Consider the following 238,232-nt stretch of genomic DNA (forward strand, 5'->3'; position numbering starts at 1 on the left):
GAACACTTTTTACACATCTTTGCTGTGTGTACAAATACAGCAATATAGTTTTCCCATTTACACTCTGCATTAAGCCTTAACTCCAATAAAATTACATTAATAACTCAGCTAAACTGTCCAAAGGATGTAAAAAAAAAAAAAAAAACAGCCTTCGACGTTTGCTAAAAACATAGAAATCTGTCTCAACTCTAGAAATGTTGGAATTTTTTTATTCGATGAAAGAACCAATACTGTTACTAGGGCTGCATGGTAATATTGATAAATATTGCAATTATTTCAGGTGTTATTCATCTTCTATGCCTCTTAATTCCATAATGGGCCACGGGGCAGCAGTCTACAGGCAAGAGGCAGGGTACTCCCTGGACAGGTGGCCAATCTATCACAGGGCAACACTGCACACCTAAGGAGAAAGAATTGAGCAGCCTCGTCAGTCAGTTGTTTTCTACCTCTTCTTCCACAGTGGATTGCAGGGGAGCTATCTCCAGCAGTGTACGGGCGAGAGGCAGGGTACAGGTCGCCAGTCCATCGCAGGGCAACACAGAGACATACAGGACAAACAACCATGCACACACTCATTTACACCTAAGGCCAATTTAGAGACCCCAATTTACCTATCGGGTAAATTTACCTATGTTTTTGGACTGGGAGAAAGCTGAAGTACGAAGTGAGAACCCACACATGCACGGGGAGAACATGCAAACTCCATGCAGAAAGACCCCCGGCCAGGAGTCAAACCCAGGATCTTCCAGCTGCAAGGCAACAGTGCTACCAACTGCACCACCGTGCAGCCCTATGTCAGGTGTTATATCTGCCTATTTTCTTTTTTCCTCTCTTTCTCAGCTGTGCTTCCATCACTTGTAGAACTTTGGTATTCAGAGCAATGCCAGTTGTATCTGGTGTGAGCATCTGCTGCTGTGAGACCATGTCCAACTGGCTAAATATTACATTTGCAAGAAAATTGCAGGTCCATAACACTTGGAATATATTAACCAACAATAATTGCACTCCAAACGGTTGTTTGCGATATGAATATTGCACACACTAACATTGCGATGATGATATATTTGCAGTATGTTGTGCAGCACTAACTAGGACATGGTTGTAATCAAGATGTTTTGTAAATTTCAGCTTGAACAAAAAGGATTTTTTTCTGTTAAAAGAAGATAAGTGGTGTGTCTGACAAGCCATATACATTTTTCAAAATCAATGTCTCGAGTATTCAGACATTGTTTTTTCTTATGGTAATATAATAAGATAGTAAAATGAGGTGTAGAAGAAGTGCAATAAACAATTATCTCGGATTATACAAATATACTCTACTGAATATATAGTTCATAAAAGGTCCAGTTTAGTCTTTTTATTTAACTGTTTTTATTAAATACATTTTTTTGCCTGTGTTTTTCAAGAATAATTGAAAAACTCACTGTCTCATGCACCAGTCGGTTTCCGGTCCTGCGCACTAACTCAGCTTCTCTTCGGAGCGTCACTGTCATGACAACAAGCCGATGGCTCCAAGCAAGAAGATGAGAAATTAGATGTTTGCGTGAACCAGGAGTAACAATCAAGGAGTGGCGTTTCTGTAAAGGTGAGAAAACCGGGAAACAACCCTGAATGCTGTTTGCCATCACGGGGAAGGTCGGTTATAGCGGCAGTACTCCTCCTGACCCACTAGCTTATAGGCAAGGAACTTGGATACAGAGCTAATTAGCCACAGCTAAGCTAAAGTTAAATCAGTAAGCTTGACGTTAGCTTCCGTGCAGCTAGATTGTAGCAGGGTTTGAGTCGTCAAAGAATTAAAACGGGCTCTGAATGTGTGTTACCAATTATTTTTATTGTTCCAACAAGAAGAAAAAATGTGTTTTCCAAACAAGAAACGTTCTGTGAATGAAATAATGTGTGTTGCAAGGGGCTTCTTGAACCCAGGAATATCCCAGAGTAGTTTTAAACTGTTGTTTTCATCTGAAGTAGTCCCTTTTAACAATGTCGTAAAGTGTTGAGCAATTATTGTAATTTGAGGCATTAACGACACGTAAAAGATTTTTGTTAGGGTTTCTTACTGTTATTTAAAACATATATAAACTAAAACGTTAATTTTATTCTCTGCAGACAACAAAACATTGTGGAGATGTTATAAAACTAGCACAGCTTGATTATGTTAATGTTGCACATATATTGTTTGCATTGGGTAATAAACATTTCATTTGTATTTGAACTGCTAAATAATATATATATATTGTTTTTAAATACAATGTAGAAAAACAGGATTCTTTACACTGCATGTAACTGGTCCCAACGTCTTTGCTAACTCGTTTACTGCTTGTCTTTGTCATTAGGTCTCTGGTTTGACTTCAACAACAAACTGAAGTTTAGTTGTTTAAAAACAAAGAAAAATGTTTAAGGTCTTTGCAGCTATTTTGCTCTAAAGCCCACTCAGACTTCAAGGTCACTGTGCTGAAGATAGGAGGGATTCTCTCTCTGGATTAACTGCCTGTTCCACCTGTTCAGCACTTATCAAGTAGAAAAGCTGCTTGCCCCCATCCAGTCGCTTCTTTATTCTCCTTCTTGCTTGATGGTTATGTCATGTGACTAGCAGCAGTTTGTACCTTTGTGGACAACGCTCCAAAGCTAAATGCAAAGAGGCTGTCTGCATGGTCTGAAACAAAAAAATAATAAATTTTCAGAGTATTTGTAAATTCCTGTTTTTCTTAATTGCATAATCCTAAATGTCATATTATCTCTTGTGTGAACGTTTCTTTTGAATAAACAATGTGTTGCTCTGCAGGGTACAGATAGATGCTTGTTTCTCATATGCACCAATCAAGTTTCCCCCCTCTGTTCTTCTCTCTGTCCAGTTGGAGGCGCCATGTCTCTTTTTAAAGCCCGTGACTGGTGGTCAGCAGCTCTCGGTGAGGGGGAGGAATTTGACCAGGGATGCCTGTGTGTCGGAGATGTGGACAACAGTGGTACAGGACATGGTCAGTTTCTCATGACGATCTTTTCTTCACAGCAACCTCTTTACAGCACACTGACAGAAAGAAAATAACTAAAACATATAGATCTGTTGAGGTTGTAATCAGGAAAATATCATAAAAATAAACACAACTCAGACAAAAAAAAAGCAAAACAATTAAATGTGGCCTACTGAACAAAAGATCTCTCTCTTCAAAGACATTGCTAGTTAGTGACCTGATTTGTGACAATCAGATTGATTTATTTTGCCTCACAGAAACCTGGCTGCAGCAAGAGGATTATGTTACTATAAATGAGTCAACTCCTTCTAATTATTTTAATTTTCACATTCCTCAAAATACTGGGAGAGGAGAAGGAGTAGCAACCATCTTTCAGTCCGATTTATTGATTAGTCCCAGACCAATCAATAGCTACAACTCTTTTGAATATTTAATCCTTAGTTTTCCTCATTCAAATTGCAAAGCACTAAAACCACTTCTGTTTGTTGTTTTGTACCATCCACCAGGCCCTTACTCTCAATTTTTAGATCAGTTTTCAGACCTTTTATCTGATTTAGTGTTAAATACAGATAAAGTTATTATAGTGGGGGATTTTAACATTCATGTTGACACTGAAAGTGATAGCCTAAATATAGCGTTTAATGCAATCTTAGACTCAATTGGCTTTATTCAAAACATTAACAGACCTACCCACCTTTGTCTTCATTCTCTGGACCTTGTGCTGACATATGGCATTGAGTGTAAAGACATAATATTTTCTCATAACCCTGTCCTGTCTGACCATTTCTTAATAACCTTTGAGTTTAATTTAACCGAGTACTCCACCCCTGAAAGAAAATTTCATTATAGTAGATCATTATCAGGCGATGCTGTAACAACCTTTAAAGAATCTGTTCCACTTTTAATTTCCTCATTACCACTGAAAAGCACAGTGGAGGGCAATAATTTTGTTTCTGCCCCTTCACAAATTTGATTATTATGTTCATAGTGTTTCTTCATCATTGCGTGATGCATTAGACAATGCAGCCCCCTTGAAAAAGTAGGTAATCATTCATAGGAGGCTAGCTCCATGGTTTAATTCAGAGCTGCATACTTTAAAGCACAATGTTAGAAAATTGGAGAGAAAATGGCGCTCTACACACCTAGAGGATTCCTACTTAATCTGGAAAAATAGCCTACTGTTATATAAAAAGACACTTCGCCAAGCTAGAACAGCTTATTTCTCATCATTAATAGAAGAGAACAAGAATAATCCTAGGTTTCTCTTTTGTACAGTTGCTAAACTTACACAGAGTCATAGCTCTGTTGAGCCATCCATTCCCTTAGCTCTTAGCAGTCATGACTTTATGGGATTCTTCTTAAATAAAATTGATTCTATTAAAAAGAAAATCTTTGACATACTCCTGAAGATGATTACTTCATCCTCAGCAAGTGAGACAACATTGGAAATAACTGCAGAACCTGATTTGTGTTTGGACTGTTTTGATCCTGTGAAGCTTCCTGAGTTATCAGAAATATTAGCTTCATCCAAACCTTCAACTTGTATGTTAGACCCAATCCCAACCAAATTATTTAAGGAAGTGTTCCCTCTGATTACCAGTCCTATTTTAGGTATGATTAACCTATCCTTAGTAAATGGATATGTACCACAGGCTTTTAAGTTAGCTGTAATTAAACCTTTACTTAAGAAACCTTCGCCTGATCGAGATGACTTAATAAATTACAGACCTATATCCAATCTTCCATTCTTATCTAAAATTCTTGAGAAAATAGTTGCTAATCAAATGTGTGAGCATTTACACAGCAATGACCTGTTTGAAGAGTTTCAGTCAGGCTTCAGAGCTCATCATAGCACTGAAACAGCTCTGCTGAAAGTCACTAATGATATTTTTATGGCCTCAGATAATGGACTTGTGTCTGTACTGGTTCTGTTAGATCTCAGTGCTGCATTTGATCCAGTTGATCGCAATATTCTCTTAGAAAGGCTGGAATATGCTGTAGGCTGGTTTAAATCTTATCTGTCTGACAGATTCTAGTTTGTTCGTGTAAATGATAAATCATCTTTAAACTCCAGGGTTAATTGTGGAGTACCACAGGGTTCAGTACTTGGGCCAATTCTCTTTACTATAAATATGCTTCCAATAGGTCAAATTATCAGGCAGCGTAGAATAAATTTTCACTGTTACACTGATGATACTCAGCTTTACTTATCCATAAATCCTGATGAGCCCAACCAGTTAGATAGACTACAAGCATGTCTTGAAGATATAAAAAATAGGATGACTTTAAATTTTTTGCTTCTAAATTCAGACAAAACAGAAGTTGTTGTCTTTGGACCAGAGTCTTTAAAAAAGAAACTGCTTAGTCAATCACTTAACCTGGATGGCATTAAATTGACCTCTGATAATAAAGTAAAAAACCTTGGTGATTTTTGACCAGGACATGTAATTTAAATCCTATATTAAACAGGTTTCTAGGATTTCCTTCTTTCATCTCCAGAACATTGCCAAAATTAGAAATATCCTATCTAGGAGTGATGAAAAACTAGTCCATGCATTTGTTCCTTCAAGGCTGGACTATTGTAATTCGTTACTATCAGGATGTCCACAAAATGCAGTTAAAAGCCTTCAGCTGATTCAAAATGCTGCAGCAAGAGTTCTGATGAAAATTAAAAAGAGAGATCATATTTCTCCTACTTTAGCTTCCCTTCAGTGGCTCCCTGTTAAATCCAGAATAGAATTTAAAGAATTTAAAATTAGAATTTAAAATTCTCCTCCTCACATATAAAGCCCTTAATAATTTAGCTCCATCATACATCAGAGATCTGATTGGTCCATATGTTCCTAACAGAGCACTTTGTTCTCAGACTGCAGGTTTACTGGTGGTTCCTAGAGTCTCTAGAAGTAGAATGGGAGGCAGATCCTTTAGTTATCAGGCTCCTCTCCTGTAGAACCAGCTCCCGGTTTTGGTCCATGAGGCAGACACCCTGTCTACTTTTAAGGCTAGGCTTAACACTTTCCTTTTTGATAAAGCTTATAGTTAGAGTGGCTTAGGTTATCCTGAGCTATCTTCCTTATTTTTTACCTCAGCTGTCTTCCCTCCCTGTTGGATGGAGTAAAGGGGAGTCAGGTTTAGCCTAAACAGGACCTGTATGACCCCCTCTCTTTTCCAATGGTTATAATCAGTCTGACAGAGAGAGGTATCCCAATCATTGTGGTTTTTAGTATAACAATGGCCATCAGTGGGCTCTAGATGGACAAACTTTATCAGTTTATTATTTTACTTAGTGCCCCTCTGGCACTCGGTGGTTTGGTCTGGCCTCCCCGGTGGCCCCGCGCCATTCCGGACCCTTTGTGGGGTGCCTTGTTCTCTCTTTTCTCTTCCTAGAAGCTACACCTGGCCTGGCTCTATTTACCTGTGACACCTTTCTGGAGAGGGGCATCGTCCGAGCTTCTGCTGGCAACAACTTAATGCTCACCTTCTACCGATGATCCACATGGCCTGGCCCTGTCTTTCAGTGTTTAACCCTTTCTCTCTCCTAGACATGGAAATTGACTGAGCTTTTACTGTGAATAACTCTATGTGCTCTCTTTCAGACTCTAACCTTGAAAACTGGCTCAGAGTTTATCTGCTCTTTCTTTCTAGGTGAAACGACTAAAGGAGCTACATCCATCAACATTTACTTTTCCTTCCCATAGAAAGTACTCCTGGATCAGTGCTTCTTTGTTCTTTTTGTGTCTCTGCTCTGTTCTCTCAAACCCCCAGTCGGTCGTGGCAGATGGCCGCTCACACTGAGCCTGGTTCTGGTTCTGCTGGAGGTTTCTTCCTGTTAAAAGGGAGTTTTTCCTCTCCACTGTCGCTACATGCATGCTCAGTATGAGGGATTGCTGCAAAGTCAACGCCAGTGACTGTCCACTGTCTCTACATGCTCATCCAGGAGGAGTGAATGCTGCAAGTCACTGACTGGATGCAATCTGCTGGGTTTCCTTAGACAGAAAAACTTTTTATCCAATTTGAATAAATAACTGAATCTAACTGCACTGTTCAATGGTTAGGATTAATTGGAATGTATGAACCTGACTTTTGTGAAGAGCCTTGAGACGACGTGTTGTGAATTGGCGCTATATAAATAAAACTGAATTGAATTGAATTGTATACAGTAAATGTCTCTGTATTTTAAACACACATTTTTCCTTCAAAGTTACATTAGTTTACATTTTGATATCTGTAAGCGTATCTTGCAAAAGTTTTTACACCTCTGAACTTTTCACAGGAGTTTTATGTGATAGACCAACGCAAAGTAGTGCATCATAATAAAGTGGAAGAAAAAAAGATACGTGGTTTAGCAAAATCTTTTTACAAATAAAATTCTGAAAAGTGTGGTGTACATTCGTATTCAGCTACCCTGAGTGAACACTTTGTAGAACCACATTTTGTTCCAACTACTGCTACAAGTCATGTAGGGTTTGTCTTTACCAGATTGGACAAAATTTGCTTTTCAAAGATGCTCTATCTCAGATTTTTTCCCAACTGGATTTTGGCCTGGACTTTGATTAGGCCATTCTTACTCATGAATATGCTTTGATTTTAATCATTCTAATGTAGCCCTGGCTGCATATTTAAGGTTGTTGTCCCAAGTCAAGTCTTTTGCAGCCTATATTTTCCTTCCAGTATTGCTCTGCATGTAACTCTATCTATCTTCCAGTCAACCCTGACCAGCTTCTCTGTCCCTGTTAAATAAAAGCGCATGATTCTGCTACTACCATGTTCACGGTCGGAGTGGTGTGTTCAGGGGGATATTTCTACAAGTCCTCAGGAATTATAATATAAAACCTTGGCTAAACATTGTAAGTAATGGTTTTTGTTTTCCTTCTGTATGATTAAATATCTTACAGACAAGATTGTTGTGGGCAGCTACATGGGAATGCTGCGGATATTCTCCCCAAATGCCAATAAGCTGAGCGATGAGGGCTCAGCCGATGCCCAGCTCCTTGAAGTTCAGCTTCAAAATGCCATCATCCAAGTTGAAGTTGGCAAGTTTGTCTCGTAAGTATTTGCCATGAATACAGTCGTACGTAGTAACATGGGTTGATGCACCTTATAGAATATTTGCCTCAATTGGAGTATTTTCTTTGCCATAACTTGAAGTCAGGTTTTAGGGCATTTATTGCATGTCATGTTCACTCTCATATCCTACTTTCATACATTGTTGTCCTTAATTTGAATGCGTCCCAGTAATTAGTCTGACACCATCACGTGTATCTGCTAATTGAATAACTGGGAGCAATGCATGACTGAATTCTGGTGTTCGCATTCTTCTCTATCTGCAGGCCCCACTGATTCATCAGAGAGGCACGTTCAGAAATGTTGTTTTTCACAAACTTTACTCCTTCAGCACTGTTTTAATCAGACGTTTATATGGAAACCCGGCGATCAGTAATAAAGATTTTATTAGTTTTAAATGTTTTTTAAAGGAAGCAACCTCCATGAAAATGTAGCTTCAGTCAAACCCAAAAAATGAAAGCAGATGTTCATAAAAACCAAAACAAACCTTCTTTCTTATTGTCTGATGTCCTGGCTCTTCCTGTATGATTTCGTCCTTTCAGCTCAGCCTTCAGGTTTTCCATAAGAAATAGGTCTGAGGACTGAGATGGCCAAGGAAAAAGGTTGATTTTGTGTCTGGTGAACTATTCCTGTGATGATTGGGCCATATGTTTTGGATCATTATCCTACTTAAAGACCTAATAATAACACATTTTCAGCCATCTGATTTTATTTAAAATGTCCTGGTATTTAACAGTACCTGATGCCCTGCACTCTAACGAGGATCCCAGAACCTCTGGAACAGAAACGGCCTCAGAGGTCACAGATCCTTCACCATACTTTTAATTCTTCATTGTCTCTTTATCAATATAATCAATATTGTTATTTGTTTTGTTTAATTTTTACTTTATTTATTTTTAATGTGTGTTTTTGATGGTTTAATGCACATCCTTCTGATTTTAAAGCACTTTGTGTTAAACGTGGCTGCATGTAAAGTGCTCTAAAAATCGTTTAAATAGCTGATTGATAAAAAAAGTGGACATGAGGGGCTTTGTCACATTTTCTTTTTTTGTTTATTGTCAAACCCTTCGTTGACTTTATTGCAGAAGATCTTAATCTTAGTTTCTTCTTGCCAATATACAGTCACTTCCATGTCACCACAAAATGGTGCTCTATGCTGCAGTTTTCTAACTGAGCTTTGGAAATGCATTTTACCTCCCTTACAATCTGGCTCACTGTGCATGGCAGCAGGATAAACGTGGGTCTTCGACCAGCCTTATTTATCAGAGTTCCAGAAGTTGTAAAACTTTAAACTATGGTTCTGAATGTAGATGTGGTCAAGTTTAGGTAAGGAAGTGATTTTGTTTTAGCCTTTCCTGAGTTATGAAAATCAACGCACATATGATTAAACACTTGTTGTCCTGTCTTTGCCATTTTTAAGATGGGCTGAGAAAAACAGGCCTCTGTCACGTTTATTGTTATAAAATTCAGATTGTGTGGTGCTACTGGAACGTAATGTAAGGATAAACTTTCTAACCATATATCTGGCTAAAAGTAAATATAGTTGCATCCACTGCTGTAAATACTTAGCATTTTTACAAGAAATGTATCTAAACATTCAGTGAAATTAGTCAATTAAAATCTTAACTGTTAGACTTGCTTCCCGGTTTCTCCATTATTTTTGATATTACCTCACATGATGTTTTTGAAGTTGTGGAGGAACCTTTTAGAAACCAAGGTTTCTTGGAAAAGCTGTGGTTTATATCGAAGGCTTCCCACATCATCACATTTGGGGGCAAAATCCAACGGAATCAGTCTGTTTGGAACATGTTATGTTTGTTCAACATGAGGTTTTTTTGGGACAACACTCTTCAGAGACTGCAGGGCGTTTTGGAGGTTGTCCTTGAGGAATGCTGGAGAAGTCAGACTGAGGTGGGCAGATGGTAAAATGTTTTGTTTCAGCACTGACAAGCTCAGGGTTTTAAGGGTTTGGATTCAATTTTACTTCCTTGTTGCTCCACATGCAAAACAAATAAAGAGAAATGAAGAGTTATTGAAAGTTGGAAGGGCTGCATTTACTTAGCTGAGTTCAAAAAGAGGACTTGTCTGTGGTTTTTGTGGTGAACTATATAAAAATCCAGGATTAACTTCTCTGGAATATCACCTACCACACAACTATAAGCAGTGTTTAAAACAAAAACGGACCAGCTGTTAAAGTAATTATTTTACAAGTGAATGTTAAAATAAGTCTGGATTCCACCCCGAGGCTGAAAACATGAATTTTACCACAGTGGCAGGAAGCATCTGCCTTTCTGGAATATCTGAGGACAAAACTGCATTGCCAGCATGCCTTTTCCTATGGTTAGAGACCTCTTATACAACTTACAACTAGCTGGAACTCTTTTGTTTGAATCCATCCTACTAAACTAACATGAAACATCTTTTAAAATGTCAGCCTCTAAAAGTCAAAACATTGATCAATGACCACATATTTTAGTTTTTGTTTTATATCTAAAAAGATAACATTATGTAATTCCATATCATGGGTGCAGTGAGTAGTCTGCAAAAACATATTTTTTGGTGTGTTTTTTCAGGTGTTCAGAGCTGCTTCACCTGGCTGTTCTTCACCCGAGGAAGCTATCAGTTTACTCTGTGTCTGGTAACAAACACATACAGTACACACACATACATATACTTTTCACCATCCATAAACATACTCCGTTTGTGAATGCTACGTCTTTGCTGCTCAGGTACTGCAGGGACTGTGGAACATGGAGATCAGTACCAGCTGAAGTTAGTGTATGAGCATAACCTGCAAAGAACAGCCTGCAACATGACATACGGCACGTTCGGAGGAGTCACAGGTAGTCCCTTGATCTGCTTGGTGTCCATCTACGTTTTAGTCAGCACTGTTTGTAAAGTTTACAGGTTTTCACTGTATGTTAAACTAGAGTTTATCTGCGTTCATATACATGATTATTTTACATGCTAAATAATAGGAAATGTGAAATATTTGCTGGAGAGGGGGTGTTTTTATATGTACCAAGTTTCTTTCTTAATTTTTCACACCTACTTTTATGAAAACCAATTTACATTTCAAACAATTAGAGAAAGATCTTTTTTTTTGCAAAATTTGATTTGCTCTTGTGCCTTTAAATTAAACCTGATCTAATGATTATTGCTAAAATAAGATCTGTGCTTGTATGAAGCTGTTAGTTGGGTTATGTTAGCGGTGTTTGAAAACATTATGCAAGGTAAAGTCCTCGCAAACACGGTGTCCTTCAAAAGGATTCATACACCTTAAATTGTTTTTACATTTTTTTTATGTTACAACCACAAACTTCAGTGTATTTTATTGGGATTTCATGTCACTGATAACACAAAGTAGTGCATAATTGTGAAGAGAAATGAAACTGATAGATGACTTTCTGCTTCTAAAAGCCTAAAGACGTCTTTATTCTGATACCCCTGGAATAAATCCAGTGTTGCTACCAGTTGTCTTCAGAAGTCACATAATTACTAAATGAAGTGTATATGTGTATCATTTAATCTCAGTATAAATACATCCGTTTTGTGACGGCTCCAGAGGTTTGTTAGAGGAAACTTGTGAACAAACAACATAATAAAGATTAAGGAACACAACACACAGGTCATGGATAAAGTTGTAGAATCTTTTTAAAGCAGGACAAGATTATAAAAATGATCCCAAGCTTTAAATATTTTCTGGAGCACTGTTCAATCAATCCTTTGAAAATGGACAGAGTTTGACAGAACCGCAAATCTGCTGAGACATGACCTTCCACCCAAACTGACAGGCTGAGCGATTAAAGCATTAATCTAAGAAGCAGCCAGGAGGTTCATGGTAACTCTGAAGGAGCTACAGCTTAGGTGGATGAAATTGTTGATAAAACAACTACAAGTTATGCCCTCCACAAATCTTGCCTTTATGGAGGACTAGCAAGAAGAAAGCTAATAAAAAAAGAAAGTCTGAGGAAATTCTTTTTTCAGTTTGCCACCAGCCATGTAGGGGATGTAGCAAATGTTTGAAAGAAGGTGCTTTGCTCAAATGAGACTAAAATGTAGCTTTTTGGCCTACATGCAAAAAACTGTGTGATGAAAACTAAGACTGTAAATCACCCTGACTGTAAATCACACAGGATAACACAGCGTTGAAAGTATCATGCTGTGGGAACACTTCTCTTAGGGAAGCTTGTTGGACTTAATGGGGAGATGTATGCAGCTAAAGATGGGTTGGTTCTAAAAAAAAAATGGTAAAGGCTTCCAAAGACTTGAGGCAGGGGCACAGAAAACCAGAGCGGCTCAGTCAAAGTCCAGAGTTAAAAGCATATACAAATCTGGACAGACTGGAAATTTGATGTTCACAGAGGCTCTCAATCCAATCTGACTGAGCTTTAGATATTGTGTGCAGAAAAATTGGCGAAAACGTTGGCCTCTAGACGCTGGTAGAGACGACCCAAAAGAGGCACAGCTATATTTTCTGTTTATAAGCAAATTTTCAAAATATGTAACAAAATGTGCACATTTTTAAGGGGTGTGAATACTTTTGCAAAAACTCTGTGCTGTTGGAATGAGTGAACACCTGTGTGTCTGTTTCCATAAAAGTGGTGGTGGCAACGCCTGACAAATGCATGAAAACTTAAAGCTGTGTGTGAGGAGCAAAGGAGAGCAAGAGGGCACATGGATCTGCTCCTTCTTTGATTCACCGGACTGTTGGAAAAACCAAGTAGGGGAAAGCCCTCTGTTAGTCAGGGTCCAAGAAAAACACACACAGACACACACGTGCGCACAGACACACAGGGAACCCCCTTTAAAGTACAGAAAATGACCTTTTTAAATAAAGGCTGTATTGTCGAGGTGTGTGAAGAGAGTGGTTGCCAGACGCTGCGGCCTGGCATGATGAGCCCGTCATTCATTTCATGTTTAGAGAGTCTGGGTGTGTGCTTGTGCATGTGTGTAAGTGTGTATTTGATTGATAGAAAGAGCAGCCGTGCCCATTAAACCAATACCAAAGCATTTACTCAGATCACGTGTACAGTGCATGCTACAAATGAATGAATGTGACTTTGTTTTTACAGGTTTTCTGGTATTAACACACTGTGGAGCAGGTCTTTGAGATGTTAACTGAGGTCTAACACAAAATTAAGCTTTTCTATGTATTCTGTGCATTGGCTCATCCAGGCATGGAGCCCATATTTCCAGCTCTTAACCCAAGTAAATTGATCTAAATGGTATTTTAAGATAAACCCTAACAACCCTATGTCCTAACTTACAAGAATTGTTTCCTCAAATTAAACATTACATAAAGTGTTAACTTTAACTAAGCACTGAGTGTAAAATTCAAACTTACCTCTCAAAAAATATATAACTTTTCTGATAATCACTCGAAGCAATATTGATGCACACAATATGTCTTGTTGTTTGTTGTCTCTCCACTAGATGGCAGTGAAGCCTCAGTAGTTGAATGCATACTGTATGTCTTAAATGAATGGGATGTTGTATTTTTTCTTGAAGGGGGATTCCCTTTTTCCCACCCCTCTGCAGGGAACTCATAGTTCAGCTGCTGGTGGTATTCAGAACCCCACGAACAGTACTTCACATGTCTTCTCAACATTATTACAGGTTTTTCTTCTGATGCCTTGTATTCGTTTGTAAAATTCTGGGAGAAATTTAGAAAAGGTGCATCAATAGGAGACATACTGGTATACAAGAACTCGTTAGTTAAATTACAAACACACAGTGATTAACACACACAGGCGCAGACACAGAAGGGGTTCCTTTGTTAGGTTACTGAACAGGAAATGATGCACACCATTCTAAGGCTAGAGCAACCTAGTGTCCATAGTCATTTGTATGACAGTGAGTTCAAATTGTGTGCTTTATTACGCAGAAGTTAGTGTGCATGGGAATGTTTTTACAAGACGTGTCTGCTCCTACATGTGAGCGCGTGTGTGTGTGTGTGTATGTGTGTGTGGTGGTCTATAGTAGCAGCCATTTAGCAGTGCTGTAGGCGCTGTAATAGCAGCTCTGCACTAATACAGCTCTAATGACTGAGCTGCCTCTGGGTTTGGGTCACATTTAGGCCACACACACTCAAACCCAAAGTACGAACCTGTCTTTACAAGCATAGGCGAACACACACACATCGACACGTGCACAAACATCCGTGCACAAAAATAGAACGCATGAACATACACACTTACACGTACAGACGGTGTGTTTCTCACACACATTGCAGTGTGCAGCCAGACTCTGTTCTTTGTTAGCTGCTCAGTTTAACATTTCTTCTCAGTCATACTAATACAGACCTGTTTCCTCTACTGTGTCTGAGTTGTGCTGCCCTCATACTTGGTACATGTGCACACTTGATATTATGGCACTGACTTTTACCATTTCTCTTATTGATAAATAAGGGCTGTGTCAAGCTGAGTGCATGTTGTTCTTTTGTTGTTTTTTTACCACCAGACACCTTATAAATCAGTAAGGTTCCTGTCTGGTAGGAAGATCTAATTCTCCTACAGCTCAGGTCCTTCTGACCTATTCTGCTTTGCTGCTCACATCTGGTATTTTAGTAAAGGCGCTGATGTAATGTGGATTTTTAGACCATAGTAACATTTGATTTATATCTTTGGTATTCCCTTTTTGGAAATCATATTCAACATTATCTCATTATGTTTTTAACTTGCATTGAAAGTATAGTAATAATAATATATCATATATGTTAGTTGGTTAGTTAGTAATGTGGTTGAAATGCAGTAGACATGATTAATAGACCCAAAGAATGGACCAACGTATCTAATAAAGAATTTGCAGCATGCTTAATGGTTTTACACATTATTCTGTATATGAGTTTGGATATTAATTTAATTTTGTTGTAAGTTTTGTGTATTTAGTTTGTCTACTCTTCAAAACACTATGTATCTACACACTAAACACCAAATTTATTTTATGAAATATTTTATTTTTTATAACTTTCCACAAGAAATTCCAAATATTAAGAATTTACAAAGCCTAATTAAACACATTTTTTAACAAATTAAAATGTAACATTTTCTAATGTTCAAAATTTCAAAGGATACTTGGAAAAATATGCTTGCAGAACAGAAATGACATGTATTATAGGGTATAGAGTTGATTTAGAGGTTTTAATTCATGCTATTTCTTGGTATTCAGAAAAATTGTTTTATTGTTAGAAAGAGTTGGTGTCTTTTATCTTTATTCAAATAAACTTGATTCGATGTAAATGGCTACAATTACAGTCGGGATACGATTAGAAATAACACACAACCCCGGTGTTGACAGACACTGTCAGCACTACAGTTGGCTTAGGCCTGTAAGTTTCCACAGATTTTCCGCATTAGGTGTACTCACACGGCAGCTATTTGAGAATGCCATTTTCTTTTCTTTATGTATGTATTTTGTAAATGTTCGATATATACACACATTAATATGGCAGTATGCAAGCATGCATGCCTTCCTTCTACATCTGCTGTTGGCTCATCATCAAACATCATGTTCAACACTGTTGTGTTCATGTAGTGTGGTTGCAGGACCATGTCCGTGTGTGTGTGTGTGTGTGTGTGTGTGTGTGTGAACAGCCACCCTGAAAGACTACTCATCACTAACACACTCTCACTTGTTTGCATAGAATAGGTGTGTAACTGTGTGGAACCGTTTTTCTGTCTCAATCCTTGTTGATGGATATTAAGTGTGTCTGTCTGGGTGTGTGGATATGTGTGTATATTTACGTGTTGCGCTGTAGGTGGTTGTAAGCCTGACCTGTAGTTGATGGCAGTGTGACTTTTAATAGCGCATTGAGGCCTAATTATAGTTTTTTGGATCATGTAGCTGCACTGCTTCATGGCCACGCACGTGTCGATTTGTCTTGTGTGTTAGGACTTTATAAGTTCTACATCCTGCCATTCCTTTTGAACACACACACACGTATGCATGTTGATGCATAAACCCAGGTGTGTGTGTGTGTGTGTGTGTGTGGGGTGGGGGGGTGTTAACAGAACAACTCGAGAACATGGTTGAAATAAAACAGAACAATGACAGTCATCTGGAATTGTAAGGGCCTGCGTCAAACTCTAAAGTCTTTCAACAGAATGAGAGACGCCATCATGCAGAAAATAAATCTTAATATTATTTTGTCTCATCTCACCTTTGTTTTTGTGAACCTGTTCAGTGTTACCAGAAAGTATGCATACCTCTACACTTTATTGAACTTTATGATAGGTTACAAACTCACTCTAATACCAGTGTGAGTTTATTTTTCTTAAAAAAAAAGTTAAATATGTAAACATTGAAAGAAAGTGAGCTCATAGGTATTTATACCCTTTAACAAGTATGATACTCAACATTGAGCTCAAGTTCATCTGATTTCCACTCATCCTGACTGAGAGGGTTTCACAACTTGATTAGAGTCTTCCTTTGATAAGTTCAGTTGATTCAACAAGATTTGGAAGGGAAGACACTTTTCTCTGTAAAGTCTTACAGGTAACACTGCACATCAGAGCAGAAGCCAGGCAATGGAGTCAAAGGAATTGACTGATGGATCCGTAAACAGATCGTATGAAGGTACAAATCTGGGGAGGGCCACAAAACGTTTTTGGCAGCATTGAACGGATCAAGGTCTAATATTCGATAATGGAAGAAGTTTGGAACCATCGGGACCCTCTCTAGATCACACCTCTCAATTAATCGGATTAATCGAGGAGAAAGGCCTTGGTCAGAGAGGTGACCAACAACAGTTAATTTAGCAGAACTCTAGTATCAGAAGGTCAGTCATTGCCAGTGCACTCAGTCAATCAGGCCTCTGTGGTAGAGTTGCCAACTAGACATGACGGGTTGCTGGAACTTTGCTGTGAGATTGATGCTTAGACTCAGGAATACATTCCCTGGTAAAATGGGTTGTTTGCCAAGAGAGTGAGAACACAGAAGCCAAATATGAAGAAATTCCTCAAGAAAACCTGATATAGGTTTCTTTGCAGCTCAAGACTAAGGCGACAATTTATCTTTCAACACGACAATAACCAAAATCACAAAGCCAAGATAACAAAGAGATGCTTCAGGAGCTTTCTGTGAATGTCCTTGAATGGCCTAGCTAGGGTATGGACTGAAGCTTGTAGAGACATACTCCAGAAGATATGAGCTACCTCAACCAAAGATTAAGCCTTTAAATTTGCCAGAAAATGTCTGAAGACATGTTTTATTTTGTCTTTATGGGTTACGTTTATATATTTTTATAAAAACCTACTCAAATTAGTTTGAGAATAAAATGTAGAAATAGAGGAGAGGTGTGTGCTTACTGATGGCACTATATGCTAAATCAAAGAATGTAATGTATTTATGTTGTGTTTTTTACAGGCTGGTGGACTCGATATAGCAATAAGATGATTTCTGAAGGCAGTTGTTTGCACTAGATTTTATTATTGTATCAGAATAAAAGATGAACACAGATGCACACCACACCTTTCAGACTTCCATCGGTTAAAAAAAGAAAGAAAATTAAGTATTATTTTCTTTCCCCTTCATAATATTACATTACGTCTATCACCTACAAACTCCATATAATATAATGAAGTTTATGGTTGTAACATGACACAATGTGAAAAGTGAAAGGGGTACAAGTTCTGTTGCCACGCAGTGCATACCTGATCTGAATGTTGGTAAAACACTGCTGTGTGTACCAGTTGATTTATAGTAATGTATTGCTGATACCGTTATGGAGAATATCTGTTTACCTCAGTTTTGCTTATTTGTGAAACCTGATTTAGTCTTGCATAAAAAACTAAATAACACAAGAATTCAAAGGACTTTATATTCATTTTCTTTTCCAAAGAGTTCAAACAAATATGAATTATTCATGTATCATTTTTTTATACATAAGCTACTGCTTGTTAAATTAACCTACAGTACAGACCAAAGGTTTGGATACACCTTCTCATTCAAAGAGTTTTCTTTATTTTCATGACTATGAATATTGTAGCTTCACACTGAAGGCATCAAAACTATGAATTAACACGTGTGGAATTATATACTGAACAAAAAAGTGTGAAACAACTGAAAATATGTCTTATATTCTAGGTTCTTCAAAGTAGCCACCTTTTACTTTGATTACTGCTCCGCACACTCTTGGCATTCTGTTGATGAGCTTCAAGAGGTAGTCACCTGAAATGGTTTTCATTTCACAGGTGTGCTCTGTCAGGTTTAATAAGTGGGATTTCAAGCCTTATAAATGGGGTTGGGACCATCATTTGTGTTGTGCAGGAGGTGGATACAGTACACAGCTGATAGTCCTACTGAATAGACTGTTAGAATTTGTATTATGGCAAGAAAAAAGCAGCTAAGTAAAGAAAAACGAGTGGCCATCGTTACTTTAAGAAATGAAGGTCAGTCAGTCCGAACAATTGGGAAAACTTTGAAAGTGTCCCTAAGTGCAGTTGCAAAAACCATCAAGCGCTACAAAGAAACTGGCTCACATGAGGACCGCCCCAGGAAAGGAAGACCAAGAGTCACCTCTGCTGCGGATGATAAGTTCATCCAAGTCACCAGCCTCAGAAATCGCAGGTTAACAGCAGCTCAGATTAGAGAACAGGTCAATGCCACACAGAGTTCTAGCAGCAGACACATCTCTAGAACAACTGTTAAGAGGAGACTGTGTGAATCAGGCCTTCATGCTAAAATAGCTGCTAGGAAACCACTGCTGAGGACAGGCAACAAGCAGAAGAGACTTGTTTAAGCTAAAGAACACAAGGAATGGACATTAGACCAGTGGAAATCTGTGCTTTGATCTGATGAGTCTAAGTTTGAGATCTTTGGTTCCAACCACCGTGTCTTTGTGCGGCCCAGAAGAAGTGAACGGATGGACTACATGCCTGGTTCCCACCGTGAAGCATGGAGAAGGAGGTGTGATGGTGTGGGGGTGCTTTGCTGGTGACACTGTTGGAGATTTATTCAAAATTGAACCAAGAAGGAGAGTGATGGGGTGCTGCACCAGATGACCTGGCCTCCACAGTCACCGGACTTGAACCCAGTCGAGATGGTTTGGGTGAGCTGGACCGCAGAGTGAAGGCAAAAGGGCCAACAAATGCTAAGCATCTCTGGGAACTCCTTCAAGAGTGTTGGAAAACCATTTCAGGTGACGACCTCTTGAAGCTCATCAACAGAATGCCAAGAGTGTGTGGAGCAGTAATCAAAGCAAAAGGTGGCTACTTTGAAGAACCTAGAATATAAGACATATTTTCAGTTCTTTCACACTTTTTTGTTCAGTATATAATTCCACTTTTGTTAATTCATAGTTTTGATGCCTTCAGTGTGAAGCTACAATATTCATAGTCATGAAAATAAAGAAAACTCTTTGAATGAGAAGCTGTGTCCAAACTTTTGGTCTGTACTGTACATTAATATATTTAAAAGGAATTTGACAAGTTCGATTTTTTTATTTTATTTTATTTATTTTAAAGTAAATATAAATTGTAATCCGTAATCCAATAAGAAAACAAAAGTGAGAAGTACTTGCTAGAGAGAAGGGTCACTTTCTACAGATGATTGTCCTGATGATATACTCCAAGTCATTTAAAGAAAAAGCTCTGGGTTGAATACCATTTTTGCCGCTTTTTAAAAGTCAGTCTTTGAATGCTGTGTATGGAAGTTTACCCTAAGCTAGAAGGAGTTTGAACCATCTCCTATGCTGTCCCGCCTCTCTCCATCAGGTCACCATTCCTTGTGCATCCAGTCTATGGATGGGATGCTGATGTTCTTTGAGCAGGACAGCTACTCTTTTGGTAGATTTCTTCCTGGCTTTCTGCTGCCTGGTCCGCTGGCCTACAATCCCAGATCCGACAGCTTCCTCACCGTCTCTTCTGCACGCCAGCTTGAAAGCTACAAGTAGGTTTGTTCTATAAAACAATTGTGGTGCAGTTGCAGGCAAAAAAGACAGTTTTTAGAAAATTTAACTGGCTTCTTTTTCTGGAAAACCCTTAATACTATCAGGCAGATTTGCATGGATGATACAATGTTGTTAACAATGTTGCTTTAATCTAAAAATATTAAACTCTGTATATGCCAAAATGACTTGTAAGTAACATATAATTATCATCTAAAACTTTAGGGTTACATAACGAATGAAATAACTCTTCAAATATTCTTATAATAAAGAAATTCATGGCTTGTAAGTATTAAACCACAGAAAAAAATGCCTTTCTTGATGACATTTATTTTTACTGTAAAGCATCACTGAGTAAACCAAAACAGGAAAATACACAAAGCTGTGCTTGACTCTTATGTAAGCATAGGGATGCCATCTATTTCCTTTTGGCTAAAGCAAATCTCTCAGAGGCCTTGCAGATTGTGTGGGTGTGCATCAAGTCTGGGTTCGGTTTTCTGTAAGAGCTTTGTGACCTCTGCAACCAAAAGACAAAAGACTTTTCTCATTGGAAACACTGCCTTTAGTACTGTATTCAGACAAAAAACAGAACTTGTGGACTTTTAATATAAATTAAAATACTGCTTTAGAACTAGGCTCTATGTTACAATGTTGCTTCTTCAATCCTTTTCAGGCTTGCAGATCACAATAATTAATTTCATTTCCATGGCTGAGGTACAGAAATATCAGAATCAGCTTTATTGCCAGGTTCGTACATACAAACAAGGAATTTGACTCTTGTACACTTGGCTCTTTGGGTTTTTTTTTGTTTGTTTTTAATGGGTTATAAGATATATTTATGCATATTTCTTTATGTCCTTAAATATACATATATACAAAGGTGCATTTGCAACTTCAGTATGGAGTTGTTTGGTACTCTATTAAATGATCAACAGAGAAACAGCCTAGGGGAAGAAACTGTCTCTGTAGCGGCTGGTTTTAGTAAACAGTGCTCTGTTGCGACGGCCTGAAGGTAAAACTCTAAACAGTTTATGTGCAGGGTGTGTGGGGTCTGCAGAGATGTGAAATATGTGAAGAATAAAGGCAAATGCAAGGCAGAACACAGCCGGACGTTTTTGAAGGCTGCTGACATTCTGTCTTGAACACTGGACACTAATACATAAGATAATGGCCACCAAAGGCAAAAGTAGTGACAAGTCCCCAGCTCCAATTTGAGCTCATCAGCTTAAGATTTACATGGCTGTTTATCCAGTAAGGAAAAGGAACAAAGGGTCACTTGTTCTGAGAGCAGTAGCTTTAAGATCTAACCAACCAGAACTTCATGGAGGAATTTAAAGCCGCTCTGTTACGAGGCCAGTCAGCCTTTAATTCACCACAGTAGAGAATGACTGCTTGTATCAAACATATCCTAAAATTCTGTCAGCATTTAGTTTGCGTTGGACTGACCCAGGTAATTATCTAATACAATATTGCATACATAGTCTTTCAACATACTGTATCTGTGATTTTAACTTTCCCTAAAAAATGTATAGATTTGTTTAGGACTATGTGATAACAAGCCCATTGGCTTTCAATTATTTTCATTCTGGACACGAATAAGTAAATAATGATAAAATATGACTGTTTCATTCAAATGATAATATTTAATTGTTATGCTATTTTTAAGCTCTTTGGGAGTCCTTAAAACTCACACTCTCTTGTCCAGATATAAAACCCCAAAATGAAACCTGAATAAAAATACACAGTTTTTGTTGTTTTTTTCAAACCTGGATTTTTCTTTCTTTAACATTTTTTAATATTGAACTCATATTACCATCTAACAAAATCGTAATGGACAGAGCTGAGCAAACACACACATAAATATGTCTAAAACGTGCTGTTTTAAGCGATTCATGCTACCTTTTAAGCCATCATTAGTAGAAACGCAAAGTGAGAGGTGAGGGTGAAATATTAAAATGGGCTAAAAGAATATAGCTATTCTATATTGTTTTAGTGTTCTTATGCAAAATATAATTCAGTCGCCCCTACAAGGGTATGCCTGTGGATTCATTGAATGTGTTTGTATACACTTGAAAGCCCTGACACATTTTATGTGTTTTTTAAAAAGGTTTCTTTACTGGCAGTCATCATTAAAGCTCATTAGTTTACCTGCTGGTCTTTGTAGAGGCTAACTGGTGCTGCTACTGTACGAATAAGTAGAAACTATAAATCACGTTGTTGTACTACAGAAATCTAACTTTAGGATTTTCTCCTTTTGTTGTATTTGTCCCTTGTGACATAGGAAAACGATTTTATACAGATCGCTCAATGTAGCTTTCCAAAAAGAAAAGTTTGGAATTTTGTTGTCTAAAATATAGAAGAACCCTCAAACTTGTCTTATACAGTAATAATAATAATGGCCAAAGTGATAATGATAATAATAATAATGAATAAAGCACAAATTTTAGCTTTCCTACCAATCAGTGTACTAACAATGAAAAAGTGTACCAACAAATCAAACACGCAGAGCCCACAAGTTGATGAATTGGCTCGCTTTATTGATTAATGCTGCCGTTATTGAAAATGGGTTTCAAACCCGCCCGCCTCGATTAATACCTGTTTTTTGGTCCAAAGATATTTTCAGTGTGAGAACACAGAGTGGATGGGTCAGCAGTTATTTAGTGTTTGGTCTGTGGTTCGGAGTCATACTGGGTTCATTCAGGCGTCAGCGAAGAAAGATAGATTCCTGCCAAGCTGCTTCGTCTGCCAGCCTCTTACTGGAAAATAGCTCAGCTACAGATGCCAAAGTCAACTGACCACAGATCAGCTTGACCACCTTATTTCTTGCCAGGTGTATACTGTTCACTGACTGAAACTGATAGACTGCCATTTCCTGAGAAAGACAGGTCATTACAGTGTTGACTGGTTTGACAGAAGCTGTAAATACGGGCAATACAAGATGCTTACAGGTTTTGTCAAATGTTTTAAAACATGTTTTATAGTATTTGGCTTTAACATTTGAATACAGGTCCTTCTCAAAATATTAGCATATTGTGATAAAGTTCATTATTTTCCATAATGTCATGATGAAAATTTAACATTCATATATTTTAGATTCATTGCACACTAACTGAAATATTTCAGGTCTTTTATTGTCTTAATACGGATGATTTTGGCATACAGCTCATGAAAACCCAAAATTCCTATCTCACAAAATTAGCATATCATTAAAAGGGTCTCTAAACGAGCTATGAACCTAATCATCTGAATCAACGAGTTAACTCTAAACACCTGCAAAAGATTCCTGAGGCCTTTAAAACTCCCAGCCTGGTTCATCACTCAAAACCCCAATCATGGGTAAGACTGCCGACCTGACTGCTGTCCAGAAGGCCACTATTGACACCCTCAAGCAAGAGGGTAAGACACAGAAAGAAATTTCTGAACGAATAGGCTGTTCCCAGAGTGCTGTATCAAGGCACCTCAGTGGGAAGTCTGTGGGAAGGAAAAAGTGTGGCAGAAAAAGCTGCACAACAAGAAGAGGTGACCGGACCCTGAGGAAGATTGTGGAGAAGGGCCGATTCCAGACCTTGGGGGACCTGCGGAAGCAGTGGACTGAGTCTGGGGTAGAAACATCCAGAGCCACCGTGCACAGGCGTGTGCAGGAAATGGGCTACAGGTGCCGCATTCCCCAGGTCAAGCCACTTTTGAACCAGAAACAGCGGCAGAAGCGCCTGACCTGGGCTACAGAGAAGCAGCACTGGACTGTTGCTCAGTGGTGCAAAGTACTTTTTTCGGATGAAAGCAAATTCTGTGTGTCATTCGGAAATCAAGGTGCCAGAGTCTGGAGGAAGACTGGGGAGAAGGAAATGCCAAAATGCCAGAAGTCCAGTGTCAAGTACCCACAGTCAGTGATGGTCTGGGGTGCCGTGTCAGCTGCTGGTGTTGGTCCACTGTGTTTTATCAAGGGCAGGGTCAATGCAGCTAGCTATCAGGAGATTTTGGAGCACTTCATGCTTCCATCTGCTGAAAAGCTTCATGGAGATGAAGATTTCATTTTTCAGCACGACCTGGCACCTGCTCACAGTGCTAAAACCACTGGTAAATGGTTTACTGACCATGGTATCACTGTGCTCAATTGGCCTGCCAACTCTCCTGACCTGAACCCCATAGAGAATCTGTGGGATATTGTGAAGAGAACGTTGAGAGACTCAAGACCCAACACTCTGGATGAGCTAAAGGCCGCTATCGAAGCATCCTGGGCCTCCATAAGACCTCAGCAGTGCCACAGGCTGATTGCCTCCATGCCACGCCGCATTGAAGCAGTCATTTCTGCCAAAGGATTCCCGACCAAGTATTGAGTGCATAACTGTACATGATTATTTGAAGGTTGACGTGTTTTGTATTAAAAACACTTTTCTTTTATTGGTCGGATGAAATATGCTAATTTTGTGAGATAGGAATTTTGGGTTTTCATGAGCTGTATGCCAAAATCATCCATATTAAGACAATAAAAGACCTGAAATATTTCAGTTAGTGTGCAATGAATCTAAAATATATGAATGTTAAATTTTCATCATTACATTATGGAAAATAATGAACTTTATCACATTATGCTAATATTTTGAGAAGGACCTGTATTAATAAACAATAGGAGGTCTTAATTCAGGATGAACATTCTTTGGGGAAAAATAACAAAAGATGTCAGTCAGCAACTATGAGAGAATCTCACTGCATGGGACAACATTTCAGTGGGCAAAATGTAGAACTGAAGACCAACATGCAAAATCTGGTTTATTAAGATGATGACATTTAAATGCACTGCTGGATATTCTGTTGATTTCATCATATTGCACTTATAAGTATATATTTATATGTGTACCAAAGAACAGCTTTTTAAAAGTGATAGTACTCTAGCAGGATTTTCCTTAGACACTGTGTTTTCTTTCCTCATTTTGACTCTCAGGTATGAGACTTTGGCTGTGGCTACAGATGCAGAGAGTCGACAGGATTCTGATTTACTCCCTAAAACTGGGGGCAAGAGGCTGACGGTGAGTCCTAAACACAAAGACAGATAGACAGAAGTCCACGGTGAGCTAATTTGATTGTCAACAAAAGTGAATAAAAAACAGCCTGTATCATTTTCAGTCTCTGCTGAAACAGAAACACTGTATTGTATTGAAACTTAAATGCTTCTACATATCCAACAAAAAGGAAAAATAAAATGTACTTTATGAAGGTCGTTGTGGGAAAGAGTCTGTAGCTTAAAGATGTAAAGTTAAAGCCTGTTTATCTCTGCTTTTATATTTCCACGGATCCTGACATGTTTAGTGGAAATATATCCAAGTGAGGCTACTGGTTGGTTTGTCTCCACCTTGACTGGGTTCAGGTCAGGGGTCGGAATCTTTACGGTTCACCATTTTATGCAAAGTTTCTTTACAATTTATTCATATAATGTCTAACTACATCCATTTAATTAAACGTGTATTTGTTGTGCATAAGAATGTGAAATTTTGCTTCAGTCATGAATATCTTCGTATAAGTTCTCTTGTTTGCACCTGAAAATAGGAATATGAACAAAAATGATTTGAGTCTTTTTAAAGGCTTTTCAGATTGTGAATTTTCATTAAGTTAAAATGAATATTGAGGAATATTATAATAATATAAGATGAATTATAGTGGCCTGCTTTCATTTTGTGTGTTTCTCTGCAGCCTGACTGGACATTTGTCTTGGGAGAACAGGCTCAGGACATATCAGTACCCTCCTTCTCCCATTCTTCTTCCTCCATTCTTGTACTGGGTGAGAGGAACCTCTTCTGTCTCCGGGATAACGGACAGATCCGCTTCATGAAGAAACTGGAATTTAACCCTAGCTGTTTCCTACCCTATCCCTCGGGTACACTTTATTTTTACTCTTCTGTACAGGAGAATTTCATGGCCAGACTCTTTATTTTCGTTTGGCTCTCAAGATGCTTTTACAGTAGGGAGAACAGGTATTTGATACATTGCCAATTCGGCAGGTTTTCCCACTTGCAAAGCATGTCGAAGCCTTTAATTTTTATCTTAGGTACTCTTCAACTATGAGTGACTGATTCTGGATTTAAGTAATTAATCTGCATTTTATTGAATGATAAATAAAAGACTTCTACATGCCTTATAAGTGGTAAAACTTGCAAAATCGGCAGTGTATCAAATACTTGTTCTCCCCACTGTAGGTCTTGATGTTTATTGACTGTGTTGGGAAGATTTCCACTTGGCTGCAATTCATATTGTCAACGGTAACATAAAAACATTTTTAACAAGTAGATATTCATTAACAATGTGACTATTTGAAATTCCACCTAATGTTGAATGACAACTTAAACAGAGTATCTCTTAAAATTGACTTTCACGTGTTTTCTCATAGTTGTTGTGTCGGGAAAAGAGTGCAGACAACGCTGGTCTGGTGCAGATCTTTTAATGCTTTCCCTCTGGCCTTCAGCCTCACAGCTGCCTCAGCTGGATCAAATCCCTAACCCTTTATCGACATTCATCTTTCTGTCTGTCTGGTTCTTTCTTTTGTCACGTAATAGTTTTGGCTTTAGTTGCAATACAACATTTCTTCACCTCCATGATAAATGACATGACTCCTAACTAAAAGAATGTGATAAACAGATGACAGATCTATTCAAACACAAGCATTATTATTTGATTATTTGATTAATATTAAATGATGTAAGTCATGCAGTGGCCTTCAAGTTCTATTTCAACTAAACCACATTGGGGAAGTTTTGAAGTGATGTGTTTGACAAACCTTGACACCATCAAAATTTGTTTTGAAAAAAATGGGTGGAGTCCCAAAAGGTTTATATTTAATTTTTCATTAAACAGTTTATGTGCATGCAAACAAAAAAAAATGTACTCAAGAGCCAGTAATCATGCCAAAGAAAGTAGTGAGATCAGGCTTTTATCATTCAAAAAAAGTTATTTATTAGACAGAAAGTTTTGAGAAGATTTTCCATTTCTCTTGCTACAGCTGAACATTGAGGTGTAATGGCTTGTGTATGTAAACCCCACTTCCTTAACCTTGCTTTACATCTTCTACGTTCTACACCTTAGGGGGAAAAGGCAGAAAAAGGACTGGAAAGAGATGAAAAAGACAGAATTTGTAACAGTAAAGCAATTATAAAAAAGGGTGAGAGGAAAATTAGCTCAGAAACACGTAGAAGGGTGAGAGAAAGAATATAAGAAACATCAGGTTAAAAATAACAACTGCATTCAGATTGCAGATCAGATTGGACCTCTTTCTATAATTAGACTGTAATTTTAAGGAGTCTTCTAAGATATAAGGTGTGTTTGCTCTGATGTGGCATTAACATACACTCTATCATTTTGACCCCTGCACTGTAATATCCTGCTGACCGCTGTTACTATATTATAACTTCTGTAAGCTTTGTTTTGTGTGTGGCCGTCACCTCAGATCTCACTAGGTGGTAACTGCACCATTGGTGGATTGACTGGACGGTGTGAATTGATACATAAGCAGTATTTATATTCCATGTTTCCAGGCTTGGTTCACAAGAGAAAGTGCCTAAACCTTATTTACAATACACCTATAAGAGCAGACCTCGTGTCCAAATGAAAGATCTTGATGACAGCATCTTTTATATAAACCAGATGTGAAATGTAGAGAGATGATTTTTCTGTAGAGGAGAGTGCAAGCAGCACTCATTCTAAAGGGCAGTGCCACCCACCACAGGAATTTGTTATTCCTGTCCACGGTTGTTAGATTTGTGAATATGTGCCTTGTTTTATGTAACTAAGAATGAGAGACAAAAACCTCAAATGTTTACTCCTATGAAACTGATGCTGACTTTCTACCCACAAGACACCAATGTGAATAAATGCAATAGTTTTCTTTTTTTTTACAGAAAAATACATATTTATTTGAGTCAAGATGTTCAAAATGTCTCTGACTTTTATCTTTTTTTTACTGCTACATTGACTGTAAGCCTCCCTTATGACAATATTGACCGAAAGGTTTAAACATTGACAGTTTTTCTGTCTAATCTCCTTTTTCTGTTATTATTTAGTGAAAGATGGCACCACAAACCTGCTGCTGGGTAACCACAACAACATGCTGCTGATTTACCAGGACGTCACTCTGAAGTGGGCAGCCCAGCTCCCCTTTGTGCCTGTGGCTGTTCGTGTTGCCAGCTTCCCGTGAGTTCCCCCTCCTGTGAAACTGAACATTTGGATTTGATGTATGCACAAAGCATGTAATACATATAGAGCTTGTGTTATCCTCATCTGACAGACAGTACTGTCGCATACAGAGCCCTTCATAGTTATTGTCACCCCTGATGAAGATGGGTAAAAAAAAAACTTTTTTTATTGCAGTGGCATTATTTCACACCAAACATTTTACAACTATTTTTTATCATTGGAAAAACCAAAAAATTGATTTTAAGAAATAACTTTATATATTATTTAATATTTAATATTAATACTTTAATATTTTATCAAATAGTATTTCGGTCTGTTAAGGGTTGTCCTGTGAATACCAGCCCAGTAAGGCGATGGTATTAGGACAAAATAGAAAGGTGTGAGATGAGCTCTGACATTATTGAACAGCAAAACTCTGCACACATGGAATGAATTCACACAATTTCTTAAAATACAAGAATTTATTAACAAAAATAAGTCAACTCAAAGTCAAACATATTTCAATCAACAAACTCTTTACTATGCTAAAACAATTCAACTAAACTACCAAGCAGAATTAAAGAATAAAGAAGACTAATGGACTATGTACAATATAAACAAGTTGATTGAGAACCATGACCCAAAGAGTGATGCAACATTACCATGCAATGTTATTTATGTTTGAGAACCAAGGATTATCTTGAAGAACCTGGAAATGAAGTTAAGTTAGTCTTGGAACCAACTTAGGCAATAATCAGCAAACGTTTAGACAACCATTCACAATGCAAGATCAGATAAAATATTATTTTAATAAAATAATGTTTTAAAGAATGATCTGCTGAATAAAACCAACCTTCTGGATGACTAATTCTCAACGGTGTCTCATTAGCTGCCTTTATTTATTAAAATAATATTTATAGAAATATTATTAAGGAAATAGTAAAATATTTAAGGAAATATTTTGGAAAAGAACCAAATCTTTCTGGAGAAATGGGCTTACATATGCAAGCACGTGTTCTTAGCTGTTAGCAGTTAAAGCTAACAAAAGAAGCTGATAGCTTAGCACCAGAATCAAACACACATCTTTAAAATACCAGGGTTCATAAAAGGGTTAAAATGCATAAGCGCGGACGACGCGTTATGATCAATCTTCTGTGTTTAAAATCACCCTTTAAATAAAGTTTTTCTTAACTTTCAAAACACAGAACACAAAACTGAGCTTTGTTGGGCCAACCAAACTGCACGTTACCACGGTGATGCGGTCTCCGTTGTCCTCCTTCCAGACTGGGAAACCGCTCCACTAGGCGTCGTAGAGAGAAGGTCTCTGCAGGGAATTCTCTGCAAACAGTTTGCTTTCTGTAGATCTCAAAGAGAAAGTTAAGCAACGCTTGTACCTGAATCACCCTCGAATCTACCGGATACACATACAAGTCCACTGCCCCCCCCCCCCTTTCCTGAGTTGGGCTGGAAGTCGGTTTAATGCAATCATTTTGAAAGTTCCGGAAAAGTCTGTACCGCATCCTTCATGTTGTATCCATAACTGTGGGTCCCAACATCTGAATATTTAGGAATTTTGAATTCCCATGACATAGACTCATTTCTCTTAGCCATGATTTAAAATGGGAAAGACAGGAGAACGTGTCTCCAGTAGAGCGAATGGGTGTGGATTTTGTAAGCCGGGAAGTGTCTAAAGAAAACAGCTACTCTGTCAGATCAACAGAAGAAAGTTCCTCACAGTTCCAGTTAAACAAGACTGGATGAGGACCCAAGTTTAACCTTTCACCACAGCTAATGAGGAAGATGGCAAGGGAGGTAAAAAAGCTAGGTTTTAGGTAACTTAGTAAAAAGTGGATTCCAAGGTTCACCAAGTCTCCATAAAATTTAGTTTGAAAGCCTTTTTCCAGATCTCTACCAGGGGAGGCAATACTTGTGGAGGACTCTTTAGAATTATACATATTTGCTGAATGCAGGGGTAAATATTCACATGAGCACTAATGAACATGCAGCAGGTATGCTGACTCAGCTTTCAGCTTGTAAAATATAACCAGCAGAGTGAGGAGGAGCCAATTAGAGCCAATCCAGGGTCTTTCGTCAAGCAACTACAATCAAACTGCAATTTGATACAATTACAACGTAAAGCACAAACACAGTTGAAAAATGATGTGGTCTCTGATCGTGTGTTTGCGCATGTGTGGTTTAGATGTAGGAGATACTGTGTGTCTGGGTAGCTGTTTGGTTTAGTTTGAGGCTGTGTTGTTTTTAAGCTTTTGATAGTCATCGGGTCGTTTGGTGCGTCTGTGGGACACGGAGCAGTGTGGGAGAGTTACACAAATACACAGCAAACCATGCAAAACAAACACACACAATCACTCCAGCAGCTTGCTGTGGATGTCTGTAGATTTACCGCAGTGTTCCAAAACGTCTTGCTTTGCTTCAGGGAAACACTGGCTTTCACGATCAGGCTCATTTTTTCCATTCTAAGCCATCCACAGACGTTTTTACAAGCTTAAACACATACCCAACAATTCAGAAGACGTCCCATGGAAAATAACAACTTCACACGGTCATTCATTGCTTTGTTCTACTGTTCATTCATTCTTTATTAGAGATGCAACACAGATTTCTAGTTTTCATCAAGGTCGTTAGTGATTGAATCAGATTTCCATTCGTCAGATTCCAATGCTAACAGGACATAAACAATCTGCTGCTGTCAGATAGAACAGCACAGCTTCAGGCGTCTGGAGGGGTCAGTGCCTTAGTGGGTAAGGGCTGTTTTTGGCAGGGAAAGAATACAAACACACCATCAAGCAGGTGGTCATAATGTTAAGCCTGATAGAAGTATGTCACTAACCTACGTCTGATGTTATTCAAACAAATGAGCATCATAAAACATGCTGTTATTTATTGTATTTACAGACCAAACAAAAGTGGGAGTTTTCAGTTTTAAATAATTAATAGGAAAGTATTTGACCTGCTGATCCGTGATCCGAACCAATCATCGGAAGATTGGCTACATTTAGGATGTACGTCTCAAAGTTAAAATAATAGCTTATCCGGACCTGTGAGAATGAACCTCCTGTTGAAAAAGAAAACCGTTTTTCCTCATGTCAATGTTTTCTTGTAAAACAAACCCTTTGTCACATGTCCAGACTCAGAATCAGAGCACCTCAGAGCGGACCGTGAATGTGGTCACAGAGCTGCATCAACCTAGAATGGGAATGAATAGGGAGAATGGGTCATACTAAATGCTGAGACTGTTTTATTTGCGGATCATGGTGCTGATTCTGCAAGTCTGGTTTGCTGTTTGAAAACACACAGAGCCCTCAACATAATGAGGTCACCGTCTTAATAGCAAAATCTGTAAAAATTCCTATAATCTTTTCAGCATGAAAAATGTTCTCTTAACATTTGGCCCGTTTTCTGGCAGTTGTCTTGTTCTCCTGTTATCTGTCTGTGTATGATCCACAGTTATTGTTGCCCAAGTAGCCAAACCAATATGTTGTGAGAAATGGGTGTGTTTATGGTATTTCTCTTATTTTAGTGAATATGACAATGATGTACTTTTAGAGATATGTTTCTGCAAAGGTTTGACCTGCCTCTGTTAATGTCCCTTTATCATCGTTTGTCATGTGTTTCTTATTGCAGCAATTAAAGTGAAAGTTTCATACTCACAAACCATCCTGAGCAGGTGTGGAGCCAGCTGTCTCATGTCTGCATTTATGTGAGGATTAATGTGTTCGTGTCTTACTGAGCTGGAACAGAAATCACGCACGCACAAACACATCTGTGACAAGTTAGCACACTGTTAAAACATTATTGCATCACTCAGCATTTCTTCATGCTCTCCATCTTATTATCTATTTCCACATTAAAGCCGGCACTGGGCTTCGCCTTCTAGTATCCTTAAGGAATAGTGCTGAAGTACAAAGAAATTGCCAAGCACAGGTTTTTAGCATATGATGGTTGTTACACAGTTAACCCTTTCCTCTTCTGTCCTCAGGGAGCTGAAGGGAGTTGTGGTTAGTCTGAGCTCAGATGGTCATCTTTTGAGCTCTTACCTGGGTACAGACCCTTCCTTCTTCTCAACTCCTAAAGTAGATGCCAGAGAGGCTGATTATGAGCAGGTTGATGTTGAGATGAAGAAACTGCAGAAGTTCATCAGAGAGGCCACAAGGACTCAAGGTGAGGGGATATTAGTAAAGGAGCCCTCTAATGCTCTGGATTTGAAAACGACTTCCTGACAAAACCAAACTCTCTGTTTCATGGATTCTAAGTAACTGATTGTAATGTACAAAACTAGAAGCGAGCCATCTTAAGGTTTGATCCATGGACTGTTTTCATTCACTTTTCTCCTCTCTTGAGGACTGGCTTGAATTGCTTTTTTTGGAACTTTATAGACTAAGATTACAATGCCTTTTAAACACATGTTTTTTTAGGTGACAGTAGAGGCCTTTATTTCACAATATACAGACAGGAAATGTACAATAGGGGAGGACATGCTACAAAGGTAACATGTTTGGGAATTTAACCTTGGATGGCTGTGTATATATGCTCTACCTCTACACCACGTGCTGCACTCTGTTTTTTCTAAGTACCACCAGAGTAATTATGAAATACTGCTGGCACTGGTTTGGACTGCTTGTGTTATGCCATAAAAATGAAAGTAAGAAAAAGACCTTCGGATCCACTGGCATTGCATGATTGTCTAAAGAAATATAATTAATTAAGCATTCTATTGTCACCCAAATATGTACACTTTTAGGTTTCAGCGTGAAAAAAAAACCCTGGAAGGTTGCATGAACTGGGAATTTAATGGGGGGAAATTTTAGGTTTTTCACCAATCTCAAATCTAGACTCTGCTGCCTTGCAAATGAGGAAATCCATACTTTGTGAAATTCATAAATACTATAGGTATTTCTAAACAATGCTCTCAAGGCCGCAGTAAGTCCGGTTGCTTCTGCACCTTTTTTCTTTCACTCAACTTTCCATTTGTATTCTTGCAGCTTTAGCTGCGACTGCTTTCCCTCCTTGTGGTGGAAGGCATCACTCATTGTTTAGTGGACAACTGTCAGGACAGCAGTCCTTCCGATGATTGTGTAGGTCATAACATGTCCATAACATTTCTCCATTAAAAATCCCTTTTTTAATCCTGTCTAAATTGCAAACAACTGATACCAAATTTCTTCTCAGTACCAATAAAAGCAGCCCAAATACTACCAGTGGTACTTGTACCACAGTTTGACACCCGTGGTTTTACTGAAAGCCCTGATGATTATGTCACTGCTTTATATGCTTCTAATAAATTTACATTTGAGTTAAATGTTGAGTAGGCTGAATGACATCTTAAGACATCAGCGTGTAAACTGAAGCTTGGGAACTACTGGTCTTTCAAACTGACAGGACAGTGACCAAATTAAAGGCATACTGCCAAATTATTCACTCACGGATAACAAGGCCAATGTTATGTAGTGGCTATAGTGAAGGCCTGTCTTTATTTCCATATAACATGTATGAACAGAGATGAAAAGGTGTGTATGAGCTAGGCAGTCTACAAACTTGAAGGAAGGAATGGACCATAATTCTAAAGCATTTGATCCAGGTCATACAGCTTGAACTGCAATTCTACCAAATACTGAGGAATGATTTACATTTCTGAATTTGAGGAAGGTAAAATCTCAAAGCGATCTCTCCGTATTCTGGCGTCAAACAGAAATAATTTTGGTGATCCTAATTGGCCCAAAACAGGAACAGTTGAAAAAAAAGGTTTTATATTTCTATACAGTGTATGTAAATATCTGGTTTAGGCTGGAAGTACCAATGTTTTCTGACAAAAGGATGCCTCTTTGTTCATTTAAAACATTGCATTTATAAAATAATTACATACAGGGGAGTGTCCTGTGTTGGTGTTTTAAAATAAATGCCTTTTGTCTTAGATATACTTCCCAAATCTGATGCTGCAGAGGACCTGTCTGTCAAGGCTACTGTGTGTTCCTGTCTGGACACATCATCGGTAAATACAAGAAGCACATGTGTTCTTTATGCACACATAAAGACATACATGCTGAATATTTAATCCCTAAATTATCTCTCTACAGCAAGCTCTCATCCCTGATATTGATGGTCTGCCTGTGCCCTCAGTTACTGTCCAGGTAAAATATTTTAATGTTTCTTTGTCTCCATAAAGAGAAAGTATTCCCCCTTTAATTCTAGGATTTTGTGTTAGCTGACTGTCTAATATGTTTGTGCTGGTTTGTTGCATTTGGTTTTCTGCAAGCTTGGTGCTGTGCATCAGTTGTTCCTGCACAACATTAGGAAAACCTGTGATGTCATAAAATTGGTGAATGACTTAAATAAATACTTAACTAAAAGGTGTTAATGTCTTTTTGCTCTGGGTACATTTTGAAAGTCGAACCCCTTATATTGAACAGTTTTCATTTGTATTCATTATTTCCATCTCAAACATGGTTTTTGTAAAAAGAAATGTACTGGCTTGTTTAACCGTGAAACAACTTGGTTGTTTATACATGATTATTTACTTAAATAACCAAAGTCAAACAACTGGAATCTTTCTTCTTGGTTGCTTGATCTTTTTTTTTTTTTATCGGGGAATCTATTTTCACGCTTTTTAAACACGCTTTCGTTTAGTCAATCAAACATTTGCATCAATAATTTTTTTTTACTTTGGTCAGGTCAGGAGAAGCTTATTAATCCCTTAAAGGGACATTTGTTTACAGCCACCCAGTCCACATACAGTCCAGGAAGGCACGGACAGAAATAAACACTTTATACATACTTTAGTGATAAATATAATGTGCAAGCAACAGTTAAAACCAATCCTGCAGCATTGTGGTGTATGAAACACACATTTACGATGAAAAAGAATATTATAAAGGAGCTGCTGCAGAGTTATTTAAGACCAGCATTTCAAAGTCTAATCACAGATGGGATAACAGATTTAGAATATCAAATTGTTTTTGTCAGGGGCAAAAGATACCTCCAACCTGAAGTCATCAGAATAAAGCCTGAAGATGAAAGATGAAGATGTCTTTGTTTACTCTTTGGTATCATCTTCTCTGCAGGTAAAAGTAAAGGCCAGCTCTGTTCTACAGTCTGCTAAGCTTTCCGTTTGCGTCCAGCCTCCTTTGGCTGTGTCTCAAGACCAGTTTGGTTTGGAGCAAATGGGTAAGTCTACGGCTCTTCCTTTTTTTGTTCGTGTGTGATTTATGCTTGTGACTTTGTTTAGCTTACTTGCTCAAGCAGACGGATGATGAATGGTTCATTTCTGATTTGTTTTGAATCATTTCCAGGGTTTTTGCTCAGCTTTTGCCCTGTCTGTGTCTTACTTCCTCTGATTGAACCAGAGTGTGAGGACATGATAAATACTGCAATATTAGAAACTTTCAACAGATTAATGATTTTAAATTTGATTGATTTGATTTTAAAACACAAACTTCAACTGTAGTTGGATAGTTCTTTGAAATGGCAAAGGTTCAAATAATGCACTGTTAAGAATGTAAGGCCCCATCTAATGTGGTGCTGTGAGGTTTTTTTTAAGGGAAATAATGCATGGCCTTAAGCATCTGGTTTGGTGTGAGATCTTTCATCTGTCATCAATCACTTATGCTCTTCCTTAGGTTCTGTAAGGCTCTGATGGACATGTTTTATGTGTTGAACATCTCGTCCTAGTTTCATGGTGTACTCCACAGAAACCAGTCTGTGTGAGTGAGTGAGAGAGAGGAGTGTGCTAACTTTTATTTGTCTGGCTCTTATCAGTCACCTGGCTCTCACGCCATGTCTTCTACTGCTGGTCTCTTTCAAACAGAGGTAACGCTGAACTGAGTCACCCAGTCAATTTATGCTCTCAGCCTTTTAACCCTAAACACCAGTACTCTGTCAGCTCATTAAAACAACATTAGGCATCCTGTAACACAGTGATTGCAGCCTGCTTTAAATTTGTCTCTCTGCTACTTATTGTTTGCTTGCGTAATTGTGGAAGCTGATAATAGCAAATTAGAACCTATACAAAAGGTTCTCAAAATGTGCTATAGTCTGGAAAATATCTCAGCTTTTTCTACTTTAGTGCTTAGAAGTAAATCTCATTTTCTACTTTAGTGACTACAAGCATATTGGGATAATTATTCCAAATCATTAAAGTTTACAAAAGCAATATTACAATATATATATCTACACACTTTAAAGGCTTTTATTAGCAAATACAACATATTTATGCAAACACTTCAGATTTACAGTGTTAACCTTTTTGAGAACTTTTACCCTCTGCTCTGCCATCAGTTTCGGAAGAAATCCTCACTGATGGTGACTCACTCCTGTTTTTTTATAACTTGGAGCTGATCAGTTTCTTTGCTCCTGCCACAGGTTCTCAGTGAGGTAAAGTTCTGTAAAGTTTTCTGCCCACATTTCGAACATTTCTGTGTTCTGATTTGTGAGGCACTTTCTTATGACTTTTGCCCTGTGACAATGGGGTCCCTCATGCCGGAAAATGCACAGATTATCCCCAAATTACCGCGATTGTAGGAAGATGTTGCACCTGGAGGATGTCTGTCTTTATTCAGTGCAGTGTGTTGGCCAGAACTTCCCTTGGAAGAGATGCACTCCCCACACATGGATTGCATCACAACCCTTCACTGTTTCAACCTCATAGAAACTCCTTTTATGCTTACCTTTTCTTCTCCAAACAAACGATTTTCCAGATCTCCCAAACAATGTAAAAAAGATTAATGAGAGAAAATAACTTTGTTTGAATCGTCTGCATTCGAAACTTGGACTTCCTGCAGAATTTCTCTCTGTTGTTGATTTTTGTTTTTCTTGGTCAGAAGTGGTTTCTTTGTTTCTTTTCTTGTCACAAGATCATTGTAGAAAAGCATTTTCCTGAGTGTGCATGCAGATGCACTGATACCCACCTACTGCCAGTTCTGAGCTATCTCTGCACTGATGGCTGTACAATGATGTCATATTCTGGAAAGTCCTGGTGAATACTAGACACCGTTGGACGTCCTGAAGCATTCTTCGCTTCAAATAACCGTACACTGAAAGGTTCTGATGATCTGAAGTGCAATATTACTAGAAACAACCGTCTATCATGGGAAGCCATTTTTATTCCAAAACTACCTGACATGAAAAAATTACTAACAGAAAATTAGTTTCCTCTACTATTGTCCGAACTGAATTCATAGAGTAATACAAATCACCTCCGTCTCAGCTTCATCTGGGCATATGACCACACTGAAAGAAGTTAACACTAATTTCATGCCATGGCAAATACAATGAAGTTGGGTATTTCAGTATATTTAGAAAGTTATGATGACCTTTGCAATGAAAACTGATTTCTGATCAGAATATATTTTCCTGAATACATGATGAAAACCATCCAGATTCATCATTCACCAACCACATTGTTATTGATATACCAGATAAACATCTCTACAAACTTAAGAAAAATCCTGGAAGTTTAGCGTTGAATTTTCTCTATTTTGCTTTATTTAGTTATATTTTATTTAATTACTGATTTAAAAATAGTTTTTGTTGCAGAACAGTAACAAACCTAAATAAGGAGAAACATTTCTCCATGGAGAGAAAGAGCCGGTGCTCTAAAGATGACATACTGGTGCTCTGTATTTCAGGAGGTTTTGTTGTCTGTTAAAACTTTTTTATACTAGTGGCTCCTCCTAAGGAATAATAAACCAAATGTAGCAACTCCCTAAAATAGGAAATTCACGCCAAGCATGAATAATCTGCTCCAGGCTTGGTTTGTACAAACACATCCCAACCACAGCAGATTTGTCTGGACCGAGTTATTAAATGAAATTGTGTTACCTTATTAATCTTAGCTGCTTCTCTTTTAATCTGCAGATTTGTCATAATGTAATGCAACTCTCACTCAAGATTATGAGGTCACATGTCAAATGAAAGTCCACATGCTACACTAACACAGAGTGAACCGTGTTGGCAGTTATTTTGAGCCACGCACTCAGACATAAAAACCTGGATTACCAACAGAAAATTCCCCTTTTATTGTAATTCCAATACGGCTTCTGACGTTTGCTGAAACCATCATCCATCACAGAGGAGTAGACACCAAGCTCTTTGAGAAGGACCAGAGTGGATTGTGAATTTATGATTTCAAGATGTGAGAAGCTTTTGTAGGCAGTTGGAGGACCATCCATTTATTCTAAGACTTGACTCAAAGTGACCACTGCCTACCTATGATTCATGATCCATATATTCAGAAATGTAAAGTGTTTTACCACAGCATTCTTCCCTGTGTCTGTTCTGTACATGACCTCTGCAGCTGTTAAAGCAAGCATGATGCACCTTTTGCACAGCATGGTACCTTCCCTACAAATGTTTAGCCTTATTTTCCATTTACAGTTGTTCCTTTAATATTACACACTCACCTGCCCCTTTATTAGTTACACCTGTCCAACTGCTCGTTAACGCAAATTTCTAATCAGCCAATCACCCGGCAGCAACTCAATGCATTTAGGCATGTAGACATGGTCCAAACAATCTGCTGCAGGTCAAACCGAGCATCAAAATGGGGAAGAAAGGTGATTTAAGTGACTTTGAACGTGGCATGGTTGTTGGTGCCAGATGGGCTGGTCTGAGTATTTCAGAAACTGCTGATCTACTGGGATTTTCACGCACTACCATCTCTAGGGTTTACAGAGAATAGTCTGAAAAAGAGAAAATATCCAGTGACCATATATTTTATAAAAGAAGAAAATCTACATGCAGTGATCTTGATCAACTCAGTTGCATGTTTATGTAGCATTAATCTGAACACTATCTGTCTACACAGGACAATTACTATAAGGTCTGTGGTAACACTGTATAGAGCAAGTGGAAGAGTTGTTTGTAATTTAATCATAAAAATATAATCTGCAACCTAAAGTAAAACTTATTTGTGAGAACAAACAATTAAACATTTGCCAGCAAAACTCAAAAGCAAGTCAAAAATAAATTCTCTGAAAAACATCACATGGAAGGAAAACTGCAGGATGTGTCTAGTTGGTTTAGTTCCTCTAAGCTTTTCCCTTTGGCACCAGCTCTTCAAGTTTCACTGTTTATGTGGAAGATCAGAGGCTGTGAGTCATTACCCTGTCACATTTACACCACCAAAGAGATGCTTTGTTTATATGAGTTTAGGTAGCATTCAAGCTAGTCAAATCCAGAAGCCTCTGTAAAGCACACATTCTAGGCAGAACAATTACACACACAGTCACAGGGATATCAGATTTTTTACAAATGCTTATCCATGGCTGCTTAAATGCATTCACATGACACAAGTCATTATAGCAGGCTGTGAAAATGTGGCCACTGTTTTTATCATGCTCTTTTATTCCTACTCCCAGAAAGCAACTACTGCATTATAGAAGCCATTTAAATGCTTCTGGCTATGGAATATAATAGCTGCCATGCCATTACACAGAAATACACCTGCTAGTATAACATTGCAGAGGACCTTCCATCGACTTCTGTCCACTTTGGAGATCTGATTCATCCCTAAACACTGATTCTACTGACCCAACACTGGCACTAATGTGATCCTTGAATCAGACAAATTAAATACAGTCATGTTTTAATCCACTGAAAGACTTTATTTCAGTGCATTCAGATTGAGTGTAACCATTCATTAAATGACATTTTGTAAAAAGGGAACCACTTTAATTATTTTTACTGGTATAAGATCAGGGCAGCTTGACCATCTGCCAGAACTGGTCAATGTTATGACTGAAATTACAAGGAATTAAATCCTGTCTTTAAAGTAATAATAGCTCCTAATATTTTCAATATTGTTAATTAATGCATGGTTTGTACACTCATACCCTTGTATTTCTATCTAAATAAATTATTTTTAATCTGAGGTGATGGTAGCTGTTAAAGAACTATCTCTATAATGTTTGTATTAAATAAAATGCAAGAGACTGTTAGATGTTTAAAGAAGACAATTGAGATTCATTGATGATCTTTTTTAGTTTAGACCTCCAAAATAGAAATGCCCTTTCCGTTTCAGTTTTCTATGTTTTGTTTATAACCAGATACAGTCTAGCTCACAAATATTCATACCCCTGGCAGATTTAAATTAAAAGTAATTTTTTATTTCTACCAACATGTTTCTTCTGGCTGGAAGTTAGATGAATGTTTTGGATTGGTCCAGCCAGAGTCCTGAGGGGAATATGTGGAGGGAGCTAAAGATTAGGGTGATGGCGAGGAAGCCTTCCAACCTCAAAGAGTTGGCACTCATCACCAAAATAATGATGGAAGCATAGAAACAGCTGCTCAGCAATTAAAGGAAATGTTTGATTGCTATATTGCCAATAGAGATTTTACCAGTGATTATTAAGTAGGATACAAAGAAATTCCAAACACAAACTATTTTCTGTTAAAATGTGATGATAAAAAATATATATTTTAAATTGATTCTCTTTTTACATTATTTTTTTTAGCATTTAAGAGTCTCATTTCCTATCAGAAGCAAACTTCTTAGTTAAATCCAAACCTGGCAGGGGTATGAATAGTTTTAGGCTTAACAGTCATTTCGATGCAGTTTTTTGTTCTTGATTTAAAACTATAATTTGTACTATAAAACACCGGTTGGCCAGTAATTGTACTACAGGGCCACATGAATAAAACAGTTTGTTAGTCTGTATACTTTTACATGTACATGAACTTTGTTGACATCCTATTTATTCTTCATCTACAGGGGTTGGACAATGAAACTGAAACACCTGTCATTTTAGTGTGGGAGGTTTCATGGCTAAATTGGACCAGCCTGGTAACCAGTCTTCATTGATTGCACATTGCACCAGTAAGAGCAGAGTGTGAAGGTTCAATTAGCAGGGTAAGAGCATAGTTTTGCTCAAAATATTGAAATGCACACAACATTATGGGTGACATACCAGAGTTCAAAAGAGGACAAATTGTTGGTGCACGTCTTGCTGGCGCATCTGTGACCAAGACAGCAAGTCTTTGTGATGTATCAAGAGCCACGGTATCCAGGGTTATGTCAGTATACCACAAAGAAGGACGAACCACATCCAACAGGATTAACTGTGGACGCAAGAGGAAGCTGTCTGAAAGGGATGTTCGGGTGCTAACCCAGATTGTATCCAAAAAACATAAAACCACGGCTGCCCAAATCACGGCAGAATTAAATGTGCACCTCAACTCTCCTGTTTCCACCAGCACTGTCCGTCGGGAGCTCCAAAGGGTCAATATACACGGCCCGGCTGCTATAGCCAAACCTTTGGTCACTCATGCCAATGCCAAACGTTGGTTTCAATGGTGCAAGGAGCGCAAATCTTGGGCTGTGGACAATGTGAAACATGTATTGTTCTCTGATGAGTCCACCTTTACTGTTTTCCCTACATCCGGGAGAGTTACGGTGTGGAGAAGCTCGAAAGAAGCATACCACCCAGACTGTTGCATGCCCAGAGTGAAGCATGGGGGTGGATTAGTGATGGTTTGGGCTGCCATATCATGGCATTCCCTTGGCCCAATACTTGTGCTAGATGGGCACGTCACTGCCAAGGACTACCAAACCATTCTTGAGGTCCATGTTCATCCAATGGTTCAAACAATGTATCCTGAAGGCGGTGCCGTGTATCAGGATGACAATGCACCAATACACACAGCAAGACTGGTGAAAGATTGGTTTGATGAACATGAAAGTGAAGTTGAACATCTCCCATGGCCTGCACAGTCACCAGATCTAAATATTATTGAGCCACTTAGGGGTGTTTTGGAGGAGCTAATCAGGAAACGTTTTCCTCCACCAGTATCACGTAGTGACCTGGCCACTATCCTGCAAGAAGAATGGCTTAAAATCCCTCTGACCACTGTACAGGACTTGTATATGTCCTTCTCAAAATATTAGCATATTGTGATAAAGTTCATTATTTTCCATAATGTCATGATGAAAATTTAACATTCATATATTTTAGATTCATTGCACACAAACTGAAATATTTCAGGTCTTTTATTGTTTTAATACGGATGATTTTGGCATACAGCTCATGAAAACCCAAAATTCCTATCTCACAAAATTAGCATATCATTAAAAGGGTCTCTAAACAAGCTATGAACCTAATCATCTGAATCAACGAGTTAACTCTAAACACCTGCAAAAGATTCCTGAGGCCTTTAAAACTCCCAGCCTGGTTCATCACTCAAAACCCCAATCATGGGTAAGACTGCCGACCTGACTGCTGTCCAGAAGGCCACTATTGACACCCTCAAGCAAGAGGGTAAGACACAGAAAGAAATTTCTGAACGAATAGGGTGTTCCCAGAGTGCTGTATCAAGGCACCTCAGTGGGAAGTCTGTGGGAAGGAAAAAGTGTGGCAGAAAACGCTGCACAACGGGAAGAGGTGACCGGACCCTGAGGAAGATTGTGGAGAAGGGCCGATTCCAGACCTTGGGGGACCTGCGGAAGCAGTGGACTGAGTCTGGAGTAGAAACATCCAGAGCCACCGTGCACAGGCGTGTGCAGGAAATGGGCTACATGCGCTGCATTCCCCAGGTCAAGCCACTTTTGAACCAGAAACAGCAGCAGAAGCGCCTGACCTGGGCTACAGAGAAGCAGCACTGGACTGTTGCTCAGTCGTCCAAAGTGCTATTTTCGGATGAAAGCAGATTCTGCATGTCATTTGGAAATCAAGGTGCCAGAGTCTGGAGGAAGACTGGGGAGAAGGAAATGCCAAAATGCCAGAAGTCCAGTGTCAAGTACCCACAGTCAGTGATGGTCTGGGGTGCCGTGTCAGCTGCTGGTGTTGGTCCACTGTGTTTTATCAAGGGCAGGGTCAATGCAGCAAGCTATCAGGAGATTTTGGAGCACTTCATGCTTCAATCTACTGAAAAGCTTTATGGAGATGAAGATTTCATTTTTCAGCACGACCTGGCACCTGCTCACAGTGCCAAAACCACTGGTAAATGGTTTACTGACCATGGTATCACTGTGCTCAATTGGCCTGCCAACTCTCCTGACCTGAACCCCATAGAGAATCTGTGGGATATTGTGAAGAGAACGTTGAGAGACTCAAGACCCAACACTCTGGATGAGCTAAAGGCCGCTATCGAAGCATCCTGGGCCTTCATAAGACCTACGCAGTGCCACAGGCTGATTGCCTCCATGCCACGCCGCATTGAAGCAGTCATTTCTGCAAAAGGATTCCCGACCAAGTATTGAGTGCATAACTGTACATGATTATTTGAAGGTTGACGTTTTTTGTATTAAAAACACTTTTCTTTTATTGGTCGGATGAAATATGCTAATTTTGTGAGATAGGAATTTTGGGTTTTCATGAGCTGTATGCCACAATCATCCGTATTAAGACAATAAAAGACCTGAAATATTTCAGTTAGTTTGCAATGAATCTAAAATAAATGACTGTTAAATTTTCATCATGACATTATGGAAAATAATGAACTTTATCACAATATGCTAATATTTTGAGAAGGACCTGTATATGTCATTCCCAAGACGAGTTAACGCTGTATTGGCCGCAAAAGGAGGCCCTACACCATACTAATAAATTATTGTGGTCTACAACCAGGTGTTTCAGTTTCATTGTCCAACCCCTGTATAAGGTCCAGCTTGTTGATGGGCCCATTGTTGCCAGCCATAGCAACTTTAACTATTCTGTAAACATCTATCACAAGGTTTAGGAGTGTGTTCTCAGTTAGATGGAAAAAAACAGAACTGCAGCCTTTGCTCTAATTTATCCCAAAGGTGTTGACAAAGGTTGAGGTCAGGACTCTGTGCAGGCCAGTCATGTTTCCCCACACCAAACTTTATACACCTGCAGCCACGGGAGTGATTGGAACACCTGAATGCATTGATTTGGTGGTTGGATCCAATACATTTGGCAATATAGTGTGTGTTTATGATTAAAATCTCTAAATAGTATTTTTATTGGCAGCTGGTTGCAGCAATCATTACAAATGAACAACAAAATGTTCCATGCCACGCTGAAAAATAAAATTTTGTACTGTTGCCTTTAGTCTGATAAGGGTTTTCAAGCTATAATCTCAAGGAACACCAGTCTGTGTCTTTGCAAACAGTCACTTTCAGTGATTTCAGTGAATAAATCCTTAAGACTAGGGCTGCACAATGTTAGGACACTGGGTTGGAATATTATTGCATTCAAAACTCTGACCAGATGTGACCTGTGGGATGTAAAATGCCTAGGTCTGTCAGAAGGACAAGATAGCTTAGGATACTGTTGGTAGCTGACAGTGTTATTTTCATCAAACGGAGTCTGTTCTATGAGGTAAAGCTGTTTTTATGTTCCTCATTGGATCACCTTCTTCTGCTCACTAGTCATCAAAGTAGTTGTGACAAAGTAATGGATGTTATGTGAAAATCTGTTTGCAATTTAGAGAAACACCAGCAAGCAACAAGCAATAGAATAACACTGCTGCTGTGACACCTTCTCAGTCTGGTTTTCATTATTGTTTTCTTTTACACTCTCTTTCTCTTCCTCGATTGTTTTATGTCTCCAGGAAAGTAATTTTGTGATATAGATTTTCTCCAAACATATAAACACACAGACTGCATGAGTAAAATGCAAGTGTCAGTGTAAGTCTGTTTTTTTAACAGCAGCTGTTGGCTGTGTGAGCATACTTTACCTGCATGTGTTTGATTCCCCAGCTCAGTATGTGTCCACATGTTTGCAAATGTTCATTATAGGTGTGAATATGAGATTTAACAAAATGCATAAAACAACAAAGCTAAAACCTCTATGATGCATGTGTGAGTGCAAACATACATGCACTGAACGATGTGTGTAAAGAGTAGGGGAAGTAGCGCCCTCTGACTTTTATTGTTATTCTACTTTTTATTCGTCTCAGATGGCGACTCAATCCCCTGTTCAACACACTACCTTCTTTGTTCTGTCTGTCGTTCCCACTCGTAAGTCCTGCTCCCTCCCTCTCTTCACTCATTTTCTCGCCATTTCATTTCATCTTTTCTTTTTACAGATTCTTTAACTTGTTATTCTTCTCGAACGTCTTGTAACTTCAGCTTTATTCATTTAGGTTGATAGAAGTATGTATGAACCTTTTAATTTGTAATCCATGACTTTCTATTTCTTGTGATATGAAGTGACAAAAAGGCCCATTTCTCTTAGCCATTGTTCAAAATGGGAATAACAAGAGAACATGCGGTCATAGTTAGGAAGTTATTTGTTGATCTTAAGTTTCACATGAAAATAGTTACTCACCTGTGACCAGTAGGGCCCATCAGGGACTATCTTGTAGCAACACACCGAGGAGACATTCACTGTGAAAGAACTGCAGCAGAACATCTGTAGCTAAACTGTCTCTATAGTAGCCTTTTATTTTAATGACTGTCCACATCTTTACTCAAGGAGCCAATATTTGTGGATAGGACCATATTTCTGCAGTCAGCCGGAACATTCTCTGGTCATTTAAGACAGAGATTCTGCTCTGATATCCAGTTCAGCATGGTACTTACATGTCAGTATGTTGAATTTATTAGGGCCCAAACAAATATTTAAAATTTTAAACGAATTATTGAATGTTGGAAGCGTTTGAAAAAAAAAAAAAGGATTGGTCATTGTTAGTGTGTTTATGATTTTGAACAAGCTTGTGTTATGTGTGGCCCGAAACAGTGATCTGACCTAATCCTGATCTACAAAGAACCACAAGGTCATTGTATAACACTTCACACATAGATCATACACACACACACTGGAGGTCCACTATAAGTACTAAAATGTTATGTTTAATATTTGTTTTCCTGCCATTTGTTTTATTTTAGATATTATCTGCATACGGTGAGAAATGGACAGAGAAACATACACATACCTCTTGCTTCTTGTGTGGTATTGATCCCCATCTTCACCCCTCATTACCTCTAACCTTTCATCAGTTTCCGACATCATTTTAACCTGAGCCATCAGGTACTTTAACCTGAACCCTGACAGAGAGAGTGAGCTGGCTCTTGCATGAATACACAGCATGACTGTCTGAAAAGTGACAAGATGACTCTTGGCAACTGTGAGGCACCTTTCTGATTACATTTAGGCCGCAAAGCAGGCTGCAGCACTGGAAACAAATTAAGCTTTTCTGTATTCCTTTCTGTATTTACTTTTTGCTTGTTGCAGACAGATGTGCTCAGAAAGATTCAAGTAATAGTTTTTTGATCTAAAAAGTTGCAGAAGGATCTTTCTGCATATCCTTAAGTATGACGTTTTGTGTGAGACGTTTAAAGATTAATGCCCCCTGTCCAAATTTTATTTTTCAAAAGAGAGATCCATAAAGCTTCTTTGTTCTTGTCTCTGTTAACTTTCTGTTGGTATGTTTATTTGTGTTAACAGTTTTCAGACTTATTGCCATTTGATCCCTTGAGTATACAGAAAGAAGTGAAAAAGAAGCAAAAAGCATGATAAAGGGATGAGGTGGCAAAGTTTTACATTAATATAAGGCAACAATTCCTGAGAGGAACTAACGGTTGAGGAAGATGTTGAAGCAGTAAGGAAATGTCAAAAGCAAACAGTTTCTGAAGATGGAAAAGGTGATGTAGAAAGTTCTGTATGGGAAACGGAAAAGAATGGTACAGTAGTAATGCAGGGGATTTCAGTTACTTTAAGGAGTTTGTTGTTGTTGGATGGGGTGCTAATGGCTTAATGTGCATGAGAACACTGGGACCAGTCTGAACAGTCTCACCGGTCGGGCACAGAGGTCAGTCAGACACATTACCTGGTGCTCACAAGTTTGATGTGCACGACTCTTGTTCTGGCCTGTCCAAATGTGCTTAATTATATGATGAGAAGCTACAGAGAAAAAAATGAGAGAAAGAAAAGGGAGAGGAAGAGGGATTACTTTGTGTCTCCTTTGGTGTTGTTTGTTGGTCTTACCGGACTGAGAACACTTAAAGCACTTAAACCAGTCTGACCAGTGTGACCTGCAGGGCAGAGAGGTTAAAAGCCTTCTGATGACAGACTGACTGACAAGAAGGAGGGAACATAGAAGGCAAAACCTTGGCTACGAAAAGACATAAAAATGAATTGCTGGAACAAAAGAGCTCTTTTGTTACTGGTTTATAATAGGAGATTATATTTTGAATTTGAGCTCATTTGATCATCTTCTTTTCATCTATTGTGTATGTATGTATGTATATATATATATATATATATATATATATATATATATATATATATATATATACAGGTCCTTCTCAAAATATTAGTTTATTGTGATAAAGTTCATTATTTTCCATAATGTCATGATGAAAATTTAACATTCATATATTTTAGATTCATTGCACACTAACTGAAATATTTCAGGTCTTTTATTGTCTTAATACGGATGATTTTGGCATACAGCTCATAAAAACCCAAAATTCTTATCTCACAAAATTAGCATATCATTAAAAGGGTCTCTAAACGAGCTATGAACCTAATCATCTGAATCAACGAGTTAACTCTAAACACCTGCAAAAGATTCCCGAGGCCTTTAAAACTCCCAGCCTGGTTCATCACTCAAAACCCCAATCATGGGTAAGACTGCCGACCTGACTGCTGTCCAGAAGGCCACTATTGACACCCTCAAGCAAGAGGGTAAGACACAGAAAGAAATTTCTGAACGAATAGGCTGTTCCCAGAGTGCTGTATCAAGGCACCTCAGTGGGAAGTCTGTGGGAAGGAAAAAGTGTGGCAGAAAACGCTGCACAACGAGAAGAGGTGACCGGACCCTGAGGAAGATTGTGGAGAAGGGCCGATTCCAGACCTTGGGGGACCTGCGGAAGCAGTGGACTGAGTCTGGAGTAGAAACATCCAGAGCCACCGTGCACAGGCGTGTGCAGGAAATGGGCTACAGGTGCCGCATTCCCCAGGTCAAGCCACTTTTGAACCAGAAACAGCGGCAGAAGCGCTTGACCTGGGCTACAGAGAAGCAGCACTGGACTGTTGCTCAGTGGTCCAAAGTACGTTTTTCGGATGAAAGCAAATTCTGCATGTCACTCGGAAATCAGCTGCTGTTGTTGGTCCACTGTGTTTTATCAAGGGCAGGGTCAATGCAGCTAGCTATCAGGAGATTTTGGAGCACTTCATGCTTCCATCTGCTGAAAAGATTTATGGAGATGAAGATTTCATTTTTCAGCACGACCTGGCACCTGCTCACAGTGCCAAAACCACTGGTAAATGGTTTACTGACCATGGTATCACTGTGCTCAATTGGCCTGCCAACTCTCCTGACCTGAACCCCATAGAGAATCTGTGGGATATTGTGAAGAGAACGTTGAGAGACTCAAGACCCAACACTCTGGATGAGCTAAAGGCCGCTATCGAAGCATCCTGGGCTTCCATAAGACCTCAGCAGTGCCACAGGCTGATTGCCTCCATGCCACGCCGCATTGAAGCAGTCACTTCTGCAAAAGGATTCCCAACCAAGTATTGAGTGCATAACTGTACATGATTATTTGAAGGTTGACGTTTTTTGTATTAAAACACTTTTCTTTTATTGGTCGGATGAAATATGCTAATTTTATATATATATATACATACATATATATATATATATATATATATATATATATATATATATATATATACAGGGGTTGGACAATGAAACTGAAACACCTGTCATTTTAGTGTGGGAAGTTTCATGGCTAAATTGGACCAGCCTGGTAGCCAGTCTTCATTGATTGCACCAGTAAGAGCAGAGTGTGAAATCACAGCAGAATTAAATGTGCTCCTCAACTCTCCTGTTTCCACCAGAACTGTCCGTCGGGAGCTCCACAGGATCAACATACACGGCCGGGCTGCTATAGCCAAACCTTTGGTCACTCATGCCAATGACAAACGTCGGTTTCAATGGTGCAAGGAGCACAAATCTTGGGCTGTGGACAATGTGAAACATGTATTGTTCTCTGATGAGTCCACCTTTACTGTTTTCCCCAATCCGGGAGAGTTACGGTGTGGAGAAGACCCAAAGAAGCGTACCATCCAGACTGTTGCATGCCCAGAGTGAAGCATGGGGGTGTATCAGTGATATCATGGCATTCCCTTGGTCCATGTTCATCCAATGGTTCAAACATTGTATCCTGAAGGCGGTGCCGTGTATCAGGATGACAATGCACCAAAACACGCAGCAAGACTGGCGAAAGGTTGGTTTGATGAACATGAAAGTGAAGTTGAACATCTCCCATGGCCTGCACAGTCACCAGATCTAAATATTATTGAGCCACTTTGGGGTGTTTTGGAGGAGCGAGTCAGGAAACGTTTTCCTCCACCAGTATCACGTAGTGACCTGGTCACTATCCTGCAAGAAGAATGGCTTAAAATCCCTCTGACCACAGTGCAGGACTTGTATATGTCATTCCCAAGACGTATTTACGCTGTATTGGTCGCAAAAGGAGGCCCTACACCATACTAATAAATGATTGTGGTCTAAAACCACGTGTTTCAGTTTCATTGTCCAACCCCTGTATTTGTATATAAGTGTTTAGTTCTGGTTGCTTTGATGATTATGAATTACCTTCAATGAAAACTAAAAATTAAGTTTTGCAGAAAATTACATTTTACATAAAACCAATACAAATGTCCCTTTGGCTTAATCCTTCGTAGATTCAACAAGGTATTGGAAACATTACTCAGAGAGTTTGGTCCATATTGACATGATAGCATCACACAGATGCTGCAGATTTGTCGGCTGCATCCATCATGTGAATCTCCTGTTCCACCACATCCCAAAGGTGCTCAATTGGATTGAGATCTGGTGACTGTGGAGGCCATTTGAGTACATTGAACTCATTGTCATGTTCAAGAAACCAGTCTGAGATGATTCGTGCTTTATGACATGGTGCGTTATCCTGCTGGAAGTAACCATCAGAAGATGGGTACACTGTGGTCATAAAAGGATGGACATGGTCAGCAACAATACTCGGGAAGGCTGTGGCGTTGACACGATGCTCAATTGGTACCAAGGAGCTCAAAGTCTGCCAAGAAATTATCCCCCACACCATTACACCACCAGCCTGAACCGTTGATTCAAGGCAGGATGGATCCATGCTTTCATGTTGTTGATGCCAAATTCTGACCCTACCATCCGAATGTCGCAGCAGAAATTGAGACTCATCAGACCAGGCAACGTTTTTCCAATCTTCTATTGTCCAATTTTGGTGAGCCTTTGCAAATTGTAGCCTCAGTTTCCTGTTCTTAGCTGACAGGAGTGGCACCCGGTGTGGTCTTCTGCTGCTGTAGCCCATCCGCCTCAAGGTTCGATGGGTTGTGTGTTCAGAGATGCTCTTCTGCATGCCTTGGTTGTAACGAGTGGTTATTTGAGTTACTGTTGCCTTTCTATCAGCTCGAACCAGTCTGGCCATTCTCCTCTGACCTCTGGAATCAACAAGGCATTTGCGCCCACAGAACTGCCACTCACTGAATATTTTCTTTTTTTCTGACCATTTTCTATAAACCCTAGAGATGGTAGTGCATGAAAATCCCAGTAGATCAGCAGTTTCTGAAGTACTCAGACCAGCCCGTCTGGCACCAACAACCTTGCCATGTTCAAAGTCACTTAAATCACCTTTCTTCCCCATTCTGATGCTCGGTTTGAACTGCAGCAGATCGTCTTGACCATGTCTACATGCCTAAATGCATTTAGTTCCCGTCATGTGATTGGCTGATTAGAAATTTGTGTTAACGAGCAGTTGGACAGGCCTAATAAAGTGGCTGGTGAGTGTGTAATGTATATATATATATATCTATATATATAGATATATATATGTATGTATGTATGTATAGTGCTTAGACTGGTCAAAATGACTAAAAAAGCATTGATTTAAACTCTTTTAATTAAAAAGTTTGAATTGTGGTGCACATAAAAGTAGTCGGTAGTAATAAAAAAATCAGCTGTGCAAAACACAGACAATAATCCGCAGATGGTGCACTAACAACAGGCATCTGGATACGAGTGTTTTGGAGACTCCAGTGCTGATCATTTGAATAAGCCTTCATCGGTCCCTCAATCTGATACTAAAAAATGAAAAGAGCTAAATGAAGGCAAGGATTATAGGGAGCAGAAAAGGAAGAGGTGTGACGAAAGTTTTTCTCTTAGCTTTAATTATTTATCTGTTGTTCTTTAATTTATCTATTTTGCCTCCTGATCTGTGCTCTCCCATGGAAGGCCTCTTCTCACTACCAGCTCTGCAAGTTTATGTGCACACATAGTTAAGCTCATCTGTGCTTTTTACTGTTCCATTTTAAACCTATTAACTTCAGTGATATACAGATTCAGAAACTTTCACACACTCTTGACTCCCAGCTTTGAGAAATTAAACAGACTTTTATGCTTTTCCATTTGAACACATGCACATACACTCGGGATTCAGTCACCTGTAACAGACTGGGCCCAAAAACATCACGCCCCATTTCACCAACATACCGCCCTGTGTGTGTGTGTGTGTGTGAGAGAGTGTGTGTGTTTGTGTCTGACTGCATGGAGCCATTAGCTGTAATATATCCTTTCCTCTCCGCCTGTATTTGATCCCTGCTCCTTCTCCCCAGCTCTCTGTTCCCCTTTCTGTTGGTTTTCAGGCATTTTAAAGGAAGCTACAAGTCATCACCCATCTCTCATGGTACATATAATTTTAGCCTTGGGTTCACCCCCACATATACTTATTCACACACACACAGGGTAAAGTTCCAGTTAAAGCTTTTATTTCATGTCTTCACCTAGCACGGTGATGTTGAACGTAAGGAGCATCTGAGCAGTTCTGTGTGTCTGTGTGTACATTAAAGGATCTGGTTAGTATTGGGCTTACAGTATCCTGTTCTGTCATCAGCTTTGAAATACTGACCATTCAAAGTGTTTGAGTTTATGTGTGTGTCTGTTTGTGTGTGCATGTTTTGTTTACAAATCTGCTTCTTTTTTCATTATTCAATGTCTTTAATGAAAGAGCTGGATTGAAATTGTAAGTCTTCCACCTCGGATGGACGATGTTGGCGAAAAAAAAAAAAAAAACTATATGAGGGTTTTGGAGTGGCCTAGTCAAAGCCTGCACTTAAATGTCATTGAGATGGTGGCATGGTGTTAATGAGGCTGTTTTGAAAACCCTCCAGTGGGACTGAATTAAACCTTTCTGCCAATAAAAGAAGGCAAAAATGTATTCCCAGCACTGAAAAAGACCCTTTACCGGTTGCTTGATGGAAGTTGCTGCTGCCAGTGGTGGTAAAACTAGTTGTGAGGTTTAAGGGTAATTATTTTTCATATACTGTAAGGGCAGGTTGGTTTGAATAGCTTTCTTCCCTTATTAAATGAGATTCTCATTTGAAAAGTGCACTAATCAGGTTTTATTTGTCTGAAATAGAAATCTGTGAGGAGCAAACACCTCACAGCACTTTAACTGGGTCTAATCAGAATTACTATTTGAAAATTTTCCTGATGTTTATAAAACTGCTTTTGAAGAGAAACAATTGTTGGGATGACCTTTAGATTTGGAACGTCACCCCACTCGACCGCCTGTCATCAGATTCACTGTTTTTTTTATCTCTTTATTTCTTGTCATCTCCTTTCTGTTTGTTGGTAAATGAAGGTATGAAATCGCAAGTGACAAAATTTGAGTTTTGTTGAAAAAAGATAAAGAAACAAACCCAGTTTTATACTGGAGCCAGTTTAAAGTCAAGCAGCAACAATTAACTAGGATTTAACTGTGTTGTTAGCCATGTTTAACTTGAATATGATTGACGCCATTTTTTAGGAGATATAACCTTCATTAATTGTTATTTTTTCCAATAAGTATTTTTATTAGCATGTGTAAGATACTAAGTAATTTTGACATTTTAGTAATCTTCCTGTTGATATTCACAGAAATTACAGCTGGCTCACTTTTTTGATTTGAAAATCCACACAAATACACTGGTGGAGCTCCATAAGACCCTGGATCATTGTCCTGGTGTTAAATAACAATATGTTGTTTTTCTTTGTTTTTAGGTGTTGGTTCAACCAAAGAAGTGTCTTTTTCAGTTTTCCTCAATGGCCGATACCCCCCCGCTGATCTGACCGGAGACATTGTTGTGTCCTATAGCTCGCCAACAGGTAAAAGGGACATATATTTTGTATTCATGTGCACCTTTAATCGGAGGCTTAACTTAGATGAAAAAAAAAATCATATTTCTTCGTTTTTTTGTTTTTTTTTCAATGATCAAATGAAGCTTTTTTAGCCAAGACAAGGGATTTCACTTTGGCTCCACAGCCTACAGACATTAAAGATACATTTATTCAGAGGAAATAATATTAAGGATTAAAGGAACAATATGTACATGAATCTGTGTGTGTACAGCCATTTTTTAAAATAACAAAAACTGAAGAGAGGTCGGTTGTGGTAGAGCAGATACGCTTATTTTGTTTCACAGCAGTAGCTGACTACTCAGGCTGTAAGGTGTTCATAGTGTTCTTCAGAGAGACAGCTTGGGGGAAGAAAACTGTTTCTGAAAGTAAAAGTTTAAACAGTTTGTGTCCTAGCTGCCCTTTTGCTGACCCTAGACCTGTACATGTTCTGGATGGAGGCTTCCCTCTATCCAGACCAGATGATCTTCTCCGGAGACCTGATTGTGTTTTGTAGTTTGGGCCTGTCCTGTTGTGAATGAGCCAAACCACACAGTGATGGACAAACACAATAAAGACTTAATATTGGCCGTGTAGAGGATGACCAGCAGCTCCTGGGGACAAGAAGCACAGTGGGCCTGCTTCCGGACAGTGTTTGTGTGAGGACCAGCTCAGGTCCTGAGAGTGGTTCCTAGGAACCAATAGGGGGATTTTTTTTCTGAAAGCCAAAAAAAAAAAAATCCAACAACACACACCTTCTTCCTTTTTAGGGTTTAGAACTGAAGATGATGACTATGATGCACCATTATTTACACGGAGTGAGACAGTTACACCAAGTTTCCTTTGGAATTTCAATCTTTTATGGCACAGAATTTTCAGTAAAGATAAAACTTTATATCTGCTAAAATCTCTTTTGTGATGTTTTTCTGTTAAGTAGCAATGACGCATATACGTCTGAACTATCGGGCTCACCTCGGTTAACTTCATAAACTAATCAGATCTGTTACCACTAAGTGAGCTTCCTGCTCAGAAATTCCTTTTTTATAAAATGTTAAACTTTATTAAAAACAGATGTCTTCAGATGACTTGTGCTCATTTGCAAAGTTGCAAAGAGCTAATAGCAATCTCAATACTGTCTTAATCTCTAGACATTGTACACATTTGATTTTACTTGGATATTTTCTGCAAAGATATTAAAGGTTATTTTCATACAGTTTCACTGGACAAATTGATACCTATGAAACTTGTGTTTACAGCAAATATGAAAATCTCTCCAATAGCTGGAGCACTACCATCAAACACATTATGAAGTTAGCAGCTGTCTGTTCCATAACATCATATCTAGGGTTGTGTGACAAGGCTGAACACCATCTGCTTACAGAGAACTGGACTGGCGTAATGACATTTGGGCTCTTTCCAGACGAACCCCGTTCTTCCCTTTGCTGCTTCCAGGCATCTGTTTCCAGGTTCTGCAATATTTCTGGAAGATGTAACTTTCCAAAGCAACAGAACAACTCTTTATTTTTAAATGTCACAGACCTTTAAAAAAAAAAAAAAAGACAAAAAAAAACTCCATTTGTTTGAAAATTAGGTCATGAAAAAAGGCTTATGTTTTGTGCTATTGTTTCCCTTGGATTACATTTGCTTTGGCAGGCCTCTGTTGGTGAAACAGTTTTTCCTCCCCAGAAGCACACTTAATGTGAAATGTCTGGAAATATTGGGAAGTGTTTTTTTCTTGTTAAGGGTTATTGTGATGCTATAAATAGGCAAAAATGAGGAGTCTGGGGTATTTCAATGGGCTCAAAGAGCAGAGCAGCTTAAGGAGAGCATATTGGAAAGTGATTTTGTGTTTTGGAAGGGACCTTTTTGGGCATTAGGCATGAGAAAAGTACCATTTAAGATGGAAAGAAGAGAAAAGTCGGTTAGTTTCCCAGCAGAGCAGGTGCTGAGTTTTACTCAGGTGGAAATATGTCTGAACAAACAGAATAATAAGTGTTGATTAAGACATTACAGGAGGCAGAAGAAGAGGAACTGAAAGCCTGGGGAAAGCAGGGAGGATGCCATTAGAGATGTGACTATGGAGCAAATATATTGGGAATAAAAGGATAAAAACAAATTAAAATCTATGTAGAGTTGACCAAAAAAATGGACAGTAGGTTATTATAATTTTCATTCCATTGACCTTGTTCCTACCTCTAGTGTAATGGCTCTACAAGACAGTTATGCTTGTTCATTTGGTGACTAAATGTTTGGTAAGAACAACCTTTGTTTTCTTTTAAGTACCTACTTTTTAATTGTGCTGTTGCTTTAATTTCTAGAAATGGACAACCTAATCCAAGTCCTGAGTCCACCTCTGATCTTTTAATGTTACTTCATGAGAGTAATGTGGTATTGCCCAAAGCCAGAGAAGCAGATGCTAGAAGACTGGAAACATTTTAGGGAGCTGTGGCAATAATTGTGCTCTGGCAGTAAGAAATGTAAAAGCTGCATATTTTATTTCATAAACTTCAAAAACATTTAACCACCCCAGAAATTTTTGAAAACAATTAAGTCACAATATGAAAAAATTAATCTGCCCACATTCATAATTAAAGGTATGAAATTTGACAAGGCTGAAATAATGAGTTTTTCTAATAAGCACTATATTAATTCTATGTCACTTTATTATTCTCCTAATATCTCTGTTAACAACATGCCCATGAGTTCTCCAGGCCTCTATAATATTTCTAGCTCACAAAGCTCTAACATTTATAGACATAAGAACATCTGCTGGTCCTGTCTATTTGGAGCCACATTTCTTAAAACAGGCAGATGATTTTATTGTGACAGCTCTGACCTATCTCTTTAACCTTTTATCAGATGCAAATGAGATTCCTGTCATTTGGAAATCTGCCTTTGTTCTGCCGTTAAAGGCGTCGATCCAGCGGACATCAACAATTACAGGCCTATATTGAAATTGTCTGTTCTTGCTAAAATCTTTGAGTGTCTTGAGAGAAATTGAAGGATTATCTCCTTACTCATGATATTATATCTCATACTCAGTCTGGCTTTATGAAAGGACACAGTGCAACTAGAGCAATCTAAAAGGTAATACATGATTTTGTTGAGGCTTTAGACAGTAAGAAACACTGTGCAGCCCTTTTTATTTATCCTTCTAAGGTTGCTAACACTGTGCTATTATAGCAGAAATGTATCTATGTTGGTCTGACAGAACAGGCGGTTGAGCGGATCGAAAGTTGCTTTCCCAACAGAACTCAGTATGTGAAGGCTGAAGGCATTGCTTCTGATCAAGGTGTTTGAATCGCTAATTTCCCCTTTTATGCAGACAGCTCCGTGAAGTACAAAACGTACTGTGGCATTCTTCCACACAATCTGTCTTCAAATCTTGAAGGTTCTCTATCTTGCATGTTCCCTCCTTACATCCGTGGGTTCTCATCGGGTACTTTGGCTTCCTCCCACAGTCCAAAACCATAATTGTTGGTTTTTTATGTTGTCCTCTATCTACTGTGAAAATGTTGTCATTTAATGGCTTATTTAACCTGCTGTATAAATATGTGAGACTCGGTTTTTAGAGAAGAAAAGGAAGTTGTTCTTGAATTGCTCTGTTTGATAGTGTGGAATTGTAAAGATTGCTTCTCGTCAGGCTGCTGACAATACTTGGTTACATTAGCATTGAAGAAGCTTCTTCCACTTTTTTAACTCTTGGCATACTTTCTTTTGGTGTTGCCTTGTAATGTAAAAGATAAAATCAGAGTGTGGGTTGTAAAGCCCACAAAATATTGTTGCCAGCCCCAACACTGTTTTAATAAAGGGTTGATTTTACTCTCAAACCCTGTGTCCGTGGCAGTGACCCATTGTGTAGAGTCCTATTCCATGGTAAGATGCCAAATGGTCCTCTTGACGAGCATTTGTGTTTGTAGAAATGTGGTTGTCATTTTCTGTGTTCCTCCATGGCTAATCTGCAGTAATGCCTGCCAGTCACTTCTTATCCCTGAAATGCTGTTCTGACTTGGGAGGAATGCCTCACTTTGTATTCACTGCCACCCAGGGGTGATGATTATGACTCCACACTACCCATCCCCACATAAAACAATCCCACCCTGAGGCTACTCTGTCCTTCTTTAAGCTCTACAAAGGCTTTGACATTTAAGAAGACTGTTGACTTCTTAAAACCTTTGAAGGAGGCCAGATGATGGCAAGAGACACTACAATCTAGAAAGAATTTCATTAGTGCCCCTCTGTAATTTTCCTAATACCCTGAGAGTGGGCTTTACACAAACACACTTGAGTTGAGTACATTGTTAGCTTAAATACACACTGAATATTTTCATCTGTGTGATGAATAGTAGCTTGTGATTGATACTTTCCATTAAACATGGCCAGCCATGATTCATTGATTGCACCGCTAACTGAAAACCAAAGATGCCAGCTGACGGTCTTTGTTTTCTCCAGTTTTATCGCGTTTGAGACAATGACCAACATCTCCACACACTCATGTCTCCCTGCAGCATTTTGTTGGATCCTAACTTGTTTGAAATCCATTTGCAAGGAATCTTTGTAGGTGTTTCCCATTACCTCTGCCAAGCACAACTAGTTCTTAGCTGTCTCTTATTAGTGAGCAACACAAAAAATAAAAGCTTAGTAAGAGATTTTGGAGGAATGAAAGCTTGTCGGCCAAGAAACATGTTAGAAATGCTTATATTGCATTTATGAAAATGTTTTTCTGGTTCTGATGTGATACTTCAATGGCCTCTATGAAAGGTAGCTGAGGGCAGCAAACTAAAATTTTTATTGTTTAACATTTTTAGTTAACAGAAAGCGGGGTTTGACATGTTTATGTGTTTATTGGCCTGATTATTTAATTAGATATCTTTTTTATATACTTGTATTAGAAAAAGTATTTTCAGCTTTTTAAGGGCTTTGAAAGGCATAGTTTTCTCAAAATATACCTTGGAAATTTTCATTGACAAGAAAATGTGCACTTATCCCTTTCATCTTAACCAAGTTGATTCTACCTCCACCCAGATAATTTTCTTTTCCTGCCAAAGTATTCCCTTCCCCTGCAATATCTTCAGATGATTTGGCTTTTAATGGGGATGTTGAGAAGACAGAGAAACAAGTCAAGTCAACTCAAGTTTATTTATATAGTGCTTTTCAGCGACAAGGCACTCAAGGCGCTGTACATAAGGAAAAACATTACAGTCATACAGAAAATCAAACAACAGAGGTAATTTAAAAATGTATAGGTTAATAGTTGTTTAAAGTCTGCAAGCGCAGCTTAAAAAATCCCTTAAACTGAGCAGTTTCAGTTCATAGTTTATTAGAGAAAACCCCCCTTGGTTTGTCTAAAAAAACAAATATGTTTTCAGTCTCAGCTAGGAGATCATTTAAGGGTCTGTATTTAAACATGTAGTTTTTTGAGGTTAGTGATTCAGATAATTCAGATCACAGGCTTAATTAATAAAATAAAGGCTCAGTCCTGTAGTAATAAATCTATGTAGATATAGATAATTTATTCCTGCCATGTTTCGTCTGATCCACTGACGGCTGAAGCTCCGCCAGCCGTCAGTGTAGTGCGCTGTGGCGCTGTTAATGATGGCTTTGTCAAAAATACAAGCACAAGGAGAGCAGAACTGTTATACCAAGAGGTACTGACCCAGGTCGACTGTGTCATTTAAACCGCGATTAATATTGGTACTTAAATTGGATTGCACTGTTCTGTTCAGCAGATGATTTCATGTACATATAAATAATTCATCAGTAGTTAAAAAACAAAAACTCTAGTGTTAATTAAATGTTAAATAAAAATGAAAGAAAATATGTTTGTCATTTGATTTAAAATGTTCGAACCCCAAAGTGTTTGGATGATGGAGGCAGTGGACCCCCTGCTTTTTTAGTTGGGTACCCCCGCTTTAGTTCAATCTTGTAGATGTTTTTCTTACTTCGTTATGCTGTTAATTGTTTTTTCTCCTTTGCAGTGTAGAGTGTTAACAGAAGTGTGATTCATCCTTAGTTAGCCAATAAAATCAACTGATAAAATAAACGGGTTAGATTAAAATATGAAAATAATTAAATAATTATGCAGTGCATCATGGCATAAAGGTTTTAACAGTTTAAATGTTGACAAAAAGTTTTTAGATAAATATTTTTGTGTTACAGAGTCACGTTAGTCCTAAATTTAAAAAAAAGAACAATAGGTAACAGCCATGTTTCCTCCAGATCAATGCTGATAAAGAGCTAAATGTGCAACAATAAACCTTGAGAATCCGGTTTTCAAAGGTGCGACTGTATTTGCATCGTATAGGTATTCAAAACCGAAGGTGACACCCTGACTTTGTGTAAGCTATGTGTCATGTCTGCCTGGCGACAGCAAGGAACACAGGTGGCTTCTGTGAGTATTCATGAATGCAGCCAGAGTTGATGATCTCCTCGGCTGTAACTAGTAGACAGATGCACATTTTTTTAAACACTCTCTGATTGATTTTGCCTGCTAGTAACTTGGCGAACGCTGAAGATGCATCGGAACTAGTTAGAGAAAAAAAATCTGCTTTTTTTTTTTAGGGAATTGAAATTAGGCTATGACACGAGAGATGGCGAGGAAGGCAGAGTTTTAACAGTAAACAGAGGCAGCCATGCAAAAGCGTGATTTTCATCAATTTTGGCTGGGTAGCTTTTTCACTCAGCACCTCGTTCCCTTTCTATTGGTCTGCAACTCATCCCATCTGCTTCCCATTCACCGTCCAAGGAAATCCTCTTTAACCAATCAAATCAGATCTTAATCTTCCTGGCTTCTATTGCTGTGGCTTAAAGGTTAGAGAAGCTTTTTAAATCCCAGAGCAGCTGGTAAAACATGGCCCTGAGGAGCTGGCATAGAGATGCTTCTTCTTGTGTCTTTTCCTTTTAAACATCCCATGTGTTGTTTGGCAGGTGACCTCGGTTTGACACACCATGCAGGGTTTATATTTACTCTATAGTTTGTGCTTTACATACATAAAGTCTGCTGCCATATGTTAAAAATCTCACATTTATTCGTAGTTGAACTTAATTATAGTATGCCTCATAAAGGTAAACTATTTGAAAAGAAACATAGGATCAATTCTAAATTATATGAGTATATTCAGTGAGGATGTATGGTGAAGTTAAACATGTTGCAACCTTATCTGTCTCTAACCATAATTCTGATTTACCAGAGTAAAACTTTTGATACAGACCAGTTTATTGGGATGTATTTTATTGGGCTAGGTGTCCCAGAGCAGTTTGTAATTAACTGGATGCGAGGCTTTTTAATTTTTGAGGATGTCTATTTATATTCAATGTCAGCTTAGCTCAATTTAGTTGCTACTTTCTCCTATAGCTGCACTGTTTGGAAGGAATGGGAAGGAAAAAGCTGAAAAACTGTTAAAGAGTGTGTTTAAATGTCTATATATTCACATCTTGATGGGACGGGTTGGATGTTTTCTTATGTTATCTAGCTATCCGTAACTGGATAAAATAAATTAAATAAAAGCAAACAAGAAGAGCATTGTGGCTTTACTGTGCACTTTATTTTTATCAGATCTTTCAGAATTACATTTCATAATGTTTATTTCTTCTCTTCCTACTTTTTGCAGAGCTTAATCCCAAAGGTAAGTGTTCTGTTAGCAGTTCTGGATAGACTAGAGCAAGTAGAAACATACTGTCTCTGTTAAAAAGATAAACATACCTGCTAGATGCATACATGGCCACTATATGCTGCATTTTAAAAGATACACTTAAAATCCAACATTTTGACTCTCAAAAATGTACTAATCATCAATGGTACTCTAAATACTTTCCAAACACGCACACTACCGTATATACAGGAAGAGGCTGCTGTCAAGTGTTTATGTTCCTGTTATGTGATACTTGGCAAAGGTCTCTCACCCACATACACATTTCCTCAGTCTCAGGAAAATGTAAATATGCATTTTTATCCATTTATTCTTTCATATTCTATGGTGTTTACACAGTAATATCATCTTTCTCACTCACATTACTTGACAGACATGTTTTAGTACACACTTTGTTGCCAACATTTGTATGGCTGTCCTTGCAGGCGAATAGAAATGCTTCCCCTGGTAACTTGTTAACTGACCTAAACCAATGCTCAAATTACCCAAACTCTCTCACTAGGTTAGTTTTAGCTGGACAGTCCAGCTATAGTTTCCTAGTAAGTTATCAATGTGTGTTTTAGTCATTTTTAGTTTGTGTGTTTTGATGCAAAGGGGGATCTCCTGTTATCTAGTGTGGACTTTTATTGCACTCCCGCAAACACTTATGAAATATTCAGATCTTTAAGGATTATTTATATGTTTCCTATTTACAACAAATCTGAAAGGCACATTGCTTTCCATTTAAGACAAATGAGTCCAATTCATATCCAATTATGTGCCATTTCAGTTGACATTTTATTCCATTCCAGCTTATTCATCCCAGTATTATCATATAATCAGATTTACATCCAGTCACATTTTAAATCTGTTTTAGTTCAGTTTAAATTATAATACGCTGCAGTCAAATTCAGTTGATCATTAAATGCTGATTGCATTGAAATCCTGACCTTTCCATAAATCATCAGAAGCACCAGGCCAGAAAAACATTCTATGGAAAGGAAAAAAACACAAAGTTAATGACAGCAATAACTGTCAGTGGTTCTTTCTAGGAAAGACACAGAGCTGACACAGAGCTAAACACAAGAGCACTGAGTCAGGAGTACTTCCTGTTGGGGAGATAATACAAAAAAATTACATATATTAAATAAAATATTTTACAGCTTCATTACACACAGAGTGATATACAGGGGTTGGACAATGAAACTGAAACACCTGTCATTTTAGTGTGGGAGGTTTCATGGGTAAATTGGACCAGCCTGGTAGCCAGTCTTCATTGATTGCACATTGCACCAGTAAGAGCAGAGTGTGAAGGTTCAATTAACAGGGTAAGAGCACAGTTTTGCTCAAAATATTGAAATGCACACAACGTTATGGGTGACATACCAGAGTTCAAAAGAGGACAAATTGTTGGTGCACGTCTTGCTGGCGCATCTGTGACCAAGACAGCAAGTCTTTGTGATGTATCAAGAGCCACAGTATCCAGGGTAATGTCAGCATACCACCAAGAAGGACGAACCACATCCAACAGGATTAACTGTGGACGCAAGAGGAAGCTGTCTGAAAGGGATGTTCGGGTGCTAACCCGGATTGTATCCAAAAAACATAAAACCACGGCTGCCCAAATCATGGCTGAATTAAATGTGCACCTCAACTCTCCTGTTTCCACCAGAACTGTCCATTGGGAGCCGGCCGGGCTGCTATAGCCAAACCTTTGGTCACTCATGCCAATGCCAAACGTTGGATTCAATGGTGCAAGGAGCGCAAATCTTAGGCTGTGGACAATGTGAAACATGTATTGTTCTCTGATGAGTCCACCTTTACTGTTTTCCCCACATCCGGGAGAGATACGGTGTGGAGAAGCCCCAAAGAAGCGTACCACCCAGACTGTTGCATGCCCAGAGTGAAGCATGGGGGTGGATCAGTGATGGTTTGGGCTGCCATATCATGGCATTCCCTTGGCCCAATACTTGTGCTAGATGGGCGCGTCACTGCCAAGGACTACCGAACCATTCTTGAGGACCATGTGCATCCATTGGTTCAAACATTGTATCCTGGTATCAGGATGACAATGCACCAATACACACAGCAAGACTGGTGAAAGATTGGTTTGATGAACATGAAAGTGAAGTTGAACATCTCCCATGGCCTGCACAGTCACCAGATCTAAATATTATTGAGCCACTTTGGGGTGTTTTGGAGGAGCGAGTCAGGAAACGTTTTCCTCCACCAGTATCACGTAGTGACCTGGCCACTATCCTGCAAGAAGAATGGCTTAAAATCCCTCTGACCACAGTGCAGGACTTGTATATGTCATTCCCAAGACGAATTGACGCTGTATTGGCCGCAAAAGGAGGTCCTACACCATACTAATAAATGATTGTGGTCTAAAACCAGGTTTTTCAGTTTCATTGTCCAACCCCTGTATTTGTATATAAGTGTTTAGTTCTGGTTGCTTTGATGATTATGAATTACCTGCAATGAAAACTAAAAATTAAGTTTTGCAGAAAATTACATTTTACATAAAACCAATAAAAATGTTTTTTAATGCAGAAATGTTATGGTTACATAGTCACTGGCGAAACTGCTGACCCAACAGTTGTCCAGCAGACACTGACAAACTCCACAATAAGGTTAAGCTGCAAGATCATTGGAGCTGGCTGATCATGTACACTCACCGGCCACTTTTATTAGGTACACCTTGCTAGTACCAGGTTGGACTTCCTTTTGCCTTCAGAACTGCCTTAATCTTTCGTAGCATAGATTCAAACTGGAAACATTCCTCAGAGAGTTTGATCCATATTGACATGATAGCATCACACAGATGCTGCAGATTTGTCGGCTGCACATCCATGATGCGAGTCTCCCTGTTCCACCACATCCCAAAGGTGCTCAATAGGATTGAGATCTGGTGACTGTGGAGGCCATTTGAGTACATTGAACTCATTGTCATGTTCAAAAAACCAGTCTGAGATGATTCGTGCTTTATGACATGGAGCGTTATCCTGCTGGAAGTAACCATCAGAAGATGGGTACACTGTGGTCAAAAGGGATGGACATGGTCAGCAACAATACTCGGGTAGGCTGTGGCGTTGACACGATGCTCAATTGGTACCAAGGAGCTCAAAGTCTGCCAAGAAATTATCCCCCACACCATTACACCACCAGCCTGAACCGTTGATTCAAGGCAGGATGGATCCATGCTTTCATGTTGTTGATGCCAAATTCTGACCCTACCATCCGAATGTCGCAGCAGAAATCGAGACTCATCAGACCAGACAACGTTTTTTCAATCTTCTATTGTCCTATTTTGGTGAGCCTGTGCGAATCGTAGACTGTTAGAATTTGTATTATGGCAAGAAAAAAGCAGCTAAGTAAAGAAAAACGAGTGCCCATTATTACTTTAAGAAATGAAGGTCAGTCAGTCTGAACAATTGGGAAAACTTTGAAAGTGTCCCCAAATGCAGTCGCAAAAACCATCAAGCGCTACAAAGAAACTGGCTCACATGAGGACCGCCCCAGGAAAGGAAGACCAAGAGTCACCTCTGCTGCGGACGATAAGTTTATCCGAGTCATCAGCCTCAGAAATCGCAGGTTAACAGCAGCTCAGATTAGAGAACAGGTCAATGCCACACAGAGTTCTAGAAGCAGACACATCTCTAGATCAACTGTTAAGAGGAGACTGTGTGAATCAGGCCTTCATGGTAAAATAGCTGCTAGGAAACCACTGCTGAGTGAAAGTGAAGTGAAAACTATTTCAGGTGACTACCTCTTGAAGCTCATCAACAGAATGCCAAGAGTGTGCGGAGCAGTAATCAAAGCAAAAGGTGGCTACTTTGAAGAACCTAGAATATAAGACATATTTTCAGTTGTTTCACACTTTTTTGTTCAGTATATAATTCCACTTTTGTTCATTCATAGTTTTGATGCCTTCAGTGTGAAGCTACAATATTCATAGTCATGAAAATAAAGAAAACTCTTTGAATGAGAAGGTGTGTCCAAACCTTTGGTCTGTACTGTATATATTTTAGGTAGGGTACGGGTTACATCGTCATCTAAAGATGTGATATTCACATTTTCTTATTTTAGTTAGTTTAAAAATGAACAAATGTGGATTTAATTGTCTCTACATCAAAATAAATCATCCACAACGTCTTATGGAAGTAAAGTAGGTAATGCATGACAGCTGCGTGTGAGCAAAGCTTTTGAGGAGTGGAATGTGCAGGGATTGTTTCTTTTTATTGTTTTCCCAGTGGCCCACACATAAAAGAGCATGTGCAGATTACATCCAGTTTCCACACATATCTTCTATACCCACACAGATACTACGTGGTGACATCACTGCAGCTGCGGATTGAACCTGATCCTGGACATGGGGTCATCTCCCCAAACTTTATTCTCTCTCTTTCATTCAGTTTACCTGCAGAGACATGCACATATAAGCGGATTTAACCTAATTGGACTCATTCTTAATAAATACCGTATTTTCCGCACTATAAGGCGCACTTAAAAACCTTTAATTTTTTCAAAAAATGACAGTGCGCCTTGTAATCCGGAGCGCCTTATATATGGATCAATTGGTTAATTGGTTGATCCATACTGGTTGTACACGGCGCTCTGTCAAAATGTTTCAGTACGACTGGTAAACTACAAAGCCGCACCGCTTGCAGCATTACGGCTACCGTAGTCAGGGGCGTCGCCGAAGTAATAGCGGTAAACACCTGTACTGTGCTTACTCCTAGTCCAACACCACTTGTCTGTGTATAACGTTTGAATGTACTGTTGCAGGAATTGCCTGAACTATATGTGATTAGAAGCTCAGTGTGTGGGGTGTATGTTTCGTGTGTGTGTATGGAAGATGTTGACATTACTCCTCCGGACAGAGGTGGCGCTGTGTGCTGCCGTAGCTGAGAATCAAGAGTGAAGGAGTGACGTCGGTATTATTGTGTGTGTGGGGTGGGTAGAGACGGCGACCAGAGCAGCGGTGTATGAGTCTGTAAGCCCTGTGTTTTTACGTGCTGCAAAGTCATTAAAAAGAACCCCGAATCTCGTCAACAACTCAGTGTTTTGATGCTGTTTCTTCATGTTCAACTCAGCAACGTATGAGTGAGGGAGTTAACCCCGAGGAAACTAGTAACTTCGGCCCTGGAGAAAGCGTCTCCCCTGTGTCATCAGACTACGGTCAGGGGACAGAAACAGGAAAGGTTAACAGTACTAACGTTTGATTTAGTTCATCAAACTGTTACTTTTACGTGTTTACTGAATCAGGAAAAAGTTCCCTTTCACGTTTTAACTAACGTTTGATTTCAACTTCATAGACTCCAATGCATTCCTAACGTGCGGTTGGCTCTATTCAATAGAATTCTATGTAGAGGAGACCTTACCATGAGAGTGAATGGAGTTATCAGAACGCTGGTTTGTAGTGTATTAATAAAGTTTGACTGACTGACTTATCTGTTTTGTTGACATTCTCTTTAGCACAGCTCCATCTAGTGGATGCATAACGCAACACCAGTCAAACGTTTGACTGCAGTAGCTTCTATTCTATGCGCCTTATAATCCGGTGCGCCCTATATATGAAAAAAGTTCTAAATAGGCCATTCATTGAAGGTGCGCCTTATAATCCGGTGCGCCTTATAGTGTGGAAAATACGGTACTCATTTTATCAATCTTACTGCAAGCAGCATTCGGGGGGGGATAGTGGTTGCATGGTTCGATTAATCAGTGAATGAAACTCAAGTGTACACTCTAAAAACTCTCAGTAAACCAATTTGCAGAGGAAAAATAATCAGCTACCAGATTACCAGACAACTCTTCTAAGTCAGATACACTCTGAGTAGATGTACCTTTTGTCATTGAATTAGTTTTTGATTTCAGTCTACATAACTCGTCTCCTCTAAAAGCAAAACATATATATTTTATACTTCATTATGTCACCACATGTTAACAATTTCTGACCCAACATTTTTTCAGGCATAACTTAAAGTTTTTAGTGCCTTAATTTATGTTTATGAACCTTACTTCTGTTTGATCTCTTGACAAATGAGAAAGATTCATAGAGGAGGAACAATCTTCCTAGTATCCAGACAGGAACTAGCACTTCATGAAAAAAAATGCTACATTCATTTTAGTTTGCCGTTATCATGATTCCCTGGAACTCCTGAAAGAGAGAAATATCTGATTGTTTTATTGTCAGAGTTTCGTTAAAAAAGGATATGCCCTTCAAATTGTACAGTGATGTATCTCCCTTGACAAACCATTGAAAGATGTGAAAAATGAGATCTAGTTTTGAATTCATACTCATTTGTGTTTTGAGAAAGCTATCTCCAAGCATGCACACACACTCATTTTGTAGTTTCTCCCAATATCAGCCACTTTTTCTCTAGCATGCAGCAGTTTATTTACACTATAATACTGGACTTTGGGTGCATAATGAAAGAAAACTATAAACTGTTGAAAAGATAGTTCCTCTAAGGCTTCTCAGTTCCTTGACAGCATGATTTATGAAGGATATATAGGAATACATTTCAACATGGCCTTGTGAAATGGTTGTAACACACATGCTGAAATAAAGTCAATATGCTGGTAAGTTTCAGTGTTCAGAGCATATTCTGTAATGACAACTTGGGAGAACTTAGAGGTTTGAAAACACTCATCCTGTCACGAACATGTGAAGAGCAGTCGCTTGTCCTCCACCCTCAGGTGGGAGCTTATATAAAATGTAAAAAACTACATTGTGAATGTGAATCAGAAACTAACAACAATTCTGTCATTTGTTTAAACTTTGTGTGTTGACGAAGCAACACCCACACAGCCAAGTGTTGATCATTCACCGTACATCTAACAGCTTCTCCATAATCACAGTGGCAACATGTTTATGTGACATTACTTTGTTTGCTGAATGTGATTTGTTATTTAACTATTTAGTCATCCCGAACGAAGGTCAACGACTAAATTAGGCATGTGAGGACTGAAGAAACTGGACCACAGTCCGTCTTTCTATTTTAAAACTTGAACCATTTTTTTACCGCCTTATTTTTTTGGGATTTGTTATTTTTGGCCTTACCGCTTTCCTTTTTCTTTATGTCTTTTAGTTTTTGTATTTAAACCAAATTGAATTATTAAAATGATTACAAAGTAATTGCTTTGCTGGAGTGAAAAGGTGCATAGTAGTTGTAGGTAATTAGTCCTATTTGAAATAAGATGGGACATTCCACCCCCTTCCAAAGCCAGCTGTCAATTCTAGTTATTTCTGTTGCAGTCTCTCTGATGCTGTTTTATTTCCAGTTTTTTCAGGTTTTACCTCTTCTCCCCTGGTTACTTTGCTTCATCTCTTCTTAAAAACTATTTCCCTCCATCTTTCTTCCTCTCACTCTGTTATTTTTACTAAGTCTAGTTTCTGCCAAGCTTATCTCTGCTTAAGATCACAACATAGTTGTCATTAGACATACCTCTCCTCCTTCTTCTGCTGAAAACTTTGAGTTTTTACAAAACTTCCCTTTAGGATCTTCAACAGACACACCTTCACAGTTGGTATTGACATTAAGTCTCCTAGCATTCAGGTACTCTGTAATCTGAACAGCCATAGTGCTTATTGTGCTTACACATTTTGACCTCTTAGCTATGTACCTAAAGAGGAAGTTGGCTTCCAATTCGAGGGCGTTTTTCTAGAAAAAACATCAAAGGACAAAGACTGTAGAAGGACCCAAATCATTGCAAGATAATATGTTTGTAGTAGCGGTGATGGTAATTGTAGTTTAATGGAAAATAACATTTTAACTCTGAAGTATTTACTTTTCATTAGGAGTTCCCAGGGTTCTCCAGTCCAGGTTCAGTCTTCCTCTGGCACTGGTGTGTGTACCTTCATCCCCAGCCAAAACCACCAAGTTTAAGATCACCGTGGACACCAACCAACCACCAGTTGACCTCAGCGCTATCTTTAGAGGTAACTATTAATATTTTGCATTATAATATTTTCATAATTTGTATTAAACACTGAAAGCTTTATACTCGTACTCGTCGTCTTCCGCTTTATCCGGGACCGGGTCACGGGAGCAGCAGACTCAGTAGAGACGCCCAGACGTCCCTCTCCCCAGACACCTCCTCCAGCTCCTCCGGGGGGAGCCCAAGGCGTTCCCAGGCCAGCCGAGAGACATCGTCCCTCCAGCGTGTCCTGGGTCGTCCCCTGGGCCTCCTCCCTGGGCCTCCTCCCGGTGCCTCCTGGACGCCTTCCCGAGGAAGGCGTCCAGGAGGCATCTGGTATAGGTGCCCGAGCCACCTCAACTGGGTCCTCTCGATGTGGAGGAGTAGCGGCTCTACTCCGAGCTCCTCCCGGATGGCCGAGCTCCTCACCCTATCTCTAAGGGAGTGCCCGGCCACCCTACGGAGGAAGTTCATCTAGCCGCTTGTATCCGGGATCTCGTTCTTTCGGTCATGACCCAAAGTTCATGTTCATAGGTGAGGGTAGGAACATAGACCGAACGGTAAATCGAGAGCTTTGCTTTTTGGTTCAGCTCTCTCTTCATCACAACGGACCGGCACAGCGCCCCCATTACTGCAGCAGCCGCACCGATCCGTCTGTCGATCTCCCGCTCAATTCGTCCCTCACTCGTGAACAAGACCCCGAGATACTTAAACTCCTCCACTTGAGGCAGGAACTCCCATCCAACCTGAAAAGGACAAGCCACCCTTTTCCGGTCGAGCTTTATAATTTTTTGTAAATATTTTAAAACATTCAAAACTTAATATCGTTGTAATATTGAATGCTTGAATTATAGTTAAACTAATGACCCTAAAATATAAGTTTAAAGTTTGCTGCTGAAGAAAATATTTAACAATAAATAGCCAAAATAACAGAAATTGTGTCGTCAAATTTCAGATCTGATTACAAACACAGATGAATTTGTTTCTATCCCTGGTAACAATTTGTAAAAAGCCTTAAAATAAATTCATCTTTTGTTGCTGTTGTATAATCTCTCACTGAAAAATGTAGAAAAATTCAGTCTTTAATTTGAATAGATTGATTCAGTGAGGAAAAATCCCTTGTTATGAAAACAAATGTTTGTAAAGTGGCACGTGTTGGAAGCCCTGCTGTCGACATGTTTAACAACAGCATCCAGCTTCTCCTCTAACATTTCATATGGTTGGAGCAAACAGCAACAGGGACTTTTGAAAAGGTTTAGCAGTATTTCTCTACATCATCCAGAGTCCTGCTCCTCTCTTATTAACTCTTCTCTTACACTTACCATTCATCTTTTTCTATATGATTTTGGACTGTTGACTGTGATGGCTATGGAAGAAGTTTGATTTTGTGTCTGGTGAACCATTTTTGTGATAATTTGGATCATCGTCCTGCCAAAATAGCCCATGCATTCCAGTTTCAGTTTTTTATTTGTATTTCAAAGAGTGCATGATGCCATCCATCATGATCTTTTACAAGTAAATGGGCCCACAGTACCACAGATCGTTCACCTTAATGAAAATTGGTGCACGAGGGGCTTTGCTGCTTAATAACCCTTGTTTGATGCCCACTTCCTTCAGTGTTTGTATCCAGAAATCTCAATGTTTGTCTAGACCAAATCACACTTCCAGTTAAATATCATTATTTATACTGCAGGAAATTTATTTGAAGCCCCCAGAAAGTCCAATCAACTTAAAAAACTATGTCTAAATTAAAAATTATAGTATTTTTTTACACATGCATGGAAGATCTTTTCTTTCCATTCTTTTGAACATCATGCTCCATATCACAAACCATATCTAACCAGGTAGTTGGCCGCACTAGGATTTTAGTCCAAAAACAAAAACATGAACTTCAATCACTGGAAAGAAATTAGAGAAATTTGTAGCTGTCACAATGTTTTTAGATTTATATGGATGGCCTAATGTTTGAGTGTGGTTGAGTCTTTACAGGTCCTTCTCATAATATTAGCATATTGTGATAAAGTTCATTATTTTCCATAATGTCGTGATGAAAATTTAACTTTCATATATTTTAGATTCATTGCACACTAACTGAAATATTTCAGGTCTTTTATTGTCTTAATACGGATGATTTTGGCATACAGCTCATGAAAACCCAAAATTCCTATCTCACAAAATTAGCACATCATTAAAAGGGTCTCTTAACGAGCTATGAACCTAATCATCTGAATCAATGAGTTAACTCTAAACACATGTAAAAGATTCCTGAGGCCTTTAAAACTCCCAGCCTGGTTCATCACTCAAAACCCCAATCATGGGTAAGACTGCCGACCTGACTGCTGTCCAGAAGGCCACTATTGACACCCTCAAGCAAGAGGGTAAGACACAGAAAGAAATTTCTGAACAAATAGGCTGTTCCCAGAGTGCTGTATCAAGGCACCTCAGTGGGAAGTCTGTGGGAAGGAAAAAGTGTGGCAGAAAACGCTGCACAACGAGAAGAGGTGACCGGACCCTGAGGAAGATTGTGGAGAAGGGCCGATTCCAGACCTTGGGGGACCTGCGGAAGCAGTGGACTGAGTCTGGAGTAGAAACATCCAGAGCCACCGTGCACAGGCGTGTGCAGGAAATGGACTACAGGTGCCGCATTCCCCAGGTCAAGCCACTTTTGAACCAGAAACAGCGGCAGAAGCACCTGACCTGGGCTACAGAGAAGCAGCACTGGACTGTTGCTCAGTGGTCCAAAGTACTTTTTTCAGATGAAAGCAAATTCTGCATGTCATTCGGAAATCAAGGTGCCAGAGTCTGGAGGAAGACTGGGGAGAAGGAAATGCCAAAATGCCAGAAGTCCAGTGTCAAGTATTCACAGTCAGTGATGGTCTGGGGTGCCGTGTCAGCTGCTGGTGTTGGTCCACTGTGTTTTATCAAGGGCAGGGTCAATGCAGCTAGCTATCAGGAGATTTTGGAACACTTCATGCTTCCATCTGCTGAAAAGCTTTATGGAGATGAAGATTTCATTTTTCAGCACGACCTGGCACCTGCTCACAGTGCCAAAACCACTGGTAAATGGTTTACTGATCATGGTATCACTGTGCTCAATTGGCCTGCCAACTCTCCTGACCTGAACCCCATAGAGAATCTGTGGGATATTGTGAAGAGAACGTTGAGAGACTCAAGACCCAACACTCTGGATGAGCTAAAGGCCGCTATCAAAGCATCCTGGGCCTCCATAAGACCTCAGCAGTGCCACAGGCTGATTGCCTCCATGCCACGCCGCATTGAAGCAGTCATTTCTGCCAAAGGATTCCAGACCAAGTATTGAGTGCATAACTGTACATTATTATTTGAAGGTTGATGTTTTTTGTATTAAAAACACTTTTCTTTTATTGGTCGGATGAAATATGCTAATTTTGTGAGATAGGAATTTTAGGTTTTCATGAGCTGTATGCCAAAATCATCCGTATTAAGACAATAAAAGACCTGAAATATTTCAGTTGGTGTGCAATGAATCTAAAATATATGAATATTAAATTTCCATCATGACATTATGGAAAATAATGAACTTTATCACAATATGCTAATATTTTGAGAAGGACCTGTATGTGAATGTGTTTTGCATGGTTATTTGTGATTCTCTGTTAACCTCTTTTTCTCCAGCAGTTGGCTATTTTCAGCGTTTTTTTTGTCTAAACACAAACTCAGTAGTGCTACTGATTGTGGGTTTTTTCTTTCATGAGGGATTTGTGTAAGTTTCCATTGTGTTTGTGAAGAGTGCGACTGTATCTTGTTCACCTTTGTTGGCGTCTTGTATCATGATAGGCTGTCGTATCTGTCTCATCAGGCTGTTTTCTTCTTTCTGTTTCCCTTTGCAGAGTTTTCAGCGAAAACAGAAGATAAAGATGGGAACAGTTTGGCTTTTCAGTTTCTGTCTGGAGCCAAAGTTACTGTGGTGTCCTCAAAGACCTCCCGTGAGTCTGAGTATGGAACCACATACAGGAGGTGGTGCTTGTTAACCTCCATCAAGGCTAGTTAGAATGTGGGATTAAGCTTTTCAAAAGGTTTTCCTTCCTAAATAATATCCACAGCTGCTGATGCTATTTTTAGCGCTTTTTGTAACATTTCATATGACAATTGACAAGCAAAAAGACCCGATCAGCTCTTTTCTGTTATTACTACTTATTACAGCCAGAAGCATTTGCAATTCACTTTCCTGCAGGATGTGATAAATTGTATTTGTGATAAATATAACATGGAGAAAAACGTCTGCTGCTGAAGGTTAAGGAAAGTCAGCAAAGGTTTGCACTGTGTCTCCCTTTTTTGTAGAGCGTTACCGCATTCAGAGCGACAGTTTCGAGGACATGTGGCTGGTGGTGAAAGAACTTGTTCAGAGATTTGATCAACATTTCTCCAAACTGGAAATCAAAGACTTCAAGAAAAGTTTTAGTGGTCCTATGCCGCTTCAAGAGTACTTCCTGTCTGTAGACAATCACTTTCAGGTAGATATAACCAGGGTCGTCATGTTTAGGAGTCATAAAAAAAGAAAAAGTTAAATGGTTGCCTTTGCATTTTGTTTTTGTTCATCGCAGCTGCGTGTCAGTGCTCAACAGTATCAGGATCTGCTGTCTGAGCGAGCCGTCCAGTTCAGAGCTATCCAGCGGCGCCTGCTGACCCGATTCAAAGACAAGACCCCGGCACCTCTGCAGAACCTGGACTCACTGCTAGACGCCACTTACAACCAGGTCAGAGACACATAAGCATAATACCTGTCCACAGTCTGTAAGGTGTATTTCCATATACTGTATAATTCATAAACTGAAAGTTATGACTAAAATGAGACAGGCTGACCACTGATTAGGATGCCTCAGATAAAAAAATCCTCCCATTAAAAATAAAAATTCAGGAGACAAATATCCCATCTGCAGTGGTGGTCAGAGGTTTCACACTCAACATCACTTTGAATGTCACATTAATTGCTGCTCTGCTGGCTGTTGTGTCAGTGGGTGGTAGAGGGGGGCATGAAGGGCTGCAGCGTGTGGGGTGGGGGGCTTGTGTCCTCTTCTTGGATGTGGGGTCACCGGCATCTGGATCGGCTGAACGGCGATGGTAGAGCTGAGCTGGATAATGTTTTTACCTGGGCTATTGTTGCAGTGACAGTGATGTGGTGTGTCTGTGTGGTTGCGGGGGCGTGGTGGGGGATGCCCGCCCCGAGTGCTTGCCACTGGCCAGGGACCTCTTGCCGGGTGAGTTTGTCCCATTTTGGTGTGGGGTCGGGGGTTCCGTTGTAAGCTCGGCGCTTGATGGTGTCTCCCCTGTTGCGCCTGTGGGCGGGGGCTGGGATGGCGTTGCGCGGGGCCCTTGCCTTGCCGTCGCGGCGCTGTGTGGTGGGGGCGGGTCGTGGCGGATCGGGGCTTGCGCTGTGTGGGTGTTGCTTCATCAGATTTTCGGGGATGAAGCTCTCCTGTGGGGTGATGAAGCTCTCCTGTGGGGTGTTCCCACGTCCTGGGGGGGAGGGGGATTTATGGCATTTTGGGTTTGGGGGCATGTGTTCGCTATCTGTGTCCTGCTTGGGGGTGGCCCTGTGGGGAGATTCTTGTCAGGGTTCATTGGGAGTGGGGAGCTCATGTGGTTGGGATCGGAATTCATTGGGGGGTTGGGACTATTTTATTCTGTGGTGGCTCTGGTTGGCGGGCTGGTTTGTACCATGTAGACCCCTCTTTTGTTCCTGGCCCCCTCTCCAGATGAGGATGGGGGTCATTTGGGACTGGGGTTGGGGCAGGGGGTTGATGCTCGGGCCGGTTTTGCTCAGGTTCAAGCATGAGCCCGGGCTAGCCCGGCTGGGGCGGTCTTCCTGTCTCGGACCCACCTCCTGGGTCCGGGGACTGGTGGTCCCTATGGGGTATCGGCACCTGGACCTGGGAGTATAGAGTATGTATGGGGAGTGTGAGTGAGTGTACGACATCCATTGTTGCTTGTCTTTATGTTGGGTGCGTGGGTGTGAGTTTTCTTATGTGAACGCATGAGGGTGGAAATGTGTGATTGTGATTGTGTGTGCCTGTTTTTGTGTCAGGTTGGGTCTTGGGCTGCTCCCTCTCCTGGATCTGTTTAGGTCCCCCATCAAATGTGGGGCCTATTACCTTCCCTCCACACTACCTGCTGGTGGTTGGTGTCTCTGCCTGCTGGTGTAGTTGTGGTTCTCGGTATCCAGGGCTGGGTGCTTTGGTGTGTGCTGGCTCACTCCCAGTGGCTGCTTGCCGGGGCCTGGACCCCTGGGCTCTGTCAGGCCTCTGCTTGGGAGTGATATGTTCCGGGATCTCGGGTCTCTGGTACCATGGCTGGATCTGCTTGGGCGTATCTGTCCCTGGCCCAGGGGGCAGGTCTGTGGCTCCTTACACTCGCTATAGCATATTTGTATGGAGAAACCTTGCATACACAAGCACGCTCACATTCAGACCCACAGGTGTTTAGATTCAGGTGTTAACAGATACACAAATGTTCTATATTGAGCCGCATTTACCACTAAATACATCTTGCATTCATAAGTACCGTGCACCTTTCGTTAAAAAGGCTGGTAATACGAACATTTCTGCAGGTGTAGTATAAATATACAGCAAACAACCTTAATACATTTATAAAATAGGAATTGTGGATTTTCTTTAGTCCAAACAGGTTAAAGTTATACACAGAGGTTTAAATGTACATATAAACCCCCACTAATATGTTGTTTAAGGTTCTCTAGCAATATGCATCTTGCATAATTCTGGCTGGATATTTGATCCTTCGTGTTTTCAGAAATTGTAGACCTTATTTTAAGTAGTTTATTTCCTGGCATGAACTCAGCTTACAAGGATAGTTAAATCATTTTCTATAGGGTTTAAGTCAGGGCCAATACAGAAGTGCAAAGTTAGTCTGCTGTATTTATTTCAAAACCAGTTTTGATGTGTATAATCCTGTTGAAACATCAAATTGTGTCCCAAGTTTCAACCATTGAGAAGTTGAATTAGGAGGAATTAGAAGAATTTGGAGGTAGTGGCTCGTTTTCATTATCCCATCCACCCTGTGCAATTCACCTCTACCATGGGGTGCAACACAGCCCCTGAGCATGATGGTACTTCTCTATGCTTGACAGTTGGTACAGTGTTCTTAGGTTCGTCCTTGACTCTTCCAAATACATTTTCTTGTCATTCTGGCCAAAAACTCAATTGTCTCCTCTGAGCATCATATGTATCTCCAGAAAGCATTCAGTTTGTCTAAATAAGCAGCTATAAATTGCAGTTAACCTTGAAGGTGTCTGTCGAAGTTGAAGTAACAGTAAATTTACCTCACTGTGGACAGTGGCTCTGCCAGTTTAGCATTTTCCATATTGTGATTGGCCTGAGTCTGTTTTTTTCTTATGGTGTTCTTGAAAATCTTGAATAATTTCAAGTTGCTGGGCAGGGGGATGTTGCCTCTTGCATCTGTCAAACTCCCGATAAACTTTATGTATGTATGTATGTATGGATGGATGGATGGATGGATGGATGGATGGATGGATGGATGGATTGATTGATTGATTGATTTACTTTCATATGAGGGTGGTAGTGTGGGTTAGAGGGTTGACTCCTGTACCCAATAGGAAGTTCCAAAAGGACTACAATCACAGATCAAAACTGGTTTGGAATGGATAATAATAACATTAGGGCCTAGAATGACCCTGACCTCAACCGTGAGCTCTACTGTTTCTGATTAGAAGAGCAGCCACAAATATGACAGGATTAGGGTTCACAGCTGCTACAGCACGTGGTTTCTCCGCAACTTACTGAGGTACATTTTTACATATATTATGCATATATCTTGGTCTGTATGTGTCATTTTGACTCTCTGTGTATTAGAGAGGTTTACAAACAAATTTAAACTTGTGAATCTAATTATTGTTGTTAAAATTGAACTTGTTTGTTGCATCATCATACTATCCTGAAAAAGAACGGCTCTAATGCATACTTACAAGCCTATAATTAACGTTACATTTATTTCCATAGCTGCATGTGAACCCCTGACCAGTCATGTAGGTAGAAACTAGCAAGACAGAAGGCAGAAGAAACTTTTACTGAAGCACTGTGGATTTAGCAGTCAGTTTTTGAGTTATTTCCCAAATTTTGTTTTCAAATAATACAATCACACACAAACACAGACCATCAATGATGTGTGTGTGAGAGAAAGTGGGTGTGAGCTCACAGCTAATCGCCTAAACAGAGGAAGTCCATAAACCACCAGACCACAAACTTCACACTGTAAATTCACACTAACACATCATAACTTTGTGCCTGCATGCACATCTATGTTCCAAAGGACCAATTTCAATTTTTATTCTTCTGAGTGCGGATGTTTGTGGATGCTGTGAGGATATCTTGGACAGTCCATACATTGTGACACCTTTAAGCGATGTCTGAGGGTCAAGACTATAATGATGTTAATATGTGTTTGTGGTTGGATATTATTTTAATTCAATTCAGTTTATTTATATAGTGCCAGTTCAAAACACATGTTGTCCCGAGGCACTTTACAAAATTAAATGAGAAAAAAAAGTCAATTCAAATCTTATCAAACAGAGTCCATTATTCAAAGTCCATTACACACAGTCCAAGTTATCAAACAATGCAGTCAAGTTCTGTTTATTATTCAAATTGGTTAAAAAGATTTATCTAAAAAAACATAGCAGATTGCATCCAGTGACTGACTTGTAGCACTCACTCCTCCTGGATGAGTATGTAGCGACAGATGGAGGCATTGACTTTGCAGCAATCCCTCATACTAAGCATAAATGTAGTTACAGTGGAAAGGAAATCACCCTTTTGAACAGCAGAACCTGGGCTCAGTGTGAGCAACCATCTGCGATGACCGACTGGGGTTTGAGAAGACGGAGCATACACACAAAAAACACAGAAGCCCTGCTCCAGGAGTACTTTCTATGTTAAAGAAAAGTGAAACTTTAAAGGCAGTAGTAGCTCCTTTTAGAAGCTTCATCTACCAGAGAAACACAGCTAAGCAGATAAGCCCCGAGCCAGATTTAAAGTCTATAGGATGATAGAGATCACATACAGTTTAGCTATGTCTAGGAGAGATAGGGTTAAACACTGAAAGAAAAAGCCAATTGCATCTTCAATAGAAGAACATTAGGTTGTTGGCAGCAGTAGCCCAGCCAATGCTCCCCTCCAGGAAGATGTTACAGCTAAACAGAACAGCAAGCCAGGTGTAGCTTTTATAAAGAGAACAACCACCATGAAGTTAAAAGCTGAATCAAGAGCAAATAATGCAAAATTGGAGAGTAGAAGGAGAATGCAGCAGAGTGAGGAAAAGTGGTCATTTTGCCTCCAACAGCCTAAACCTATAGCAACATAACTGCAGAGATAACTCAGGATAACCTAAGTCACTCTAACTACAAGCATATTTGGGTTCATGCATCTCATGTGGGGGTCATTTGGGGGTTAAGGTTAGAGCAATATGCTCAATGATTTTAATGGAAAAACCCACACATCCTTGTGTTTGGACAGTAAAGCTGAGGTCAGTGTAAAACTGATTTTAAATCAAAGCATCTCTTTTCTCTCTCTTTTCTAAACCTTACAGTAGGGCGGAACTGTGAGTATCTGAGTGAGATGAAGTGATGGTTGCTTGCCCTTGCTGTTTACTCTAGAGGCTGAATTGGCGGTCATCTTTTCCACTTTTCATTAGCTTCTCATTAGCTCAGCAGGGCTGGGGGACATCATCTCTTCATTAGGTGTTAAATTTGTTAACATTTCGCTATTTAGCCGTGTGTGATCAGAGCCTTGCTATATCCAACACTGTGCTTTGATACCCCTCTCATTTCATGTAAAATAATTTCCGGGGTTCTCGAACTTTAGTTGGAGCTTAATAAAAGGAAATGAACTTACTGAATTACTAATGCCATTTAGGCTAAAATAAACAGTGTTCACCTTAAGCTGGCCATGTGCCCGATCTAAACATGTCCACTTTGAATTTATTTTTTTCTATACTAGCAGTGGTTAATGTCTTTACCCTGAGCAATTTAATCAACTGCATTTGTTATGATATTTATCTATGCAGTGTTAAAAAAAACAGTCAGCAGGTTTGTTACGTTAAAAGACTGAATATTAGGTTTGGAAACTGTGCTGCTGGGTTGTTTTTTCTTGCTCTCTTAAATATCTGCTATGATCCACAATTGTAACTTTGCTGTTAGTTGTTCTAATGCAGAAGCAGCTGACTAAGTATTCCAAACACTAAATAATGCCTGGCGTAAGACCCCAAATCTAAAAAGAGATGTACAAAAAATAAAAAGTATGTTTTAACCAATTCTTTCTGCCAAAAGAATGTCAAACCAATATTATGAGTTATAGCTGCAGTAGCACATTCTAGACACCAGCATTTCTTTACACAAAATTCATCTGTTCTTGTTTGTTATGACGAAGAAGAGCTGAGCTTAGAAGTGAAACTCTCTATTCCCCAGTCTATCTATGTTCTGAGCCTCATAAATTTTGGTCATCCAATATGGATCATGACTGAAGGAACAAGATTCTGTTTACAAAGGGCTGAAATGAGCATGTAAGGTGACTTGACCCAAGCTTAGAGAAAGCTGAGGAGCTCGTTCATTTGGGGAAGGTCACTGCTCCACCCTTTAAAAAGAAGCCAGTTGAGGTGGCTCAAACATCTGATCGGGATGCCTCCTGGGTCCCCTTCTTTAGGGGATTTCTGGACATGTCTTTCTTGGATGACACCCAGAATGTGCTGGGGTGAATACCTTGGGAGCACCTAGAATAAGCTGAAGATAGTTGCTGGGGAGAGGGATGTTGGAGCTTCCCTCTCCCACCTGTCAATCTCCCAATAAATTTTGGGGATAAATGGATGGATGGATTGATGGATGGATGACACAAACAAACAAAAAGAGAGGCTAATTTGCAAGTATAAAGTATGGTTCATGATGTACAACAAATTGTGTAATTGCAAACATTTTACTTTGAAGTTTTGTGCCTGTACTTGGCAAAGTGAGTTGTCTTCCTCTGTTATTTTGTTTTTGACCAGCTATGTTGGTATTATACCAAGAGTTTAACAAAAAAACTCCTTTAAAGATAGGTGTTGTTGTATCTATTATTTTATTGTAAGCCTCTCTAATGTAATGTCAGTCATCTACAAAGGTTTCTTACAGAATTTGCATCATTGGTAAAGTCTGAGTAACCTTGTAACTCACACTCCTGACCTTCCATAATCCATAAATGTCTAGTCTTTCAAAATGCCAGTGTCTCACATTGTTCTGGTTGATTTTTAGTTGTGAAATCTGGACAAAATAATGCTTTCTGCTGTCGCTCCTGTCCATCATTCTTACTTTCTCTCAGTCTTTCTCTCCCTGTTTTTTTCTCTTCCCGCCATCCAGCAGCTCATATGCGGGAAGTTTCTGACACACTATACACTCTGTAATGTATACACATCGCCATAATGGAGGCTATTGATGGCTGGTCGGAAGAGTGATGAATGCGTCAAATTAATAATTCATGTCAGGATTAAAAGTCATGCTTCCGAAGACCAACTCAGCAGTTTGGCTACAGATTTTTTTAAAGGTTTGAAATCTTGCTTTTTAGTGTTTGACTGGGGTTTAATAAGTGAAAATCAAATATGTCCTTATTTAAACTATTCATTGTTTTTTTTTTTTGCTAGATAAATTAGTTTTTATTAAATATCTTTGTTGTATTGCTTCATCAGATTAATGTTTTAATTTTTGTGGAAATGTTAAGATAAAAAGGATATCCAAATCGTTTAATAATCAGTTAGGTTTATTGGAGCTTACTTAAATCTTTCTGTTTCTTTTCTATGATTAACACTTTTAACACCACCTCACACATTTGATTTAAAGTGGGAAGTTTCAGTTTTTGTGATCTTCTCCAGCCTGGAACAGGGATTGAAATCAGTGTTTTTCCTATGTAAACACTCCACCAGGTGAAACCCAGTTTGACTATTTTGAAAGTAGAACTTTTATAAAAGTTTACCTCATGAAGCCATGGCTCCGTGCCTGCAATCACACCGTTGTCAGACTCGTAAAGGAATGTGTGGCCAATCAGGAATGTTGGTGAACCAGGCACCTCTTTCATTTGGACTCAGAGGAATGTCTGCTGGGTAAATTTTCTGCATCAATCTTGGATGATTGTGGGGGGAAGAATTTCTCCCACCTCGTTAGCAGGGTGTGTGTCTCCACATGCAGTGGCCAGTCAGCACTGACGAACCGTCAGAGATAAGAGGAATAGGCTCCCTGTGAGAATACTCTGTGGTCCAGTGTGCATTTATACAGTGAAGGATAATATTTCCATTGTTCATGCTGCCTTTGTAGGTCCATATTTTATTCATGAACTTCTGAGATCTAGCAGGCCACATCTTACTTTAAATGCGTGTACATTTAAATGCAAAAACTTTCATCTGCCGTCTAAAGTGGCCAAACTCCAAAATATACTCAATATATCAAGTAGGCGCTTATGATTTATAGGTTTCAGAATAAAGTAAGACTTATGAATGATGGCTTGTGATGTGTTGGTGTAGCTCATTGAGCGTACAAACCAGCAATGGACCAAAATCACCAGCTTGTTTGGAGGCTGTTCCAGTTCTCTGAATGTTTCTCCTGGTTGGAAGACATTTTCTCCTTTACCCTCTATCTTACTGCTTAAAAAGCCATCTTTCTCTATGGCTTTTACATTGTCCACTATAAATGTTGTCTAAGTACTCTTTAGCTGCCAGAGGTGTGCATAGCTTTAGTGTTCTTCTTTCTTAATAACGTACTAACCTTTTTAACTCCAGGACTAACACAGAGCTGTCACTCAACTAAATAAAAACTAAAAGTCCTGAATGAGTCTGTGCAAGATGAATGAAGAAAAGGCCAAAGGGGGCTGAAAAGGGGAGAGAGTCTTTTCAGTTTACATAAATATTTTCCTCAGTACCGTTTCCTCTTGAGGCGAAATGCTCATTGTTTGTTAGTATTAGCATTAGCGCTGGGCTAGCAGGAGCTGCTTTCTGAGAGGTGGTGGGGGATCTCGGGAGCCATTCCGGGCCAAACCAAGCGGACTTTCCCTGTAATTATGAGTTCAAACGCTGGAAGAGGGTGGCTCGCTGACTGACGGGGTGACTGACAGGCCATCCAGGGGCCTCGTTGGGCCCCTAATGGAGGCTTCTAGTAGACAGCTGCTTGATTTATCTGGCCCCAAATGTTGCTCCAAACACAGTTAAACACAGATCCCACTGTGGAGAGCAGGACCACCACCTTTAACAGACAGATCTCTCTCTGGTATCTTTGTATGTGGAAAAATAATCTATATTTAGAGATTGTATGTATTTTTTTCCGAGTTAGCCATTAACAGCTTTTTTATTTTTTTATTTTATTTTTACAAAATATGCACTGTTGTGTTTCATATTTTAATTGAGATAATAAATTAGTCAGATTTTGGAAAACTCACAACTTATAGTTTTTGAAATGAGGTTCTGTGTAGGTATTAGCAGTAATAGATCCTGTACCTGCAGTGAGTTAGAAAAAAGTGACAAGTTTGCAAGTTATTAAGGACCCAAATGCAGAGACTGGCTGTGCCAAGAGTAGACTTTTAAAAAATAAAATAACATCCGGAGGATGCACAGAGCTTTGCTGGGCGTCCGTTCCAGCAAAACAACTTCAGGGTCCCATCCTGGAATGGCTGTGGTTTTCGATGTCTGGATAACGTCTTTGAGACTTGGGACCCATACGATGTGCTGTAGGAACAGTAAAGAGTCCAAACCAGTGCAGCACAATTGTAAAGAGGAATATGTGCAAGGTCCAGAAATGTTAACTCAACATGACCATAATCAACCCAATTCAGGTCGCAGCTAGGTTTTCAGTTGCCGCACAACCAGGATAACTCGTAAAGCTTCATTGCCCCTGAACTTCATGAGTATATCAAATGTATACTATTTAAATAAAACATTTAGGAAGCTGTAAAGTGCTAAATGCTTGCTCAGGTGCTAGTCTTGTTTGCTTACAGTATTTGTGGTTCAGACATTTCATGATATTTCTTGTAATTTTGTTAAACAAACGAAAGAAATTATGACCATGTTTAGAAAACAGGGAGTTTAGAAAACAGTGATGTATGTAAGATGTTTTTCTGTGTATACCTGTTTATCTCTAACTGGGCATTTCATTTATGTTTTCTTAAGTCTGCTCTTGTCTCTGTGAACTGTTGGATTGTTGTAACATTAACAAGAGTGTGTTCATTGAAAGAGGCGGAACATGAGGGGTTTATCTGCAGTGAATGGTTGTCCCTCAGGAGCCACGTGTGTTTGATATTCAGATTAAAGGATTCATGGGGTCCATCGAAACTTCCTCCCCCTGTGTTTCCCTCTGAGTACACCCCACCCCCCAGATATTTTACCTTGAGAACAAACACGTTTGCATTCAAGGTTTTACTGTCTCACCGTCACACACACTGAGACCTTTCTTGAGGCTGAATGAAGCACAGAAAAGTGGCGGTGGTCTGTTTAGTTTTCTTTAGGATGGTCTATTTATTTGACTGTCTCATCAATGAATGGCTGTCTTTCAATCAAATGGTTGACACTCTGTGTCCTGTTCATGGGGCTGTATGGTGAGAGTCCTCTGAGGTTTACTGTCTCCATGAGGATAGATTTTGTCTCTTTATCTGTTAATGAGGAGCCTCTGAAAAATCAAATATACTCAACAGGCTCCCAGTCTTTCTTTTACACACACATACACACACACCACACACAAGCAATGCATAGAGTCTCCGGTGTAAAAATGCATGCAGATGGAGAAGGTAAGAAAGTAAATGTTTTTCTTCTAACAATCATTTGAAATGACAATCTGTTGGTCTTCAAAGCTGCTGTTAGCACTTTTTTTTATAATCGTTTAACAGCAGTTTGGTTTATGTTTAATTTTTAACCAACCAACTTTCATTTGGTTTGGATGCTGTATTTAGTGGGCTTTTAAATTTCAAATCCCCACCAAAGTGGTGGGGACATAGTTATGATGGGGAAGTTGTTGTTGAAAAATAACATATATTATAATTGTTTTTGTAATACCGTGCAGCCCAAGTAGCCATTAAATTATCGTGCAATTAGCAGAACAATCTGAAAACATGTCACGATTACATGTATTTTTTCATCTGTTGCAACATTTTTCTCTCTGTTTAGCCATGAGCAAGCAAATTTGATGATGCCTGCCATTTTAAATTGTTTTGGACTTTAACTGGTTTTCCTATTTCATTCCAAGTGTCATTTGGTCATTAACTGCTAAAATTAAAATGTCTCAGATTTCACTCTGTACTAACCTGTTAGATGAGATAAATTTGTCTCAATAAACTTTGCTTTTCAGCACAAACAAAAATCTGCTGTGTTCGTCTAACCACCAGGTAGTTTTCAGCCAAGTCTGACTCTAATTTCTTTTAATTTCCTCTGACTTGATCAGATCTAGTTCTATCTTTTTTATTTTCCCCAGGTTTTACTCGGGTTTAAAACTATTGAATGCTGCAGCAGTTGTGGGTGGAATACTTCACAATCCATACTGATGTTTTACCAGGGTCAAGCCTCATCTTTTGGGCTCTGTATACAATTTAGTATGAACATCATGTTAAAAAAACATGGAAGGATGAGGAGAGGAGTGAGGATGAAGGATCTGTGCTGTTCTTTATCAGACAGGCATAGATGACCTGCTAGAGGATTTCCTCATAGATGTGGTGGAGCTGGAGGAGACTTTATTATTAACATATGGATGTGGTCAGTAGTGGGAGGGGTTGGAAAACGTTGAGGGGATCAGAGGGGAACTTTCTGAGAAAGATAGAAGAGATGGAGGGATGAAAAGGCAGAGACTAGAAAGACAGGAATACAAAGAGTGTGCATTGTGTGTATACACCGAATGTGAAGACATATGAAAGAAGAAAGATGAGGAGGTGGATTGAAGGAGTTTAAAGGAACATGAAAGAATGAGATTTGGAAAAAGAAAAGATTAAAGCAGTTTTTGCACATGCACTGCAGGCCTAAAATTAAAAAGAAAAAATCTTCTTGAGGGTCTTTATGCGGGAATGCAGATGTCCTCGACATTCAATCCAGACTTTCAAAGCTTATTCACCCAGGTACCAAAACAGAAGACTAACCCTTAGACTCTGGCTCATTTCCAAAGCTGTTGAATTTATAGAAAATGTCGCCTCAGAGTCTTTTCTGTTTTGCATTTCATTTTTTTTTTTTATTTGCTTGTCATTTTTCTGGATACTTCTAGGTACATGTGTTATAGATACCAACATAAAAACAGTCATCAGTGAACCTCATCTGTCGTTCTTGACATGCAGAAAATGAAACAGCATATTTTTTACATTAGGACATCTGCACTTTACCCAGATGCCACTCAGTAATAGGTCCAGCTGGATTGTGTAAGTTTAAACAAGCAACAAAGTATAAATTTTAACATTTTATTGTAAGCAAATTCTTCAAACCTTCTCTAATGCAAGTTACAAAAATGAATATAGAAATAAAAAACAAGTAATGGAAAAACAAAAAAGGAAATATTTACAAAAAAAGGAAAAAATACAATGCAGGCAGATGAATATTCATTTATGTCCTCCTCCCTTTTTACCCTCCTTTTGGTCATCTGATCCAAAAAATAAAGAAATATCACTGAACAAATGTAACTCTTCCCATTCATCTCCTTTCATTTATTTGCTCTCTGCCCTGCAAGTAACAGATTTGACTCACATGACAAAGGGACAATGTGAATAATAAAAACAGACAAAGCAGAGGAAGTTTATTGCTTATGAAGACAAGGTAATGAGCACAGAACAAGGTGGCTAACAAAGTAATTACAGAAAGACTATGGATATGATCTGCCATGAATAAAAAATGATGAAATACTTTTTTTTAAAAGCTGAAATGGTCCACCAAGCACACAAAGCAGTGCAGTCCAAACATTAGATTTAGATTGAAATTTTTACCAATTTGAATCACAATAAGGAAAAGTATCCCACCCTGCCAATGACCTCATTGTGCTGTGTTGTTGCTGAGCACCAAGCGAGGATTTAACAAGTCGTCTATGTTGGAAAGCGATCACGCTGGGAAGAGATCAGAGGGACAGAGATTTCATCGCTTTTATTCCTTAGCTTTAATTAAACGATGTGATAGATCAGTGCCAGCAGACCAGATTTGATTTTACACTTGCTTTGTGGACACTGACTAATTAAGACCGATGGTGACACCTGAATGGCATTTGACTGTGATTGGAGTCAGAGGTCAATTTTGACTCTCTCACTGTTTCAAACTTTCCCCCTCCTCATTTTTCTGGCTGTAGCACTAAAAACCACAGCAGGGTGCTGTTTACATTTTGCTCTGATTGTGGGGAGCTTTTGTTTAGCCCTGGTGTAAATGACACCAACTTTGCAACTTACAAGATGATTTGTGCAGTTTCATGCTGTTGGCCAAAATCTGTAAACATGCATGACTTCATTGACATCGTGTGTCAGAAGACCGCAGTGAACTGGTGATGGAAAAGTTCCATTTCTGTTGTGGGCTTTCCAATAATAGTTGTGACTTTTGCTCCAAAACAGGGTGATAATACAGGCAAGTCGGGTTATTTAATCAGATATACTGCACTATTTAAAAATGCAAGCTAAAACTCAGAAAGTTTAAATTAAAATAACAAAAATAAAGAAAAATAAGAAGATGACTTAAGTCATCCTTAAGTCTGTGATGATTGCATATAATATAGAAAACAAACAAAGGCCATTACAAAAATATAAAATCATATGTGCTAGAAGAAGAAATTTAAATAAATATAAAATTCAGGTTTAATGCAAAGATTGTTACTAAACAATAATATTAAATATGGTACAAATGCAGAGCAGTTTCGAAACAAATGGAATAGAAAATAAAATAATAAAAAAAAAGATCTATATAGCAAACATCATACTTGATGTGGTGGTTTGGTATAATTTGTAAGAGGATGAAGAATTATGACAGTTGGTCTAGTTATATCAACCCTTTGATTTGATTTATTATTGTTTTTAGCACATGACAATTTACCTTTTAAAGAAAGTTAAAAAGCATATTTGAGGCAAACCTGGTCACCTGACAGACTGCATGTTTTAGGTGTTTGAATGCCTCCTCGTTTAAATTAATTACTTATTAACAAACTTATTATATACGTATTATTATTTTTTATCAGGTGTGTTTGGAGCTAGGTAAGGTCATCCACACAACCTTTTCTAATGGGCACAGCTTTTTCCCATGCAAATGAATGTTTTTTGCTCAGAAAAACAGACATTTAAAGGTGACATATCATGCTTATAAAATCTTCCTTTTAATGCTTAAATCATTCAGTTGTGGTCTATATAAAGTGGAACTTCAATGCTTTGGTCTGAACTCCTTGTTATTGTAGCTCCACAGGCTCCTCTTTTACCCAACTCGTTTTGGTGCCATTTCTTTAAATGTTATTGAGGCCCTTCGGACCCCGTCCCCCTCAAGGTCGAAGAGCTCTCCACTTTAACCCGTTCAGCCATTTTTGTAGTTTGATAACAGTTATCTAGCGCTGCAGAAACAAGACAAAAACAGCAAAAACAATGCCAAACTTTGTATGTAATCATACTATTGAAAACACGCAGTACGGTTCTGTCCTCAAGGAGCTAAAAGCAGCACACAGCACTAACATAAGCAGAAGGCACGATGCTACTATAAAAACAATGGCCAGGACGTCATATCAACACACAATAAATTCATGTCTAAAATAAAGTTTGTTGTCATTTTAGTGTTATTTGCAGCTTACAGCTTTGCTGTTTCCATCGTTTCCATAGATAGAAGGAACTGACTCCTTAATCAGATGAAGTCTTTCAGCAAATCCTTCATGATACTGGAGGAGGTTGCTGAAGTACTTGCCCTTAAAGTGGGGGAAACAGGAATTTCCCCAGAGAATTGAGGAAATTTCCATGAAAAATAAAATTCAACCTGTCACTTTAAAGAGGTTCTGATGCTGGGGGATGGTGTAATGAATTGTGTGGGTTCATACACCAAACTGAACCGAACTTGTCCTCTTTCATCGTTGGCATACTTGAGCTTGAACTACAAAATCGCAGCAAGAAATAAATAAATATGGTGGATACCCAAAATTGATTAGCCAGAGGTCCATAACCTTATTTAGCTGTTCGAATACTGTGACGTAACAGATGGAAAAACGTAACAGATGATGAAGAAAACTGAATGGACTGAAAATATGACCCAAACAGAATGTAAAGATTTTTCCACAGCACCTGGAGAGACTAAATTCAACTATTCTGCCCTCCTACAAACTCCAAGTACACAACAAATTGTATTTAATGGCTAAAAGGTGGGTTTTGCATATGTCCCCTTTAAAAAAAAATATTTCCAAAAAGAAGGTATCAATTTTTTTTAAATCCAGTTTTTAGTGTGTTTGTCTAGTCCAGAAAAAATGATGAAACATTGACGTAGCTGCCTATTTTGCCACTGTTCACTGTTGTTTTCTACTCTAGAAATCAGAGTAACAGTCAGGACATTTTAACAATTTTTTTCTGTGTCCATCTCACTTTGTACTGAATCCATTGATATTAAACTCCAGATTTTAAATAGATGAATGAATAAGAAGAAATGGTAAACGTTTTCAAATACAACACAAGTCAAAACTGAACACAGTATGTTCCTACTTTGCACTTTAATCATTGTTAAATTCTGCCAAAAAAATGCATCTCAATTTGACAGGGGGACTAGGTTTTAGAATATTGTCTTTTTAGACAATAAAAATAGATTAGTTTAACAATTAAAAAAAAACAAATTACATATTTATTCAAATAGGAATTAATATTTTGCAAAACATTCAAAATCTACCCGGGTTTTAGAAAGCTTTCTTTATTAAATCATTCAGCTAAATTCAAACTATTATTGCTGTAAACTAATAGTTTAACATTAATAACATTAAACAATGCATTTAATGTTTGAACTTGCTTAAGCTTTTTTTATTCCAACCAGAAAGCCTTGGTATGCTGGTCCATGTGGAGCAATGACTCCCTCATTAAAGAAATGTACACGCTCCAGTGACTATGAGCCAACTTTAATATACACACCCCTCATAAAAGAAATCCCACCATATGCCTCTGATTTCTGATTAAATGCATTCCTGTTTGTGAGGGAAGTACTACTTCAACAATAATCCCTGTGTGTCGGGTTCTTCCATTATTATATTAGCTCTAAATATAGTTATACAAAGTATGTCATGTGGTCTGAATGTATGGAAATCATACACATAATGAGAGAAGTTGGCAGTTTGTTGAACTATATTACACTGAAATAATATACACATCTGCATTCCAAGCTGGAGCTTATGGATGCTGAAGAGTTTCTGGAAAACATTTGTGTTTATGTCTGCATTTTAAATAGTGAATGCAGTAACATATGCCAATAAAAAATAAAAACATAAATCAACACATTTCTAGTTAATGCTTGGTTTGTTTGATGGCATTGATTTGTATTTTTTACTTGTTTGTATATTAAAATATTTTATAATGTCACTTTTTGTAACAATAAACTTTTCTTATTTTTTTTAACCATAGAAACCAGACTTGGACATATCTTCACTTTTGTCTTTTTCCTTTCTGATTCTAAGATTAGTTGGTCTAATCAACAGATGATATACTAATTATCAGGGATTTATTTGGGTTATTAACTTTTATCACACTTTAAGATTTTTTTTAGATTTCTAACCCATGCACGTTTGCAGTCTCAGGCAAACTGCTTGAAAAGAGCACAATCTCTTTGTAAATATTTTCATTTTATTTTTTCCATCAGTAAATGTGAAATCTGAACTGGGAAATAGCTTTTTGTATATTTGTAGTTTTGCTCTTTCTTTTTATAATCCTTCTCAGCTTATTGCTTCTCAGCTGCTCTGGTTGCTTTACAAAAGGTGTCGTAAATCAGATGCAGTGTGTCATGTCCTCTCTTCTGAAGTAGGTTATTACTTAACAAAGTTTGATCACTGCATGGGTTGTAAAGCAGGAGATGTTCAAATGGATTTCTTTCCAAGTCAATTTTCAAGTCTCTAAGAACTCAAATAAACATTTTAGATCCTTTCTAGTCTGTCATTCACCTGAAGACTAATTTAATATATGAACATTTAACATCTTTATCATTTTCATTATCATTATCATTTGTATTGAAAATTCAGGTCTATTATTTATCCCACCAGAGATGGAAATATCTCTTTATGTTCAAAGGAAGTTATTACAAACAGTTTCACACCATGTTTTGTTCTGAGTTAATCAAACAGAAAGTGCTTTTATTTAAAAAAGAAATATTCCGTTGGTAATAAGTTGTCAAAAACATCTCTATCTTGAATTCATATTGACATTGAAACATATGTGTATGACCCTGCATGAATGATCACCTCCATCAGATCACTTTCTGCAGACTCATCATCTCTGTCTCTGGTTGTTGTCTAGTTGTGTACGTGTGGTTGTTTCTTTGTCTCAGTAACAATGGCTGATTTATAAGATTACACATATTTATTCTGTAATCAGTGTCTGTGTCAGCGTATGCGTTTGTGTGTAACCAGGAGTGTGGCAGCCATGCGATGCCAAGCCGAGGATATTTATCTTGTTTTAGTGAATTCCCAGAGTTCTCCTCATTTTTTCCTGATCTTTTTTTCCTCACCCACTCACATTTCTTTTTCTGTCCTGGCTCCTTCAAAGGAGACCATTGAGAGAAATGCAGATACAGGTAGACACATGGTAGAGGGCAATACTTTCACACACTACTACTACACACACAGGTACACACATCCTGCCAAAGGTATGTATGTGGGCAAAATGTATTTAGTGTACTTTTTAAGGTTTGAACTGTCAGTGCACTTATGTGTCTGTTTTTTGATTACTGAAGATGTGTGTGCATGTATCTGTGTATTGTTCACATATATGGAGGTCAGGTTACAAAGCTAACTCTGTATTAGCAGCATAAGTGAACATAGAAGATGTTATCTGTGCTAGCATCACAGTAGCTCCAGAAGAGACCTCCTGTACTTAACATTGTCATTGCTCGCATTCAGCTCTCACTGTTGTAAGATTATGGAATTTCGTCTCAGCCAAAGCTCCTTAGCTTCAAATTAGTGTCGTTTTCACCGGGACCGCAACCTAAACCATCACCTCAGACCTGGCTCTGTGGGTGTGTGTATGTGTGTGTGGGGAGGGGGGAGTTGTGTTTGTTGGCTTCTCGGGTCTCCTTGGTCTGGACTGCATCAAGTGTTTGTGGTTCGGTTTGGACTGGGAAGCTCTCTGTCTGTGTTTGTATAAAGAAGATCTGTGTGATTATGTGTGTCAGTCTGTAAGTACAGAAGATTTTCTTCTCTTTTTCTGTCAGAAGGAAACAGTTATCCTTATATTCAGCTGCCTTTTATGATCAGGATAAACAACCATGAAAAGGGGTTTGGGCAGCAGTAGTTGCTCTGAAGGACTTCATTTAGATCCACAGAACAGTGTTCCAATTACTTACGGTAATTTCATTTGCAAAAACCTAGTCCAAGAAGTGTTTTTTTTTTATCTAAAAACAACTTTCACCTTTTTAATAAAAATTTTAACTCAACCTAAATTGAGTAATTAAATATTTTGAGTTCATGTAAAGTAAAAAAAAACAAACAAATAAAACAAACATCTCAAGAACTAAGATTAAGTTTAGGTTTTTAGTTTTGTTGAACATTTTTCCTTAAATGCTGAATCCCACAATAAAATAGGTAACATTAGACCAATTGTGTTTTGCTAAATAATGTATTTACTCTTTATCTGGCCCAAAATAAGTCCTGATTTAATAATTTAAATCTTATAGTCTTAAAAATAGCAAAAGATTTTTCATCAGTTAGAGCCTTTAACTGTCACAACAACTATTATAATGTCTTTGTTTAGTTTCACTGACAATTCAATCTAACAAGCCCAGAAAATAAAGCAAAAAACTGTATGAAAGTAATGTTTTACAAGCTGGAAACACAAACTTACACAAAATATGGGTACAAAATATTTTTGTACCCATCTGCCAAAGGATGGTTAAGACACAGAATAGGGGCATTTTATATCAGCTTGACAACTTGCTTATAGTCTACAAAGTAATGAGATTATGTTACTCTGATAATGAATGTCTTCCAGCTGGAGGTCGCAGAGTTATTTTGGTTGATCTGGGGTCATAATCTGCCATATTAATGTATCAGTTGGTCCAAATGGCAATCAGAATCACGGTGGAAACTCTGTGTAATATAAATGAATGAAATGGAAATCCAATCAAGGGACCGTCGATTGGTACCAACAATTGAGGGATCCTACTTTGTAGGGATCATGCTTCTTAGCCTTTCTGCGAAAACCTACTCTAGCATGATAGAGAGGAAGCTCTGGCTGAAGAGATGGGGTGAAGAGATACATCATCCGGGGGTTAGCTCAGGGTGCCTCCTGGGTGCCTCAGGAAAACTTGCACGTTCCGCTGGGAGGAGAACCCGGGAAAGACCCAGAACACACTGAAAGACTATATATCCCATCTGGCCTGGGAATGCCTTTGGATCCCCTAGAACAAGCTGGAGGGTGTCGCCTGGGAGAGGCATGTCTGGGTTACCCACCTGGCACTGTCATCCCCACGACCCGATCATGGATGTGCAAAGGAAGAGGATTGGATCACACTGAAACAGGGCTTTGCCACAGGTATTCAGAATCAACAAGCAAAGATGTACTTGTGGAACAACGTGAAATTACACCATGTTAAATAATAAATGTTACTGCTTTAGTACTCTTTACAATGATGTCCTACAACAATTCCTGAGGATATGTACCCAAGTTGTTTTTTGTTTTTACCCAAGAGACTTTACATATTCATGATCTCTCGTCAACACTGGCTGTAAGAAAATAACAGGAGAGAGGAAAACGCAAACCAAAGATGACAGGCTAACATTTAGCAGGTAAAAAGAACAAGGGGGAAAGGAAAAAACTGGTGAAAAGCAGAAAGGGAGTTGGCGTGTGTGAGGTGTCTCTGTGTGTGGTGGTAATTTGTAGTCTGGCTGTTTTGTCTACCAAGATTAGACTGCCTTGTTTTGGTCTCTGACCACAAACAGACAAAGCATAATCTACAGACACACACAGAGAGTTCTGTTTCACTCATTTCAAAGTGTGTTATATTCAGTACCTTGTGATAAATAAACTCAAATCCTAACCCTATTTCAAGCTGTGACACTGAATTAGTTAAATCGTAGGGAATTACTTGTCATATTAAATGTCATTTTTAAGTTGTGATGCTACAACATAAATGTTACGCAAATAAATAAATAAAATGCCACTTTAACATTGTTGATATCCAACTGCCATTGGTCATATGCTATTGCATTAGAAAAGACAGTTATATCAGTGGCTAAAACTGCTTGTTTAAACAGAGCCGGTATTCCCCTGTGGTATGCTAACCAACTTAGGCAAATTATCTTTAATGTTCTATCATTTTCAGTCCTGTAACTGACAGCCTTTTCAGGGATTCTTAGTGGGAGTCTATAAATTACAGCCTTAACAAGCAACCAAAACAACCATGTGGTTGCTCCCTGTGGTGTCTCTGCTGGAGTCAGAAGGTTAGGTATCTTGGCCTCAGACTCATGGTTACATAATAAATTTGTTAGACAATCCTTTCTTTTGATAAATGTATTAATGACTGGATCAAAGTCAAAATCATTTACCCGCTGTGGACTGTGTGTTTATTTTAAGATTACCTAAGCTAGGATTGCTCAAGTTGTTGGGAAGTTGCATAATATTTAAGAACATTTCGATTTTTTAAATAGACACACTGCACCATAAGAGGCCAAAAAACCCAGACTCCTGGGTTTTTTGGGTCCTTAACTGCATCAAAAACCAGCATGTACCTCATACACTTTATTTCTGAGTTTAGGAAAATCAGGTAAAGGTTACAGAGAAATGCTTTAAGTAATACATTTTGGAATAATCTTGTAACAAAGTTTTACTAATATTTTTAAGATTTGACTTATTAATTCAATTGAATTCAGTTTTATTTATATAGCGCCAATTCACAACACATGTCTCAAGGCACTTCACAACAGTCAGGTACATACATTCCAATTAATCCTAACCATTAAACAGTGCAGTCAGAGTTAGTTATTTATTCAAATTGGATAAAAAGTTTTTCTGCCTAAGGAAATCCAGCAGATTGCATCCAGTCAATGACTTGCAGCATTCACTGCTCCTGGATGAGCATGTAGAGACAGTGGACAGTCACTGGCGTTGACTTTGCAGCAATCCCTCATACTGAGCATGCATGTAGCGACAGCGGAGAGGAAAAACTCCCTTTTAACAAGAAGAAACCTCCAGCAGAACCAGGCTCAGTGTGAGCGGCCATCTGCCACGACCGACTGGGGGTTTGAGAGAACAGAGCAGAGACACAAAGAGAACAAAGAAGGAGTACGTTCTATGGGAAGGAAAAGTAAATGTTAATGGATGTAGCTCCTTTAGTCGTTTCACCTAGAAAGAAAGAACAGATAAACTCTGAGCCAGTTTTCAAGGTTAGGGCCTGAAAGAGAGCACATACAGGTAGTTACAGTTAAGCTCAGTCAATCACCATGTCTAGGAGTGAGAAAGGGTTAAACACTAAAAGACAGGGCCATGTGGATCATCGGTAGAGGGTGAGCATTAAGTTGTTGGCAGCAGAAGCTCAGACGATTCCCCTCTCCAAAAAGGTGTCACAGGTAGACGCAGAGTCAGGCCAGGTGTAGCTTCTAGGAAGAGAAAAGAGAGAACAAGGTTAAAAGCTGAAATAACAGCAAATAATGCAAAATTGGAGAGTAGTGTGAGAATGTAGCTAAGAGGGTGAAAGTGGTCATTATGTCTTCCAGCAGCCTAAGCCTATAGCAGCATAACTACACAGATAGTTTCAGTTCGGATTATTTAGTTAAACGGCACTTATTTACAACAATGTCGTCTCAAGCCACCCCACATAGGGTTCCACTGATGGTCATTGTTATATTAAAAACCACAAGGATTGGGATACCTCCCTCTGTCAGACTGATTTTAACCATTGGAAAAGAGAAGGGGTCATACAGGTAGCAGAAATGGAGGGTGTGTTTGCACCTCAACCATAACTGAGCCGGTTTAGGCTAAACCTTACTCCAACCAACATTGAGGGAGGAAGGCTCCCTCCCTGATAACCTAAGCCACTCTAACTATAAGCTTTATCAAAAAGGAAAGTTTTAAGCCTAGCCTTAAAAGTAGACAGGGTGTCTGCCTCACGGACCAAAACCGGCAGCTGGTTCCACAGGAGAGGAGCCTGATAACTAAAGGATCTGCCTCCCATTCTACTTCTAGAGACTCTAGGAACCACCAGTAAACCTGCAGTCTGAGAACGAAGTGCCCTGTTAGGAACATATGGAACAATCAGATCTCTGATGTATGATGGAGCTAGATCATTAAGGGCTTTATATGTGAGGAGGAGAATTTTAAATTCTAATTTTAAATTCTTTAAATTCTATTCTGGATTTAACAGGGAGCCAATGAAGGGAAGCTAAAATAGGAGAAATATGATCTCTCTTTTTAATTTTCATCAGAACTCTTGCTGCAGCATTTTGAATCAGCTGAAGGCTTTTAACTGCATTTTGTGGACATCCTCATAGTAAAGAATTACAATAGTCCAGCCTTGAAGTAACAAATGCATGGACTAGTTTTTCAGCGTCACTCCTGGATGGGATATTTCTAATTTTGGCAATGTTCCGGAGGTGAAAGAAGGAAATCCTTAAAACTTGTTTAATATGGGATTTAAATGACATGTCCTGGTCAAAAGTAACACCAAGGTGTTTTACTTTATTACCGGAGGTCAATTTAATGCCATCCAGGTTAAGTGATTGACTAAGCAGTTTCTTTTTTAAAGACTCTGGTCCAAAGACAACAACTTCTGTCTTGTCTGAATTTAGAAGCGAAAAATTTAAAGTCATCCAAGTTTTTATATCTTCAAGACATGCTTGTAGTCTATCTGACTGGTGGGGCTCATCAGGATTTATGGATAAGTAAAGCTGAGTATCATCAGCGTAACACTGAAAATTTATCCGATGCTGCCTGATAATTTGACCTATTGGAAGCATACATATATATAGTAAAGAGAATTGGCCCAAGTACTGAACCCTGTGGTACTCCACAATTAACCCTGGAGTTTAAAGATGATTTATCATTTACATGAACAAACTAGAATCTGTCAGACAGATAAGATTTAAACCAGCCTAGCACTGTTCCCCTGATGCCTACAGCATATTACAGCCTTTTTAAGAGAATACTATGGTCGACTGTATCAAATGCAGCACTGAGATCTAACAGAACCAGAACAGACACAAGTCCATTATCTGAGGCCATAAGAATATCATTAGTGACTTTCAGCAGAGCTGTTTCAGGGCTATGATGAGCTCTGAAACCTGACTGAAACTCTTCAAACAGGTCATTGCTGTGTACATGCTCACACATTTGATTAGCAACTATTTTCTCAAGAATTTTAGATAAGAACGGAAGATTGGATATAGGTCTGTAATTTTTCAAGTCATCTCGATCAAGTGAAGGTTTCTTAAGTAAAGGTTTAATTACAGCTAACTTAAAAGCCTGTGGTACATATCCATTTACTAAAGATAGATTAATCATATCTAAAATGGGGCTGGTAATCAGAGCGAACACTTCCTTAAATAATTTGGTTGGGATTGGGTCTAACATACAAGTTGAAGGTTTAGATGAAGCTAATATTTCTGATAACTCAGGAAGCTCCACAGGATCAATACAGTCCAAACACAAATCAGGTTCTGCAGTTATTTCCAATGTTGTCTCACTTGCTGAGGATGAAGTAATCATCTTCAGGAGTATGTCAAAGATTTTCTTTTTAATAGAATCAATTTTATTTAAGATGAATCCCATAAAGTCATGACTGCTAAGAGCTAAGGGAATGGATGGCTCAACAGAGCTATGACTGTGTAAGTTTAGCAACTGTACTAAAGAGAAACCTACGATTATTCTTGTTCTCTTCTATTAATGATGAGAAATAAGCTGTTCTAGCTTGGCAAAGTGTCTTTTTATACAACAGTATGCTATTATTCCAGATTACGTAGGAATCCTCTAGGTGTGTACAACACCATTTTCTCTCCAATTTTCTAACATTGTGCTTTAAAGTATGCAGCTCTGAATTAAACCAAGGAGCTAGCCTCCTATGAATGATTACCTTCTTTTTCAAGGGGGCTGCATTGTCTAATGAACCACGCAATAATGAAGAAACACTATGAACAAAATAATCAATTTGTGAAGGGGCAGAAATAGAATTATTGCCCTCCACTGTGCTTTTCAGTGATAATGAGGAAATTAAAAGTGGAACAGATTCTTTAAAGGTTGTTACAGCATCGTCTGATAATGATCTACTATAATGAAATTTTCTTTCAGGTGTGGAGTACTCGGTTAAATTAAACTCAGAGGTTATTAAGAAATGGTCAGACAGGACACGGTTGTGAGAAAATATTGTTATGTCTTTACACTCAATGCCATATGTCAGCACAAGGTCCAGAGAATGAAGACAAAGGTGGGTAGGTTTGTTAATGTTTTGAGCAAAGCCAGTTGAGTCTAAGATTGCATTAAACGCTATATTTAGGCTATCACTTTCAGTGTCAACATGAATGTTAAAATCCCCCACTATAATAACTTTATCTGTATTTAACACTAAATCAGATAAAAGGTCTGAAAACTGATCTAAAAATTGAGAGTAAGGGCCTGGTGGACGGTGCAAAACAACAAACAGAAGTGGTTTTAGTGCTTTGCAATTTGGATGAGGAAAACTAAGGATTAAATATTCAAAAGAGTTGTAGCTATTGATTGGTCTGGGACTAATCAATAAATCGGACTGAAAGATGGTTGCTACTCCTCCTCCTCGCCCAGTATTTTGAGGAATGTGAAAATTTAAATAATTAGTAGGAGTTGACTCATTTATAGCAACATAATCCTCTTGCTGCAGCCAGGTTTCTGTGAGGCAAAATAAATCAATCTGATTGTCACAAATCAGGTCACGAACTAGCAATGTCTTTGAAGAGAGAGATCTTATGTTCAGTAGGCCACATTTAATTGTTTTATTTTTCTTTTCGGTCTGAGTTGTGTTTATTTTTATGAGATTTTTTTGATTTCCTCCTTTTAGATTATTTTTTAACCTATTCAATTTTGGCCGTGGGTGACACACTGTCTTAATAGGGTAATGGGGTAATTATTGAACTGGCTTTAGAACTTTTATTAGCTATTGTTTGGTTATTGGGACAAGGATGACAAAAACAGCAGTCTCTGTGTATATCTTGAAGATTTCAGATCTTTATCTTTACTTTTAGATTTAAAAAAGACTGCCAACAAACATCTAAATTCAGTATTTTCCATGAGAGACAGATGTTAAACACTCAATATTAATTTAATTTAATTAAATTCTATTTGGTTTATTTATATAGCGCCAGTTCACATCACGTCATTTCAAAAGAATAAAACAGAGTAACTTTTTTATACTTTGTTCATTTGTGTTGTCTGTGAACGTCTTGATCTCTCTTGCTCTCTTGCATGCTGAATTAATTTCAGATATTCTTCCACATGTTGTAGAATATACGCTTGTTGCATCTCTGTGCTTTCTTTGACTTTGTTTTAAAAATCTCACCGTGTGTGTGTGTTTGCTGATTTTGCAGCTAAATGAGGACCTTTTTTTTTGTGTTTCACCAGCAAAGTGAGGACATTTTCGTGGTTTACTTAGTTTTTTTGCTAGGGGTTATGTTTAGGACTAAGGTGTGCATTAAGTTAAGGTTAGTCTTAGGGTTAGGTATGTACTGGTAATGGTCATAGAAAGGGTTGAAAATGAATGGAAATGAATGGAAGTCAATGAGAGTCAATGCCAGGTCCTCACAACATATAGTAAGACAAGTGTGTGTGTGTGTGTGTGTGTGTGTGTGTGTGTGTGTGTGTGTGTGTGTGTGTGTGTGTGTGTGTAATGAGTAGAGAGAAAGGTCTTGTGTGATTATAGGCCTCCCCATAGGACCAGAGAGACTAAATATGGCTTCAGACTAAACACTGCCCCCCCACAAACACACACGCTCACACAGCACACCACAGACCGCATACACATTGGCAACATAAAGCACATATGAGGAGAAGATTCTGAAAATAACTTCAAGATATTTTTATGAACAGACAAGCTGGAGTTATCTTCACTTATGTGTGTGTGAAAATAAATGTAGATCATTATGCCCGCTAGTAAGTTAATTCATTACTGTTTCTTGTTTGTTCTTTTATTAACAACTCAAAACATTACATTTTACTCTGAATTCTTATCCTAATAACAATGCTGGATATTTGAAGAAAGATTTATTGTTTAAAAGCTCTGAATCATCTTATACAATGTTTAATTTAAACTTCTGTCTTTTGCATGAAAAATGTAACAAAGGATATCCCAATTATACTTGATTTCTGTCCCTAACTGTGCCTTAAATGTGTTAGAAATAAAGTGACCTTAGAAACCCAAATTTATTGGTTTTGGCTAATTCTTTAGTGCCAGGCAATGCTTGTAACTTGCTGATAAAAGTCAGATGAAATCAAGTCCTTTGATAGAACATAATCTTCCCTTTTCAGCTAATAATCTACAATTTAAAACTGTAAGATGGGTATTAAATAATTAAAGTTTTAATTAAAGTTGGACCTTAACTCTGGTGATACACTGTTTGATTGGTTGAAAAATACAAGATCCATGACCTCCTAGACTATAAAATAACTTAGAGGAAGCTGAGAGGACAAGCAGATGCCTCATATGTGAAGGCTGAATGCAGTTTTAGTTGTAGATGTAGCTTTGAGTCATGTACTGCATGCCATCTTTCCCTCTTCCTTTGTGTCTCCCCTGTAAATAAAAGCAACCACTGTCCACACAATCCTAACACACATATCTTTAACTGAGCTACAAAAGGAAAATGGGAAAGTAAAAACTATTTTTAAATGTCTTCACTCAGTGACAGAATAGACTCACGTGTTGATTGGCAATTTTGGGCTTTAGAGTCAGTTATGTCAACCATTTTTGGCCTCTGTTTTTTGTCTGTCATGACAATTATACCTGGGATCTTTTTTTTATTTGTATGTTACTTTGCCCAATGGACATTGATTAAATGTTTCTAATTCAGCTAATTTGGTTGTCATCTGTGGCTGCATTAATCCAAAAGGTCTGCTAAATGTTCACAGGTTAAGAAAGTTAAAGAGGATAAAGAAATCTTAATTTCAATTTTTTTGACATTCTTTTCTGAGAAGAGAAAAAGACACAAAAATGTGTTCTTACTTTTTGAGACAAAAAAACTAAAACAACAAAACAAAAACAATAACCAACAGCAAAAAAAAAAATAAAAATAAAAAACTCCACCAGCCTCATTAAGAAATAAAACTAAAGCTGAATTAGACTTACATTTAGTTGTCTTTAGAAAAATGAATAAAACACATAGTTCTTTTGACAACATAAGAAATTACTGTATACAAATGAGAGAAGTATCTTTTCCATCATTAGTTAGCTGCTAATGTCATTTTATCACAGTAGTTATAGTAGTTCTCATGTTTTTTTCTTAAATAAGCTGTTGGGCTTTTATGAGGTGAAATATTCCTGTCTTAAGAAGTGTGTTTTCAGCTGTCAGATACAGCAGACAAACGGTTGTCGGTTCACTTCTTTTCAACATGACAACATAAAGTAGGCTAAATGTCTAAAAAAGCAACACGTCATGCTCCAGATCAGATGAGAAACAAAGTGATTGAAATCTGTCAGTCTGCAATAGGTTTCATAGCCATTTCTAAGGCTTTGGGACTCCAGCGGACACCAGTGAGAGGAATTATCTATGAACAAAGGGAACATGGAGCAGATTTGAACCTTTTCAGCCTACTTCAGTTACACCAGGAGTACTTTCACTCATCCAGGAAGCCCCACCAGACATCTAAAGCCCTGCAGGCCTCACTTGCCTAACTAAAGGTCAGAATACAGAAAAACATGGAACAATGCATATGTCTCTAACCCTAATTAGATTTTCATTGAACTCTAAATGAATTGCAGCTGATAACCTGCTGTTTGTTTCTATGTTTACAAAAAATTAAAAGCTGAGAGTTTTTTTTCTGGATGCTTTTAATAAACAAGATAAGAGATTTTTCAAAATTTGATGTGCTGATCACTGCTGAGAGGCATGAAGGAAGAATCGACTGGTTTAGTTTTCAAATGAACCTCTGAGAAAAAGGTATAGGAAGATATGTGTTGCAGGTGTGTCAGGGAGTTTTCTTACACCTATGAACTCTCAAACAGTCCAAAAGAGTTCCATTTCTGTTTTGGCCATCAATGCCGGTTTTACCCAAAAACACACAAATGGACACACACTGAACTTGCAGCTGTTGCTATGAAAAATGCCCTTGGGTCAAAACACATCACATGGTATTACTACTCTCTTGCTAACTGTGTGAGTTGTATGTGTTCGTGCAGTCTCTTTGGGAGGTTGTCCGGGGGTGTTTGTGTCAAGAACCCTGTGTGTTTCTGACAGCGTTTCAGCGTGATTTGATTTAAATGCCTTGCTTTAGGACGTAAGTGTGTCAGTGTATCTATTTGACCTTTGACCTGAACCACACTTCTAAAAGTGTCTATCTCTTAATGACACGTTTATGTGTGTGTTTGCTTGTGCTTGTGTGCATGTTTAAAACTCACATCCTTCATCTCCTCCCTTTAGTTTCCTTTCACCTGGTCAGACCACCAGATGTTTTTAACTTTCCCTGCATGCATTTTTACTGATTTAAAGATGTCAGGGCCTCTTTCATTAATCAGCATTTCTTACCTGTTTTGTTCCTTAACTTTATTACTTTAACTCATAACACTGAACTGACATGCAACAGATTCCAGATCTTTTTTTAATGCAGATAACTGTTTTTTAACATCCAAATCTTTAGCAATTTAAAGAATTTTTGAAATCGTTGGGGTATATTTTATAAATACAGCTTACAAACAAACTTCTGGCTTTTTAGTTCAGCTGGAGTGCAAATCTTGCAAAGTCAAAATGTTTTTATTTCTCACACATGGTTTTCATTTCTCAAGGTTTCTCAGACATGAGAACTGGTAAATTTGATAGGTATTTTTGTAAGAGCACCCTTTTTATGTCTGCTAGGGATTTGCAGGTTGCAGCACCTGAAAATATTTAAACACGTCATTCTTTGTTCTTTTGTTTAATGCAAAAAGTCGTTTAGGGGGTATCAAAGAGGTACCTGTGATAATTCAAGTACCACAGCAGCAGAATTAATAACTTTGGACCTTATGAGATGCCGTTGTAATTGTGAGGTGAAAAGGAAAATGCTCTTGCAGCTTGAATGGAACAAGTTGTGCTGCTAGGTGAGAACAATGACTTGTCTCAGATTTATGTTTTGACAAAATCTGGATATTTCAGGAAACCAGATAAGCAGTCTAATCATAGCTGAAATCTCCAGTCCAACCACCGTCCAGCCGGATCAGCCAAACACCCTTATTATTTCAGCCTTGGGTGGGCCCTAACCAGCACATGTACTTGTGTGTTCAAGGTCACCTCTGAACCTGCTGAGGTCAGCTCACACAGCCCCGGGCTACTGTAGGGTTGGGACTCTGCCCGGGTGTTAATCCCAGGTTTGGGTGACACTGCGGTGGGTCATGCTCTGTAATTTGGTCCCCTGGTCCTTCTAGGGCCTCTGGGCCCTCGGGACCACCCAGCACAGTGATGGAACTGTGAATTTGAGTTTTAGATACAAGACAAGATTTTAGTACCATTTTGATGTGTCTGATAATTTTCTTGAGGTCCTGGTGCTAACATGCTTGCGGGTATCGAAGACCTGAATGTTTTGAGGACTTTGTTTTTAAATGTTGTTTAGAATTGCTGAGTTCATGCTTTTTAACAGATCATTTCATGGAGGATGTCTAAGTATACACGACTGTTGAGATTTGAATATCAAATTTAAATGCTGATCTTTTTTGTAAAGTTGATCAATATGGCGCTAAATAAATAAATAAATAAATAAAATTAAAAATAAAGATTACTTGACTTGTTTCTAATGGACCTATAGATAAACTAATCTTTCTGTTCTCTACTGTTTTTTAAATTGTTATTTAAATATTTTACAAGATGTTAAGTGGTCAACACTTCTAAGATTTCATGCAACATTTCATTGTCATATTTAGTTAAAACAATGAAAGAAAGTAAAAAAAATATATATTTTATTTAAATAGCTGATAGTTAACAAGAACAAAAAAAGATTTTATTAATACTTTTAGGAAAACTAAGAATCCCATTTTTTCACAGATAAATGTTTTAAACAGAATAAAGGCACTAAAAATCTCAAATTCAATTCAATTAAATTCAGTGTATTTATATAGCGCCAATTCACAACACATGTTGTCTCAAGGCACTTCACAACAGTCAGGTTCATACATTCCTATTAATCCTAACCATTGGACAGTGCCTTTTTATTCAAATTGGATAAAACGTTTTTCTATCTAAGGAAACCCAGCAGATTGCATCCAGTCAGTGACTTGCAGCATTCCCTCCTCCCGGATGAGCATGTAGAGACAGTGGACAGTCACTGGCGTTGACTTTGCAGCAATCCCTCATACTGAGCATGCATGTAGCGACAGCGGAAAGGAAAAACTCCCTTTTAACAAGAAGAAACCTCCAGCAGAACCAGGCTCAGTATGAGCGGCCATCTGCCACGACCGACTGGGGGTTTGAGAGAACAGAGCAGAGACACAAAAAGAACACAGAAGCACTGATCCAGAAGTACTTTCTATGGGAAGGAAAAGTAAATGTTAATGGATGTAGCTCCTTTAGTCGTTTCACCTAGAAAGAAAGAACAGATAAACTCTGAGCCAGTTTTCAAGGTTAGAGTCTGAAAGAGAGCACATATAATTAGTTACAGTAAAAGCTCAGTCAATTTCTATGTCTAGGAGAGAGAAAGGGTTAAACACTGAAAGACATGGCCATGTGGATCATCGGTAGAGGGTGAGCATTAAGTTGTTGCCAGCAGAAGCTCGGACGATTCCCCTCTCCAGAAAGGTGTCACAGGCAGATACAGAGCCAGGCCAGGTGTAGCTTCTAGGAAGAGAAAAGAGAGAACAAGGTTAAAAGCTGAAATAACAGCAAATAATGCAAAATTGGAGAGTAGTGTGAGAATGTAGCGAAGAGGGTAGAAAGTGGTCGTTATGTCCTCCAGCAGCCTAAGCCTATAGCAGCATAACTACACAGATAGTTTCAGTTCAGATTATTTAGTTAAATGGCGCTTATTCACAACAATGTCGTCTCAAGGCACCCCACAAAGGGTCCCACTGATGGTCATCGTTATACTAAAAACCACAAGGATTGGGATACCTCTCTCTGTCAGACTGATCACAACCATCGGAAAAGAGAAGGGGTCACACAGGTAGCAGAAATGGAGGGTGTGTTTGCACCTCAACCATAACTGAGCCGGTTTAGGCTAAACCTGACTCCCCCTTACTCCATCCAACAGGGAGGGAGGAAGGCTCCTGGTAAACTAAGCCACTCTAACTATAAGCTTTATCAAAAAGGAAAGTTTTAAGCCTAGCCTTAAAAGTAGACAGGGTGTCTGCCTCACGGCATTAAAGGATCTGTTCAGTGCAGAATAGTCCAGTTTAGGTTTGATCAGTCTAAGTACTTAAGATTTGAAATTATATAGCCCCTTTGTTTAGCAGGATAGGAACCTATGCAGTAGAGGAAATGAAGAAGGATTCATTTGGAACATAAAGTTCTGTCACATCTTTAAGGTCTGTGTAAGTTTGTGTATACTTGGATCAATGAGTGGAAATTCACAGTATCATGCTGTGTCATAACTGAGAAAGTGACTTTTCCCGTGATATCACTGTCTTGATTATTTCTTTTCCATATTAAAGAATCAATGGACTGTCACTGAATTACATTTTTCTTGCACTATGAATGCTTCCAGGTAGTCAGATAACTATGAATCAAATTAATCACATTTAGTTTCATCCCACATCCTGTGGTGGGTGAAGCATCTCCACAGATTAAACGTTGCGTATACATGATGTAAAAGCCGTGGCACTTATGTTTAGAAATTTTTTCCAAAAAAGACGCTGTTTTTGTGCCGTCTCTGTTCAGCTGTGACATCTTCCTGGATGGTGCCATCATCTCATTTATCACTGCCTATAATTGTATTTTATCTCTAATAGATGAAACACTTTACCCTGTCTTTCTGTGTTTAAACATGTCTCTCTCCTGGACAAAGCAACTGAAGGAGCGGCTGCTGCCACTGTGTCTCTGCTCTCTGTTTTTCATCCCATATATTTTACTACTGGCTCTGAGTTTATATGTTTAGTTGTGTTTTTCAATTAGACAAAGTCACTAAAGGAGTTACTGCTGCTGTCAACTTTGTACTTGTTCATTAACCTAGAAATTACACCAGACCTTGGTCTGTGTTATTTATTTATTTAGTGTCTTCTCTGTCTTCTCAAACCCCCAGCAGACACCCACTCACACTAAGCCAGGTTCTACTGGCGGTTTCTTCCTGTTAAAGATGAAGTTTAAAGAAGTTATCTTTTCCACTGTTGCTTCAAGCTCGTTCAGGAGGAGAGATTGCTGCAAAGCCAGTGACTAGATGCAGTCGACTGGTTTTCTTTACATAGAAAATGTTTTACCACTATAAATAAATTGAACCTGACTGCATTGTTTTATAGCTAAGATTGAATGTATGTAATTGAATTTAAATTAAATTGACTGACTTGAACTGAACTGAACTGATCAAATTGTTTATGCTAGAGTGAAAAATACGTAGGAGGACTATGTGGTAGCATTATTTTTTCTGGCATCATGCGTATTAATGTCATTGAAACAAAAGGATGATATTGAATGTTGGCCAGACGCATGAACCATCTTTATTAATCAACTCTGTAAACACAACTGGACAGTTCAAGAACAACTTCCTTTCTTCTTTTGAAAAACAGGTCAAACTAAGAAAAAGGTTGTTGAGCTTAAAGGACAAACCTTTATATCCTCACTCAGTAGCACTTCCTGAGACAGGCTTCACAATAAAAACAAATATTGAGGTGATCTTGTGAGATCTTAAACCACTCTCTTATTTCACCCCAAATAAATAATATATTTTTTTCCAGATACTTACTGATTATTAAGCTAATTGTTCCTTTACTTATGGGCTTTAATTTCCTTACACTTGATGTGCCAGTTTGTCTGTTTGTTCTTGGAGATTTCACTCGCCAGCCGACTTGTGTTTTCATCTGCCTATATTTTAAACTGACAAGTAAAAAAAGGCATTTTCATTGTTAATTTAGGAAGAGTTGGATGAAGAGTGATTACAATGCATCAGTTCAGAGTAAAGTACTCTGGGACTGTGTAAACACGTGTCAAAGAAATGTAGAGGACCCTCGCCTTCTCTTTAACTCTCCACCTTGCTGTTCAAGGAGATACAAGAGGCCAGCTAGCTCTTTGACGGAGAAGAACAGCCTCATAAATCATACCACAATGTTTAGCAGCCAAAAGAAACACTTTTATTATTATTATTTTTTTTTTTTTGCATTTAGATATCCTCTCTGTTACAGCCTTGTAGATTACCTTGAAGCAAGTGGAACACATAAAAAAAGCATCTTGGCCACTTGATCTGCGGCACTTGTTCTGCTCAGGAAGTCTTTTCAGTGTGATGGAATTTGAAAAGCTATGCTCAATAGGCGTAATCATTGTGTGTGTGTGTTTTTAACTGCTTTTTGCTATAAATTGATGGAATTGGAGAGTTTATTGCCTGAGAGATAATAGATAAATCTGTGGTTTTCCTTTTATACTCTGTTCCTATGGAACATTTTCTGCTTCCACCTGCATGTACTGGTTTATTTCAAATCATTGTTGGTCACCCATAAAGGCATTGTCCTTCACATTTAAAGTATGTACCTTCTCCCAGAAAAGCAGAGTGATACTGTATACACGATAGAAGCTTGTTCCAGATAACAAAAGCTTAAAATATATATTTGTTTATTTCCCTTTGATGGCCTAGTGACCTGTCCAGGGTGTACCCTCCACCAACCTATTTGTCAGTTTTCATGTAGATTTTTGGTTCTTTTTTGCTCACGAAGAAGTGAAACATGGGAGCCCATCGCAACCATATATACAGGTCCTTCTCAAAATATTAGCATATTGTGATAAAGTTAATTATTTTCCATAATGTAATTGATGAAAATTTAACATTCATATATTTTAGATTCATTGCACACTAACTGAAATATTTCAGGTCTTTTATTGTCTTAATACAGATGATTTTGGCATACAGCTCATGAAAACCCAAAATTCCTATCTCACAAAATTAGCATATCATTAAAAGGGTCTCTAAACGAGCTATGAACCTAATCATCTGAATCAACGAGTTAACTCTAAACACCTGCAAAAGATTCCTGAGGCCTTTAAAACTCCCAGCCTGGTTCATCACTCAAAACCCCAATCATGGGTAAGACTGCCGACCTGACTGCTGTCCAGAAGGCCACTATTGACACTCTCAAGCAAGAGGGTAAGATACAGAAAGAAATTTCTGAACGAATAGGCTGTTCCCAGCGTGCTGTATCAAGGCACCTCAGTGGGAAGTCTGTGGGAAGGAAAAAGTGTGGCAGAAAACGCTGCACAACGAGAAGAGGTGACCGGACCCTGAGGAAGATTGTGGAGAAGGGCCGATTCCAGACCTTGGGGGACCTGCGGAAGCAGTGGACTGAGTCTGGAGTAGAAACATCCAGAGCCACTGTGCACAGGGGTGTGCAGGAAATGGGCTACAGGTGCCGCATTCCCCAGGTCAAGCCACTTTTGAACCAGAAACAGCGGCAGAAGCGCCTGACCTGGGCTACAGAGAAGCAGCACTGGACTGTTGCTCAGTGGTGCAAAGTACTTTTTTTGGATGAAAGCAAATTCTGCATGTCATTCGGAAATCAAGGTGCCAGAGTCTGGAGGAAGACTGGGGAGAAGGAAATGCCAAAATGCCAGAAGTCCAGTATCAAGAACCCACAGTCAGTGATGGTCTGGGGTGCCGTGTCAGCTGCTGGTGTTGGTCCACTGTGTTTTATCAAGGGCAGGGTCAATGCAGCTAGCTATCAGGAGATTTTGGAGCACTTCATGCTTCCATCTGCTGAAAAGCTTTATGGAGATGAAGATTTAATTTTTCAGCACGACCTGGCACCTGCTCACAGTGCCAAAACCACTGGTAAATGGTTTACTGACCATGGTATCACTGTGCTCAATTGGCCTGCCAACTCTCCTGACCTGAACCCCATAGAGAATCTGTGGGATATTGTGAAGAGAACATTGAGAGACTCAAGACCCAACACTCTGGATGAGCTAAAGGCCGCTATCGAAGCATCCTGGGCCTCCATAAGACCTCAGCAGTGCCACAGGTTGATTGCCTCCATGCCACGCCGCATTGAAGCAGTCATTTCTGCAAAAGGATTCCAGACCAAGTATTGAGTGCATAACTGTACATGATTATTTGAAGGTTGATGTTTTTTGTATTAAAAACACTTTTCTTTTATTGGTTGGATGAAATATGCTAATTTTGTGAGATAGGAATTTTGGGTTTTCATCCGTATTAAGACAATAAAAGACCTGAAATATTTCAATTAGTGTGCAATGAATCAAATATATCAATGTTAAATTTTCATCATTACATTATGGAAAATAATGAACTTTATCACAATATGCTAATATTTTGAGAAGGACCTGTACTTAATAAATACATCTTGGACCTACAAAGTCAATTTAGATATGAAGATATAAGATAGGAATCAATGTGGCAGCAGCTTTAGCTAATTTCTTACCAGATTTAGGTTCAGTAAATATAAGAAATAAAAAAAGTGGTTTACTCCAAGCTTTCCACAACATATGATTGAAAAACAGTGATTGGATCAGGTTCAGTTGCCAAATTTAATCAGACAATCCCTTCCCTTCTCCTTTAGCTCTGAAATAAGACATGTGAAAACAATGATCTTTTGGACAAATTCTCTGTCTTCATCTCCATTTCTCTTTCTCAGCCACTTTACTCTGCTTTGTTTCTCTCTGTCTTTTTCTTTCTGTTTCTTATCTCATGCCGTGTTATCAGTTGGAGTGTAGACAGTGTTATCAGTATTGTAAGCCTACGTTTGTTTTGACCTCAGACAATAGTGGTTACTGTCTGTCTGCTTATCTGACACAGAGACAAAAGATGCTGATCAGTCCACTAACTGCCTCTAAGATGCTCCGTCTCCTTCGTCTGCCTTTTTTTTCATATTCATGATCTCTTCTGTTTCAACTTTTAGATATTATCACTATTTGATAAATGCTGGATGAGGGAGGCAGCAGCTTAGTGGTCCCTAATGCTGTTTAGTTACCACAGTTGATATTTTTTGAAGTCTTACTGCCCTGCTTTAAAGCCTTAAATGACCTTTCCTGAAAGTGCATCTCAGACTTATGGAACTGATAGGAATCCACAGAAAGTATTCTAGTAACTGTTATAATTTGTGACAAATGCATTTACAGCTTGTCTTCATTTATGGCGCCTCCTTATAGAGTTTTCTACCCACTGAAGGTCCTTTCAAGTCTATCCTCTTAGTTATTGTCTTTTTACACTTTGTGTCTCCACAGTGATTCCATGTGTGTCTATACAGGTGCTTGGCAGCACATATTATACTCTAAAATAACAAACAAGTTCATGGAGGACAAATTAAGCTATTCAGGCCTTGTAAAGGCTTGAATATTTCATGAAGCGAAACTGTGAATCTGTAACTTGGCTTTAATTACAAAGGGAATGTGGTCTTATGTGAAAGCACTTTTATCACTATGGGAGTTGAGCACATGTTAATGAGAGAGTGTTGCAAAGTGTCTGTATTTCCTCCAGATTCTGTGCTTGTGCCTGCGTATGTAACTGTATCCGTATGAGAGTGTGTATTATTCGTTGTGCACGAGGAAATGGATTGTGTGTTTTCAGCTGTAGTTAAACCGAGATACTAATTGGCTCTTTAATTAAGACACGGAAATAGAGCTTCAACACACACACGTGTGCTTACAGTCATCTCTGGTACAGTCATTTGACCCCGATGTGAACTTTTCTTTCTTTCTTTCTGGGTTAGGATCTGTCTGTCTGTCTGTCTGTCTGTCTGTCTGTACATCGTCTGTACATCTCTCAAGAACCACTGAGAACTAATTACTAATGAATACCACATTACCACTGAATACATTTATTATTTTTCACACTAGTCTGAATTTTGTAATGATTTAATTAATTAAAAATATACCAAAAACAAACTACATGTAAATCAGCAAACACACTGCTACCAACTTTTGACTCATCATCTTCCAGCACCAGAACACCAGGGAGAGAACAAGAAATGAGTGGTGCTGTCTTGTTGAAACAGCTTCATTTTCTGCCTCAGAGTTCCCACTTAGTCCCTCTCTCAACTGGAGGGATAGTCCGGTGGAGTACAGTGAACTCTTTGTCATGTTCATCAAACTAGTTTGAGATTAAGCCCATGCTCACGGAAAAGCACTTTTGAGACAGTAATCCATTCCTCTGTGCCCACACGGCTGGATTACTGTAACGCCCTTTATTTAGGTGTCAGTGAGTGTTTAATCACATGCCTGCAGATGGTGCAAAATGAAGCTGCACGTCTTTTAACTATCACCCAAATTTGAGAAAATTTCACCGGTTTTGAGTTCACTTCACTAGCTGCCCATCCATTTTGGGATCCATTTTAAGATTCTTTTATTTGTTTTGGCCTCTTCCCGCTCTACACCTCTCAGCCCTACGACCCACCTCGTTCCTTTAGGTCAGCTGGTCTTTTGCTCTTGTCAGTACTGAGAAGAACCAACTGTAAACTCAGGGCGGACCGGGCCTTCTCTGTAGTCGGTCCTAAGGCTCTAGAATAATCTGCCACTGTAAATAAGGTTTTCTGTTGTTAGTCACCAGGACTGGGACTTGGGGTGAACTTCTGCTCCTGTAGCCATTGAAGTTGTGCTCAGAGAGGGTATTTTACATACCTTGGATATAAGAAGTGGTTATCTAAGCTGCAGTTGCCTTTCTATCATCTTAAACCAGTCTGACCATTCTCATGACATCTGACATCACGAAAGCATTTTTAGTCACACAACCATCTCTCCTTGGTGCTCTTTTTGTCAGAACATTCTGTGATCAAACGTATCTAAATCCTCTTTCTTGCTCACTCTGATGCTCAGTTTGAGCAAGTCATTTTCACCAGATCTAGATACATGCATCAATTTGCTGCCATGTGTTTGGCTGATTTACTATCTGTGTGAACAAACATTTGGACAACCCTCTCTAATAAAGTGGCCAGTGAGTGGATTTGTATATGTGTGTGTGAGAGAGAGTGTGAGTGTTTTGGAGTTCATCCATGCTGTTTGCGGAGGCTAACCGAGCAGGAAACATCTAATATTCCAGCTCAGTGGGGGATTGCTATCAAACAGGAATACACACTGAAAAACACTCAAAGCTGTTTTTACTGTCATTCTGCATGTAGATAAAACTTTGGTAACAAATAGATTTATTAAGTTCTTCCTCATGCAGTCATGTTGACTTTTACTAACTGGCAATGATGATTTACTGGAACATTTATGTTTTTAGCTTATTATTTAAAGATGCTCATATGACGATATGCTGCATACGTGTTTTTGGCCTTTCATTCTTATTAGCATAAAAACGTAATATTTCTATACCATCAGCTTATTGTGTTTATTGAAAGAAAGTAGAATGCACAGGATTCAGGAGCGGCCATTTTTCCCAACAACACTGTATGCAATGCCTTTTTTATGATATGTTTAATTTCACTGCTGAAAAATCACTGCTATTGCACTGAATTCTGCGCGCTATATGTCTATAAATCTCTTGGTTTTCTGACCTTGTAAATGAGTGAAGTAATTAGTTAAAGTTGCTTTTCTTGGATTTCTCAGCTTCAGTTCTTTATGCTTTCTTTCACTCTCCAACCCCTCATCCCATACAGTCACCTTTTTTGGTATCATTTTTAACGCAGCCACGTCTGTTATATATGTTTATTTATGTGTGTGCTCTAAATCATGCGTTGCCATAGATAAGAGGTACCCATAGAGGTACCCATGACTTTCTGTTTGTGTTTTTCATTACATTTCTTGTGGCTACAGTTACATGTGTGTGCATATCTTAGTGCAATGATGTGTGAATATACAAACACGACTGCTTATGTGACTTTCTGTGTGCGGTTTGTTACTCCTTTGGGGGGGGGGGCAAAATGCAGGGATAGATGAAATTTGAAAGATTGGATTTTTTCATTCCTTCCTTTTTAGATTGCTTTCAGAATTTCAGGGTTGTGTTGGTACCGGTCCTAAAGAAAATACTTCCACAAAGTTGCACCTTGTCATTGAGACGTTAACCAGGTTTAGCACCTAAGATGAAGCAGAAGGTCCCTTTTATGCGCATTGAATAGAGTCCAGACTTTATCACAAACACATTAGAAGGTCTTGACCTCAGCAGCTTCAACTGCAGATTGTTTAAGGTCACCAGTAGTTCAGCTGTTAACATACAGCTACTGTGTGCTAACAGTTGAATTACTGGGCTAATAGTGTCTGTCCCTTGTGAAGAAGTGTGTTTAAAACATCTTGTGTGTCATTTTTTGTTTGTACGCCTATTTTATGTCTATGTATGCAAGTAAATATGTCATATGTCGCTTTTAGGTTCACATGTGTTCTTTAATCTTTACTTCATATATGTGTGTGTGTGTGTGTGTGTGTGTGTGTGCGTGTGTGAGAGTGAGTGTGTATCCAGCCTAAATGTACCTTTTGTGTTCTCTCAGCTGGCATCAATCAGAGTGTGTGTGGAGCCCAGCGGCTGCCGACAATGGAGTCCTTCAGCGGACCTGGAGGCTTTTATCAATAAGCCCACACTTTGAGAAACCCCTCTGAGCTGGGTGGTTGGGCCATGTTTGTGTATGTCTTCAGAGTGATGAAGATGTGTGTGTTCTTGGCCATGTGTTGAATAGAAGAAATTATGTCACAAAATCTAAAGGGTTTGATTTTGTGGGTTTACAGGGTTCTGGATTGTAGAACTCTAAAGCTTATTTAATGGTTAACAAAACAAGAACACTGCCACAAAGAATTGCAAATAACACCTTTGTGATGCCAAAGCAGTAGATAAATAAAGACAAAAGTGGTGGCTTTTTGTTTCGAAAAGCTGAGGTTTGAACCTCATTATTGGTTTAAATTTAACAAATAAAAGGATTCTGCGATGAAACTATGAACCTTTTTTTGCTAAGCTGAAAAATGGTTATTAAAACTTGTCTTGTTAATTTTTCCACTTAAAGTTCGCTCATCATTAGAGTTTATATTCCGCAAGGTTCAGCTTTGAAAATGTGCTAAAAACCCCACCATTAATAACCCTTATGGGGTTCACTGTACTTTGTTTGAAGATGTTAAAGTTTCATAAGCTAGTTTTTATAGCAATAAACTTACATCCAGACCTGAAGAACATGAACATCAGTTGACATGTTTAATCTGCTTATGTTTTTAAGGAGGTAAAAGATAGGTTAAGTAAGTCTTTTAAGTTAACTTGCTAAAATCATTTTTCATAATGCATCTATGTTTTAAATGTGAATCATAATATCCTAAAAAGATCTTAAATGTCATTAATGTAACTTTTTGCAACCTTCAGAAGCTGTGAAGTGCATTTTCCTGTTACCAAGTTCAAAAGTCTGAAGCTATGGTTCAGAGTTTAGTTTGCTCTAGACAGTGACATTACGAAATTTGATGCTAATATCAAACTTTTAGTTTATGCCTCATTGGCAGAGATTCTGGGCATTGTCTCTCCTGCGAATTCCTTAACAAATAAGTATTTAGTGGCATCTTTTAATACTTGGTGCTCCAGCTGCATTTTTGGCGTGGTCAAGAATATGCTCAGTCCGTGGGCATTTTCTATTAAACAGCTCTTTAAAGATGAAAGTAAAACTGTGTGTTTTTTTTGAAGATCTTGATAGCTCTGGAACATATACCAGTTCCTAAAACATGGCAGCCTTTTTTGGCTTTTATATTCATTGTTGAGTCTGTTATTATGGCTTATGGGGAAGGTGTGAGTGACACAGCACCTACGGATGACCCCGGCCACAGGAGCTTTTTGAGGTTACCACAGAAATTAGGGGAAGTGAACTGGTGTTTTAACCTGTGTTTGTAGCTTAGTATTACCTAAATAGAAACGGCTTACTTTGGCAATTACTTCTCCACCCTGGTACACAAGCCCATGCACGGACACACACACAAACTTTACCTCTTTACGTCTTTGCTTTCTATTTTTCTAGGATCAAATGCCAAGTTCTGAATCCATTTGTCAAACAAACGGCTGGTGTACGTTGGCGCTTTGGCCTACACATCACTAATTTCTCTGAGCACACAGTCGTCCATTAGACCCAGATCTGCTTTCACCGCTTCTTTTTCGCTCTCTGTCTGTTCATCTCTGTCATTCTCCTCCCTCATCTCCCGTTTCCCTCTTTCTCTTTGTCCAACTTGTCTTTTCTTGTTGTCTTGGTTTTCATGCGTCTTGTTCTGTCATCACTTGTCCTTGCCACTCCACTCATCTCCACTGCTTTGTTGTTGCAATGATGGAAGGAAAGAGGGATTGACCTCCCTGCTATAGGTCAGATTCAGCTGCTCCCATCATGCCTAATTAATGCATTCACTTGTTCTCAGTTTTTTGCCGCAGAGCTCTGTAATTTAAGAAAATCTACAAGCTTTAGTTTTAATCTAACTGCAAATGGTCAGTTGTTCTCTGCTTCTAAATGTTTTTCTCCTTTTTCTCCTTACCATGCAGTAGCTTCATAGAAATGTGATTGTTTCTACATCTAGCTTAATGCAAATACAAATCAAAAAAGAATTCAGCAGCCTCGTCAGTCAGTCAGTCAGTTGTTTTCTACCTCTTCTTCCACAGTGGATTGCCGGGGAGCTATCTCCAGCAGTCTACGGGTGAGAGGCAGGGTACAGGTCGCAAGTCCATCGCAGGGCAACACAGAGACATACAGGACAAACAACCATGCACACACTCATTTACACCTAAGGGCAATTTAGAGACACCAATCTACCTATCAGTCATGTTTTTGGACTATGGTAGGAGGCCGGAGTACACTGAGAGAACCTACGCATGCACTGGGAAAACATGCAAACTCCATGCAGAAAGACCACCGGCCAGGAGTCGAACAGAAGACCTTCTTGCTGCAAGGCAACAGTGCTACCAATTGCGCCACCATGCAGCCCACTATTTTCATTGCTTCATTTAAAGAATAACAGTAAAAATTGCAGTTCAAATATTTAGCTTTTTAAGGGGGCAACATATCACTGGAGAATAGAAAGCAAAACAAAAATTAACATATAATTGGGAAAGGGAAAAGGAGAAGAAATATCAATTGTTTTAAAAATGGTTTACAAATACAAATCTGAAAACTGGTATACATTTGTATTTATCAAATTAGGTAAACTTAAAGAGAACTATGTAAATAAATAAAACAATTATCAAGGATGGGGAGCTAAGGGAAAAGCAAACTACCTTAACTGGCTGGATGAGTAAAGAGAGCATTAATCAGAGAGGCCAGCAAAATGGTAACTCTGGAGGGACTGCTAAAATCTACGCCTCAGGTGGGAAAATCTGTGAGCAGGACAGCTTCACACTTAGCTAACCAAGCCGTTTTATGGAAAGAAACCCATAAGTCCCACAGGCATTCACCAATCTATTAAACCTATGCTTGAGGGAAAAATACACTAAAACTACTAGTGGCTGTATCTAACCTTTCATTTTAATCTCTACTTTGTGTCTTGATTAACATTGTGAGTCCGCAGAACACAGTACTTTTAAATCATAGTTTCAGATTTTCAGAAGAAAATTAATTAATGAGGTTTAAAGTTTTCTCAATGAATTTACAGTTTTGAATTTTAGGATGTGGTGAGTGCTTGTTAAGAAACGGAATACTGTGATGAAGTTATTTAGGGTGAATTTAGGCAAACATCAGCAGGAGTAAATCAGCCACCTAACGGAGCCCCCAGTGGCAGTAATGAAGGAGCTGCAGCCTTGATGCTCATAAATCTGTTTGCACAGGCTGTGCAGTCAACACTCCAAGCCTTCTGGGATAAATGTAGATGTTGTACAGAAAGTCACCTTGACCATTAATAAGCCTGGATTTATAGTTGTTTGGAAAAAAAGGTTGGAATTTATTTATTTATTTATGCATTTCTTTTTTTCTAACATGAACAAAAAGTTAAGCAGACACTTTCATAATTAAAAATTTCAACTTTTTAAAGTACTTTCATTCAACCTGTTTTGTGTGCTTTGATGGTTTTTTTTTAATATAGAGCATGTTTTTCTTAGTGAAACATGCAGGCTTTTAAAGGTTTTAAGAGTTACAGAAAGAGTGCAACTGTACTGTCATGTGCTTCTGGACCATCCACTATACAGTGATGCGATTCAAGCCACTTCAGCTACGATGACTGAGTACAGTGGTCAGGTATGAAATATTTTGGACGAATCCTTACTCCTGTCTGTCTACTCCAGGTCATTACATTGGCCGAGGCTGCAGAGGAGAACCGGGCGCTACTGGAGCAGGCTTTTGTCCGTCTACGGAGCTCCACTCACCTGCTGGTGCTGCTGTTGTCCCTGTGGCAGGGCCTGACCCCCGATCAGACTGCCATTTTGGAAGCTACCTTGCTGCCGCTCCTGCAGGACACACCACAGCTGGTACACACACACACACACATACACACACACACATGCAAGTGCAGTTAACATGTCAGTGTCCTTTCATCCATGTGTATCCTGCTCGGTAAACACAGCCCCAGCTTAAACGCACACTCAGAAAACTTTAAAAATATATTAAACACTTCTGGTCTCGGAGGATTTCACACACACTCAATCACAGACTAACTCGTGTCCTCTCAACAGTCACCTGTCAGCTCTGCACTAGGAGTGTTTTCTATGAGTTTAGCATTAAATGTGCCTCCATGTGTGTTTTCAAGATAAATGTGATGGCATTTAGCTTTATTATAAGTCACAGTCAGAGTTTTGCTGTAGCTACATATTGCTGCATTTATTTGGGTTTGCATGAGTGAGTGCTGTGCTTGTTACAGGAGATTCAGCTCTATAAAAAGCTTTGTTGACAGAGCTCCAGCATTCACTGCAACCACATTGCAAAGGACCTTTTTTCCAGTAAAAACAGTGTATGTTTTTATTTTGGTTGCTTCATTAGAACCATTTCACATAGAATATGTCCCTTTTGGGGTCCAGTAGTTCTAACTGGGATTGGGATCATTAGGTCTTGGTCCTAATGAAATCGTATCTCGTTTTAAAGGTCTTGGTTGGTCTTATTGTTAAGGTCTGAATTGTAGTTTCTGTAATTGTAGACAGATTTATATTTGTCATTCAGTTCATTGTTCCTTGTGAACATCTGATAACAGATACAAAACAGAAATATACATGCAAAACTTGGTTGACCTTTGCATTCACATCTCTTGAGTTGTGAATGCAAATATCACATTCATGCCTGAACATGATTGGATATTGAATGACAGAACTGGCCCATTAGAAAACAGATTGTTTTGGGTCCACAGGAAATAAGGGTTTGTTCCACTGTCTACCTGATAAAATACTTGTTTTACATTTATGTCAAACTAAATTCAGAAAAGGAATTTAACAGCACAGTTTGCACTAATCATGTGTTTTAGTCAGTGTTTCACTACAGATAATTGTAGCAAATTAGATTCTCGAAGGAATGAACTGAATTTATGACAAATCATTTGGGTTTCAAAAAGTACAGTTTAAAACTGGTTAAAAAAATCTTCTTTCACCTCTAACTGCAACCCGGTTAAACCTTGTAACCAGTAATAGACTAGTGCGATTAATGTTGGTTTCCTATGATACATGTTTAGTCCAATCCAATTTTTTCTAAAGCACATTAAAAAAACAACAAATTAAGAGAATAAGAGAATAAGCATAAAATAGTAAAGTATAAATCAGACATTAAACAATGTCTGACAACATAATTTACACAAAAGAACAAATGACTCATGCTGTACTGAACACCAGGGGAAAAAATAATATGAAAAAATGGATTTAAAAGGAGACAGTGAAGGTGCCTGTCTAACACGTTCCATAACTAAATGACCGAAAATGCAAAAGCCAGATCACCTCTGAGCTTCAGCCTTTTTTGTGAAACGGTCAGGAGCAGCTGGCCAACTGACCTTACAGAGCTTGAAGGAGAGTATGGGTGAAGCAAGTCAGAGAGACAGGGTGGAGCCAGGCCATTAAGACATTTCAAAACAATACCTTTAAAACAATTCTGTAGCACCGAGGGAGCTAGTGTCGAGCAGCCAGAGCAGGATGGATAATTATGGTAATGCTAATATGGGCATTGAAGATCTTTTCAAAATGCTGCTTAGACAAAATGGTCTTGAGTTTGGCAATTTGTCACAGCAGGAAAAAGTTTGTTTTTACTACAGAGTTGACTTGTGTGTCAGATTGTAGTAAAGCTTGTAGTAAAGGATATAATTTAAAGTTTTTAATTTAAGAATTATTTGCACTCTAATGCAACAGGAAGTGTGCACTTTAGAAATAAAATAGTATTAGTTATTTGGGTGTAATTTAGGAATTCCCATACAGACAACCATCCGCAATAAAGTATTCTAATGAATCTGCTCTATAAATGTATATCTCCTAATAAACTTCTATTCTGAATTATCCAACAAAGTTACCTTGGCAGCTAAACTCTTATTTCCTGTTTGGCCAGTTTAATTGCTCTCTGTCCAGTCAGTATAAGATGTACAAATTGTGACAAACTTTGCACTTGTAAGTCAAAAGGCACATTCAGAGAGCAGCTAAGCTTTCCACATACCCTGCCTTGTCAAATATCTTCTACAGTTACACTAATTTGAGTTTGTCATGCATATTACGGCACATTGTTCTAAAAGTTCATTTACAAGCACAGAACAATCTTGGCACAAATGTATGCCACTAGAATATTAGGAGTGATAGTCTGTGCAGGGTCCTAATTTGTGTAGCTGTTTCAACTTTGGTCTGTGTTGGTGTGCTACATTTTCCATGGCTCCGATCAGTTCCCTGGAACTTTCATTACCAGTAAGTCTATTTTCAGACCTGTCTCACATCCCAACATTACACAGTCACATCAAAACAGCTGCATGTAAAACATCTCGCAAAACTCACAGAGGTAGAGAGAGAGAAACTGTGGACAAAAATAAGATAAGAAGGACAATTGATAAGCCTCGAGGGACTGTGAATGTGTGTCTGTTATTTTAACTTGGATTATTGGCATTAAGTGAATTAGTGATAATTAGGGTCACGTCCATAACATTAAGGCAAACAGGTGGACTGACAAGCTATTTTCAGAGAACACAACTCGTTCTGTGACAGCGTGCATAAAAATGTGTTGATGTAGTAATCAGCATATATTTTGGCTTGTAATAGCTCTGAACTTTTTGCACTTTGTTTATAGTGACACAGGAATCACAAATATCTAATACTATGAAGTTAGGATAGGGGTCTCAATATGGTCAACAATGATTCATAAATATGACAAATAAATATTAAATAAATAAACTGATATCTTAAAGTGAACTAAATATATGTACACAAACTGCAAATGTCAGGTATTTGCAATGAAAAATGTGTTTTATTTATTGATCTAAAATATAATTTCACCAATGTTAATACATACTGTGGCGCTGCAGTGGATTCAGTCCTCGATGCAGCCTTCACGGGTTTGACTCCCGGCCTAGGCGACTTTTGCTGCATGTCTTCCCCCTCTCTCCACCCATTTAATGTAAGCTTACCGTCAGAAAGAAAAAAAAAATAAAGGCCACTAGTGCCAAAAAAAACATTACTAATGTGAATAGTAAAAATGCAGTTACACATTAAAGAATCCTCAGAATGATTTGTGAATTCTTTTGGTGCCAGAGTGGAAGCACCTCAACGCACTCTTCGTCTTGACTTTTGACCTTTCCTGTGACCGTGCAGGTGAGGTCATTGTACCTGAGTGCAAGTCCAGCTTTCTTTAAGAGGGATAAATCCCTGGAATGTCATTGACATGAATAAACAAAGAGAAGAGGATAGAGGGCTGAAGTACTGGATTAAAGGAAAACAAAGAGGTATGGAAGAGATAACAATGAGGAGGAGAGAGCCAAAGGGGGGAGAGTTGAAGGAAACATGCTTCCAGAAATTAGTCAAACTTAAAGTGTGACTACTGTTGCAAACTGAATCATTTTCTAAAACGTTTGTCACACTGATCATCCCAATAGCGTTACATTTATTTACATTTACATTCATAAATGTAATTTAATATAATAGATGATAAGATAATCTAATTCCTTTTTTCATTAAATTAGTGGGATCAGGATTGTCTGGTACTGTGCAAAAGTGGATCAGATCTTATTTGAGGGATCTAGACTACATTGTGTCATTCCATAATTATACATCAAGGCATACAAAGATCACATGTGGGATATCTCAAGGGTCTGTTCTAGGGCTGCTTTGATTCAACACCTGTATGATCTCACTAGCTCCGATTATGGAGAAGTACAACATTTAATACAATGTCTATGCTGAGGACGTACAGTTTCATATTTCTGTGTCACCGCTTGGCCTTCCTTCACTACAATGATTCAGTTTGTCCAAAATATCCATGAGTGGAAGGCTCAGAATTTCCTCCATCTTAATGCAGAAAAGACATAAGTCATTGTTTATTGTCCTGAAAGTGTATGGTTAGAAATTAAATCAAAATTATACCAGACTCCATGGGACAAAAGACAACAGAACAAGCAAAAAATCTAGGACCCAGACCTGCACTTTATCAACCGAATAAAGTCTATGAATAAATCAGCCATACAACCATCTTTAAAGCACTGCCAGAAGTAAGGGTTTCTTATCAAAACAGGACACAGAGAAACTGGTGCATGTTCTTATTTTCAGTATGTCAGATCATGTTAATGGTGGCTTTGGAAAAACAAGCAAAAAAAAAGGTTGCCACTCATTCAAAAGGCTGCCAGACTCTTGTCTAGCACCTGTCAGTCAAATGGATCACATTCCACCTTAAATCACTGCACTGGGCCCGCTTTCCACATGACAGAATCACAAATTGTTTTGATGGTCTATAAGGAACTGAAATACATTTCAGAGTTGCTGGTCAGGTATAGACCCCTCAGTTCATCAGAGTCCAGGTCCCTCCGTTTTCCAGGTCCAGAACTGGGAAAGGCAGAAATTAGTTGGACCCAACTGCCTGAAAACCTGAGATGTGCAGAAACATTTGGCTCTTTCAAACCAAGACTGAAATTTAGTTGTTTGCCCAAGAAGGTCAAAGATTGCTTAATCATGTATTATGTTCCTGCTTTCTATAGGCTTAAATCTTCTCATATTAACATTTCTTTGTTCTATGTGAGTATATCAAATTTTTTATGCTTTTATGTGATTCACACGTTTTTCTGATGTATCAGGGTTTTTTTGTCCCTGTTCATTTGATTTTTTCTATCAAGCACTTTGAAGTACCCTGTATCTGAATAGTGTTACATATAAATAAACTCGCCTTGCCTTAAAAACTTAATTTACCCAAACCATATCCATACCATATCCTGTTTTTATCGTTATTTTCAGATAAAGGATCCTGCTGATTTAGTTAAAGTGAATGATGCTTCCTCTGGATACAGGCTGGAAGACGTTGTTGTCACAGAGCCGTAACTCGGGTCTCCAAAATGACTTTCCCAGTCTTGATGAGGATGTCAGAACTGGAATATTGCTCTCTCTGAACCTTTACCTGTCTCTTTGGGAGCATTTCAAGGTTGTGTGCTATCCATGCTAACCCAGTTACATTGCAGTCACACCTGTGATTTTTCTGTGGGAGACGTGGTGTCCTGAATGTTTTTGTGATGCTGTTTAGGTGTAGAAAAATTCAAAATTGGCATGGAAACACTAATCTGGTTCTTTAGAGTGTTAGTAGTGACACAAAAAGTTAGAAAATAAAATATTTTATAAAATGAGTCATAACAGAATCAGAGTAGATAGACTATTAATTCTACTAGTGCATAAAAGCTAATGGGTCGCACCATAAATGTCACCAATTGGCACTTAGATGAGATTTGCACAACCTCTGACTCCTGAAGTACAAAATGAACCAGACATGCATTTTCAAAGCTCCCAGGAAATTTCCAACATGTGAGTTTGACACAGCTGTTGAGCTCGTTGTGTCTCAGTAACAAGCAAAACTAAAAGTATCACAGTTTTTCAGCTGCAACACAATAAAACAATCAAGAATTGCTGTGTCTAACAGTCATATTTGTAACGTAAAATCTCAGGGAAGTTGTTTTTATATCTGCTTTCCTTTATAGTTTGCTCTTAAAATTATGAAAAAGGGGAATTTCTTACAAATATTTAATGCAAAACTTATAATGAATGAGAATTAACCCTAAATCATGAATTTTTGAAACACAGCACATGCTCACTAAAAGAAATGTACAGTTGTCTACAATGAATATTTCATTGAAAAAAAATCTCTATGTTGTTTTCAAGTGAAGAAAACAATCTTCTGTCTTATTTCTACATTTGTGGGAACTTTGTTTTAATTTATTCTTCTAGCCTTCAGTCCAAACCGGTCCAACTTTCTTTGCTTTCCTTCAATGAAGGTTTGAAGATATTTAATATTCTTCCACAGTATGTGAAATGTTTGTGTCAGTGGGTATGTGCATCAGCATGCCAAGTTTCCACAGAAACCTGCAGTTATTTTGTTTTAAGTACTTGATAACCGGGTGAAGTATTGTGGCACAAACAGGTCATCCAACTCCCATCTGTCCTCCTCCTTTTTCTCCTCCTCTTCTTCCTCCCCTTTCCTTCTCTCTCCCACAACCCTGTACCCCGTGCTCTGTCTCTAATATCTCTTATCATCTCATCTCCTAGACCTTTTACAACCATCTCTTTATGTCTCCTGCCCTTCATTTCTTCTATTTTTTGCTTTCTTTCTCTCTGTCAGTATCACTCTGTCACCATTATTACAGATCTGATTACCTGTCATTATGGCTCATTACAGGTCAATCAATGTGGCGGCAGGCAGGGGAAGGAAGGATTGGTGGGTTAGGAGGGGGGAAGGGTACCTGTCAACACACCCTTACCCCTCTAATACCTACACACAACAAACATGCAACAAACACACACACATTTAGCTTCTTACTAAAATTGCCATGAATGAATCTTTTTTCACAAGATGAGGCTGAAATTTTATCTGTCCGATTTAAACATTTTCAGACCTAATGTTTGATGACATGAGACTTTCCATCATTCCAGCCATATTATATATCTGCTTAACACTGCTCTGATGATCTCCAGAGACCAATGGGCAAGAGATTTTGTATTCCCCAAACCTCATACCAGTTAATCACAAGGCCTTATTTTAGTTCCCATTCTTGTTCTCATTGAATTCTGTCTGATACATGAAGGTTAGAAGATTCATAACCGATCGAAGACCCCGCTGACACTCTGGCGAAGGTGAAAACCCTCAGAGGTGTTGCCAAGGAGATGAGTTTTCCTCTTTGTTGATTCAGTCAACTGCAACGGTTCCTCATATTTCCCCCATTTTGGATGGAGGAGAAGCTGACCGTTTTGAGTTGATCACGGACCCATAACGCTCCAGCAACCCCCAAATCCGCCAGGAGTTAGAAGTTGGACTTTTAAAAGTTTTTTTAGATAGTCATTTTACTCCCTTTTGTAGAATAGTACATATTTAGTTAGGTCAAGATTTTTGGACCAGAATAGTAGTTGTATTGCTATATGGTTTCAATAGATGTTCACATATGTAAAGAGAAGCTTTTGTATTTTTGTGCAAGAGTGATTTATCTGTCAAAATAAGGTCAAAGTTCCCCGATCGGTGGAGCATCTAATTAAACAGTGACATTTTGTGACATCATTAAGGTTAATGATGATCAATTATTAATTATAATTAACTAATTGTGATTATTAAGTGCTTCTGAGCCCATTATCACAACACCAGAGTGCATCTCTGATTTCTATTCGTAAGCAACGATTTTTGGTTAAGAAATTATTTTTCTGAATTATGATTTTTAATTATGATTTTTGATAAATATTAATTAATCACTAATCATAATCCTTACGGCTGAGCTCTACAGATGAAGCTCAGTTCTTGTATCCAGAATGTCTCTATGTTGGGGCCTTCCATCTTGGTCGCACATTTTGACACACGCAGCTCAACAGACGTCGCAGCTCTGATGTCACTGGGAGTATAAACCGGCTGAGATGCAGAGTTTCGTTGCCATTTCCTGCCTGTCTCTCAGGACAGTGCAAAGGAGGCGCATATCTGGAGAGACAAAAGCTTGCAGGCGAACTTTTGCTCCACAAGGCCGTTCCCAGAAGAGCTTGAAAGCTAGAAATCTGTCTGATACGAGAAGAACAGATTTATTTACCGATCGAAGACCGTGCCGACACCTGGCGCAGGTGGAAACCCATAGAGGTTCTATGTCCAAGGAGATGAGTTTCCCTTCTTGTGTATGCAGTCGACTAACGGTTCATCTTTTCCCCTCCTGGACGGATGAGAAATTACAGTTTTTTTCTTTAATTTGATCACGGACGCGTGGTCCCCCTCCCCTCCTTTTCTTCAGACTTCAGATCCATCCTCAACCGGTGGAGAGCAGAAATCAACCTCAAAGTCATTTCGTTCTTTTCATATTAAACCGGATAGGTGCATTTAGAGGTCTGGGCAGGATGAGGCAGTTAAGGTGATGTAGGATCACCAGTAGTTAGTCTCAGGTATTAACTTGTTGCATGCAATACCAATTGAATTATATTATGCTGAGCTGTGTTTTGATTTGCTGCTGAATTGTGCGTGGTTAATGTTTTTTCCAGCTGATCTCATATCAGCCAGGAGTTAGAAGTTGGACTTTTAAAAGTTTTTCATTCAAGGCAACTGTGGTCTGGGCCTCGCCCGACCACTCTTTGTTCCAGTTTTATTGCTGGAGATTTTCCACTGAGTTCCCACCTCAGAGTTTTATGACCCTTTGTCAAGATTTGGGGCGATCAGCTGGTTGTGGCTAAAGGGGCGTGGCCCCACCGTTTTATCAGCTTATCGCTGCGATCGGGACATCAGCACAACAGGAGGATTTCTCTCTCCATTTAACCCAAATTACACATTTTGTCCATAAAACTATTGGTTTGATCTTCATAGACACTAAATGCACATATATGTTTTTCTTTTATTATTATTGTTAGGTAGTCATTGTTATTCCCTTTGTGTAGAACGGTGCTTGTTAGTTAGGTGAAGGTTTTTGGACCAGAATAATGGTATATCAGGATTATTGGGCTTCAATAAATCTTCATATATATAATTAAGAGAAGTGTTTGTGTTTGCAAGAGTCATTTATCTGTCAAAACAAGGTCGAAGTTCCCCCACCTTCGGTGAAGCGGTTGAGTAAACAGTGACAGTTGGTGGTTTTGGTTAATAATTTGTAATTATTAAAGAGCTTTGAGCCCATAATCACAACACCAGAGGACATCTCTGATTTCTATTCGTAAGTCGTGATTTTTGGTCAAGTTTTTTCAAATTATGATTTTAAATTATAATTCTTGATGAATATTAATTAATCAATAATCATAATCCTTACATCTATTTAAGTATGATCCATAGCTCACTGCCATAGGTTTACAGATTTGGATGATCTGTAAAATAAAACCTTCCTTGCCTTTCAACTTAGTTCTTCCTTTATGGCAGTCAGGACGGACCATTATCAGAGGTCACTGAGGTTCCTAATCAGTTTTCAAATGTCCAACTTGAAACGTCCAGGGCCTTGACCGTCTCAGGGCACATCTTGCTCACTCCTGGCACCCTGGTGCTGAGAAATGATGAACTGCCTCTGTGACCTCTGCTATGGTGATGGAGTCACCTTCACCCAAATCTGCAAACTGTGTCTCCTCCGCAGAGAGCACTAACCAAATTATGAAGATCCTCAAAGTTCTGCTTTCACCGATCAGTCTGAGTCTGCAAGGACAGAAATAAAGCTTAATGGCTTAACTTCATAACTGATGTTCACCTAATTCTTTCACTTTGACATGTCTTTTATAAGAATTTTTAAAACATCCCATTTACGGTTAATATTTGTTTCACTATGCCCCCTCCTTTATTTTCTTTGTTTGGTAGGATGGCAGCCATCCACCATCCTGTTACTCTTATGAATTTTACAGTGCTAACTTTAACATGCAGAAAGGTAGACATTTTACCACTCACTGTGATCCATGTTTAACATTCCTCCTGTCTCGTCAGGGTTGGGAGGAGAGCTGTGATGCGGCAGTCTCCCACCTTCTGCGGAGCTGCTTGTCGCGGAGCCCCAAGGACCAGGCCACATCTCTAGCCCACAGAGGTGGCCCCATGCTGGGCCTTCCCCAAGACACAAACCGCCTCAAGAAACACATAGCCCTGCTCTGTGATCGCATTGGCAAAGGAGGCCGGCTCACCCTGGCCTCTGAAGCTAATGTCCAGATTCCCGCTCAGGTCCAAAATCTTGCTGCTCCTGGTGAGTAAGAAGTGAGAGGAAAGTAGGAAAAAACAATGAAATTAGATGGGCAGATATTCATTTTCTTGACCTTGTGGTAGCCCCACATCTTTTGATAAATTGTAAATCTGTATGAACATGAAGACCAATGTTCTGCTGCTGCAACCTTCAGGCAACATTTTAATGCAATCTAAAACCTTTTAACAGTTGTTTAAATTCTGCAACCTCAAAGCACCAAGTGATTAATTACTTGTTTTTTGCAATAATTAACACATCAATCTTATCTTCAACAAACAAGTTAATTTAAATAAATTCAGCAAATCAGACACAAGAATGTGCACTTTTATTACAAGTCCAGCATAAAAATGTAGAAATAATTATGTTTGCACATGCGAGAAGAGCGAGTGAGTATGTTCCTATTTATTTTCTTTCTTAATCATGGAGTCTCAGCCTTCATTGTGGGCTTCTACCAAAATTCACACAGAGACAGATACACCACACACACACACACACACACACACACACACACACACACAGAGCGCAGCAATAAACAGTTGTCTCAGATGTTGCTTTTTCACCCGCCTGTAAACATACACACTTGTTTGCTTTTCCAACAACACTTACGGAAACCGTTTCCCCCTCCAAGACCACAGGCACACAAACAGAGACACACACACACACACTGGGGAACAACACATTAAGTTCCACTTCACTGGCAGGAAGTGTGTGTGTCGGCGTTAATGTGCTTCTGGTAGTTTTCTGAAAATAAAAACCGCCTGAACAGTCTCGTAGAACAACATCATCACAAGTGTGTTTCAAATGAGCTGGTAGCAGCTGGAACATGTTGTGCTAAAGTGCTAAAATTAATACAGATGAACAGATTAAAGAGAGCTTGTCCTTAACAATGACCTCACCATGTGAAGAAACATACTGCAATAAGAAACATGTTAAGCAAATCTGACCCAAGTAATTATTATTAGAAATATAATGCTTTGTGGGAAATAAATGTGTTATATCATTTTAAGGGAACCAAGTTTTATTCCTTCTCCTCCCCAAGCTAAATATTATGCATGAATAATAGGTCAGGCGTATTAGACACATTATAAAACTCTAGAGCAGGGGTCCATACTTATGATTTCTAGATAATGTCAACGGTCCAGAATAAGTAGTGATGAACAAATCCCTTAAAATTTGGTTACATATCAAATCCAAAAAATGGCAATTTATGTTTAGGATTACCTGTTGGTGACCCTAAATCTCTAACGTTTTGACAGTAAAGAAGTAAACGTATACCTTTCTACTCGGATCTTTGCACAGGTAGATGTTTTCTCGGGTGATAGAATAAAGTTAGCATGCTTGCTCCCTGTTTTGATATGACTTGTTAATCATTCAGTTTATAACATGCTTTCTTTGAGGCTCCTTTTAATCGTGTGTGGACAAAACTCACAGGACAACTTGCTTCATAAACAAGGCATTTCCTTTGAAATAAAATTCTTATTGAATGGAGTTGCAGCATGCTGCACTGTGATTGGCTCTCTTCCACACAACTGTTGGTCCAGTTTCTGCTGGGCTTATCCAACAGAATTAGGTCCAGAATCACCTACCATTCGGTTCGGATTTAGATTGGAACCCAAACTTTCAGAATCCCTGCTCTAAAGTACATTTCAATGGATTATTATTGACTAATATTATCTTAAAAAGCAGTAAAATATAACATTTTTGTTGAAGGATAAGTTAGAGATAATCACTAAGCAAATAACAAGTAAAAAACTAACTCCTTATTCTGTGGTACAGTAAATGCAGCTAGGAGGAGGTAAAGATAGGGTGGCTTTTTTATCTTTTTTTCTAAGCTAAGCCAGAGAAGTCACACACTTTCCCCTGTCGGTCTGAATCACTGACTGAATAAGATATTTTGTAATTCAGGGAGGCTCAAAACAAAATGAGAGGGTTGTGTTTTTCCAAGTTTTTCAGTTATTCCAGAAAACAACATGTGCCCTCAAACACAGAAAACTGAACTTTTACAAAAATGTTTTGTTTTTTTTATTAAATATTTTTATTTTGTTAAAGGACCAATTTTTATTATATTCTTACAGATCTTAGAAAGTAAAAGGGTCTTCATTTGGACTAAAACTCAAGACTCTTAACTGGAAAAAACAGAGGAGCTCACATATTTCCGGCTTTAATGTTTTTGCTCTGGTTCATTATAAAATTCATTTTAAAATGCTGACTTTACCTTTCAGGACCCTAATTGGAAAATTTCCTTGCTAATATAACTGAATTGTTAACTCGAGTCCTCAGGTCCTAAAGACAAAATGTGGTCCAACAGGAGCAAATATAAAACGTATGCTATGAGCATCCCTTGATTTTTATGTTGTTTTGAGAATTTGACCCATTAAAAAAGCATTTATTCAAATGTGCTTTTCATTAGGATCTTTTAAACTTTATAGTACAAATGTTTTTGATCATCTGTTTAATTTAATTAGCTTTTTGTCTTTTTACTTATGTTTTATTTGGTGGTCACTTTGTAAAGCCCCTTGTTATTTTAACCTGTGAAAGGTCCTATAATAAAATTGATTTGCTTTCCTTTAATCAAATTTTGCATTGTACAGTGAAGAGGAATAGCAACTACATGGTTTTTGCAGGATTTTAAAAAGTAAACTCAATAAATCTCAATTTAAGGCCTATAAAATCTTAATTACACATTTTCTCATAGTCTCAATTTACCTCTAGCTCAGTCTTCAATTCGTACATTTAATCAATCATTGCTTCCTCCATTGACATTTTTTAAATATATATTGTGAGAAACATTCAGAGGCAATAATTATTCTTTCTTTGTGTTGTGCACTGTTAGGTATTTTTTAATTAGCCTAAATTGTATTATTTTCATTATTAAAGCATAATTTCAACCCTCCTTCACAAATTCTGGTTGGGATTCTAGCTGGGGTTCTAAAAAAGTATTAATATTTCCTCCACCCAGAGGAAACATATACAAATTTATAAATGACTTTAAATTCAGTTCTGCCAGGGATTCTAACATTTTTAGCCAAACTATAGGTCTAAAAATGGAACATAAAGGTCTTCTCACATTTAACTAAAACTTAATAGAACCCTGAACTGGGTAGATGCTGCTACTGGCATTTTATAGAAAACTTGATCAATTCTTATTTTCCTTCTCTGTCACATTTGCACCCAAACCAAACATATGGAACTGAAAAATGTAACCTTTAACTAAAATTATCAGTAAACTAAACTTAAAATCTAAACATAAACGCTTTAGTTATTGTCGTTGTCAAGTACAATTAGTCTTTTCTTTCTAACTACATGACACATTATCTGCCCACTGTGGGGTTTTCTTTAACGCCTGACCTCCTGTCTCACCCTGACATCATTTATCCCAGCTTCATGCTTCACTGACACACAGACAGATACAGAATGATTATCAGGACTCTTTATCATAGCTTTCATTAGTCAGAATGCAGTCAACATAACAACGAACCTCCCTCAGCCTTTTTCTCACTAACATGAATTTAATTTCTTTTTATGTTTTCACAAACATAGTTGTCCTCTGCTTTTTAAAGAATATTCTCTTCTGTTGTGCTTTTTGAATCTAATGCTTTTAAAACTTTTTTTACGAAGGTTTTTCCTCCCGCAGTTAATAAAGTCACAGTCCATTTGAAGCATGCCCACACATTAATGCTATCCACACAGGCTATTTTCACTTTGTTCCACTGGTAGCTGTGGTTTGGGACCAGCATCTATTTTAGAACTAAAAAGAGGAGAGAAGATGGGCAACATGTCCTACATATACATGCTTCAGTATATTTACACACATACATGTATCTGTGCGTGGATATGTATGAGCGCAGTTTAGAGGGACGGCACTGTAAGCTACATGTAATGTGTTTAAGTGTAGGTCATGTTGTGTGTGTAATTCTGAGCAGCTGTCTGTGTTCTGTCTGTGTGGTGTTTCCAAATTGAAGAGTTCTCCACCACATCGCTATATATAAATCGACAGTGTGCTATTCTAAGGGAGAATCCACCACTACCTGAGGTTCATCATTCGGTAAATCCCAGCTATGTTACTCTGTCAGTCATCTGTTTAGACAATATTCAACATGTGGCATATCCATATTCTCTGTGTTTAAATGTTCATAATTCTCAAATATGATTTTCAGTTTCAGACAATGAAAGGAAAATTGGCTGTACACTCAATTTTCGATCTGGGCTTTCAAAAGCAGGTTAGGGTAGATATGATACATGAGTCTAAGTGTGTACACGTGGGTGTACGAACATGTGTGACTTGAGGGAGAACTGAAAAAGTGTAAAGCCCACAGCCAAATTGCCGGTAACCACAGCAGCATAGTGTCACCCCCATCTTCGAACCACAGCCCAGAATAAAGCTGGAATGCACTGGTGTCTCCACATTTCAGACCAAAACAGGCCCGTCGTTTGGAAGCAGCTTAACCCCTGAATCCAGAGTTGCTCTAAACGTGGCTCAAATTTGCCCCAAGTTGTCACGCATTGGTTTACACAACTTGTAATGTTCCAACCAATCAAAGATGGATCACGACTTAGCTTTTTATGTGACTGTAGCTCTGCTGCTGCGCTTCAAAAACATTTATAGCAATTAAAATGACATTATAATTATAATAGCTACTCCAAAATTTCAAATGATTTCTCATCATCTTTTACTATTTCTTTAACTCAGGGTCAGATTGTAATTTCTATGTTTTTGATATTGTGACAAATCTCATCTACCTTAAAATGTGGGTGAATCTGTGATTTAATCAGTATTTGTGTCAACAAATAATGAATATACAACAAACAACTTGAATGAATTTTAAAAAGCAGAACTGAATGCACACATTTGAATTTATTGTAGTGTTTTTATTATCTTCATGCTGATAACTAGGGTGGAAGGCTCCAGGAAAGACCTTTGCAGTTTGCAGCCCACAGGCCAAATCCATCCCTTTAGATGTCCGCAGCCGTTCCGCATGAAAACTGGAAATTAAATTTGCATAAATTGTTCATTTTACACGCAATCCAGATATGCTACTTTTACTTAGAAAGAAAACAGCTTTTCTTTTAAAGTTTTTCATTTTCAGATTTTCCAGATACCTACATATGCATCTCTATGCAGTCCTCCAGCAGTGCACTGTTATAAGATGGCTCCACACCACTACACAGAAAGAGAGGCGAATTTCTCTAAGAAAAGTAATGTCATACTTAACAAAATGTGCAGAATGTAATGAGAAATGAACCTACGGATTGACTTCCAGAAGTCAAAGTTAAAATGGTGAGCTCAGTTTGTGGAAAACAGAGTCAGACGTCTTCTCACAGCTTGAATTTAATTAGTCTGACTGAACATATATTGAAATACCAGACCTTGTTTATTTTTGACAGTTGTTTTTTTTATAGATATTCCTGATGTCAAGTAAATATAACGTGTCAGTTGTAGGTATGATGGATCACATTTTATTCTTTTATTCTACTGTTCCTAGATGAAGATAAAAATATGTAGTTTAAGATGTAAGCTTTACCCCATCACACTATTGTGTACTTGTTTCCTGTTCTATTTATTATTTTGTGCCTTATTTAACCAGGGAAAATGCATTAAAATTTTAAATATCATTTATTAGAATGTCCTGGCCAAGATGAGAGCACCTCAAGACAGCACTAAAATACTACAAACACAGAAAAAATATACACATCATAAAATGTCAAAAATAGAAGCAAGAAATTGCATTTCAGTAGCTTAGGAAGATACGCTGCCTTGGGTAAATCATGCTCTACCGTTTTTTTTCTACACATTTGACACTGTAGCACACACAGTTTACCAGCTAATCCAGGTTGTCTCAGGTTCTTTGGACATGTCGAAAAGTCCCCTTGTTGACCACTGCAGCTCTCACATGCCATGTATACCACATATGTGCACCACTCAACAGCATTTAAACAACTGCTACTCAAATATTGCAGCAAAGACCCAATAATAACATTACTTAGTCTCATATAACACAATGCAAACACTCTGTCTACGCTGATGAACATTCGCTCAACTTGGAGTGCTAGATGCTTGGAACTGAATGGAAAACTTACAGCATGACCAACGTTTTGGATTAATTCGACTAATAATTGGGTGACCAATTGGGGGAAATCGTAGAACATTTGAACTTCATTCCCAGTCATTTGATCGGAAAAATTAAGAGAAGAAAATTGTAATGAGGTTACTTCATGGCAAAAGTAATGTAGTCTGTCCTGACGCACTTGAACTCTGAACTCCACACTCTTTGAAACAACACATGCATACTATTGAGAACAGGGTCTCATGAAAAGAGTCATACCTCCTTAAAAGACATCATAGGACTTCATGATACACAAATTCAACATAATTTACTTACTATTAGACCTGTGTAACACACTTTTTTTTCCAAAATGCAAGCTGCATTCATGTCAAAATAACAGCACTTTTGTAACCTGTTAGATGTGGCATATTGTTCTTTTGATGTTATTTCTTGCAAAAAAAAATTTTATTATATCAGTACCGATTTTAGGAATACAAATATGTCTGTATATACTCTGCTTGTGCTGCCAATACAACAACTGATTCGAACTCTATTTTAAATTCTAATAATTACTATGATGGAAGCAATTACTACAACTGCTAACTATAATTATGCTGCGTAAAACTAATAACACGTCCAGAGTCACATATAGACATTAAAACTGCCAAAAGAAATATAGAAATGCACTAAAACTCTGACCAGATAATAAAGTAACTGCTATTTATAGAAAGCAAAGGAGCAGGAGGAATATGTGTGTGGCTGGCCGTGGGATATTGTCTGTGTACAATTATTGTTTCAGAGTAAGCTGCTCCTGAGGTGGCCAGTTTCCCTACCTAATGTTGATGTCAGGGTTAAAACACACACCCAAATACAGTATGTACCATGAAACTGCAAGACAGAGTTTAAAAAAAAAACAAGTCCTGGAAAAACACCTGCCCAATTAGGAGCGAGACCTATCCCATTTCAAACAACTGCAAATCAGTGTGTGGCTGTGTGTGTGTGAAGCCACAGGCTGTGGCCTCACCAAAGGGAACAAGATTGGCTTTAAAAAGGCCAGGATAAATATTAGAGAGGGCTTACCATAATCTGAACACACACAAATGTAGACGCAGTGGGGGAGCTGGAGACACACACACATTCTCAGACACCTTAAGGTAGACTTGATGGCAGACACATGCACACTCGGTCTCATAAATGCACAAACACACACCTACACAATGGCACAGTGTGCTGTGCACGTTAAAGGAAAATACCCTGAAACTGGACACAATCCTCAGAGGATCAGAGGACATGAGGGGAAGGGTGGGATAAAACAAGGAGAGAAGGAAGGAATGAAGAAAGTGTGAGAAAAAGCAAATGAGCCAGGTTAAAAGATTAAGAGAATCGGATAAAGATGAGATACTAAGAGAGAGATGAAGAATAGATTCAGAAGTAGGCATAGAACAAAAGTCTCTAAATGATGAGAAACACAAGCAGAAAAAAATAAGGATGGATGGGAGGCAGCAGGAGACAGAGTGAAGGAGACAGAGAGATGAGGGGAGGAGGAGACTGTAACATGGGAGGCGTCCAATTCATCGGCCTCAGGAGCTCCATAAATCCAGACTGATCCATGGGATTCTGCCGGGGATTTTTATCTTACACATAGACAAAATCACACATCCTAGTTCACAGACACACACCACATGTCCGACACTTGTTCAGAGCTACTTTTACATTCTTCTGAAATATAGTACAATCTTTTCATTATCTTTATATATTCTGTTAGAAATACAGAAATATACAAACAGTGGAGAGAAAAATGTGAGAGTAGATGAGTGAAAGTTGGAAAATTGTCTTGGGGGAAAAACAATTTGTCATCTACAATCAACATAAGCTTCCCAGAAAATGAAAGTCAACTTCCATGTAACTCAAGACATATAATCCTTTAACTGATTTTTTTTATTTTTATTTTGTTTAGCTTTGTTCATTTCATTAGATTAAAGCTTGATGCACTCAATAGGAAACATGTTTGCTGTTCAGCTTTGAGTAACACAAGGCACCATGTTTTTGTATGAAGTTTGTCTTTAAGTGTTTATAATAAGGAACCCTACACTAATCAGTCTTATTTAAAGTGTTTTCATATTTATTTATTTAATTACTTTTTATTATTTTACAGTCGAATCTTTTAAATGATTTATTATCATACCCTGTTGCCTCATGTAGCCATTGCTGCTAAAGTGACATGAAACACAAACCTATACAACTACTACTTAAGACCCGCTGTTCAACATTAAGACAAAAAAGAAACGATAAGCATAAAGACACAAAAGTCCAAATGTTAACTTCAGGCTCATACCAAATAAAAGATCAGATCTTTGCCAAACAGAAAAGAAAGATAATTCAATTCAACTTTCTCCTCTGTGTCTGTAATCAGAAAGCCATCTTGAAATTTTGATCATTATTTTTCATGTCTGAAGCATTCATGACATATTTGGAAATGTTCTGGCTGGAATACAACTGATTGGCCTACGTAAATCTTAAAGCAGGCATTGAAACACTTTAAAAGATCCTGAAAAACCTTTGGGATTTCTTTCTTATGTCCCCATAATTAAACTGTTTTAAAATTGCTTCATATCTTACTTTGAAGCACAGTTTTTTTTACCAACCTAATGTTTTTTGCAGCTCAAGAGATAATACTTACAGTCTAGGTGTAATTTTTGTTTCACAATATACCCACATGAAAAATTGTTTCTGTCAGCTTGGTGATAGAGGCTGAAGAGCGACTGCAAACTCAGCGTAACAAGGAAAATTACCCCCTTTTGTTTATTGAAGCTCCTTCACTTTTTGTTCAGTTGTGACATCATAAGCATATACACATTATATCACAGGTTATATTATCGTTTATAGCACTCATATTTGCTGATGGATTTCATTGACTTTTCTCACAGGAGGCGTTGAGCCGATAGCAGAGGTTTCGGGTGATGGGGAGGAGATGGAACCTCCACAAGAAATTACCCAATTAATCAGGAAGAAACCATCTAAGAAAGTCAAGAAAGGTAGGAGCACAGGTTCCTCTGTAAGTTATTTTTCACCTTTTCTTTGCAGTTCCGTACTGCCATGGGCTCTCCTGTACTCTTCTATATTTACTTGCCTGCTTCATCCTTTCATGTGCACATGTTTCTTTAGGTTCTAATGGTCATGGTCTTCAGAAGCTGGTTTAGATTTTAGACACAGGGCTGGTACTTCACATAGGCCACATAGATGGCTGCCTAGGGCACCAACTGCTGCAGGGGGTGCTGCTGCAACAACTCAAAGAAATATAAAAAAAACAAGGAATGAAATGAACCATAGCTACAGTGTGCAGCCCTGACAGTTTCCCTTTTCTCAGGCTCTCTAAAAAATAAATAAGCAATAAACACACACATGCACATATATGTATATATATATATATATGTGTATACGCGTTTAAATACATTTTCTTTTAAAATTAGGTCTGAGAGGGATTGCTCACCTTTCTAACATGTTCTGTTGAGCTAAATAACGTTAGCAGGAAGGTTCTGTTGTGGTCACATGCTGACATATGATTTGTTGCTTCTGTTAAACTGTTTGTGTTTTCCACAGGTTTAAATTAGTTAAGCAGGTTTATTTCTAACCTGGCCATACCAGATCATTCAAAGGGTTGGAAAGAGGAAGATACTAGAGATAAAGCTTTTCACATCCTCTCTTATCTATTGTTATCCTAAAACTAGTTCACAAAATGATCTGATTGTTAATTTTTCAGGTTCATAGTGTTAACAGAATAATATAGCAAAGCGTAGAAGGAAATAGTAAAGAACATTATTAAAATATTCTTTAGTAAATAGTTGCAGATTACATTATTTGATGGTATCTTTAATACCAGTGAGAAACACAGCTCTTCCAAATGTTTTTGGTAGGAACATCTCCCTCTTTCTAAGGTTATTTGTGCGTTTTGGACATAGTGTAGTATGTTGCAGCTCTGCTCTTATTTTATGTTGGTCTGATTTTTTTGGCTAGCTTAATTAAAATAAAGCAAAGCTTTAGCAGCAAAGCAATGCTTCTATAGATACGATAGATTCTGTTTAACTCTGTAAGTATAATGCAGCCTCCTTTATTTTCTAAATCCATAGTCTCAGCTAACTTACTGGTCATGTTAAACACATCAAGCAGTCTGTCTGCTGCAGCTGCATGCTTTGCTTGGACTGTTCAGCAACAGGTAAATCCTATCTGCATCTGTCCTGGACAGATGTGCTGAGGAAATATTTGCCATGAGAGTTCAAAAATCCAGTTTTCACTTTGCAAATGGCTAAACCTTTAAACCTTTCCAAACCTCCATAGAGGTCTACTAGAGTACAAAGAGCAATGGTTGGTAAGAGCACTCCATGATGAACACCATCCAGCAACTGTGAATAACTGATGTTTCTACATTAGTATTGTGACCGTAGCCTATGTGAGGTAAGAAGGCGGCTGCAGTGAGTTTTTTGTTTTGTTTTTGCCAAGAAAAGATGTGATTTTTACAGTTAAAGAAAACCAGTTTTATTTTAATTTTTTAAAAGGTGTTCAGTATTGGACTTATTTTTATTTTACCTGTATTTTACCTAAACAAAATAAATAAAATAGATACATACAATAAAAATGTTGTAGGTCATTAAGTACATTGTGTTCATCAAGTCAAGTCAAGTTTATTTATATAGCGCTTTTCAGCAACAAGGCACTGTTCACAAGGAAAAACACCACAATGATACAGAAAATCCAACAACAGAAGCAATTAAAAAAATAACAGAGACAGCCTGGGGGAACAAACTGATGCACCGACCTCAAGGGTAGGGGCTTTTGTTAAACTTTAAAAGACAAATTATATCATTATCAAATTAGATATTGTCAGCAACATATGTGATATTGCTAACAGTTTTACAAACCTTTTAATTAAAATGTTTTAAATGTAAAATTAAGTGAAAAAGAATTGCTAAAACACAATCTTGTTGACACGATGATTCTGACATCATGTGAGGAGAACAAAAACTGTCTACTGGGCTATTCTAACCAGGTCTGTTCCCACTGCCTTTTTGTTTAAATTGGAACACACTCCTATCCTCAGTTGGATGTCTGTGGTCTTTGATTGCCACTTGTGTGTTTTTATTCATACTTTTATTTCAGTCTGCTGTTCCATCTGCCAGTTTGATTGAGGCACATTAGATCAGAGGAAGAGATATCTTGGTCTATGTTCAATTCTTAAGTGAGTTTTCATCCCACATTTGTTCCCATTTACTTCTTTTTTACGGGTTAATCTCTTTTAGTGTCTTACTAGATTATATAATTCTGAAAACAATGACCAGATGTCTTCTATATACACGCAGTTCTTAAAGCATCAACATACATAGAAGAAAGTGCATTTTATTTGTTGGCTCCTGCCTCCAAGACTGACATGCACAGAAACACTACTACCACAAAGGGGCTTCTGGTCTGCACAAATCCCTTTTTTATGATGGTTTGTCTCGCCTTAACACAAGCACAGATTCTCTTTGATGGGTTCTACTTTCATTAGTGCCTGGTTTGTATTTGTGTGTTAGATGTGCACATTTGTGGTTAATCCACTCAGGCGTCACAGCTAATGAGAAGGGGAGGTGTGGGAGACACTGAGGAGGCGACGCAGGGATCATTAGATACACACAAATATACAAAGTGTACGTCTACAGAGCACATCAGTGAGCGTGTCAGTTCTCTGATTTCACATGTAAATCAGCTTTACAATGCTTGCATTTGCTGTGCTATGACCTTTTTATTTTAACAGCAATTCAGCAATTTTACATATTTATTTACGTTTATTAATCTTAATAATCAATTGTGGTTTCAGGACAGAAAGTTTAAAAAGGCTAAAAGATCATCAAGAACATTAGCTAGTACCACTTTTTTGTGTTTAGCTTTTTTCTATTAGTGTATTTATTTCTTTATCACACTCAAAACACGTGTCCACAAGAAGAGCAAGCCAAACATCGCTTGCTTAAGATGCAACCATGGAGTAATAACTGTCTGAATCCCTCCATTTAATCAACCACTTTACCCCCATGTTCTTATGCACATATTTAATATATTCGCTCATTTATTCTTATAGCACATCTGCTGTAAAGCACGAAAAAATTTAATTAAAATACAGTGAAAAGAGCAAAGAAAATGTAAACGTGTATCAATAAGAAATAAAATAAAAACTACATACATTCTTATTGTGTGTTATAATCTACTAAAAGCAGAGATTTAAATGTTGGTACTGTATACGTAGTGCATTAATGAAAGGTAAGCCGTTTCACAGATTTAATACATCTGCTGCCAAAGCTAATTTATCTTTAGTTGTTTTTTTTTTTATTTGAGTTCTAAAACAACCATGAGGGATGAGTGACTGCAGTGCTCCTGCTGCTCTGTGAGTGTTGAGGTTCTCAGTTAAATATGCCAGGACAGAGGTAGATCACTTTGAAAGAACAGCAGCATTTTGAAATCAATCCAGAAGCAGACAGGAAGCCGGAGGAGAGATGACAAGTCTGGAGCTATTTGTTCACGATTTGAAAGACGTGCCGCTGCATTCTCATCAGACTTTAAACAGTGCAGAGAGAATTGTTCCAGACAGACATAAAGAGCATTACAGTAGTTGTGACAATAAGTTAGGAAAGCATGGATAACTTTTTCCAGATCTTTAAGAGGGAGGTACTGTTTGGCTTCAACGTAGTGAGGGTTCCTAGTTGGTTAAAACCTGATTTTCCATAGGCATTTATTTGCTTTTGTAATTTATGAAGTTCATTTTATGGGACAGTAGTCTAGTGGTAAATAAACATGTTTAATTTTAAGGAAAAACTGGTGTTTATTACAGTGGGAAGAAATCCCACTAAACTAACTAAAGAATTAATGTACATCTAATGGCTAAGCCTCATTCAGTAGCTACAGTAACTCGCTATGGTCGTAAACAAAACAGCTGTGGCTTGTTTTAAGTTGAGTCAGGAGCAGCAATTTTGAAATGGAAAAATACAAAATAAAATGGGGGCAGGTATTTGCAGAAGATGAAATCTACACTAAGTTTGGATCCATCCAGGATTCCTGTAACAGAGAAGAGAGTCGAGATCCTGACTGCTACAGTGTGTCCTTAAACACAACACTTCATTTTTCTATTGCAGGTGTTTGTGCAGAATGTTTCAGAAAGTACAAAACTTTTTATGTCCGGTTTAAAAATTGATGTATATTTAGCAACAATGTTTTTAAAATCTGAATTTATGTGGCTATAAAAACATACTGGCCATAGTGCACAATGATTGTTTCTATAATTAAGATAAGCAGAAATTATGTTTCATAGAGACTAATGCAGCTCTCAGATCAGCATCTCTGTCAGGCTTCTTTAAGAGTTTCTGTGATGTATGACTATTTCTGTCTCACTGTGTAAGCTAGCATTGTTCTAACAAACTGAACGCAAAAGCCAGTCATACGGATCCTCATGTGTTTGGAATTGAGCAATATTTTTACTTCACCTCTAAAAGGCCAGGAGGAAATTAGATATTGTTTCCACACTTTTCCTATAACAGTCATTTCAAGTGCTGCTGGACGTCTGGTCACACAATCTCCTACCATTAGTACATATCTGCATAGTAGACATAATACGGAGCTGTTTCTGTAGATTTCTGTAGACGTACTGTCACTGATAATGGCTGATAATGTTAAAAACAACACTAAAAATAAACATTTAATGCTGTACATATTATATTCTGTTACAGCTACAATCATCCCATGGGAGTAACAAGAAATACATTTTTTCGCTTCATGATTTGTTTGATTTGTATTGTATAAATTGTGCTTTATTATGTCTATGTAAGCCTTAAAACCTTATTTTCTTGCATTGATGCAATCTCCTCCATTATATGCTGTACCCAATAAACTTTGCTGTTTGCTGAGAACAGGTAGCTTAGATGGGCATTGCATATTACAGCTGCTAGTCTGCAGCTGACTGAAAGAACCACAAGGCTGCTAATATTGCATTTTTATCTGCACTAAGCTCAGTACACAGACTGTTATCTCTGCATAAGAACAGCGCTTTGGGTGTATGTTTATTTGCTATAATTTTGGCTTTTTGTCTGTATTAGTGTATGATGAACCCAGGCTTAATATCAAAACACAGGCTTAACACAGCTTTCCTTTCGTGGCTGTTTCTCTCGTTTGCTCGCAGGCACTCACACACACACACCAATAGATCCAACTCATACAAGGCAGAACTCCAAATAAAAATCTCTAATTCGTATTGTTTGTCTGTGGTTTGTGTGTAAAGAAAAAGCAGGAAGCAGAGCAATGAAGGTTACAGGGGAATTGATTTGGGAAGTAAAGGAATAAATGAGGATAACCTCATGTCCAGTTGTGTACTGATAGAAAGACAGAAAAAGTAGACCATACTTGCACATGCTTTTGTGATTTCCTTTCTGATCCCTTTAAGATAAATGCTGTTTATGGTCATTTCAACATAAATGATGTAGCTAAACAAGCAAGAACTCATTATTTACTGTAGATCAAATCGCAGTTTGACTAAGATAACTACATACAAACATATTGTTGTGGTTCTCTGTCCAGGGTTCAAATTAGGCCTAACTCTTCTGTAAAGTATTCTTATCTGATGGTGTCAATGCCCAGAAAGTCCTTTAGTTCAACAGGCTAACTTACAGCTCATGTAAAAACAAGTTAAGTGACAGAGAACAAAGTTCATATTTTCTTACACAAATGAACACTCATATACACCTTCCACCTACCTGTCTGTGATCTAAAGGTAATTAAGCCTCATGCCAAACCCTTCACATACAGCCAGTTCTGTAAGGCACAGGGAAACCGGAAAGCTCATTTGGTTGACTTGAAAGGCATCAAAAGACGTCTGAGAATTGAACACAGGGAAAGAGGAGGGTAGAGCAGACTCCTTCTTTTTCCTTCTCTTGAAACAGAGAGTTAAAAGAAAGATGAAAGGAAGAAGGGAGAGTGTCTTCCTTCTATTTCCAGACACTGCATCTCTTTCTGTTGCTCTGCTCCTCCCCTGCAGCCCACCTGGGATCACAGACATGATCCAGACCACAGATGCACACATTCAACCATATGCTGGCACACATGCACAAGCAGGAAAGTATAGGTTCACATCTACTTTTTTACAAGCACTTCAGTATCAGACATGAATAGAAATACATTTTACCAAAGTGTGTGGGAAATTGTATGATTTTGATTTTTTGTCTTTGTTTCTCTGAAGTTAGCCTGAACTTGGACCTAACAGTGGCTTTGGTCTCTTCCCTGAATCTTATCTTTGAGTGTGTAGAGGTCTTATCAAAGGCAGCTTCAGATCCCTGCCTGTGGTCTCTTTTGGATGAATTATAAACCCCCCAATAGCCACTGTCCAGCTTTGTCCAGATGTATGACAATTCACCACTTCACCATTTCTTTCCCTCATTTTTTTTCCTACATGTTACTATTTCATCACAGCTTCTTTTCATTTCAGACCTTTAAATAAACTGTTTCACACCCATGTATGAGTATCAGTTTATTTATGTTGATACTTAAGTGTTTTGATAAATTATTAGCACAATCATAAAAATACGCTTGTATTTTTTTGGCATAATTATATTTATTTGTATATAATATATTGAGTAATTTGTACTTCAGTCTATTTTCATTGATTATTGCATTGTTACTTGTCTGTGCCAGTTGCCAGAATGTGACCCCTTATCCAACCATCCATAAATTATCATCTACTGGTATATATTTATTGAAAGCACAAAACCACATTTCCTTGCAATCAACTGCAATTAAATTATAGATAATTATAATAAAGCATCAGTTGCACTGCTTGCATAAAATATTTTCAAGGTGGTTATAAATTGATGCATGATCATTATGCAAAAACCCTCTTTTCTTATCCAAATTAATTGGGTATAAAATGACCAAATCTCCATAAATATAAAATCGCTAAGAAGTGAAATCATCAGCACAGTCCACCTCTTATACACTGTACATTTAAGCATTACTCTGGCAGTGTCTGTTACTAATTCGCACTAGCCATTCAGGCACATTAGTGTGGCCCCTCAACCCTGTCGACGTCTACCATTAGCTGCTGTGCTTTTCTTGTCCCATTAGCAATGTTCTTTATGCATTAGCATGTTGTTAAGATCTATCCATTAACACAATGAATCCAGATAAAAGCTATTGTCCATTATTGTCTTCATGGAAACTATTTCAAAGAAAATACAGATAAGGAGAAGCAGATGAGTCATTGTGACACTACAGCAATTTTCAAAATATATATTTTTTTGGAGACCGTAAACTCAAGCAATCACACCTATTTAATCTAGCATCAAACATTTATGATTTGAACTTGTATGTGGTAGGATTTCTGTGCTTGTTACACCAGTAAACCATTGTTAGGTTTTACCAATACCAAGTTGTATCCACAGCAAACAGGACGTTCAATATCGAAATGTGGATGTCTTCTTAGATCTTAATATCTTAATAAAGTGAAATGTATGGTTTTTGTGTGTGCCTTATATGTAATTTATGATTTGGTAGTCTTGGTACAAACTTGCATCAACACTTATGATTTTTTTCCACTGAACGCAATTGATGCGTTTTCTTCCTGGGCAGAAACATTTACAACATTAGCCAGCCTGGTAGTCCTTCTGACATCTGTCTCAACCGATCAATATAGATTAGAGATGCACTAAGAAATGGGCTGGTGACTGGAATTGGCCCATTTTAGAACTTGACTGGCCCTGGCCGGTGAATAGCTGGATGTAGACTCAAAAATTGGATCCTTTTCCCATCACTGAATGCACCTTACTAAGCACTACTAGGTATTACTGACACCAACACTCTTCAGGTGCTGTTACTGAGGAAAAACAAATGTTTTAGGAGACGATTTTCTGCAACATGTCAATACATGTCTGTGGTTTGTTCAGGCTACAAGAGAGGTGAGAGATAGAGACTTTTAGCAGATAACAGGAAGGCAAAAAGAAATACAAATGGGAAAACAGCTTTCACTTCACTCATTTAGTGGTAACGAGTGACTTCATTCAGTCCTGTGAGAGAGGACATCTAAACCAATTGATAGTGAATTTGTTGTTCTTTAAATTATGCAACAAGAATCTGAATCTGTTATTAGATACACTCAAATAATGTATCACATTCAGGTAAACCATCCATTCTTAGTGTAAAAACAACCACAGCTAAAACAAATTCAAAGATTTAAGAGTTTCCATGTTGGATAAGTCTGAGTTTCCTGATGATTTGAGAGGATGCTCTACCCTGACAACAATTGCACTGTAACCCTAAATCATAGTAATAATTACACAAACGTGACATCAAGATAGCCACAAATTATAGGGTTATGGATATCAACTGAATTACAGTGTGCTCACTGGCAGATTTGTGTCTTTGGTGTCTGATTTCAGGAAGTTTATTATAAATAACCTAAATGCTAGTCACAAGTCTTACATTTGTCCCATCCTCTAGATTTTATTGTACAGAGGTAAATCTGAGCAAACATGCCTATCTACTGCAGTCTCATCCCCATGGTCAGTAGCAGAGAGAAGCTGCACAGGTAAGGACACTTGTAGCAACTCAGGGAGAATCAGCATTTAGAGGCTGGAGGAGACTTGTACAAACATAGCTGAATTACACAGTTCAGCTGTGTCAGTCTGTCGGAATGGTAACATAGTGAGCAGGGCTATTGGTTTACTGTAGCACACTGTGGCTGGGGGTCACATCCAACTTCTGTTCTCACACATGAACACATCATGCCCAGCAGGCAGGTTTCCTTGAGTTTCTTGACCCATGAGTCTCTCTTTTGAATGTGTTCTTGTGGTTTTTGATGAGTGTGAAAGATAGAGGTCTCTATATTCAAGACTCCGCCCCCCTGTGAATAAAAACACAGTCACAGAAGGAGCTCTTGTTTTGACATCCACAAACCCTCACCCACACATACACAAAGACTTTATGAGGTTAAGTGTCCTTGCAGATGGAGAGTAAACTATGTGGCTGATTAAACTAACTGAATGCTGAATGTTTGTGCAAATATAGTGAGTGTGTATATTTTTTATGATGTTTTGAGTCTATTAAAGTGAGTGTGAACATTACACAACTTGTTGAATGTTCTAACATAGTTAGCTGGAGGTGTCAGTATGTGTGTTTAGATATAAATGTATGAGGGCTGCTTAAATATAAAAAAAAGTCAAAATCAACATTTTGTCTGGTCAGCTTCGAAATTCTGTTAGTCCTAATTACTCACTGAGTTTGGGAGCACATTTACTATACTTAAAGAACAGAATAAGAATAAATAAAGTGGATTTAATTTACCTGTAATGATATAATTTTTTTCAATAGATTTTGTGATTGTTTGGAGGCATTTCAAATTGAAAACAAATGTGACTAACTGCACATCCCTGAAACATTAACATTTTTTTAAGTTTGTGTCCCACAAGAAGACAAGCCTTTAATTAATGGGTTAAATTAATTTTCAGTTTAGTGCCATGAGTGGCCTGTATGCTTTGACAAAGATTTTTTGTCAAAACATACAGATTTGGTGTTGATGTTTGTTATTAGCATTATATATTAGGTAAGGTAAGATAAGTTTATTTATATAGTGCTTTTCAGTAACGAGACACTCAAAGCGCTGTACATTCAATTATAATACAATCACAAAGAAAATAAACACAGATACAGACACAGAAAAACAAATCAAATGATACTACAATCCTTCTAAGAAATCTAAAAATCTATGAATCCTTCTGAGAAATTTACAAATCTCTGGTCAATATTACAATGATACAGATAACATTAATAATCCTTTGGGTTTTACTGGTAAGAGCTGGTTCTAAACCAATCTTTCTAAAGAAGTAATTATATCATTAAGTCCTCTATGTAGGGGAAAGCATCTTGTGCTAAGAGAGAAGGATCCTTGGGTTCACTGGTATAATGCATTTGTAGTCCAATAATAACACTCCTTTGCATCCATTGAAATTTAACTAAGCAATCACTGAGTTCTAACTAAGGAAGCCGAGTCACTGGTGTAAAAACAGCTTTTGTTCAAATTTTTAAGAAAGTAGTATTATTTTCCTTTTACTGGTAAATCTAAAAATCTATGAAAGGGAGAAGAAATGAAGAAAATAAATCCACATGGAGGTAAAAAATAAGGAGCATGGGAAAGCAACACACATAAGCAAAGATTTTGCAGGGGCATGGTGGACTCATGAGGGTGCGTATATTTAAGTATGATCATGTGTGCAAAGAATTAGACTGTCAACACTGATGAAGGTGCCATTGTCCTTGTAAAAGAGATGGAAGTTTTATCAAACGGCCATACAGTTCAGTTCACAGATGAGGGGGGTTGCTGGGGCAGAGCTTCGTGTTTACAGAATATCCAGGAGAAATTTTTTGATGAGAAGCCTGTGAAGGCAGTATTGGGGCGTCTGAATTAGACAAACAATAAAGGTTTTGGTACAGGCCAGCTGTGATTTTCCACCTGCTTTGAAAGTCTTACTTGTATTCTCAATTTCAAATCCAAATAGCCAAATTTCTGGTACTTTCAGTAGATCCTGAGCAAACAACTTTCTCCAAGATTAAATCATATCACCTTTGAGTCCGGGAAACGAAGCCAACCTCCGATTCTGTTCAAGGATCGCGTCCAGCCTGCGATTCTGCTCTCTTAACATATCAGTCTGAATGGTGAGAGCTCTAAAGATCCCTTCAAACATCCCAGGCAGCTTTGGAGTGCTTTGAACAGCTGCCGATGTTTTACAAATCTTTCGATAAGCCAGGTAACCGCCATCTCCAAAAAGCAGAAATCCTGTTATCAGAAATCCAATTATGTACAAATCTTCCACGTCCTCGACTGACGTTGTCAGGCACACAATCTTCCACTGCTGCCAGGAATCCATTGCGTATCCGGAGAAGAACGTCCAGTCTGGACAAGAGGGTTCCCCTGTATCCTGTCTTCCCGTCGAAAATTTTTTATCGATTGCGTTAAGAGACCAGCTGACCAAATCCATAATGAACAAATTAGGAGGATATGCGAACAGAGGTTCTAAGGAAAACATCGCCAAAAAGCTGAAGCAGGGCAAAAAATGGGGGAGGATCAAGGAGAGAGTGGAAAAGCGTCTGACCACATTGAGAGCAGAAGAGAAAAAAGTGATTAGCGTGGTTAGTGCGGCTAGAATTACTAACCCACCGTTTTCTTTGTGTATTCCCACCAGAATGTGAATCCATACTTTACTCTGAGATTTCTAAAAAGGCTGCCAATATTCCCAAATCCAGCATGTGCAATAGGATTCCATAGGATTAAACAGAGCAACATTACTGTACTTTGTCAGCCTTTCTTTTATCTGCTGAAAGTCTTGCTGAACAGCACACACGTCTCAACTTCTGTTTAAAAAGCCTCTTACATCTTTGTGCTTCCTCTGATTTTATATTTAAACACATTAATGATATTGAAAATGGCGAACCTAGACTCTCTTTTAATCAGTAATGGTGCCTACACGGATGAGTGTACCAGTAGGACCTGGTCGCTCTTAAGTAAGGTGAGTCCACTGATTGGAAAAGATCTGAATTTTTACCTTTGACTTGCTGATCACAGGTCACAGCTAAGCAAGTCTAAAATCATCGAATTCCAGTCACCGGCTGATTTCTCTGAGCATATCTACTAATAACGTGTAATTAAAATAAATGTCACTGGGGTGGGAGTGTCACGGTAAAGCAGACACCACATATCCAGAAGAAATTAGTCCTCTACACAGCTGTCAGGGGTTTGATTCCCAACCTCAGAACATTTGCTGCATGTCTACCCCCTTTTCTCTGTTCATTTCCTGTCTGAAACACTGTCAATAGGGGCCACTAGTGCCACAAGCTAGAGGGCCAATCGTAAAGGAGGTTATTCATTTAAATATTCTTAGTCAATGATTACGCTAGCCAAAGTATAAAACAGTGTCCTAATGTCTCTATACAAAAAAGCAAAGTAAAATGTTAGAAGAACCTCTAGGAACAAACACGGTGCCATAAGATTTTATAGTATTCATGACCAGCTCAATGTTGTTGCAGACAGCCTTACAAATTAATAACCAAAGACAAAAACCAAATGTGATTTTGAGCTTTAACCAGAAGCAGAAACAACACCAGGATTGGAACACCAAATATTTATAAATATTGCCTGGCACATACAGGGGTTGGACAATGAAACTGAAACACCTGGTTTTAGACCACAATAATTTATTAGTATGGTGTAGGGCCTCCTTTTGCGGCCAATACAGCGTCAATTTGTCTTGGGGATGACATATACAAGTCTTGCACAGTGGTCAGAGGGATTTTAAGCCATTCTTCTTGCAGGATAGTGGCCAGGTCACTACGTGATACTGGTGGAGGAAAACGTTTCTTGACTCGCTCCTCCAAAACACCCCAAAGTGGCTCAATAATATTTAGATCTGGTGACTGTGCAGGCCATGGGAGATGTTCAACTTCACGTTCATGTTCATCAAACCAATCTTTCACCAGTCTTGCTGTGTTTGAACCAATGGATGCACATGGTCCTCAAGAATGGTTCGGTAGTCCTTGGCAGTGACGCGCCCATCTGGCCCAAGTATTGGGCCATGATATGGCAGCCCAAACCATCACTGATCCACCACCATGCTTCACTCTGGGCATGCAACAGTCTGGGTGGTACGCTTCTTTGGGGCTTCCCCACACCGTAACTCTCCCGGATGTGGGGAAAACAGTAAAGGTGGACTCATCAAAGAACAATACATGTTTCACATTGTCCACAGCCCAAGATTTGCGCTCCTTGCACCATTGAAACCGACGTTTGGCATTGGCATGAGTGAGCAAAGGTTTGGCTATAGCAGCCCGGCCGTGTATATTGACCCTGTGGAGCTCCTGACGGACAGTTCTGGTGGAAACAGGAGAGTTGAGGTGCACATTTAATTCTGCCGTGATTTGGGCAGCTGTGGTTTTATGTTTTTTGGATACAATCCGGGTTAGCACCTGAACATCCCTTTCAGACAGCTTCCTCTTGCATCCACAGTTAATCCTGTTGGATGTGGTTCGTCCTTGGTGGTATGCTGACATTACCCTGGATACCGTGGCTCTTGATACATCACAAAGACTTGCTGTCTTGGTCACAGATGCATCAGCAAGACGTGCACCAACAATTTGTCCTCTTTTGAACTCTGGTATGTCACCCATAATGTTGTGTGCATTTAAATATTTTGAGCAAAACTGCTCTTATCCTGCTAATTGAACCTTCACACTCTGCTCTTACTGGTGCAATGTGCAATCAATGAAGACTGGCTACCAGGCTGGTCCAATTTAGCCATGAAACCTCCTACACTAAAATGACAGGTGTTTCAGTTTCATTGTCCAACCCCTGTAGATTGCAATACTTCTTAAAATGTATATCATTCAAATCATTTAAAGAACATATTTGATGGCAAAACAACAAGAACCACATGGCATTGATAATAAATAAATTCTTTGAAGATCACCAACTAAAATCCATTATCTAGTCCAAATTTAAGTTTAAACAAATGAATATTGAACTTCCTCTAGTAATAACTAGCTTCTTTAAGCTATAACCCCCAAAGTTATCCTCCAAAGCCGACAGAAAACTTTCAGAAGTAAATCCAAAGCAAAAATCGAATCGTTTAATAGAAAGTTCTGCAAACGTTTTCACTCTTAAAAGTTCTATATTGCTATTTGCAGTTAGGTAAATCTTTTGTTGTTATTGGAACTCAAAAATCAAATAAACTACTGCTGTAAAAGTGAAAGTCAACAAACAGCCTGGCAAGAAGACAACAGAGTTAGAAATAAGAAATACAAATCGATGGGCTATGTTAGAGTTGAGAGACTGAAAAAATTGTCAGTTTTTTGCCTTTCTTTATAAAATAGTTAGAAATAAATGCGAGGCCATCATCATTTTAATTTGCTGGCAAATTTTAAACTCTAAGGTTTCAGCTTGTCAACAGCATCAGTAGTAACACTTAGCCTTGCTCTAAAACTCCAGAGTTTATGAACACCAACGGGTTCCCCTACACGGCTATCACTTCATCTCATGAACAGTGTTTTTGGCTCTGGTTGTGTTGACGGAGCAATGATGGGATGCTTGGCTGTTTAATGTGTGTGTAATGTTCCACTAATGTCTCTGCAGTAGCATTATCTGATCAGCTATTCTTTGTCTGAAGCTAAGGCTTGTCGTGATTACAGATAGAGATGAGAATGGCGCTCCAAATATTTGTCGACCAGTTGGGTACCAGGTGGACCAGTGTATCATATGGACTTGTTGAACCATTCAATGGAAACTTTAAGAGGTTAAACCTTTGTAACAGCCACTGCGTCATCTTATAGACCCTCACCATCCTCAACAACACTGTATCGGCCGTGGACCACTTCAGGTTCTAAGGAACCACCATCTCTGAGGACCTGATATGGTCTTCACACATAGACACTGTTTGAAAGAAGGCCCAGCAGAGACTGTACTTCCTGAGGCAACTCAAGAAGTTCAACCTTCCACTGGTCATCTTCTACACTGCCATCATTCAATCTGTCCTGTCTTCATCCATCTCAGTGTGGTTTGGCTCATCCACAAAACAGGACAGGTGCAGACTGCAACGAATAATCAGGAATGCAGAGAGAATAATCAGGGCTGACCTTCCCTCCATCCAGGACTTATACAGGTCTAGGGTCAGGAAAAGAGCTTCTAAAATCTCTGCAGACCCCACACACCCTGCACATAAACTGTTCAGAGCTTTACCTTCAGGCCGCCGCTACATAGCACTGTTCACTAAAACCAGCCGCTACAGAGACAGTTTCTTCCCCCAGGCTGTTTCTCTGTTGAATATTCAATAGAGTACAAAACAACAGCATACAGATGTTGCAAATGCACCTTTTTATTATATGTGTATGTTGTACATTGTAAATATATATATTCTGTAATGCAAAAACAAAACAAAAGAGCAAAGTGTACCGGAGTCAAATTCCTTGTTTGTATGTACGAACTTGGCAATAAAGCTGATTCTGATTCTGATTCTGATGTTACACATCCGTTACAGGGTTTGGACAATGAAACTGAAACACCTGGTTTTAGACCACAATAATTTATTAGTATGGTGTAGGGCCTCCTTTTGCGGCCAATACAGCGTCAATTTGTCTTGGGGATGACATATACAAGTCTTGCACAGTGGTCAGAGGGATTTTAAGCCATTCTTCTTGCAGGATAGTGGCCAGGTCACTACGTGATACTGGTGGAGGAAAACGTTTCCTGACTCGCTCCTCCAAAACACCCCAAAGTGGCTCAATAATATTTAGATCTGGTGACTGTGCAGGCCATGGGAGATGTTCAACTTCACTTTCATGTTCATCAAACCAATCTTTCACCAGTCTTCCTGTGTGTATTGGTGCATTGTCATCCTGATACACGGCACGCCTTCAGGATACAGTGTTTGAACCATTGGATGCACATGGTCCTCAAGAATGGTTCGGTAGTCCTTGGCAGTGACGCGCCCATCTAGCACAAGTATTGGGCCAAGGGAATGCCATAATATGGCAGCCCAAACCATCACTGATCCACCCCCATGCTTCACTCTGGGCATGCAACAGTCTGGGTGGTACGCTTCTTTGGAGCTTCTCCACACCATAACTCTCCCGGATGTGGGGAAAACAGTAAAGGTGGACTCATCAGAGAACAATACATGTTTCACATTGTCCACAGCCCAAGATTTGCGCTCCTTGCACCATTGAATCCAACGTTTGGCATTGGCATGAGTGACCAAAGGTTTGACTATAGCAGCCCGGCCGGCTCCCAATGGACAGTTCTGGTGGAGACAGGAGAGTTGAGGTGCACATTTAATTCTGCCGTAATTTGGGCAGCCGTGGTTTTGTGTTTTTTGGATACAATCCGGGTTAGCACCCAAACATCCCTTTCAGACAGCTTCCTCTTGCATCCACAGTTAATCCTGTTGGATGTGGTTCGTCCTTCATTTCATTATTTTGAGCCAAACTGTGCTCTTATCCTGCTAATTGAACCTTCACACTCTGCTCTTACTGGTGCAATGTGCAATCAATGAAGACTGGCTACCAGGCTGGTCCAATTTAGCCATGAAACCTCCTACACTAAAATGACAGGTGTTTCAGTTTCATTGTCCAACCCCTGTAGATTACAATACGTCTTAAAATTTATATCATTCAAATCATTTAAAGAACATATTTGATGGCAAAACAACAAGAACCACATGGCATTGATAATAAATAAATTCTTTGAAGATCACCAACTAAAATCCATTATCTAGTTCAAATTTAAGTTTAAACAAATGAATATTGAACTTCCTCTAGTAATAACTAGCTTCTTTAAGCTTTAACCCCCAAAGTTATCCTCCAAAGCCGACAGAAAACTTTCAGAAGTAAATCCAAAGCAAAAATCGAATCGTTTAATAGAAAGTTCTGCAAACGTTTTCACTCTTAAAAGTTCTATATTGCTATTTGTAGTTAGGTAAATCTTTTGTTGTTATTGGAACTCAAAAATCAAATAAACTACTGCTGTAAAAGTGAAAGTCAACAAACAGCCTGGCAAGAAGACAACAGAGTTAGAAATAAGAAATAAAAATTGATGGGCTATGTTAGAGTTGAGAGACTGAAAAAATTGTCAGTTTTTTGCCTTTCTTTATAAAATAGTTAGAAATAAATGCGAGGCCATCATCATTTTAATTTGCTGGCAAATTTTAAACTCTAAGGTTTCAGCTTGTCAACAGCATCAGTAGTAACACTTAGCCTTGCTCTAAAACTCCAGAGTTTATGAACACCAACGGGTTCCCCTACACGGCTATCACTTCATCTCATGAACAGTGTTTTTGGCTCTGGTTGTGTTGACGGAGCAATGATGGGATGCTTGGCTGTTTAATGTGTGTGTAATGTTCCACTAATGTCTCTGCAGTAGCATTATCTGATCAGCTATTCTTTGTCTGAAGCTAAGGCTTGTCGTGATTACAGATAGAGATGAGAATGGCGCTCCAAATATTTGTCGACCAGTTGGGTACCAGGTGGACCAGTGTATCATATGGACTTGTTGAACCATTCAATGGAAACTTTAAGAGGTTAAACCTTTGTAACAGCCACTGCGTCATCTTATAGACCCTCACCATCCTCAACAACACTGTATCGGCCGTGGACCACTTCAGGTTCTAAGGAACCACCATCTCTGAGGACCTGATATGGTCTTCACACATAGACACTGTTTGAAAGAAGGCCCAGCAGAGACTGTACTTCCTGAGGCAACTCAAGAAGTTCAACCTTCCACTGGTCATCTTCTACACTGCCATCATTCAATCTGTCCTGTCTTCATCCATCTCAGTGTGGTTTGGCTCATCCACAAAACAGGACAGGTGCAGACTGCAACGAATAATCAGGAATGCAGAGAGAATAATCAGGGCTGACCTTCCCTCCATCCAGGACTTATACAGGTCTAGGGTCAGGAAAAGAGCTTCTAAAATCTCTGCAGACCCCACACACCCTGCACATAAACTGTTCAGAGCTTTACCTTCAGGCCGCCGCTACATAGCACTGTTCACTAAAACCAGCCGCTACAGAGACAGTTTCTTCCCCCAGGCTGTTTCTCTGTTGAATATTCAATAGAGTACAAAACAACAGCATACAGATGTTGCAAATGCACCTTTTTATTATATATGTGTATGTTGTACATTGTAAATATATATATTCTGTAATGCAAAAACAAAACAAAAGAGCAAAGTGTACCGGAGTCAAATTCCTTGTTTGTATGTACGAACTTGGCAATAAAGCTGATTCTGATTCTGATTCTGATGTTACACATCCGTTACAGGGTTTGGACAATGAAACTGAAACACCTGGTTTTAGACCACAATAATTTATTAGTATGGTGTAGGGCCTCCTTTTGCGGCCAATACAGCGTCAATTTGTCTTGGGGATGACATATACAAGTCTTGCACAGTGGTCAGAGGGATTTTAAGCCATTCTTCTTGCAGGATAGTGGCCAGGTCACTACGTGATACTGGTGGAGGAAAACGTTTCCTGACTCGCTCCTCCAAAACACCCCAAAGTGGCTCAATAATATTTAGATCTGGTGACTGTGCAGGCCATGGGAGATGTTCAACTTCACTTTCATGTTCATCAAACCAATCTTTCACCAGTCTTCCTGTGTGTATTGGTGCATTGTCATCCTGATACACGGCACGCCTTCAGGATACAGTGTTTGAACCATTGGATGCACATGGTCCTCAAGAATGGTTCGGTAGTCCTTGGCAGTGACGCGCCCATCTAGCACAAGTATTGGGCCAAGGGAATGCCATAATATGGCAGCCCAAACCATCACTGATCCACCCCCATGCTTCACTCTGGGCATGCAACAGTCTGGGTGGTACGCTTCTTTGGAGCTTCTCCACACCATAACTCTCCCGGATGTGGGGAAAACAGTAAAGGTGGACTCATCAGAGAACAATACATGTTTCACATTGTCCACAGCCCAAGATTTGCGCTCCTTGCACCATTGAATCCAACGTTTGGCATTGGCATGAGTGACCAAAGGTTTGACTATAGCAGCCCGGCCGGCTCCCAATGGACAGTTCTGGTGGAGACAGGAGAGTTGAGGTGCACATTTAATTCTGCCGTAATTTGGGCAGCCGTGGTTTTGTGTTTTTTGGATACAATCCGGGTTAGCACCCAAACATCCCTTTCAGACAGCTTCCTCTTGCATCCACAGTTAATCCTGTTGGATGTGGTTCGTCCTTCATTTCATTATTTTGAGCCAAACTGTGCTCTTATCCTGCTAATTGAACCTTCACACTCTGCTCTTACTGGTGCAATGTGCAATCAATGAAGACTGGCTACCAGGCTGGTCCAATTTAGCCATGAAACCTCCTACACTAAAATGACAGGTGTTTCAGTTTCATTGTCCAACCCCTGTAGATTACAATACGTCTTAAAATTTATATCATTCAAATCATTTAAAGAACATATTTGATGGCAAAACAACAAGAACCACATGGCATTGATAATAAATAAATTCTTTGAAGATCACCAACTAAAATCCATTATCTAGTTCAAATTTAAGTTTAAACAAATGAATATTGAACTTCCTCTAGTAATAACTAGCTTCTTTAAGCTTTAACCCCCAAAGTTATCCTCCAAAGCCGACAGAAAACTTTCAGAAGTAAATCCAAAGCAAAAATCGAATCGTTTAATAGAAAGTTCTGCAAACGTTTTCACTCTTAAAAGTTCTATATTGCTATTTGTAGTTAGGTAAATCTTTTGTTGTTATTGGAACTCAAAAATCAAATAAACTACTGCTGTAAAAGTGAAAGTCAACAAACAGCCTGGCAAGAAGACAACAGAGTTAGAAATAAGAAATAAAAATTGATGGGCTATGTTAGAGTTGAGAGACTGAAAAAATTGTCAGTTTTTTGCCTTTCTTTATAAAATAGTTAGAAATAAATGCGAGGCCATCATCATTTTAATTTGCTGGCAAATTTTAAACTCTAAGGTTTCAGCTTGTCAACAGCATCAGTAGTAACACTTAGCCTTGCTCTAAAACTCCAGAGTTTATGAACACCAACGGGTTCCCCTACACGGCTATCACTTCATCTCATGAACAGTGTTTTTGGCTCTGGTTGTGTTGACGGAGCAATGATGGGATGCTTGGCTGTTTAATGTGTGTGTAATGTTCCACTAATGTCTCTGCAGTAGCATTATCTGATCAGCTATTCTTAGTCTGAAGCTAAGGCTTGTCGTGATTACAGATAGAGATGAGAATGGCGCTCCAAATATTTGTCGACCAGTCGGGTACCAAGGTGGACCAGTGTATCATATGGACTTGTTGAACCATTCAATGGAAACTTTAAGAGTTTAAACCTTTGTAACAGCCACTGAGTCATCTTATAGACTTAACATTGGGATTGCTCATTTATGGAATATTAGGTTTTGATGAATCAGTTATTTGAGAATTTCTTGGAGTCTATTAGAGAAGGATTTACATAAATAACCTTGTTGCTGTGAAATATTATAGAACCCATTAGTTTGGATCAGTTTCTCTTGTTTCAGGATCCATAGAAAACCACATGATTTCAGCATCACAAATCCTGTAATCATTTCATGCATGTTTGATAGGCGGTCAGTTGAGAACGGTAGCATGCTGACGTCTGTGGTCATGAAATCCTTTGAGCGGCTGGTGTTGAAGCACCTGAAAGACATCACAGGCCCCCTGCTGGACCCCCTGCAATTTGCTTACTGGGCAAACAGGTCGGCAGATGATGCTGTTAACTTAGGTCTACACTTCATCCTGCAACACCTCGACCACCCAGGGACAAAACGCCAGGATCCTGTTTGTAGACTTCAGCTCGGCCTTCAACACCATCATACCAGACATCCTCCACCAGAAGCTGACCCAGCTCAACGTCCCCGCCTCCACCTGTCAGTGGATCAACACCTTACTGACGGTTGGACCGACAGCAGCAGGTGAGACTGGGGAGCATCTTCTCCCGATCCAGATCAATAAGTACTGGTGCCCCCCAGGGTTGTGTTGTATCCCCACTCCTCTTCTCCCTGTACACAAATGACTGCACCTCATCGGACTCGTCTGTGAAACTCCTGAAGTTTGCAGATAACACCACTGTCATTGGACTGATCCAGGACGGTGATGAGTCTGCATACAGACAGCAGGTGGATCGGCTGGTACACTGGTGTAGTCAGAACTACCTTGAACTGAACCCACTCAAGACTGTGGAATTGGTGGTGGACTTTCGGAGAACACCACCCCCATACACCATCCTCAACAACACTGTATCGGCCGTGGACCACTTCAGGTTCTTAGGAACCACCATCTCTGAGGACCTGATATGGTCTTCACACATAGACACTGTTCAAAAGAAGGCCCAGCAGAGACTGTACTTCCTGAGGCAACTCAAGAAGTTCAACCTTCCACAGGAGCTGCTGGTCATCTTCTACACTGCCATCATTCAATCTGTCCTGTCTTCATCCATCTCAATGTGTTTCGGCTCATCCACAAAACAGGACAGGTACGGACTGCAACGAATAATCAGGTCTGACCTTCCCTCCATCCAGTATTTACTTATACAGGTCCAGGGTCAGGAAAAGAGCTGCTAAAATCTCTGCAGACCCCACACAACCTGCACATAAACTGTTTAGAGTCTTACCTTAAGGCCTCCGCTACAGAGCACTGTTTGTTAAAACCAGCCGCCACATAAACAGTTTCTTCCCCCAGGCTGTTTCTCTGATGAACACTTGACAGTCGGAGTAGTAGAACAATGCAGTACCATGCATACTTGAACTAATTTAAACCTGATCTAACACTATCTTCTCCTGCGAATGCACTTTTTATATATGTACATTTAAAAGATATAGATATATCTTAAAAGTAAATTTTTTAAAAATTATACAGGTCCAGGGTCAGGAAAAGAGCTGCTAAAATCTCTGCAGACCCCACACAACCTGCACATAAACTGTTCAGAGCTTTACCTTCAGGCCGCCGCTACAGAGCACTGTTCACTAAAACCAGCCGCTACAGAGACAGTTTCTTCCCCCAGGCTGTTTCTCTGTTGAATATTCAATAGAGTACAAAACAACAGCATACAGATGTTGCAAATGCACCTTTTTATTATAAATGTGTATATTGTACATTGTAAATATATATATTCTGTAATGCAAAAACAAAACAAAAGAGCAAAGTGTACCGGAGTCAAATTCCTTGTTTGTATGTACGAACTTGGCAATAAAGCTGATTCTGATTCTGATTCTGATGTTACACATCCGTTACAGGGTTTGGACAATGAAACTGAAACACCTGGTTTTAGACCACAATAATTTATTAGTATGGTGTAGGGCCTCCTTTTGTGGCCAATACAGCATCAATTTGTCTTGGGAATGACACATACAAGTCCTGTACAGTGGTCAAAGGGATTTTAAGCCATTCTTCTTGTAGGATAGTGGCCAGGTCACTACATGATACTGGTGGAGGAAATCGTTTCCTGACTCGCTCCTCCAAAACACCCCAAAGTGGCTCAATAATATTTAGATCTGGTGACTGTGCAGGCCATGGGAGATGTTCAACTTCACTTTCATGTTCATCAAACCAATCTTTCACCAGTCTTGCTGTGTGTATTGGTGCATTGCCATCCTGATACACGGCACGCCTTCAGGATACAATGTTTGAACCATTGGATGCACATGGTCCTCAAGAATCCCGACGGACAGTTCTGGTGGAAACAGGAGAGTTGAGGTGCACATTTAATTCTGCCGTGATTTAGGCAACCGTGGTTTTATGTTTTTTGGATACAATCCGGGTTAGCACCCGAACATCCCTTTCAGACAGCTTCCTCTTGCGTCCACAGTTAATCCTGTTGGATGTGGTTCGTCCTTCTTGGTGGTATGCTGACATTACCCTGGATACCGTGGTTCTTGATACATCACAAAGACTTGCTGTCTTGGTCACAGATGCGCCAGCAAGACGTGCAACAACAATTTGTCCTCTTTTGAACTCTGGTATGTCACCCATAATGTTGTGTGCATTTCAATATTTTGAGCAAAACTGTGCTCTTACCCTGCTAATTGAACCTTCACACTCTGCTCTTACTGGTGTAATGTGCAATCAATGAAGATTGGCTAACAGGCTGGTCCAATTTAGCCATGAAACCTCCCACACTAAAATGACAGGTGTTTCAGTTTCATTGTCCAACCCCTGTACATGGACATAAATAGATGCAGAATACTGCAGGTAGAGTGAGCCAAGATGGGAGTAATAAAACATCTATTTTTATAGAAGGTACAGTTGTGTTGACACAGGGAGATTAAAAAAATCATGATGTGTCAGAACATCGGGAGTCTGGTGGATTACAGAGTGAACAATGCTTGTATCTTCCCTGAACCTCTAAGTATCCGTCATTAAACGCAGGACTTCACAATATATGAGCCTGCAACATGTCCTCACTGACCTGGCCTATCCTTCACTAGGCCTCAAATGATACTGATAGGGTTTCTCAGGCAAACACCGTGGTTGAATAAACTGCATATTGTTGATGATTTAGTTCTGAAAAGAATGGCTATTTTATGATTTACCCTCAAAATGCTGGCAATTAATATATTGTTCTTTTTAGGCTTTCATGTTGCCTTTATCTAAAAAACAATAATTGAAGTGACTTTTAAAGCCATATTTTTTCAATGCTGATTATTCCTTACCTCGAGGAAACCTAGAACCCTAAGGAGCGACCATATTTCCCTTCTGGTCTGGGAACACCTTGGGATCCCCCAGAATGTGTAGGATAAAGATGCTGACTTTCCCTCCTGGACTTGATTGCCCTAGTTCCCAATCTCAGGGTGGAAAATATTAAATTGATGGATAAAATGATGATTGATCTGGAGGCAGTTTACATCTTTATGTTGTGGAGTGGAGGAATAAGTCTGAAAACTCCTGGATCAACAAGCACTGAATGTCTACAATATAACTGTAGGATGTGGTCTATGCTATTACTTTAACTTAAAGTAAGCAGAGTATATTAAAGCAGGAAACAAAGGATCATTTTAAATGAAAAACAAATCTTATAGAAATACGTGCAAAAGTGACATTAGCTTAATTTAAAATATGAAAAACAAGATGGAAAACAAATCGTCCATCCTTACCATCAGTTAGGAGTAAGAAACGATAAATATTACTTGATTGGTTGACCTTTGTAACCTTCATAAAAGTATGAGGTTTAAAAAGTACCCTTTTATTCTACACGCAGTTTTCCTTTTATTTTAGTCAGATTTGTTACACCATTTCGACTTATGTTTGAATTGTAAAACACTGAACACTGAACTTTGTACAGTTGTGAAAACTAAATGTAGCCTACAGAGCAGATGTTGAGACAGGAAATCTGTACTGATGTATTTACATAAACCTGTTCTGTGTTTCACTCATCTTTTCACACATGGCTCAGTGTGTTCAAACTTCAAAGATATAATTTCCACAATCTTTGCACAGTCAAGAATGTAGAGTTTCTCTGTTTTACCACAAGGGCTAAATAAAATATTTGAATTTAACAACAGTAACTACTTTAGGAAAAATGTTTATGTTTATATAGCCAGAATGATGCAACGGCGAGTTTGGTTCATGCAGTTTGATTTATCAAAGGAGTGTTGATATGTTCTGTAAATTATGGATAAGAGGGAGTTGGAGACAGAAGAGGGAAGGGAAAAGAAACAGATTTAGGGATAGAGATGGGAGGTACAAAGAGGGAGAAAAGGGAGAGGCAGGAACCGTTCTCACTATGATAACCATCAACAAACCAGACAGTCTTTGAGAGCTGGAAATCCAGATGTGTATTTGTGTGTTCCCCTCAGGTCATGTAACATGTGGTAAGGAGCCAGTGTTTACGCAGTAGTGTCCATTCAGACCCTGGCTCCAGAGGGAACCTTACAGAAGGAATGAAAGCTCTTCCTCTGGGAGGCCCATGTAGGAAGTGCTGCTTCCATCTCAGTGAAACCAGCCTTTACACCCCCTGCTGCTTTTCACATTAGGCCCACAGCAGCTATGTTCTGCTATATAACCATTAATCTAATACATTTTATGGGTGCTAATAGTTCAGTTTGTACATGTCATGAGTCATTCAAGCCATGCAAGGTATGGCACCTATGAATTTGAATTATAGAATCAATTTGATTTTTAATTTGTTAATAAGCACATGGATAAGTATAATATGATTCCTGGTAGGTATTTAGACTTTGATACAAATTTTATGGAAGCAAATTACTTATGAAATGTTGCATTTTATACTCGTAGACAACTTATGTTGACATATGATCCTTTTAACACATTTGACACATAACTTTTAATTTATTTCTACATACTTTACTTTTTATAAAGAGTGTTTGTAAAAAAAAATATTGTATGTCCTCTGCTCACCAGACCCTTTACAAATTTGATAATGTGGAGAAATTATGAAGAATGTTCAATTTTCATTCAAAGAAGGAACTTGGCAGGATGTTTTTCTTCATTTACTTGACAATTACAGCTGATGATGTGAAAAATAATGTCAGTATTTTTAGTTATGTATATAGATTCGTTTTCATGTAGTTGCTGTTAGTGTCTCAATGTTTTCTACAGTCTTGTTGTTTACCGTTTCAAGGGAAGGTGTACCCATTAATCTAATACAGAATACAGAAATCTAATTTTAACATGGTGTTAACTCATACATTTATACGTTTTTAAAACAGCTTTGATTGCATTTTTTATGCAGAAAGTGGCTAGGCATTGTCTCGCTGAAATAAGCAGGGATGTCCCTGAAAAAGATGTTGCTTGGATGGCTGCAGGTGTTGTACCTTTAAGTCTTAATGGTGCCTTCACAGATGTCCAAGTTACCCATGTTATGGCCACTAACACAACCCCATACCATCATAGATTCTGACTTTTGAACTTGGTGCTGATAACAATCTGGATAGTCCTTTTTTCTTTGGCCGGGAGGACACAGCGTCCATAATTTCCAAAAACACTTTGAAACGTGGACTCATCAGACCACAGCACACTTTTTTGCTTACATGCGGTGATTTCTCCAGATTCTCTAAATGTTTTCATGATGCTATGGACTGTAGATGATGAAATCCTTAATTTCTTGCTGCTGTATATTGAGAAACATTCTTAAACTGTTTGGTTTTGACTATTTGGTCATGCAGTTGTTCAGAAAGTGGTGAACCTCGCCCCATCCTTGCTTGTGAACAACTGATCCTTTCTGGGATGCTCCCTTTATAACTAATCATGTTACTCACCTGTTTCCAATTAACCTGTTCACCTGAGAAATGTTCCAAACAGGTGTTTTTTGGGCATTCATTAACTTTCCCAGTCTTTTGTTGATCCTATCCCAGCTTTTTTTTGGAATGTGTTGCAAGTATCAAATTCAAAAGAGTGCATATTTGCAAAAAAATGAATAAAGTTTATCAGGTTGAACGTTAAATATCTTGTCTTTGTAGTGTATTTAATTGTATGTTGGTTGAACAGGATTTTCAAATCATTGTATTCTGTTTTTGTTTATGTTTTACACAAAGTCCTAACTTCATTGGAATTGGGGTTGTATTTATGTTCTTACTAAAAGTAAATGGTAAGTAAATTAATACTTATTAGAAAATTCAGAAATTAAAACATTCTACATTCTTAAACGTTTTAGGGAAATATTTTATTTTTGCATAATAATGTAATTTATTCTGTCAGACTGGATGTTTATATTTTCAAAAACAAATGATTCCACATGTAAAGAAAATATATTTTAGTAACAAAGTTAACATGCTGAAAACTGGCTGAAAACCTATTTCCCAATGTTTAACACTCTGCTCTAAGCATAAATTTGGTCCTACAGACAGAAGCATAGCAGTTTTTTTGGGTGATCAGGGAATGTTTTTCTTTGTAATAAAAGCTCCTTTTTGTTGCTCCACCCCCCTTGAATACCCTCAACCTTGCCCCCTACCCCCATTTTTTTTTTAAACAAGGGACCTTTAATTTGCCGTGAAGGAAGCAATGAATTGTAGAGTGTACTTTTCCACCGACTGCCTGGGAAGTGTAGGCCTCTTTCTCTATCCTCTGTCCAACGAAAAACCCAATAGGTAACACATGTTTTATTAGAGCCCCTACTGAACTCCTCGTCCTGTCATGTCCTCCATGCTCTGCCTTTCACTAATTAACTTTTTTAAGTCTTGTCTACTTTTATACATATCTCTAAAATATGCTGTTTTGTAATTAGGATCTGGACAATTTATAGTAAAGAGCATTGTTTAGTTTTAATATTGACCTTTTTAGAATGTCAGAGAGTACTGATGCATCAAGGCATCATGTGTTATTTCAAGGGGATCTTCTGTGTGTGCATGTGTTTTTAGAGGATGTGTGGTTAGTTTATCCGAGGAGACATGTCAATTAGCTGGGGGTTACAGACGGTAGAGCCAGAGTTTAAAGGTCAGAGCAGGGGGGGAGGATTCGTCAGCTGTCACTAACTATAAAAACCTACTGTGCCCTTGTGCATATGTGTGTTCGCTATGCTAAGGGCTTCATTGTGGGTGAGAACAGACACACAGCTCACTGTGTGTGGCGACACTTACCTCTTCAACAAGGCTGACAGCACAAAATTTAAACAAATTGTCGCCTCTGAAATAGAGAGCCCTATGTTGTATTTCTTTTCATGTGTATTTTCATTTCACTTACATTCAAAGCAAAGAACACAGACTTGCAAGCATGCAAAAACTAACAAATAAACCCCACGTTTATTTTTCAACTATACACCATAAAGCATTCACTTATGGTGATTAACATATTGTATATTCTCTGTTAGAAAGTGGTTAGTCTGTTTTAAAGAAAAGGTTAAAAAGAATGTTTAGGAATGGCTTTGCTTTCTGCCCTGTTAGAAGTTCATTTGATATGAAGGAAACAGAACACTTTAGCTGAACGTTGTATAAATAAAACTTACAAACGGAACATCATGCTTGAAACACCCATAAAACCCAGCTGGTTCCAATGCAGACTTATCTATAAATGTGATCAATGCCAAATGACTGTTTGTGGAAGAATTAATTCCTAAACTTATTGAAATCCTCCTATCTTAATGTGTTTTCTTCTTTTGATGGACATGTGAATCCTTGGAAAACTACAAAGTTTCTGCTCGATTATGCTCTTTTTTTCCCCCCATTGATGATACTGCTTCCGGACAGCCTTCACCAGTTTTTCTCTTGTTTTTAAAAGATTACAACCCAGACATGCAATGGATGGTTAAAGGTTAAATTGTCATGCCTCAAACAAAAAATCTAGAAAGGGTAATTGTAGACAGATTTTATGCTGCAGCTATGTGCAGCAAATAGCACAGTATGAGATAAACAATGTGTATTCATGTATATTTAAATAGATTTTAATATTTTTGAAAACTTGAAATTCACCTTTAAGATACACTGTAAAAAGTAGAAAAGATTGCTTGAAAATGGGAATGTGTCACTACTAAAAAAGACAGCATCAGTGAGGGGCACACTCAAAATCAATTGTTAAATCTGATCCTAAATGATATAGAGCTCTCAGATAGATTTTAAGCAGTATGTGTAATCATTTATAAAAATTGTTGGCTTGTTTGTGATATCTTTAATTATATTTCTTTCCTCATGTACCTGATGTTGATTGGACTGATTATTTTGGGATGCTTGGTGTAATCATTACAAATGATGATTGAAGACAAGATCCAGATTTTATTAATCCTCCACGATCCCTAAAGAAAAGGATAGATTAAAGTTTAATAACCAAATAGAGGAAAAGTTGATTCTTTCTGAGTGATGACTCTGAGGTAATTATGTTGTTTTCCAAACTATCCATAACTTCTTAAAGGCCTCAGAATCACCTTTTATCCACTGAAAGTTTAGGTGTTTTCCCTAGCAAAGCGAAACGTGATCAGTGTCAGTAGAAAGAGTCGGTTCGGTCCTCCTGGTCTTGGCATTGGCTCAAAACAAAGTACAGGCTGTAGACCGCAGACAGAAATATTACGGGTACATAATGGGTTCTTTCCTCTCCATCCCCTTTGGTCCAGCTCACACCCTTTTATTCTTCCCTCTGTCTCTGTCCTTTCCTCCTCTCACACTGCAGTCTTATGCTTGTGTGTGCTCAGGAATTTAAAAAAAAAGCGTCTATTTGTGTGATTACAGTGGACATGATTAGTTTCCTTCATTAGGCTAAAGGCCGGGATTTGCTCCATGGCAAATATTGAGCCATGGAAATGAGACATTTACACACACACACACACACACACACACACTGAAACAACACCTCTAAAACCAGTCTAATATGTGCTCACAGTCCCAGACAGGACATTCCTCATTTATTCAGCCAATGGTCATTTACCCACATGTTCCCTCATATACACATGCGTACATTTGCTTATACTCAGATCTATCCCCATGGAAATGGCTACAGAATCACACACATGTGCAAGCTGGTGCAGATTTTGGCTCTGCCCTGTTTTACTGGGGCTCTAATTGATCCCAGCGATTAATGAGAAACGATCAATTCCAGACTGCGCTGAGCCCACAGTTGCCACATGTGTGCAAGTCGTCTCTCAGCAACTCACCAAAGTTTTGCTAACAGTTAGACTGACCCGTTTTACGAATTCAACATTAGACACGTGGCCAGTCAGGACTGTGAAATGTGAAGAAAAAATCAGTCCAACCAATTCTACAAGTTAAAAATAGTGAAAAAAAAAAAATAATAATAATAATAAATAAATAATTTTGTTTAAACATGATCAGCATCCTGTTGATGTTCAGTAATGTAAGAATTTGGATAGAGGTACCAACACACTGATGGAGTTGTTTAAAACGAAGACATCCGATGTGCCCCTGGGCAAAGCACTTAAGTTGCCTACAATCTGTGTATCCGTGTATGAATGTGTGTGCATTTGTGACTACAATTAGATGGATGTGGCTCTAGTGTAAAGCCCATTGAGTGGTCGGTATGACTAGAAAAGCACTATAAAAATTCAGTTCATTTACTGTTTCCATTTCTCAAAATATGAGGTTAAATGGCCACAGATTAGTGGGATTGGGTTTAAGATAAACTACACATGGAAGTAGTTTTTTAACGTGGAGATTAGGAAGAGTGTCTGGAAAACAGTTCAAAGAAAAATGTGAAGATTCTATATAATTTCTTGTGAGGTCAAATTCAGGAGTTAAGTAAAGTCAATTCAAAAACTAAAATAAAACACAACTCTCTCAGCCCCGTACATTCAAAACATTTCATTCAGTGAAGTGTTCAGATTTGTAGATGAAAGCACTTGTAGAAGAAATATCGTCTTTATATCCAACATGATTTAAATCAGCATCAACTCTTTCACTCAGTTTTTATGGTATTACCACAGATAATCAACTAATAACGTTTAGTCAGTTTATTGTCTGATCCCAAAGAAAACCCCAAAATGGGGATGCATCTAAAAGTTGCTGTATTGTACATGTCAGGACTGAACATGAGCAACCCTACTGTAGATTGTGGAGCCAACAGTTCAGTGCACAGTGTGGGATTGGTTTGGATTTGGAACATTGATCAATATGGACTACCAGTGCCATAGTACATATTATACACAGTTCTCTGTTAGCATGTTAAATGCTCATGTGGGTTTGATTTGATTTGGGGGCTCCTGTGAACTTTCAAAGTGGGAGCTGCAGGTGCTCTTTAAAGATCAGTCCTGATAAGACCTAGATCTGGATCTAAATTAGGTACACATGGGGATGTATATTTATCAGAACAGGAATGTAGAAATCCCAGCCTCTGTTCAAACATCTGTATAATCACATTTAAATCATACGTACACTCACATGCGCATGATTGCTAACGTCTGATTGGCCATAGATTTACTATCTGATTTCCCAGCACAAACAGAGGGGTAACTATGTGCTGAGCTGGTGCTGCGCTGGCTGGTGGGTGAGGAAGAGGATTTAACTCAAACAAAGCAGCAAGGCCCCTGCCAGAGCAAGAGACTGTTGAGTATGAAGAACTTACCACCACACGTGTGTTCATATTTGAGTGTGTGTGTATAAAAAGAGAAGGATCCTGCATGCAAACAGTGTCGAGGTGATATGTGAGCATAAGGTTATTTTAACACACTTAACTGTCTCTCACACTCTGAACTTTCTGCTGCATAGTGAGTGGACCTCCCTTAGATAGAGGCACTGATTAACACAGCCTTTATACACACAGAGCATTTCTTTGTCTATAGTGGTATATGGAGTTATGACCCAATGTTTATGGCACAGAACATCTCTCTGCAGAGATGCAGGGAGGTGTTTATGTGTGTTTGTCAGATTATGTGTATGGATGTAGGAGTGTGTGTTCTTGGAAACACTGAGCTTTGACATTTGTCTGAGCTTGTGGTATGTGTGTGTATATGTAGCTCAGTTTATGTGTTAGGTTGTTTATCGTTGCATCTTTTGGAGAAAGTGTTTGTGCAGTGAAATTGAGCTACTCTCCAAAAAACATGGACCTAAATGTAGCCAGTTAGAGGGTTCTGGCTCTGAAACTGTTTGTCTCCATCTTTTCTATCAGCCAACATCAATTCAAATCAGTGGAAGTTTACATTAAAGCAGTTAAAAGTCAGTCCCTATTTTCCCTTGTTGTATATTTTTGTCTTTTTGTTTGTCTGCAGTTGCCGGTCTTATTTTAGATGCTTATTTGTTTCTGATTAAACTGGTGCCGCTTCTAAAAACCAACTGTTACTCCCAGATTGCTCCTTCTCTCTGACTTGTCATCATTGTAAAGGGTTCTTAAGGTAAACTGAGAATTTAAACTTAACAATCGTGCTCACTTTGCATTAGTTAAGAGTGGTACATTCAAAAGAACTCAAAAATAAATCATAAGATTTGGCTTGATTTGGTTAGCAGTGCTTGTATTTGATATATGCAGAAATTCCGAGAGTGGATCTAATTTGCATAGAAACATAATTTTTAATTGGCACCCGGTTTGTGTTAGAATCCCAATAAATCTGCCTTCAAGCTAAATATTTATAGTGGACATATTCAAGTTTTCCTCATTTTACATTTAGTATCTAATGGAAATGGACCAATTTCCAATGTAAAAATATATAAATTCTTAAAAGTTCTATTTCCAAAATTGTTCATTTAAAAAATATATATTGTTCTCATAGTTTACAGCCCTTTTAGCGTTTTCTCTGACTCTGTGGAGCATAGAGTATTGCAGTGCTGCCACACCTGTTGCTGTACACCGCTGGTCTGTGTTGGGATTACGAATCTGAGAATATTATTTAATATTAATATTGTATCAAATAATATTTCGGTCTGTTAAGGATTGTCCTGTGAATAACAGCCCAGTAAGGCAATGGTATTAGGACAAATTAGAAAGGTGTGAGACGAGCTCTGACATTATTGAACAGCATAAACTCTGCACATATATGGAATGAATTCACACAATTTCTTAAAATACAAGAATTTATTAACAAAAATAAGTCAACTCAAAGTCAAACATATTTCAATCAACAAACTCTTTACTATGCTAAAACAATCCAAGTAAACTACCAATCAGAATTAAAGAATAAGGAAGACTAATGGGCTATGAACAATATAAACAAGTTGATTGAGAACCATGACCCAAAGAGTGATGCAACATTACCATGCAATGTTATTTATGTTTGAGAACCAAGGATTATCTTGAAGAACCTGGAAATGAAGTTAAGTTAGTCTTGGAACCAACTTAGGCAATAATCAGCAAACGTTTAGACAACCATTCACAATGCAAGATCAGATAAAATATTATTTTAATAAAATAATGTTTTAAAGAATGATCTGCTGAATAAAACCAACCTTCTGGATGACTAATTCTCAACAGTGTCTCATTAGCTGCCTTTATTTATTAAAATAATATTTAAAGAAATATTATTAAGGGAATATTTTGGAAAAGAGCCAAATCTTTCTGGAGAAATGGGGCTTAATGGTATTTACTTAGTTATCAAATTTAGTAAAATTATGTTAGGGACACATTATTTACTGGATTGAAATCTAAACTTTTCTGGGTAAATATTTAGCAGCAAGCACGTGTCCTTACCTGTTAGCAGTTGAAGCTACAAAGGAGGCTGATAGCTTAGCACCAGACTCAAACACACACCTTTAAAAATACCGTCAATAAAAGGGTTAAAATGCATAAGCGCGGACAGCGCGTTATCATCAATATTCTGTTTAAAATCACCCTTTAATAAATTGTGTCTTAACTTTAAAAACACACAAAGAACACAACCTGAGCGCGTGTGCTGCAGATAGTCTGCTAGCACCAAGATAGCTGAGTTCAACACAAACAAACCAAACTTCATAAAATGAAAAACGTTTAGATCATTTCAATCTAAATCACTTCTATGTTTTTCTGCCCAAACACTTAACCTCGTGACCTGTGGTGAGGAACGTTGTCCAAGCGACGATGACGGTTTGAAGAGAACTCTGTGAACAAAGGGTTAGCTTCCAGCTAACCTCCGTAGCTCTGGCTGGAAGACGGATCGTTCTGTCCGCTGACCACACTGCACGTTAACTGCCGTAATGCGGCTACTCGTTTGTCCTCCTCTCAGGCAAGGAAAACCCTTCACTTGGCTTGTAGAGACAGCGTTTCTGCAGGGACTTCTCTGGGGCACCGTTTGCTTCTGCAGGCCTCAGAGAGAAAATCAAGCCAGGCCTGTACCTTAATTCCCGTTTTTATGAATGAATACTGGGTACACAAACAGTTATTCACTCATACTTAACTTGTGCATATGATCGCGTGATCTTATGACACTCTTCGATCCAGTTGAAGAGTTATGTCTTTTTGCCAGCAAAGAGACATCAGCGCACTGCCTCTCCGATCCTGGTCCCGCAAAGAGGAACAGTGGAAGAGGTCGGCTTGTTGGAGAGGGGGTGCTCTTATTCAGACTGTGGCATCATGGGAAGTCTGCTGCTACCCCCCTTTCCTCAGTTGCTGGAAGTCAGTTAAATGCAATTTATTTTGAAAGTTCAGAAGAGTCCGTACCGGAGTTTAATGTTGAAATCCATGACTGGGTCCCAACATCAGCTTGCTGAAAGGTTACAATTTTACCTATCTTAAAAAAAAACAAATCTTCAAAAATGCTGTCTTAAACCTGCAGTAGACAAACTGAAAGCTATGTGTTTTTAGAAGCCACATGGCTACATGAGCAGATAGCCTAGCTAACTGTGAGATGCATAAGTTTAAAATGTAATCAAATTTGGCAAATGTTTATTCAGTGCTGTAGATAACATAAGAGTCATAATTAATGTTATTTTAGCTGCAGTAAGAATAGTTGTAGCTTTTTTGTTTTCAATTAAATGTAGAGCAAATTTTTATTGAAAAAAAAAGTTTCAATAATATACCCCCCACAAAAGGAAGCTTACACCGGTCCGTCTAAAAACACATACCACCTACAACAAACAACACTGATTTATTTGTTTTAACTGTTTTATTGAGTTGTTTTTTCTTTTTAAAATCAAAATCTAGTATGCTAACTAAAATAAATCATAAGCATTACAAGTCAGCATTTTGGCTTATCTTAGTGGAACTGCCAGCACAATTTCTCAGGTTTATGAACATTTAAATGCTGAGGAAGTTCTGAAACTCATTAAAGAAGCTCAGTGGGTTTCTTTTTTGGAGGCTGGTGGGAGGGTCACAACTGGAGCTGTTACGTCAGTTTCAAGAGGATAATTTAGACATTTTTCTGTGAGGTTTAAAATGCATTTTGTTTGCCAGTTTAGTGATTCAAATGAGTAAATTTGTCTCTTTGTTTGTGTCATTCCTAGTCTTTAGCAATATTGTTAATTATTGTCCCCACACATTAAAGCGGCAGTCTGTTTGAGTGCTATAGGTATTATGTGGTCTTGGGTGTGGTTTTTCTCCACAGATTGTTCTAAAGACAAAAAAAATAATAATAACTGTAAGCCTTCTTCTGTAATGGGTACAATGATTTATTTTGCAGCTGCTTAACCTCATAGCAAACAACATTAGAGGAGTTTACAGTTTCTGTTTGACTCAACCAGATGTGGAAGAATAGCCTCTTTGGCCAGCAAACACAACAAAATGAAACCTAAGAAAGACGTTCAAATCCCCAAACCAGTCATTTTGCTCTAAGGGTTGTTCCCTTTCACAGTATCCTTGTCGGTTCATGCTGCTCTGGAAGTGGCTCAGACAAATTTTTGGAATCCTTGAGGTTAAGATTGCTGAGGTATAATTATATGGGTGGTTCTTTGTCAAATCAACAAACTGAGCATTCCTGCACAGTATTTATTTAAGGTCAGCTGCTTACACATATATATTTTCCTTGAAATATTTTATCACTTTTGTTGAAGTAGAATGTTTTTTTTTATTTCATCGCATTTACAATCGTTGATTACAAAGAAAATATAAACGTTTCTTTAGTTAAACCAGATTATTGTGGGACACAGTTGCATGCGTCCAGTAGGTCCTGTCACTATTAAATGTTCTGCGCAAAGTTTACATTGCAACGCACAGATTTGTCAGAAAACCCTGTCAGAGAATGAGTGCTGCAAACTGACATGCTGTTCTCTGCAATGAGCTAAAACACGCAGGCAACGGCTAAGAGCGCGGTTCAGGTAAGATTTCAATATGATATTCACTGCTATGGTGGCTTGTTAAGTCCAAAGAGACGTATGTTTTCTGTTGTTAGGTTGGATCAAGGGCAGTTTGTTTTCACACCAGAAGGAAACCGCACCAGAGTTTGTTTGGAAGCAGACCGCAACCCACTTTTTGAGGTGGTCTTGATCCGTTTGTTTGGTTTGCACTTGAGTTCGCTTGAGTGTATTCACACCTAAATAAAAGGTCCGGACTAACGGAGAAACAAACTCTACTCCATTTCATGTGGACCAAAAATGGCAGGTTTGAGCACACCCTTGCATTAAAAAAAACTCTGATCCATAGAAAGGCATCACCATCATCTGAAACTGTTGCATATGTGATTTTATCCACATTTAAGGCGGACATCGGCTATTTAGTGATGCACACAGGCACCAAATATCACAGCAATACCCCAATAATGCCATGTCTTGATCTTATGCTACGCTATGCAGATGCTCTGTTTGCACAGATGAAGATTCACTCACCTCACCTGGCTAAATGCTTGAAGAGGCCCCGACAGGAGGTCAGCCCATCTTATTTTCTGATTAATTCAGCAAATAATATTTTAACCACTTGAGGGCACATTGAGTGTTGATTGATCTCAGGCGGTCAGTTGTTTAATAAGTATTTAAAAAAATTATTAAGTAAAGAAAAAAGTGGTGGTGACATCATATTTGACACCCTTTCTCAATACACATTCATACAAATACGGGACTCGATGTTTCACAAAATTCACTTCATTTCTTCACATTTAGATTCATATTTAGTAGATGTATCCTATTAGATACACCAACATACATGACAAATTAAAAAACAGTTTGACAGTAGCTTTTAATGGTATAGAGACAGACGGCATATCCCAGTGACACCAGTACTGATGAAGTGAACAACAGTGAAATCCAGTCCCATGTAGCCGTTGAAATGCCTGCTGATTACATTACATTTTGCAATTTATTCTGTCAGGAATGGTTGGCATGTCACTTTTTTGATGGTCCTAGCAAACATATTTGTTTTTATAATTTCATCATAAAAAATAAAAAATAAATGACAAGCTTTTTCTTTTCTTTCTTGGTGTGATACTGATGCAAGTAACCAATAATGTACAGAAACATTACCTTTTTATTTTATAATTTTTTTTATGCTTTCTAGAGATACAGTGCATTCGTGTGTGTGTGTGTGTGTGTGTGTGTGTGTGTGTGTGTGTGTGTGTGTGTGTGTGTGTGTGTGTGTGTGTGTGTGTGTGTGTGTGTGTGTGTGTGTGTGTGTGTGTGAAAGAAACAGGGACAGAGGATATGAAGGAGTTAAACAGGGAAGTACTGGAGCCAGAGAGATTGACCCAGACATGACCTGCATATGAGAACATGGTTTAACCCTGCTCTCCCTTTTACACTCACACATGCAAACATTGAGTAGCTCATCCTGAAACGATGAAGAGATAAAAGTGTGATTGCTAAGCTTGTTTTTATTGCTGGATTTGTAATATAATGTGCAGTAATCCCTCGTTATGTTATTTTACGACGAAACACCACCAACCTATTTTTTCGCTGGAGTATTATGGAGACAAGTGTGCAAAAACAAGTGAAAGAAAAAGCATTTAAAAAAATTTTCAATTCCATTTTAAAAATATACAAGAATATATATTTTCCATTTTTTTTTAAGAGTTTAAGAATGTAAATAGGAACATTTTTAATCTTGCCTATTGCAACCTGTTTCTGTTCTACTGCTACTTTTCAGCCTGACCCGTGTCTCACTTTATGGCAGTTAACCAATCAGATACAAACTCTCTGCTGGTTTAGGAGCACATTGGCCGTGAACGGGCCTATTCATCATCATTATCGTCACCAACCATTAGTTTTGATTGTGTTTAAGATTATGAGCTAGTAGCAGGGTGGGTGGCTGAGTAAAAACATGCTAGTGATTATAGACATTTGTGTTGTGGTTAAAACCTTTTTTCATAAATCATTTTAGTAATATTCTCTATATTTATTGCCTCATATGTTAGTCTTTGTGAAAATCTTGGTGTTGTTTTTCTGGTTTAAATGTTTGTCTGCAAATTATATTTTTAAATTTATTTCAAGATATGTAACCTGAAATAATGCTTTGCAAGAGATGTACAGTTGTCATGCCTCGCAAAAGTAGGAACACCCCTTAAATGAACTTTTAATGACCTGCAAACCTTAATGTTTTTATTAGAACACATCATCTTAAGTGTGTTAAAAGAAAGCTGTGAAAATCCTGTTTGTACAGCATGCACGCAGCTGAAGGTCATCTGGTCACATGTGACTGATCATTTTCCCCTAAATGTGTGGTGAAAAACCAACACTGCACATCACCCTGAACACACCATCCCAACTATGAAATGTGGTGGTGGCATCACGCTGTGGGGATGCATTTCTTCAGCAGAAACAGTGGAACTAGTCAGAGTTGATGGTAAAGAGAATAAAGCTAAATACAAGGCAATCCTGAAGAAAGCCTATCAGAGGCTACAAAACAGCTGAGACTAGAACAGAACTTACCCTTCCAAGAAGACAGTGACACTCAAGAATTTATATATATATATATATATATATATATATATATATATATATATACATACAGTACAGACCAAAAGTTTGGACACAGCTTCTCATTCAAAGAGTTTTCTTTATTTTCATGACTATGAATATTGTAGCTTCTCACTGAAGGCATCAAAACTATGAATTAACAAAAGTGGAATTATATACTGAACAAAAAAGTGTGAAACAACTGAAAATATGTCTTATATTCTAGGTTCTTCAAAGTAGCCACCTTTTGCTTTGATTACTGCTCCGCACACTCTTGGCATTCTGTTGATGAGCTTTAAGAGGTAGTCACCTGAAATGGTTTTCCAACAGTCTTGAAGGAGTTCCCAGAGATGCTTAGCACTTGTTGGCCCTTTTGCCTTCACTCTGCGGTCCAGCTCAACCCAAACCATCTCGACTGGGTTCAGGTCCGGTGACTGTGGAGGCAAGGTCATCTGGCGCAGCACCCCATCACTCTCCTTCTTGGTCAAATAGCCCTTACACAGCCTGGAGGTGTGTTTGGGGTCATTGTCCTGTTGAAAAATAAATGATGGTCCAACTAAACGCAAAACGGATGGAATAGCATGCCGCTGCAAGATGCTGTGGTAGCCATGCTGGTTTAGTATGCCTTCAATTTTGAATAAATCTCCAACAGTGTCACCAGCAAAGCAACCCCACACCATCACACCTCCTCCTCCATGCTTCACGGTGGGAACCAGGCATGTAGAGTCCATCCGTTCACCTCTTCTGCGCCATACAAAGACACGGTGGTCGGAACCAAAGATCTCAAACTTGGACTCATCAAACCAAAGCACAGATTTCCACTGGTCTAATGTCCTTGTGTTCTTTAGCCCAAACAAGTCTCTTCTGCTTGTTGCCTGTCCTCAGCAGTGGTTTCCTAGCAGCTATTTTACCATGAAGGCCTGAAGGCCACACAGTCTCCTCTTAACAGTTGATCTAGAGATGTGTCTGCTGCTAGAACTCTGTGTGGCATTGACCTGTTCTCTAATCTGAGCTGCTGTTAACTTGCGATTTCTGAGGCTGGTGACTCGGATGAACTTATCATCCGCAGCAGAGGTGACTCTTGGTCTTCCTTTCCTGGGGCGGTCCTCATGTGAGCCAGTTTCTTTGTAGCACTTGATGGTTTTTGCAACTGCACTTGGGGACACTTTCAAAGTTTCCCAATTGTTCGGACTGACTGACCTTCATTTCTTAAAGTAATGATGGCAACTCGTTTTTCTTTACTTAGCTGTTTTTTTCTTGCCATAATACAAATTCTAACAGTCTATTCAGTAGGACTATCAGCTGTGTACTGTATCCACCTCCTGCACAACACAACCCCATTTATAAGGCTTGAAATCCCACTTATTAAACCTGACAGGGCACACCTGTGAAGTGAAAACCATTTCAGGTGACTACCTCTTGAAGCTCATCAACAGAATGCCAAGAGTGTGCGGAGCAGTAATCAAAGCAAAAGGTGGCTACTTTGAAGAACCTAGAATATAAGACATATTTTCAGTTGTTTCACACTTTTTTGTTCAGTATATAATTCCACACGTGTTAATTCATAGTTTTGATGCCTTCAGTGTGAAGCTACAATATTCATAGTCATGTAAATAAAGACAACTCTTTGAATGAGAAGGTGTGTCCAAACGTTTGGTCTGTACTGTATATATATCATTAATTTAAGAGTGTTTGATTAAATTTTACAAAAGCTTTGAGAGTGGCTGATTGGTAGGTCAATTTTCTGTGTTTTGACTGAAATATACCTGAGATATTTTCTTGATTTTTTTTTCTCCCCTCCATTTTCCTACAATTAGGATTAGTTAATGTGTAGAAATAAGTCTGTTTGTTTTAAGTGGGTGTATGTGAGAAAGTTTTTCACCTGGAGGTGCAGAGTTGTTAGATTGGCGAAAACTGTATAAGACCTGCAAAACATCTAGGAGCAGCCAAGGACAGGTGATCCCCAGGCCAAAGAGGCAGAGGGTGAGATGTAAGGTTACAGAGACCCCGACTCAGCCACACCACCATCTCCATCTGCACAGGCCAAACCAGGGACCCAGCAGCTCAGGGCCAGCACCAACCCTCAGCAGTAAGACCGCCCTTCATCAAGCAAAGGAGAGCCGCCCAGTGCTCCCAACACGCCAGGTTGGGACCAGATCTCAATGGCAGCCAGAACCCCGAATGGCCAAGATAGGGAGGGCACATAACCATCTCACCTGGGGAATTAGCCTGTAGCAAGTCATGAGAAGACGGAAGCCCACCCGAACCCAGCTTAGCCCCTGCAGCCCATAGCCAATCTGACAAATCCCCATGAGGCACAGGCCATCTGACACAAGCCTACCGCTATCCAACTGGCAGCCCCTTGTCCCGTCTCCGAACACCACCCAGGCGCCATCAGGAACACTCTGCCTTCAAAGCCCCGCGGACCGCCCTCTCAACACCCCTCTCATGCCCCACCCATGCCCCCACACCAAACCCCAGCATCCATGGCCTCCGGCTGACCCACCAGGTCAGAGATGTTGTAGTGCCCCCCCCCCCCCCCACTTGGCACACAGGCAGCCATCCCACTAGGAGCCAGAGCAGGCCCCAAGCGACCAGGAGACCCTGCCCCCAACCCGCCTACCCTAGTCAGTATCGGCAGTAAGCTAGACAAAAAGGCACAGTGGTCCACAGCCTAGCCCATCCTTGTGCTGGCAGCGACAGCTCCCCTAAGCCACCACCAACACTTCATTTATCCAATGTTTGGTAAAATACATAAATTACTGATCAAATTGCATCTCCCACCTCTTTGTCTTTCTTTCCCCAATCTCTGTGTCGTTGTTGACTTTCTCTTCATTTTCATCTTTCCTTCTCATTTTCATTCTAATTGCCCTTTTCTATCATATAGCGGACACTGAGCAGAGGACATTTTACTGCATACAGAATGTAAACCTGTCATCATGCAACGTCATTACTTTGTATTCCTGAGCAGCGGCAGTCTTTTTCAACCATGTTATCTTTTTCTTGTCATCCATCTGTTTTCACTTCACTACCTTACTCTTCTTGATTCCTCTCCTTCCCTTCATCCATTGATATTTTTCTGGAATCTCCCTTGTCTCATTTTTTTCTTGTTTAATAACATTATTCATTCCTAAATGTCCATGTTCTCTCTCTCTTTCATGCAGATACACTATCTTCTGTCTTTCGCTGTCCTCCTGTTGATTCCTTGGCCAACATTCCCAAACTGCCTTGCACATGTTAAACTTGGCACTGAGCTCAGGAAGCTGGAAGAAGCCTGCTCAGTGCATGCGTGCATGAATGAGTCTAGAGTATTGACTTACATAAATAAGCACTACCGTATTTATAGAGTTATTCCATGCTGTGTAAAACTTAAGGTAATTTCATTCGGTTTTATTGGCATAAATCTAAATAAACACTGTCAGTATTTGTTTGGATTTTACATGATAGACTGACAAAAAATACTGCATAAATTTCAAAAGGAAGGAAAAGAATACACAATTTTCCGCATTTTTCAAACCAAAAAATCTAATAAGTATAGCATGCCTGAGTCAATATCTTGAACATCTACTTTTGGATCCAGTTACAACTGCAAGTCTTTAGTGTAGGGCTTAACTAGCTTTGCACATCTAAAGACTAAAGCTACTGCCCATTCATCTGTTTGAAGAAGCTCACTCTCAGATAGGCTGGGTGGAAACATCAGTTGACATCTAATTTCAAGTCTTGCCTCAAGTTGATTGAAGTTGGAACTTTGACTGGGCTATTGCAACACATGATTAGACCCAGTTCAGGTATAATTTCTGATCAGGTTCCTTGTTCATGTTGAAGAAATCCTCCCCACAGCATAATGCTGCCACCATCATGTTTCACCCTGTGTGAAACAGTATTGTGGGTACAGGATGAGATCTAGTTTTAGTTTTTACCTAGACAGCATTTATCATATAGACCTAAAAGTTTAAATTTTTCATCTAACCAGAGCACCTTCTGTCACGTGTTTTATTACTCTCTCCCCTACATGGTTTTTGACATACTGCAAACTGCAGTCATTTCTTATGGCTTTCTTTCAACATAGACGAGTGTTGTGTGTTTGTGGAGGGCACAGCTAATACTGATTATTGCTCTCCTTGCCTGGAGGTGAGCAGCCATGTGTTTGTAGGTATGGAGATGTGCCATACTGTTCTGTTTTCTGATGATGGATTGAACAGTTTGTGATTGGAATGTGACAAAATGTGACAAGGCACCATATATCGAGTCTCCTCTTCTTATCTCATCCTTCATCTAGCTCATTGCCCCTCAGTGTGTGATCTTTGTGCATGTGGTGTCCATGGTAACTTCCTCAATAATGTGTCTTGACGAGACTCTTGCCTCTGCAGACAGTTTTTAATTATCCAGACAGCAGGTAGTTGTCCATCTCTTCGTCCCTCTTACATCCATCTGTTTCTCACACACAAATCAGGGTTCATCCTTGCTTGTTTTTGTTCTGGAAAACGGAGAGCCCTGCTGATGTTCCCACCCCGACAGCCAAGTGTCCTGCCGTCAGAAACACTAAAACATTCACTCGACTCCAACATTTTGAAGAGATTAAAATCACAAAGCTCTCATTACATGGGCACCCCTTTTTTATTCTTACAGAAGACACACAGGTGACAGTTAATGTCTTTGAGTCTTAACCAGAAGATGAGGTCATCTAGCCTTTGTTCCTTCTTTTTTTAATCCCCTCCCTTTTTACCATAAAAAATCATGAGTGTCCACAGAGAGTTGAAACAGCTGAAATGATTGTGGGGATAAGTGGAAGAATAGAGAACTGATAAGAGAGGGTGCATCATTCATCTCAGCCCACATAAAATGAGTGAGAACGAGGAGATGTGGAGAGTGCCTGAGCTCATTTTCTCATAACTCACTTCGGGTATCATCAGCTCTGACTTCATGTTACAGGAGCCCAAAACTCATTCTGTTTCTCCCATGTTTAAAGCCAATATTGTACTAAAGCTGTCACATGAAGCCAGATTATTCTTTATGTGAAAAAGTTTTGACCATGACAGGTCAAAAGTCAGACTCACCCACAGGGTTCTAGGGTTAAGCCAAGGTCTCCTGATAAACAGGCTTCATTGTCTGTCCTAACATGGCAGGTTCTTTGTTAGAAGAAAGTGAGACAACAGAGCTTTTATTTACCTTTGCTATCCATTTATACTAAGCTCTAAGTTGATGGTCAGACTTATTTGATTTATATCAAGCTTAGATGCATTTGGAAGGAAATTTGCTTTTCTTCTCTACAAAAACATTTCATTTTGCAGCTGCAAATATAATTTCCATCTTTCTTTGCTGTTTGGACCTGAATAGCATGAGATGAACATCGACCTCTCAGATTAGATCCACTAGCAGTAAGTAGAGCAACACCAGTTTCAACATATATTTATGTTTTCTTTTAGTTACTTATACCATATTTAACCATAGCAACCTTGCAAAATTATACTATGATGTTGGTTGTCAGTTTAGCAAATTAATCCAGGTTTTGTTACTTGGAGTACATATAAAATGAGGTAAAGTTACAGTACTTTCAGACCAAACTTTTGGAACACTTTTTACTGTGCCAGAGTCCGGTTTCTGGAGCGGATCATGGCGGTGTGAAGCAATCCGAGACCCTGAAATGGACCAGAAGTCCTGCCGTTCCCAGCATACCAAATGATGTGATATAAGAACAACACATTTGATTAGAAGAAGAAGAGGAAAAATATAGTAAGAGCGCAAATCTGAAGACAAAAGAGTCTGAAAATGTCTTGGAGTAGTGAAGAGGTGCAGGCGCACAACTACATTTGAACAATAAAATAACAATAGAAACCCCGGTGAAATGGACTTTCATCTTCATGCTTTTTTTTCTTCTAGATCAGTGCAATACTGCCCCTGAAACAATCCGTTTCAACTGCATGATGTTGTTTGGTCAGGTCTTAAAATTGTGTGAAAGTGTGAAAGCGAGTGAAAATGTGTGTTTTCTCACTTTTACCGATCCTTGGACCAGGCCAACAATGTGAATGAGCCTGTAGTATCAGATGATCTTTCCCAAATATGTGTATGGAACACCATTGGCAATAAAAAAATATGTCAAACTGTAGTCCTAAACTAATATAAAACTTATGATTCTCGAAATTTTCAGCAAAACAGTTGATGCAAGAAAGAAAAATGGCTAAAATGGACACAGCTATGTGAATGCATACAATTTAAAGCCTTTCAGTCTGTTTATCATTGTCAAAATTAAAATAATTTTACTTTTTCAGATGCCACTTGTATAAGTAACCAAAATAAAACAAAAGTCAATACCCCTTAAAATGCTAGTTTGTGGTGCTTTTTGTTTTGTTTGGATTATTTTCCCATTTACATCAAATGCAACATGCTTTTCCTATTTAAGCTTATACCTAAGAGGATGCTCTATTTTTCCGTGTAAATTCAAAGCTGCAATGGCTCTGCAGGCTGGATTCTTGGGAGAAATCAGCAAGATGTCCTTGTTGTGTGTAAAGTGTGATTAATAAAATTGTGGATGCTTAAAGTACCCCAAGTCAAAAACAAAATTTTGAACGTCATCCTTCTGAGTAGGTTTTGGCTACTGTGGTACTGGATTTTCTGAATTTGACAACTACGTATACCAGAGGCTTTACTCTGTCAAAGTGCAATTAACATTAAGCAATTATCAATATCAGCTTACTGATTTTACTGTGTAAAAGAATAAAAACTGTCATTTTTATCTCTATTTGATTTAAGATGATCTTCAATAGTGTGACCTTTTAACATAAAATTCACAGAAATGTTTTGTTCCCCTAGTTGAGGAGAGTCAATGGAAGTATATGGAAAAATGAAGGGATAGCTTTCATTAGTTTTTTTTTAAATTATTAATAAGCAGGTTAAAGTAATTTTTTTGTCAAATTAGACGTTCCCTTTAAAGCAAAAAATAAAAATAAACTAAGTGAACTTAGTGATGTTTTTCAGACAAAATTAGCTATTAATGAAAACTTCCTCCAATCTCTAACTTTATGGATATTTTCTGATAACATGGCAGCAGCTTTGTCAGGCTGAGTGGGATGGCTCAATAAAACTCCAACCCTTAATTGTTTCCAACAGGAAAAAAGGCTGATAACAACAATGCTGAACACAATACACACTGCAAGGTGCCCCTGTAGGTGTGTCTGGGTCTGGTCACTGGATGAATAATGCCGATGTACTTCCAACAGATTTATGGGATGAGATAAAAAAAAACAAATCTACACTTATATTCTTGAAATATGCTTTTTTCTGTCTTGTTTTGTGCAAATACACTCTCTATTTATTCAGCACCACAAAGAAAAAAACACAGTTAAAGGTCCACATTCCTTGTTTTTCATATGTAAAAGACTTACCCTCATATATTGATATTCAAACAGAAGATGTGTGAGGTTTGCATACACATCTAAGTACCAACATCCGTTCACACAAGCCCTTAACAAACAATGCCAAACCATCAGTACATAAATAATAGGAACTGCCTAGCTCCGTGTGTGTCTGTGCGTGTGTGTAGCTCAGGTATTACTCATGTTGTAGAGATCTAAATCTGACTCATTTGGCTTTATAGACTCATGTTTATTTAAACATGATGTAGAAGAAGAGTTTTATCGTCATGGTCAGTGGGAATTTTAGTATGATTGAAGTAAGATCCATGGATCTGACTGTATGGGTGTGTTTCTACTGCATCAACATGATATGTAGTGGTAGTTGTGTCCTGGCTGGAAAACCAGAGGGTTTGTCCTATCAGGATTAGCCTGGAATGCACACACGTCCTCCCCCAATCTCTCTCCCTGTTTCTGTCTCCCCCCTCCAGTCTGTGAATGCATTCAGTAAGATATTTCTGAGGATTAGTTCCCTACTTAATTCAGGTTAAGTTTATTTATGCAGCACCAGTTTACAACAAACATCATATCAAGGCTCTTTACAAGAAAAACAAGTCCACACCATTTACAGTACAATCATAAATAAATATATAACCACAGCAATCCAAAACCATCAAATCACAAACTTCTACAGTCCAGTTCTGTCCTAGTTATAATACAATGCTGTGAAATTCACTCAATTATACCATTTGATAAGAAGTAATCCATATAAGGAAACCCAGCTGATTTCATTGAGTCCTTGACTTTGCAGCAGTCCCTCCTACTAATGCCCCTTTTCCACTGGCTCGTTTAGCCGGCGCGGCTCTACACCACTGGGTTTTGCTCCACTAGGTACGGTAACTGTTGTGTTTCCACTGACCCCCAACAGCTGAAGCTATGGCGACTGAAGCCCCGCCTCCAGCCGTGAGTGTAATACGCTGTGCTGCTATTAACGTTACTGTTTTACATTGTCACATTTAAGTAATCTGCATGAAATGATAAAAAATAAATAGAAAAAAAAACATAAATAAACTAAATACTAATGACGTTTGTATTAATGTATATGCAGGAATGTCTTATTTATGTTTTTATGTCTAAAATGTTCCACTGGGATAATTATCTGGACCACAGCCCAGCCAGAACTTATAAAATGGAGTTTAAACGAAAATTCAACATGGAAGACTCACCACCCCCGCCACGTCTAATCACTCCTCACTGGCTGCTCCAATCAACGGCAGGTCCGCACTCCTCCTCAGCCAATCATCTCCCAGGGCATCACTATTAAAGACCCTCATGAAAAACACCGCTTATCTGCTGTTCTTCGACCCTCTTCCACCCCTTCTCCACCATGGGCTCCCAACTCCTTCCATACCAAGGCCTACACCACCACCAGGATCGGATCCCAGGGGGGGAAGACGTACTTAATCATAATCCTAAGATGTTTATTCAAACGTACTTCATCCTCAGCGTTTACGTCTCCCTCTGGGGTCCGAGCGCCAAAAAAAATAATCTTTCATTAATAAAACGCTGTTTCGCTAAAGGACCGTAAATAAATTTCCGAACCAAACACGTTTGATGGTGGTTTTGCTTTGTGTGTTTTGGGGGAAATGTTTGTGCCTCTGAACAACTGATTTTATGTGTGATCAGCTGGTTTAAGATGTTATTACATACAGCGCTCTGCCTGTTGGAATTACGAATCTGAAAATATTATTTAATATTAATATTTTAATATTTTATCAAATAATATTTCGGTCTGTCAAGGGTTGTCCTGTGAATACCAGCCCAGTAAGGCGATGGTATTAGGACAAAATAGAAAGGTGTGAGACGAGCTCTGACATTATTGAACAGCAAAACTCTGCACATACAGGGGTTGGACAATGAAACTGAAACACCTGGTTTTAGACCACAATAATTTATTAGTATGGTGTAGGGCCTCCTTTTGCGGCCAATACAGCGTCAATTCGTCTTGGGAATGACATATACAAGTCCTGCACAGTGGTCAGAGGGATTTTAAGCCATTCTTCTTGCAGGATAGTGGCCAGGTCACTACGTGATACTGGTGGAGGAAAACGTTTCCTGACTCGCTCCTCCAAAACACCCCAAAGTGGCTCAATAATATTTAGATCTGGTGACTGTGCAGGCCATGGGAGATGTTCAACTTCACTTTCATGTTCATCAAACCAATATTCCACCTGTCTTGCTGTGTGTATTGGTGCATTGTCATCCTGATACACGGCACCGCCTTCAGGATACAATGTTTGAACCATTAGATGCACATGGTCCTCAAGAATGGTTCGGTAGTCCTTGGCAGTGACGCGCCCATCTAGCACAAGTATTGGGCCAAGGGAATGCCATGATATGGCCCAAAGAACAATACATGTTTCACATTGTCCACAGCCCAAGATTTGCGCTCCTTGCACCATTGAATCCTACGTTTGGCATTGGCATGAGTGACCAAAGGTTTGCCTATAGCCGCCGGGCCATGTATATTGACCATGTGGAGCTCCTGACGGACAGTTCTGGTGGAAACAGGAGAGTTGAGGTTCGCATTTAATTCTGCCGTGATTTGGGCAGTCGTGGTTTTGTGTTTTTTGGATACAATCCGGGTTAGCACCCGAACATCCCTTTCAGACAGCTTCCTCTTGCATCCACAGTTAATCCTGTTGGATGTGGTTCGTCCTTCTTGGTGGTATGCTGACATTACCCTGGATACCGTGGCTCTTGATACATCACAAAGACTTGCTGTCTTGGTCACAGATGCGCCAGCAAGACATGCACCAACAATTTGTCCTCTTTTGAACTCTGGTATGTCCCCCATAATGATGTGTGCATTTAAATATTTTGAGCAAAACTGTGCTCTTACCCTGCTAATTAAACCTTCACACTCCGCTCTTACTGGTGCAATGTGCAATAAATGAAGAGTGGCTACCAGGCTGGTCCAATTTAGTCAATCTAATGGACTATGTACAATATAAACAAGTTAATTAAAGATGATTGAAACCATGACCAAAAGAGTGATGCAACATTACCATGCAATGTTTATGTTTGAGAACCAAGGATTATCTTGAAGAATCTGGAAATGAAGTTAAATTAGTCTTGGAACCAACTTAGGCAATAATCAGCATACCTTTAGACAACCATTCACAATGCAAGATCAGATAAAATATTATTTTAATAAAATAATATTTTAAGAATGATCTGCTGAATAAAACCAACCTTCTGGATGAATTCTCAACGATGTCTCAATAGCTGCCTTTATTTATTGAAATAATATTTGAAGAAATATTATTAAGGGAATATTTTGGAAAGAGACAAATCTTTCTGGAGAAATGGGGCTTAATGGTGTTTACATAGTTATCAAATTTAGTAAAATGATGTTAAGGACACATTATTTACTGGATTGAAAACTAAACCTTTCTGGGTAAATATTATTTAGCAGCAAGCACGTGTCCTTAGCTCTTAGCAATTAAGCTAACAACGGAGGCTGATAGCTTAGCACCAGATTCAAACACACACCTTTAAAATACCATCAATAAAAGGGTTAAAATGCATAAGCGCGGACGGTGCGTTATGATCAATTTTCTGTTTAAAATCACCCTTTAATAAAGTGTGTGAGCACGTGTGCTGCAGATAGTCTGCTAGCACCAAGATAGCTGAGTTCAACACAAACAAAACCAAACTTCATAAAATGAAAAACGTTTAGATAATTTCAGTCTAAATCACTTCTATGTTATTCTGCCCAAACACTTAACCTCATGAACTGTGGTGAGGAACGTTGTCCAAGGCGGAGAAGTTTGAAGAAACGTCCACAGTCTTTAAACGGTTAGCTACGGCTAACCTACTTAGCTGTGGGGAGTTGCGGCTGTTCTGTCGGCCGGTCTGTGAACAAACGGTTAGCTTCTAGGTAACCTCCGTAGCTGTGGATGAAAGACGGCCCATTCTGTCCGCCAACCACACTGCACGTTACCGTAACCACGGTGATAGGGTCTCTGCTGTCTTCCTTCCAGACTGGGAGACCGCTCCTCTCGGCTTCATAGAGGCGGTGTCTCTGTAGGGAACTTTTCTGGGACAGTTTGCTATTGTAGGCCTCAGAGAGAAAGTAAGCAATTCTTACACCTTAATTTCCCCGTTCATGAATGAAAATACCGGATACACAGACATTCATTCGTACTTAATTTTGCATATGATTGATGATCGTATGAGATCCTTGGATCCAGTTGAAGAGTTTATGTCTGTTTGCCAGCAAAGAGACATCAGCACGCTGCCTCTCCGATCCTGGTCCCGCAAAGAGGAACAGTGGAAGAATTCAGCTTGTTGGCGAGGGGGTGCTCTTATTCAGACAGTGGCATCATGGGAAGTATGCTGCTATCAGGCTGATTTATGACCTATAAATGGTAAAATTACATGTTTGACCTGCTCCGGCCACTGTAGTCCTTAATATTATTGTAGTTGCCTTTATTAACCTTTCCCTGCACTGTCTCAACAAAAACCTTCTAATTTCTCCTCCTCCCACGGCCAATCAGTGAAAAGCAGTCTGGTCACGTCACATGTAGTCCCTACTCAGCCCCGGTCGTACCTTCTCAGGGGCAGGGACCAAAAAAGTAGGTACCGATACGAAAAAAACTGTAATGGAAACTCTCGCAAATTGAGCCGAGTGGAGTCAAGTAGGGCCAAATTGACCCAGTGGAAAAGGGGCATATGCAAGCACGTGGCCACAGTGGAATTAAATAATTACACAGATCCTTTTTATTCCATGTTCAAGGCATGAATAAATGTAGGTATAAAACAACTGTTGTGCCTACAGTTTGTTTTACATTTTACTTCATCTGCCGAGTTACCTTATAGACAGACCAGGTCATGTGTCCTGCAAATGGCCAAAGATTTATACTCTATAAAATTCTTTAATACACCTTTAGTAAATAAATACAATGTATACACAAACATTATTTTTATCTTTTTTATCTTTTTCAGCCGAACTGTTCTGATGTTTTACTTTGCGTTTCTCAGTTGCCTAAATAAGAGCCTGTAACCGTTTCTGCATACAGGTTTTGTTTTTTGTTTTTTCAGAGAAAACAAAACAAACCTCTGAGGATGTGACCACAGGGGAACATAACCTCTTCCTCTCAGTGTGATTTAGTTTATGTAAAGGTATGTGTCTCACAGAAAGCTCCATAAAGACCGCCGGGATGATTTCCTTCCCTCTGTAAGCACAGCTTCTCTCCCATGACCACCTCTGGTACCTGAACAACTCTGTCTTTTTACTTGTTTCAGCTCAGAATTTGTCTTTTTCTGCTGTTTTGAATCTCCTTTTCCCTCTTGCCTTTTCCACCTCCGTCTGCCATCTGGAAGTTATCTTGTCAGCTACAGAGCCCATCTGGGACAAACCAATCAGTTGTCATATCCTCTTCCAGTAATGCATATAGGGGTCAGTAAAAATGTCTTTAGAAATGATGGAAAAGACTGTTGGACAAAAATGAATACACACCCTCTGCACTGTGTAAGCTTTTTTGTGTGTTTAGCTCTACCTCATGCACATGATCATGGCGATTCATCACATTCATGAATGAACCATTTAGAGATGGCGTTGAGAGACAGACAGCCTAAGAGCGAGCCATGGAGTGAGTGTTTAATAAAACGAGCAGAAATCTTACATGATACACTCACAGAAACAAAGTTCCAAATTAATCTGAAAATATACATTCAGAATATTTAGCTGTAATCGCTGCGGTAATCATAACTTTATGCTCCGTTGATATGATTGTTATGCATCAGCACGTAGTGTAAACCCTTGCAGCGGTATTGGTCATGTTTGAACAGTCGATAATGTACTTTTTATATACAAACATTCCAGACAGTAACCGAGGCGGAACGCATCACTCTTGTTGTCTGTAAAGGCTGGGCAGTTTCTGATTCTTTCATGGCACTTTTGTCCAAAAGGACTTGTGAATGTGCACAAATAACATCATAACAAGAGAGTGAGGAAGTAAACAGAGTTTTTGAGGTTTGAGTGTTTGGAATAGCAGTGATGGAACCTAAACCTTGAAGGAAATGTTTAACCTGGACAAATGTTTACTATGGGTTTTTTGTCCCTCATTAAGAAGCTGAAAACTTTGGCTGGACTCACGTTTGCAGATTAGCAAGTTAGATTTCACATTAACAGCATGTCAGTTGCTTATATCAGCTGTTCTGAAAAGTGAAAGCAACCAAACATGAAATACACAAAGGAAGCATGGAAAAAAAACTTCTACGCACAGTGAAAATGGTAACCATTTGTTATAAATATAATTTATTGTTCTAAAGGAAAAAAAAAAAAAGCTTCAGCTCTGCATAGATACAGACTGGCTGGTATGCTTTTGCTGTCAGATAGTTTTTTACCTCCTTATAATCCACTTTTTTCCAATTACTTTATTTGTCTATGTGTCAAATCTTCACCAAAATATCTTGTGATGCACATTTACTTCTCGACCGTAAGAAAACTTATTTCTATTTATAGATAAAAAACTTTGAATGAGGTATGAAGGCTTTCTAAACAAGTGTATTTTTAAAACTTCAATTTTTGGTGTATCTGTTTAGACTTGGCAGCCAGGCATTTTGATAAACAATGATGTTTTTGCCTTTTTGCTCTATCATCACTGCATAGGCCAAGATTCTAACGGTACAATAAGATACCGTAACATCAAGGTATTCAAACAAAAATTTGAAACAAAATGTTTTAAGTAATCTTATTGCTTATAGAAAACAATGATTTCCTTGTGCTGCTAAAATGTTTCACTAATTTAATCATTTTTTTTATAAGGATTTAAAACTTTAACTATTTTTTTGTCATTTTGATATATGGACTTAATCAAATCTGCAGAATAAATTTACTAGCAGTTTTTAGGTGGCGCTTCTTCAGTTTCCACAACGTGACTCTTTATGAATTTCATGACTGGAAGTATTTTCAAACAGCCTCATTTTTCTTTATGTAGGTAAAAGTGGAGGATAGGTCTTTCAGCTAGCTGATGGCAATGCACAGCAACGGGTGGGGAGGGGTGTTCTGGTTACTCCGGCACTTTGTCTGGCATCTCACTGACAGGACTTTAAACCAAAGAAACTATTTGAAAGGATTTTAGCAATGTTCAGAACTGTCAAGTTTTAACCCCTTGGGGTTTTCCCTTCCTGTTAGTGTTTCATCTTATGTTTTTGTTTCTTTGTATGTTTTTAATGTGCAAACTATGTGTAAAGTGCAATTTAGAGTAGGTGAGGAAGTTCATGAGCTCTGTGATTTTTGTACTGTTGAATAGGGTTTTAGCTGAGATCTCTGTGAAAGTAGAGGGGCGTGCATAGTTCAGCACTAAAACAGCATGAGATTTATCTAGAAAATAAAATGACACCTTAATTCTGACTTGGCTTAAATGATCACCTCCCTTCCCGCCAGGTCGTTATTGTAAATAAGAATCTGGTTTTAATAACTTAACTGGTTAAATAAAGGTTAAGTTAAATAAAATAAAACTTCTTTTAATCACCTCTCAGCTTACAGCATGAATATCTCCAGTGTTTGTTTGGATTTTACAAGCATGAAACTGGGTAGAAATCAGCATTGAAAGTTGTTTGACTAGGCAGCAGAAAGATGAAATCACATTTATATAAACTGACCCTTTTTCACATAAACCACAGAAAATATAGGGGGTGGTTTAAAAGAGAGGATCAGCTTCGAAGCCAAGTCAGTGCTCAAAATACATCCACCTTGACCTCTGATTGTGATGGTTTTATAAATACTCTGACACCACATCCATGTGGCTGTGTGCTTAGATACATTTATGTGCACATGCAATCAGACCGAACAGGAGCTTGGCCATGATCAGCTTTAAATTTAAGTGGATTATTACAGGTCCTTCTCAAAATATTAGCATATTGTGATAAAGTTCATTATTTTCCATAATGTCATGATGAAAATTTAACATTCATATATTTTTTATTCATTGCACACTAACAGAAATATTTCAGGTCTTTTATTGTCTTAATACGGATGATTTTGGCATACAGCTCATGAAAACCCAAAATTCCTATCTCACAAAGTTAGCATATCATTAAAAGGGTCTCTAAACGAGCTATGAACCTAATCATCTGAATCAACGAGTTAACTCTAAACACCTGCAAAAGATTCCTGAGGCCTTTAAAACTCCCAGCCTGGTTCATCACTCAAAACCCCAATCATGGGTAAGACTGCCGACCTGACTGCTGTCCAGAAGGCCACTTTTGACACCCTCAAGCAAGAGGGTAAGACACAGAAAGAAATTTCTGAACGAATAGGCTGTTCACAGAGTGCTGTATCAAGGCACCTCAGTGGGAAGTCTGTGGGAAGGAAAAAGTGTGGCAGAAAACGCTGCACAATGAGAAGAGGTGACCGGACCCTGAGGAAGATTGTGGAGAAGGGCCGATTCCAGACCTTGGGGGACCTGCGGAAGCAGTGGACTGAGTCTGGAGTAGAAACATCCAGAGCCACCGTGCACAGGCGTGTGCAGGAAATGGGCTACAGGTGCCGCATTCCCCAGTCCTGGGCTACAGAGAAGCAGCACTGGACTGTTGCTCAGTGGTCCAAAGTACTTTTTTCGGATGAAAGCAAATTCTGCATGTCATTCGGAAATCAAGGTGCCAGAGTCTGGAGGAAGACTGGGGAGAAGGAAATGCCAAAATGCCAGAAGTCCAGTGTCAAGTACCCACAGTCAGTGATGGTCTGGGGTGCCGTGTCAGTTGCTGGTGTTGGTCCACTGTGTTTTATCAAGGGCAGGGTCAATACAGCTAGCTATCAGGAGATTTTGGAGCACTTCATGCTTCCATCTGCTGAAAAGCTTCATGGAGATGAAGATTTCATTTTTCAGCACGACCTGGCACCTGCTCACAGTGCCAAAACCACTGGTAAATGGTTTACTGACCATGGTATCACTGTGCTCAATTGGCCTGCCAACTCTCCTGACCTGAACCCCATAGAGAATCTGTGGGATATTGTGAAGAGAACGTTGAGAGACTCAAGACCCAACACTCTGGATGAGCTAAAGGCCGCTATCGAAGCATCCTGGGCCTCCATAAGACCTCAGCAGTGCCACAGGCTGATTGCCTCCATGCCACGCCGCATTGAAGCAGTCATTTCTGCCAAAGGATTCCCGACCAAGTATTGAGTGCATAACTGTACATGATTATTTGAAGGTTGACGTTTTTTTGTATTAAAAACACTTTTCTTTTATTGGTCGGATGAAATATGCTAATTTTGTGAGATAGGAATTTTGGGTTTTCATGAGCTGTATGCCAAAATCATCCGTATTAAGACAATAAAAGACCTGAAATATTTCAGTTAGTGTGCAATGAATCTAAAATATATGAATGTTAAAATTTCATCATTACATTATAGAAAATAATGAACTTTATCACAATATGCTAATTTTTTGAGAAGGACCTGTATGTTTGCAGTTTCTATAACTTATTAAAGGAGATGATGGGAAAGGATGTTTTTTATTCGTTATCGTTTTTGTTGTTAATGTTACATTTTTTATAAAAGCGCTGCCAGTAAAGTTTAAAGATTTGATGGAAGCAATGTTCTGTTTAAATTTCAGAGTGAAATTGCACAAGTAGCGGCTCATTGCAGCAACCCTAATCATAAAATGTTTATCTTTATGACATTTTGTTCCGGCTTTTTTGTCTTTTCTTTGTGATTAATTGTTGTTTAGAGATTTTTAAAAGTAGTTTGGATGCTTTGCTGCTTGACTGGTTTTTGCTGATGTTTACACTTTGTAAATATCTATTGTGATGAATAACAATGTTACTGATTTAATATTTAATTAGATAAGTTGGTTGTACTTATGAAAACCATAATGACAACCCAAGTAAATACAGTTATGGTTAAAATAAAGTATTAAGATTTTTAAATGTATTTTGTACATATCTTAGTTTTTCATATATGCACTTTGTTCCACCAGAGATAGTGTTATACCATTTCTTCTTCATTTCTATGAAACAAATATACTGTTCATGTATCATTTAAATGATGATTGCTATCATTAGCTCTTATGATAAAGATTAAAAATAAAGTTTCAGTATTCCATTTAGTCAGATATGTTTCGAATGATTGTGTTCAAAGTTCTGTAATAAATAGCACTGTATGAGTAAGGGAAAAATTCTTACTGCACCTCTCAGTTCGCTCGACAGCAAACCCTGAGTGTTTTACATTTTTTGATCTGAGGACTGTGCATGCTGAGAGTGAAAACGTCCATTCAAAGAGCATCACCAGACACAGCTTTCTGGGAAAATTACCAGATCACATTAATATTGCGGGCAGAAAAGCAACTGTGACGCTTGTTTTTCAAGAAAGTGTGTCGAGATTTGCTGTTTTCTTTGATTCTCAATTAGAGTTATAAATGCATATGTAGTATATATAAACAGCGGCATGTCCATGCGAGGTTCATGTTTTTTTGTCTGTGGTGACAAGGAGTAGCTAAAAATAGTTGCAAGTCACTTTTATTAGTCTTTTTGGTGTAAATTAACACTGCTAAATTGATAAATTTATTTGGTATGATCCCCAGGTCAGATTCTGGTGCTTTAAAAATCTTGTAGCCAGGGTGGCAGTACGACAGTTCTGTGGGGACTTCTTTAAAAAAATATTTGAATAGAAATGTAAATGATCACTTTGAATTTAACACGAGCAAAATTACTTGTTGAGTATTTTAAACCCAATATTCTTTATATCGACTTGTTTTGCCCAGCAGTTACAATGTCTTGTAAATGTAAATCTCTACGCAACCTACCACTTAGTGTGGATTAGTAAAATTGTGTGACAGCACAAATGCACCGTTGTGCCGATGCAGAGAATAAATCAGCCGGACAGTTTGATTTTGGGTTCTTCTGTTATATTTGGAGACAAGTTGTGTCTTATTTCCTCTTCCATTTCTGCTGAGCTAACATCGTAGCACTGTGTGACTTTAAGGGAGATAATGAGTGAAAAGAACATCAAAACAGCACCTGTCTTTATCCCACACATACTTTATACTTTGTGTGATCATATAAATGGTCCCCGTGTTCTTTTGTTAATTAAAGAACTGAGACTTACTGATGAAAGGGGCCACCTATAGATTTCTGTTCATGTACCCGTTTCTCCAACACATGCATCAGCCGTTAAGCAGCTAAAACTATTATTTAGCATACTTTTTTGCAGGAGGGTTACAACCGGTGTGTTATCAGTTAAGGCTTGTTCCGCTAAATAACATAAAAGCAACTTTTTTGGACTGGAGTATACTATTTCTGCTCATTGCTTCAGATGCTTGTTCACTTTGTTTTCACTCCTTCACACAGAGGCAGTGGCAGGCCTCTAAATTGATAGAGTGAGAACAAACAGAGAGCTGTTTGCTTTAGAAAAGTGTCACAACCTTCATTCATCTTAACAACCCACAACACACTCTCAACTCATTTTTACCTCTGTTCAGACGTTGCCTGTTTTCTTAAAGTTCCCACACAGACAAACATTCACTCAAACGGCACGAGCGACTTATTCTGCACACTCACATCCACACACACTTGCACACACAAAGAGTAGTATTATCTCTCACATTCACACACAGCCATAACTTAAAATCTCCTCACACGTGGGGACATGACTGTGAACTTTTTGCTGGCGACACTAATACAGGCACACATGCTCAACTTAGTGTGTGTGCAATAGGTCGGGCTGTTAATCCGTGTTTTAAGTTTTATAACAATCCCTTTAACACCTGTTTTTTACTTAGTATTACTGTGAAGTAATCTGAAATGCATCATATTTGTATTTGGCTCCCTGTATTCTGATACCCCTAAATAAAATCTAGTTAAAAGTGCCTCAAAAGTCACCTAATTGGTAAATAAAGTCCACCAGTATGTAATTTAATCTCAGTAAAAATACAATGAAGCCTCAGAGTTTTATAAGAGAACATTAGTAAACAAACAGCATAATAAAGAACTTAGCAATCAGGTCAGGGATAAGGTTGTGCAGAGGTTTAAAGCAAGGTTAGGTAATAAAATAGTATCAAAAGCTTTGAACACCTCACAGAGCTCTATTCAATAGAAATATTCTATTCAAAGAATAGTACACAACAGCAAACTTATCAAGGTGTGTAGGTCCTCCCAAACTGACAGGCAGGGCAATAGGAAGAATAATCAAAAAAGCAGGCAAAAAGTCTATGGGAACTTTGGAGGAGCTGCAGAGATCCACAGCTCATGTAGGAGTATCTGTCAAGGGGGACAACTTTTAGTCGTGCCTTCAGCAAAGTTGGCCTTCATGGAATTGTAAGTGAAACAAAGAAGTCTCGTTTTAAGTTTGCCACAAGCTATGTAGATTATTGCAACCCTGCAGAGGAAGCTGCTCCAGTCAGAACACACCATCACACACTCTTGATCACACCATCTATGGTCAGAGTTGATGGGAAGATGGATGAAGCTAAATTGCAGACAATCCTGAAATAAATTTTGTCAGACAGTGCACTAGATTTGGAACTGGGGCAGAGGTTTACCTTCCAGTAGGACAATGACCCTGAACCTATAGCCACCATATCTATAGTGGAATGGTTTTGATCAAAGCATATTTATGTGTCAGACTGGCCCAGTCAAAGTCCAGACCTAAATCCCTGTCTTCCAACAGGTTCTCTATAGGGTTTTTAGATGCATCCCTTCTCCGACACACCTGAATCAAATAAACAGCTCTTTACCATTCCTTTGCAGACCTGAATGTTATGCTGATAAGGCAATTAAGCCATTTGATTCAGGTTTGTTGGAGAAAAAAGTTGCAAGACAGTAGCCCTCAAGGACTAGACTTGGCCAACCCTGTTCTACATGAGCACAGCTGGTAGAAAAAAACCTAAGAGACATGCCTCTGTAGTTGCACCAAAAGTATTGACTGAGCTCAAATGCACACCACACTTTTTAGATTTTGACTTTTAAAAGAGAATTGATAACCTTGTGTCAGTTTCCTTCCACTTCACAATTATATTCTACTTTGAATTGGTCTATGATATAAAATGTTAAGTATTTTAATAAATTCAAATGAAATACATTGAGGTTTGTGGTCATATTATGCCAACGTGAAGGAAAAGGTCTGTGGCTATACATTCTTTTATAGGGCACTATACAAGTCTATTTAACTAAAACGAAAACTTATAGCGAACAGGTATGTTGTAGTTGTGGAATGTTGCATATTCAGGTGATGTTACAAACCCCTCACCATCAAACCATTGAAGTAGGTGAAATGTGAAAGACTGTTTTATTTTTGCACTGAGGTATATGATGGAGTGTTTGATATCCAGCATGTTAGAAGTTGGATATAAAAAATCTCCCAGCTTTACAGTAATTGACATAGATCAATTGATATAGAGGCAAGACAGATTTATGTGCACCATGCAGCCACGTTTGAGCTTGTCATGGATTTTTTTTTTCCACCACTGGTCCTTCCTGTTTTAGAGCTGTTAGATGTTCACTGAGAAAATACAACTACTGGTAAACAGAAGGTACACCTCTGGTATGTTAGCGATTTTATTCTGTTCAGAAATAACTGAGGCTGTATTCAACTTGCACATAATGAACAAACTTTAGAGCGAACGTTACTGCAAGCTGAAACTGTATGTGTTGGTTCCCACAGTTCCACATATATCCTGTTTACTGTTTAGCTCCTTATCTTATCTCTGTAAATGTAGGTTGTTTGGTTTTGTGTGTATTTTTGGTTTGCTCCTTGCCTAATTAGATAAGGTACGAAATGATAAATTAGTCAGACCAAAACATAACGAACAAAGAGGTAATTTTGGTTCTTGTATGAGCTTCTGTCAAACGTAAAGAAATGGTGTCTGTAGTACTGTATGTGTATATATGTCTGAGAACATTTTAGGGTAAAATTATAAGATGCAAAACTCTTAATGATGATTATGAAGCATATTCTCTGCCCCAAAGAAGACTGGTAGACACTTTCCTCTAATATTAGCTTGTACTGACCACAACACACACATTGTCATAAAGTAATATGTTGCTGTCATGAAATGACACTTCATTTTTCATTGGCAAGTTGACTTCCATAATGAATATTTTTTCCGCAAATAAAAGGAAGAAAACTGGATCACGATTTTGAAACTTTCTGATTTGTAGGTTGAAAAGAGGACTACCTAACATAAACCTGAGAGTGTTTGGAGAATCTGTATTTCATGTGGGTGTCTATGCTGAGCATTATAAGTTGTTAAGTTAAATTTAAAATGTCTCGGATTCCCATGATAAGACGGGAAGGTTGACTAATACAAAGGGGTTACTAATGTTATTCACGAGAGATATAGATAATAAGATATATAGATATATAGATATCTCATAATTTGTATTTAAACATGTTTCATTTATAAACATATGGGTGTAGTTCACTTTCTGCTATGGAGTGACAGTCTGTTCAATCTGTGTTGTTTAGCTTTTTCAGATAACTTAGTGATGAGAGATTAAATAAAATAAATGTATTGTATTTTGTCTAACCGTTTAGAGCACTGAAAGTTATAATGGATTACTGGAGCAATAATAACTGAGTAGGAATCCTTGCAGTGAAGCTCAAGAAGTTTTAGCAGCAACAGGAAGGCTAAATTGATTAAACAAAGTTGCATTTTTATCCTTTTCATTGTTATTGCCTCCGTTAATGAGGTTGCCCGTTGTTGGTTCCTGGGGTTCTTTTCTTGGGTGCAGCTTGTCCTGACCTTTCTAGAGATTACTCTTTCATTTATTAAGATGGTGTTTTTGTCATCGTCTTTTGTGTAACAATAAAATTACATAAAAACAAACCTGTTTCATTGGAACTTCTGAATTTCAAGCCATTTGAATAAAGATTTTTACGAATGTATGCATACATATATATTTCCTGAAAATGAATTTATCTTAGTACAACAATGTACAGACTAGCTATTGTAGAGGGGTTTGAGCCAGATTATTGTGCCCGGTACAAACCCTGACTGTCTTGCTTATTGTCTTCATGTGTTTCTGCTATTTACACGCTCTTTCTCCTGTGTTGCTTATCCTGCTTTTTATGTGCCTGCTATGATGTCAGCACAGAGGTTGATGGTTGTGGAGAGGCGCTCTCTTTTAGAGCCATCAAAGAGGTGTGTGCAATCCCTCTATGCTCTTGTCTAACACAGCAACAAGGTTATGGCACGTTCTTTTGACATTTTTGAAGTGCATGCAAGCCTAGAGAAAGCAACACGAGTGTTGTCCCGAAGTCTATGTCTCCAACCTCCCCCAGGATTGGAGAAAAAGCTGTCCTGGAGGTGGAAGGTGAATACGTCCTAGACCGAGGGCTCCACCTGACGTTAGACGTTGGATGCCAAGAAAGCCGGGCACTCCGCACTGCTGCTCGGCCCATGGGCCGAAACAGAAACCTATCCCCAACCCAAAGGCGCAGGGATGCGACCCTCTCATCCACCGGGGTAAACCCCAACACAAGACGGCTGGGTTGGGGTGGGTGACAAGTAAACTCATCCCAGCCTGCCACCTCTCCACTCTCCAGAGTAGAAGAGAATCCAACCTCTCTCAAGGAGCTGGGCTCCAAAGCACATGATATGCATGGAGGTGAGCCCAACTATTCCCAGCTAACATCTCTCAACCTCCCGCACAAGCTCAGGCTCCTCCTCCCCCAGTGAGGTGACATTCTAGTCCCTAGAGCCAGTTTAAGCATGTGGGATTGGTGTGTCGAGGTCCCCATCGCCCTGGGTCTATGCACTGGGTCCTCATGGTTCCCCGTGAAGGTGGTGGGCCCACTGGGGGATTGCCTAGCGTCTCTAATTCAGGCTTGGCCCAGCTGCGTCCCGTGAGGAGTAACCCAGCCACCAGGCACAGTAACGTCATGGGGCCCCAGCTCTGCTGTACCAGGCAACATCATGTGCCTCGTTCTCCTGGTCCTTGTTAAGGCTGAATTAATTACTTTAATATGCTGAAACATATTTATACTGAAAATAACATACCGGTAAATACAATTAAACGTTACTTTTAATTTTGTTTTGTATTTAATGGAAAAATTATTTCCATATACAAAGCTTCAAGATACAAATCACTGAAATGACTTAAATTTGTATGCAGGTTCCACTGTATCTTTTAATTTTCCATGGACATTTTTGTATGTAGTAACCATAGTACAGCTGTGATCAACAGTGACTGATCCAGGTGGATGTTTGTACTTGTATTCACAGATGCATACTTTTTGTGTGCATGCATTTTTCTCTTTGTGCATGCATGTGTGGATCTGATTGTGTGAACTGTGTTAAAGTTTGTCTAATCAGAGTGTGTGTGTGTGTGTGTGTGTGTGTGTGTGTGTGTGTGTGTGTGTGTGTGTGTGTGTGTGTGTGTGGAATGCAGGCTGCCACCAGAGCCTAGATTTACTGGCGGAAGGACGCTGCCAAAGAACAGGAGTGGTCAGATTAATCACCTGTGTGTGTTTGGGAGGAGGAAGGGTGTGTATAGATTCATAACTTCAATTTGATGTCAAAATATCATGTCCTTTATGTTCAAAGGTCAAACTAAGAAGCAGCTTTGCCATGATGCCACATATGTCATACATAACACTGAATAATGTAGTTTTAGCATCTTTATCCAGAATTTGTACTCTAAACTGATGGTTTGGTGTTAATTTAACACGGCTTCATGTAAAAAAAATATAAAGTTTTGTATTAGGCCGTGCTATTAGGGATAGTAGGGATAACGCAGATTATCAATTTTTATAGCTCATTTAATTACCTTTTTCACACACGTTTTTAAATCTTTTGTGTAAAAGTTGATTTTATTATTATTATTTTGATGTTAAAGTCTTCAGTATATAAACTGAAACTAAAACCCAATGCAGAACCCCATGATGAATAGGAAATTATTTGTCTCTTTTTGCAGACGTTTACACATGTAAATGGAAGAAACAGCAGCTCAGAAAGCCAGCAGTCTGAAAATCAAAATGAATGTCTGTGGTATGTGGGTGTGGTTGACTGGCTCTGAATGTGTAAGTAAACTTAAAGTGAGCAGATATCCATCCGTCCTAGTCCTGCCTGTGTGTACTGTATGTGTGAGTGTGCTGATGAGCAGTATAATTTGCCAGATATCTTAAATGTCAAATGCACTTTCAGTCCGCCAATATTCACACCTGTGTTAACATGAAATTTGATGAATCTGCTAAAGATGACCCACCCTCACACACATTTTCAGTACTTCTCATGAGTTTTCATTTCAATTCAATTCAGTTTTATTTATATAGTGCCAATTCACAACAGATGTTGTCTCAAGGCACTTCACAACAGTGAGGTTCATACATTCCAATTAATCCTAACAATTGAACAGTGCAGTCGGAGTTAGCTTTTTATTCAAATTGGATAAAAAGTTTTTCTATCTAAGGAAACCCAGCAGATTGCATCCAGTCAGTGACTTGCAGCATTCCCTCCTCCTGGATGAGGATGTAGAGACAGTGGACAGTCACTGGCATTGACTTTGCAGCAATCCCTCATACTGAGCATGCATGTAGCGACAGTGGAGAGGAAAAACTCCCTTTTAACAGGAAGAAACCTCCAGCAGAACCAGGCTCAGTGTGAGCGGCCATCTGCCACAACCGACTGGGGGTTTGAGAGAACAGAGCAGAGGCACAAAAAGAACACAGAAGCACTGATCCAGGAGTACTTTCTATGGGAATGAAAAGTAAATGTTAATGGATGTATCTCCTTTAGTCGTTTCACCTAGAAAGAAAAAACAGATAAACTCTGAGCCAGTTTTCAAGATTAGAGTCTGAAAGAGAGCACATAGAGTTAGTCACAGTAGAAGCTCAGTCAATTTCCATGTCTAGGAGAGAGAAAGGGTTAAACACTAAAAGACAGGGCCATGTGGGTCATCGGTAGAGGGTGAGCATTAAGTTGTTGCCAGCAGAAGCTCGGAATATTCCCCTCTCCAGAAAGGTGTCACAGGTAGACACAGAGTCAGGCCAGGTGTAGCTTCTAGGAAGAGAAAAGAGAAAACAAGGTTAAAAGCTGAAATAACAGCAAACAACGCAAAATTGGAGAGTAGTGTGAGAATGTAATGAAGAGGGTGAAAGTGGTCGTTATGTCCTCCAGCAGCCTAAGCCTATAGCAGCATAACTACACAGATAGTTTCAGTTCAGATTATTTAGTTAAACGGCGCTTATTTACAACAATGTCGTCTCAAGGCACCACACAAAGGGTCCCACTGATGGCCATTGTTATACTAAAAACCACAAGGATTGGGATACCTCCCTCTGTCAGACTGATCACAACCATCGGAAAAGAGAAGGGGTCACACAGGTAGCAGAAATGGAGGGTGTGTTTGCACCTCAACCATAACTGAGCCAGTTTAGGCTAAACCTGACTCCCCCTTACTCCATCCAACAGGGAGGGAGGAAGACGGAGGTAAAAAATAAGGAAGATAGCTCAGGATAAACTAAGTCACTCTAACTATAAGCTTTATCAAAAAGGAAAGTTTTAAGCCTAGCCTTAAAAGTAGACAGGGTGTCTGCCTCACAGACTAAAACTGGGAGCTGGTTCCACAGGAGAGGAGCCTGATAACTAAAGGATCTGCCTCCCATTCTACTTCTAGAGACTCTAGGAACCACCAGTAAACCTGCAGTCTGAGAACGAAGTGCTCTGTTAGGAACATATGGAACAATCAGATCTCTGATGTATGATGGCGCTAGATCATTAAGGGCTTTATATGTGAGGAGGATAATTTTAAATTCTATTCTGGATTAAACAGGGAGCCAATGAAGGGAAGCTAAAATAGGAGAAATATGATCTCTCTTTTTAATTTGATGTCTGTTTCCTTTTTGATTTTTTTCCTCTTTGCCTCTCTGCATGAAGCTGCTGTACACACAAAGGCTGGTGTTTGAAAGTTTTGAAAGTTTCTTGAAATCCAACTTTTAGCAGGTTTGAACATTTCTTTATAAAAAAAAGCAAAACGACAGGCCTATCCGAGAGTTAATTTTCAAGTACCAGGCATAACATTCACTGAAATCAAATTTTATTTGTTGTACGTCTATTTTAACTGTAGCTCAAAATGAAACAGTGAATTATCGCAGACATGTAAAGTGGGTGAATGAAAATAAAGTTCGACATTGTTTAAACAGGGTTGTTGTATAGACAGAGCTGAGATGCACATTATTTAAAACAAAGCTGTACGCTCTTCCATCTTGGTTCCTTGTGAGAAAAACGCTCCCAGGAAAGCATATAATTACCTCCAAAGTTATGAATTAAAATGTTATGTTCATGCATGTGTTTACAGCCTGGCTTAGGCTCACATCAGTGGGAATCTTGTTGGCTGTTTGAAGCTGTGATTAAAGAACAGCACCAATAATTTACGTACGACTCAGACTTAACTCAGACTCAGGCTAAAGAGATAGATAAAACTACTGAAATTGAAGCTTCCGAAGTTAAAAGGGAGAGAAGTTTTAATAGAAGTTCCACCAAACGAATCAAAATTTATAGTTTTAGTTAAACAAAGTCAATAACTTGCGATATTGACAGTGTTTTGCAAACGTTTATTAGTGAAAAGCCCTGTTAGCACAGTTAGTATAGCAAGCTGTAGGCTGCAGAAATTCCCAGATCCTACATATTCCATGGCATATAGAGGTTGAAAGGTTTAAAACATATAATGAATAAAATGACTTTTTGTAATGCAGTTAGCCTTCCTGTTGATACTGAAGCTACAGAGTTGTGCTGCACAGTTCCATCCTCAGGTGTTATTAATGCATCTATCCAAAGAAATTCCACTCTTAGCTGTTATGTTTGCATGAAACATAACAGCTATCTTGTATATGTTCACTGACAGCAGTAAAATATCTGCAGATATTTTTTGGCTGGAATAGTGGATGAATCGGTGCCCTTGGCCTGATCTCATACCGATATTGGATCAGATTGATTCCATCTCTATTGGTTAACGCAGGCAAATAAGTTAAAGTAGACAATTGCCTTTCATCCATAATCCAATAGAGCTGACAAGCCCAAACTCCCCTTTTTTGGAAGGCCATGGAGCTGGTCAATATAACAATAATAAATTGAGAAGAATTACAACTTGTTGACATTCTGCCAAATCAAAGATTGTTGGATGGTTTATAAAGCTCATTCTCTCCAGTGCTGTCCTCTGCTCTTAGACGCATGAGTTTCATTTTTTTTTTTGCTTTTCTTTCCACTTCATTAAGTACCTATAATGTGGTAGAGATAAAACTGTTGCACGGTACCTTGAATGCAGCATCTCAGATGCTTTGCTACAGATGGAAGGCAATGAAAGTAAAGTGGTAATATTTCAAACAGCAACAAGTACCAGGAGTTAAACTAGCTGTATTTTGGATGTTATGTCTATAAAGAAGGCTTGAAGATGTTTCTTCTCTCCATCGATGCAGAAGTAAATGGTTTGAGTAGATTTCTGTCTCAAGCAGCTACTGGCTGCCTGGCGGCTAATGCTAAGTAAAGTAACTTTTTGCAGAATGAATGCAGTCTTCAGAAAGGTCTTGTTTCATCATTACCTGCTTGTCAGATTTATTTTAGTATCAACACTGCTTCTCTTTGCAGCCAGAAATATAATATTAAGCTTGTTGCTTGTTAGAGAAACATCAGAACTAGGTCTACTGTTGCAGTCTGCACTCACTGAAAGTGCACATTTTTAACATCTGTGAGAGAATCAACTCAATATGTCTGTTACTTGTTATTGTTTTCCCAAATGCTTGCCATTAAAAAGAAAAAAACATTTACAGTGAAGCCACTGACGGTATTGTTCTGTGGAACCTTAAATAGTACTCATGTGATTACCTTGCTGCAATGGAAGAAAAGAGGGTAAGGAAGTGTCAGTCAGTTCTAGGAAGGAAGCTGAGTTGTGTGACTGCAGCTTGTTGAAAACGTTTGATTAACGAGGAAGATTTTTTCCCCTCGGCATGCGTGCCTGTGTGTTTTAGGTAAAATGTCGTTAAAATAACTGAGTCATTCCAAAATCATATTAAGCATTTCTTGAAGGCTGTTTATTGAATTAATTTAGTGTGTTTGTTTTTGTCAAAGGTCTCCATGTTTTTTTAGTCACAGCAGTCCTGCCTGTTAATTTGGTGGAATAAAGTGTTTGCTGTAGTAAATTTGCTGTGCCTGTGTGTGTGTGTGTGTGTGTGTGTGTGTGTGTGTGTGTGTGTGTGTGTGTTCCTGTCTTGGCATCACAGTGAGAACCACTTTCCCGATTTCACCATCAAATTGAGGACCATTTGTACCAAAGTGAGGACATTTTGCTGGTCCTCACGACCTATTTTGCTAAGGTGTGAATTGAGTTTAGGTTAAGGTTAGGGTTAGGCATGCACTGGTAATAGTTAGGTTTAGGGTTATTGTCAGGGTTAGGGCATAGAAAGGGTTGAAAATTACTGAAAATCAATGGAAGTCAATGGGAGTCAACACATGGTCCTCACTACATATAGTAAAACAAGAGTGTGTGTGTGTGTGTGTTTGTGTGTGGGTGGGTGGGTGGGTGGCTTATTAATTACAGGCACATTTGATGGATTTGAATCTGGCAACCGTAGTGCCACAAACAGACAGTGTGAAGGATGGTCAGACACCCTGCACTAATATTATGTCACTATGCTGTCAGCTTGTCATTAATGGTGTTTCAGTTTGTTTTAGAAACAGAATAAAGTCAAGTGAAAATGGAAAACTATATTTTTAGGACTCATTTAACTATTTATAATTGTCTTTTTATTGTAATTCAACAAACACCCTGTCATTGTTTTATTAAGCTTAAGCGATGTAAAAAAAAATACATATTGAGTGTTTTTGCTTTGATTTTTCTCATCTGTAGCTTAATGAAAACAACTTGTCCTCCTCTGCTGTGATCTTTCTTTTAAAACAGTGACATTTCTGTGGAGAATAGTAGTACTGGGAAGACACTTTATCTCCACAAATCAGTGTTTGTCTTCATATATATTCTGGTTTGCCATATATTTGAAACAACAGTTCAAATCTATAACTCTCTATAGTGCCAATATGCATTTCCAGCAGCTCTAGGCCAATTCACCTCTTTATCAAACCGTACACCCATTTTGTACCCATGTGGTGTCATTTCATCCCTTCCTACTTCCCTGTCATAACTGTAAAGACAATGTTCTACTCTTTTTTTTTTTTTTTTTAAATCCATTGCATATCGGTTAATTTTCTTTGTAGTTAATTATTATATTATATTCAGTTTAGCACTGATAGGAAGCTACAAAGCAAACACTAACTTTAGCATTGTTAGTCACTTACAGTCTTTTTTGGTGCTTAGAAGGCATTTGTATAAATTCTGTTACTTTGTCACAAGTTGTTTGTTTCTATCCAGTTCTTAGGATGTTGCCGTACAAACAATTCATTAACGGTGAAGGCTTCTCCAATGCTTTTGTAACCAAGTGTTGTCTGCCAGTGTGATGAGAAGCCAACTTTGTCACACAGAACAAGGCAACTCAAGATGTACCATGTTTCATGCTGTAAAATAAGTTTCAAACAAAAGGGTGTCAAGCTTTAAGCACTCACCTTCCTAACATTTCCTTCACCCAATATCGTCACATTCTGATGGTAGCTAGATTGCATGGCATATTTCATTTTGACTGGAAATATTGTCCTATTTTCATATCACAGAGATCTCGTTGCATCCCTAGCTTTTTTAATGACACTGAATATTCAAGGTACAGAGGGAGTTTCATGCAAGCTTTATAAACGGCAGGTGGTAAAGGGTGTTAATGCACAAAGCTGCAAATGATGTTTTGTGATGGCAGTAATTGTGAATGGAGGTTTTGCATTTACAACAGAAATTTATATTGCAAATTGAGTGATTCAAAATTATTTGTTTGCAATTGAATGACAAAGATAGTAGGCAAACGTAGATCAGAGTTTATTAATAGATATAACTGAATGCATGTTGGAAATGCAGAAAAATGACTCCTTCCAAGTACAATGTCTGCTCTGTTTTTACCAAGCAGGGGTTTGAAATCTTACTTAATGGCTTTCTCCCTTCTTTCACCCTAATTCCATCCTGTCGGAGATGTGGCGATGGGAAATGTATCTTTGGCAGAAGTCGTGATGTGGAGGAGAAAGAGGAAGAATGGTAGCTTACCACAGTACAATTAAAAGACACATGCAGAGCCACAGCTGCTGTGTTTTCTACAATAAAGCTGAACAGGTGTTAATTTGCAAATAAAGAGTGGACAGAAGAAATGTAAATATAAAAAGGGAGAAGGGGTGAAGGTTGTAATAGAGGTAAATAGGTTTGAAGTAAAAAGGAAAAAGCTGGATTTTAAAAAGAGGAAAAAAAGCAAAGGGAATGGAAACTAAGACAAGGAGGAGGCATATGGGTGAAAGCAAACAGTTAAAGGGCGCAGCTGAAAGAGGTTGGAAGGAACGATAAAAAAGAAGAAACTGAGAATTGTATTTTTACCATTAAAATATCCTGCTCTTGTGTTTTCTTCATAAGAACAGGGTTGAGGGTCACAGTTTACCTCCTTTAGCTGTGCATCCATAGTGAGTATTAACATCTGTAACTGTATTATGTTGTATATCTTGCGGTGTGTGTGGTCTGGTTCTCATTTTATGCAGTTAGCATGGTTTTAAGGTTGGGGAAAGGGGGAGTCTGTGTGCAGGGTATTTCCCCATCAGGGTGCTTCTTCTGTGGTAGCCTGTGTATTTCCCCTTTCTCTCTTTATTCCACATGAGCAAAAAGAAAAACACATAGTACTGTGCACTGAAACATACAGGGGTTGGACACTGAAATTGAAACACCTGGTTTTAGACCACAATAATTTATTAGTATGGTGTAGGGCCTCCTTTTGCGGCCAATACAGCGTCAATTCGTCTTGGGAATGACATATACAAGTTCTGCACAGTGGTCAGAGGGATTTTAAGCCATTATTCTTGCAGGATAGTGGCCAGGTCACTACGTGATACTGGTGGAGGAAAACGTTTCCTGACTCGCTCCTCCAAAACACCCCAAAGTGGCTCAATAATATTTAAATCTGGTGACTGTGCAGATCATGGGAGATGTTCAACTTCCCTTTCATGTTCATCAAACCAATATTTCACCTGTCTTGCTGTGTGTATTGGTGCATTGTCATCCTGATACACGGCACCGCCTTCAGGATACAATGTTTGAACCATTGGATGCGCATGGTTCTCAAGAATGGTTTGGTAGTCCTTGGCAGTGACGCGCCCATCTAGCACAAGTATTGGGCCAAGGGAATGCCATGATATGGCAGCCCAAACCATCACTGATCCACCCCTATCCTTCACTCTGGGAATGCAACAGTCTGGGTGGTACGCTTCTTTGGGGCTTCTCCACACCGTAACTCTCCCAGATGTGGGAAAAACAGTAAAGGTGGACTCATCAGAGAACAATACATGTTTCACATTGTCCACAGCCCAAGATTTGCGCTCCTTGCACCATTGAAACCAACGTTTGGCATTGGCATGAGTGACCAAAGGTTTGGCTATAGCAGCCGGACCGTGTATATTGACCCTGTGGAGCTCCCGACGGACAGTTCTGGTGGAAACAGGAGAGTTGAGGTGCACATTTAATTCTGCCATGATTTGGGCAGCCGTGGTTTTATGTTTTTTTGGATACAATCCGGGTTAGCACCCGAACATCCCTTTCAGACAGCTTCCTCTTGCGTCCACAGTTAATCCTGTTGGATGTGGTTCGTCCTTCTTGGTGGTATGCTGACATTACCCTGGATACCATGGTTCTTGATACATCACAAAGACTTGCTGTCTTGGTCACAGATGCGCCAGCAAGACGTGCACCAACAATTTGTCCTCTTTTGAACTCTGGTATGTCACCAATAATGTTGTGTGCATTTCAATATTTTGAGCAAAACTGTGCTCTTACCCTGCTAATTGAACCTTCACACTCTGCTCTTACTGGTGCAATGTGCAATCAATAAAGACAGGCTACCAGGCTGGTCCAATTTAGCCATGAAACCTCCCACACTAAAATGACAGATGTTTCATTTTCATTGTCCAACCCCTGTAAGAAGATCTGCAAATATCTGTAAATATTTTTATAATTAACATCATGGAGAGCAAAAGTCATAGCACTGCTGTCCATTTATGTTTCACATAGAAGTTTTATTGATGCTGTCATTCAGTAAGGAGTAACAGTTAGGGCAGTAGCAAGGGGAATTATAAAGTCAGAATTCTGGAGTTTAAATCAGACAAATTATGTAAACTGACCCAGATAGGTAAATGTATTGACAGCAGTCTAAGCTTTTTGGGCAACGCAGATTTTCTAATAGTAGTGTTAAATTTTCCACAGGACACTATGATGTACATGCTTGGGGGTAATTAGGATAAGAGTGGAAAGACTCCAAAGTGTTGATCCAGTATCTCAACTCCAATGGGTTCTTGTTTTTTCTCACCTCATGGAAGGTACTACATGGCAAACTGCAGGACTGAAAAGATCCACTAAAAGTGACATCCCAAGGGGTGAAGGCAAGACTCTCTTTCAAACCAATGAGTTTATTCAGTTTTTGTGCTGATTATGAGTGATTGCAGGAAGCAACAAGAGGCAGGTAGACAGATCTAGTCTTCAGTTGTAGTTCTATGTAGTTTACTGGTTTGTCACCATGAAGGACAACATTTTACGGGTCCAACTATGATAAATAATAAAATAAATTAGACTTTATTGATCTCACAATGGAGAAATTTAACCGATCCCTTAGGGGGCAGTGGGCTGCCGTTGTGCGGCGCCCAGGGAGCATTCAGGGGCTAAGGGTCTTGATCAGGGACTCAGAGTGGTAGGCTTCGGGATTCAAACCATTGTACTTGTGGCCCCTACAGGATGCAAATGCCCTGCTCTCTAACCACTACGCTACCACTCCCCTATGTTTCAACCTTCACCTATCATCATGACATATTGATGATGACTAAAGGAGCGAGACTCGTGTTTAAAGTGGCCTAAATGAGCATTTTCCTTATTGGACCCAGGCTTTGCTTTAAAGAGCTCCATCTTCTGAGAGAAGCTCAGAGTAGAATCACTGCTACTCCACAAAGAAAGAAGTTAGTTGATGTGGTTTATATATCTGATCAGCAAGTTCCCTTTTGAAGGTGTTTTGGGTTTCTACCACTGGGAGGAGACCCTGGGGCAGATCATTGGGGAGATGTCCTTCCATTTCTAGTGATGCCAAAACAATCCTGCCTGACGGATTGGTGCTGAGGAGGGGTGTGTGTGGGATTTCTGCAAGGACCTTCCACAACATGATCTTAGGTAAGCAGATTATGAATATATGGACTTCACGAGGTCCCGTCATTGTGACTTGTCCCTTCGTAGACATGAGCAGCTTTGCTTTAACCTTCCTTTGGGTAATTCAGACCTCTAAAATAATTAATAAATGTTTTCCTCTTGTGGATATTTTTTCATTGTATAACAGTTTTGAAATGACTGTATAACATCAATTTTAATTGCAGCAATGATCTCCACACCAGCGAACTGCAAGAAGGCTCACACCTGCTGATGATGAGTTGTACAAGCTTTAGTTTAGCAACTCCTAGCTGGTAGATATCATGTTAGTTTTAATAAGGAGCAATAAGGGTGTATATATAGAATGAAGCACTACATCGCGGACTACTGGTACTGTTTAGCCAATCTTTAGGTATCTCAATATTGACTCATTGTTGTATATCATGTGTTGTTTCTCCTCCATCATTGTATTATTCCAGGTAATGACTGGTGTTTTTTTTTTTTACTGTACCTGGAACTGGTTATGCAAACCTTAGAACTAAATGAGGATGTACTTACTTTATTACTATAACTGTACCATAAAAAAGCAATGCTCAAGCTTCTAATTGTTGCTGTTATGGAAGCAAAATTACTCAGAAACAATACTGCAAGTATATACACTTAAGCTAAAATTATTCATACCCCTGGTAGATTTAGGTTTAAAGTAATATTTCAATTTTATCAACATGTGTCATCTGACAGGAAGTAATATTAATGGTGTGGTCCAGCCAGAGTCCTGGCTTTTATCTGATTGAGAATCTATGGAGGGAGCATAAGATTAGGATGATGGCAAACAGGCCTTCCAGCCTCAAAGACTTGGAACTTATTGCAAAAGATGAGTTGTGGGAATACCGGTGGAAACATGTAAAATGATGGTCTTTCCTTTGATTATTGAGAAAGGCAGAAATAGTTGTCAATAAAATGTAAATAAATACTTCTTTCCCCCAATTTTTTCAGATTTAGCTATGATTTTAGATAGCGTACGCAATCAATATGAAAACATCTATACTGATTTTCTTTTGCTTAATCCTAGAAATGTAGTATGTCTGTTTATATGTGTGTGCATGTTTATGTTACTATGGTGGATGAGTGTTAAAGCACTTTCCTGGGATGGAGCATTGTGTCTCAGACCAGAACAACAGGCCGGTCACAACAGAAGCCAACTGAACAAACGCATACTCAAACTAGATTTAGCATCCTACATTTAAGGTACAATGTGTGTGTTTCTGTTCACATGTGTAAATCATCATCCTGAGTTTATTGCATGGTGTGTGTTTTCATTTCAGAGTTATGTATATGCTATGTATATTGAGTAAAATTTACAGTTTACGTGTGTGTATGTATGTGAGTGTGTTACTCACCCAGTGTTGTAAATGTTGCCTCTGATGTGGTTGGCTGTATTTAGACAGAGAGCAGAGTGTGCGGAGGGAGTAGACAGAGGCAAGTATGAGTGCATTTGTGCATGTTTTTGTGTATCCGTGTGTGATTGTGAGAGAAAAACGCATAGGTTTTATGTCACTATTAGACTTGGACAACTTCATGTTCTTTTCTATCGTTGGTTCTGTGGACTAGCCACCATATATTTTTCTGTACATTATGTGTGTGCCGGTATGTGTGTCCCTGCGTGTTGGTTAGTTGCAGGGCGTAGCTGAGCAGAGAAAAAATATCTTGGCCGACCACGGGAATGAACCCACCCACTATACCACACCCAGAGAGAGAGAGATCATGCAAGAAATGGTCTCAGCCTCTCTCTATCTTTTAAATTTTGTCTCTCATTGCGTTTCTCAACCTTATTGCCTCATCTGAAAACATAAATCAGTATTTTTCTCTCTTTCTGCATTCACCTATCCTGTTTTTACTTCTGATTAAATGCAGTTTTTTATTAGTAAGTCCTCAAAACATATCAGACTTATCTCTATTGTTTTTTTTTTCAAATTTCCAAAATCAAGGATGAGGAAGGCTTCTACTGTATAGAAGGTAGTTATTTTACTGCCATTTGTAAAAGCAAGTTTTAGAGTGAGAACTGGAGTTAAAGAATCAAGTTCGTCCTGTTTTTTTTTTTTACTTTATTTCCAAAGTAAACAGAGAGGAAGTGAGCTGGAAAGAGGGGAAAGACATGCTGCATAGGCCTCTGGGGTTGGGACTCGAACCTGGGACAGCTGCGTTGAGAACTGAGCCCTCCGTTAATGGGTTGTGCATTCTACCGCTACACCACCCAGCTCACCCTGTGATGTTAGTTGTAAACAAAACTTCTCAGTTTGAAGAAAAAAAAGCTACCTAAAAGGCATGCTTTAATCCTGAAGAAATCTGTTTGGCCAAACTGAGCAACTTCTACAGTTAATAAACATTTGTTTTTATTATACAGCTACAGATTGTAAGTAATGGTGGAGTGAATAACCAGATTCACTTAATGATAAAATGCACTGATTTAAGTATATCACATTGTGAAAATTTTACATGCTGGACTAATTTATAATATTTTGTGGAAATTAATACCAGCTTCTGCAGATGTTTATTTTTCCACAAGAGATGCTGTTTGTTTGGGGAAGCTATTTCAGGAGCAGATCTGCCTTTGCATATTGTTTAAGAATAAGAAGCATAAACCTACGTTTGCAGACATTTAACAGATGTGAAAAGCTTAGTGTTTTTCCCCCTCAGAGTGCAAAAAAGACACAAATTACACTTCAATAATCCTTTTTAAATAAAAACATAAAAATAATTTTAATTGTCTCCTTTGAGCAATGAATATGGTGACTGAGGGAGAAGTGATACAGCTAGTCAATTTGCCCTTGTTTAACTATGACAGTAAATGTTTAATGCATCCCTCTGTAAGCTATTGCACATTGAACAATTTTTGGCCACTTAGTTCACAATCTTGTTGTATCTCATGCTAACAATTACACAGATTTGTTTCTTAGACTCCACACAATATTGTCTAAGATTTTGTAGCTCAAAGGCACAAGGGATCTCAGCATAAACACTCAGAAATTTTACATCCCCAAACATACACTTTAGCACAGATCCAGTCAGTCACTTGGCAGATTCTGTCTCAGTTTCATACACACAAACAGCATAGTGGATTCTTTAAATCAGCAGGTTCAGCTTCAGAGTCCGGCATGCCGACGGCACTGGGATGCGGGCGATCTGTGCGGCCTCCTCTATTTTGACTATGCCTGCCTGCAGATAAATGCTTTGCTATGATCCACTGCTAACACATGAATCCAGGCAGAACATGTGGGCTTTGAACAAACCACAGATAGCGTTGTTCTCCTTATCTTGTGGACACACTGACCTTTGTTTTTGTGTCACTAGGAACAAACAAGTGTTTCTGACTAAAATCTTTTAGAAGATGAAGAACTCAAATAAGGATAAACCTTCCAAATATCTGTCATGTAACATACACAAATTCAAATCACACGGGTCACCTCACCATTTATTTATTGTATATTTTCAAGGTTTTTCTTTTCACCTTTTAATCACCACATTATTAAATACACTTGTTCAGTTGTATGTTAACATAAATAGCGAGTTCACTGAATTCAAATGGCCTCCACAGTCACCAGATCTAAATCCAGCAGATCACCTTTAAAATGTGGTGGAACAGGAGATTCACATCATGGATGTGCAGCTGACAAATCTGCAGCAACTGTGTGATGCTGTCACGCCAATATGGATGATTCTAACACCTTGTTGAATCTGTGCCTCGAAGAATTAAGGCAGTTATGAAGGGGGAAGGGGGTTCAACTCGATGCTTTCTTCTATTATATATTTTCTCCTAATGAGGAGGATGTATACATGGAATAATAATTTGTGAAGCGCTTTCAACCACAGTTCTATACAGAAAAAATGATGACCATTTACAAAGCTGTACACACAATTGGAAAGAAACAAAAACAGGAACACTCAAGTCAAGAGATGAGATCAAGGAAAATAACAAACACAATCAGAGTACTGTAATGTAGTATAGTTATCAATACAAAACAATCATCTGTTGTGAAATTCTCCAGTTAGTTCTACGCCATCTTGTGTAGCGTATTCCGGTGATGTCAGCCCAACTCATTCAGGAAACCTCTAGCAACTAACTAAAATAAAGGTTATGTGTGTGATAATGGGACTACAACAGATTCTTAAATGGTTCATTAAGATATTTTGTATTTGGTAAAACTATACTGAAGTCATAAAACCTGTAAGAAAATCATCATTTAAAACTTAGAGACCTTGTCTTCTTGGATTTTTAATCCTGTTATTTTTTCACCTTGTATCCACATTTATGACAGATTATTTCTACCACTAAGCCTCCTCTCAGCAGATGGGAGTTCACTAAAGTAAAATCATAAAATGTTTCCTATTCAGAGTTTGCAACGGGAGCTGGACTGGCAACCATAAAACCTAAAGGGAATTATTTCCACAAACTGATTCCATGACTAAAAATTAATTGTAGAGCTCTGATCAAGTTGATATAAGAACGAGGAAACCATCTTTGTGTAACAATAAAATATACTTTAGAAACCCAGACTAAGGTGAGAGAAGACATACAGCAAAATTGCAGAAACTTGCAGACCACTAACTGCACACATGTCATGTCATTAGAGGCAATCATTTCATAAATCAGGTGACAGTATTTTTTCTTTTGCTTAATGCTGACAACCAAGTTTCTTAAAATGAAACACCTCCTCTCTCCTTTCAGAGAACAATATGATAATAGGTTTATTCTCCTAAGAAACATTCACTTTAACTAATAACGTGCCGTATAATGAAATACATTACCCACAGTTTCCTGTTCAAAAGATCTACACCAGACCCAGCTGGGTCAGATTCACTTTGGATTAAAATGAGTTTAGGCTGTTTTAACCACAACCAGAACTGCCAGGTTCTCCAGGTAGCTCCTGTTCCTCATGAAAAGAGCTTAGATCCAATCGATCCCATCTTATCAGAATGAAGTGGAGCACAGAGCCCTACGCACTTCAACATTGTTAGTTTGCTGAAGTAACACGCTGACATGATGTGACCTGACCCCTTTAGGCTTCCATACAGGAGGGAAGCTGCCATCTTGTCTTACAATGTCAATGTTTATTGAATCATTGCTACCACACCCTCAAGGACCTGGCCTTCGCACACATTTTTCTTTCCTACTTTGGAAGTAAAAGCAAAACGATCAACACTTTGGTTTCCCAGGGTGATTGTGAATGTTCCTGACATACAAACACAGGGAAGGCTTTTACAGATCTGCTCATTTGACTTTTATAATGTTATGCTACTGGATTTGAGGTTTGGCATGAGAGTATCCTCTGTCCTTACTCTTAGACTTTATATTACCCATGACGTCTTTTTCATCAAGATTTGAGGAAGGGGTACCTCCTGGCGATGGAAAAACACTGACAGATTTATTCAGAAATCTGTTGCAAGAAAAGTCCCTTAAGTACCACAAGGAAAGTACTTAACAGGGAAAGACCAAAGCAGGCAAGTACTAGTAAAAATGTGTAAACACTAACAGTCCTTTAATCAAGAAAATTGCAACAAACTATATGATTTACACACACCTTTTAAGGAACTGTCCTTTCAGCACCACTAAAACACATGCAAACAACAAACATTTTGCTATCATCAGCCTATCAATAATGCTTATTTTGCACAGACAACATATAAATATGGTATTAAATATATATTGGGTAATTTGAAATGTTGTTGGTCAAACTAAAAAGTGCTTGTGTGAGATTTAGATTCAGTTTTCCTAATCTCCTAATTCTGGTTGACAGGGTTAATGGACAGTCTGAACAAGTCTGGATAAAAATGAGAAAAGAAAAGGGCTTTTGGAAAATATTTGTATTTCAGGACTCAATTTCCGGTCCCTTTTTTTAGACATTGTATCCATCAGTTGATCTATTTATCCCTCTTTCGGCTGGGCATCCATTTGCCCACTCTTCCTCCTCTCTTTCATCCCTCCTTCCATTGCATCCATCTATCCTACTCTGGTTTTCACCAGTTTTATAGTTAAATTAATGTATGTGCCATAAGTTAATTGTAAACCTTTATTTTCATACTTTTAAAATGGATTAAAAGAATAAGAAAAATTCATTATGGAAAAGTTTGAGAATTGTGAAAATTTAAAAAAAGTGTTGGAACCCAACATTCAAAATCCCCACAAACTTTGTGTTCTATAACAATTTCTGTAGAAATTGTTGCCTCTGTCTATAAATTTCATTTAGATGGAAAATGTTTTGCTTGTACTGAAAAATATGGACAGAAAGAATTACCAGTTGTCTTTGAAATATATTAATGATTGTGAAACAGATTGGCTGTCATTTGTCTGTGTGTTGTTCTTAAAAAAAAGGAAGCATCTAAGTTGAATTATTTTAGTTCACATTTAAATTGGATTTGTGCTGAAAACACAAGTCAAAGAGGTGAGGACCATTGGCCTTTGACACACAGATAAGGGTTTGACCTCTGCCTACAATGATGATTGTTGACCTACCATCAGTGCAGAGTTCCTCCACAGCCAAAGATTTATCATCAGCGATAAATGGACAGTATTAGATGAAGGTATTAATTTCAAAAAGATGGATTTAATCCAAGTGTCATTATTGGGGTTAGTTTTAGATTAACTGCATTGATGGTCAAAATTGATATTCGGATCATACTTAGATTTTTTTTATCCTTCAATAATCAACACAACAATACAAAAACAAAATGTTCTGCACTACTTATTTTGCTTCTATGCACTCAGGCCTTCTGATTAACCTTTAACCTCAGATATTGAAAATAATTGTATTAAGCCATTATTACACATATGACCTTCGTAAAACATATCCATTAAATAACAGATCACAGTAAGTCATTTTATTTATTAGATTAGACTGAACCTCACTGCCAGGCTGACATCTATAAACCAATAGAATGCCAGAATAAGATCTCATCAATCACTCAACGTCTTACACAAATGTACGTATACATAATCAGGCTGCTGTTAAATCAGTTCATGACCCTCTAAATGCAATACAGTTAGACTAAAGCTGAATGTTTGATTGTTAAATCAAGATATTAAATTAAAGTGCTGTATGTCACAGTCACTTTTATCTTTCCAGCCATCCAGAAAAAAAGCACTTCAAAACTTTCTAAAAGTGGACACTATTTTTGTCTTTTATAGTTGTCTTTAATTTAAAAAGTAATAAATAAAAAAGCCTCAAGTTTAATGCCTTAAAGCTAGGTCTTAGAAACCTTCTGACTGTCTCAATTTGACCTGTGTAAGGACTGAGAAGACATAAGGTGCAGGGCCAAGGTGTTGACAGGCACGTAGTTAGACCTGGCCTTCCGGGGCTGAAGCCCCAGAGGTTTTCTGAATAGCCCCGGACTTCTTGATAGAAGAAATTTAGAAGTATTAAAAAGATAAAGCCACAAAATGGTATTGGACTTCACATTTTTATTTAAAAACAATCTGATTTTTTTCAATTGTGTTCCATATAATCACGTCCCGCTCCACCTAACCTGATGATGAGTTAAAAGGAGAAGACAAAAAAAATGTTATTTGCGCACTCGCGGCACCGCGACGGCGCAACTACGCGCACAGCCAGAGACGGGTTTCATTCTGGAGAAGTCCAGAACAGCAGTTTACTCCAGGTCGACCTGCCTCTTTCATTACCTGAAAGGTTACACTGAGCGGCTCAAACATGGCTCATTTCAGAACAACCGTGGGGCCAACCGGAGAGAGGGAGCTTGGTGGTTGTGTTCAGGAACAGGTGGACTTTAAGCGGTATAACCCGGACAAAGATAGCGGTAAAACCTGAAGGCTGACTCAGAATGGGCTAATTGTAAGTTACAGCTAATCACTTATTCACCCAGCAAGACATGAGGTGGAGGTTCACTCTAATGAGCATCTTCAGGGTCATGATGAGGAACTTTCACCTGAGCTACAGGTGAAGTTAAATGATCTGTGATAGAAAACAGCAGCAACCTTCTCTGTGAGCTTCTTGCTGGATTTGCATCATAATGTGAAAATATCTGGTCCTTTACTTCAGTCAAAATTAAAGCATTTAATCCTAACGTAGCTGAACACATTAAAGGTCCTTCGGATCATCACATTGATCTCATGGCTGCAGCCAGTCTTATAGTCCAGTTCTACATGTAGACAGAACCAGGTGTTGCTCAATAAACCAGGAAAATATCTCCTGGTTCCAGTAAGATGTCGTAGAAAGTACAAATGTAAGCCTCCCTCTTCTCTTTCATATCTTCTGTGCTGATTCTAAACATGCAGCTCTGTGTTTAAAGATGCAGGATAATTAAGAAATAAATCATAGCAATTAATCACAGGTGGATCATTGAATAGTTAACTATTTTATTTTTCTGAATTGCACATGAAATATTATATAAACTAAACTAATTACACAATGATACCATATGTATACAGTTATTAATAACTGTAATATTAGTACTAATAAGGTCCGGGATGAGGCTCTATGCTATATTTTAAACACCACAACTTAACAACCTTTCCTCTCAAAGTGTTTAATAGTAAGAACTGCACAAATGTCTCACTTTCTTAGTGCAAAACAAAAGACTGTTGTAAAATGTTTCATTTATTATTTTTGGCAGGCCAAATTTCTTCAGAAGTGGAACGAAGGACTGAAAAGATGGCAGTAAACGAGAACAGGTTCATAAAAGAAGGAACAATTTTAATAAAAGGTTTTGAAAGTTCTTGGCATAATAAAACAAATGTGTTTTAGGATTTTACCATTTGAGTAAGATTTAGGAAAATCAACTTTATACCTCTTTCCTTGTTTGAAATATAAGAATAAAGACAACAGAGCCTCAGGAGTGAAACACTTTGATGAGAATGTAACCTTTAAAAATGTCATTTATGTAGATGACAAAAGAAGCACTTTTAACTGGCCCCAAGTAAACATCTGAGTTTAAGAAAAATGTTTGTCAGCAAAAATTCAGATCAAGTTCTTTTCTAAATACCTCAAAATGTGTCATTATTTGCTTCAGCAAAATGGTTTTTCATCAGGCCTAAACTCTGTTTCTCCTTGTTCTTCATTCAGCTTCTAACAAAAATAAAAAGTTCAATTATCGCAAACCTTTTTTGTTTGGCTCACAAGCCGAGACAAAGTAATGGTACAATATGTCCCATATTATTTTAATTTTAAATTACCAATAAATTGTCTTATTGAAATCTTAATATTTTGGATTTGGGCTAAAGCCCCCATTGTTTTGAGACCCTAAAAACGCCCCTGGGTGTTGATATTGACCTGTTGCTGTGAAACCTCTGAGCCACCAAGCAAGGCAGCCACAGCGCCAATATGGTGAGTAGGTGTGAAGTGGAGTTCAATAGGAGGTGCCCATTATTATAACGGTTTGGACTCCTATTAATGCCTTATTCAAGCATCATTTATGAAAGCACACAAAGGTGCATACAGTTCAGCTACATTTATTTATCCTCCTGGCAAATTTAGGTTTAAAAGTATTATTTTCATTTGACAAACATGTTACTTCTGACTGGAAGTAATATGAATGTTTTGAAGGTGTCCAGCCAGTGTCCTGACTTGAATCTATTACAGCATTTGTGGAGGGAACCAATGTAAGATTATGGTTATGGTAAGGAGGCACTTCCAACCTCAAAGACTTGGAGCTCATCACCAAATATAAATTCAGATACCAGTGGAAACATGCAAAAATCTGCTCAGCAATTAAAAGAAGTGTTTGGTACCTGTTGTGCTAATATATTTCCAGTGGTTGTCTTCTGGTTGTTTATATTTCCACATAGCATTTTTTAATAAAATGTAAATGAGAACAGATGCACTACCTTTTTGTTAAAACCGATACTCCTTTGACATTGTTTCATTGTCTTTTGAGAGATATCTGTCTCGTCTCCTTATCTATTTCCTGTCATAGACAAACCTTTTTGGTTGAACATTTTTAAAACAAAATTTGGAAATGACAAACTCTGGGCCCAAATGACAAAAATAGTAAATTATAAAGTGGATCACAAACACAGCTGTGTCAAATATTTATATCATTAGTGGTTGATGGTATGTAAACGTTTGAGAGCAAACAAGCATGTTTCAACTAATCATTACACTGAACAAAGGCAACACACATAAAAATAGATTGGAATAATACAAACAACTTAATTAGGTAAATGAGCATTTAGAAAAAGAAAAGGAAAATAAAAAAAGCAGGAAATAAATTAAAAGTGAAATAAATAATCAACACTCCCTGTTTCTCTTATCCAGCAATTAAGGAGAGCCTCAACATTACATTTATCCTTCCTGATGGGCCCAGTAGCTGGCCTAGACATTATTAAGGGGGAAGACCAAGTTCAGATGAGTTCATTTAAACTTTTTATTTTGGTTTGACTATTTTAGGAAGATATTATTTAGATTTTGAAATGTTAAATCTGTTTTTTTTTCCTTAATGGAATATTACAGTGTAAAGATGCGCTCTAACCTCTGAAGGAGAGGTTTAATTTCCTACCCTCAGACCTAGGGGAGGGCCAGCACGTGGGGAACTAGAATCCAAGCACAACAAACATTAAAACCTTTAAACTCTAGGAGCCTATTGGGTACGTCTCAACTCTTTCTCACTGGTATTCTTCAGTGCTTGACATGTAAACTCAGTGATACAAATTCACAAAGACTTGTGGTGTTTGTTGGCTCAGCTGCTGAGGAATGATGTACCTTCTGAGGGATTTTGTGTGAAGTGGTAACCAGACAGTTAGCATCCGGTGTGAATTAGCCTGTCACTGTGGGATTAACCCACTCAGAGCCACTGATGAAATTGTCCTGAATCACATACAAGCACTCGTGAAGAAACAGCTTCCTTCATGGCATTTCGTTTCTTTTGCAGCTTCACTCTTCTGATACACACCCAGTATGTCTGTAAAAGTTCTGAGAGAAAGGGAGGGGGACAATGATTTGCATTTAGCTACTTTTGTATGCTTTAAAATATTCATTTATTTTAGTCATTACAGTTTGGTGGATTGGGTGTAAACTTGCATGTAAAAGTGTGTTTTCTAGTTTGCACATGTATACAACCTATGCCTTTCTTCTGTTTATAGTTTTGTGGTTTTATGGTCGGGTGGGCAGAGAAGTGGCTTTAGGCGATAAAACACAGGCAGTTTAATGAGCCGTCACAGTTTGAACCAATTAAATTGTTACACTATGAGGCGTTAAATGTTGGTGCTCCAGATTGATTTTTATCATCTTTAATTTTTGTCCTTATGTGAGCAGAATTAGAAAAAATATTTTGTTGACATCAGCTTTCTTTTCAATAAAAAATTCAATAATCCATTTGCTTAGAGCACAATGTAAGCACATGTTCTGTGCTTACTGTAATCAGTGTTTATGGCACGCTCCTCCCACACAGCACTAGATTCTGTGTGTCTAAATCCCCAGACGATTGGCTGTCTGATTAGAGCTCCTCTCTGGAGTCTGCCAGCACATTGAGAGGACAGCCTGTTGTCTCCATCACATACATCCAAGGAAAGATCCATCCCACACATAGACACATTCAGATACCGTTAGAGGCAGTTGTTACGCAGTCTCCACTCACAGCAAGATACCAGGCTGTCGTCTGCAGTCTCTAAACCCTCTCCGTTCTCATGGAGATAAGACATGCGTCTCATTGTTGGCAGACAACACTCATGTTATCGTCTTATCAGAATGCCAGTTCAAACTAGAGGAGGTGGGGCTGAAGACTATGTGTATATGTCTTTGTGTGTGTGTGTGTGTGTGTGTGTGTGTGTGTGTTTCCAATGGATAGGGGGCAACTTAGATTAAGAGAAGTTCCTTTGTCATGCAGCAGGTGCTGTTGTCACTCCATTTGTTCTCACATTAAGGATGTGTTTGCATCAGTTTGTTAAGGAACAAAAAACAGCTGATTATGCAAACATGAGCTATTCCTTACTCTAACTCAATTAAATAACAACAGGGATAAATCTTTTCTTTGCATCTGCATCAATTGATTCTCTGCTAAGAAATACTGGACAATCATTTACTTCACACATACTGCGAAATTTTCATGCCTCTAGAGCCTTTTCACATTCTATCATGGTACAATCATAAACATCAATGTATTTTATTAGGATTTTATGTAATACGGTAAAACAATTGTGAGGTGGAAGGAAAAGAAAACGTGGTTTTCAAAATTGTTTTACAAAAAAGTGTAAAAAAAGTTACCTAATTTAAGAAATAGACTGAAGTGTGGGGGTATATAACAATATCTCAAGCTTTCAACATCTCACAGAGCAATGACCAATCTATCATCTGAAGGTGTATAGCTGTGGAGCAGCTAAATATACAACCAGAGCTACAATGGAGTGGTTTAAATCAAACCACATTCAGGTGTTTCAATGGCCTAGTCGAAGTCCAGACTTAAAACCAAATGGGGATTGACAGTAAAATTTGAAAATTGATGTTCACTGCCACTCTCCATCAAATCTGAGTTTGAGCTATTTTTGGAAAGAAGAACCGATAAATATTTCACCCATTTAAATTTGCAAAACTGATAAAGACATTCCCTAAAAGACCAGCTACATGTATCATTTTTCTTTCCACTTAAGAATTATGCACTACTTGTGTTGCTCTATCAGATAAAATCTCAATGAAATATATTAAAGTTAGCAGTTGTAAAGTGACAATATGTGGAAAAGTTCAAGTCATATGAAAACTTTAGCAAAGCACTGAAAACAGTATGAACAAAAGCAGCTAAACCAGCATTCTCAGATATATTCAACAGGTTTGGTCTCTTAGGTTTTCTTCTAATCTCAGCACTTACCTAACAAAAATACAAGTTTTTATTTCCTTCCTTTACCCAAGCTAAACCTGCCTTTTTTCATCATAAGCAAGGCTTTAGTACCAATGTTGGCAGCATGTTTAAAATAAGTCTACTTTTTTTGTCTCTTGTTTTTCCTGATTCAGAAAAAGACTACATAGAGAAGAAAGGTGTGTCCACAGAGCCATCCGAGGCAGACGGGAAAGAGGAAGCAGGAGTTCCAGAGGACCCCATCAAGGAGGTGAAAAAAGAGAAGAAGGAGTCATCCAAAGACAAAAAAGAGTCAAAGAAGGATTCCAGCAAGGAGGCCAAAGAGCCAATGGACGAGGCAAAGAAAAAGGAGTCATCTACTTCCAAGGAAAAGAAGAAGGAAAAAGAGAAGGAAGGAAAGGAGTCTGTGGACAAAAAAGTGTCCAGGAAGTCCTCTGTGAAAGTGAAAGACAAGAAGAAAGAGCCAGGAGCTGGACAGGGCTGATGGAAGCAATGCAATAATGAATCTTTATATGCATTTAAAAACATACATAAACTAAATACATTTATTCATCTTCCACATATGCACATCCGCAGACCTCCCGGTCATAAGTATGTGTATATGTTTGTATAATGTTTACAAGTCTACATAAACAGGGTAATCTAACTGAAACACGTTCGTATATACAACATAAATATGTACTCTGTCAGGGTTACATGTCTCAGTGGCAAAACCATTTCCTTCCAGATGCTTTTCAAAACCATGTTGATCCACCGTTCTTCTGCCGAAGCCACCGCATATAGCTGTTCAGTGAGTGTGTTTTCGAACTGTGGTGAACTCTGAGCCAACGAGGAGTGAGGATGAATGCAAAATCCTCCTCCTCATGCATTTTGCTGACTCTCTCCTTCATCATCGTTGTCTTCAGCTGCAGTTGAACCCACAATACTAATCCCAGCAGGGGCCCCAAACCAGCTCACACCCACACACACTTTTGGATGTAACGTCGGAAACGCCCTCTCGCACCCTTGCGTGGTTCGAGGGTTCGCCAGAGGACTCGCCGCCTTTCCACCAGGAATAAAATCGTCTGGCTCGTCTGGCCACCCCACTCCTTCTGGGTAAATCAAGGCTACATCCCACAGCTGCCACGGCCACTACTGCTGCTAACACCCCTGTCTGACCCTCCTTGGACACTCAAGATGGACATGTGGTGGCGTATGGACACATACTTGTCCCCTTGGAACCCTAATCCAATTGCATGATAGAAACCAGCAGAGCCTTTTTAGAGAAACAGGATGCCACTCCAGGCTCATCTGCTCATCTGTGGTTTAAACAGCTTCATAAATGTCAGTTTAAAGAGAATAAAGAAGAGCATTAGGAGTGCAATGAGAAATGTAGACTTTTTTAGAAGCAAGATGCTTATTAGATTTTACAATAAACCGCACACTGTGGTAAGTCCTGTTGAAAAACTGTTTTGCTTGGATTATTGAAACAAAACATTTATACTTTTGGTGGTGTCTGTATTGGTATCTTTTTATTTTAGTCCCCCTTAGACACAGACATAATCTGAAAAGTTTAAATATTTCCGGAAATGTTCCAAACACTTTATTTCAGAAAGATTTTTCAGGAAATGTATCTGTATCTTGTCTTTTTTTGCAATAATTTCCACACTATATGATTATGATAATGAGACAAGCTCTAATTACATATTATTGACCAAACGTCCTCAGATGCAAGTTTTAGATGAACAAATTTTCTTCCAGTTGGATTAATGTTTTTGATGCATGTTCACACACTCATTCTTACACTTTTTGCCATGCACAGACAGTAGATTTTATTTGCATCAGTGCAGTACACAGCCTGCACTGATTGTATTTTCGCCAGAATTGACCTTTGTAGACTTTTGCCATAGTTGCTGTGCCAGCAGCTCTGCATTAAACTCTAAGTCCACATCAAGCATTGTGTCTGTGGGTCCAATTTAAGCTCTTTTCTTGTCAGGGACACTTATTTTTATTTTTAGCTTGTATTGTGAAACAGATGCATGTTTGCAATGTTAGTCACAGGCTCTGTTTGAAGAAAACCTCATGCCCTTTGATTTGAATATAGTTTTCTTTTTTTCGTCAAATGTAGACACTAAACTGTTTGACAAATGAAAGAAATTTAAAAGTTGAGGCTGCACCAGCTCATCTTTTCCAAAAAAGATTGTTAGAAATCTTGGTGATGTTATAAAGATTTTCATTGGATACTGTGTACTGTAAGTTACTCTTTCATATCTCTCTGGATGTTTGAAATGTAGAGCAGGTTTTGGAAATATTCTAGTGGTTCAGATCCATCGGGCTCCTACTTTGAGTCTGGTTTAATGGCCATAGTTCATTCCAGAAGACGTTTCTGCACTCTAAAATGAACTTTGCTATAACTGTGAATCCTGTAGTTAAAATCAACAAACATGAGAATGAAATAAACGTATTTATGAGTATTTAGTAATAAACGTTTCTTACTTTAGACAGTTATTACCACTTTCGTTGTGGTTTTGATTGTGCAATATTTCTCCTTTTGTTCTGCTTGTGTAGACTAATATCTCTTTCATTCAACAGGGCAAAGTTTCATCATCTGCCAGTTCAAATTTTATCCACACTGAAGTATGTGTTAAATTTATTAACTCTGAACAGTTGGTTTTCTCTCTGATCTCTTCACTGAGTCGGTCTCCTACTGCACTGACGCAAGGGCTGTAAGTAAATATTTCTCTGATTTTTTTTATGCTTAAACATAGAACATTTAGCTGCAAATCAGAAAAATGAAATATAATTGTTTAAAGTTTATACTTTGAAAATGTTTGATCATGAGCTGATGAGTATAGATCTGTTATGGTTCTCTCTGGGGAAATATGAGCAGCTTTTTACTGTCTGCTATGGCACGTGGTGTTGTAATACAAAAGTAGATAACAACAGTGTATTAACAGTAACATTAGGAGCAGTTTTAGGTCCTCTGCATTTTCTAATTAGCATGTGATAGATAATGAGCATTATTGCATATTTTTACCCTTCAATCTCATCCTGTGTCATCATTTACAGTCCTGATTAGAAAAGGTTTAGCATTTGAATTTACTTTAAAAGTGCATTTTGGATTTCCACCAAACGGACTTTTTAATTGAAGCCCACGTTTGATTTTCCAGGTTTCCATCCGCCCTTAGAGGCAGTGGGATCTTTCTATTCAAGCATCTCTCCTGAGAGCTTCTGACAAAGAGTAAAAATCAGCCCAACCATCATCAGCCTTATGAACAGGGCTGTCTGAGGACTTTTGGCACAACTATTTTAGTGTCTGTGAAAACAGGATCAGCTGCAGATCAGGTCATTGCTTTTTAATTTGGTAGCTGCTCATAGTGGGTGCACACTGAAGAGCGCTGCAGATGAGGTTACACTCTCCTAATTTCTGTTTCTTTTTTAAGTAAATATTTTTTATTTCAGTCTGAGTCCATATTACTCAATTCAATTCAGTTTTATTTATATAGCGCCAATTCACAACACATGTTGTCTCAAGGCACTTCACAATAGTCAGGTTCATACATTCCAATTATCTCATTAAAAAAAACAAAAAACCTTTCTTCACTGCTGAATTTCTTCACTTCACATCCATCTCATTGTTCTTTCTTGCCATTTAGTTTCTTTTGGATTTTCTGCCTTCATTTTGTCTTTCATTACCAATCTATTTCTTGTTTTGAGTTTTTTAAACTTTAAATTTCCATATTCTCTCCCTAACTCTATTCCAAACACTTTCTCATATCTTCTGTTATCTTCTTTCATCGTCTTTGTTAACTTTATACATTTGCTTCCTTTCTTTCTACACTGCTCAGTCCCTCCATCCATCAACCTTTGCAAAACTATATTTCAGCACTCTTCACTGTCCGGACCTTTTTTCGGAGCTGGGACATTTTTAAAGGAATTCTGGACTTTATCCTCTTCACCTAGAAAAGAGTTTAACTTTAGATTTTACAGGAAATGGTTTCTAAAAATGGCTGTTGTGTTTGTCCTGCAGCATCATTTATCCATCCATTATCCATACCCACCCATTCATTGCGGTTAGAATCACAGGGTGCTTGTACCTATCTCAGGGAGTGACTGGGTGAGAGTCAGAATACACCATGGGCAGACCACCAGTCCAACACAGACAAGATAAACAACCATGCATACAAAGCTTAGCAATTTTGAAGGCGTCCAGGAGGCATCCGGTATAGATGCCCGAGCCACCTCAACTGGCTCCTCTCGATGTGGAGGAGCAACGGCTCTACTCCGAGCCCCTCCCGGATGGTCGAACTCCTAACCCTATCTCTAAGGGAGTGCCCGGCCACCCTACGGAGGAAGCTCATTTCAGTCGCTTGTATCTGGGATCTCGTTCTTTCGGTCATGACCCAAAGTTTATGGCCATAGGTGAGGGTAGGAACGTAGACCGACCGGTAAATCGAGAGCTTCGCTTTTCGGCTCAGCTCTCTCTTCACCACAAAGGACCAGCACAGTGCCCCCATTACTGCGGCAGCCACACCCATCCGTCTGTCGATCTCCCGCTCCATTCTTTCCCCCCTCGTGAACAAGACCCCGAGATACTTAAACTCCTCCACTTGTGGCAGGAATCCCCTCCAACCTGAAGAGCACAAGCCACCCTTTTCCGGTCGAGAACCATGGCCTCGGACTTGGAGGAGCTGATCCTCATCCCAGCAGCTTCACACTCGGCTGCGAACCGCCCCAACGCATGCTGTAGATCTTGGCTAGAGGGGGCCAGCAGGACCACGTCATCTGCGAAAAGAAGAGACGAAATCCTCTGGTCCCCAAACCAGACCCCCTCCGGCCCTTGGCTGCGCCTAGAAATCCTGTCCATAAAAGTTATGAACAGGACCGGTGACAAAGGGCAGCCCTGCCGGAGTCCAACATGCACCGGGAACGGGTCCGACTTAGTGCCGGCTATGTGGACCAAACTCCTGCTCCACTTGTACAGGACCGGATGGTCCCTAATAAAGGGCCCCCAATTCCATACTCCTGGAGCACCCTCCACAGGGCACCACGAAGGACACAGTCGAATGCCTTCTCCAGGTCCACAAAACACATGTAGACCGGTTGGGCAAACTCCCATAAACCCTCGAGTACCCTGTAGAGGGTATAGAGCTGGTCCAGTGTTCCACGGCCGGGACAAAAACCACACTGCTCCTCCTGAAGCCAAGGTTCGACCATCAACCACAGCCGATACCACTCCTTCTTCAGCTTAATAGTGTTCCTTACTGCCGGTGTCCACCACCGGATTCGGGGATTGCCGCCGCGACAGGCACCGCAGACCTTACAGCCACAGCTACGGGTGGCAGCATCAACAATAGAAGCGGAGAACATGGTCCACTCGGACTCTATGTCTCCAACATCCCCCGGAATCTGGTCAAAGCTCTCCCGGAGGTGAGAATTAAATAAATGGTAAATAAATGGTCAATAGCGCTTTTCCAGTCATGCAGACCACTCAAAGCGCTTTACACTAGAGCCACATTCCACCCAATCGCACTCACTAACGCTCACACATTCATACACTGATACACAGATCGGTAGGCAACTTGAGGTTAAGTGCCTTGCCCAGGGCACATCAACATATGGCAGGAGGAAGCTGGAATCGAACCCACAACCTTCTGATTGCAAGACGACTACTCTTCCTACTGAGCCGCAATCACCTCATAATACAACTCAAGGGCTTCAAGAACCCCTCATGACCACTACCGGGGTCCCACCCCGGAGCCAGGCCTGGGGTCGGGACTTGTTGGAGAGCGCCTAGTGGCTGGGTTGCTCCTCGCAGGACCCGGCCGGGCCGAGCCTGAACAAGAGACGCGAGGCCATCCCCCAGTGGGCCCACCACCTGCAGGGGGAACCGTGAGAGACTGGTGCAAAGAGGATTGGGCGGCGGACGAAGGTGGAGACCTTGGCGGCCCAATCCCCGGATGTTTAGGCTGGCTCTAGGGAGCCAGAGGTGTGAGGCTAAAATGGGTCAAATGTGCTCATATTTGCATGTGCCAAATAAGGTGTGCCACAGCATTTTGCACTCTCTGATGCTGAGCAATAGAGCAACCAGTAACTCCCACTAAAGTACATCACAGTAATCCTACCGAGTAGTAATGATGCCATGGATTACTGTTTAAAAGTGCTTCCTTGGAAGAATGGGCTTTATTTTGTCCAACTGCCTTGGCTGATAGAAGCTTGATTTCACAACTCCCCTTATCTGGCTGTCAAATGTATAATCAGCATCCATTTCAACTCCAAGGTTTGTAATGATCAAGGTTTGTAAGACCCTCCCCTACATTCATAAGATATGGATCATGGCTGAAAGAATCCGATACAGGTGGCTGAAATGAGCTTCTGCCCAAAAGTGGCTGGACTCAGCATTAGAGATCGAATGGGCAGCCTGGAGTAGAGCGTTCCCTGAATAGTTAGTAATTATTAAAAAACGTTTTGCCAACTTAATCTGCTGAGCTCACTGACTAAAGATATTCTCAATAAAATATTGTCTGCATCATAGTATTAAAGAAACTTAAGAAATAAAACATTCAGGGTCCTTTCTTTGCGGTTATTTAATGTACTCTTTCATCCATTTGGCTACTATAAGTTCTTCCTCTTCATTTTACTTCTTATTTTGTCTTTGATGTCTGTTTTGTTTGTCTTTTAGATTCTCTGAGTAGCTTTTTCCATCTTTCACACCTATGACCAGTAAATCACCTCAAACTTGAGGCAAAGCTGCACACACCCAGCTGTTAAGAACTTCAAAAAAAGACTTCAACAGTCAGAAAGCTGCAGATCCGCAGCCGCAGTCTGGATAAGCAGGGTTTGGATTGAAAGGCGCGGTCGTGGTTCTCTGGTTTTTATTTCACAGCTTTTGCATGTCTCACTGGATTTAAGGTGTAAACAGGATGGATTAGATAATTATGGCATTTAATTTTTCTTTCTACAGATTTGATGCAGTTTCAGCAGTTTTCATTCAAGAAACTGAAGTGAATCTTGTCATTTTTTCTTTGTTTGAATAATACTGATCCCATGATTGATCTCTTGAGAAAATTGCCTAAATTATGTTTAGTTGTCTCTGTAGCATTACTTAATTCTGCTTTTATTCCATTAAACAGTGGTAAACAGTTTTCTCTCTGTAATCTAATTTTTTACCTATGATGTATTCATGTTATGCAACTGGCAACATCATACGTACCTAATGTTCTGTTTGATTAGGATGATCTGTGAATTAATATTGATTAAGGTATTTGCTGTAGAGTTTATAGCTAATGCATTTATTGTTAGATTTTTCAAATGAAAACATTCAGGGTCTTCATTAGAGAGTGTTGCGTTCCACATTTGTGTAAAATTGTGGCAACATCTTATCTCTTTGTGTGCCTCTCCATATCTCTTTAAAAGCTGTAAAGAGGCTACAAAAACTAAAAGCTCATCCTTTAACTGTTAAAACTATGGAAAGTATGAATGTGGACACAAACGTCCGCATTTATTCCACGGGAGGTCAATTCAACTACAGGGCAAGTTAATAAAAGAAACCAAACATAATAAATACCAGTCACTGTCCCCTGACCTCTGCCGGCCTTATTCATGCCTTCCACCTCGCCAGTCAAAGTAGAGCCTGCGGGTCAGACAGGTTCAAACTGGTCCGGTCCTGATTTTCTCTTCCTTGTGGGACAACTCGACACGAGCTCACATCTTGGCTCTAGTGTTATGTGTTGGGACCTACAGCCATGGATTTCAACATTAAACTCCGGGGGAAGGGATACCACATGTCGCTCTCTTTCCACACGGCCTTCGAGAAGGACGGGTCAGGGGAGGCCCAGCGCGCTGATGTCTTTTGCTGGCAAAAAGACATAAATTCAACTGGATCCAAAGCCATACGATCATCGATCATATGCAAAGTTAAGTAGAATGAAATACTGTCTGTGTTTCCGGTATTTTCATTCATGAGCGGGGAAATTAAGGTGTAAGAGTTGCTTACATTTTCTCTCCGAAGCCCCGCAAAAGCAAAACTGTTTCGAAGAGAAACCCCCGGTAGATAATCTGTTTCTACAAGCCGAATCTGAAGGAAGGACCACAGCTTGCACCACCGTGTTACGGTAACGAACAGCTGGTTGACGGACAGAAAAGCCGTCTTTCAAGCTACAGCTCCGGAGGTCAGGTTAGCTTGTTGACTGTGGACGTTTATTCAAACTTCATCGCCCCTTGGACAACATTTCCTCGCCATGGTCAGAGGTTAGGTTTGGGCAGATTAACAGATAGGTTTAGGATGAAATGATCTAAAGTTTTTCATGTTATGAAGTTTGTTTTGTGGAACCCGGCTATCTTTGTGCTAGCATGCTATCTGTAGCACACAGAGCGGTTTGTGTTCTTTGTATGTTTTAAAGTTAAGATAAACTTTACTTGAAGGGTGATTTTAACCAGAACATTGCTCATAACGCGCCGTCCGCGCTTATGCATTTTAACCCTTTTATTAACCCTGGTATTTTAAAGGTATGTTTTTGATTCTGGTGCTGAGCTATCCGCTTCTTTGTTAGCTTAACTGCTAACGGTAAGAACACGTGTTTGCTAGCATTAAGGCTAGTCAACAGAAAGGTTGTTGGTTTTCAAGCTAGTGAATAATACTTCCTAAACATCATTTACTAGATGTGATAACTAAGTAAACACCATTAAGCCCATTTCTCCAGAAAGATTTGGCTCTTTTCCAAAATACCCCTTTAATAATATTTATTTAAATATTATTTCAATAAATAAAAGCAGCTAATTAGACACCGTTGTGAAATGGTCATCCAGAAGGTTGGTTTTATTCAGCAGATCATTATTTAAAACCTTATTTTATTAAAATAATATTTTATTTGATCTTGCATTGTGAATGGTTGTCTAAACGTTTGCTGATTATTGTCTAAGTTGGTTCCAAGACTAAGTTAACTTCATTTCCAGATTCTTCAAGATAATCCTTGGTTCTCAAACATAAACATTACATGGTAATGTTGCGTCACTCTTTTGGTCATGGTTTCAATCATCTTTAATCAACTTGTTTATATTGTACATAGTCCATTAGTCTTCATTATTCTTTAATTCTGCTTGGTAGTTTAGTTGGATTGTTTTAGCATAGTAAAGAGTTTATTGATTGAAATATGTTTGACTTTGAGTTAACTTATTTTTGTTAATAAATTCTTGTATTTTAAGAAATTGTGTGAATTAATTCCATGTGTGCAGAGTTTTTGCTGTTCAATAATGTCAGAGCTCGTCTCACACCTTTCTAATTTGTCCTAATACCATCGCCTTACTGGGCTGGTATTCACAGGACAATCCTTAACAGACGAAATATTATTTGATAAAATATTAATATTAAATATTAAATAATATTCTCAGATTCATAATTACAACATATGCGAGTAATTTCTACGTTCCAACCTTGACGTCTTCACCCGTCGACAATGTTTAGCTATCTGTTGGGGTACTTTTTAAATTCTTTTTACATATTTCTTTACGTCACACACGTACATTAATAATCGTGAGAAGGAAAGGATGTTTAACTAATATATGCCTTTTACAGTTAAAGAGAAATGTCCTCTTACTGTACTTTCTGACCATCCAACTGTTGTGAATCCCAACTGGTCCTTCGGTGACAGTATGAATGTGTGGGTGGTACTTCAGCCTGTTAATTGTCTAATTGGATGCTGCTGTGAAGGTGTTAAAGCATGCTGCATTTCACAGTTCAGGCTGCTGCTCTATAAATACTCACTTCTTGTAAGTCAAGGGGACATGTGCTTTTCCAGGTAGACTTATTCAGTATTCCAGACTTTGTGGACTGCTTTGTGGTTATATTCCTGGGAGATTTGCAAATGTAAGTTTATTGTCTGAAAGAGTTTTTCAGCTCATTAAATTGATGGGTATTATTCTCGTGGTTAATCCAATAGGGAGAAAAAGCTAATTATTATTATAACCCAGAACAGTCTCAACTTGTTTTCCATGTTTATTCAATCTAGAAGAAGATATCTGTTATAAGAGCCCCCCACCCCCTTCCCCACTGCAGCAATTTAACAGTTTTTCTTTTTTCTTGAGTTGATGTTTTAAAAAGTCAGTTATGTGCTGTATTAGTTTCATGGCCTCTGGGCCCATGAAACCTGAAAGAAAAGCATTCCTGGCTTCCTTCCTGTGAAACGTCCTTTCTTGCATATATGTGGCTTCTGTCCGACTGCAGGGAGACATGCCAGAAGAGTAAGTGTCGGCCCGTGTTTCTGCAAAAAGCTTGTAAAACCAGCAGCATGATAGATCCCAGAGCTCCTACATTAATTTGAAAACATTTCAACATGCCCTCAAAAAAACATCTGTTTACATGCTGGAATAAACATAGCATCAAAGCTTTTGCGAAGCTCATTTACACTTTATATCCAGTTTCCAGGGTGTTGTTGTGAAAATAAGGTCATTCATAAAAAGCTCCATAAACATGTTGAATTTCTGCAGTTTACTTGCTTACAAGGATGTAAAATGCAACAGTTACATGATACAATTTTTTTTTATTGTGTAGCTCCACCCTCTGTGCTGCCAACTCTGTCTGATGGAGGATGCTAGCTTCCATAAAAAGGGAACCCCGATCCCTTGGCTGACAGACTCACCACAACTCAACTAATCTGGTTAACTAACATTTGTCCTGCAGCGGTTTTAGTGTGCAATATGGAGATTTCCCAAAAAACCCATCTATAATACATGGGAAAGCTCTGAACCAATTGTTTTCAGATTGTCCATAGAAATTGCAATATGAAGTCAGCTGATTAAACACAAACCACATGATTTCTCTGTTAAATAGATTTATGCAGTTGCACATTTAATAGACAGCCAGGTGCATGTCTAATAAATACAGAGCATGCCAGAAGAGACATTGCTTTATGACCTGTTTTTATGCAGTTTTGTGCAGTTTTATTGTTCTCTGGCAAATATTTGTTTTTAAATGCACTGATGTCATCAGCTCGCATCAGCTAAATCTTAGTATTTTACCCTATTTAAGAGCCTTCCATTTATTCTTCACTCTAATATAAATTGACAAATGATACCCTAGTGGCAGCTGTTTACTTGCTGTGTGTTCACATGAAGCTTTTATCAAACTCAAGCAGCCAAGTCTGTGTTGGAGCAATCAGCTCTGAGCTTTGTAGCAAAGTGACCGTGGACGTTTCTGACGACAGAACCAATGACTAGAAATTAAATGTAAACACAAGTTCCAGTGTGTAGAGAGCTAGTCTAGGGTTATTGGGAAGGTTCTTTAGCCTGACTCAGGCAACTGTGTCCAACCTCTCCCCCCTACAGTACATCCCCCTACAGCCTCCCAGAGGCAGACACACCGACTGCAGGGGGCTTTAACTTTGGGGCTGCTGGGAGCTCTAGCTCCTGTCTGCATGCAGTAGAAACATCACCTGTCCCATAATCTCAGGTAATTCCCACATGATTACAACAACCCAAAACTCCCCACAGATCTATGGTTTTACAATGTCCACTTCTCAAATGTAACTCCTAACTTTTTCTGTAAAGTATGCCTGTCTCACTCTAGTCCTTGAGAACCAGTGTCCTGCAACTTTTAGATGTGTTACTGCTTTATCATACCTGAATCAAGAACCTGGTCATCAGAAGGACTCTTTAGAAGTCTAAAGAGGCATCTCAGTCATTTGATTCGAGTGTGTTGGACCAGGGACTAGTCTAAGCTTTACAGGACACCGATCCTCGAGGTCTGGAGTTCCACGCAGGATTATTGTCTTATTTCTGTTGGCCATTATATATTAAACAGCACATGGATTCTAAATGAATAAAGCTGAAAATGTTTGGCAATGACATTAAATTCACTTAAATTTCCTTACATTTTGAAGTGGGACTTTAAAATGCTAGCTATGTCACCTTGTTACAGTTTTAGACATGTATATATTTATAGGGGACATATCATGCAAAATCCACTTTTTTAGCCTTTAAATACATTTTGTTGTGTACTTGGAGTCTGTAGGAGTGCAGAAACAAGTTCCCTCAGCATCAGAACCTCTTTGAAGTGCCTGGTTGAATTTTTATTTATCATGGAAATTTACCCACATCAGTGGGGTAGTTCCTATTTCCCCATTTCAGCTACGGGTGCCTTCAGCAACCTTCACCAGTATCAAGAAGGATTTGCTGAAAGGCTTCATCTGATTAAGGGGTCAGTTCATTCTTTTTATGGAAATGACAGACGCAGCAAAGCAGCAAGCTGTAAATAACGCTAAAATGACAGCAATTTCAGTCATGAATTTATTGTGTGTTGATATGACGTCCTGGCCACCATGGCACCTTCTGCTGATGGTAGTGCTGTGTGCTGCTTTTAGCTCCTTGAGGACAGACCTTACTGCGTGTTTTGAATAGTATAATTGCATAAACAGTTTAGCATTGTTTTTGTCTTGCTTCTGTGGCGCTAGATAATTATCAAATTACAAACATGGCCAAACGGGTTAAAATGGAGCGCACCTTGACCTGTGTGTGTGTGTGGGGGGGGAAACAAGCACCAAACAAGGTCGCTCTCAGATGCTCCTCAGAACAGGGTAAAAGAGGAGTGTGTGGAGCTACAATAACAAGGAATTCAGACTAAAGCATTGCAGTTCCACTTTATATAGACCACAACTGATTTAAGTGTGACAATGAAGGATTTAAAAGCATGATAAGTCCCCTTGTGAGATTCATAAAAATATCAGAGTTACATTTGTTCATTAGACACAAGAAGTTCATCTTTATGTCTGCAAGTCACACACAAATGTGTTTATTGTCAATAACTTTATACATCAGAGATCCTCTGCAGTCTAGAAAGTATTAAAGCTAAGCGTTTTTCAGGTGTGGTAAGACATAAAACAAGGAAGTACTGTGGAAATTTTTTTAATTTCTACATTTTATTACCCATCTCATTTTCTGAAAGTTTTCCACAATCCATCCATTTGTTCTTCCATCCATGTATGTATGTCTGTTTTTTGCCGGTTCCATGTTTTGTATAAATATCAAATAGGAATTTGTGGTTTAAGAAGGAAACAGAGCTCTGGACATTTGAGTGATAAAATTGAACATGAAAAATGTGCTGCACCCTGAAAAACATTAATTAGAATAATGAGTTTGTCTTTTTTTAACATTCTCAAACTTTCTAAAGTTGCATCTGAGGAGAACCCCACTACCAAGTGTGCATCCAAAAAATGTTTTTATTAATTATATTATGAAAATTCTTTTCATTTTAAATAATTTTTAAAAATGTGGTCTTCTCTTGCCAGATCTGCTCCTTGCCCTTCTTTCACACTATAATCTTATTTTATCCAATTTTCATCAATTCATAAAACGTTCTTTGGTAAAGCAAAATATACACAGATTTTAATTGTCAGTTTCAAACAGATAACTGATACATTATTTCGATTTTTGTGGCCAGCAGGTGTTTTTGTTCCAAACATTACACCTGAATGTCACAGAGCTTAGCCCTAGAGGTGTGGATTTGGGGTCCACAAGGATCCCGCCCGGACTTTCTTTCATTGTTACATGTTTATGTCCATGTGTGAGAATTTTCCTGCTGCACAAAATGTGACAAGGTTGTGATGAGGTCAGACCAAATACCCCAACCTTTCTCTGTTGCCATCTAGTGGTTAATATTCCTAAAACCAAACCTTACCCTTTTTTGGAGCATTCTTCACCTCTAATAGCCAAATTTAAATTGATGGTGTTGTAAGGCGTGGTGCTTGTATTTTCTATGTTTTCCACATTGTCTCTTTCTTCTTAAAATATAAGCTTTCATTTTCTTCACTCTACATCACAGGGCCAGTTTCCTTTGAGCCTCCCTGTAGCCGTCTCTTCTTCACATACTCACACCTCAACCAGCCCTGTGGTGTTTCCATCGTGCAGCAGCTGATGCTCAGTTAAAAGCTGCTGGGTGGGTCCTAATTATTTCTTTGAAGACTCGCTTTTCCTCCCCGTCTAAGCTTCTGATGAGCTTCACTTGAAAGAGGCCAGACACAGAGAGGCAGGCTAACTCGTGTGTCAGAAACAATTTTAATGTTGTCTGCAGCTTGCTGTTTCATAATAACATGGTTAAATGTTCATGTTTATATTGTAAAGCAACATGTTGAGCTTGGAGAAGCCTTGTTCTTTGTCAATCAATCAGTGCACCTCTTTTTCATCTAAACACCACGTTTTTGCCTTTATAACTGTACCTGAATTATACTTTGCTCCCATCCTATATTATGACCACAAAGACCAATATTATAACATAAATATCCTCAACTTCATCAAAAATTGCTGACACATCCTCATTGTATAGAAACGATGCATGGGTTTATTTATAAGTAATTAACCAGGAAAAGCAAAAGAGATTGTGTTAAACTGTTCAACCAATTATTCAAACCATTGTTTTAGCAAAGAAAATATTGAAACCTTGCAATCAATTAATTTTTTGGGATAGAAATCCTAACAATGAACAACAGTATAACTAATTACATTGTTTAGTAGAAAAAGGAGCATTTTAACAATCTATAAATAGGAAATGATAGGTTGTTCAACTAAACATTGTGAATTAAAACTAGGCTTCAGACTCTTGGGAAATCTTAAAAAACTAGCTGAACCTCTTCCTGGAAAAATAGAAAAGTGTCAATAGTTCAGTTTCAATCAGGTTGGATGGTGAACATCTGTAAACTGTTTTTATGGATTTTCAGTTGATATATTCCAGACTGATGCACATGAGTAAAACATAGGAACATCTCATTAAATTAGAATATCTTCAAAAAGTTCAATGTTTTAGGTCACTTATTTGAGAAAGGGAAAATCATAAATTATATAGATTCATTACACTTAGAGTGAAACATTTCAAGCTTGTATTTCTTGTAAGAGCCACTAAACACCATACATCTGACACATGGCCTTCAAATGTTGCAGCCACTCCTAAACCAGAGATGGTGCCAGAAGTATCTGAACTGGGCTGAGGAGAAAAAGAACTAGACTTTTGCTCAGTGGTTCAAAATCTTCTTTTCAGGTGAAAGTAAAGTTTGCTTTTCATTTGGAAATCCAGGTCCCAGAGTCTGTAGGAAGAGGTGAGAGGCACTCGACCACATTGGTTGAAGTCCAGTGTGACGTTCCCACAGTCAGTGCTGATTTGAGCAGCCATGTCATCTGATGGTGTTGGTCCACTGTGTTTTATGAAGTCCACAGTCAATGCAGCTATCTACTTGAACTTTTAGAGCACTTCATGCTTCCCTCTGCTGACAAATTGTATGGAGATGCTGATTTTATTTCCCAGCAGGACTTGGAACCTGCCCACACTGCCAAATGTACCAAAAACTGATTCAATTAAGCATGGTGTTACCATGCTTAATTGGCCCAGCAAACTGGTCTGACCTGAACCCCATAGAGACCCTATGGAGTGTTGTCAAGAGGTCGATAAGGGACACCAGACCCAACAAGGCAGATGACCCGAAAGCTGCTATCAAAGCAGCCCAGGCTTCCATTCCACCTCAGCAGAACCATAGCTGATCATCTCCATCCCACGTTGCATTGATGCTGTAATTTATGCGAAAGGAGCCCAAACCAAGTATTGCACGCATAGAAATAAGCATAATTTTCATAAGCCTGACATTTGTTTGAAATATCCTTTTTTATTGATCTTTCAAAATTAGAAATAAAGGTTTGAATTATTTCCCTGTATGTGGAATGACCCTGCAGCATGTTCTAGGTCTGCAGCTGGGACATGCTCAGAAAACCTCCAAAGGAAGGTGCCTGGGAGGCATCCGATCAAAGTCCCAAACCACTTCAGGTAAAGAGAAGCAGCAGCTCTACTTAGAGCTCCATCATCACTGAGGCTGAGCCCAGCCAGCCTACACTGAAATGCAAAGCTCTAAGGTTGTCCATACATCTATGCTGCAGCCATCCCCTTTGGTCACAAGATGTGGATCATGACCAAGAGAACAAGATTCTGGATACAAATGGCTAAAATGAATTTGGGGGCATCATGCTGAAAACAGATGATAAAGCAATGGCATAATTTCAGTGGCTACCCACAGGGCAAATGTATGAATCTGCTGGGAATGTTTTTATAATGTTTCATTTCCTGATAATCAATGCAGCACCTTAACAAAATCATAATATAAATCTGAAAAGAAAAAAACTGTTGTTTCAAAATATTAATTTCCATTAACATACAAAACCTTTTCCAGGAACACAACACCTGTTTTCTCTAGTAGTGTATGGTTTTTAAATGTGAAAAAGAACAAGACATACAGGAGGTTTTAGTGCGATTTTTTTTTTTTTTTTTTTTTTGTTAACTGAAAATAAATTAAAGTTTATAAAGCGCCTTTCACAGATATAAAGTCACAAAAAAATCACATAAAAACAAAGTCTATACAATAGAAATCATATTCAAAGAGAATTTTTTTTATTACCTTATAGATTCTTTATTTTAGATATAGAACAAAAACCTAAAAGCCCTACCTCACTGTCAGGTCTGTCATATTAGTTTAAGACACACTTGTGTTCAACCTCAAACTCTTTGCAAAAAGTCGAAAATGTGATTATATAAATACAGCTGAATTAAATTTAGTTTAGAATAAAAGGACTAGAAGCAGAAACACTTCACTGAAAACACTAGAGGCCTAGGAACAGGTGGCTAAACCAAATGGGAATCAATCATACTTTGGCTAAAGTATTTAATTACTTTGATTAATGATGTACTCTAAAAGGTCAGTCTGTGCAGGATACAACTCTAAAACGAGACAGACGACTTGTTACAGTTAAAAAGACATTATAAAGTCATATTCGGCACATGATTATATCTACTTCAGCTTGAGGAAAGTGGGTTTGCTGACTTCCTTTTCCAGGGACCCCTCCAGAAGGTTTGTAAGAGGTGGTCAGATGGTATGTTGCTATGGCAGGAAATTATGTCTGATAAAAACGCGGCTCTGTCCTCATTAGTAATGTTCGTAAAATATTCTCTAAGTTCCTGTTTTCACATACTGATAGTTAAACCCAGATATTTACATACACTGTGTAAAAACACACTGTAGCATCTGAACTCCACTCTACCAGGGCCTGCAATGAATTTGCTAAATTCTTTACTGAAAAAACCCAAAAGATCAGAGGGGCAGTCAGCACATCCACATCAACTCCAGTACCAAAGTTGTCTCCAACTAGAACTGATTTTGACAAAATTTCCCAATTTCACCAAATAAACTACAAAATCTTAGAAGAAATCGTTCAGCAACTAAACTCTTCTTCCTGCTGTCTCGATGTTTTACCCACAGCTTTCCTTAAGAAAGCTTTGCCTGTCATAACATCTGATTTAACACAAATAATAAACACATCTCTTTTGTCAGGTGTTTTCCCACAGGCCCTAAAAACAGCAATTATCAAACCTTTATTGAAAAAGAGCAACCTGGACAAGCTGCTACTACAAAACTACAGGCCTATATCAAACCTCCCCTTCATCAGTAAGATTATTGAAAAAGCTGTTTCAGCAGTTAAACAACTTCCTAACAACGACCAACCGCTTCGATGTCTTCCAGTCAGACTTCTTGCTCACCACAGTACAGAGACGGCTCTTGTCAAGGTGTTCAATGACATCCATATAAATGCAGACTGTGGAAGAACCACAGTGCTGGTATTATTGGACCTTAGTGCAGCATTCGACACTGTTGATCACTCCATTTTATTAGAGCGCCTGGAAAACTGGGTCGGCCTTTCTGGTACAGCACTCAACTGGTTTAAATCCTACTTGAAGGACAGGGACTTTTTTGTGTCAGTAGGTAACTTTACATCAGAGAGCACAAAGATCACATGTGGTGTTCCCCAGGGGTCCATCTTAGGGCCCTTCCTATTCAATATCTACATGCTCCCCCTAACTCAGATTTTAATAAACAATAACGTAAGTTATCATAACTATGCAGACGACACACAGCTATACGATACGATGTCACCAGGTGACCATGAACCCATTCAAGCGCTGGGTAAATGCTTTGAAGAAATCAATGGGCCAAAATTTTCTTCAGCTGAATCAAAACAAAACTGAAGTAATAATCTTTGGACCAAAGGAAGAGTGTTTAAAAGTTAGCACACAGCTTCAGTTAATACAGCTAGAAACCACCAGTCAGGCTCGAAACCTGGGTGTAGTGATGGACTCAGACCTGAACCTTTAGAGGCACATAAAGGTAGTAACTAGGTCGGCCTTCTATCACCTAAAGAACATCTTCAGGATTAAAGGACTAATGTCTCAGCAGGACCTTGAAAAACTGATTCATGCGTTCATTTTTAGTAGAATTGATTAATGCAACGGTGTCTTCACAGGTCTGCCTAAAAAGTCGATCAGACAGCTGCAGTTGATCCAGAACGCTGCTGCCCGCATCCTCACTAGAACTAAGGAAGTGGAGCACATCACCCTGGTTCTAAAGTTCCTACACTGGCTCCCTGTAGCTCAGAGAATAGACTTTAAAACACTTATGTTAGTCTATAAATCACTGAATGGCTTAGCACCAAAATACATTACAGACTTGTTGTCAGTGGATCAACCACCCAGACCTCTCAGGTCTTCTGGCTCAAATCTACTGTGCATACACAGAACCAGAACCAAACATGGAGAAGCAGCTTTTAGGTCTTATGCTCCACCCTAAGTTGCTCCACCCTAAGTTGCTTTAAATCAAGATTAAAAACGTATTTGTTTAGAGTGGCCTTTGACTGTGCCATCTAGGTATGATTAGTTGCGTTTTCAGTCCAATTTTCCTTTCATTTTCTTATCCATCAT

General features: G+C 38.8%; 1 protein-coding gene across 2 annotated transcripts; it reads left to right on the forward strand.

The window, feature by feature from the left end:
- The first annotated feature begins 1,458 nt into the window (after window positions 1-1,458).
- On the forward strand, window positions 1,459-221,931 carry bbs9 (Bardet-Biedl syndrome 9). Of its 2 annotated transcripts, XM_047361863.1 has the most exons (23): window positions 1,459-1,585; window positions 2,853-2,975; window positions 7,865-8,015; window positions 10,607-10,671; window positions 10,763-10,876; window positions 19,748-19,922; window positions 24,863-24,947; window positions 25,609-25,792; window positions 27,969-28,098; window positions 32,081-32,262; window positions 34,014-34,090; window positions 34,176-34,229; window positions 35,160-35,262; window positions 53,059-53,163; window positions 60,783-60,797; window positions 68,605-68,745; window positions 72,593-72,688; window positions 73,044-73,216; window positions 73,307-73,459; window positions 116,321-116,503; window positions 126,084-126,333; window positions 135,302-135,409; window positions 219,634-221,931. In XM_047361863.1, the coding sequence occupies exons 2-23, from the start codon at window positions 2,864-2,866 to the stop codon at window positions 219,960-219,962; spliced, it is 2,985 nt and encodes a 994-aa protein (XP_047217819.1). In that variant the 5' UTR covers window positions 1,459-1,585; window positions 2,853-2,863; the 3' UTR covers window positions 219,963-221,931. The 2 variants fall into 2 exon arrangements, with proteins under 2 accessions (XP_047217819.1, XP_047217820.1); XM_047361864.1 differs by lacking the exon at window positions 60,783-60,797.
- The last annotated feature ends 16,301 nt before the right edge of the window (window positions 221,932-238,232 follow it).

The sequence above is a fragment of the Girardinichthys multiradiatus genome, chromosome 3 (assembly GCF_021462225.1).
Source record: "Girardinichthys multiradiatus isolate DD_20200921_A chromosome 3, DD_fGirMul_XY1, whole genome shotgun sequence".
Classification (NCBI taxonomy): Eukaryota; Metazoa; Chordata; class Actinopteri; order Cyprinodontiformes; family Goodeidae; genus Girardinichthys; species Girardinichthys multiradiatus.

Coding starts and splice junctions, on each gene's coding strand:
- bbs9 (XM_047361863.1), top strand. CDS start 2,864: ATGTCTCTTTTTAAAGCCCGTGACTGGTGGTCAGCAGCTCTCGGTGAG. Junction 32,263..34,013: donor AGAGGCCACAAGGACTCAAG/GTGAGGGGATAT, acceptor CTTTTGTCTTAG/ATATACTTCCCAAATCTGAT. Junction 34,230..35,159: donor TGCCCTCAGTTACTGTCCAG/GTAAAATATTTT, acceptor TCTTCTCTGCAG/GTAAAAGTAAAGGCCAGCTC.